The sequence below is a fragment of the Trichomycterus rosablanca genome, chromosome 2, assembly GCF_030014385.1.
Source record: "Trichomycterus rosablanca isolate fTriRos1 chromosome 2, fTriRos1.hap1, whole genome shotgun sequence".
NCBI lineage: Eukaryota > Metazoa > Chordata > Actinopteri > Siluriformes > Trichomycteridae > Trichomycterus > Trichomycterus rosablanca.
This window is the reverse complement of record NC_085989.1, coordinates 7,448,229-7,685,223: the sequence shown is the minus strand read 5'-3', so window position 1 is coordinate 7,685,223 and position 236,995 is coordinate 7,448,229. Positions and strand designations below refer to the sequence as shown.

At 38.5% G+C, this 236,995-nt stretch overlaps 6 protein-coding genes, 1 long non-coding RNA gene and 9 other non-coding genes across 18 annotated transcripts; 9 read left to right on the top strand and 7 right to left on the bottom strand.

Annotated features, from left to right (window-relative positions):
- The first annotated feature begins 3,544 nt into the window (after nt 1-3,544).
- Nucleotides 3,545-12,729, top strand: LOC134329367 (uncharacterized). 2 transcript variants are annotated; one of them, XM_063010609.1, is made up of 6 exons: nt 3,545-3,645; nt 4,744-4,918; nt 8,642-8,685; nt 9,284-9,669; nt 9,772-9,906; nt 10,450-12,729. In XM_063010609.1, exons 2-6 carry the CDS (start codon nt 4,866-4,868, stop codon nt 10,741-10,743), a joined length of 912 nt encoding a protein of 303 aa, XP_062866679.1. In that variant the 5' UTR covers nt 3,545-3,645; nt 4,744-4,865; the 3' UTR covers nt 10,744-12,729. The 2 variants fall into 2 exon arrangements, with proteins under 2 accessions (XP_062866679.1, XP_062866687.1); XM_063010617.1 differs by having other exon boundaries at nt 9,772-9,895; nt 10,450-10,550.
- Nucleotides 12,730-34,357: 21,628 nt separating this feature from the next.
- On the top strand, nt 34,358-97,627 carry LOC134329349 (growth factor receptor-bound protein 10-like). Its single transcript, XM_063010586.1, has 17 exons — nt 34,358-34,497; nt 43,540-43,632; nt 46,607-46,688; nt 48,624-48,870; nt 52,858-52,993; nt 85,873-86,029; nt 89,850-89,965; nt 91,286-91,360; nt 91,684-91,821; nt 92,964-93,074; nt 93,663-93,761; nt 94,405-94,482; nt 94,857-94,973; nt 95,054-95,120; nt 95,671-95,758; nt 96,549-96,642; nt 96,862-97,627. Exons 2-17 carry the CDS (start codon nt 43,582-43,584, stop codon nt 97,006-97,008), a joined length of 1,803 nt encoding a protein of 600 aa, XP_062866656.1. The 5' UTR covers nt 34,358-34,497; nt 43,540-43,581; the 3' UTR covers nt 97,009-97,627.
- LOC134329356 (uncharacterized) lies at nt 69,384-73,339 on the top strand. Of its 2 annotated transcripts, XR_010014862.1 has the most exons (4): nt 69,384-71,096; nt 71,195-71,270; nt 72,080-72,383; nt 73,182-73,339. It is a non-coding gene; the product is annotated as an uncharacterized LOC134329356 (long non-coding RNA). The 2 variants fall into 2 exon arrangements; XR_010014864.1 differs by lacking the exon at nt 72,080-72,383 and having other exon boundaries at nt 69,416-71,096.
- A 4,793-nt stretch (nt 97,628-102,420) lies between the features above and the next one.
- Nucleotides 102,421-102,492, bottom strand: trnap-agg (transfer RNA proline (anticodon AGG)). The gene has a single exon. It is a non-coding gene; the product is annotated as a tRNA-Pro (tRNA).
- Nucleotides 102,493-102,987: 495 nt separating this feature from the next.
- Nucleotides 102,988-103,059, bottom strand: trnap-agg (transfer RNA proline (anticodon AGG)). The gene has a single exon. It is a non-coding gene; the product is annotated as a tRNA-Pro (tRNA).
- A 332-nt stretch (nt 103,060-103,391) lies between these two features.
- Nucleotides 103,392-103,463, top strand: trnap-ugg (transfer RNA proline (anticodon UGG)). The gene has a single exon. It is a non-coding gene; the product is annotated as a tRNA-Pro (tRNA).
- A 2,340-nt stretch (nt 103,464-105,803) lies between these two features.
- Nucleotides 105,804-105,875, bottom strand: trnap-ugg (transfer RNA proline (anticodon UGG)). The gene has a single exon. It is a non-coding gene; the product is annotated as a tRNA-Pro (tRNA).
- A 515-nt stretch (nt 105,876-106,390) lies between these two features.
- On the top strand, nt 106,391-106,462 carry trnap-ugg (transfer RNA proline (anticodon UGG)). Its single transcript has one exon. It is a non-coding gene; the product is annotated as a tRNA-Pro (tRNA).
- Nucleotides 106,463-107,340: 878 nt separating this feature from the next.
- Nucleotides 107,341-107,412, bottom strand: trnap-agg (transfer RNA proline (anticodon AGG)). Its single transcript has one exon. It is a non-coding gene; the product is annotated as a tRNA-Pro (tRNA).
- Nucleotides 107,413-109,917: 2,505 nt separating this feature from the next.
- trnap-agg (transfer RNA proline (anticodon AGG)) lies at nt 109,918-109,989 on the bottom strand. Its single transcript has one exon. It is a non-coding gene; the product is annotated as a tRNA-Pro (tRNA).
- Nucleotides 109,990-110,295: 306 nt separating this feature from the next.
- trnap-ugg (transfer RNA proline (anticodon UGG)) lies at nt 110,296-110,367 on the top strand. The gene has a single exon. It is a non-coding gene; the product is annotated as a tRNA-Pro (tRNA).
- Nucleotides 110,368-111,510: 1,143 nt separating this feature from the next.
- Nucleotides 111,511-126,570, top strand: zdhhc18b (zinc finger DHHC-type palmitoyltransferase 18b). Its single transcript, XM_063010575.1, has 10 exons — nt 111,511-111,548; nt 111,789-112,123; nt 116,304-116,464; nt 117,272-117,430; nt 119,997-120,134; nt 120,666-120,717; nt 120,870-120,972; nt 121,344-121,456; nt 123,115-123,211; nt 126,153-126,570. Exons 2-10 carry the CDS (start codon nt 111,846-111,848, stop codon nt 126,495-126,497), a joined length of 1,446 nt encoding a protein of 481 aa, XP_062866645.1. The 5' UTR covers nt 111,511-111,548; nt 111,789-111,845; the 3' UTR covers nt 126,498-126,570.
- On the top strand, nt 115,315-115,478 carry LOC134309470 (U1 spliceosomal RNA). The gene has a single exon (XR_010011185.1). It is a non-coding gene; the product is annotated as a U1 spliceosomal RNA (small nuclear RNA).
- A 16,233-nt stretch (nt 126,571-142,803) lies between the features above and the next one.
- tent5bb (terminal nucleotidyltransferase 5Bb) lies at nt 142,804-151,382 on the bottom strand. The gene is made up of 2 exons (XM_063010565.1): nt 151,082-151,382; nt 142,804-143,886 (listed from the first exon to the last, which is right to left on the bottom strand). Exons 1-2 carry the CDS (start codon nt 151,238-151,240, stop codon nt 142,882-142,884), a joined length of 1,164 nt encoding a protein of 387 aa, XP_062866635.1. The 5' UTR covers nt 151,241-151,382; the 3' UTR covers nt 142,804-142,881.
- A 7,439-nt stretch (nt 151,383-158,821) lies between these two features.
- Nucleotides 158,822-165,303, bottom strand: LOC134304423 (golgin subfamily A member 6-like protein 22). Its single transcript, XM_062990008.1, has 7 exons — nt 165,212-165,303; nt 163,045-163,885; nt 161,591-161,904; nt 160,655-160,884; nt 159,615-160,494; nt 159,226-159,319; nt 158,822-159,069 (listed from the first exon to the last, which is right to left on the bottom strand). The coding sequence occupies exons 2-5, from the start codon at nt 163,860-163,862 to the stop codon at nt 160,150-160,152; spliced, it is 1,707 nt and encodes a 568-aa protein (XP_062846078.1). The 5' UTR covers nt 163,863-163,885; nt 165,212-165,303; the 3' UTR covers nt 158,822-159,069; nt 159,226-159,319; nt 159,615-160,149.
- Nucleotides 165,304-178,540: 13,237 nt separating this feature from the next.
- oprd1a (opioid receptor, delta 1a) lies at nt 178,541-204,726 on the top strand. Its single transcript, XM_062990007.1, has 3 exons — nt 178,541-178,779; nt 201,901-202,256; nt 204,197-204,726. The coding sequence occupies exons 1-3, from the start codon at nt 178,541-178,543 to the stop codon at nt 204,724-204,726; spliced, it is 1,125 nt and encodes a 374-aa protein (XP_062846077.1).
- The last annotated feature ends 32,269 nt before the right edge of the window (nt 204,727-236,995 follow it).

Genomic DNA, 236,995 nt, shown 5'->3' with positions numbered 1-236,995 from the left:
CCTTTACAGTCCAACACATTAAATAAGCAGGTATAAACGGTATATTTGTACTTGGTGATTGTCTACATATATATATATATATATATATATATATATATATATATATATATATATATGTAGACAATCACCAAGTACAAATATACCGTTTATACCTATACATATAGACAATATATATATAATAAGGTAAAATATCATGGGTGTCTAAGCTGTCCAATCTATTTATTACATTTACATTTTCGGCTTTTAGCAGACGTCTTCATCCAAAGCGACTTACAGTATAGTCTAAGCAATTGAGGGTTTAAGAGTTTACAATAGTACTAACACAGATTAAGACCCTAATCAAAACAGATGTGGCTAAAATATTGGTAATATTAGCAATTTATTAGAATTTGGACCCCTCCTTTCAAAAAAAGACTTATCAGACATCCATAAAAAGTTGGGCCAGTAACCCTAAATGTCTAATTTCAGTAGGACTCTTGCATATCTGTACTGGATGTATGGATCTATTGTTGCACACCCTTTGGTCATGTTTATCTCTATACATAATAACTTCTGGCCTGTCGTTCTTTTTACCGACACTAGAGGGCGACAAAGATGCCTCTTTAATTTAACCCTCACCATTCCAACACACTGAATAAGCAGGTAAAAACGAGTATAAACGATTTATTTGTACTTGTTGATTGTATATATATATATATATATATCCGTAACACCGGTCCTAATATCTAATTGGCTGAGCCGCATTCGAAGCCGTTGTAAAATCCCCAATAAACATATGACCACCTCACATCTTTCCATATTAATACGCCACTGAAAAGAAAAAGTACAAACTTGGTTGAACACTATTTTAAGTCATGTACTATACATGAAAATGTCCAGATTAATATAAACAGCAATCCTAATCATTCGTCCAAGAAATAGTGTAATAGTTTTTGTGGAGGAATGTTTATTAAGAATTTTATGTTCGCCCTCATGTTGCCTAGCAACACTGTTACCGGACTACCTGATGTCGCGAAAGAATGCTTTTTGTAAGTGTTTTTGTAAATAAAAACATTTATGAATTGAACATTGTTGTTTTTTTTAAATTATATTTTATGTTGACCACCGTTTTATAAAAGCAATAAGCCACTCGAGACCGTGCGGTACTGCTATGATTTTATCACGGGAAAGTTTTAGAAAAACATCCATAAACATAAAATCGCAGTAACCCACGTATCTCGTGGCTTATTGCTTTAATTAAGAATACTTGTGCTTGTCCTCCTTATCCTCTCTTTTTCTAATCGTTCCTGTAAGTTTTTTCTCTTCATTCATCATTGTAGTTCAGTTTATTAATTTAATATCCCTCAGTTTAAGTTTAAATTTATTTAATTTAATTCTTCGATGTCCTTTCATTTTAGTAGATCCCCTTGTGTACCACTAGAGGGAGCTCGTGTACCACCAGTTCTATTACCACTGGTCTATACTTTGTTGGCATGTGATCGAAGATCTGATGTGATTTTTAGAAAACAATTAACATGTAGTTAAAACCTGACAACTTTATTCTTGAAATATTACCACTTAAATTATATAAAAAATATATAAAAACAAATAATAAAAATATTTCAACGATGGCCCTAAGACCCTGTCATAGTCCTACCTAGTAAGCCCAGGAAATGTTTGTTTGTTTGTTTATTAGGATTTTAACTTCGTGTTTTACACTTTGGTTACATTCATGACAGGAACGGTAGTTACTTATTACACAAGATTCATCAGTTCACAAGGTTATACCGAACACAGTCATGGACAATTTTGTATCTCCAACTCACCTCACTTGCATGTCTTTGGACTGTGGGAGGAAACCCACACGGACACGGGGAGAACATGCAAACTACACACAGAAAGGACCCGGACCGCCCCACCTGGGGATCGAACCCAGGACCTTCTTGCTGTGAGGCGACAGTGCTACCCACTTAGCCATCGTGCCGCCCAGCCCAGGAAAAAAGAGCAAGCTGGAGATTTTGTCTTAAAACACCCTAAATCTATATAACCGTCACATTAAATGATCAAACACACTAATATTTTTAGCTTTTTAAGTAATTCCATGCCATATTTCATTGTGGTACTCATATCTGACTGCACAGTCTTGTGTCAGATGCCTTTATGCTGACGTGTTATTATTTGTTTCAGTAGGCCTCTCACATTTTAACAGTATTTAGGTTAGCATTATCATCCCCAAAAATGGAACATACAGTGTATCACAAAAGTGAGTACACCCCTCACATTTCTGCAGATATTTAAGTATATCTTTTCAACACCATGCAAACAATCAGTGGATCAATAGCATTACCCATACAACCAGGGATCCCTCACCACATTGAACAGCTAGCAGCAAATGCTATGAGTTAAAAGCAGCTTTCAGATAAATGACATGATGGCGCACTTAGTGAGGGTGTGGTAGAAATGCCACAAACATTTTTGTGATTAAACATTCTCAGTAGCAGCACAGCATTCTCCTTGGTTATCACCCAAGGTGGTGGATCATTCTTAGCACTGCAGTGACACTAACATGGTGGTGGTGTGTTAGTGTGTGATGTGCTGGTATAAGTAGATAAGATCCAGCAATGCAGATAGAGTTTTTAAACACCTCACTGTCACTACCGGTCTGAGAATAGTCCACCAACCAAAAACATCCAGCCAACAGTGACTTGTGGGCAGCGTCTTATGACTGCTGATGAAGGTCTAGAAGATGACCAATTCAAACAGCAGCAATAGATGAGCGATCGTCTCTGACTTTACATCTACAAGGTGGACCAACTAGGTAGGAGTGTCCAATAGAGTGGACAGTGAGTGGACACGGTATTTAAAAACTTCATGAGCACTGCTGTGTCTTATCCACTCATACCAGCACAACACACACTAACACACCACCACCATGTCAGTGTCACTGCAGTGCTGAGAATCATCCACCACCTAAATAATACCTGCTCTGTGGTGGTCCTGAAGAACAGGGTGAAAGCAGGCTAAAAGTAATTGTAGAACTACAAAGTGCTTCTATATGATAAGTGGAGCTGATAAAATGGACAGTGAGTGTAAAAACAAAACGGTGGTTCTAATGTTATGGCTGATCAGTGGTTACTCTTAGTTATTTCCTTGATGGCTGTAACATATTTCACAAAATTTAGGATCCTGCTGTAATTGTATAAAACTAAGGACACCAAATCATGTAGTTGTGAAAAACAAATTCGTGAAAATCAAATTGAATTCTTTCTGTATACAGTATAACATTTCATAATGCGTCACGTTTTTTGGCAGTGAAAAGTGAAAAAAAATTAAAACAGGATATGATGTACTTCCAGTCTGCAAAAAACTTTATACAATTATTTTATTGTACTTAAATTGTAACTTTCATTACTGTTATTTAATACAGCATGTTATAAATTAAACTCAGACATCAGACACAGTTAAAATGACTTTGTTCCTTAAATGCAAATGATTCATAACCACGTTCATAATTCACTCACTGTCGTCAGCAGCGTGTTCTGTTTGTTAACTGGGTGTGGCGGTGAGTTTAGTGTGTGGTGTGTTTTCCTCTCAGAGCTTAACGACAGAGTACAAAGGTGAACAAATGTAAGAGGAGCTTATTTCCTGATAGAAGGAGCAACTCCAGTAAGTGTTAATCTACAGTTTTATTATTATTTACTTTAAATAAATTGTGTTTCTCAGTACAGCTTATTTAATTTGGTACAGTTTTGTAATTTTTCAGTGGTTGATAAAATGGCGAACTTGGTTATGAGAATAATGGCGACTGCTCTTTGGCTCTATCTGAGTCTGCTTTTAAAATTTGTATTAGAAATTAACATAAATATCAAAAACAAATTATTTATATTCTTTATTTGACTGATTATGTAAGAAATAATAAATATATTACATTTTATGGATTTTTTTGGTTTCGTTTTTACTTAGGCTGTATATAGTTTTTTTTCTACTTATAACGTCCTGTTAATATTATGGGCTGTATATAGTTTTTACTTGTATATAGTTTTTTTTACTTATAATGTATTATTAATATTAACTCAGACGTTGTTGAATTACACATACTTGACAAAATTGTCCACAGACCATTGTAAGTTTTTCTATGGTTGATAACATGGCACACAACGAATCTGCCTCTCTCAGAGTGTCTCAGAGCTTTTAAATCTGTATTAGAAATCCACATAAATATAAATAAAATAAAAACATTAAATCCTAAATTTAATTTAAAAAAATTTCTGATATATATGAAATATATCAAATACATTACGTTGTATTTTTCCCCAAAAAAAACCTCATGTAAATTTTAATCTACAGTTTTATTATTTCTTGTTTTACATATTCACATCCCTTAAAATTAATTTAGGTTCTTAGTACAGCTTTTTTAATTTGGTAAAGTTTGTAATTTTTCTGTGATTGGTAAAATGGCGCACTTGGTTATGCAAATGATGTTAAGTCAACAACTGCTCATTGGCCCTCTTTGAGTCTGCTTTTTTGTATTAGAAATTTTCATAAACAAATGAAAACAAATGATTTAAATCCTTTTAAAATATTTCTCAATTGTTCTGCTCCATATTAGCATTTATTGTTTTTTAATGTAAATGTTTTTGGAGGTTTTTCCTCTGTATTAACATTCTGAGCATACTGCTGTTGCATTGTACCTGTAACTAGGTAAGCATATTTTTTCATTGTCAAGCATTTTACAGCCATTTTTTCCTTCTTCTTCTTTAACAGCCAGCTAGTGTGTATTCATTAAAGTGAAGGTTTAAGAAAGAAAAAAGAAAGGAAGAAAACCCAGAAACCTTTCTTTCTCTTTCACTTTGCTGAATACACATTTAGTGCAACTGCGTAGGACGATGATCACCGACGTTTTATCCATGAGAACAGGAGACTCAAGCACAGACAACAAGTAAGCAAATTTATATTTAATTTTAAAGTAATAATGTAACCTGCTTCATTTGCTCAAGTCTAATTCTGATTGTTGGCTTTTAGTTTTTACAGCATACATGTATACCAGTATGTTTTTTTGCTACCATAAATACAAGAACAGCTTATTTGCATCTTGGCGTATATTCTACAAGTCTGTGAAACTGTATTGGTAGAGATTAAACACAGGTGGTATTTGTAATATATATATATATATATATATATATATATATATTATTAAATTCATAATAAAAAATAATTAAACCAGCTTTAGAAATAATTAAAATGGCAACACGGCTATAATTTAATTATTTATTATTTATGAGTGTATGTACACTATGTTCTAAAAAGTATATAATATAATATAATTCATGAAAGTACACACTGTTACCTTAGAGGCAGCAAAGAAAATATTAGGCAGCATGTACAAATTGGTACAGACATGTTCACTTGCAGCTGCTAAAGAAAAAATCTAATATTGAGTGGATTGAATACTAGACAAGACAATTAGAGGTTTGAGAAATTGCAGCTAACACTAGATCAACTGTTAAACTAGTGAAACACGAGTAAAGTTTTAAAGTTAGCATATTTTTACTAAAAATACCCACCTTAAATGACGCACTGCAGCACTACAGGAATGTCCCAGCTGTCTTAACTAACTGGGACTTACTGACTAACTAAGACTTTGTCCACATAACTAAATAAATATTCTTTACATATAGTTTTTTCTTCAGGTCGAATAAATATTAATATTAATATTTCACTTATAGATATGTTAAACTGCAAATACAAAAGTGAAAGTTTCTAAACAGCGCGGCACACGTAACATCTATTGAATCTATTGAACATTCAAAAGTTCCATATGTTCAATATGTACTTGGTCAGAGTTTCCTGTTCGAGCTGTTTTTGCAACATAGCTGTCGCTGTGGGGTTTACCAAGAGAATCCAAGAGATTTAACCTTCCACCTCTGAAGTCCACCAAAACCTATTGGAACATCAAGCAGGATCAAGCAGGAACTGGATTGCATTGTTCAATTTGGAGTCATCAAACAATCAAGTTTGTGGTGTGCTACCATGGTTCGTCCTTATTTAAATGAAGATGGCTGCATCCGTGTGAACCTGAAACATTTGTAAGGAGAAATTGTTCTACTCACAATAGATGATATACTACCAAAGCGGCGTATGGCACCAGCAGGCAACTAACACCCATGGAGAGGTATCTCTTTTATAGTTTACACTTTGCCGTTACATGTGCTTCTAAAATATTGTCAGAGCTGCTCAAGGATGTCGAAGAATCTAAAGTATTATACCATAAAATGAAATTATATGATAAATACATCTTAGACTGTCTTAATTAAACTGTCTAGAATATTTCTTTGATGGAGGTGGCATCTGCCCAGACCCAGCTAAGGTGTGTGTTCTTGGTTTGCTTGTGTCCCCATCAGCAAACACAGACTATGAAGAATACTGGAGATGCTACACAAACTTTCAGAGATCATAAAACCACTCCAAAAAGTTTAAGCAATTAATCTCTGATCTCTGAGTGGTATTTTAATGTAGCAACATGGAAACAATGCTTGTACAGCAGCTGTTTGGGCCTGTAAAATGTTCTTCACCTACCGGTATGGTCTTGACTCTTTAACCAGATGTCAGAAACTTTGTATCAGTGATAAACAACAAGATTTGAATGCTGTGTTACTAGGATGTCAGAGATTCCTGATGTGGATAATAAAATACAACTCAACAACCATACAGAAAGTACCTGAAACTGGTGAGTGAGATGCGAACATATGAAGATTCCAGACACACATGGCCGTGTTTTAGTTAAAACTTAAACAAATCAAGCAACAATGAAGACTCCCAATTTACAGACGTTACATTCAGAAGTCAGAAGTTCTATTTCAGAAGCAAACTCATCACATATAGAGGATAAGAGGAAACTCAAATAGGAAACTCAGTCCAGATGAGCTCCACACCACTTCTCTCACGATCATGGAAAATAATAGCTGAAGATATAGGTGTAGCCAACATTATCTCTCATGATACATAAAGTCTACACATCTTCCACATGTAATGGACATGTCTTGATGTACTTATAATGGACAATGGACCCTAAAGTCAACACTTTCAACATTAAAAAAAATAGTAGCATTGATGAGCAACACACAAATCAAACCAAGACAGAAGAGCTGTGACTGGGCTAAGACTGAGAATGTGGTTCAGCAACAGACAACACAGAGTCATGTTTGATTAGGACTACAAAGAGAAAAACAGCCATCACAGACATCACCATAGTCATCTACCTTACTAAAACAGTTCATGCAGTTCATACAAGAACCTGGAGCAAAACCTAAAGAGGCTGAGCATCATATTCTAGTAACTACTATTGTTATTAAATGTTGGTGTCTGAATTAAGTAGTGGTGTTATTTACATGTATAAAAACATTGTGTATATTTGAAGTGGATTTAAGTATATTAAATAATTAAAAAGACTGGTTGAATTCTTCTTTCCTTTTACTGTATTATTCAAATATCTCCAATAGAAGTGTAGCTGGGTTGGAATTCTGAGACTTTGCGGTCTATATCATACGAGGGTTCTTCAAAACGTTTCCACACTTTTTAACTCTGTTTATTAAGAATTTCAAAAAAAAATTAACCATGTTTAGCCACTGAGGCCCCACTGCCTTTACATCATTATCACATGAAAATCTTCTTCCACTTAAAGCTTCTTTAAGCAGTCCAAAAAGGTGGAAATCAAATGCCGCTAAATTGGGACTATAAGCTCTCTCTTGGTTTCTCAGACACGACCAGTTACTACTCCTCCCACCCTCACCGTTTCCAACCACAATATAAAAGTGTGGAAACCTTTTGAAGATCCCTCGTATAATTTATTATGCATAGTTTGTTCTTCACCAGTCAAACGTGGATTCTTTGAATGACTATAGTTTTGCTTATGTAGAATGAGTAAATGCAAAGGTATTATCCAAAAGTGATGAACAGAGAAAAGAACCAGGAAATGTTAATGTAAGATAAAAATCCAATTCCGTACAAATACATATTGCCTTTTATTTTTTATATTTTGAAAATTCAGGTCACGTCATTCACTTCATCGTGTACCGTGTATGATAAATCTATAAATTACAGTTCTGTGAAAAAGTATTTACCCAATTTCTTCTATTATGCTCATTTGTTACATAAATGTAATTCTTTTATATAAGATAGTCAGTATAAGTAAACTAAACTAGTTGTTCCACCCTTGGCAGTAAATGCATTGGAACGTTTACGATAACTTGCCTATAAATCTCCCACTTGATCCATTTTGTTTTTATTTGGGTTGCCTTTGTCTAAGATTAAAAGTAGTTTGAAGATCTGAATCATATAAATGTGAAAAATATGCAATGATGGAAGCTTTTTCACATCACTGTATATCAACATAGCAAAAATGTGTTGATGTAATGTATTTATGTGGGAATTATTTACACAATAAAATAAATTCAAGCTAAAGCTTTCCCCTGTATTGTTTGCAGTTATTTTTTGATATTTATTTGTTTTAAGTTTTAATTTGTCATCTGTGTTTGTTTTTGTGTTCAGTATAATGAAATCATTATATTTAATATACATTAATGAACTCTATATATTTAAATGTTTGACTTTTGACTTGACAAATGTTGCCATTAGTTAAATATTTTTTTGTTTTGCTGTGTAGTTGCATAACAGTGAAAACTGAATTCCTTGGAGCTTACAAAGAAGGTATGTACAGTGTATGTGGATATATAACCATAAAGACCACTGTATGTACAAATACCTTTTATTGGTAATTTCTTTGGAACAGAAATCAAATCATGTATTATAAATATGTTATAATTGAATCCATATGTGCAAATTATTCAATTTAGGTGTTCAGTCACACTTATTGCTAGAAGGTTGTTGGGTAATTATGTAAAAGAGATAAAAATCTCACAGTGGGTACAACACTTTGGAGAAAGGCCCTTGTTCCAGGATGACTGGCACCCTGTGCCCAAATTGAGGTCCATAAACACATAGTTTCATGAGTTTGGTGCAGAGACCTTGACCTCTAGCCCACAGAACACCTCACGAATGCTTTTTAAACCAACTGGACAGACCTTTCCACAGACAGTCCTCCCATAAGAGTGTAGTCTGTAATGGCCATGACTTTGGAATGAGATGTCCTCCAAGCTTATGGTCAGGTGTCCACAAATCTTTGGCCATATAGCATATCTTAATAATTTGTTTATGCTACATGTCAATATTATTCAATGCATTTAGATCAACATCACTTATTTAGACATAAGTTTATAGTTTATTAATCCTGATGTTCTTATTTCAGGATGTGTAAATCTCACGGAAATTGCCAGTGTTGTAAAACGTCACTCGGGTACAGCTCTTCCTCTGGTGAAACCAAAGAGCTACAGTTTGAGGGTGTGTGGTCAGGATGGCACAGTCTATGCTGGAAATGAGGATCAGCTAGAAGCCTGGAAAGATTACTACCTGCCAGAGAGGATGGAAATGGAGGTGATCGGTGCACTTGACGATTTTGCGTGTGAAGCGTTTGGTCTGCAGTTAGTGCTGTTGGTGTGTGAAGACGGAAACATCTACGCCTACGAGGATGAAGTTCTGCATCTTGTAGCCAGAAGTTTAAGCGAGCTGTTTGAAACTGGGATGACCTTTCCTGGAATAGAAACCTACAAAGAAGGCGAATGTTTCGAGGATTATGTAAGTATTTAAACTTTCCATAAAAAAAACTTTCCATATGACCTGTAGTGATAATGAATATGTCTGATCTAAACTCTTCATGTGACCTGTTTTGCTTCTCAGACAGAGGAGGAATACAATGAAATGATGGAATCTGAAGAAATTAGGGAAATGAAAGAAGCACACAGCAGGTTTCGGGAGTCCTTGGAGCTTGAAATGCTGGAGTCACTAAAGCAATTCAGACCAAGTAAATCAAAGGTATTTTTCAGTTTAAAAAAAAAAGCCCCCTCCCCAAATACTGGATGAGTAAAAAAGGTTTTAACCTTTTATATTTTAAATTTTATATTTTAAAACCATTTTTCTTTACAGAATATTTTCAGAACGTCTAGGGGCCTAGACTCTCTCTCTTCTTAAGCTCACCTCACATGTTTTCTACAGGGGTTTAGATCAGGGAACTGAGATAGTTTGACAGAAGTTTGATTTTGTGTTCAGTAAATAATTTATATAAATATGAACTTGTGTTTTGTATTACTGGTCCTTCTGGAAGATTCAACAAAGACAAAGTGAACTTCCTGTACTTCCACTTGGCAGATGTTAGCCAATTATACAAATATATACAAACACAAAATATGTACATACAAATTCATATATACATGATATTTTAATATATAATTAGTTAAATAAATGCTTCAGTTACAGTTTGTGCCTTAAAGTTACAGGGGTGCCAGTTATTGTGGAGGGAAATATGTGAACTTGTTCAATGTATTTTTATTTTTAACTAGCTGGTTTATATTTTTTCAGGTATGCAAAGAGGATGAGGAGTTTGCAAAAGAGGACCCAAATTTGCAAAACAAATCAGAAATCATTAACAAGAATTCGGACATTGTTGTTCCTAGATGCATGGACATTGTTCTTTGGCCCTCGAGTTATCCACCTAAACCACACATTCAGTCAAAGTTTTTCTGGGCAGACACTTTGATGCCTCACCGTTTAGGTACATTAAATCTGCTTAATAGGAACTGCTCACCAAATGTTGTGTATTTTCCTTTTCTGCTGAACTCAAAAACCAAAGAGCTCAGGTGCAAACAAATGTAAGCAGTTCCAGTAGTGTCCTTTACTTGGGTGCCAATATAAATGTAGTTGTCTTCCATAAGGGCACCACTTGTTGATCACAAAAATAGCTTTTTTCCACCTAAAGAACATTGCCAGGTTACGTCCTTCTCTCACTGACCCTGTGGCTGAAACTCTCATCCGTGCATTCATTACATCTCGACTGGACTACTGCAACTCTGTGCTGGTTGGGCTTCCATTCAGCAGGTTAAAAAACTTCAGTATGTTCAGAATTCAGCAGCAAGACTTCTTACTCACACTAAACCTTGGGAACACATAACCCTCGTACTGCAAAATCTTCACTGGCTCCCTGTTTATTACTGAGTACAATACAAAATTCTTCTCTTGGTTTATGAATCTCTGCACGGTCTGGCCACGGTCGGGCTCGTGACTTTTTTTTTACTTCTTAAACTAAAGCTACTCTATTGTAGAAGTAGAGGTGCCATTCGAAATTTCATTGTACTTGTGTATAGTGGATAACGCGCGCGCGTGTGTGTTTGTGTGTGTGTGTTTGTGCCTTTAGAAGAGACGCTTTGTTCACAGTATCGCTATAAGTGATTCATTGATTCATGAGTTGAATCGTTTTATGTGAAGCGTAAGTTGCTCTTCTCGGTTATCTCTCCGTGTTTACTGTTATTAATTAAATGTCGTGGTTTTAAATTAACACCAGCTACTACAGAACATTTTGCGTGACTCTCTTACATTAAAAAGCTTAATTAAAAAGCTTAATTAAACTGCTATTACCTCAGATCTGTAACCGAGTCAGACTTGTTCCGTCTAAGCAGCTAAAAGTTTTCTGATCCTAAAAGTTCAGCCGATGATCCTGAACTAACGAATTTGGTAATGAATAAAATTTTGCCTCTGATTGGCTCTGTAACGTCTTCTGTTCTCATCTACATCACAAGCAAGAACCGCTTACGATTTACCAAAGTGAACCAGGAGTTTATATAACGTGCTGATAGAATCGACTCAGATGTGACTGGGTTGAATTATCTTTTTAAAGTAAATATTACAATCAGCAAAATTACATCGTATGTATGATGCACAACATTAATGATGTTATTTTAGGTCATGAAGAGCTTTCACTGTGGTTTCTGTACGATGGTTGATGAATGGTGATGTGATGGTTGGCGCTTCGTAGCTCAAAGTCTGAATCAATCCACTGAGCTGTTAACTTAACGTGATCTTTATATATCACACGATCGGATCGGCTACTTTTAGGAAATATCGCCGATCGCCGATAGCATATTTTGATTAAAAATCGGCCGATACCGATTCGTAGCCGATCGATCGTCCCATCTCTAGTAAATATGTAAATAACAAAACTGCATCTGAAAGGTGGGGGGGGCAAGTTCATTGGCATTAGATGTGATTAAAGATTCAAACAGAATAAAAGGTGCATTGGTTACATGTTAAACTACATCAGCAAATTATTAATACCACCCCAACCATGACACTTTAAGATACTAGCCATTAAGCAATGCATTTTTTAACATTGCCAGCCCAGCTCTGTTTTTTTATGTTTTTGTCTTATGATCTCCTTGCTCTGATTACCTTGTTTTAAAGATTTTGTTCTATTTGTTTTTTAGATACGATTAGTTGCAATAGCAAGAATATTAATTATTTTTAAGGTAGCAGCATAGAGCATAGTTGTGAGCATAACCGTGCTGTAACAGTACAGTAAGTTTTCTGTACATGACAGTACAGTGTACTAAAGATTTTTTTTTTTAAATTGCAAATCACAGATACATGATGCACTTTAAATTAGATAATATACAGGGTAGTGGTAGCTTAGTATTTAAGGCACTGGTAAGGCCCTTAACCTTAAATTGATCATATTGTCACAATTGGCTAAAAGCGTCTGCTAAATGCTTTAAATGTGAATATAAATGGGACAGGGTGCTTATTATGCACTAGGCTTAGTTTGTTGTTAAAATGTATTAAAAAAATTACATTATATTTTTTGACTTATTCTGTGTACATTTGTGTCAGTGTCTGTTTTAAATGCAGTTTATTGTGAGTTTTCTGAAAATATATAAAATATCGCTGGTTTAAAAATGAACATAACTTAAAAATATAAATATGTTGTTTCACAACAAATGAGTTGTTAATATGCAACAGAAACAATTCCTTACCTTAACACACAGGCATCAAAAGACATTTGGTTCATATAACTCTACCAAGTAATAATACTGAATTACAGAAGATAAAATTAAGTTTTTTATTATTTGTCAAATGATATTCTATTAGTTTATAACCAATTCCATGTTTACTGCAGTCAACCTTACAGTTTTCATGGTAATCACAGATTCAGAAATTGACGCAGAAAAAAATAATATAAACAAAAAAAAATATTGTGGTAAAAAGTGCATTTTGTGTAACATGTATGCAGGTGTATTCATTCAGGCATAATTTATTTTTAATACAGGTACTGAAATCTGAAGAATTTTGAAATGAAAAATGTGATGACAACACCGCATTGTTGCACATTTTAAGACATTTGCTGATAGAATGGGACAAAATAATTCCTGAAACATTAAATCATTTAGTATCTCTGGTGCAGAAATGTCTTTTACATATAAAGAAATGGCTATATTACAAAGTTGGAAATGCTATACCGTCCCTAATTTTAAAAAATGTGTTATAGCCCTAAAATGCAGCAATGGATGTATGTTAACAAAGGAAATGAAGTTGACCAAACAAAACATGAACAAGGGTGCATACTGTCTTCAACAAAAAATGTAAGTAAATGTAAGAAACTTTTTATTTGCATATTTGATACTGTCCATTCCATACTGAACATTTTCTGATTTGGGGTTGTAGTCACAAGCACCATCTTATAGTCATCAAATCCACAACACAAGGGTTGGATTCCTGTTTTGTACCTGGTATTTCCGGGTGACCCACCATGACCCTGACCAGAATAAAGCGGTTAATGACAATAAAATAAAACCTTCCATTTTGTTTATTACCAATAAACTAAATGTGTGATAATGATTGATTGGTACTGTGAATAAGAGCAGATTAGTACATGTGACTAGACGGTGTGGGGTAGACAGTAGGTAGCCACACAGCAACAAAGCAAAGCATTGACGGCATAGTGACAATACTTTTTGAAATTTACATATATTTACAAGACAATGTGTGTGTGTGTACATTATGTGCCCTGTTTTGTTAGTAAATCTAGGGTGTGGTGGCTGCCTGATTTATTTTACAAAGCTAAACCCAGGTACAAAAGTGAGCAGTGTAAAAACTGTATTTAGTGATGGACATCTTAATCTACAATCAATCTTTGTTTTTTTTTACATTTCAGATGAACTTTTAATAAAGCTCAGATATAGTAAAGAATTTACATGGAATTTTATGGCCTGATAAAATGTGAATCTATAGACATGTTATAAGAATAATGTTGAATCAACAGCTGCTTTTTAACCGTGATCTCCAAGTCCCAACATGCTTAGCACTCACTTTGCTCATCAGTTGTATTGTTTTTTGAATTGCAACTAGGTGACAAATACATGGTCCATACGGTCACTAAGACTTAATCAACTTGACAGCACTTTTTTGAAAATGCTTAAATCACTGTTTTCTAGCAAATAAATAATTTAATGGGAAATTATATACTATTCAGTCAGCTGTACTATGTATTTAGTCTGAAGTTAATTGTTTATTGATCTTTCTGATTAGTGTTGTCAAGCATCACACTGGTTCACATTAGTTCCTCTGGTTAAACTGAAGAGCTGCTGTTTGAGGGTGTGTGAGCAGTAAAGCACAGTCTATGCTGGTGATGAGAATCGGTGCGATGTACAATATTTCATTTGATGATTTTCCAAATGACCCATTTGGTCTGCACTTGGCTCTCTTGTTGTTTAAAGATGGAAATGTCTGCACCTATGAAAGATAAAGTTCTGCACTGTAGCCAGAAGTTTGTCACCAGTTTGACACTGGTATAAACTTTCTGGATTAAAAACCTTCAAAGTGGGCAAAAGTAAGTAAGTCTTTACTTTTTTTTACAACATGTTTGCTGACCTATAGTAATAATAGATCTCTTGGATCTAAACCTTGTGACTTGTTTTGTTTCTCTAACAGAAAAACAATACAATAAAATTATGGACTCTAACAAAATTAAGTACATAAAAGAAGCACACAGCACATTTCTTGGAGATGAAAACAAGTAAATTATTTATTTTTGTTCAATAAAATGGACTTTAGAGGTGGCAAGATGGCTTAGTGGGTAGCACTGTCGCCTCACAACAAGGTCCTGGGTTTGATCCCTCGGCGGGGTAATCCGGGTCTTTTCTGTGCGGAGTTTGCATGTTCTCCCTGTGTCTGCGTGGGTTTCTTCTAGGAGCTCCCAGTTTCCTCCCAAAGTCAGGTTAATTGGAGACACTGAATTGCCCTTTAAGTGAATGGGTGTGTGTGTATGTGTGTCTGCCCTGTGATGGACTGGCTGGGATAGGCTCCAGCACCGCCCGCGACCCTAATTGGATAAGAAATAAATGAATGAAGGAAATGTTTTAGATACTTCTGCTGTTGTCTATAGTTGTTGTTTAGGTTTTTTTTCTTAATTTTTATTTTTTATTGTTTTATTTATTTTTTAGGCCTGTGAGGTTGGAATATGGGTCTGCTTGTTACTATGCACAGGACCTCGTGTGCTGCACATTATGCAAAACCGTCTTTTCTTATTTCCATTGTTGCTTTGCACCAAAAATGCAAAAGATTGCACCACTCAGCAATTTCTAAGATTGTTATACTCCATGAAGCCACAGTGATTGCAGTTATCACCAAAGGAAAAACCCTTCAAACAGTGTTAAACCTACCCAGGGATGGCTGTTGGTATACTTGTCTTACTATAAAACAGTGTTTAGTTAGACCCTTTAGTATGTAGTAAGTACATTTTTATTTATAATCTGCTTTATAAGGATCCCAGCAGGATCCCAATGCTTCATGTGTATTTTGCACATTTAAATAAGCAATAATGTTTTTCTTCATTAGCAGTGATTTCCTGCTTTCTGCCCTCCTATAATCCCAATTTTCACCCAGTCTTTTGTATTGTGAAGTCATGAATACTGACTGTAGCTGTGTGTGTACATTATGTGCCCTGTTTTGTTAGTAAATCTAGGGTGTGGTGGCTGCCTGATTTATTTTACAAAGCTAAACCCAGGTACAAAAGTGAGCAGTGTAAAAACTGTATTTAGTGATGGACATCTTAATCTACAATCAATTTTTTTTTTTTTTTTCTTTACATTTCAAATGAACTTTTAATAAAGCTCTGATATAGTAAAGAATTTAAATGGAATTTTATGGCCTGATAAAATGTGAATCTATAGACATGTTATAAGAATTATGTTGAATCAACAGCTGCTTTTTAACCGTGATCTCCAAGTCCCAACATGTTTAGCACTCACTTTGCTCATCAGTTGTATTGTTTTTTGAATTGCAAATACATACAAATACATGGTCCATACGGTCACTAAGACTTAATCAACTTGACGGCACTTTTTTGAAAATGCTTAAATCACTGTTTTCTAGCAAATAAATAATTTAATGGGAAATTATATACTATTCAGTCAGCTGTACTATGTATTTAGTCTGAAGTTAATTGTTTATTGATCTTTATGATTAGTGTTGTCAAGCATCACACTGGTTCACATTAGTTCCTCTGGTTAAACTGAAGAGCTGCTGTTTGAGGGTGTGTGAGCAGTAAAGCACAGTCTATGCTGGTGATGAGAATCGGTGCGATGTACAATATTTCATTTGATGATTTTCCAAATGACCCATTTGGTCTGCACTTGGCTCTCTTGTTGTTTAAAGATGGAAATGTCTGCACCTATGAAAGATAAAGTTCTGCACTGTAGCCAGAAGTTTGTCACCAGTTTGACACTGGTATAAACTTTCTGGATTAAAAACCTTTAAAGTGGGCAAAAGTAAGTAAGTCTTTACCTTTTTTTACAACATGTTTGCTGACCTATAGTAATAATAGATCTCTTGGATCTAAACCTTGTGACTTGTTTTGTTTCTCTAACAGAAAAACAATACAATAAAATTATGGACTCTAACAAAATTAAGTACATAAAAGAAGCACACAGCACATTTCTTGGAGATGAAAACAAGTAAATTATCTATTTTTGTTCAATAAAATGGACTTTAGAGGTGGCAAGATGGCTTAGTGGGTAGCACTGTCGCCTTACAACAAGGTCCTGGGTTTGATCCCTAGGCGGGGTAATCCGGGTCCTTTCTGTGCAGAGTTTGCATGTTCTCCCTGTGTCTGCGTGGGTTTCTTCTAGGAGCTCCCAGTTTCCTCCCAAAGTCAGGTTAATTGGAGACACTGAATTGCCCTTTAAGTGAATGGGTGTGTGTGTATGTGTGTCTGCCCTGTGATGGACTGGCTGGGATAGGCTCCAGCACCGCCCGCGACCCTAATTGGATAAGAAATAAATGAATGAAGGAAATTTTTTAGATACTTCTGCTGTTGTCTATAGTTGTTGTTTAGGTTTTTTTTCTTAATTTTTATTTTTTATTGTTTTATTTATTTTTTAGGCCTGTGAGGTTGGAATATGGGTCTGCTTGTTACTATGCACAGGACCTCGTGTGCTGCACATTATGCAAAACCGTCTTTTCTTATTTCCATTGTTGCTTTGCACCAAAAATGCAAAAGATTGCACCACTCAGCACTCTAAGATTGTTATACTCCATGAAGCCACAGTGATTGCAGTTATCACCAAAGGAAAAACCCTTCAAACAGTGTTAAACCTACCCAGGGATGGCTGTTGGTATACTTGTCTTACTATAAAACAGTGTTTAGTTAGACCCTTTAGTATGTAGTAAGTACATTTTTATTTATAATCTGCTTTATAAGGATCCCAGCAGGATCCCAATGCTTCATGTGTATTTTGCACATTTAAATAAGCAATAATGTTTTTCTTCATTAGCAGTGATTTCCTGCTTTCTGCCCTCCTATAATCCCAATTTTCACCCAGTCTTTTGTATTGTGAAGTCATGAATACTGACTGTAGCTCAGGCCAGAGATGTATTCTTTTGATATATTTCTGGAAACTTTTGTGAATGTCTAAATAATTTGTACTGATTCCTTTTTCATTATTTAGTTATACTGTGGCATAGTGCTGTAAAAATTTACACTTTTGCAATACACACCACCATTTCCTAGGTCCCACATGTGAATACAAGTGAATCTATCCTACTAACCTAGAGTAAAGGTAATGCTCAGGATTGCTGTGTAAATGGAAAGGCTTCACAACTTGGCCCTGCCGCCCTAGGCCTTAAAAAGAAAAGTTATGGTATAGTCCCTTTGCAACTTGTTCATTAAAACTCAGATACTCTTCTTTCTGGCTGGTGGTGTTTGATGTCCTTTTCTGACATTACAAATTACAATAAATGTGTGTTAGTGTGTTTCTGTATTAGCATGTGTGTGTGTGTGTATTAGCAAGTACTTAAGTAGTGACGTGGATTGTGAGACGACGCATTTGGCTGCCGCTTCGCACCCTTGTAAAACTCTTTTCGTTGTTTTATCTAAGTTGAGCAAGGTGCTGCTGGACTGACAAATGGCACGGAACATTTTACTGCATTTTATACATTGGATTTTATTTTAGGATTATACAGTGTTAGTATTGTGCTGTGTGGAGCTCTCTTTGTGCTACTGTGCTAATATTTTGTGGAGCGGAGTGTCTTCAGCAGTGTGAGTCAGCTGATTACCTGTTCTCTGTGTCTGCTGGTCTGTGTAACACATTATGCTACTGTGACTAAATTCTCTCTCTGTCTATGTGGATTGTTCTGGAATTTCTCTTTTGGCTGTTGGGCTTTGATGAATTTAACTTCTTCACTCTGGTTGCTGCATTGCTGTAAGGTTTCTAAGGTGATGCCAGGTTCTTCTGGCATATCTCCCACTAACATGTGTGACATTGATTTATTCATATTGATCCATTCATATCTGATAATGGACCATTCAGCAATTTTTACTGTGTTTTTATGTCTGTAGATGTTTATTCCTATTTTTATTTTTGCTTTAATTTTCTTTATTTGTATTGTGCAGTGCCCCTGAATGTCTTTAAAGTAAATAAAATAATGTTAACACAAAAAAAGTTATTATTAAATATTATAATTAATCAATTATTGTAGTAACCACTATGGCACTTGGGTCATGTGTTAATTGTCCAATCTGTGGAATGAAGAAGAATACAAAAAAGAAGCATTTTCACTATTTGTCTCAAGATGTTGGACCACACTGTTTGTCCTGAATGTTTTTTTGTAGTAAATAAGTGCTATTTATTTTTAAGATAAAGCATTGTTTTAAATATGATCCTTTAATCCATGTCACTACATAATCATGTTAAAGTTTTATAAGTTTTACTCTGTTTTGTCTGGGCTATTTTTATTAACGTCATATTAAATGTAAAATGTACAAACTATTGTAATTAAAGTTGTCAGATATTTAAGTCTCAATAAATAACATAATAAAATGAAGACAAAATTAAAAATTAAGGTTGAATCTATTTGAATGAGTGTTATGACTGGCTAATTTTACTTTTACTACATTTACATGTTACATATCACAAAAGTGATACTACAGGGCCAAAATGAATTAAAATCTGACCATGATGTAACTGAATTGTTAGACATTCTTTGTGAGAAGGCTTTATATAAGATTTTGAAGGGTAGCTGTGAGAATTTAGAGAGCATGTAAATAAAGAGACAACTGAAAACAATGCAATAAGGCAAACAATTACTTTTTTACTCCACCGTAAATGGCTTATGTAGACTGATACTGGTAACTGGAAAACGAAACTCAAGCTGATCAGTGAATGAAGTTTGGAAGCAGGAAGGGTGTGGTGAATCACTCTAAAGCAACAGGGAACTACATATAAAAATGCAGAGCTCAAACAACTGAGTACGTTCTAATCTTCAGCATTGTGACTGGAAGATTTTTTTGGTCTGCTGAACAATACCAACAGAAAATACAAACCTAATGGTAAGATTTGTTTTTTAACAGGCATTTACAAACTGCTACATTTTTCTGTTCTAATGTCATGTACTATATCATTTCATCAGCAACCGCAGAACAAGGCTGTCCTCAGGAGGGGGTAAGAAAAACAGATATTGTAAAAATACAAAGTGATTTTGCTTATAATCTCTTCTGACTTGTTTAAACCATTACTTAAATGTTTAAAGTTATAGCTGATGAATATCACATTTTTTATTCCTATCTTTCTATTTCCTTCTTCAGGAAGCCTAAAGCGTTGTTGGCTGTTCATAAGACAGAAAACCTAAAATCATGTGGCAGCTTATTAATTAGCTACATATTGCAGCTGCCAGTACAGGAAAATAAACTTAACGAACTCATGGATGAGGTAGGTAGAAAAAAAGTGTTTTTGTTATTTGGCAGATTATTTATTTGGTAACTTTTAAACATTTATTGTTAAGTATCAGTTTTTTTCTTAATTGCAAAGAACTGTTTGTTGATTACATTAATAATAACGTATATGGGACAGTGGTAGCCTAGTGGGTAGAGCTTTGGATTATCAACTGAAATCTCGGCTCTGTACTCTGACCCCAGCTTTCAAACAAATTGTGATATGCTAAGAAAGAATTTTATTATACTGTACACCTGTATATGTATATATGACAAATAAAGGCATTCTTCTTCTACCCTTCTCTTACAGTGTATCACAAAAGTGAGTACACCCCTCACATTTCTGCAAATATTTCATTATATCTTTTCATGGGACAACACTATAGAAATGAAACTTGGATATAACTTAGAGTAGTCAGTGTACAGCTTGCATAGCAGTGTAGATTTACTGTCTTCTGAAAATAACTCAACACACAGCCATTAATGTCTAAATAGCTGGCAACATAAGTGAGTACACCCCACAGTGAACATGTCCAAATTGTGCCCAAATGTGTAGTTGTCCCTCCCTAGTGTCATGTGTCAAGGTCCCAGGTGTAAATGGGGAGCAGGGCTGTTAAATTTGGTGTTTTGGGTACAATTCTCTCATACTGGCCACTGGATATTCAACATGGCACCTCATGGCAAAGAACTCTCTGAGGATGTGAGAAATAGAATTGTTGCTCTCCACAAAGATGGCCTGGGCTATAAGAAGATTGCTAACACCCTGAAACTGAGCTACAGCATGGTGGCCAAGGTCATACAGCGGTTTTCCAGGACAGGTTCCACTCGGAACAGGCTTCGCCAGGGTCGACCAAAGAAGTTGAGTCCACGTGTTCGGCGTCATATCCAGAGGTTGGCTTTAAAAAATAGACACATGAGTGCTGCCAGCATTGCTGCAGAGGTTAAAGACGTGGGAGGTCAGCCTGTCAGTGCTCAGACCATACGCCGCACACTGCATCAACTCGGTCTGCATGGTTGTCATCCCAGAAGGAAGCTGACGCACAAGAAAGCCAGCAAACAGTTTGCTGAAGACAAGCAGTCCAAGAACATGGATTACTGGAATGCCCTGTGGTCTGACGAGACCAAGATAAACTTGTTTGGCTCAGATGGTGTCCAGCATGTGTGGCGGCGCCCTGGTGAGAAGTACCAAGACAACTGTATCTTGCCTACAGTCAAGCATGGTGGTGGTAGCATCATGGTCTTGGGCTGCATGAGTGTTGCTGGCACTGGGAAGCTGCGGTTCATTGAGGGAAACATGAATTCCAACATGTACTGTGACATTCTGAAACAGAGCATGATCCCCTCCCTTCGAAAACTGGGCCTCATGGCAGTTTTCCAACAGGATAACGACCCCGAACACAACCTCCAAGATGACAACTGCCTTGCTGAGGAAGCTGAAGGTAAAGGTGATGGACTAAACCCAATTGAGCACCTGTGGCGCATCCTCAAGTGGAAGGTGGAGGAGTTCAAGGTGTCTAACATCCACCAGCTCCGTGATGTCATCATGGAGGAGTGGAAGAGGATTCCAGTAGCAACCTGTGCAGCTCTGGTGAATTCCATGCCCAGGAGGGTTAAGGCAGTGCTGGATAATAATGGTGGTCACACAAAATATTGACACTTTGGGCACAATTTGGACATGTTCACTGTGGGGTGTACTCACTTATGTTGCCAGCCATTTAGACATTAATGGCTGTATGTTGAATTATTTTCAGAAGACAGTAAATCTACACTGCTATACAAGTTGTACACTGACTACTCTAAGTTATATCCAAGTTTCATGTCTATAGTGTTGTCCCATGAAAAGATATAATAAAATATTTGCAGAAATGTGAGGGGTGTACTCACTTTTGTGATACACTGTATATTACTGAATGACACAATTTACCCCATCTGTGATAAGCAAGATCTTAAGAAACCCTCTATGGCAAGGTGTACTCCTCTCCTAATAATAGATTTTATGTGTTTCAAACATATCCATTGTTAATATATATAAAATCAATCATATGATATGCTTCCAACTTTTTGGCAACAGTCTTGATGGAGACCCTTTCCTTTCTCAGCATGACTGTGCCCCATGCACAAAGCAAGATCGATAAACACATGGGTTAATGGATTTATCATAGAGAAATCTTAACCTCAAACCCATTGAGCACCTTTAGAATTTGGATTTGGAATAGATTTCACAAATGCTTAAGTGCAGAGGGCCAAAAATATATTGAAATTTTTTTTTTTTTACTAAAGTTTTACTAATAATTTGATGACATTTCAACAAATACAATTAAAGCAAATACATCCATAATACCTGCATATTTAATCTGTATGTTTGTATGTGTTTGTATTTAGAATGTTAAGGGGTTACTGCATTTCGTTGCCTTGCACCTGTACTGAGCAATGACAATAAAGTTGAATCTATCTATCTATCTATCTATCTATCTATCTATCTATCTATCTATCTATCTATCTATCTATCTATCTATCTATCTATCTATCTGTCTGTCTGTCTGTCTGTCTGTCTGTCTGTCTGTCTGTCTGTCTGTCTGTCTGTCTGTCTGTCTGTCTGTCTGCCTGCCTGCCTGCCTGCCTGTCTGTCTGTCTGTCTATCTATCTATCTATCTATCTATCTATCTATCTATCTATCTATCTATCTATCTATCTATCTATCTATCTATCTATTAAAGAGGCCCTTTTGTCTCAATATCAGAATTTTGCCACCTTTGCTTTTGTGCTTTTTTTTATAGTCATATAGTCACTGTGTGTAATTAAGTGAGAGTGAGTGTCTTGCTATGGAATAAATTAATACATGATTACATTGATACCTCCATGTATTTCTTCCTTTTGCTCCAAAAAAAAACATTAGTAGTGGTGAAGCAGATCTGTTAAATAACTCTGTACCTGATGTATTTGCAATTATTTTGTTTCATTTAGATGCTTCATAGCATTTTCTTCTTGGGGCACATTAATGAATTTCCTTTGCAACCCAGAGACTTTTTCAAAAAAGAAGTTTTTGAAATTGTGAAGGTGAACTTTCCTGAGCCATTCAAAAAGTACAACAGTCACTTGCCGACCCGTACTCCTTTTTCTGTTCTACTGAGCATGGTGAGTCAAAAGTGCATAGATTAACTTTCTATAACTGTCTTTTATTTGCTTGTGTGCTGTCAAAATCTATAAAGAGCAATAAAAAATATTAATAAATATACAATAAAAATGATAATAAAAATACATATTGTGGTATGGTATGGAGTATGATATTCCTAATGTGCTATGTTTTTGATCATTTCAGATAAAGGAACTCTACTGCACTGAAGAGAGAATAAAAGAGGAACTTCTGCTTCTTCTGAAAAAACTGAATTTTCCAAACCCTCTTCACAAACCAGGAAATAAGTACCAGCAATTATACACACTGGAGTCAACAGTAATCTGTGTGTGTTCTGGTTTTGGTTCTCAGAAATATTATGGAGCATCACTATCCTGCAGAGGAGAAGCTGCAAAGAGAATAATGATTGATGTGTCCTGCCTTAAAACATGGCACGAGTACGTAGCTCATGCAGTCATGTCATTTTATCCAGACGAAGCTTCTGGTGACACTATCACCTTCCCTCAGTCATTGAGATGCCAAGCATATGTTCGAAACTGGTCGAAAAATGTTTATGAAAAAAGGCGGCCATGTTTAAACTGTAAGAACTTGTTTAATTTACAGAATGCAGAAACAGAAAGAAATTATTATCCCTATGGGAACTGTGCTGAGACTGAGTGCCTGAGCAAACTACTGTTTAATGATCAGAAAATGCAAAAGGAGACAGAGATTAACAATCATACAGAAGTAAACCTAGAGGACCTCAGAAGTTTAACTAAAGAACGCTTGATCAATTATGTTGGCATTAATTACATACTTTTTTATAAGCCAGAGCCAATTATTTTTGATTGATTTTGCTCAGTGATCCAAATATAATTTTGAAATTTTAAGAAAGAATGGGCGCAAGGAAGAAATATTGGACAGAGGTAAATGACATTTAAAAAACATTGGTTAACTTGGGTGGCACAGCAGTCTGATAAACTTGCCTGGTCGGACATACTACAGACGCACGTCTTCCTTGGCCAGTACAACAGAATTACAAAATATTGAAAATCCTTGATTGATCACAGTAAAGAAATCTGAGAGCACTCCTCAAGATTTTTGGATCATTGTTTTGCAAATAGATCCATCATGATCCAACTTCTTTTAGATTCCTGGCAGGGGCAACCAGATTATCATTTAGGTTCTTCTATGAAATCTATGTATCTGTACTAGGATTAGTATTAGGTGAGATTTTTTTTATAAGCATTCCAAAAGGGTTAGTTGCCAAAATGCTCTATTTTTGTTCCATGTAACAAAGGGTCCAGTTCCATTAGAGTTTAGTAAATTCCAGGTGCTTTAGTTTGTGTTTAATTAAAAGAAAAGGCTTTCTTCTGGTGTGCAATCCAAATCTTTTTGGTTATGGAAATTTAGTGACTACAAAACGTTACCATCTCATGCAATTTCCACACATGATCCTTAAATGAATGTACTACTTTACTTATTTAAAAAAAATAGTGTAACCATACAGATGTTTTTATTTTAAATATATATTAACCAGTCACCAATCATTCTGGAGTTAACTGTATAAACTGTGATGACTGTTTTATTCAGACTTTGATGGTTTGCTAGCAAAGTTGGTTTATTTATTCAAATAAATTTGAAAAATTTGAAAAAAAAATTCTGTTTGTACTACATCAATATTTTTATATTAAAATTACTGAAACTCTGCTCTGCTTCTTTTCATTTGTATTTGTAACATAAGAAACCAGTATAATTTCTCTCAATAATAGTTATGGTAATGTTTTTTGTACAGTGTACAGTTTGCAAAAACAAAAAATAAAGTTTTTATAATAATAATAATATCTAACTTGTTCTTTGGGTCAATGATTTCCAGTTGTTAAAAAGGTTAAACTAATGGCATCTAATTAAATTCAATGATTTTTTAAAAGCCTGGAACGGTGGCTTAGTGGGTAGCACTGTCGCCTCACAGCGAGAAGGTCCTGAGTTCGATACCCAGGCGAGGCGGTCCGGGTCCTTTCTGTGCGGAATTTGCATATTCTCCCCATGTCTACGTGGGTTTCCTCCGGGAGCTCAGGTACCCTCCCACAGTCCAAAAAACATGCAGTCAGTTACATTGAATTATCCTATAAGTGAATGTGTGTGTGTGTGTATGTGTCTGCTCTGTGATGGACTGGCGTCCCGTCCAGGGTGTTACTGTGTACCTTACGGCCATTGAAAAGCTGGGATAGGCTCCAGCACCCCTTGCGACCCTAATTGTATAAGCGGATAAGAAGATGAATGAATGAATGAATGAATGCTTTTAAGCATCTACATAGGTGTAAAATTGAATGTGAAATGTTTCTACTTGGCTTAAGGGGCAATAACTACAGTATTTAATAGTTAACATTAGATATACCACCCCACATTTTCTAGGGTTAGGGTTAGGGACAGACTTTCATTTTTGAACGCTTATATTTGCTTGAATACCAAAATCACATGTAACCTTTACTGTGATTGATTGAAAATGGTGCCTGATTAAATAATATAAAAAAATAACAGTACAGTGTAAAAAAGCAAAACAAATATAGCATAACCTGGCAGAAAGTAATCTACTACAAAAGTGTTATTAACTTTTCGTTCTTTTTCAGTTTGACTCTTCATCTTTTATATTTAATTTCAGTTATCTATAATTAAAAAAGTAGCATTAAGTTGGGACAGCACAGGGATGGCACATCATTCCCTTGGTTTAATGTAGTTGAAATTAATTAAAGCACATGATAGGCACAAATTTTAAGCTTGATTCACTCTGTTGGCATAAAATAAATCCTCTCACTTTGAGACATCTCTGTATTTTTATCTTTCTGTAAAAACATGACATATTCATTAAGACAAACTCACCATTACTTATTTTTAAATCAATTTCAAGATGTACAATCACATTCAGAAAATCAGGGGATTTTCTGCTTTAGGATCCTAGTAAACAGATCTGACACATTAGCAGTGTCTTGGTTGGGATGAGAACTGCAGTCAAATCAGCTATAGATAAATAAATACACTGTCAAGTACCTTTTTATATAAAAGGTACTTTTATAATAATACTCCACCAAAGTATGACAGCACTGTTGGGTATGTACAGTATGAGCAGGTCTGCACAGGCAGTTCGCATTCATAACTAAATTAAACTGGGTTTGTCTAAGATTCCTGGTGAGGGTGGGGAGCTTCATGTTGACACAAGTCTAATGTTAATGTAAAGGAATGTCGACAACCCTCCTAATTTTTTTACTTTTAATGTTTGAACCACATCCTTTGCTAACGTATAAAAATTGTTTGCTTTTAATTTAGAGGCAGCAGTTTGGAGATATCCTTTCCTGTTCCAGTATGATTGTGTTATTGCGCAAAAAGCAAATTTATAAAGAAATGAAGTGGAGGAACTTCAATGGCCTGTACAGAACCCTAATCTCAACACTACTAAGACCTTTGGTATGAATTAAAAAGCTGTGAACCAGACCAACTTATCCATAATCAGGGTCTGACCTCACCAATGCTCTTTTGACTTAATGGGCACAAAATTCGAAATCCTGTGAGAAAATAGCAGTTTAGTAGTACTATAGTACTATAGTACAGTATAGTAGATAGTAGTTGCCCATAGTGTTGACATGGAATGTCCAACAAGCTTATAATCAGGTATCCACATACTTTTAGTCATAAAATGAGAGATAGAATTCATAAATACATTGAGAAATAATGCTTTTTGTACCTTTATTATTCCAATAAATGTGTGAAAGCTCTATACAAATAAATGTGACGTGTGTTGGCCTGACTAAAGCTTAGTAATACTTAATAACATTCAGTGCTGTTTCGTCCTGTCTGGTTTAACTGGTTCTTGTTGGGTACAGGTAGTGTTAGGCATGTGGTGCATTAACAGTATCATATATCAACTAAGATAGGCAGTTTCATAAAACCTGTTTATATGAGTCAGTTTTCTTTTTTCTTTGTTTCAAAATGACATAATATTCAAAATGTATCATAAAAATAATCATTGATTCAAAATGAAAAGAAGCTGCTGTGAATGTATTTGCTGCATAGCCATACAGGGTGCTGGGTAACCAGGTTTAACCCTCGTCTTTGTAAAATGTCTATGAGAAGTTCGGATAGATCAACAACCTGGACATTACTGCCCTGTGCCCAGTGTTTTAGTGTAGGCTCCAGACCCAACTTGATCTTAGTCAGTGGTTACTGTAGATGAATATACAACGTGTGCATGTGTATGTGTATGTACAGGAAGTAAGATAATAATTAGGTTAACAGGTATCAGAATTGTATCTGGTTATCTTGTGATGTGTGCCTTGTTAGATTCTTAAAGATAAATCTATATCTTGTATTATTTTAGTTAATTTGAATATGACAAATTATTGTAAACGATTTTTAAAACGATGCTACAACAATGGAAACAGCGGCCTCTTCTGGTACGAACATTTACTTCACATGCATAGTAATTTACTTTTTCAAGCTTAAATGTCTGTTTTCTGAAGTTTTTTTTTTAAAAATAAGACCTAAATTCAAGTCAATTTATTAGTAAATCACTTTTTATGATAAAAAAAGTTTAAAAGGGGTTTGCAAAGACCCAGGTCCACAATCCCTAATCAGTAGTTGTCAGAAAAAAAATCCCTCTATAAAATAAAGTGACCATTAAAAATAAAACACGAATTTAATTAACCAAAATAAAATTAGGATGGCATGGTGGTGCACTGCATATCACTGTTGTCTCACAGCAAAAAGAGCCAGGTTCTGTGTGGTTTACATGTTCTCCCTGTGTACACTTGAATTTTCTCCGATTATACCGGTTTCCTCCCACTCTGAGTATAAGCAACTCTACTCTCATTTGTCATTGTTTGTCTATGGTCATTGTATGTCTGTATGCTTAATTTTATGCTCCTTTTAGTAATGGACTGTATCCAAAACAGCTGAAACATGTGTGTATTCTAAAATGTACATATGGTTAAAGAAAACTGGCCCATTTTGAACACCACTTGCTGTTTACAGTGTTTACATTGTTCCAGGCCTTATTAATTTATTTATTTACTTAATTTTACTAAAGACTTTATCTTGGTTATGGTCCCTGACCGTAGATTTTTTTTACACCATCACACAAAATCCTGTGGAAAGACTTCCCAAAAGAGTGAAGCCTGTTACAGCTGCAATGGTAAGGGTGTGGGGGCTGTGTCCATATTAATGCCCAAATAGTGTATGTAGCTTTCCTAAAACTACCCAGATACAGTATTACATGACATGTCTAGTAGTAAACATGATTGTTAAGATGTAAAACCAAAGTTTTTCAGTTTTAGTGCCATCTTCTGTCTTGTGATGGGATTTGAAGTTCAGTAATTCTGCCTATTTTATTTTAAACACAGTAGTATTAACGCTTCTAGCTGCCTTTATGTAAAGAAAAAAGCAATTTTTGTCGTTGTTACCTAATAACACTAGCACAGCTTTCACATGGCTAACTGTCCTTATTTTTACAGATATGTTGGATAGTTTAAGATTATTGCATTTATTTATGGGTATTTATTTTGTCTGGCAAAAAAAGCTGGAAGTGAAAACTTTGTTAAGTTGTAAAATAGGATGTTTGCATGCTAGAATGTTAGAATGCACACACAATTTTAGTATATTAAAGTATATAAAAATATAATTATTTTATGTATAATAAATAATAATAAATAAACAATTATAATAAATTATATACGTCACAAATAAAAAAATAAAAAAATAAAAACTTTTATTTTAGTGAATACAGCTAATTTGTATTGTCATTTAGAGTACCATCTTCTGGAGCTACCGGTACCACCAGTGGTACTAATTCAACAGTTTATGACCCTCATGAAAACAGATGTGGCTAAAATATTGGTAATGTTAACAATTTATCCCTCCTTTACAAAAAAAACAGACTGGATTGTCACAAATCCACCAAAAGTTGGGCCAGTAACCCTAAATGTCTGGGACTGGGTATAGCCATTGTTGAACATCCTTTGGTCATATTTATCCCTATAGATAAATAATAACTTTTGGCCTGTCGTTCTTTTTACTGACACTAGAGGGCGACAAAAAAGCTTCTTTAATTTAACCCTTTACAGTCCAACACATTAAATAAGCAGGTATAAACGGTATATTTGTACTTGTTGATTGTCTATATATATATATATATATATATATATATATATATATATATATATATATATATATATATATAAAATAAGGTAACATATCATGGGTGTCTAAGCTGTCCAATCTATTTATTACATTTACATTTTCGGCTTTTAGCAGACGTCTTCATCCAAAGCGACTTGCAGTATAGTCTAAGCAATTGAGGGTTTAAGGGTTTACAATAGTACTAACACAGATTAAGACCCTAATCAAAAAAGATGTGGCTAAAATATTGGTAATATTAGCAATTTATTAGAATTTGGACCCCTCCTTTCAAAAAAAGACTTATCAGAAATCCATAAAAAGTTGGGCCAGTAACCCTAAATGTCTAATTTCAGTAGGACTCTTGCATATCTGTACTGGACGTATGGATCTATTGTTGCACACCCTTTGGTCATGTTTATCTCTATACATAATAACTTCTGGCCTGTCGTTCTTTTTACCAACACTAGAGGGCGACAAAGAAGCTTCTTTAATTTAACCCTCACCATTCCAACACACTGAATAAGCAGGTAAAAACGAGTATAAACGATTTATTTGTACTTGTTGATTGTCTATATATATAATAATAAGGTAAACTATTATGGGTGTCTAAGCTGTCTAATCTATTTATTACATTTACATTTTCAGCATTTAGCAGACGCCTTTATCCAAAGCGACTTACAGTATACAGTCTAAGCAACTGAAGGTTAAGGACCTTGCTTAAGGGCCCAATAGTGGCAACATGGCAGTGGTGGGGTTTGAACCAGCGACCTTCTGCTTACTGGTCTAGTACCTTAACCACTACAACTGCCCTATTTATTATTTATGACTTGATTGTTTTATAAACCAGGGCAGAAATATTTTCTTAACTGACAAATTTTAGAATTAATAACCGTATGGGAAGTTTATGTCATGGCATCTTTAGATTTATTTCAGTGACTGTTGTGTAAATGACGCACGCACCCACACAGTCCAGCGACAGACAGGCGCTTATACATTTCCTGCTACTTAAAACGGCACAGCATTATTGTTTCTGAAGTATATATTTGTGTGGGAGCACAGAAACAGTTGCTAAGAGGGAAGTCCTGCTTGGCTTTTAACCCACCACACTTTCCATACAAACAGACCTGACATCCTCCAGCACATCCGTGTTCAATTCAACCCCTTTACACAACATGTGATTGGGCCCAAACCATGCACACAAAATGGGACACCCCAAAATCTTGTAAAAAGTCATTTAAAAAGAGTGGAAGCTGTTACAGCCATGAAGAGGCAACTCTACATAATGCTCATGGATTCAAAATAAGGCGTCCAACAAGACTCAGGTGTTCACATACTTTTGGCCATATTATGTTTGAAAATCGTTTTCTATGTAATTGTTGACTTATTGACTGTGTTAATAGATTTTATTAATATGTTTTCCTTTCATTTGTCAGCTGTCTGAAGATTCAGGGCCTGTTCGTAAATGTGTGGAAGTGCTGGACGTTTGGATATTGGGAAAGGAAGCAGGCTCAGGTGCTGCATCCAGCATTTACAACAAAAATCAATGTGTGACATTTATATAAAAGCTTTTTGTCGATGTAGAAGTTCTCATTACAGTTGTTTACAGCCTTCAATTGCCTCTTGTAAACCCTAAAGCAAGATATAGAGCAGACAGGGACCCTCACCATGTTACACTTTTTGCATGGTGACGCAGCAGAGAATTGGACATCAAATTCAGTGTAAAACATGACGTTAAAATCCTAATCAAACAAACAAACAACTATTAGACCATAATTTGATTGATGTGTAAACAAACCTCGTTGAGAATTAATTATTTTTTCTTAGTCCATGTATAGTAACTTCACAAAAAATACAGTAAATATTGTATTACACCTAAACAGAACATGAGATCAGCCATATTTAGTTGCATATTCCTGCTTTTACACAAAATCTGAAATGTACATGATATATTTTATAATTACAACAAAAATTCATTGATCTATTTTTGTATAATGGGCATTAGAATGACTGAATTCCATTTTGAATTAAAATAAAATTCCTAAACTAATTATAGCACAAACATTTAAAAATAAAGTTTCCAGCCATCCGACTGGGCTGGACGGCTACATGAACAACGATTGGCTGTTGTTCACAGGGTGGGATAAGCCGGACCAGGGTTCCTCATAACTGGTGCAGTTACGACCTCTGCTGCACAGAGTTAGGAAATAATGCTGATCAGGGTGTGGCTCTACGTGCACAAGGCTGATCTGCATACGAACTCGCCTCATGCAGGTGAAAAGATGCAGTTGGTACTGCTCATGTGTTGTAGGGGACGCGTGTCAGTTAAGCTCCTCAGTCAGCAGTGGAGGGTTGTATCGGTAGAGGTAAAGCGGAACACAATCAGGGTAATTGGATATGACTAGATTAGGGGAGAAAATTGGGGGAAAAATCTGAGAAAAATATATTTTTAAAGTTGATCCTTTTTTAAAGTTGTGTTGAAAGGAATTTTATGTTAAGCACTGAGACTAATTATCTTTATTATTTTTTCATTTCTTCATTTTAGAGTTCATGATTGACATGATGGCAGGCAGAGTGGCGTGGCATCTACTCCAACATGGGCCAAATCAAACAGGGCATGGGCCTCAGCTTTTGAACATGTTTTATTTAGTATTTCCAGGCCTTGTACTTTCCACCACCAGAAACAATGTGGGTTTGAGGCTCCCAACTTTCTCTCTGCCAGTTCCCGGCAGGAATTACAGGAATTCTGAGTTATTAGCAAGAACAATATTATGTTCTGTGAATCAGAGAATTGCTAAAGAAAATAAAAATAAGGGAACTACAAGTGACTTTTTCAAAGGAAGCTGTACATGCCACACGGTTCAGGCACATAAACTTCAATTGAGGGGAAGGATTTTAAAGGGTGATCAAGCCAAGGTTGCGTTCCCAGAACTCAGAAAGCACTCTTTTGTGGCCAAGCACACACTGTTCAGGAATTTTAAGGCACAGCCCTGCTAGTATGGCTGCCTCATAATGTTCTGTGCACTTGACCCTTGCTATCAAATGGGATTATTTATTTTACTAGAAATTCAGACTTTGGAGTTCAAAATTATGGCACTTTGCATGAGCTGAATTTATACATTTATAGACTTAGTAGTTGCAACTTGGGTTACAAATACTAACCCACAAAACCCCATAGAGGGTGAGGTACTAAAAGAGCTAGAAATATTAAATACATATATATATATATATATACAGTGTATCACAAAAGTGAGTACACCCCTCACATTTCTGCAAATATTTTATTATATCTTTTCATGGGACAACACTATAGACATGAAACTTGGATATAACTTAGAGTAGTCAGTGTACAGCTTGTATAGCAGTGTAGATTTACTGTCTTCTGAAAATAACTCAACACACAGCCATTAATGTCTAAATAGCTGGCAACATAAGTGAGTACACCCCACAGTGAACATGTCCATGGCTTTCTTGTGCGTCAGCTTCCTTCTGGGATGACGACCATGCAGACCGAGTTGATGCAGTGTGCGGCGTATGGTCTGAGCACTGACAGGGTGACCTCCCACGTCTTCAACCTCTGCAGCAATGCTGGCAGCACTCATGTGTCTATTTTTTAAAGCCAACCTCTGGATATGACGCCGAACACGTGGACTCAACTTCTTTGGTCGACCCTGGCGAAGCCTGTTCCGAGTGGAACCTGTCCTGGAAAACCGCTGTATGACCTTGGCCACCATGCTGTAGCTCAGTTTCAGGGTGTTAGCAATCTTCTTATAGCCCAGGCCATCTTTGTGGAGAGCAACAATTCTATTTCTCACATCCTCAGAGAGTTCTTTGCCATGAGGTGCCATGTTGAATATCCAGTGGCCAGTATGAGAGAATTGTACCCAAAACACCAAATTTAACAGCCCTGCTCCCCATTTACACCTGGGACCTTGACACATGACACCAGGGAGGGACAACGACACATTTGGGCACAATTTGGACATGTTCACTGTGGGGTGTACTCACTTATGTTGCCAGCTATTTAGACATTAATGGCTGTGTGTTGAGTTATTTTCAGAAGACAGTAAATCTACACTGCTATACAAGCTGTACACTGACTACTCTAAGTTATATCCAAGTTTCATGTCTATAGTGTTGTCCCATGAAAAGATATAATGGAATATTTGCAGAAATGTGAGGGGTGTACTCACTTTTGTGATACACTGTATATGTACAGTATATACATACAATGTTAAATATCATGCTGTTATTAATTAAATACAAGTCAAAGGTATTTGTATTAGTGTCCGTTTTATATCTAGATTTCTCCGACTGCTCCTACTGATGGCAGGTGAATTATTGCTATTATAATTATTATTGTTATTTATTATTATTTGTTATTACTTTATTATTATCTAATATCATTTTAGTTTTATTACAGATTAATCTATAATTACCAAACCCTTCATTAGGTAGCCATACAGTATCTGGTACATACAATCAATGAAGCTTTACCTACCATGCAGATGGAATTTGTGGGTATAAAATTACTGGCTGTAGCCCATCAGCTGCTCTGTACACTTTGTCACCCCTCCCCATCTCCTATTTATTAATCAAAAGGGACCCTGAGAATGGTCCACCACCCAAATAACATCTGATCAAGGGGTAACAAAGTGAGATATAAAATAATACAATTATTTCTAAAATAATAAGTGAAATACTATGAAATAATAAAAACAGCTTGGTCAGGGTTATCCATCCTTTTGCCCACATGGTGCACAGGTACTTTACAAGTGAATGTAAATCTTGAAAGGTTTAACTAGAAAGAAATAACAGTGGATTTATCTAGTATGGTTCAGCATGTTCTCCACCTAGTGTTCATTTGAAGGGTTAAAGGAGGCGGACACGGTTGTGAACAGTCGGGTAATAAAGTGGTGGAGGTGTGGACTGTGACTGACTGACTGAACTGTTCCTAAACCGCATGTGTGAGAGAAGATCAGCTGAACCGCAGATTATTATGAACTGTTCCTAATTACAGACACTGAGAGATCCAACAACCCAAACACTTCAGGATCCACCAAGCTGCTATTTATGTCAACTCGCTGTTTCCAAGGTGAGTTTCCAAAACGTGTTGCATGTTTAATGTTTTAAACATTATATATATATTATATATACATAATACTGTAATATTAACAGAGATATTACAATATTAGCTCTATAGTTTATATGTGTTTGGCAGAAGGACTTCATGCTAGTTTGTTTATTCAGCTTTACGTTAATAAGCAGTAACAAGCACATTGGCTTCTGAATAACTTTAACAGGATAAATGAATGAACTCGAAAATGTGTTTAATAGAAATATAAAATGTTGCACGCACATTGCTCGTGCTTGCTGTGTTTATTGTTTACAAACATCTTGGCGTGATGATACTTCAGTGTATTTTTAGTCACTGCTGACACTTAAACAGCTAGATTTACAGAGCTGTGCAGCATGTTTGTAACACACCTCTTAACACTTGATGGCACAACTGATCCGTCAGTGCAAACAAATACAGTAGTACCTTGTAACTCAACGTCCCCTAAACTCAAAATCTTTGAAACTCAACGCCTTTCGTCGAGAAAGTTGTACCACTTAACTCAACGTTTACCTTAAACTCGTGTTTAGTTTATTTATTTCTTTATTAATTTTAAATGAATAATGAACAGCCGCTTTGTTCAGCGCTTGGCTTGAGTCTGCGGTAAAACGTCATCAAAGTGAGCATATGAGACGAATCTGCATTTGTTCCACGCTGAAAGCGTCAACATGTATATGTGTTTAGCTGTATTTTCCTCCTGTTTCACTTTTAAACTTGTGTTATTGCTCAGGGTGCTGAGAATCAGCTTTTCCAAGAGAGTCTCAAATAACCGTTAAAAATAATCGTTAAAAATAACACCTTAACATGGCTTGATGTATTAAAAGAACGACATACAAACACTAAACATCTCTTAATTATTACTGATCATAAGTTCTCTTTACTAATGTAATTCCTCACTCGTTTTAGTACAATAAGCCACGTTAAGCTTTGTGCACCAGCACACTTTATAGAAATAATGGCACAGCCAGCGAAAAAAGCTATTGTGCCACTTCTCATGTGAACGTGCCTTTACTGAACCGAATACGGTATTCCAAGATCAAGCATCTCCACGATTAAGAAGCGTAAGGAAACAATAAAGATATAGGTAATGTACAGGTTTTGTTGTATTATTTATTGCTTTTTAACTGTTTTCAATTGTATTTCAGTGTTTTTTATATTATATTTGTGTTATAAATGTCAAAAACAACCCTATTATTTTACATAAGCCTAAAATATATGCATTTCCACGAGACCCATACATCATGGGAAAAATACCTTGAAACTCAACACCTTTTAAACTCAACACCACTCCCAGATTGACGCTGAGTTTCAAGGTACCACTGTACATGCAAGCAAGTTCTGCCAGTCTGATTTGTCTAAACAGGGGCAGTCACAATATGTATGGGATAGTTTTAATTTAAAAAACAATTAAAAAAATTATCCAAACCATCCATGACAAAAACTGGACCAGTGACATCACTGTAAGGGTTTTTTCAATTGGCCTGTCATGTATCCCAAAGCCTTTTCCAATGGTCCCCAGACCTACACTCAAATCCAGTGAGCATTACTGGTCCAGAGAACACATCTTATGTCATATAAATATTATAATGATAGTAATACAAATAGGTCAAATGTAAAATCAAACCTACTGTCTTTTTTTTTTAATTCAAGAAACAAGAAGGAAAGTAAATGAACACAGCTGTAGCTAGATTTACCCTCAATTTGCTTTCATTTTTAATGGTGGGTCTTTCTAATTTTTGTATAAACTCCATTTCCAGAAGTTGGGACACTTTCTAAAAATGCAATATACTGTAATTTTGTTGTAAAATATGTCATTTGTTGAGTTTGGACAAATACACTTAATTCTAGGACTCAATAAACTTTATTCTATGTGTTAACCCTTTAATCTTCTGCTCAACTATTTGGTTGAGCTTACTTTGAGTCTAAATACTTGGGTAAAAATAAGCTGTATTAAATAATCTTGTCTGGGCCGTATCTACTCCTTTTTGACATGTGTTAAGCTAAAAAATATTGGTAGATGATTTTAAGAAAGCATTCTTAAACTTTCTAACCTTTATGTCAACTTGAAGCTAGCAGCTGAAAAATCATCTATAAAAGTTGTCAACTGTTTGGTAGAGTCTCTTTAAAAAAATACTGTGTGCACTAGTAAAAAAAATATTAATTGTTTGTTGTTGGTATAGTCCTAAGAAACTAAGAAATGCACAAAAATCTGAAAATTGTAACATTATTTTCTTGGTAAGACCATTGAAGGGTTAAATATATAAACAAATGTAGAAACACACTCAAAATGCTAGGACAGAGACATGCTTACCACTGGGTCACATCACTTTTTCTTTTAATTCTACTCTTTAATTGTTTGGGAATTGAAGATACTAATTGTTGCAGACTCTGCACCAATGTACAGCTCACCCATGCCGTGGGCACTGCTGCACCCCATGCCATCAGAGCTGCTGGTTTTTGCACTTTTTCTTGGCAACAGTCCAGATGGTCTTTTTCATCTTTGGCACATAGAATCTGACGTCCGTTTTTCCCAAAAACAAGCTGAAATGTGGACTTGGCTGAGCACAGAACATGTTTCCACTGACCTCAGACTGAGAGAAGTCGTTGGTGTTTGTGCTCAAAATTAATATATGGCTTCCTCTTTGTTTAATACAGCTAACACTTATGGAATGTGTTAGTCTTTGCTCTTCACCACAGTATAAAAACAATGTTCACTAATGGAATTTATCTTGATTGTAGGGTGCTTTATTCCTCACAGTCCAGAGACTCTGGGTCGAGATTCTTTGCCAAGGCAGCTTCACCAAGTCCGACACCTTACAAACACATTGTGTTTTCTTTTAATTTTTTTATTTGCATGTGGGACACTTTTCAGTGACTGCAACAACTTTGATTTTAAGAGATTTATATGTTATTATCTGTCCTAGTAAAAAAGTAAAGAACAAACAGAATGTTTTACGAATGCACTTAAAAATACATTAACTGTCCTAGTGGACATCTCCTGGTGGGGACGGTTGCCTTTACAATTGACTCACTTGTCATGAGGACTGGTAACAAGTTTCAAGTGTTCCCATTATGTAATGCTTGGGGACGGTTGACAAGCTCTTGACTGGAACACGTGATACACCTGTTATGGGGATGCTTGTCACAACTAAACCTATTGAAAATATTTATTTCATTTTTAATTACATTGTAATTATTGGTCTTTCATCTTGCCCTAATAGGAGATGGTAGATTAATCTGAATAAAGTTGTTTTTAATTTATTTAGGTTTGCATTGGATGTGATTACAGTGGTACCTTGAAACTCAATGTCAGTTGGTTCTGGGACTGGTGTTGAGTTTAAAAGGCACTGAGTTTCAAGGTATTTTTCCCATAAGGATGTATGGAAAACCTGTTAATGCGTTCCGTGGTCCCGTGGACATATATTGTAGGCATATGTAAAATAATGGGGTTGTTTTTGACACCTACACACTGAAAATAACACAAATATAATATAAAAACACTGAAATAAAAAGCTGATTTTTAAAATTTCTTAAAACCTCGAGCTGTAACACAAGTTTAAAAGTAAAACTGAGGAAAATCCAGCTAAACACAGATACAGTATATGTGGAGATTTCAGAGTGAATCTGATGGTTATTCAACACAAATGCAGTTTTGTCTCAAATGCACACATTAATGACGTTTTACCGCACCACTCAAGCCAAGCACTGAACAAAGCGACTGTTCATTGTTAATTTGAAATTAAATGAATACATTTTTAAAAAACAATTCGAACATGTTGAGTTTAAGGGAAACGTTGAGTTTAAGGGTACAAATTTATCGATGAAGGGCGTTCCAAAGATTTAGAGTTTAGGGGACATTGACTTACAAGGTACCACTGTACTGAAAAATACAATAACTCAAAACCTGTATCTAATCATGCGTATATATAACTTGGGTTTCATTGTTTTTTGCAAGTCAGTCTTAAAATCTGTCATTTGATACATGAGATACAATATATGGCAATAATATGTGGGCACCCCTTCTAGTGATTGGGTTTAGATGCTTCAGCTACACCCACTGGTCTATGGTTTATGAAATCAATGACATAAAATAAATAACATGCTTCCAACCCAGTGACAACAATTTGGAAAAAGCCCCTACAAATTTCCATTTACACTGAGCACAAAGCCCAGTCCATAAAAACATGGTCTGATGTGTTTGGTGTAGAGGAACTCTAGTGGCCAGCACAGAGCCCTAAATTAAACCCCATATGGTACATATTTACAAACAAACAGCCCCCTGTAGCCAGAAAGCCATACAAAGTTAATTCCCCAAGGCTTACGTAAGAAACATTACATATACATACAAAGGATATATGATGCATGGTGTTGCTCACCATTATGCAGTCAGCAGATTTATGAGCTGACATTTTGGAACATGGGCAGATTGTTTAAGCAAAACGTCAGGAAGGGGAAAGTTTTCAAACAATGGCATGGCAAAGTGCCAGGAATGATTTTAATGGGCACGTTTAGACATGTGCTCCATCTTTAGGCTATTTCTTTCAATATTTTGTCACATATATTTTATCCAAATGGCATTAATTAGACGGGGTTTCTTTGGTTCATTCAGGGCTAGAGATTGCTCTTCGGTATCATTAGTAAACTTATATACACTTTACATAAATATCAAGTGATATTTATTATATGTGAGCTATCAGGAATTCAACACATTTCAAAAAAGTTGGGATGGTAAAGCATTTACCAGTTTGTAATGTTGCTGTTCATTCTTACAACACTTAAAATACATTTTGGCTGTAAGGATACCAAGCAATGAAGGGTTTCAGGTTTTATTTTGTCCTATTCTTACTACAAACCCGTCTTAAGTTGTGCAGCAGTATGTAAATTACATTTGCCAAGGACACTGACACAACCACATATCATGCCTCTGACTTGGGGTTGTATAATTAATATTTATTAAAGGGGTAAATGCTTTTTTACAGCACTGTAGTGCAAATTATAGAGTTTGCTAGAGAGGGACTGATGGCCTCTGGCTGTTTTTATTTATAAAATTGAGTTTATAATTACGTTTGTGTTTCAGGAATGCATGTGCTGCATTTGCATCTTTAGATTTTGCCCTTGGCACAGAATTACAACTGGAGGCCAACTAGACACTCTTACCTTGTTGGTCCACCTTGTTGATGTAAAGTCAGAGACGATCGCTGATCTATTGCTGCTGTTTGAGTTGGTCACTGTGGGCCAGTGATAGCTCAGTGGTTAAGGTACTGGACTAGTAAACAGAAGGTTGCCGGTTCAAGCCTCGCCACCACCAAGTTGCCACTGTTGGGTCCCTGAGCAAGGCCCTTAACCCTCAATTGCTCATCATGTCCAGCTCATTGTGTAAGTCGCTTTGGATAAAAGCGTCTGCTAAATGCTGAAAATGTAAATTTTAGACCGTCATCAGTGGTCACAGGATGCTGCCCACAGGGCGCTGTTGGCTGGATATATTTTTGGTTGGTGGACTATTCTCAGTCAAGCAGTGACACTCATACCAGCACAACACACACTAACACACCACCACCATGTCAGTGTCACTGCAGTGCTGAGAATGATCCACCACCCAAATAATAATTACTTTGTAGTGGTCCTGGGAGAGTCCTGACTATTGAAGAACAGCATGAAAGGGGGCTAACAAAGTATGTAGAGAAACAGATGGACTACAGTCAGTAATTGTAGAACTACAAAGTGCTTCTATATGGTAAGTAAAGCTGATAAAATGGACAGTGAGTGTAGAAACAAGGAGGTGGTTTTAATGTTATGGTTGATCGGTGTATATTTCAGCACCTTACTGGCATCCTTTAGAAGTACAACTAGTTACTTAAAGCTACAAATTAAAACAACATACATACATTTTGGCATTTCAGATCAGCATTTCAGTTTGTTCCATTGCTCCGACGCATAACAAGAATGTACATAAAAAGAGAGAACACAAATGAAGACAGACAACTGTGATTACTTAGATACAGATAATACATGGTGGACTCTCTTTTGTCTCTCACTTCTCACTTCTGCTAAATCCCAATGTAAACCAAACCCCACCTGCAACACGTTATGTAACTTTTCTGTTGCATATTTGTTGTGAAAATACAGAAGCTGTCTTATTAGTGGAGCAAAGATGCCATTTAAAACTGTGGAAATCACTGCTGTGAGTCACACCGGAAAACCTTAAAATTACCATGCAGTTGGATCTAACAGTAATTAACAGCCAGGTGACAGATCATCAAGAGTTTGATTACCTCTATAAAAGCAGAACCTTTTGGCAGTTTGGTGTTCTAGATGGCTCAGGTGTGGGTCTACGTTATGCTAAGAAGTACAATGTACATCAGTTGTGACCTCAGTTGAAGCAATTGTTGCTGCTCATCAATCTGTGAAAGGGTTATAAGGCTGTCTCCAAACAAATGTGACCTTTACCTATTTGCCAGTCTACCCAGGAGTGTGTATTACAGCAAATTCAGTCCAGGTTTAAACCATTCAGTGCTCAGAAATAAAAAGCTTTTTAAAAATTTCTAAAAGTAGTACACATAGAGATCTTGATAATGTATTCAGCACATTTTTTTCAATACTAGTTTTATTTTTAAAGAATAAAAGTATTCAACACCTAAGTCTCCTTGTTTATTTATTAGGATTTTAACATCATGTTTTACATACTTTGGTTACATTCATGACAGGACAGGACAGGTAGTTACTGGTCACACAAGATTCATCAGTTCAAGTCTTTAATGTCAAACACAGTCATGGACAATTTTGTCTCCAATTTACCTCACTTACATGTCTTTGGACTGTGCCAAAAAAACAGAAAAAAAGGATCTGGACCGCTCCACCTGGGAATTGAACACAGGACCTCCTTGCTGTGAGGCAACACTGCTTCCCACCGAGCAACTGTGCCACCCAAAACCACCTTGTTAAAAAAGAATTTCTCCTTAACTTGTTGCAGCTATAACTGCAAGTAAAGGCTTGATAATATGCTAAATTTCTATGCTTTTAATTAGACACACTGCTAGGTTTATGGGAATGAGCTCCCCATTCCAGGTGTCACCCCAAAATCTGTATTGGATATATAAGTCAAGACATTCACCAGGGCACTCTGGAACCATGTTTCTGTTTATTTTCATACAAGATCTTGCTTTTTGTATTTTTCATTGTTTTAACGCATATCCAAGGTTTAGTCCAGCTTAAGCTAATGGAGAGGATCTGGGTCTTTGGAGAGTCTCTTATAACTCTTGGTTGGCTACAAGTCTGATCCTTTTGGACTAATGATTATTTTATGTTTGCGCTTCAAAGCACTAGAGCTTCCAGTGTTGGATCACAATGTTCTAGGGATGAAACCAAAACATTAGTGGTGTTTGGATTCTCTCTCTTTCCCTGTATTTTTTTTGCTATCTGTTCACCACTAATGTTTCCTTCCTGCCCATGCTTCCCATAACATACTTTTGAATGTTCTGTTTACTTTCTTTTGTATTTTTTTGTGTACATAAGACAGTAATTCTTATCTGACCTAGTTGTATCAAACTTTTTGAGGTCATACATTGTTATTCTAACATTTTTTACCCATCTGCTTTCCTGGTATTTTTTTTTGCAGTTATTTACACTCAATGAAAGTGCTGAGTTGGTTCCTCAGTTGGAAACATAGCGTCATCTTGATGCTTGTTAAGCCTGCTGCATTGTTATTTCCAAAAGACATATTTGGATATTTTCTAATAATTGGTTAATGTAGTATTGTTAGCAACGAAGGCTTGATTTTCCCCAATCTAACTTGGTGGTGGGAGTGGGAACACTTTCTAGTCCTACTCCAAATCATGTCAATCCATAAAACAGAATATAATGCATTTGGAATTTGAACTTTGGTCTCAATGTCCACTACTAGATGTGCCAAATTGGAATCTGGAATTAGAATTTCCACGCTGATCACTTGGTGGATAAACACTCTTTTTTTAGGAATGCCCATCTGGTACATACATAATGATTTTATAAGCTACATTTACTATATAGATAAATGTGTGGTTGTAAAATTACTGTGAATAGAAAATACATTATTGTACCTTTAACTCAATAAAGGTACACAATGATTGTATTCTAGAAGATGAGATCCAACCTAGCAATAGGAAAGATACTTTTTATTGAGGTACCTCCATTTATTAAGAAATCAGTCTAGGCAGGGTAAGTGCTGACACAGGACTTTCTGCAAGATATGTAAGGCCGTCTGTCCTCCTTATGAGCTGGGTTTTCACTGTGCCTTGGTAAAAGATGCTCAGGCTTGGCTGGCAAAGCATGATTGAAAGGTGAGACAGCAATGCATCCTATGCAGTTAGCTTCTGGCTACATGATCATAATTCAGAACTGTAGCCTCCAGATGATACAGTTAGACTTTATGTATTGCAACACTCAGTGTTGACTACTAAACATAAGACCTGCTTGATAAATAACCCAACTGGTTAACTGGAAGATTAATTATTGCCTTGTAGGGGTGGCATCTTAGTCTTAATAAAAATGATTTCATTGCTAACGTTTTACTGAGCAGAATTTCATAGAGTAACTTTTTAATAAAAGGATGTTGACCCAGAATGGTGATGTTTAACATGCTTTCTCTGAAGCCAGCAATTGCATTTTTTCTTGCTATTTATTCTATATTATAGAACAACAAGGGAGGATTCACATGCTGTCTATTCAGAAAAAGGATTCATAATTCTCTTTGGGACTCCTAGCTACACCTGGCTACAGCATTGTCTGGATTTAACTCTTCTCTTGTAACAAGGAACATAGGGACAGTGGTAGCTTAATGGGTAGGGCTTTGAGCTATCAACTATCCTACCACTGTATATGTATATATGACAAATAAAGTATATCTTCTTATATCCATCCATCCATCAATGGGCATTTTGCAATCACATTGCATACATTCATATATCTAAAATATGAATTTATGAACTTTTATGTTTCAACGTACTTCAGGTTTTGTTTTCATTCATTTTGCTGCTTCTGCTTTAGGTGGATGTGTAGTGGCCAATTTCTGTGGGTCCTTAGTGAAGCATGGCTGTAGCTGGATGCCCTGACTACTTTGTACACCACCAAAACTACCAGGTACATCTTTTTAACTGTTTTCAGCTGTTTATTGAAATTAGGACTACTACAGAACTACTACTACTATTTCATTTGCATTAGGACTTGTACCATTCTCTTGGTGTATGCCAAAAAGTCAGTTAAGCTTTTTGCCTCTTTGATCCAAGATTCAGTTTAACAAGGCATTGTTCTGCATGCTACAGGTTACTGTATGGTACTTTATGGTGCTTCTCTGCTCTCTTGCAGTAATGGAAAGTAACAAGATGATTGTGAGCATTATAGGGCCTTTTGTGTGCTCAGTGGGGGCAGGGGCCGCCCTGTTTCTGCACACTTATATAACTTAGGGAAGGATTAGGGAAGGCCGATTCTGTGAGTTGGCATAAGGCCAAGCTGGAAATTCATCCCAAATATGTGCTGCAAATATTTACAGTGGCTAATGTTCTCTTCATTTTTGGACTTTTTTTTATCTACTTTTACTTTCTTTTATTCCTAATTTGTACTTCTGCAAATCCTACAATATATTATTCATATTGATTATTTTGTTGCGACAACAAAATGATATAGAGCAACTTATCAATAATGCCCTCTCTTTATCTGACAGTTCACAGTAGTATAAATACATATAAATGACTATTATTTGTAGGTTTGAAACACTAGTAATAACAGTTTTGGGCTGTTCAGGTACAGTAAAGAGGTAAAACACACGCTAGCACACCAGAGCTGGGATCTTGAATACATCCACATGAACAATGATTGGCCTGTTGTTCATATAGGTGTGGGGTAGTAGTAAGCCGAATAGGGTCTCCTCGTAACTAATGCAACTATGACCTCTGCTGGCTGATTGATGGCGCAGCGGCAGGGAAGGAGTGCGTTGATCAGGGTGTGTCTCTCCATACACAGGGCTGATCCACATTAGCACTTGTCTAGTGCAGGTAAATAATGCATACGGCACATGTCGGAGGGGGCATGGGTCAGCTTCGTTCTCCTCAATCAGAGCGGAGATCAGCATTAGTGGAGAGGAAGAATGATGCAATCGGGCAATTGGAGGCGCTAAAAGTTGGGAGAAAAAGGGATGAAAATACATAAACAAAAACAAAACAAAACAAAAACACAACATGGCCAAAAGTATGTGGACACCTCACTATGAGCTTGTTGGAGTTTGCAGAAAAAAAATTCTGGGCTTTTTATGTAGTGGACCCCTGTTTGAAGCTATGACAGCTCCTAGGAAGGATTTCTTTAAGATTTTAGAATGTGCCTGTGAGAATTCAAACGAAAGTTAAATGTTACAGTTATCAGTCATGTCCGAAATGTGTATTGCTCAACAAATATGATTTGGAATATTTGCCTCCTGTCAAAACTTATTTGGGTTGGTCCCTGTTGACCGTGTTACATTAACTAATATCAGAAAAGAAACACTATAAGGCCAAAACTATCTGGACACTCCTTCTACTTTTCGAGTTCAGGTGTTCCAGCCACATCCATTGCTAACAGGCTTTAAAAAAAGAAATTATTTATATGTTCCAGCATAACTTCAGGCCATTAGAGACATGATTTGATGAGTTTGTTTTGGAGGAAACCCCAGTGCACTGAGCGCTTGCTTACCTCACACCTTTGGTATGAATTGGAATATTGATTGCAAGCCAGGCTTTCTCATCCATCATTAGTGTCTGACCTCACAAATGCGCTTTTGACTAAATGGGTACAATTTCCCACAGACAGTTTAGTGAAAAGCCTTCTCTTCTCAGTCGACTAAAAGCTATTACAGCTGCAAAGAAGTTAGGAAGAAGGGGGTGTGGTGGCAACTACATATTATTGCCTATGGTCATATTTTTTGGTAGTTTGATAGCTGTTATAGGTTAACCATAAATCAGAAACCATACACCTCCTTAGCTTGGATCATAATCTATTAGCTATCGTAGTTTATAGTATCAGTGCGGCGAGGCACGTCCATACATAGAAGTTTATGTATTCGGCAGTTAACCTGTCAATGGTTGATTTATTTAGCACACTGTGCTTTTTTAGGTGTGTGCGCACACACACAGGGATCTTGCTAGCTCAGCATCTCAGAGCTCTCCCACTTATTTCGAGCTCGAGAGTCCAGAGGTTAAGTCCTCAGTGGTTTACTCTTCGTAAGAAGAAGTCTCAGCCTGAATCTCTTTCTAGGAAAAACACAATCCTCACTGTCCTGCACAATCAGCTGGAGGCTTAAAGTTTTTATAATGGCCCTGAGGGCTGGAAGCCAGCCACATTCAACATACAACTCCCTTTCCCCTCCTCCCTTCTCCCCCAAGCCTGTTACAGATAATAGCATGGCCTGGTTTTGCTTTAGCTGACTTTCTGGAAACTCATGAGACGTTTAACAAATTTAATACAGACAAGAACATAAAAAAGCTGTAATATTTGTCTATCATACTTTTTTTTTAAACCACGAGTGTTTAACTGGCTTTGTTAACATTCCAAAAGCAGTATAAAGGGTTTGATTTTTCTTCCAAAGCTCTAAAATATTTTTATTTTATGGTTCATTCATTTGTTTTCTGGAAGCCAGATGAGATAAGAAACAGGGAGACCTCTGGCAAGACCCAGTTCCTAGAAACCATTTCCTGCCATGTTCTTTAGCTTCCTAGAAAACTGGAAATTGAATATTGGGTGTGATTGATTTTTACACACACACACATATACTGTATATTCACACTTCTGCTGAACTGGCTCCAGCTTTGTGGATTTATCGAGCCGCTTTAAATGAAGGCTTGTGTGTGAAAATCTATCAAGCCGTGGATAATGCAAGGCTTCTGGTCTTCACAAGTCAGTTCAAATCCCTTTTCGAATTGCAGACACACACTGTCAGAGTGGATCAACAAAGCGTGTTAGGTCTGACCACATGTCATGTTTTTAGAAGGTTAACAGAACAGCATGTTAACATCCACATGTTACCGTGATTGTGTGTTGGTGTAGCCATACTGCACAGTTCACCTAATTCGACTGGCTTCTCTTTCAGGATAATGTCAACCACACAACCCCTGGATCCACCAGTCTTATTCGCTTCCAGCAGCCATCAAATCAGAACTCTGATCACCCAGGTGGGTTCTGTCCCAATTTGCTGTTTGATTTTAAGGTCCTAGGTCCTTCTACTAGACGTACTATACTGTAGTATACTTAAGGCCCTACTTTGGGTCACGGACCATGAAACGAAAACACGGACAGGAACTTCTTAGTGGCCAGTCTGTGATTTGGTCTTGATATTCCAGTTGACTGGGTTAATTGTAATATAAAAAATGTAACAGTAATGTAAAGGAGGAATTTAAAAGTCCCACTACAATGTAATGGTAAAAATAATAAAACAGATATGTTTACATACTTACATACTTACATACGTACTTTTATTACGACCCCAAATCAGAAAAAGTTGGGACAGTATGGAAAATGCAAATAAAATAAAAATGCAGTGTTTCTTACATTTACTGTGACTTTTATTTGATTGCAGACAGGATGAATCTGAGATATTTTATGTTTTATCTGCTCAACTTCATTTCAATTATTAATAAACATCCATTCCTGCATTTCAGGCCTGCAACACATTTCAAAAAAAGTTGGGACGGGGCAATTTAGGGCTAGTAATGAGGTGAAAAACTAAATAATGATGCGATTTTAAACAGGTGATGTCAACAGGTGATTGTAATCATGGTTTGGTACAATAGCAGCATCCAGGAAAGGCTGAGTCTTTGATGAGCAAAGATGATCAGAGGATCTCCAGTTTGTCAACAAATGTGTGAGAAAATTATTGAAATGTTTAAAAACAATGAACCTTAAATAAAGATTGGAAGGGATTTGCATTTTTCTCCCTCTACAGTGCATAATATCATTAAACGATTCAAGGAATCAGGAGGAATTTCAGTGCATTCAGTGCCAAAGGTGCAAACTTAAGCTGAACGCCTGTGATCTTTGATCCCTCAGACGGCACTGCATCCACTCAACAATAGCTGATATAACCACATGGGCAAGAGATTACTTTGGCAAACCTTTGTCAAGCACTACAATACAGAGTTACATGCACAAATGCCACTTAAAACTTTACTGTGCAAAAGAAGCCTTATGTTAACCATGTCCAGAAGCGGCGTCAACTTCTCGGGCTCGGAGGCATCATTACAAAGTGGTAAATGCTTTATCGTCCCAACTTTTTTTGGAATGTGTTGCAGACCTGAATGCAGGAATGGATGTTTTTTAATAAATGAAATAAAGTTGAGCAGATAAAACATTTAATAGCTCAGGTTCATCCTGTCTGACATCAAATAAAAGTCAAAGTAAATGTAAGAAACTCTGTGTTTTTTTTTTATTATTTGCTTTTTCCATGCCGTCCCAACTTTTTCTGATTTGGGGTTATAGACAATAGGTAGTGATTTTGCACTCTTAATTGTCCCTGGGACCTGGGTTTGATCCCCACCCTCAGTAACCATCTGTTAGTAGTTTGGCATGTGTGTACATGTCTTTGTGTGTTTCCTCCAGATACTCCTGTTTCCTCCCAACTCCAATATCATGACACTAGTTTCCACTAGCTCCAAATGAATGAATAAATGGCTGTGTGATTAATTGGGCCCTGTCCAGGGTTTATTCCTGCTTTGTGGTTAGGGTTTCTAGCTAGGCTCCTACCCATGCCTAATCAGAACAATGCGGTTAATGAAAATAAAGAAACGTTTATCATCATCATCGTCACGTTGTTAATGGACATCCAGTAGCTTCAACATAATTGGCAGACTTAGTAAACTTGTCGAATGTTTGTTCTTCTGAAAAAAAGTGTAACTAATGCATGTTCTTATTAATGTTTAACCTTTTAAAGTAAACCGGAGAGTTTAGGAACCTTTAGGCAATTTTAAATTTATAAATTCCTGTTTTACTGAGGTATAAATATATGGACACACAGAGGCCAATATTTCATAACGGTTTTGTTTAGTGATCTGATACTTTTAAACATTCATTTAAAGTCTTGTTATTTTCCTTCTGACTTTCCTTCGCTCCAGATGAGGACGTCGATCTACAGACTTTGGTCAATGACATGACCTCTCTTTCGCCTTATGAGGGCCTCTACACCATGTTTAAGAACCAGCCCTCAGATTCTGTCCCGCTGTTGCACAATGACCAGGGTGGTGGTCTCTCGGGTTACAGGATGGCTCAGCAACACTGTTTGCCAAGTAGTCGAGAATCTGCCACATGCTCACCTGGTCAGAAAGTCCGTCGCTCGCAACCCATGCACATACTGGCTGTTAGGTAACACACACACACACACACATTTTGTGATGTGGATTTGATTTTGAATTGATGTAATTGTTGTTTTTACCCATAAATCTACACTTAATCATTTAATGAAGTATTTAGCTTTTTTATATAGTTCCTTGTAGATGCTCATATGGCAGCACATCTTCTAGTATACTTCACTACATCTCTCTGCACAACTGGATTTAAGTAGTTTATCCCATACTTCATAGCAGACCCTTTTAACCCTATAATGCACGAGCTAAGCAAACCCCTTCTAATGCACAACATGGGTCAAAAATGACCCATATTAATCCATTCAAGAATATTTTCATATGCACATTTGTCAGTTATTCATGTATTTGCTGTCTTAGCTAATAAAAGCTATCTATACTAGAATATGTAAACAGCTAGCAAGCAAATAGTATTGAACATATTCAAGATTCAAGAGCCTAATCTTTGGTTATCTTTCAAAAGATCAGTAAATAAGTTTTTGACTACAAACACTTACAAATGTCAGTTTCTGTCAAATTCCATAGTAAATACATAAGGGTAATTTTTGACCCATGTTGTGCATTAGAAGGGTAGTGATACAAAAATTATTTTTATTAAAAAAGCAAAAAAATATAGCCGCTCAGGTGGCGCAGCGGTAAAAAGAAACGCGCTGCAACCAGGGCTGGATTCTGAGAAGCGTGGTATCGAATCCAGCCTTGCTTTACCGGTTCGAAGCTGAGTGGCTATATGAGCAACGATTGGCCGGTTGCTCATGTGGGGGGTGGGACAAAGAACCGGATGTGGGTCTCTCTCTGTCAGAATGCGATTGCGTTCTCTGCCGGCTGATTGGAGGCGCTTACACAGAGATGGGAGAGGGTGCCCTTAGGGTGTGTCTCTCCGCATGCAACGCTAGGTGGCGCCAAACTCGTCAATGTGTGGGTGGCAAAGATGCATCTGGCTGCTGCTCATGTTTCGGAGCGGATACGGGTTAGCTTCAATCACCTCCGTCAGGGCAGGGTTCGGCATAGACAGAGAGGAAGCACGATGCTAATTGAACAATTGGATGCACTAAAAGGGGAGAAAAAGGGAAAAAAAAAAAAAAAAAAAAAAAAAATATATATATAAAACTGAAATAAGGATTTGTGATGATCAAAAACAAGTTAATTGAAAAATTCATGGAAGCTTGAATGACGAAATTAATTTATTGCAAAGATATAGAAAATAGAAACTCAGTTGGGTCACTTTTGACCCAGGTTGTGCATCAAAGGGTTAAGCTCAGTCAGATTGGATGGCAAGTGTCTGTGAATTGCTGTCTTCAGGTCTTTCCACTTGTTTAATAGGGTTTAAGTCTTGGCTTTGGCTGGGAGACCCAAAGAAATTCAAAGCTTGCACAGAAACAACTTAGGTGTTGTTTTGGCAGTATGCTTTGGATCAGTGTCATGTTAAGAGGGAACCGGCAGCTCAGTCTGAGTTACATTTTCATCTCATCAGACGAGATAATGTTTTTCTTTTATCATGTCACCTGAGTCCTCCGAGCAAACTGTCATCTCCCTTTTACATAGCACTGATATTTCTTGTGCCACTTTGTCATAAAGGTTTGATTTATGGAGTGCTGAGATGATTGTCCATATAACGGGTACTCCTGTCTCTTTTAGTTTAACAAATGGGTTCTTTTTTACTTCCTTGACCTAGGCCCATTTTTAGCTATTTCAAAACTATGAAGTACACTGTCAGGGAACTCAAAGCCTTAGATATTATTTTATGTACTTGCCCTGATTTCTGCCAGTTTGAAAGTAAATGTGTCCCTGTCAAGTACTAAAAGAGCTCTAGGGGATTTATTAGTAAGGGGTGAGGGGGCTCTTGCTATATTATACAGCCAAAGGTATGTAGACATCTGACATTAGAATAGTTTGAGCATTGAGACTCCAATCCAAAATCCTGGTTGTTAATATGAAGCCTTTTTTTGGCTGTAACAGGCTGCCAGTTTGAAAGTAAATGTGTCCCTGTCAAGTACTAAAAGAGCTCTGGAAAGGCTTTTTACAAGATTTTGCATTTAACTGTGTATTTGTGGGGAATTTGTGCCTATTTAGAAAAAAAAAAAGATCGTTGGTGAGATCAGGCATTGATGCTGGACGGGAGGGCTAGAGGTAGTCAGTGGGGTTAAGGACTGGGCTCGGTGCAGGCCACTTGAGTTCTCCAATACCCAAAATTGGTTCAATCATGTTCTTATGGCGCTAGCTTTATGCACAGTGTAACAGTAATGATAAAACTGCTGCTACAATGTTGGAAATAAATAATGCATTTTATATCATTGATTATTTACACCTGTTAGCAATGGGTTTGGCCGAAACATTTGAACTCAATTATTAGAAAGGAATGTCCAAATACTTTTGGCGATCTATTATATTTCCATTACAATTTCACTTTGCCAAAAATACTTCACAAAGGCTTTGTAGCACCACCGTACACATGCTTTTCAAGATCCCTGTTTAATCACTTTAGTTTTGCCCTCTTTCCCTCTGTCACCCTCTTACAAATCCCCGTTCAGCATATCAGCTTTCTCTCTGCTCTCTTTTTCACTCTCTCTGACAGCGGGGTGTTCCACCCACTCTCATCACGATGGGTTCATTCGGAGGTTTCTGATTCGGCACACCCTCGCTCACACACTCTCTCTGACTTCCCACTGAACTTTAGCCCCCTTCTGCTGCATTTGACTATTTCAGAACAATTCTCTTGGTTTCTTTGAATTGCTTTAACGGTGCCACAGAAAGGTCTGTGTTTATTCCCAGCCTTACTGATCTAGATCAAGTGTTCAGGATCCATGTTTAGCAGCCGTTGGCCGTGCGGTTGTCTCCTGAACTCCGGGTAACACTGGGGAAGTGCGTGAACCTGTGCTCTGGGGAAGGGCACTGTATTTGGAGCCTCCACACTTAATTCAGATAGTCTCTTTGTACAGGACAGAAACTGAGAATATTTTACTGAGGTCATCTTACTTTTAAAGTGCTAAATTACTATGATAATTTGTGATAAATATCACAATAACCTAGGGTGTTTTAATGAATAAATATAAATTAGAAGAAATTTTGGAATGCATACCGCTAAAACATTTTACAGAACCCCACAAATTTACCTTCACGGCATTTAGCAGATGCTGCTATCTAAGCAGACGGAACTTTTTTTTTTCCTCCTGATTTAGCACAGTCAATTTGTCTTCCTCTGCTGAGGGATACCTGATTGCATCCAAGGAGAGCATGTCGCTGCCCACTCCTCTTCCGACACATGCACAGCCTCCTCTTCTCGCCCCTGCATTCTGCATAGGCGTTGCTTCTGCCAATCAGGGTCCGTCCCACCCTAGCAGATGCGGTGGCCAATTAGTATCTGCTGCAGGCACTGCCAATTATGCCCGCCAGATGCCGTCCAGCCGACTGGTGGAAACGCCGAGTTTCGAACCAAGGAGTTCAGAATCTTGGTGCTGGTTTGCTAGCGGAATATCCCGCTGTGCCACCTGGGCGCCAGACAGTACAATTTTGACTGAACAAAATACAGGCAAGTAAGGGTTAAGCGCTTTGTTTTGCCAACAGTGCCAATGGGGCTTGAACCAGCAATCTTCCGATTATTAGGCCAGTACCTTAGCCACTAAGCTACCACTGCCCTAGCAAATAAACTAAAATTATGAAACGTTCTAACAGTACAGCTTTCTAAAATTCTGTGTGCTTTTAAAAATTTTGCTTAAAAATCCAGACCTTTGTGCTTAAAGAGGTACGTACATGTGCTCATTGCTTATTTACATTAAAACTTAAGCTGTCAAAGCTCAATTTTCAGTTTGCAAACTTGGAACTGTCACTTGTTCTTCTTGCTTACATATGTTGGTTAGTGCATCCACACAAAATAAAAAAGAAAACAATAAGCTAAGCTGTTATATTACAAACACTTAAGGATCTGTGGTGTTTTAGGTGGAATGAGTTGGAACTGAATGTTATATTCATGTCTGTTTTTTCCCCCCTGCAGGAGACTTCAGGAAGAGGAGCAGCAAGTCCGTCCAGCGTCTTTGCCGGCCATCCCCAACCCTTTCCCTGAGATATGCATTCCTGCTGGATCCCCAAAACTCAGCCCTGGCTCCCTGCCTCCACCATCAGACATGCATGTAAAAGCTTTTTTACACTTTCTATGTCTTGCTTTCTTGTAACCAAGTTACTGGTTTCAGAGCATGATTCAGAGCTATTCCACTAGGTTCTCTGCAGGCAACATGGGTTCAGTTTCATTGTAGGTACTGTCCTACAGTGTAGGACATTGCTGTTTTGTCACATTAATTAGTAAAGCAACTTATTTTCATAAACACAGTTGAAAAAGATTTGAGTGATGATGAAAAATAGGAGGTGGGTGTCAATCAACACAGTATTGCTTGCATCAGCCACCCTAACCATGCAGCTTCCTCGCCCAGCCTTGACTTGGAACCCTGTTCAGCCATCGTCCATCCCAAACTATGGCTACGTCCGAAATCACTTACTTAAACAGTACGTACTAAATTCAAGGCAGTGCCCACTGCTTGGCCAGTAAAGCAGTAAGCTTTTTCAGTACATCCACAAACTTACCAACATCATGTGATGCCTGACGTCACATCGCCGCATATAACAATTTTAAAATCAGACAAAATTAATTCTGTCGTTCTCCACAAAGCTACTCATAACATTATTTAGGGTTGTACTCAATCTTAACATTTTTAATTTTTGTCATACTTAAACAACCGACTCTCTGCTTTCCGCCATTCTTCAGCTCCAGTTGAATTATGGGATAGATTTTCTGACCGAAATGTGCTCAAAAACGCCTGCCCATGCAGTAGGTAATCCAGGTACTTTTTGCATACTGTTTAATGAATACTATTGTACATATTCTCACATACTGCACGTAGAGTTGGTGTCCAAATAGTTTTGGCCTTAAAGTTAGGGCCCTACTAAATTCACAAGAAAATATGCTTAATTTCACAGACCTCTTTTTTTCAAAAATCACAGATTTCAGGGATTTTTAAAGAAGTGCCACATTTCACGGCAGTCATAAAAGTACACTCATAAGTTGAATGATAGAATTAATGGAAGCTTCAATACACAGCACAGCACATTTTAAGAGATGAATGTAAACCTAGAACATTTGGCAAGGTTCGAGGCTCCGTCACAAATACGAAAATTATCATCTGTGTTTTGACACAGCCCACTCTGCGCCTCAGAACTGGTTGGGCGTTTTCCAAACTCAGTTACCCGAGTAGTGTTTTTAGCTGCTCTACACTTTGACATCTTGGACATTTTGACTAAGCGATTGCTAACTGAATTGGCGTAGGATTGTTAGGACTGCCTCATAGTGCAAATTAACCAGTAAGTGTGAGACCTGAGCGCTACCTTAAATGCAAACCTTACATTTTGAATTTCACAGCAAATGGCATATTACATGGGAAAAGGCCGCGGATTAGAGAGGAGAGCTTTACTTTTAGTGCACACAAGCACACTCAGAAACACAGACTGGAATAAAATCAGCAACAAGGGTGTGTGTGTGTGAGAGAGAGAGGGGGAGTGTCTGGCACACATTATTTCACATTAACTCCTTGGCAAGAGAGATGGCAAAATAAATAGTGTCTGGTACTGGGAACCAGCCTCTGAGAAGTTCTTTCTGATAATGTATGTGATAGAATGGGTCTAAGAGCTCATACATACAGACTGTCTATCCTTCAGAAGTGCTTGTTTAACCAGAACTGCATGTGATGTTCCTGTATCAGCGCTATTTACTGAGAGTGTTACTGTTGGCTCCTAATGTGCACATTGACCTCGCTGAGCTTATTGCACAATGTGTGGCTTTATTTAAGTGGGTCGGCCATCCATCTTTCTGAGCATCTTTAGGCTGTGTTCACAAGGACAATTATGCATCAATCAAAATGACATTCGTGGCTTGGGTTCGAATCTCAAAGGTGCTATCAGGCGGTCAAGCATCTGTGCTGACATGATTATCTGAGAGAGAGGATTGCCGAAACAGCCTAGCCTACCAGTGGAAGGTGCACTTGTCAGTGCTTTCTAAGTGCCAGTCACAACCCCGGGAAAAGAAAAATAGGATGGTCAAGACTGGTATGCGGACCAGATCCGCTCTGATGACCCTTAAATATGGAGCAGCCAAAGAAATGAATTGCCCAACTGATGCTTCGTCATCTGCTTCAACATTTCAAGTCTTAGCTGTGGCACTGGCCTGGTCAGGCACTCTACAGTCTGAACTAGGATGGTGGTGGTGGGTGGTGCATTGTAGAACCACACACATACAATGGATCTGTCTGAAAACCTAGTGAGCTTTCTTGTTGCCCACTGCATGCATACCTAGGCAGCTGCCCAGGTAAACAGGATTCTAATAAGACATTAACTTATAAGGCAGGTTATTTAGACGTACTGCTTAGCGATTACGGCGATTATGTCACCGCAGTTTTGCTTACTAAGCTAACACAGTTAGCCTCAGGCCATTCAAACTAATGGGCTGAGGCGGCACAATCCGCTAGCATGCCAGCCAACATCTCCCTCCATGTACAGAAAATGGTTAAATTGTCCAAATTTGCCAATAAATGACACTTGTGCACATTTATACAAATTAAAAAACACTGAGAATTTATTTACATTTGAAAATAACTCAGTTCGTTGCTCCGCATCCGTCCACCATATTTGTAATTTTTTGTGAGGAAAGTTGTGCCGCACTGAATGCTGGGATTGCCTTTACCGCTAAGGAAGCATTGGATGCTCCCTCATTAGTCAGTCAGATTATTTCTTGGGTTACTAATGGTGTCCCTCAAGGGTCAATATTAGGACCTACATTGTTTTATGTATACATTAATAATATTCCCCTTGTTGCTGGAAACACTCTCATTTACTTATATGCAGATGATACAATTCTGTATGCCTCCGGCTCGTCCCCTGACTGTGTACTGTCCTTGCTCCAAAATAGCTTTCTCCAGGTTCAAAATCCTTTGCCAACCTTAAATTGTCACTAAACATTTCTAAGACAAAGATTATGTGGTTTGACCGGAAGGGCAAGTTACCTGAACCCATTTTTAAGTTCACTACCAGGGAAGGAGCCATCTTGGAACAAGTTACAAAGTACAAATATTTAGGTATCTGGTTAGACAGTTCATTGTCCTTTTCGCACCATATTACTCAGTTACAATCAAAAGTCAAGGCCAAACTTGGTTTCCTGTACAGAAATCGTTCTTCCTTCACTCGTGCTGCTAAACTCACTCTTGTTCAGATGACTATACTTCCTATGTTTGACTTTGGAGATACTGTTTACCGAGTGGCAGGCAAAAACACCCTTCAGAAGCTTGATACCTTGTACCATTCAGCTCTCCGTTTTCTTATAAATGCTCATTTTAGAACTCATCATTGCTCTCTTTACACTTTGGTTAATTGGCCTTCTTTACACACTCGTCGCAGTATACACTGGTTTACACTCATTTACAAAACTCTCCTTGGTCAAACACCACCTTATCTACAAAACCTGATACAGCCAGTGTCTGTTACATATAACACCAGGTCACCTAGCATCATTCAACTAAACATTCCCAAAACATACACTGCCTTTGGCTCTTCATCATTTCAGTTATCTGCTGCTAGAGATTGGAACACACTCCAGAAAACTTTAAAACTACAGGTTTTTATCCCGATCTCAAAATTTAAGAACAGCATTAGGAATGTTTTTACTAATACATGTACTTGTTTTACTATGAATTGACCGTTTTACTATTATGATTATAATTTTTGTTTCGTTTTTCCTTTCTTTTCCTCCTGTTGATGATGTTGTATTCCCTCTTCCTCAAGTAGACTCTTCTACTTGCCAGGCTGTTATTGTAAATAAGAACGTGTTCTTAATGACTTGCCTGGTAAAATGAAACGTTAAATAAAAAATTCTTTGAAATAAGGCACCTCAGTAGGCAGCATTTTTAGGTATCTGAGAATTCGGACATCCTTCTTCTCGGGAGCATGCGTAGGATGAAGTAAAATGTGTCTATATAGAGAGCTCACTAGGTTTTCGGACAGACCCAATAATTCTGCAAAGTAGGACAAATAGCATACAAATCCATATGAGATTATGTACTTGTGTTGCCTAACCGTGTGTGTGTGTGCGTGACAGAAAGAGAATGCTGTGTGATCCAGTATAAATAAATGTCGTCCTGTTGGCCCTCTGCCGCCGACATATCGTTCCTTAGTATCCTTTAAGTGGAGGCACTTCCTTAGGAGATGCTAGTCATTTTCCTTTCACACGCCTGTGTGTTGTTCTTGTTTTGTGCATGCCTTCACATCCCTGCCAGTCATCTTAAGCTTTCCTTCCTCTTCACTGCCCTATCTGTTCTTTCCCACAATCCTTAAAGCGGAAATGCTCTTAAATGTCAAAAGGGTAAACGATAGCTGGCATGCATTTCCATGCCAGCTTTTTCTTCTATTGCTCGTTTTAGTCTAGGACAATAAAACAAGGACTAGATGGCTAAACTCTGACAGTCTCTGACAGACAGTAAATGAGCTTAATCAGTTTGGATTTGAATTGATTCTTAATACATAAAATCAGGAAACAGATTCCTTACTCTATGTAATCAAAAATGTGGAAACTTCAGGGCGTTTTAGTGTGTAGAAGAAACATATACATATGTATGCACATACTTAAAAACTTCACTCAAGTAAAGGCCAGGTTGCTCGGTGGGTAGCACTGTCGCCTCACAGGAAGAAGGTCCTGGGTTTGATTCCCAGGTGGAGCAGTCCGAGTTCTTTCTGTGTAGAGTTTGCATGTTCTCCCCGTGCCTGTGTGGGTTTCCTCCAAGATCTTTGGTTTCCTTCCACAGTCCAAAGACGTGCTAGTAAGATGATTTGGAGTGTGTTTGACATTAAATACTTGAACTGGTGAATCTTGTGTAACTAGTAACTACCTGTCCTGTCATGAATGTAACCAAAAGTGTGTTAAACATGACCTTAAAATCTTAATAAAATAAATAAAATACATAGTTGTAGAAAAAAACATGTACATATGTATGCACATACTTAAAAACTTCACTTAAATAAAGTAACGAATGAGATAGAGTATTGATATTTTTTTGGTATATACAACCCCAATAAGTGCATTAAGCCCACCATGGTGAGTTGTTTTACAAAATATACATAATACTTGTAACATACACAATTTTTTTTCTCATTCTGGTTTGATTGTAAATCTGTAAGTATAAATATTAAGCCAAACCAGAACCAAAATGTAACAAAGTATCATTTGAATCAAATGAATCATATGAATCAAACTGCAAGTATAAACACACCCTTAAATACAGCCAGTTGGTTACGATGGGTTAAAGAGTAGAAATTTAACGTAAATCTAACCTGATAAAGGGCGGCACAGTGGCTTGGTGGGTAGCACTGTCGCCTTACAGCAGGGGTGTCAAACTCATTTTCACCGAGGGCCACATCAGCATTATTGTGGCCCTCAAAGGGCCGATTGTAACGTATCCTGCTGTGATTGCAGTCTGTTGTTTTTCTTGGAGGCCGAATTCTGCATTTATATTGTCCTACTTTATCACAGACATGGCCTCATAACACAAGAGACGCACCGGTTTTTCTTCCTGAAGCACAAACTTGTTTTCACTTTCATTAAATTTCCTCCTTATGCTTAATTTTCTTACTTATCTTCTTGTACATTTTAGGATCATGTGTATATATGTGTAACATCATCTACTGGCGGGCTGTGTCACTTTGCAGGTCACAAAATCAGCATGCATTTTGAAAGATGCAGTTTGTTTAGGATTTTACAGTGTATTTTTAAGACAATTGTTCTGCCCTCACTAATAGTTTATCCCCCTTTCCCAGCTAGACAGACAGACAGACAGACAGACAGACAGCTCCCTTCAGAATACAGTCGGTTTTATTTTCTTCCCAGCTGTGTGATACACTGTGTGCATCAAAATGAAGTAAAAATACAAACAGTAAAAACAATAAAGAACTTAATACAGTAAAGGCACACAGCTGTAGTCAAGTGTTACATCTGGTACAATATGAGATTTAACCAAATGTAAAATAACGCTAACGAGTTAGCATTTTGTGTAAAGATACTAATTGCTATAGTAACGTAACAACAGTATTTAATTACGGTAAATTTGTAACTAAAACGCTGTGATATACTCACTAAACATTTACAAACAACTGAGAAAATAAACGCCACTATTTACAGACGATGCTTTGGTATTATACTGAAAGATAATTATTTGTATTTATTTATTATTGTTCACATTACTGACTACGCTACTTTGCGTTCTCTTTGCCGTAAAAGTCACATAGCTTCTTAGCGAAGGTTAAAGTTAGTTGCCATGACTACGATGTTACGGTTGTCTCTTAAAGGCGCAGGAGTCCCGTTAAATTATAAGTGCGTCTCTGTAACGACTCGAACCATCACAACAATCGTACAGTCGTTAAACCTCTCGTGGGCCACATAAAATGATGTGGCGGGCCGGATCTGGCCCGCGGGCCCTTGAGTTTGACACCCCTGCCTTACAGCAACAAGGTCCTGGGTTCGATCCCGGCAGGGCAGTCCGGGTCGTTTCTGTGCGGAGTTTGCATGTTCTCCCTGTGTCTGCGTGGGTTTCCTCCGGGAGCTCCGGTTTCCTCCCACGGTCCAAAGACATGCAGTCAGGTTAATTAGAGACAATGAATTGCCCAAAGGTGAATTTGTGTGTGTCTGCCCTGCAATGGACTGGCGCCCCGTCCAGGGTGTTACTGTGTGCCTTGCGGCCATTAAAAAGCTGGGATAGGCTCCAGCATCCCCCCTGCGAGCCTAATTGGATAAGCAGTTAAGAAAGTCAGTGAGTGAGTAACCAGATAAAAACCAGGGTGTTTTGAGTGGGGTGTAGGTCAGAGAACTAAGTGCAAAAGCTTGATTTTGTGATCATTAAATCATTTATTTCTTTTAATGTTAATTTCAGAGGTTTTGGTTTTGTTCGTTTTACTTCAGTAATCTGAAATTATATAAAAAATATAATGCGATATTTGAGAACACCTTCGGGACTCATAGTAGACCCTTTCTGACATTGTGATGGTCATAAAAGGTCCAGAGTCGAAAGCCACAACAATTTCTGTGTTCGATCTGAGGGCAGATGGTGAAACGGTTAGCTCAGGTCCGGCTGCATGACCTGGCTCCCTTCTTTAAACTCAATACTTGATGTCATGGGTAAAGAAAGCCACCCCGAAACCGCAAACAAACCGTTTCTCACATTCCTTCAAGGACAGATGGTTTCTCAACTCCTCTCAGGAGGGTTGGATGACCCTGCATGACTGGCTGGCATCACTGAGCAATGCCCAGGTTGGAGAGGGCACAGGCAGAGTTGCACAAGCCGGCACAGAGTCTCTAACAGAGCGTGGGAATGGACTGTCAAAAAGAGGAGAGAGTGTGTTGTACCTCTGTCCTTATTTGTTTGGCTCTGCTTTGGATATTTCATGTAATCTGTGGGCATGTGTGTGTGTTTACACTGGCACTGCTTTCTAACAGGCCAGACGTAATTACACTGTTGGCCTCCAGCAACATCTTAGCACTCACTCAGTTTCTAGCTATCTATGCTTTGGAATGAGAGGAGCATCAACTAAAACATTTTTGTAGCTGTGGAAGTCCTTGATCTTGCAGTGGACTGAAGTGGACTGCTTTTTGCATGTACGTACATTTCCATTAGAAAAAAGAACAAGAGGTCCTCTACAATATTTTACATTAAATTCTCAGGTTCTACATAAAAGTGTTTGTTAGGTAAAATTTTAAGAAAACCCCACTAAGATGCACTTGGATGTTTCCCAAGCCTTTTGGGTAAATGGGCTTACAGTGCCTTGCAAAAGTATTCAGCCCCCTTGAACTTTTCAACCTTTTGCCACATTTCAGGCTTCAAACATAACGATATGAAATTTTAATTTTTTGTGAAGAATCAACAACAAGTGGGACACAATCGTGAAGTGGAACGAAATTTATTGGATATTTTAAACTTTTTTTAGAAATAAAAAACTGAAAAGTGGGGCGTGCAATATTATTCAGCCCCCTTGCGTTAATACTTTGTAGCGCCACCTTTTGCTGCGATTACAGCTGCAAGTCGCTTGGGGTATGTCTCTATCAGTTTTGCACATCGAGAGACAGAAATTTTTGCCCATTCTTCCTTGCAAAACAGCTCGAGCTCAGTGAGGTTGGATGGAGAGCGTTTGTGAACAGCAGTTTTCAGCTCTTTCCACAGATTCTCGATGGGATTCAGGTCTGGACTTTGACTTGGCCATTCTAACACCTGGATACGTTTATTTGTGAACCATTCCATTGTAGATTTTGCTTTATGTTTTGGATCATTGTCTTGTTGGAAGATAAATCTCCGTCCCAGTCTCAGGTCTTTTGCAGACTGCAACAGGTTTTCTTCCAGAATGGTCCTGTATTTGGCTCCATCCATCTTCCCATCAATTTTAACCATCTTCCCTGTCCCTGCTGAAGAAAAGCAGGCCCAAACCATGATGCTGCCACCACCATGTTTGACAGTGGGGATGGTGTGTTCAGGGTGATGAGCTGTGTTGCTTTTACGCCAAACATAACGTTTTGCATTGTGGCCAAAAAGTTCGATTTTGGTTTCATCTGACCAGATCACCTTCTTCCACATGTTTGGTGTGTCTCACAGGTGACTTTTTATAGATATCTTTGAGAAATGGCTTTCTTCTTGCCACTCTTCCATAAAGGCCAGATTTGTGCAGTGTACGACTGATTGTGTCCTATGGACAGAGTCTCCCACCTCAGCTGTAGATCTCTGCAGTTCATTCAGAGTGATCATGGGCCTCTTGGCTGCATCTCTGATCAGTCTTCTCCTTGTTTGAGCTGAAAGTTTAGAGGGACGGCCGGGTCTTGGTAGATTTGCAGTGGTCTGATACTCCTTCCATTTCAATATGATCGCTTGCACAGTGCTCCTTGAGATGTTTAAAGCTTGGGAAATCTTTTTGTATCCAAATCCGGCTTTAAACTTCTCCACAACAGTATCTCGGACCTGCCTGGTGTGTTTCTTGGTCTTCATGATGCTCTCTGCGCTTTAAACAGAACTCTGAGACTATCACAGAGCAGGTGCATTTATACGGAGACTTGATTACACACAGGTGGATTCTATTTATCACCATCAGTCATTTAGGTCAACATTGGATCATTCAGAGATCCTCACTGAACTTCTGGAGTGAGTTTGCTGCACTGAAAGTAAAGGGGCTGAATAATATTGCACGCCCCACTTTTTAGTTTTTTATTTCTAAAAAAAGTTTAAAATATCCAATAAATTTTGTTCTACTTCACGATTGTGTCCCACTTGTTGTTGATTCTTCACAAAAAATTACAATTTCATATCGTTATGTTTGAAGCCTGAAATGTGGCAAAAGGTTGAAAAGTTCAACGGGGCTGAATACTTTTGCAAGGCACTGTATATTAAAACTATAATAGCAAGAACTATGAAGACATGAAGAAAAGCTTGGTTTCAATAAACTTCAGTGGTCTGCACAGAGTACTGACCTCAGCCCCACTGAACAGCTTTGGAATAAACTGGAACATCAACTGAGGCTTTTTTGACCAACATCAGTGCCCAGCCATACAAATGCTCTTTTGACAGAATGGGTACAAATTCTCACTGACATATTTTAAACTTTTGTCTAAAGAACCCTACGAACCGTTTTTAGTACAGTGGCTGTTGTTATATCTAGAGGTCATTCTATTTTAATACCACTTGTTTCTGAAATTGGATGTCCAACAAGCTCGTGGTCAGGTGCCTAAATACGTCTGGTCGTATAGCGTATCTAAATCATTTGTAAAATTTACAAAAGTACAACATGCATTGTTTATTCATTTCAGTCATTAGTTAATAATTGCACTGAACATTGAGTTACATGTGGTTTTGTTCAAATATTTTTTATACAAGGGTTTTATACAATAAATTTAATTAAAGATTAGATAGGTTTGATCATTTTTTTTTTTACTAATCATTTACCAGTTTTTACAAAGGGTGGCAAATTTCTGGAGCTAACAACAAGTCTTTCTTTCTTTTTTTTTTTTTTAAAACCAAAGAACTAATATAACAAGTTCCAACACATTGAATATTGTATTTGTTTTTAAAGTGCTTTACTGTATTACAATGTGCAAAAGTTCGAAGCAGTCACTGAATATGAATAAATAAATTAATAAATGAAAGCGGTTAAGTATTGTATTACACTGTGTGAGCAAGTGCCGAATTAAGTACTGACCTGACCATGACCTGTAAGTGTGTGTGTGTGTGTGTGTGTGTGTGTGTGTGTGTTTATAGCTCGAGTGTGGTCGAATTTATGTTTATGTTGGCCATGTGCCAATGATAGTTCAGTCGTTGTGTGTGTGTGTGTGTGTCTGTGTTCTCTCATGCGTGTGTACGTAAGTAGACATAAGACCCCACACGCCCTCATAAACGGCTGACATAACGAGACAAAGGAGTTCTTTAGCAGCTTGCGTGCAATTAACACTAACAGACGACATTGGTGTGCATATGCATTAATCAGTCATGTGGTTTTTGTTTGTTTTGTTTTTCATGGGATGTTATACCTGCTTTTAGCCTGTGCGGTATGTTATGTGTTGCACAGCAACGGAAAAACACACACACACACGCACACACACACACACACACACATATACTGTATATATATATATATATATATATACATGCATTGTGTTGGTCCTCTTTTGCTGCCCCATACACAACAAACTGTGATGCACTGTGTATTTTGACACCTTTCTATCAGAACCAGAACTAACTTCTTCAGCAATCTGAGCTACAGTAGCCTTCGCTCCCCACATGCACCAATGAGCCTTGGCCGCCCATGACCCTGTTCCTTCCTTGGACCATTTTTGATTGATACTGACCACTGCAGACTGGGAACACCCCACAAGAGCTGCAGTTTTGGAGATGCTCTGACCCAGTCGTCTAGCCATCACAATTTGGCCCTTATCAAACTCACTTAAATCCTTACGCTCACCCATTTTTTCTGCTTCTAACATCAACTTTGCCTGGCTGGCTAAACAGCTTTGGAATGAAAAGTTGGGGCATTTTGTAAAATGCAATAAAACATTTTTTTTTTTTTTAGCTTTTATTTCACTGACATCGGACTCCAGCCACAAACTTGATCCGGATATGGTAATTGATGAAAATGAGAAGTGAAATAAAAAAAAAAAATTTCAGACTTAAATAAATAGGGGTCAGAGATTTCATTGTGACTGATGATTTCCCCTGAACACTTATCATTTCTGTTACTGGAAAAGCTCAGCTAAAAAACATACAGCAAAACAAAAGACACACACACACACACACACACACTATAGCCAGCATGCTGCTGACATGATCATGATCACGAGCTTAATGTGAAAATGCATTACTGTTAAGCATTACCAGAGTGTACACACACACACACACACACACACACACACACACACACACACACAAACTGAAGAGCAATGTATTATCGTTAAGCATTACTTTGACACACACACACACACACACACTTGGGGTTAACCACACATACTGAAATACTCCCCTCCTCAACCAAATCTCAACCAAAAAAAAATCACTGCTCTAAAACAGGATACCAACATGTCGGATTTAGATGTGCGTCTTTGTGTGTGCGCGCATCTGAGCATTTGTGTGTGTGGATGAGCATGATTCCTTGCTAAAAGCTTGCTTGTGTCAACCCAATCCCGTCAGGTACATGTGCACCAGGGTTATAGCTGGTACAGTGGGTGCTGGGCAGCAGTCCAGGTCATAAGCACGAGGGTTAGATCCTCGACTCCGGCCACTGTCTGTAAGGAGCTTTGCAAGTGCTTACACGTGAGCACCAGTTACACTGCAGTGCATCGGCTGTCTGGGGTTTGCGGCTGCCTTTCACCCTGCGTTTTCTAGAGGTGCTGGATTCACCAGGACCCTGACCAGGATGCAGTTTGTGAAAATAAATAATGAAAACAGTAATGGGGTGGATGCTGAATGCATATAATAAGCTTGCACACATTTTCTCTTGAAGTCGTGTACTGCGTTTCACTCGTTCTTGCTGAAGATGGATGTCAGCATTCTGTTTATTTTCCTGGGAACTCGCTCTGGTTTCAGTGGTTTGGGCCTTGCGCCATGCTTGTCTTGCGAGAGCGGAATGCCCCAAGCCGTGGTGCAGTATCCCAATCTCTGGAGGTGAGACTCGTTCCGTAAATACACCACAGTGGTGCGAGGGAAGTGCGAGTGGTCGGGGGTTTTACTCAGGGTTGAACAGGGAAGCACAGAAAGTTCTCCTGTCCTGCTTTCCGAGAGTTTGGTTTGGGCAAGTTGACGGCAGTGTACCGTAATGCCTAGTTCACACTACACGATTTTTGCCCTGATTTTTCGCTCAGCAACAGGTTGCCGCTAGATGTGGCAGCTTGGAGGCAAATTGGCATTTGATCGAACTGTTCAATGACTCGACTCAAGAAAAATATCTAGCTATCAAGCTAAATATCTGGACCTGTCAGCGACTCAAAATCATATAGTGTGAATGGTGTTGCGATCAGGTTGTGATTGTTGGGAATGCAAGATACAGAATGAGGGGAAACCCTGGGGAAGATGTTGTAAATGTGTGGAACAGGGGCATAATATAGTTTCTAACAGAATACATTGGCACACACGCAAGCTTTACAGTATTTGTGACCTTGTCGTCCATGCCAAACCATAATACCAACATTGCATTGCAAAAAATATTTGTTTACATCCAACTCTCAATGCAGAACAGATGATCCCTGCTGGCCACGTAGCCAAATCCTCTCCTTCAGCCAGATTCATGTCTTTTTGCTCTTTGCCTTTATGCTACACATCAGCGCACAAACAACTTTGATCGCTCGCCTTTTGTTGCCGTGCATTTTTGGACATGGTATCGTTATACTTCTTGTCACTTCTTGCGTGTGTTTAAGTGACAAAGCGTAGTTTGAGATACCAGACAGACTCGTCTGAGATTCCTCCTGGTGATAGATCGTGTAGTTTGTGACCCCCTATCACTGATCAGTCGTGTAGTGTGAAAACCACAATGACTTAAAAGACTCCCGATTACAAGAGATCAAGTTGTGTAGTGTGAACTGTACAGTGATCTGAACAACTTGAAAGTCGTGTAGTGTGAACTTAGCATAAGCCTGTCACAAACATCTTTGGAATCTGGTTCTCATCTCTTTGCTATCTCTGTGCTATCACGTTTCTCCGTAGCGGGTTACGGACCTTTTATATAGCAGTTTTTGTAATGTTACCTTTGTTATTTTGTATTTATTCATTGCCTGTTTTACTTTCCAAATTCAGCCACAGTATTATTCTACCTTGACCTGAGATTCTGCATCATGTGTTCAATTTCTTCTTTACTAGGAGTAAAGATGCGCTCTTCCTCATTACAAAAAACTAAATGTTTCAGCCTCAGAACAAACTGAAGTAAAATATAAATCAAATGACGGGTGTTTCCACACATGTATGTGGGGTATACTTCCGGACCTGAAAGTATACCCCGCATACTTCAGTACATTAAATTTTTGCTGTACCAGGAACCAGGACCAAAAAAAAGCCGTTTTTGGATTTCCTTCAAGAGCTTGGTCAGGGTGTAAATGTGATCTGCTCCTAAGGGAATATGATGCAGCAAGTGCTGGCCATATAAAATTGCCTCATATTAGTTGGCTGTTATTCAAGCACGCAAAGCAAACATTGAATCTAATTATTTTCATTAGATTGCTGCCCATAACAATATGGATTTCCCACTGAACTTAACAGCTGGCAGTGCACATTAATGGCAAGCATAACATAAAGCTATCCAGATGTAGGAAATATGGCAACAGTTGACTCATTTCAAATTTTATTTCATATTACAGATCTTGTATTCCTTATATCATATTAAGTATATCAGATTATGTAGCACTGCCAAGAATTCCAACTTTGTGAGGCTCATAACGTGGTCAGTAAATCAAATGTTTGTTCATATTTGATGCATCAGTTTTAAATGTCCTTCCTAATAATATAGCTGCATTGTGTACACACTTCTCTCTAAAGATCAGATACACAAAAATAACTTAATACCATTCAAGGACCACAGTTTAGCAAAATGGCACGCACCGTACGCATCGAAAGTGCTTTTATTGTTTTTTTCTTAAAGAAGTTAAAAGAGGGTTGTGTCAAGTTAACAAAATAATGTGCTGCCTGTTTTGCAGCTTGCCTTGTTAATGCACACTCACTGAGCACTTATTGGATTATTGCAAATAAACATTTTGGGTCTACTATTAATAACTGTTGCCCATTTGTTGCTTTGTACATTTTGTCCCCTTTGCCCCATACCCCATTTAACTATTTTAAGTAACCTGCACAATATCCCAAATGCCTAGATGTTATTCGGGTGATGAACCATTCTCAGCACTGCAGTAAAACTATAATGGTAATAACATGGTAGTGTGTCTTGTACTGGTATGTACTGGAGTGTCTCAGGTGCAGCAGTTTTGTAATTCTTAAACAGCACCAATGACAATGCTGAAAGAGGAGAATATTACAAACTGTAAACTGAAAAAAGATTAGAGGAAGAACACACAGTGTGCATGAAAACATAAAACAGCTCTAGTCTGACTGTACACCTAAAACAAGTAATTCTAATAAAGAGGCCAGTAAGTTTAAACAGTATTTAAAAAATCCCAACAACACTGCTGCACCTGATAATTACTGTGTTAGTGTCAACTGCCATGCTGAGAATGCAACACTACCCAAACACCATCTGGTCAGTGGTGGTCAAATAGGGTAAATAGATTAAGTGTACAGAGCAAGAGATTGTAAAATGATCAAAGAATGTAGATAACACACAGGTGTACCTAATAAAGTGCTCAGTAACACTTATTACATAAATACTGAGGGTAGGTGAAGGTGAGTCACAATTTAACACCGTGGTCCGGGTCCTTTCTGTGTGGAGTTTGCATGTTTCCCCCGTGTCTGTGTGGGTTTTCATCTGGGAGCTCCGGTTTCCTTCCAAGCTGTATATGCTTGGCTGGCTGGGCTAACATGTTTTACTACTGCACCGCCCGACAGTCCTAAAGTTTTAATGATTTCAGCAACTGTTTTTTTCCCCAGAACTAAGTTATTGGAGCACATATTTTCTGACCAAAGAATTTACATTTACATTTTCAGCATTTAGCAGACGCTTTTATCCAAAGCGACTTACACAATGAGCTGAACACAATGAGCTGAACACAATGAGCAATTGAGGGTTAAGGGCCTTGCTCAGGGACCCAACAGTGTCAAACTTGGTGGTGGCGGGGCTTGAACCGGCAACCGGCAACCTTTTGTTTACTAGTCCAGTACCTTAACCACTGAGCTATCACTGGCTGAATTATTTAAGATCCTAAACAAGGCCTTAATTAGTCCAATGTTTTTAAAACTGGAACCAAGAGAAGCGAATACATTGGAAGTCTCACCTCTGTAGACTGGGACATTGTGCTATGACTTGGGGCATTCAGCTCTTGCAAGACAAGCATGGAAACCACCCAAACCACCCAAACCGGAGCGAGTTCCCAGGAAAATAAACAAGAATACTGAGATCCGTCGTCAGCAAAAAACGTAGTGGACCACGGTTCGGGATCACAACTTCAAGAGAAAATGTTTGTCAGCTGTATTGTATATGAAACCATGTACCTGAAGCGCATCAGCACTTATGAGCCACGGTTGACTGTCATTAAGAGAATTCAAATAATGCAATTATTATCATAATGATGCCACTGTCAAACAAACTTTTACACTTGTATGTGTTATTTTATAGTGTGTATTGTACTGCATAGCATGTAGTTTGGAGTGACCACAAGTGTCCTATAGGTGTCCTATATTTAAAAAAGGTGTCCTATATTTTTCCTCATACTAGGTCAATTTGGTCTCCATAAGCAGCTATTATTAACACACACACTCAGTCTGTCTCAGTGTCTGCTGCCTTGTCAGCTGACCGTGATCATGCGTGCTGCTGGGACGTGGGTCCCTCAGGGATGACTTGACCCAGCGTTTCCAAAAACACCATCATGAGAACTTTTCTGCTTTCTACAGTCTACAACTTTTAACTCAGTGAAATTGAACAGAACTATAATAGAGAAATAAAACAGAATTATTCCAAAAGCTTTTTCCTTCTTCATTTTTCCTTCCTCACCTACCATGGCTCAAACTGCAGAACATTTGAATTTGTAAGATGAGGTGAATGTGGTACAACACACAGTTCATCGAACCCTTCAGTCTATGGGGCTGGGTAGCCGCAGTCTAATCAAAGTGACCATTCTAACTCCTGTCCACTGCACTTATAATAGATATTCAGGTGTCAAAACTGGACGTCTGAGCAATAGAACGAAGTCGTCTGGTTTGATGAGTCCTGTTTTCTTACAGAGCATGTGGCAGTCACATGTGCATTGTTTACCTGGGGAAAAGATTGCACCAGGATGCACTCTAGGAAGAGCCACTTCACATTGTACAGGAGACGTTTTCAGCATAATCCAAAGCGACTTAGAGTTGTGACAGTATAAAGTCTAAGCCATTGAGAGTCAAGGGTCTTGCTCAAGGGTCCAACAGTGGCAACTTGGTGGTGGTGGTGGGGCTTGAACCAGCAACTTTCTGATTAATAGTACAGTACCTTTTTTTTTTTCTATTTTTAATTTTATATTTCCCCCCAAATTTTCTCCCCTAATCTAGTCGTGTCCAATTACCCTGATTGCATCCTCCACTGATTCAACCCTCCACCGCTGACTGAGGACGCTTCTCAACTGACACACACCCCCTCCGACACGTGCTCAGTACAGACTGCATTTTTCACCTGCACGATTCGAGTTTATACATACAGATCAGCACTGTGCGCGGAGAGCCACACCCTGATCAGCATTATTCCTCAGCCCTGTGCAGGCGCCTTCACGTAATTGCACCAGTTATGAGGACCCATGATCTGTAGCAGCAACAAATTTATTTCATCATCTTAATCAATTGTTACGGCCTAGTCTAGGTTAGGCTGCAACACATATAAGGAAAATGGTATAGTTAGGGGAAAATAGACCACCAAGAACAAAAGAGTAAGTTTTAACCAAGTGTATTTACAATTGTGAGACAAAGCAAACCAGTATACCTTCAGGAGTGACCCAGGCCAAAATAACAAACAAAACACACACTATCTAATGTACCCACTAAAACTAGCTTCCCTAAAACAAAAGAAGAATTAAAATAAAAGACAAAGTACTTCCCTAACTCCCTACCTAACATAAACAGAGCACATAACATAGATGACAAACAAAATGGCAGCCACTCCCTACCACTGGTGTACAAACAACATAGCTATATACAAGTGAATTATTTACATAGCAATCTAAATCCAAATCAGTAAGCTTTCTCAGTAGTCACAAATACAGGTAAAATGGTCATACACAGGCAACAAGGCAATAGGCAACAGGCAAATTTAAACAAGCAAAAGGCAATGGGCAAAAAGGCAAACACACACAACAAGCTCCAAACAAAAGAGAGAGAGCGAGGCGGGGCTCCTCAGCTCCTTTTAAAGGTGAATGGCAGAGATGAAGACCTGGGGTGGATCTGATCCAGGAGGGTAGGAGGTAGACTCTGGACTGGATCCTGGAACACATATATACATATACATATACAACACAACATTTTATGGACATGACACCTCCCCCCATAAAGTTGAACTTTACAAAAGTTCATTCAAGGGGTCATAACAACGTGACAAGGCATCAGCTACAATATTTTCAGAGCCCTTTCTGTGAAGGATAACCAAATTAAAACCTTGAATAATTAGCGACCAGCGCATAAGGCGTTGGTTTGTGTTTGACATGCGTTGAAGAAAAACCAGGGGATTGTGATATGTGTAAACTGTGATGGGAACCAAACTACTACCTAAATAAACCTCGAAATGTTGCAAGGCGAGAAGAAGAGCTAAAGCCTCTTTCTCGATGGTACTATAAGCAAGTTGGTGTTTGATGAATTTTCGGGAGAAATAACAAATAGGATGATCAATTTGGTGATTGTCCTCTTGTAATAGGACAGCGCCGGCACCCGTTTTGCTAGCGTCCACTTCCATTTTAAACGGCTTATCAAAATCAGGTGTGGCAAGAACAGGAGAACTACTCAATAAAGCCTTCAAGGAATCAAAAGCAGATTTGCAAGCAGAGGACCAGACAAACGGGACATTCTTACCTAAAAGGTTAGTAAGAGGCAACACCACATCAGAAAAGTTTCTACAAAAACAGCGATAATAACCGGTCATCCCCAAGAAGCGTCTAAGCTCACGTTTTGTTTTAGGTGCTGGGAAGGAGCTAATAGCTTGGATCTTTGCATCAAGAGGTCGTACAGTACCATTACCAACAGTTTTTCCAAGGTAGGTTATCACACCTTTTCCAAACTCACACTTTTCGAGGTTCAGCACCAGGTTAGCATCTCTAAGTTTGGTAAAGATCGTTTCTAGTAATTTCAGATGGTGCATCCAAGAATCTGAGTAAACAACCACATCATCCAGATAAGCTTCACAGTTTGGTACATCACCTAACACTATATTCATTAGTCGCTGAAAAGTGGCTGGAGCGTTTCTTAAACCAAATGCCATTACGGTATACTGAAGAAATTTATCTGGTGTAGCAAAAGCAGAGATCTCAGAAGCTTGAGACGTAAGGGGAACTTGCCAGTAGCCTTTTAAAAGGTCAAGTTTACTAATGACTTCAGATGAACCAATACGGTCAATACAATCTTCTAGTCGAGGAAGAGGAAATGAATCAGGAATCGTCACAGAGTTTACTTTCCTATAGTCGGTACAAAATCGATAAGTATTATCTTGTTTCGGGACCAGTATGCACGGGGAACACCATGGGCTATTACTAGGGATCGCAAGATTGTTTTCCACTAAATAATCTGTTTCAGCATTAAGGAGAGCACGTTTGTAGGGGTTAACACGGTAGGGATGTTGTTTAATAGGCGAGTGTCCATCAACATTAATGTCATGTTCCAAGACCGAGGTGCGGGATGGAACATCGGAGAACAGTGTCGGGAATTTACTAATTAGAGATCTGATCTCAGACTGAGCATCGAAAGGCAAGTGTGACAGTTTTTCAGAGAGTCGCAACAAAGCATCAGAGTTAGGGAGATGAGAGCAAGGAACAATATTGCGACCTAGATGAATGTCATCACTTTCAGGAGCATATTCCAATATTGAGGCGACAGCTAACACCTTAGGCGAAGAAGGTGAGGGCAAAGACCCAGAAAGATCGCCCGTATCAATGGAACTGCGATCAAGGTAGGGTTTCAACAAATTCACATGACATATGCGAGTCTTACTACGGCGATCTGGAGTTGCTAATATATAGTTACTGTCAGTTTGCTTTTCAATTATTTTATAGGGACCGGAGAATCTGGTTTGCAAAGCGAAACCAGCAACAGGTAAAAGTGCCAGGACCCGATCCCCAATGTTAAATGTGCGACTGACTGCCTTGATATCGAAGTGAGCCTTCATTTTCTTTTGAGAAGAACACAGATTTTCACTAGCAATTTTTCGGGCCAAGCAAAGACGTTCACGGAGATTAGTAACAAACATTTGAAGGTTATCACTTTCTGTTGATGATGAGGATAGCCACTGCTCATAAAGCACTCTAAGTGGGCCACGGACAGACCGTCCAAAAACAAGAGCATTTGGGCTAAACCCAAGGGATTCTTGTACTGTGTCCCTAATTGCAAACAAAAGGAGGGGTACTCCCTCATCCCAATCCTTTTGTGTTTCAAAGCAATATGCTCTTAGCATATTTTTCAAGGTTTGATGAAAGCGCTCAAGTGCGCCCTGAGATTCAGGATGATACGCACTAGAGACCGAATGTTTAATTTGTAGTTCACGTGTTACTTGTGCAAATAGTTTAGACATAAAATTGGTACCTTGATCCGACTGAATGCATTTTGGTAGACCGAAGGTTGTACAAAATTTTATTAAGGCCTTAACCACTGACTTTGACTTTATGGAGCGCAATGGAATAGCCTCTGGAAATCGGGTAGCAGCACACATTAGTGTTAAAAGGTAACAGTTTCCTGAGCGAGTCTTTGGCAAAGGACCTACACAATCAATTAGTAATCTTTCAAATGGCTCTCCAACAGCAGGTATGGGATAAAGTGGAGCCGGCGGAATAGACTGATTCGGTTTTCCAACCATTTGGCAGGTGTGACAGGACCGACAATAACGAGTCACATCTGTTTTAAGAGAAGGCCAAAAGAAATGCTGAATGATGCGATTAACAGTTTTCCTTATTCCTAGGTGACCAGAGAGATGGTGATCATGAGCCAAAGACAAAACTAAGGACCTGTATGGAAGAGGAACCACAATCTGTTTAACAGTCTCACATTCACTGCTTGAACTTACAGGAGACCAGGACCTCATCAATACTCCATCCTTAATAAAGTATTGTGAACGACCTTCTGAGTCCTTCGTCTTTTCTAATGTTAAACGAAAACAGGAAGCCAGTGTTTGATCAGCATTTTGGGCAGAGATTAGTGCAGTACGAGTTACCGTATCTGCGACCTCCTCAGATAATGGAGAAGAGACAGAGGTATTAGACTTATACTTAACTTTAGTGGGAGGAATCACACTAGACACTTTGTCTAAGTTATTTTCACCCAAAAATGAGTCAGACAAATCAATTATATCAGAAAACTTTCGTGCTTGGGCACGAGTTAACACACAAACAGGAAACAGAGCTGAGGCTTCTTCCCTTGAAAGATCAGCATGTTCCACAGGTTTATTTACTACCTCTGGTAGAGCAAAAATTTTTCCTCCGGCTATGTCATTACCTAATATCAAGGAAATACCACCCACTGGTAATTCCGACCGAACAGCAACTTTTACAAACCCCACAAAAGTTTCAGTTTTCAAAAACACTGAATGCAACGGAATTCTGACCACACCAAGTTCAATACCTTGTACCAAAACGTCAGAACCACAATAGGACTCATCAGAGAATGGCAGTGCACTACCTAATATAAGTGACTGCGCAGCCCCTGTATCCCGGAGTATCTGTATAGGCTTCTTAACATCACTAACCTCTGATAGTGACACAACCCCACTAATGACAAACGGTTTAAACACAGGTTCTATAGTGGAGCAAGGAACCATCTCTGCTCGACCTCCAACTTCAGAAGGCAAGGTAGACAAAGCATGGACCTTTTTAACAGAACTGTTTGAACGAGCACGTTTACGCTGCAAAGTGGGGCACCCACTGATAATGTGACCTTTCTCATGGCAGTAAAAGCAATCCCGTGTTTCCACAGGTGAAGTAGGGGCATCGGATCGGGAAGAACTAACAGCCTTACTAGATTTTACCGTTATGGTGTGACTACGTTGGGGAGCTGAAAACACAGTTTTATGAGTCAAAACAAATTCCTCAGCTAAGGTAGCAGCAGCAGACATTTTGGTTACTTTCTGTTCATTTAGGTAAACAACGATTTTCTCAGGCAAGTTGTTCTTAAAGTCCTCTAACAGCACCAGTTCTTTAAGTTCAGCATAGGTTGTAACGTTACTAGCTGCACACCATTTCTCAAACAATGTGGTCTTTTCTCTAGCAAATTCTACAAACGTTTGACTGGGGTTTCTTGATAAATTTCGAAAATTTTGTCGATAAGCCTCAGGGACCAATTCATATGCTCTAAGAATAGTGCCTTTTACTATATCATAATCCCAACTTTGCTCCAACGAAAGTGACGAACAAACCTCTTGAGCTTTTCCCACTAATTTGCACTGTAATAACAATGCCCACAAGTCTTTCGGCCAATTAAGTGCGGTAGCAATCCTTTCAAAAATTGAAAAATAATTATCCACCTCAATTTCCCTGAAAGCCGGCACCAAAACAACCTGTCGACTGACATCAAAAGTTGCAGCACTACTTACAGCTGTTGAACGGAATGGGGAGCGGGGCCTGGGCACCGGTGGTGCAGCAGGTGTCGAGACTTCGATATGGGCTGGGATGTGAGCCGCAGGAGAGAGCCTGCTCCGTGGTCGAGGAATAGGACTGCTACCTGCTAAGCTCAACCGCTTCAACTCCACCTCCTTGTCTGCCTCCACCTTTACTGCTTTTAGGCGCAACCCCTCAGCCTCCCGCTCTTGGATTTTAATTTCCAGCTCCAACTCCTTAAGCCGGATTGCCAGCATTGGGTCAATCCCGGAGAAAAAAGTGCTACTGGGATCCATGCGTGTCCGCACCACTGGGGCGTCTGCAACCTCAGTGGCTGCCGCACCCAGGGAAGGACTTGAAGCAACACCCAGAGACTCTTCCTTTTCCGGTAATATCCCCCTTTCAACCAGCTGAGTGCTCAACTCCTGCTTAATCTCATGTTTTGGAGCATGACGAGATATGGTAGCAGAGAAAAAGTCAGCCACAAGCAGTAAATCAGCCTTTCGACACTGATCAAACTGTTCCCACGTAGGGAAAAGGGTAAACTGGGTGAAATCAAATTTTTCCATACCTTACACAATCTGGTTTAAACAGAGAAACGATTTAGGAGAGACTCTAACAATAGGTACAGAAAACTGCCAAGAAAACTACTCATGTATCCCGGACGAGCCCCCATTTATGTTACGGCCTAGTCTAGGTTAGGCTGCAACACATATAAGGAAAATGGTATAGTTAGGGGAAAATAGACCACCAAGAACAAAAGAGTAAGTTTTAACCAAGTGTATTTACAATTGTGAGACAAAGCAAACCAGTATACCTTCAGGAGTGACCCAGGCCAAAATAACAAACAAAACACACACTATCTAATGTACCCACTAAAACTAGCTTCCCTAAAACAAAAGAAGAATTAAAATAAAAGACAAAGTACTTCCCTAACTCCCTACCTAACATAAACAGAGCACATAACATAGATGACAAACAAAATGGCAGCCACTCCCTACCACTGGTGTACAAACAACATAGCTATATACAAGTGAATTATTTACATAGCAATCTAAATCCAAATCAGTAAGCTTTCTCAGTAGTCACAAATACAGGTAAAATGGTCATACACAGGCAACAAGGCAATAGGCAACAGGCAAATTTAAACAAGCAAAAGGCAATGGGCAAAAAGGCAAACACACACAACAAGCTCCAAACAAAAGAGAGAGAGCGAGGCGGGGCTCCTCAGCTCCTTTTAAAGGTGAATGGCAGAGATGAAGACCTGGGGTGGATCTGATCCAGGAGGGTAGGAGGTAGACTCTGGACTGGATCCTGGAACACATATATACATATACATATACAACACAACATTTTATGGACATGACACAATGCACTGCATTTTGCTGAGTCAGTAAAATACCGCAAAGATGAACATACAGGTAAAAAAGCTCTCACTCTGTCCCTCCATTCAATCTTTATTTATGTACAAAAACTACTTTTAATTAAGTAGGGCCTGCAAAATTGTTTTCATGTTGGAAGCAACCGACCTTACTTATGTTACAAGCTGTATGCTGGATATGCAGTTGTCTTATGTTTATTATTATTATTTTAAATATAACTTAGATATACAGTTATAATATGACATACTCCTTTTGGTGTAGCAAATAAATACTGATAATTTAACATTTATGTTTAGGTTTTCATCATATTGTATATCGCCACTTCTCTAAATCATATCGAGTTTTTTAGTCACCCAGCCCTACTTCCAAGTAAGTCTGTGCAGCCACGTTTTATTTGTCGTTCTTCTTCACTTCTATTTAAAGGCATTTTTCATAAGCTGGTAAATTGTCTTGTCAGACCACATGGGTGTGTATGTTTTTACAGTATACGCTTACGTAATCCAAACACATGATATATGAGTTCAGTGTACACGGCTGTGTGTACCGAGGGCTCAAACTGGATTAACTCCGTCTGATTCGGCGATAAGGGGTACTAGTCAAACTCCTACAGACAAGTCGCTGGATCATGTTTCGAACAGTCCTGTGTTTTGTTGACGCTTTCAAGCTCCAGTTACATGTAACACAGTCCCCATTTATCCTTTTTAAATGCAGGCTTTACACGTCTTGTCACAGGTGCTCAAGGTTTAGCTTTTATTTCCTGCTTATACTGCTGGAATAGAAGTTCACATGTAATGGTATGTTACGGCAGGTCTGGAGGGCTCGAGTTCTCCTCGGTGGTTGGTTTCCCAAGATATTGTTTCGTCTTGTTCACGACAAGCTGACATTTTTTTGTTTGTCTATTGCACAGATTTCTAATTAATTCTAATTTTTCTAGTTTGATTTATTTAAGTATATACAAATGTGGGTTTTGGCTGGTTTCATTTTTAACAGACATTGACTCAAGTAATTACTGACATATACATTTACGGCATTTAGTAAACTGTGACAGCATTTTGTCTGAGCAATTGAGGGTAAAGGGCCTTGCTCAAGGGCCCAACAGTGGCAACCTGGCAGTGGTGGGGCTTGAACCAGCACCCTTTCGATTACTAGTGAAGTACCTTAACCACTAGGTTACAACTGCCCCCCACTGACACGTGTTTCCTCCACACTCCTTGCTAATAGGTGTATAAAAATAGGACAGAAAAAGTATTTAATGCATTCAACTTTGTGGAACAGTTTGAGGAAGGCCCTTTTCTTGCTCCAGTTTGACTGTACCTATGTGCACAAAGCGATGTTAATAAAGACAAGAGGTCGGTTTGAAAACCTAGTGAGCTGCCTTGCTGCCTACTGCCTAGAGCAGTAGAGAAGATTCTAATAAGATATCGAACTTTTAAGGCAGGTTATTCAGACTACGGCAATTATGTCACCGCAGTTTTCACTTACTAAGCTAACACTGTTAGTCTCAGGCCATTCAAACCAATAGGCTGAGGCAGCACAACCCGCTAACATGGCAGCTAACATCTCCCTCCGTGTACCATAGCGGTTAAACTGTCCCTGTCAAGCCCGAATTTGCAAATAAATGACACTCGTGCACCTTTATACGAATTAAAAATCTGTACGAATTTATTTAAAGAACTGCTCCTCATTCGTCTGCCATATTTGTAATTTTTTTGTAAGAAAAGTTGTGCTGCACTGAATGCTGGGATTGGCTTCACCGCTAAGGAAGCATCAGATGCTCCCTCATTATTCAGTCAGATTATAGCTTTGAAATAAGGCACTTCAGTAGGCAGCATTTTAAGGCAGCCAAGAATTCAGACATCCATCTTCTCGGGAGAGCGTAGAATGACGTAAAATGCGTCTATGTAGTAGGTTTTCTGACAGACCCAAGGTTTGAAGGAACTTTGGTGGCATCACTGAACAGCCAAACCTTTTTGTCTTACCTAATAGGCACAGATTTCTATGGGCAAAATAGAGGCCAACACTTTACTTATGCTCATGGTTTTGGAATGGGATGTCCAACTAGCTTATGGTTATGTGTCCACATACTTTTGGTCATATCAAGTGTGTGTGTCAGGCAAATATACCCTCGGACACTATCTGGGTCCCCAGGAGCGGAAGACTAATTGGCTCTGCTAAATTAGTTTAAAAATAAGGTGGTCAGTACTTTATTATTATGAACGAAATGTTTTTGAAATGTTGATTTGTTATTATTATTTAATTATCTACTTTTATATATATATATATGTGTATATATGCAGTATATATATATATATATATATATATATATATATATATATATATATATATATATATACATATATATTTTTTTTCTCTTTTTGATAATTATTTGTATTGCTTATAAACAGAAATGAAATAATTGTATAAGTATTAAAAAAGGTAGTCAAAATAAGCTAAAGCTTCAGACTACACCTTTTCGGTTAGTACAAATATGGATGTATAAACAATATGGATGTATAAATGTTGAAAAGGAAAAAAACCTAAATTAAATAAAAATGAAAATTAAATGAAATTGAGAGAAAAAATAAAATAATGAAGATTTAAGATTTAGATCTTAGAGGATGCAGTACAGGAGAGATTGAATTAGCAACCACTGTCTATCAAACTTTAAGGTGTTGATTTTTGTGCAAAGGCTACTTGTTTTGTTCTTTTTTCCACATACATTAGTGTTATTGTAATACACTTGGTAATATGATTTGTAACTCACTCACTCCCTCACTCACTCTTTTAAATACAACATTTAGCTGGTGATAGTTTTTTCCAGGGTGTCTATAAGCTCTGTAGTATTTAGTATCAAAATGTCAGGGGTGCATCACATCAATATTGCTCTGTCTTAGTGACACTGCTGTGTAAATGGACACACACACACACACACACAAAATGAAACATCTGACCCCACTTAATCTACAGGCTTTACATTTTTAAATATACACGCATATACACACGCACACACATGGCTGCTTCAAAAGAATGTGTCTGGTGCTGATTACAATTAGCCAACATTTCTCCTTAAGCCTTTTAATAGTGACACACACACGCACACAGACCTCTCCTGAGACTAATAATGACTCACTATTGCATTACCTACATTCCTTCTGCATTTGCTCACACTAAATTTCTGCAAAATTGTAATTCCTGCAAAATGTTTAGATAATGTAAAGCTAGATGTGCAGTGACAAGATGTGCATATGTATTTATCTAACGTACAAAAATCCTGAAGATGTGGCAAGATCATTTGGTAGAATGTACTGCAGTATTTCATGCATGGTCACTGGCACTTGTTCTAAGTATAGTGAAGGGCATAGAACGTAATTAGTTCTCTGTTATACAGAGGTAAAGAATATGCTACCAATATATTAAGATCATAGGTAGTCTGCCATGTTTTTATTTGTGATCAGATGAGATGGGTGGAGTAAAAGTCTCTGTATGTCCCCCTGAATTTAAAATGCGAATGGTTGAAGGAATTTAAACAAGCCAGCCTTGTTTTATGGTTTGTAGGTTTATGATACACTTTGATTAAATAGTTTCAACACTATAGTTTCATAATGTTATTTTTTTGTTTGTTTTATGAACATAAACCAGCATTTGTGTTATTGAGACATTTGTTGGATGCTAGTTTTCCTGGAACCAAGATAACTTACCCAAGTTAAGACATCTAACTTAGCTAATATAGGACCTACCACCTTTCAAATGAATACTTACAGATTATAACATGAGCGCTCTTCCAGCCTACTAGAAGATCCAATTGATACTTTTTAACTTACCTTCCAATGTACAATGAAATAACTGCATAGTCTAGCCTAGCAACACTGGTTTACTCTTATGTGACCGACAGAAGAGCCACCAATTCTTAGCAAACGTTTGCTCACAGTCACATGACTGAGACTTCACATTTAAACAGCCTTAACCAAACACTCTGCAGAATGGTTTTTCCACCCAAAGGTGCACTTGGCCACAATGGAAATGCGTATGCAAAACCCAGAGAGGGCGTTTTAAGAATGCTCTGCAAACATTTGCTTGCTACTTTATAAAGGGGTTGGCAGTCTACCCCTCACCTTTCTACACTAAGTGTCGAGTCAGATTTCATGATATTGTTTCTCAGCAACAAGGTGTGTGTGTATGTGTGTGTGCTTGCATATGTTGATATTATCTTACCTCCTACTCAAAGTGTACACCCATTTCAGCCATTAGTGTCAATCATACAGCTACAGCAAAAGGAGCGTCATGATCCTTAGTCTTCTTACTTTGCAGATATTAGATATTGCAATATGGGATTGGAGTAGGCTGCACTTTAGTGTGTTTCGAGAGCAGTAACATTCTGATATGCTGAGCTTTCAGAAAGTCAGAGGGAGGGTTTTTTTTTTTTTGCTGTGGAGTGAAAACAGTGAGTGTTGTACATACTGGATGTGTCGGTGTAAGAGTTTGCGTCCCTCATGGCTTTTAAATGAGAAAGGAATTTCTTTTCACTTTCACAGCTGAGCTACAATTTAAGGAGTTCCAGTAAATTTAAGATGAAACTGAGACGTATCCAGCCACAAGGCAAGCATCCAAAACATGAATAAAATAATGCAAAAGAGACCCAAATAATTTTACAATGATAGTGCATTTATAGCATATAGGGGGTGCAGGAAGAAAATATTAAAACTTTTTATTACTATAATATTAATATTACAAGTTTTATTACAGGTTTTTCAAAAGCTGCTGTTAAAAGAAGTTATAAAGGCATACAAGTGTGCCTGTTGACAAACAATTGTTGTTAATGAGTAATTGTCACACAGACTTGCAGTGGTGCTGACTGCCACTGAAATTCTATTTTTTAAATAAAGAATAGCCATTTAAAATAATAAATAAATATATAATTATTTATAATAGTTATAATAATAATAATAATACATTTTTGGCATTTAGCAGACGTTTTTATTTAAAGCGACTTACACAGATGAGGCATAACATTATGACCACCTTCCTAACTGACTGGTCTACGGCTGTGCAGCCCCATACGCAACAAACTGTGATGCACTGTGTACTGACACCTTTCTATCAGAACCAGCATTAACTTCTTCAGCAATTTGAGCTACAGTAGCTCGTCTGTTGAATCGGACCACACGGGCCATGACCCTGTCGCCGGTTTACCACTGTTCCTTGCTTGGACCACTTTTTATAGATACTGACCACTGCAGACTGGGAACACCCCACAAGAGCTGCAGTTTTGGAGATGCTCTGACCCAGTCGTCTAGCCATCACAATTTGGCCCTTGTCAAACCTGCTCAAATCCTTACGCTCGCCCAATTTTCCTGCTTCTAACACATCAACTTTGAGGATAAAATGTTCACTTGCTGCCTAACATATCCCACCCACTAACAGGTGACGTGATGAAGAGATAATCTGTTATTCACTTCACCCGTCAGTGGTCATAATGTTATGCCTGATCGGTGTACTGTATTGTGACAGTATATTGTCTAAGCAATTGAAGGTTAAGGGCCTTACTTAAGGGTCAAACAGTGGCAACCTAGCAGTGGTGGGGCTTGAACCAGCAACCTTTCAATTACTAATCCAGTACCCTAACCGCTAAGCTACAAGTGTTTTTCAGTTTAGTTTAATAATAATAATATGGCACCTTGTGGTTGCAGATGCATAAAAATGTAACATTGATTTGATAAAACATATTGATTCATTTAAGTTATCAGCAATATCTAAAATTATTTCTATTTGGCTTGCTTAAACTACATTGTCAAAAGTATGAGGACATGCTTCCTAATTGTTGAGTTTAGGTCTCACCTGTTGTATAAATTTTAAAATACAAATGAATAAACCTAATTATATTAAATACATGTAATGCTTTCAATTACATGGAAAACGTTTGGGGTGCAGCATGACTGTGCATTTTGCACATTCAATAAAGACATAGTTGACTGGTTTGGTGTACACTGACTTCAACTCCATTGAACACCTTTCAGATGAATTGAAATATGAAGGTGAGATGGGGGGGGGCAACCCCATATTAATCCCTATGTTGTTTTAGAATGGGATGTTCAACAAGCTCATGGCCAGGTGTCTTCATACTTTTGGCCTTATAGTGTCCTTGCAACAACTTTTCAACACACAACAGGACATTTTTGTAAGAGAAGACTTCTTTAGGACTAATACTTGTCTTTGAAAACTTAATCTTGGTCATGGGTAAAGGTTCTAATAAATTTCATAGTCCCAAAATGAACCACCACTGGTATAATACTAGGCCTAATCTGTATCTATTTGCCCTTTTGTCTTTTAAATTTTGTACTAAGGGTATGCAAACTTTTGCACTCAGCCGTATTCATGCACACACACATTGGAGGTGTCAGTTCCCTCGTGTTAATCCCGTGGAATCAGAGAAGTGTTCACTACAGCTGTCCATCAGCACACTTGCTTTCTTTATTCTTGCTTGCCTTTCTTACCTTCACTACTCCTATTTCTAATCTTTCTTTCCTTTCACCACTCTTCTCAGCAAGTCTCACCTCCCTCCCCAACCTCTATCACAGCCTCTTTTTTTCTTTCTTCTCTCCACCCCTTCTCTTGCTTGCTCTCGCTCGTCCTCTCTCTCTCTACTGCTCTCTCACCGGGAGGAAGAGAAGGTTGGCTCAGTGTAAAAATGCCATCGTACTCTCCGGACTGCTGCCTCTACCAAGCTGTAGAGGTAAGACTGATCCTTAATGTAGTCCTACGCTAACTTTATGTACACTTTACAAGGGCTAGGTGATAAAATCCTCTGTCATTGTAATTGTATATAGCACTAATGGTATATATCACTTCGTAGTTCTGTTTTGTTAAAAATTATTTTTTTTGAACTCAAGCCGTATTTACAGGACAGGTCTATTGTGCCTTTTGATGACAAATTTCTCTTGCATAAATGAAATATCTCTTCTCTTTGACACTGCATGGAATAAACCAGTTTTGTAGTTGACTTGAGATAAGTAGGACTGTTTTGTGATGGTTTACAGTACTGCTCTATTGATCTAGCTATACCACAGTATTGCATAATATTACCCAGCCTAACCCTTTAAAAGTCTTTAAATAAATGTCTTGCATAGGCACATTTAATTACAATCATATGATTTAAATAGCTTGAAGGTAACTGAATCACACTGATCATTTATTTGTACTTTTGCTTGGATGACGATATGATCATGCAAATATCATACAAAAAAGCTGGGACAGTATGGAAAATTTATGTAAGAAGAGTTTCTTCCATTTACTTTGACTTTAATTTCATTATAGACACTACAAACCCAGGACAGTTTTGTCTGGTCAGTTTAATTTTATTTGTTGATATATTACCATTCCAGCTTTTTAGGCCTGCAACACAATACAAAATAGTTGGGACAGTAAAGCATTTACCACTTTGTTATGTTGCCATTCCTTTTCACGAAACTTAAAAGACATTTTGGCACTGAGGATACCAAGCAATAAAGTGTTTCAGGTGTTCCTGCAAACATGTTTTAAGACATTGTCACATTTTTTGTTTCAATATTCTTTACACATTCTCCATTTGGTACAGGTCAGGACTGCAGGCTGGCAACATTCTTCTTTCATAGCCATGGCTTTGTAATGTGTGCAGCATGTGGTTTTTGCATTGTCTTGTTGAAAAATGCATGGACGTCCTTAGAAAAGATGTCGTTTTGAAGGCAGCATGTTGTTCTAAAATCTCAGTGTACATCACAGAGGTATAAATGACTTTTGCCAGGGTTTGACACAACCCCATACCTTAACAGACCCTGGCTTTTGGACTTAATGCTGTTCTTGGTCCGGTCCATTTCTTCCAAGAAATATCTAAAATACTGATTTTTCTGACCACAGTAGATGTTTCCAGTGTGTTATGGTCCATCCCAGATGCGTCCGAGCCTAGAGAACTTGACGTCACTTCTGGACATGGTTAACATAAGGCTTCTTTTTTTCATGTTAGGTTTTACGTGGCATTTGCGAATGTAACTCTGTACTGTATTGCTTGACAAAGGTTTGTCAGATAATTTTCTCATGCATTAGTTGACAAACTGAAGATCCTCTGCCCATCTTTGCTCCTTAAAGAATCTTAAGAAGTCTTTCATGGATTCTGCTTTAATACCAAATCATGATTACAATCACCTGTTTTTACCGCATTACAGGCCCTAAATTTCCCCTGCCCTTTTTTAAAAATGTGTTGAAGGCCTGAAATGCAGGAATGGACATATTATAAATAAATGAAATGAAGTTGACAAGACAAAACATACTACTGGTTTTCCATACTGTCCTAGCTTTTTGATTTGTAAGTGTTATTCTAAACCAATCAAATTTCAGTTTGGTCTATTTGTAGGACTTGAGTTATATTTATTAGTAATTATATGTAAAAATATGTAGTGTGTTTGTGTATGTAAATAAAAGTGTGCATTGGATACTTTCTGTCAGTCTTGCAATGGTGATTGGGCAGTTGTAGCTTGTTGGTTAATCGGAAAGATTGCTGGTTCAAGGCCCACCAATGCCAAGTTGCCACTGTTGGGCCTTTTAGCAAGGTCCTTAACCCCCAATTGCTTGGACAATATTAAGCCACAATTGTAAGACCCAATGGATGAAAGTGTTGGCAAAATGGCAAATTTCTAAATGTGATTGTATGTGTACAGTCACCTCCAAAATTATCAGCACATTGAAACCACAAAATTAAATGATATTAAAGAACTTTCTGCACTACCAAACAATCAGTTTTTCTCTATTAAAAATCCAGGACTACCCTCAGATAGATGTCCCTAACAAGTCTAGGTAAACGTTTGACTTCAGTTTAAGACAACTCGAGCTTTAATGAGACAGCCTAAAAGAGGATGCAAGAGTTTGTAACACCGAGGATTCGCGAGGATTACAGTTCGTGATTCTTTTTCCAAATATAGAGACACTACCTTTATACCAACAAATTGTGAAATTGTACAACCTTTTTGTAATGGTTTTTACCCACAAACAAATATTACTATATAATAACAACTTTCTCTGTGATCTTATTTTGCTGTTAGAGTATAGAATGTTCTAAAACTTAGATGCGTGAGTAAGTGTGCATGTCCAGAAAGTCATGCTACTTAGCACGCCAGATTAGGTTCTGCCTAAACGTGATCAGGAACTCCGAACACATGGCTGAGGAAGAATCAGACATGCCTCACATGCTTTCGAATACAAACACAGATGCAACATTTCTGTTCCTGGAAACTTTCTCTAACCTGAGATGATTCACCTTCTTGGCAGAATTCATCACTGCAGAATGTTTTAGACGTTTCTAAGGTGTATGACTGTGTGCTTGGGGCGGCTCGGTGTGTAGCACTGTTGCCTCACAGCAAGAAGGTTCTGGGTTTGATTCCCAGGTGAAGCGGTGCAGGTCCTTTCTGTGTGGAGTTTGCATGTTCTTCCTGTGTCTGTGCAGGTTTCCTCCGGGAGCTCCGGTTTCCTCCCACAGTCCAAAGATGTGCAAGTGAGGTGGTTTGGAGAAACAAAATTGTCCATGACTGTGTTTGACATTAAAAACTTTAACTGATGAATCTTGTGTAAGCAGTAACCACCTGTTATGTCATGAATGTAAGCAAAGTGTGACATTAAAATAAAATAAATAAAACTGTGTGCTTGTTCTGTCTAGATCATTAAGGTGTATAGTGAGGATGGCGTTGGAAAAGTGGTGGAAGTTCCTGCTCATACGACAGCCAGAGACGTCTGTCAGCTCCTGGTCTATAAAAGCCACTGCCTAGATGACAACTGCTGGTCTTTATTGGAGCATCATCCGTTGCTTGGACTGGGTAAGTGTGAATGAGTGGTAATCATCAGCCAGTCCTAAAGCACATGGTGTACTGTTCCGTAATGTGGGGCTTTGTGAGCTCTTGATCCCTACAGCTGGAGATTCACTGCACACTCAGTCATTTTAATGATCATTTATTATTTATATAGTCCTCAGATTTTGCTTCTTTTAAACCTGCCTGGGTATTTAATAAAATAAAAAACTAAACATTTATAAATATTAAGCACAGCACTGTGGTCCTGTTGAGTCTTTAAACCATTGCTTTGTCCTTTTTTTCTCAGCTTTTATAGAATTTAAAGTTGTGCCATAGTGCTCCTGTAGCAGCTTCAATGTAACTGGTCATTACATGGTTTCATATCCTTCAGATATTATTGCCTAAAAAACTAAATAACACAAGCTTGGAAAAATTGCCACTATTTAGGTTTTCTTTATTTGACTATAATAGCTCTCACTGTAGTTTTAGGGAGTCCTGACCATTAGAATTTGATGAAATAGTGTGCTGCTTGTTGAAAGCAATCGCTTGAAAATCAAAGTGTACCCCTGCAAGAACACGTACCTCAATTTGGAAAACAGGATACTAAAGCATGTCTGTCAGTATATAAAGAGACAAACAATTCAGGTGTGAAATAAAAAAAAAGACAGCATGACAAAAACGGAGGAATTAGCTGCTAATCTGGCAACCAATCAATGAAGACACCTGTGGCTACCTATTTGTTAGTCTGATTATAGATTTAAGCCCTGCTGCCCCCCTGCCTTTGCCTCAGCGATGGGCAGAGAGGGAAACACCCTGATTACAGCACTGTGCTAGTCACACAGTCGATTGACAGAAGTGTGTGTTACACAGGATTGAAACATTTAGTGTAAAGAAACAGAATAATATGTTACATCCGTCTGTGAATGTGTATCCAGCAGAGCTTAGTGTCAAAAGGCTTACAGTTCTAATTTTACCTAACTACAGGGTGGATAGTAATGAGCCATTCAAGAACACTATTTAGCATTAGCATTGCCTAAATTACAGAAGGTGAAATCTTGCGATTTATGAATTTTTTTATTTACTAACCATAAAACACCTAATGCAGGACTGTTTTAAACATATACTGTATCAAATCTGTTTAGCCAACAACATTCTGCTTCCAGGACAGCCAATCACACATTAGCATAATTCAGGACGAGAAAGTCCAACAAGGATGTAACACCTCACCATGTCTGTTTAACATCCTTAGAGAACAAGTTATGAAAAAGGCGCTACAAGGATTTGCCAGGGGAGTCAGGATTGTTGGAAAGACCATTAGCAATCTCAGGTATCACCAGAAGAACTACAGGAGCTGGTGTGTTATATCGAGAAGGCTGTAAAGGAACATAGCATGCTGATAAATGAAGCAAAAATGAAAGTGTTGGTGAACATTAAAGAAGTACTGGAGATTGGAACAAGTGGTTTCCTTATATTTGGGAATTAAAGTATCAATACTGTAGAATGTGCTGGGAAGTATAGTCAAGAATGGCAATTGGAATGGCAAAGATATAGAAATTGACCAAGATATAGAAAACAAGTCAATTTGCACTATCACCAAGCTACGACTGATGAAAGCTCAATTGTAGAATTTACACTTCATTATTTCAAATGAATAAATAATATCTAGAAATAAAAATTAATAACATCTAATTAATAAGAATATTATTAATAGTTCTCATGCTGGGAACTATACAATATATTTTCCTATATTTAGCATGCAGGCTATGATGTCATCTGTTTTATGCTGCTGGTGCCTAATTGGCTCCAGCTCCAGCTTAAAGTTGTATACAGTGCGGTCAGCTTTATAATACATTTTATTTATATAGCGCTTTTCAAGATACTCAAAGACGCTTGTCGGTTCAGGACACTTTAGCGCAACATTAAGACACGCTTCCAGAAATGGTTCTCTTACATAATCCATTAGCTGCCAGGCCCCTGACTGAGCCATGATCTGCCCTGGTGCTCAATGCAATCAAGCTATATACATGACCTCATCTCCCTGTAATGCTTTCTCTCTCTCTCTTCCTCTCTCTCTGCTTTGATTTTAGCAACTCGGTTTGTGATGTGGGGCTGGATGGTGTCTAATTTTGTTGAAAACATGCACACAATAAAGCATAATTATGCAACACAGTCTTAAAAACATGCACAGTTTTATATGAATGTGCAGAACTACCCAAAACTAATACCCTCCCCCATTGTTGCTCTTGCACTCTTAAGTTCTTACTAGATAGGAATGAGTATTGTGCCATAGTGCCTAGTGGCCCAAGTTTTCAAGTAAAGCAAACATCTATTTTTACTTTATGCCAAATCCAAGCGTTCATGAACTTTTTACTACAATACATTTTTTTTTTAAATAGTATGTGATATGGCCCTCTGTGCCGATTGCCCCAACCTAAGCAAATACCTTAATAAAATCATCAAACATATTCTGTAATGTTTTTGTTGCATCATTGCACGTGAAACAGGTTTAAATGGTTGAGACATTTATAACAATATCTGACAACAGACCACAACAGCACTGTTTCATTCCTGCAGAGGAGACTCAACATTGTTCACTTACACTAAATACTAATCCTTAACTGTCAGATGTGGGTGTCATATTTTAGTCAATGTGTTTAGTGGAGGACATGAGCTACTAAAATACAGTTCACATCATTTATTTTTTGCATTTTTTCACACTAAATTCAAAACTTTATAAATATTTTTTTACTTAGGGTGTTTGGGTGGCACAGCAGTTAATTATGCTAGCCCTCAACTGCTGTGATGTGGGGATTCAGGGTTCTAAGCAGTGCTGTCGGCCGGTCAGGTGTCTGCACGGACATGACTTGCCAGTGCCAATTTCCGGGGAAGTAGATAAAAATAGGAGGGTTGCATCAGGAAGGGCACTAGGTGTAAAAACTGCACCTTGCCTGGTAAGCAGACCAGATAGAGTGTGGTGACACCTAATATTTCTCGAATTTCCCCCATGGGGATCAATCAATAAAGGAATGTTATCTTAATATAATATTCATGGTTCTGTCAATCACAGCACATGTTTTATTTTGCTTTGCATTTCCAATGATCCAATTTTTCCAATGGTGGAATCATGAACCTTGTCCTTATCTGAGGTAATCAGAGGCCTGCAGTTTCTAACAAGCTTCGTTTGTTGTGACTTTCTGGATTTGTCATCATTGCATTAGTGTTTTTTGGTAGTTCCTTTCTGGGAAGATTTTCTGTATTTGAAGATAATGGCTCTCATTAGTAGATGCAGCATGAAACTTTCCTCTGACAAGGGTTTTCCTGAATTATCTCCAAGCTCGAGTGGTTAAATTCATTACATTACATGCATGTCAATTTTTAATGCAGTGTTAACTGAGGGGTCAGGTATTGACTGTAGGTCTCAAGTATTCAATATTGTATTTCTGCTTTGCCCTTTATGCACAGGCATTTTTATGGACACTTTTCATATTTAAATATTAATGTTTGGACCATAGAGTATTAATTCATGTAATTCTACAATTTCCTAAAATCCTGCACTGTAAAATGTACTTAAATGTTGGATGATATGCTCACATATCACTTGCTAAAAATGCTAATAAAATAATGCTTCTTTTATACCTAATCCTGGCAGCATTACTTGTTAAATGAAATTAGGAATTAGCATATAATTATGAAAAATGTTTAGTATTGATCTTACAGTCTCATCCTCACTGCTCTTGCTCATAGTTTTCCCTTTTGCCATTTCACCAAAGATCTTACTACATGTTTGGTCTAATCCTGGTCTACGTCAGCTGATTGTGTATGTGGGATTGTGTGTGTACATGTGCAGAGAGGTGTTTGGAGGACCATGAACTGGTGGTCGAGGTGCAGGCCTGCATGTCTCCAGAGAGCAAGTTTCTCTTCAGGAAGAACTACGCCAAATATGAGTTCTTCAGGAACCCACTGGTGAGAAATCATCACTTGTTTGTACTTGTTTTTGTTTATTGTAGTCTATTCTTATTAGCCTAGTGAGAAGAGTTGTGGATTACCAACTGGAAGGTTGTTCCTTAGGAATAACAGATACAAATTTGCAAAATGTGGGTGCATTTTGTTATCAGCAAGACTAAAAAATGTACCGCCACCACCCATAGGCATTAATCTGCCCTCGTGTTATTATTATGCTTTTTCTTTTTTTTCTTTTTTTTTTTTAGCTTTTTTGGCAAAGGCGGACAGATCACTAATCGCACTAGTTCACTAATTAAATTCTCAAGGCCTTTGTGGGAAAGAAAACATCACATTCCCACCACAATACTACACTGTCAGAATTACAATATTTTCTGTATAACTCTTTTTAAACACCAGACCTGGCGTTGAGTTTGTATTGCCAAAAAGGTAGTTTTGTCATATCTGACTACAGAACCCAATGTCTGGTGAACTTCCAGCACTAATGTTTCTTCTGGCGCATCTTCTAAAAGACTTTATTAACATGAAGATTGCATCTGCAGGTAAATGTTCTAGTCTTGCTAATCACAAAATGCAAATTGTTTGTCTGTAAAAATGTTTTTAATCCATTTTTCTAATTGTGTTTGGGGTAAAATATACCTGTATCATCTCCCAGGCATGTTCATTTGAGCTTTGGTGATTTTTAACCTATTAGTGTCATTCCTTTGTTCAATTCATGAAATTAAAATAGGTAGAATTGTCAAAAATACCTGATGATAGCCGCACAGGTGGCACAACTGTAAAATACGCTAGCACACAAGAGCTGGGATTTTGAACACATTGTTTCGAATCTCAGCTCTGCCATCCGACTGGACTGGGCGGCCACATGAACAACGATTGGCTGTTGTTCAAGTCGGGGAATAATGCATTGACCAGGGTGTGGCTCTCCGTACACAAAGCTGATCCGCATATGAACTCGCCTCGTGCAGGTGAAAAGATGCAGTCGGTTCTGTACACGTGTTGGAGGGGGCGTGTGACAGTTGCGATGCTCGTCAGTCGGCAATGGAGGGTAGTATCGGCACAGAGGAAGCGTAATGCAGTCAGGGTAATTGGAGACGACTAGATTAGGGAGAAAACTGGGAAAAATTGCAAAAAAAAATAGAAAAATACCTGATAATATAGGTTAACAGTTATTATTTAGAAATCTGTTGAACAGCCTATGTGATATATGAAAAATAAATCTTTTATTAGGATGATGATGGCATGATTTGTATGATTATTATGACTAGATACAGTTTGATTAGGTTACTAAGAAAGTTTTTTGTCTCTCACACATTTCCACAGAATTTCTTCCCAGAGCAGATGGTAGCATGGTGTCACGAGTCCAACGACACAATCCCACCATCGCAGCTACTGCAGGTTAGATACACACAAACATACACACACTTACACACAAAAGCACATTAATGTACGCTGCTTGCCCCATTGTACAGTCCAAATATGACTTGTCAGAGAAGCTCCATGCCTGACACACAAATTGTAGGTCATCTCTCACCTCGCTCTTCATCTCACGCGATTTTAATTTAGGCAAACCCTGTGTCATGTAATTTACTGACAAGTAAGTGCCTTCACATGTCTGTGACGTTTGTGTGTAAGACACCATTAATTTACCTTGTGCATGAAAGCTTTTCATATTAAACAACTAGTCTCTAGATGGTCTCCTGTTCTCCTCCCCCATGCAGAATTTCTTAAATTCCAGTCGCTGCCCCGAGATCCAGGGCTTCCTCTACATGAAGGAGACTGGCCGCAAGTCCTGGAAGAAGCTCTACATGTTTCTGCGCCGCTCCGGTCTTTACTTCTCCACCAAAGGAACGTCCAAGGCAGGCTGGGCTTTTTTCTTCATTTATCTATATTTAGAAATTAGGTTGTATTTTCCAGAATGGACACGAGTGCTTTAATGACTTGGCAGTATTTGCTAAACGTGAGCCAAACTGAAATTGATTCCACATGTCTGGACTGCAATAATGAAAAAAAAAATATGGGGCCTCATTTTTAAAATATTTGTATTGCCAGATTTTATAATACATCCCGTGTATTTGATCTCGAGTTAAAAGTGTCATAAAAATTGAGGTTTGTAAACCTAAAACTGACATGACAGTACAAACATTTTGTGTGTTCCTACAAGCTCACTTTTTCCTGACCTGCATATGTTACTGAAGAGAGTGGGTGACTGTATGCTTGAATTTATAAATGAATCTGACGTTAATGGTTAAAATGGAAAAGAGGCAAATAATCAAAATTAACAACTGACATTAAACATGGCAAAGAAAACAAAAAACATGAGGAAACACAGAACCAGGAGTTAAATTATCGCTTTATTTATAAAACAACTACATTACCCATGTGACAAAATATTAACTGAATATTCTGTCTATATATTTGTATAGTAAATACGGCCTTGTTTATTGGTCATACAAATTGAAGTTAAATTTAATTAAACTTATAACTTGCTTAATAATTTCACTTTTGCTTTGTAATTATGGATTTTCTGATGTAGTGAGTATAAATACACTATATAGACAAACATATTGGGACATCCCTTCTATTAATTGAATTCATGTGTTTCAGTAACAGCAATTGCTAACAGGTTTAATAAATCAGTTATATAAATTAAATTATATGCTTCCAACTTTGCAGCAAAAGGTCTGTTCCGGTATGCCCCTGTGCACAGAGCAAGATCTGTAAAGACATGAAAAAGGCTTGTTTTAAAGAAACTCCAGTGGTCTACACAGATCCCTGCCCTTAGTCCCACTGAACAGCTTTGGAATGAACTGAAACCTCAAAGTGTTGTGAGAAGCCTTCTTAGAAATGTGGCTGTTGTTTTAGCTAAAAAGATCACATAGAGGTCACTCTATTTTAATACCATTTATTTTTTAGGTCAGGTGTCCAAATACTTTTGGCCATATAGTGTATACATTTGTACTTTTTCTTTTACTCAGTATGTTTTCTGTGCCTCTTTTAGGAGCCCAGACATTTGCAGTTGCTCTCGGATCTGGAAGAAAACAGTTTGTTCACTATGATGACTAGCAGGAAGGTGCACAATGCTCCCACCGACTACCAGTTCTGCATTAAGGTAATACAGAAATCTCAATCCAAATTTAGGGCACAGAGTTTAGTTTAATTGTCCATCACACAAACATGATGTATGGCTGGAGAGAGAGCTACAAGATGCTGCGATTCTCGTTGGGAGTTTATTAGAGGGACAACCCAGTTAGGATGTTTTTGAGAGAAAGCTAAGTAGGGGAGGTTGAGATGGTTTGGGCATGTGCAGAAGAGGGATAAGAGTTATATCAGGAGAAGGGTGCTGAGGATGGAGCATGGGTGTGGTTAATGGGTGCGGTAAGGGAGAACATGTAGGTGGTTGGGGTGATGAGCAGGATGCTCAGGACAGGGCAAGATTTGAATATTAATATTCATATTTACATTTACTCAAATTAATTTCACAATTGTCTCTAAAGATGCTAATACTTGACATGTCAATACATCTTAATATATGGGTTTATTTGGATTAAATGTGTTTCATTGGATCCTGTGTAAGAAATGCTGTACCTGAAAACACTTCACCATTAATCAAGCAATTATTTTTATAATTATTTTTACCTGTGTAATAGAATTTACCTGAGTAACAGAATGTTTTTTTTTACTTAACCCCACTTTCCAGCCTACTAAGGGATTGGCTGAGCCGAGAGATTTGAAGATGCTTTGTGCTGAAGATGAGCGGAGCAGAACGTGTTGGATGACTGCTTTCAGAGTGCTTAAGGTACACATTTATACTCTCCATATACTCCTGCATATTAATACAGACCCAGCTCACTCAGTATATTTTCATTGAAAGATAAGACTGAATACTGTCGCCTGAGATATTAGATAAATCTTTAAACATGCATTTTTATTTCAGTCGGCTACAGAATTATGTACACCCTTGGCAATATGGATAAAACAGGTTCTAAAATGTCTTTTTGGTTATTTAATTACCTTAATCTGAGAATAAAAGGGATCTCACATTTAATTGTGAAAAATTTAATCTGACTAGTAAATGCGCTTTGAGAAAATACAAAACGCTAAATATATGTCCTCCACTCCCTCCGACACATGGTCAGCTAATCGAATCTTTTCACCTGCCAGGTATTACATGCTATCGTGCAGGCTCCTTGATCGGTCAGCAGGGGCCGCACTTACACCAGCGACATGGAATCCTTTTTTAGTTATTGTCCTTCCTCTACAGACACACAGCCAATCATGTGTCTGTGTAGGCCCCTGGTCGGCTGATAGCAAAGCTGATATACAAAACCATGACATTGCTGGAATTCTTATGGGTGTTCCAAGAGTGGTACAGATTAAAATTTTACTTTAAGACTTATGTAAACCATTTCTTATTCTTATGTAAATACATTTTTGTGCAGTATGGAATTCTGCTCTACCAGAACTACAAAATCCCCCAACAAAGAAAGTCACCAGTCACCAGTGCCTCTACACCAGTGGTAAGAGTTCTGTCTTTTCATCTGTGTGTGTGTGCTTGCATGATTAATACTTTCACCTGACATTAAAATAGTTTGATTGCTAAGTCTTAAAAGCCATTGTGCATGTCACACCTGGTCGAGTTTGGCCTCGGTAATGTGTTCCAGAGCTGTTGTTAAATATTTGTTGATCAGGTCCTAGCAGTGTAAGTGCCTTATGAAAAAAAATACTGTTTAAGCACATAGCTGTAGATTTCTTCACACTTTTGGCACTGGGAGCTTTTCCATAAGCTAGCATGACTGATTTATAACAAGGAATTAATTACTACTGGATTATGAAATATCAGTCTAATTTGTATGCAAATATTTTTGTAATAAAATGATACCGTTCTATGTAGCGGAGCGTGTCTGAGAATTCTCTGGTCGCCATGGATTTCTCAGGAAGGACAGGTCGTGTGATTGACAACCCTGTGGAAGCGATGAGTGCTGCCGTGGAGGAGGGACACACATGGAGAGTGAGTTTTACACATGATTATGAACACTGTATGCTTGTTGTCTTTGAGATAAATTATATGTGAAAATTCCTTCTATGTAGAAGCGAAGTCAGCGAATGAATGTACTTGGCAACCCTAGTTCTCTGCAATCCTCCACAATAAATACAGGTAGGCACAGCTATTATCATACACCAGCTTGGTCCTCTGGGCAACCTAATACCCTAGTTCAAAATGTTGTCTCCTAAGGTACTGTAAAAGAACATTAACGTGTTAGTAAAGCCTTAGAATAAAATCAGCTGGCAAAGCATGTGGAGCTTGTCATAACGTTAGTGATTTGATTTGTAAGTGTTGTCTTATTTGAAACTGGTCTCTAATTGAATTGAACAGCTTGTCTCTCTGTACATTTACAGCTGGACCACAAATTACCAACAGCCTTTCCAGCAACAGCAGAGGGGGCTAAATTCTGCTAGGGAGACTAAGGGGTTTTAATTTAATTATTCACATTTTAATACAGATTGAATAGGCAAGTGTGAAGGATTTGTATTTGTTTAGATAAATCAGATCAAATGAAACTAGAGCTGCTCATTTTTAAAAATATATATTTTTAGAACTCTTAGGCCCTGTCTGAGGGAACAGTGGACAAAGTTCCCCTCTGCCTAACACAAGTTGTTTTAACATGTAAAAACAGTAGTTTGTCTACATTATGTGTTACCTACAGCAATCCACCGAACACAACTGTGGTTCCACGGTCGAATCATGAGGGAGGATTCCCACCGTATGATAATGCAGCAGGGCCAAGTGGATGGGTAAGACCTTATAAAACCATCAAACCTGTTGGTGCTTGTGGGTACATATACAGTTTGTTTTTGTAGGAATAAGGATTTAAAATTGAATAGTTAACTGATCAAAAATGCCGGAAGGAAAAAAAACATGGTATTGTTCTGCAAATTGTGCATGATTAAGTCTACTTTCTGTACCTTCTGTTGTATTGATATACATATTTTTAGTGCTGGAATTACATTGAGATAGTTGGGAACAGTATTTCTCAGCGTGGATCGGTCCCACAACCTATTAATGAAAGTAGTGGAACCTCTTATTGTTCACCTAATTTTTTAAGCTTGTATTAAACATCTCTAATTCAAACATGATATGTTCGAGGAACTAGTGACTTCTAATCTAAAAAGATGAGACTAATTTAAAAACTAAGATGAGACATGTTGTCGGGTATGACACCAAAGATAGCAGTCATAGGACTAATAAAAGTCTGAATTATATCTTAAGATTGCACCGAAAATAAACATATAAATTAATGATGCTGTGGCCTGCATACACCGATCGCAAAATTGGGTCTGCCTCATATATTTTTAAAGCTGTGCCATGTGTACGATACAGGATTCTACGTTGAATTAGTCCATGTATAGCACAGAAGAGGAATGCGCCTGATGTTGATTTTCTTTCTTAATTTCGTTACGGTTGTCACCTCTATATCCTCCTCACAAAAGAACTTCATATTTTCATGTCCTGACAGATCTTTTTAATAAATGCTATTGGTATTTTTATCATTTCTTGTAATTACTTGTGTATGACCTTTTTTAGGTTGTTCCTCTTGCGTGATAGTCAAAGTAATCCAAAGGCTTTTGTTCTCACTTTGTGCCATCATCAGAAGATTAGACATTTCCAGATCCTGCCTGTGAGTCTTTATAACCTTTCAAACGATCTTTTTAAAAGCAGATTGAGCTATTTCAGTGCTTTCAGTTACAGTTTTTAATCAAAGAGGTTTTTTTTTTATTACTGTCTGTACAATAAACACAGATTTGGTTAAAGCCAAGTCTGCATTAAAGTTCAAAATCTTTGGATCCACTTTTAACCTCATTTCTGTCTATATTACATGCTCTGATTCCTGTGTCAGTACGAAGAGGATGGTCAGATCTTCTTCAGCCTTGACGAAGGTGCCACCAAATTCACCGACCTGATTCACCTTGTAGAATTCTACCAGCTTAACAAAGGAGTCCTTCCTTGTAAACTTAAACACCCCTGCACCATGGTGGCCTTATGATCTTCATTTACAAAGGTTCCAAAAGATTAACTGACATTACATTGCCTACACACACATACGTCTGGGAAAATGGACTTTGTTTTTTCTGTCCCTCAATCTTGATGAGCTGTATCCCATTAACAGACATGGATCCTCCTATTAATCAGGCTCTCGGATTGATGCAGTCCATGTTCCTTCGGTTTCAATAATACTGTCAAGTCACTTCAAGATTCCTTCAGGTATCAATGCCATCATACAGGCCACTGCAAATGATGGGTAAAAGATAAGATGTATAGTGTTTTTTATTTACTTTATTATGTGTTGGCATGTTTTGGTATGCTGTCTTCATACCTAAACATTTTACACTTTCAAGCTGAAAACAGGTGGCCCACTTTACGGTTAAAATGACCGTTTTATCCGTCTCTGCCCTTTCTGTCACCCCTCCTTATATATCCTGTGGTTAGTAAGTCCCAGTGGGGATTCCCTGTAAGGTGATTGGATTACAGCACAAGACACAGAGCTATTACTGAGCTTTCTATTGCCAAGGTTACAGCTGAACAAGACTACATCAGCAGACCTGACTTTCTAAATACTGACACCTGTTTCACTGTGCTTAGTTCTTTATCCAGTTTTCTTTGTCTTGCTGCTCTGATTAGTTTCGTCAGCCAAAAAAAAAACTTTAAGAAGCTCAGCACTTTTGCACAACTGGCTTGAATAACATATTTTAAGCCTTTGATACATACAATTCATTCAGCCATGTTTGTTTTGGTTATTTAATACATTTCAGTGCATATATTCACCTTGAATGTACACACAATCTCTTTTGACTTTGTACTTATAAATACATAAAGAATACATTAAGGTATGTGTAAAAACAGCTTAATTGGGAGAGTGAAGTATTTAGAAACCACAAATTTATAATATTATAGTAATTCATTATAATAATATAATAATTAAATAATTCAAATAAATCATTTTTCATCATTGTCTTCAATTGCTAATGGTAATGACTGTTAAACTAGCAATTTTACAATGATCAAAAATGTTAGATTATTACCATAAACTTTCTACTTGTGGATTTATGGACCAGTTTTACTGACAGAAAAATTGTTTTTGCTTAAGGTTTTGTTATTTGTATCATTTATATATATATATATACTGTATTTAATTAATTAATTAAAAAATAATTAAGTTTAATTTATACAAAAATAGTTTGGTATTGTGCTTAAGTTTGAACTGAATATATGCACTGAAACTATATTTAATGACAAAAAACAAAAGTGGTAGCATACTTGTTTTCTCTTATTGTGATGGGCGAGGGGGCAGAGAAGTTACAATTGTAATAAAAGTGCAATATTGTTAATATATAGCCTATGGGTAATTATGAAAACTTGACCTGTGCCTTGCATGGCCATGAATAACTTGACCTATGCTCAACCTGTCGATTGAGGCTTCCCAGAGAACAACGATTAGTTCTTGTTTGGCTGTGTAGCTAGCTATTTGTTTTATTTCTATGAAATCATGTTTAGCTGTAATAAGGATTTGCATTTATCACTTTGCTGTCCTTGAGCCACTTTAACATTTAAGCAAAAAAGTCCTCACTTACACTTTGCATTACTGAATTTTTTGGTAATATGTTTTGCATTTCATAAGACCATGAAAAATTCCACACAGATAACATCAGAATATAATCAGGTTTGTCCGATCAACATCTATTATTAATTCACATTTAATTAAATGAAAACAAATTATTTTGTTTTCAAAATCATGTTTCCATATTCGTATTTAGGATGTGTTTAAAGATTATGACTTAAATCAGGGTTTTACAAACTTTTTTTGACCCACATTTTGTTAATAATTTTTTACACAACCCACATTTTGTCCATGATTTTTTACGTGACCCAGGTAACACAAACAAATACATATTATATTGAAATTTTACAGTCGACAATAGAACTAATTACATATATATCTACATATAAATATGTAGTCTGGTAATAATGACTGATCATCTTACAAGCAGACATGTTTGTTTAAAAGATAAAAGATAAATTTTTATGTTTTATATGTGTATCTGTTGTCTCCCTAATACATCTGTACAAAACAGGGCAAAGTGCAGTAGAGCTTTAGGTAAAATTGTTATTATGTACAGTCTGTTGCAAAAGTTTTGACACTACTGTTCAAATTCAATTTTTTGAATTTTGAGTTTTGTTTTCTATGTTAATTTCTTTGTTAACTGTCAGGTGCACCGTTATTAGACTGTACAGCAAAACATACGAACAACAAACATTGCATCTTATGCAAACAGATCATTAGATGCAAACACTGCATCTTATGTAGCTGTGTACATTAGAATTAGCACTAAAATTCTAACTGAATTGTTCATCCTCGAAACATTTAAGATTTTTTACGAGGGTGACTATAGTGGTTCGGCTAATGGAGTGGATGCCACACAGCAACATAAGCCCTGCTTATTTGAGATTGATCCTCACCTTTAGTCAGATCTGAACACAGTTTCTAGTGTTCATGTGGGTTTCCTCTGTGTTCTCTGGTTTCCTTTGACCTACCAAAATGTTCAGAAGGAGAATTGGATGCTTTAAATTGCATCCAGGTGTGATTGCATGAAAACCTCCCAGATTAATTAGTTTCTGCCCTGAATTATAGTGATTTCAGGTGGACCCTCCACAAACCTTACTAGGAAAAATTATTGTAATGTTTCCATCGGTTTTACACCTTGCTTGTGACTTATTTTCATAACCACTGAATTGGCAGTGCTGCATTGCTTGAAGTAAACCAGTTTCAGATTTCAAACCAGCAGCAAATCTGTTCTGCAATCGACCTGATGTTTTGCCAACCAAGATCTGTTTTTTTTTTTCAAAGGAAAAGCTCTGATTGGTTTCGGATTCGAAATCAGTATCTTTACACTGTTGGTGGAAAAGTACAAGACGACTAGCAGTTCTCTTCGTGTATGTGTTTAGCTTCTTGACTTTCCACCACTTGGTGTATTTGCACCTTTAGCAGGCCAAATTTGATTAAAATACCAAGCATACAAAAAGTTGTTCCTGTGAGAAGGAATATCGGTGCACATTAGGATTTCATCAAATAGTTCTTAATATTAATATTACATTTAATATTAGTACCAAAATACATGTAGGATAGTAATGCAAGTGTAAATAAGGCTAAGAACAATATTTGCAGATGTGTTTTTTTGGCACATGGTTTTGTGACATTTAGTGAGAGGACCTAGCTTTGCAAAAAGAAGCAGTGCAAGCTTTAAAATATATCTCTATACCTGTGAATTAAACACACCAACAATGCAAGTAAGTTCTTTATGATGGTCAGCCCAAATGCCTGTCATACACTGGCTCAGCAAGACTAAGCTATGACCTCTCACAGTTCAATAAGCTAATTCTTGGCATCAAGCAGATTTCTGTTTCAGTGAGACCATAGATTTCATGTCTAGGCTAAATATATGTGTCTTGTAAAAATGTCAACGGGGGGCAGTGATTTTTTTTAACTTTATTTTTATATAGTAATAAAGTTCAAATCTGGGAGTAAAAACATACATGTTCGGAAAACAGGTAGTTTTATGGCTGCCTTATGAAGTGTTAGCAAAGAAAGAAACAACTAATTTGGATTGGTAAGAAAGTTGGTAGATGGGGTCTTAAGAATTTTAAGAATTTTAATCTTAAGTGTGAGGACAGACAATGGTTGGTGCATGCAGGCAATTGTTAGTGCAATACAAAATGTTACAGTTATGCAGGATGTTCCTAAAACCACAAAAAAGTTCTGTCAAGTTCTTTTGTCATTCTTTAAAATCATTGACATTCCATTTAAACAATGAGCTTTAAAGTTTTCAACCTTATCTGACCAGAGAAAATTTTATCTAATTTAATCAGTTATGTAATATATGGTCTTTGGTTACATCTGGTCAGGTCTTCATTTTAGCTAGTTCATTTAAATTACACAGGTGAACACATTTTGGCATTGCTTATTACTGTTGCAAGTAGCCAAGCAAAGTATAAAAAAAATTGATTAGTTGTTTTAAATTCAATTTACAGCATAAGTAGAATTTGATTCTCTGCCAGTGGGTTACAGGATGGGCTTGGTTGTCAGCCTGCCATGTGATAACTGCATTCAGCTTTATCCAATGTAAAAAAAGGTAGCATACGTATAAATACTTATTTTCTTAATATGTGAAACCTATTTGGATCTAACACTGTATCTATGCTATATTTATATCTCTGTGAAAGGTTTGGGCTCCCAAACTAAATGAAGATGTTATTGTTACATGGATGTTGTGTATGACATACTTTCTTTCAGTGAGTTGTACTAGTGTGTATTATAAATGTATGATCTGTTTTCATGTCTATGTCAGAAATGTCTTTTTATAAAGAGTATTATATAATGCTGGTTTTGTTTTTCACCTTTGTATCTTCAGTATCTATCAACTTTTGTTCTGGACTTAGTAGTTTAATTTTAAAGCCCAGAGTTAGGCAGTGGTCTATAGTAGAGCAGCTTCTTATGACGGGGTACATTTCTGTTCTATGAAAACTGACCAAAAATCAGCTTGGTCTGGGAAATGAACCCTCACAACCTAAGCGTGAATCCTATCCCTAGACCAATAAGCAAAAATATCTTATGTAGAACTGTGCCTGTTCATTTGAGTTATCATGACTTTAAGTGCTCAGGTGGCGCAGTGTCCTTTTGCACAATGCAATTCTGGTTTCTAAACTCAATGTCTGCACAGACATGATTGGCTATGTCTGTTTGGGAAACCCTGTGGCTATACAAATGACATTTGACTGAACAGGCATACATTTCCTCAGACATATTTCAAAGTCTTGTGAGAAGCTGTTTTTGTGAGTGGATCACGTTGATGTATGGTATAAATAACGACATTTATTTTACAGTTCAGTTCACTGCAAACGTCAGTTTGGACAAAAAATATGAACAAGACGCAAATCTTGACCAGCTGTATCAGCAGAGAACAGCCAAAAAAATTGACCCCAGTTCACATTCATGTGGGTCGTTGGTCTAGGGGTGTGAGTCTTGCTTTGGGTGCTAGAGGTCCTGGGTTTAAGTCCTGGACGAGCCCACTTATTTCTTGACTGATATGTTAGAAACATGACCTGCAGTGATTCAGTTGCTGCAGCAGTCCAATGAGGTCCTGTCTGAAGAAGTAAATAGCAGTAATAAGGTGATGTTGAAAGAACCTTTTCCATGCAAATCAAAAGATATTTTCCACTTAGTGTAGTCAACAAGATATGGAATAAGATATAGTGCCGTACATTAGTACTGTACAGTATCTTTCCTGTGCATATATTGATGTTTTAGTGTTAGAAAACAACGCACACCACTAAGATAAAGTTAATAAAATATATATATTTTTAAATAATTAATGCAGCGACGTTGAGTAAAGGACCAAACGGAGGGCTCGTCCGGGATTTGAACCCGGGACCTCTCGCACCCTAAGCGAGAATCATACCCCTAGACCAACGAGCCAGAGAAGCAATTGCGAAAACTATGTTGAGCTGCAAATTTGCCACGTTGTCTGGTCAGTTAAATACTTATGAATTTGTTTGTGACACTTTGTCGCCATCTAGCGGTTATTACACGCAGTGCTTTCAAACTGCTAAATCCTCAGGAGAACTCCAATCAAAAGACTTTTTCCATTCAGTGTAGTCAACAACATATGGAACCAGGAAAAATACTGTACATTAGTACTGTACAGTATCTTTCTCTTGCATATAACCACTAGGGTAAAGCTAATAAAATATTGCTTACTTTTATTGTGTTCTATTTATATTATCTGCTCTTATTTTTGAGTCACAAATGTCTTGTTTACATAAAGAGCTGATCTTTTAAGAAAGAATACTGCAAGTTTCATCATAAAGTCCAGTGTTAAGCAATTGTGTAATGGAGCAGCTTCTTATAACAACAGTAAATCCCTTTTCTGTCACAATTAATTAAAAGACGTTAAGGAAAGGACCAAAAGGAGGGCTCGTCCGGGATTTGAACCCGGGACCTCTCGCACCCTAAGCGAGAATCATACCCCTAGACCAACGAGCCAGATAAGAATTTACGAAAACTGTGTTAGGCTAAAAATTTGCCACGTTGTCTGGTCAGTTAAATGCTCATGATTTTGTTAAAGATTCTCTGTCTCCATCTAGCGGTAATTTCACGCAGTGCTTTTTAACTGCTAACTCCTCAGGGCAACCATCAGGAAAACTGATCACATTTGATCAGTTCCAAATTGCTTCCTACTGTGTAAAAACACTAAGCTAAAATAAGTTCTTTTTTATTATATGGTTTGAAAACTGATATAACAAGGCATAACATTTTGACCAGCAGTATCAAAACTTTGGGTAGTTGTTAAAATGTCCTTCCTTAGTTGCACATGTGGCTCGTTGGTCTAGGGGTATGATTCTCGCTTTGGGTGCGAGAGGTCCCGGGTTCAAATCCCGGACGAGCCCAATTATTTCTTGATCAACATGTTAGTAACATGGTCTGCAGTGATTCAGTTGTGACTGCAGTCGGTTTGCCACGTTGCCAGGTCAGTTAAATGAGTTTGATTTTTTTATTGAAACTTTGTCGCCATCTAGCGGTTATTGCACGCAGTGTTTCCCAACCGCTAAATCCTTAGGATTAAAAACCAGTGGGCTCGTCCGGGATTTGAACCCGGGAGAATCATACCCCTAGACCAACGAGTCAGATAAGGCGTCAATAATACGATGTTCAGCTGAAAATTTGCCACGTTAAAAGTTAAAAGTTTATGTCGCTAATTTTTTGACGATACTTTGCGGTTATTACACGCAGTATAATACTCTAGCGGTTATTACACGCAGTGCTTCCAAACTGCTAAATCCTCAGAACAGTGTCTCTTAGGAAACGCAGCACACCATTAGGGTACAGATGATAAACTAATGCTCAGTTTTGTTCAGGGGCGGCTCGTTCCTTAGGGCGATCGGGCGACGCACCACCAAAGAACTTTTTCTATCACAGCCGTGACTGTTCTGGACTGTCTGTCTTGCCTCGGAATATCGCAGTCCAATCAGCGTCGAGTTGTGTTCTGTACAGTACCGCCCCTTTTGGGGCAACTTCATTCTAACTGAAAATCGCCCCGGATTGCTCTCATAGACTCTCATGTTAAGGCTCTTTTTTCTAACAGCAGGTGCTGCAATACAATCTGAATGGGTTCCGGGAGGGCTCGCACTTACGTGCTTGCGTCACATGTAACCTGGTGTCGCGACCTCGTCACCATGACTACCATCACCTCAGTTTGGTGCAACTCCATCGTGTCATTTAAGCAATAGAACACGAGAGGGAGTGTGTTATCGCGAATAACATCACGGCTGTGATTTGGTCGCAGGCACGAACCAAAGGTGCCGTGATGTTATTCCCGATAACACACGACCTCGAGTGTTTTATTGCTTTTATACAACAGTTTTTACAAAATAAAGAAAGAAAATAAATCAAAGAAGCCCTGAATTTCATATTAAATATGCTTTAATATTGACAATACCTTCCGCCAAAAAGTAGTTCCACAACAAATATAAAGTTTAACACTACAAAGCAGACATCCCAAGTTGCAAAAACTCATTTCAGGGAGGTAAGAACAACAAGAAGAAAAAGGCAAGAACCTCCGAAGTGAAAAAAAGAAATAAAAAAAACTCTCGCACACACCAAAGGCTATGCATGAAAACAGAACTACTAGGAGCTGCTAACTTGGCTTAACTAACTGTTCGCGTTACAAACACATTAATGTTCCCTACATAGTGCACTAGATTGTGTATCAGATCACGGATATATGTTCCCTACATAGTGCACTAGATTGTATATCAGATAACGGATTTAAAACGCGAACGGGAAAAAAAGTCTGTGTCGCCTGCGTGCGCGTTTGTGTGCATGAACCTTGTAGTTAATGGCAACGCGTCAGCGGAGTAATACAGTTGTGGTGTGAAAAGACCGTGCTGTTATCACATATATCGGCACGGTTAGAACGCTTCTCAACCAATCAGATTGTAAGGTCGGAACTAACTGTTGTATAATAAGGGATATGCTATTTAGTCGTCGTAGTAATCAGAATAAATGTGCAACTAAAGAATTAGGGCCACCCAGACCAAATTTAAACATCAAGCAAGTATCTACAAAGGGGGAAATCATATAAGTTACAAGTAAATTACAAGTAAGTAATGTAATTTTAAATTGTGAATTGTGATTGCACTTATTGTATCTCCCCAATTGTTTAATTGTACCTCTTTATTTATTGCACATCAGCCCCGATGCCAATCTTTATTCTGCTGCAATTAAATTGTTAGTGTGAAGGCTTTACTTAATTTTATGATTACATTTACATTTACATTTTCTGCATTTAGCAGACGCTCTTATCCAGAGCGACTTACAGAAGTGCTTCCATAGTAAACATTTCATTTCTCAAGTTATAGTAAACAACAGTCGAGGAACACAAATCTGCTGAAACATGTCAGAACCAAAGTGTTTTTTTTGTTTTTTTTTGGAAATGGAAGAAAATGGTATTAGAAATTGATTAATGGTAAAGCTGGTCTCTCTCTATGTTTAAAGTTATTTGTGAGGGCAAACTGACAGATGACTTAAGATGTTAATTATTTAAGCTTTAATATACCCATTGAACAGGTCACCTTGGCCACTGCCCCCACCTGAGAGATTTGGCAGGAGAAGCCACTGTTTTTTCAGATGAAGTGCAAGGTTAAGCAGTTGTGTATAACAGAGGAACTCCTAAATACCTTCTAAAAAAGTCTATATACCCTAACCCTAAAAAAACACAAATAAACAACGGGCTCGTCCGGGATTTGAACCCGGGACCTCTCGCACCCAAAGCGAGAATCATACCCCTAGACCAACGAGCCAGATAGGAAGTAAAAATTTTATGTTTAACTACAAATTTGCCACGTTGTCTGGTCAGTTAAACGCTCGTAAATTTGTTGCCAATACTTTGTCGCCATCTAGCGGTTATTGCACGTAGTGCTTCCAAACTGCTAAATCCTCAGAACAGCCATCAAGAAAATTGACAAAAATTACTAATATGACAGGATACCCTTTCGCATGCAAATCAACTAAAAGACATTTTCCACTTAGTGTAGTCAACAAGATATGGAACAAGGAATAGTACTGTACACTAAAACTGTACAGTGTCTTTCCTGTGCATATTCTGCATCTCTTAAGAAACACAACACACCACTGGGGTACAGCTAATAAACTAATGCTCTGTTTTATTGTATTCTAATAATATGATCTTGTTCGTATAAAGTTTTATAGACGTATATAACAAAACATAACATTTTGACCAGCAGTATCAAATGTATTTGCTAAATCATCCAGCAGGGGACTGGCAAGAAAGTTTGTTCTTAAATGTTGCCTATGTGGCTCGTTGGTCTAGGGGTATGATTCTCGCTTTGGGTGCGAGAGGTCCCGGGTTCAAATCCCGGACGAGCCCAGTTATTTCTTGACCAACATGATCTGCAGTGACTCAGCTGTTACTGCAGTCTGATGAGCTTCTGTTTGTTTGCTACGTTGCCAGTTCAGTTTAATACTTATGAATTTGTGTGCGATACTTTGTCGCCATCTAGCGGTTATTACATGCATTGTTTTCCAACCGCTAAATACTTAAAACAGCAATCAAGAAAACGGACAAAGATTTGCTCAGTTCCAAATTGCTTCTTAATGTGTAATTTTATTATAATATATATATATATATATATATATATATATATATATATATATATATAATATAATTTTAATATTATATATATAATATATAATTTTATTAAAATATATATAATATACATTATAATTTCTATTGTTATTATTTTGCACTATTTTTATTCATATTTTATTGTATTTTATATTTTTGCACATGTAACTGTTTTGTATATATTTGTTCTTTCTTACTGTTATTTTTATTATTTCTTGCTTTGGCAATACGAATGTCCTTATTTGTCATGCCAATAAAGCTTTTTTTGAGTTTGAGAGTGTAAAAACACTATACAATAGCATTAATAAAGACTTCTACGTTTATATACAGCCCAATTCGCTGCCAAAATAAGCTCTTTGTTCACACTTTTCTGTATTGTACTTTACTGTATGTATTGTAAAGTATTACATAAATTTGGCAACGCTGTTCATCCTTTAATATTCAGTATTTATTAACTTATGTTCTTGGGCACACATATAAAGGGCTGATTTGTAAGAAAGAATATTGCTAATTTAAGCAACTACACTAAGTGAATTCATCATAGAGTGTTAAGCACTTGTGTATAACAGAGCAGCTTCTGACAAGGTTATAAATGTCAGCACTTTTGAGAAAAGGTAGAAGGGCTCGTCCGGGATTTGAACCCGGGACCTCTCGCACCCTAAGCGAGAATCATACCCCTAGACCAACGAGCCACATATGGACTTTTGAACTTATGTTAAACTAAAAATCTGCCACGTTGCCTGGTCAGTTAAATAGGCATGAATTCGTTGACGATATTTTGTCGCCATCTAGCGGTTATTACACACACACACACACACACACACACACACATTCTCTCTCTCTCTCTCTCTCTCTCTCTCTCTCCTAAACACTAAATCCTCAAGAAGAAAGTTGACAAAACTGCTCAGTTGAAATTGATTCATATTGTGTAAAAACTACGTTACACTATGACAGACTTAAATATTTGCAGAGTAATGGCGAGAATGTTCGAATAATTCAGCTCTTTATGTGGCTCGTTGGTCTGTTAGACTTGCAGTGATTCAGCTTTTGCTGCAGTCCAATAAGGTCCTGTCTGAAGAAGTAAATAGCAGCAATGAGGAGATATTGAGAGAACGTTTTGCATGCAAATCAAGATATTTTCCACTAAGTGTAGTCAACAAGATATGGAATAAGGAATAGTACTGTACATCTAATAAAATATTGTTCACTTTGATAATATTCTAACTATATTATCTGTTTTTATCTGTGAGTCACAAATTTAAGGTTTTGTTTAACTTCTGTTAATTTCTGCAATTTAAATTACGAATACGAATCCTTTATTGTCATTGCACATTGTACTTGTACACTTGCACAACAAAATTGGAAATTGGAAAAGGAAATTGTAAACTATATAACCATGAAATTATGGAAATTATGTGTAAGGTGTACATTTACATAAAAAAAATACATATAAAGATTTTGAACATAGGCTGTCTCACACTCAATGCAATGATTATACCATAAGAGCAATAAGGGTCCGTGTACCTTTGGTAATTCGTTTTTCACTTCAAATCCCAAAGTTGAAAAACAAAAAAACGGGTCGTTTTTTGTTTTTCGTTTCAAAAACCAATATTGAAAAACGGGAAAACGGGGCGTTATTCGTGTTTCGTTTTAAGATCAAAAATCAAATAACAAATAAGCAGAATTTGAAAAACGGGTCGTATTTTAATTTTCCAAAATCAACATTTTTTTATCAGTTCAACCAGAAATAAAAGTGCGAGCGCGTGCACGTGCTGAGGTGCGTGTACACGCTTCATATAAAGTGTAACTCAGGTACAAGTGTTGAGAAGACGGAGCACAAAGTCATAATAACGTTACACCGCGTCCCCTGTTCTGACTTTTGTGTCTGCTGTACTTTTTCCTGCCCTTGTAATTCACACAAGAACTATTTATCCTAAAAAAAAATAGGGGGCTATTCTAAGAAAAAGAATGCTGCATTATTTTTTACGTTATTATTATTATTATTACCGTATAGGACTCAGTTCTGTAATACAGGCATAACTAATCGTACATGTCACATAGTGGTGGTAAATTCGGTTCATTTTATGGACTCGGGTTAGTCTGAGTCACTCAGTAATGTGATTCGGTTCACTTGAGTCACTTGTACTGACATCTTGATTGAGATTGATTTACTGCATGAAAATGCATCCAGATCTCACTTATCTTCCGTGCACTCACAGCCAGGGCCGATCAGAGGACTCATAGGATCCGGGTTAATTGAGATCTCGGACTCGTGATTCCTGATTCAGTACGAAGATTCGAATCCTTAACCGAGGCGATTCAATTATTCTTGTTCTCGGCCAATAAACATCCAAAAACTAACTCTGCAGTAAACAAGGAGCAACAACAATCAAATATATTTCAAAAAGTTATTTGGTAAATAATTAGCAGAACGCTGATTAAAAAAAAGCATTAGATGTTGTAATAGTTTCACCCTGACATGTACGATTAGTTCTGCCTGTATTACAGAATTGAGTTCTACACGCTAACAGAACAGGGGACGCGGTGTAATGTTATTATGACTTTGTGCTCCGTCTTCTCAACACTTGTACCTGATTTACACTTTATATGAAGCGTGTACACGCACCTCAGCACGTGCACGCGCTCGCACTTTTATTTCTGGTTGAACTGATGAAAAATGTTGATTTTGGAAAATTAAAATACGACCCGTTTTTCAATTTCTGCTTATTTGTTATTTGATTTTTGATCTTAAAATTTACAGATTTACTTATGAATTTGTTTGTGACACTTTGTCGCCATCTAGCGGTTATTACACGCAGTGCTTTCAAACTGCTAAATCCTCAGGAGAACTCCAATCAAAAGACTTTTTCCATTCAGTGTAGTCAACAACATATGGAACCAGGAAAAATACTGTACATTAGTACTGTACAGTATCTTTCTCTTGCATATAACCACTAGGGTAAAGCTAATAAAATATTGCTTACTTTTATTGTGTTCTATTTATATTATCTGCTCTTATTTTTGAGTCACAAATGTCTTGTTTACATAAAGAGCTGATCTTTTAAGAAAGAATACTGCAAGTTTCATCATAAAGTCCAGTGTTAAGCAATTGTGTAATGGAGCAGCTTCTTATAACAACAGTAAATCCCTTTTCTGTCACAATTAATTAAAAGACGTTAAGGAAAGGACCAAAAGGAGGGCTCGTCCGGGATTTGAACCCGGGACCTCTCGCACCCTAAGCGAGAATCATACCCCTAGACCAACGAGCCAGATAAGAATTTACGAAAACTGTGTTAGGCTAAAAATTTGCCACGTTGTCTGGTCAGTTAAATGCTCATGATTTTGTTAAAGATTCTCTGTCTCCATCTAGCGGTAATTTCACGCAGTGCTTTTTAACTGCTAACTCCTCAGGGCAACCATCAGGAAAACTGATCACATTTGATCAGTTCCAAATTGCTTCCTACTGTGTAAAAACACTAAGCTAAAATAAGTTCTTTTTTATTATATGGTTTGAAAACTGATATAACAAGGCATAACATTTTGACCAGCAGTATCACATGTGCACATGCACATGTGGCTCGTTGGTCTAGGGGTATGATTCTCGCTTTGGGTGCGAGAGGTCCCGGGTTCAAATCCCGGACGAGCCCAATTATTTCTTGATCAACATGTTAGTAACATGGTCTGCAGTGATTCAGTTTCCTTAACCGAGGCGATTCAATTATTCTTGTTCTCGGCCAATAAACATCCAAAAACTAACTCTGCAGTAAACAAGGAGCAACAACAATCAAATATATTTCAAAAAGTTATTTGGTAAATAATTAGCAGAACGCTGATTAAAAAAAAGCATTAGATGTTGTAATAGTTTCACCCTGACATGTACGATTAGTTCTGCCTGTATTACAGAATTGAGTTCTACACGCTAACAGAACAGGGGACGCGGTGTAATGTTATTATGACTTTGTGCTCCGTCTTCTCAACACTTGTACCTGATTTACACTTTATATGAAGCGTGTACACGCACCTCAGCACGTGCACGCGCTCGCACTTTTATTTCTGGTTGAACTGATGAAAAATGTTGATTTTGGAAAATTAAAATACGACCCGTTTTTCAATTTCTGCTTATTTGTTATTTGATTTTTGATCTTAAAACAAAAAACGAATAACGCCCCGTTTTCTTGTTTTTCAACTTTGGGATTTGAGATGAAATACGAATTACCAAAGGTACACGGACCAATAAGCCATCACTTCATGAAGAAAAGCTTTAGGTATCAGGAAATGTTTACCACATTACTGAATATAAAGAATTTATAAGATAAAGTCCAAACTAAATGCCATTTTATATTATCTCCAGGTATGTGAGAAATTGTCCTAGAACAAAAATTCTTTCGGACAAGATGATTCATAACACATTGCTTATTATTTTTTTATCCTTTATATTAATCCCTTTATTATAAATATAAATATCTAAGGACAATGTAACATTGGGAAAACGAAAAATCCCTTTTAGAAGAGAAACGAACGCATTAGCTATAGCATTAGCTGCTTGACGTGATGGGACCCAACAGTGTATATTCCTGTCTCTGTCGTCTACGTCATCAACAGCACGCCGAAAGAAATGTAGATCTGTCGTAAACACCACACACCGATTGTGTTCAAACAAAACTGTGGGATTACACCGGTAAGATCACCGGAGACAAGCTATTTAAATGCTCTTTTTGCTAATCAACATTGTGTGAAGGTTATTAGAGAAGAAGTTCCTGCTATATCGGCGTTTCCTGATAAACTAAAGCAAAACTAAAGCTTATGATCATATTCAGCACAGTGTAAGGTAAATAAGCTTTACTCTCAGTGATAGTCTTATTAGTGATCTGAAAATGAGAAGGAATTCTTAGCAGTGCATGTTTATAAAATAGATATGCAATCACTGCTAAATTAAATTGGCTAGTTTAATGGGTTTGGAATACACAATGATTGACCATGTTATGGAATACTGCTGCTACTGATATGCTGTTTTTGGTCATTTTCTTACAAACCGTGTTTTTGTAATGTATATCTATGTCTGAATCAGGTTCCCTGTTGGATATCTTGTAAATAAGAAGTGTTTAACATCACAAAGATTCAGCGGATGACGATCTACCAAGAAGCTCCTCAAACCATGAAAAGCTGCGACTATCAACAAATAGATCCTCAGGCACTGGCGACACCAACACCTCAACATCAACCAGTATCATTTTCGAGACCCTGCCAGAATAAGCCCAAACGATCGAGGAAGAAATGGGAAGTTTTCCCAGGAAAGAATCGTTTTTACTGTGATGGACGGATTATGGTGGCCCGTCAAAGTGGTGTGCTTCCCCTGACTGTGGTGTTAATCCTCATCACCAGCGGATTGTTTTTCATCTTTGAGTAAGTTCATGTTCTCAATAGAACCCAGCAAACGACTGCACATCACTACTACAGGATAGTATTTTGTACATAATGTGACGAGGCAGTTCAGTTATGTTTCTTTTTATAAAAAGCTTAGAACCTCTTAATCTTTGTAAAGACCAATCAAATCTTTTGGCTTTCTAGAGGTCATGTTGGGTTGCCTATTGAAGAACTTTTGAGAAAACATTTCACAGTGATAAACCACTTTGTTACTGGATGTTTTCTTCCTCTTTCACCTTCACTTCTTCCAAGCATAACTGTCATTTCTAATGAATTGGTTCTTCATAATGTGGCCTTTAACAGTGGCGGTTAAGTGACCACACATCGGTATATATAACTTACCATATAGAAGCACTTTGTAGTTCTACAATTCATGACTGTAGTCCATCTGTTTCTCTACATACTTTTTAACCTGCATTCACCCTGTTCTACAATGGTCAGGACCCCCACAGGACCACTACAGAGCAGGTATTATTTAGGTGGTGGATCATTCTCAGCACTGCAGTGACACTGACATGGTGGTGGTGTGTTAGTGTGTGTTGTACTGGTATGAGTGGATCAGACACAGCAGCGCTGCTGGAGTTTTTAAACACCTCACTGTCACTGCTGGTCACAGGACGCTGCCCATGGGGTGCTGTTGGCTGGATGGTTTTGGTTGGTGGACTATTCTTAGGCCAGCAGTGACAGTCAGGTGTTTAAAAACTCCATCAGCTTTGCTGTGTTTGATACACTCATACCAGTGCAACACACACTAACACACCATTACCATGTCAGTGTCACTGCAGTCCTGAGAATGATCCACCACCTAAATAATACCTGCTCTGTTGTGGTCCTGTGGGGGGTCCTGACTATTGAAGAACAGAGTGAAAAGAGGCTAGAACAGTATGTAGAGAAACAGATGGACTACAGTCAGTAATTGTACCTAATTGTAGAACTACAAAGTGCTTCTATATGATAAGTTTTTCAGGATGAACTGAAGTTCATATGCGTGTGAAGGCAGGCGAGCGAATACTTTTGGCAATATAGTGTATATATATATACAGTGTATCACAAAAGTGAGTACACCCCTCACATTTCTGCAGATATTTAAGTATATCTTTTCATGGGACAACACTGACAAAATGACACTTTGACGCAATGAAAAGTAGTCTGTGTGCAGCTTATATAACAGTGTAAATTTATTCTTCCCTCAAAATAACTCAATATACAGCCATTAATGTCTAAACCACCGGCAACAAAAGTGAGTACACCCCTAAGAGACTACATCCCTAAATGTCCAAATTGAGCCCTGCTTGTCATTTTCCCTCCAAAATGTCATGTGACTCGTTAGTGTTACTAGGTCTCAGGTGTGCATAGGGAGCAGGTGTGTTCAATTTAGTAGTACAGCTCTCACACTCTCTCATACTGGTCACTGAAAGTTCCAACATGGCACCTCATGGCAAAGAACTCTCTGAGGATCTTAAAAGACGAATTGTTGCGCTACATGAAGATGGCCAACACCCTGAAACTGAGATGCAGCACAGTGGCCAAGATCATCCAGCGTTTTAAAAGAGCAGGGTCCACTCAGAACAGACCTCGCGTTGGTCGTCCAAAGAAGCTGAGTGCACGTGCTCAGCGTCACATCCAACTGCTGTCTTTGAAAGATAGGCGCAGGAGTGCTGTCAGCATTGCTGCCAGCATTGCTGCAGAGATTGAAAAGGTGGGGGGTCAGCCTGTCAGTGCTCAGACCATACGCCGCACACTACATCAAATTGGTCTGCATGGCTGTCACCCCAGAAAGAAGCCTCTTCTGAAGTCTCTACACAAGAAAGCCCGCAAACAGTTTGCTGAAGACATGTCAACAAAGGACATGGATTACTGGAACCATGTCCTATGGTGTGATGAGACCAAGATTAATTTGTTTGGTTCAGATGGTCTCAAGCATGTGTGGCGGCAATCAGGTGAGGAGTACAAAGATAAGTGTGTCATGCCTACAGTCAAGCATGGTGGTGGGAATGCCATGGTCTGGGGCTGCATGAGTGCAGCAGGTGTTGGGGAGTTACATTTCATTGAGGGACACATGAACTCCAATATGTACTGTGAAATACTGAGGCAGAGCATGAACCCCTCCCTCCGGAAACTGGGTCGCAGGGCAGTGTTCCAGCATGATAATGACCCCAAACACACCTCTAAGACGACCACTGCTTTATTGAAGAGGCTGAGGGTAAAGGTGATGGACTGGCCAAGCATGTCTCCAGACCTAAACCCAATAGAACATCTTTGGGGCATCCTCAAGCGGAAGGTGGAGGAGCGCAAAGTCTCGAATATCCGCCAGCTCCGTGATGTCGCCATGGAGGAGTGGAAAAGCATTCCAGTGGCAACCTGTGAAGCTCTGGTAAACTCCATGCCCAGGAGAGTTAAGGCAGTTCTGGGAAATAATGGTGGCCACACAAAATATTGACACTTCAGGAACTTTCACTAAGGGGTGTACTCACTTTTGTTGCCGGTGGTTTAGACATTAATGGCTGTATATTGAGTTATTTTGAGGGAAGAATTAATTTACACTGTTATATAAGCTGCACACAGACTACTTTTCATTGTGTCAAAGTGTCATTTTGTCAGTGTTGTCCCATGAAAAGATATACTTAAATATCTGCAGAAATGTGAGGGGTGTACTCACTTTTGTGATACACTGTATATATATACACACATACACAAGACAAATAAAAACAGGCATTTTAACTGTTATCTCATTGTTGACCTGTTGGGTAGCCATTAATTAAACATTGGGGTGACTGAATTTGTTAGTGAGGAGGCCTGCCATTTCCCAGATACATTTCAAACCCTGTTAGGTTTGGTTTCTGTTAGTCATCCGAAACAAGGAAGTATCTAATAGCAGACGTGCTGTATCAAACAAAACACTCACATGATAAACTATACCAGAAATGTCTCCCCCAGTATTCACATATGCTCAAAATGCCCCTTCCAATATTCAGGTATACTCAAAATGCCCCCTTCCCCCAATATACTAATGTAAAATTTTAAATATACATATTCCAGTCACTACCTTTGCATAGTCTGTGTTTCCAGTTGTTGACATGGCAGCAGTGTTTTAGAATGCCCAGTGTTTTAGAATGGTCTTCTCACCAGGTATCTTAAATAAAACATGGTACAGTTGTCTTTCCCACTTTCAGTTAACCTGGCAGAGGTGAGACCGTGATCAAGAAGGTGGTTCACCCAGGGTGAGGCTCAGCCATTGCACTCCGGTTGTGCTGACCCCCGTGAATTCCCCAAATGTGGGAATCCTGACTGCACAATTTCTGATAGTGGGGGACTGCATTCATGCTCTCCCCTGATAAGTGACAGTGGTAACCTAGTGGGAAGAGCTTTGGACTATCACCTGAAAGGTTAAGAGTTCGAATGCCAGCTCTGCCATGCAGCCACTGTACAATGGCTGACCCTGTGCTCTGATCCTAGCTTCTAAACAAGCTAGGCTATGCGAAGAAAAAAAATTGTTATACTGTGCATATGTATATGCCAAATAAAGGTATTCATTCATTCATTCATTAACCACCTCTTCTGCCATTGTTTTAAAGGCTTGTAGATGGTCATACACTTATTTTGGACACATCATGAGAAAAACCAATTCATTAGAAAAGACAGTTATGCTCAGAAAAAGTTAGGGTAAAGAAGGAAAAGAGCCAGTAACAAAATGTATAGATACAATTAGAAGAACAATCAGCAGGCATTTAAAACCCTGAAGACCCCAACACAAGACATACAGACACTGCATATGGTTTCCAGAAGTCAGAATGAACTTGACGGCACTTAATAATTATAATTATTAGTAATAATAATTGATGTTCATTACTGTGAGGTGTTTTCTCAGAAGTTATTCAAGAGGCAGCCCAAACATGAAAGCCAAAAGATTTTATTGTTTACATTTTGATGCACCAGAATCCAACACACAATTGCAATGTATTACTGTGTTTGTTCACCATTTATTAAAGAAATGTATTTTTAGAAGACTTTGTGGTGCTGTGTGGGAATCTATTTATGATTGTATCAGTATTATTTATCAGCAACGATCGTGTATTATTTGGTACTTAAGTAAAAACCTGTTCTGCTTTAGTGTTCCATTCTTAAAGTTGGGCTTACTCTCTATGATATGTGTTTGTAGCTGTCCTTTTCTAGTTAAGCACCTGACCGGCAGCATCCCAGTGATAGGAGGGTTTCTTTTCCTGTTTGTGCTCATCTCGCTTCTTCAGACCAGCTTCACAGACCCAGGCATTTTGCCTAGGGCGACGCCAGAAGAGGCAGCTGACATTGAGAAACAGATTGGTAAGAGTGCTGACACATTTTAATTACTTTACTTCTCATTTACAGTGCTGTGAAAAGTATTTGCTTCCTTCCCAATTTTGTCTATTTCTGCTTATTTCCAAAACTAACACTGAAGTTAATTACACATTTAAAACAGCATCCAGCTGAATATGCAGACTTTAACTAAACTAAAAAAGCAAAGATGTTAAAGCTAAAGCTAGTGAGAGCAAAGAGCCAGGCACAAGCCAGAAGCCCCTGCTATATTTTTTTAGCAGTGGAAAGTCATAACAAGGAAAATCATGGAATTCATAGCACTGGATTACCAAGCATTTTTTGTATTCGATGATACAGGCTTTAGAAATTCAATATAATACCTGAGCCCAAGATACTCGGGGCCAAGCAGGCATTACATGTCAAATGTTGCGCAATCAGAATTGTTTAATCTTGTATCATGTCACACACTCAGCCTGCAACAAGCCAATTCCAAATCAGCAGTTAGATTTACAACGGACATTTGGACATCTTGATTCTGTTTGTATTATGTTAAAAATAATGAGAGTTACAACTGCCAATGCAAAGGCTCTGGGACTCCAGCAAACCACAGTGAGAGCCATTATCCACAAATGGATAAAAAACTTGGAACAGTGGTGACTCTACCAAAATCACTCAGGATTATCAGGATAATTTCCATGTGTCAGTTTGTGACATAAAGCCTCATTGAAGTCATCTCAAATGTTTTTTCCTGCCAAGGGTGGAACAACACATATGTTTGATTGGAGTCTTCTGACATTATACTTCTTTGACAGAAACCTATTTTTTGTCACACAGATAACCCAAATGGTTCTTCATCCACTTCCTATCGCCCCCCTCCTCGTACCAAAGAGGTTGTCATCAACCAGCAGGTGGTTAAGCTAAAATACTGCTTTACCTGCAAGATCTTCCGTCCACCGCGCACCTCCCACTGCAGCTTGTGTGACAACTGTGTGGGTAAGTAGTAAGGATAATGGTGGTATCTACAGCCTATAAAGAAAGGCTAAGAGTTTAGTACGTTTTACTGATTTTTATGAGTTTTACCTTGGCTTTACAATCAAAAGCCACAAGACAGTTTTTGGAACAATTATGTAATTACTACAGGCACACTGTGTACTGGTTTGTGCAAATTAATTCTATTACACGGGTGATCCGTTTATTTGTGTTACCTAGTTTTGATTATCTGAAAACATGCAGCTATCTTTAATCTAAATGTATACGTTGCTGAAGTTTGAGAGTAGTTTTGTTCCGCATGTTTGGGACAAAATTAGGGAGATGAGACTGAGATGGTTTGGATGTGTGCAGAGGAGGGATGAGAGTTCTATCAGGAGAATGGTGTGGAGCAGTGGTCCCCAACCACCGGGCTGGTATCGGTCCGTGGGTCATTTATTACCGGGCCGCACAGAAAGAATAAATAATTAGAGATTGCTACAAGAACTATTAAATTTTCAACACTATTTGGGTGTTATTGTTTCTAATCACCACTAGGTGGGAGCAGCGTCTCGTAGTATTGGAAAAAAGCTCAGTCACATTGATTTTTCATTCTATAGTTATTCTACAGTATTTTAAATTCCCCTGCCGGTCCGTGAAATTATATCTTATATGAAACTGGTCCGTGGTGCAAAAAAGGTTGGGGACCGCTGGTGTGGAGGATGGAGCTGTCAGGCAGGAGGAGGAGAGTTTATGGGTGCGGTAAGGGAGAACATGCAGGTTGTTGGGGTATCAGTGGAGGATGTTCAGGATTGGGCAAGATGGAGGTGAACCTGCTGTGACCACCCATAACGGTAGCAGCCAGAATAATCCGATAATCTACTTAAGATCAGGTCTCTAGACACTAATATTTAAATGGTCATGCAGAAATCATACTTTAATTATCTTAATCTGATTAAGGCCATTTCAATTATCAGGAGTCTCATTAAGCTTTCTGGATTTAAGCCCAGTAATCAGTTTGTGTGACCAGAATTTACAGGTATTTTAATTACTTTAGATTTTCTGTGACTGTGTATTTGTAAGAAAACAGCTCTTGCTGCAAGTTTTATAAAGTTCTTGGTAGGGCACTAAAAAGTGAATATGACCTATGCATGCAGAGTGCACTACTCTCTAATTTAGGATTTACCGCATCACTATATTAATGTGTAATTAGTACGTTTTAATCTCGCTGGATGCCTACAGGGGTTGGACAAAATAACTGAAACACCTGTCATTTTAGTGTGGGAGGTTTCATGGCTAAATTGGACCAGTCTGGTGGCCAATCTTCATTAATTGCACATTGCACCAGTAAGAGCAGAGTGTGAAGGTTCAATTAGCAGGGTAAGAGCACAGTTTTGCTCAAAATATTGCAATGCACACAACATTATGGGTGACATACCAGAGTTCAAAAGAGGACAAATTGTTGGTGCACGTCTTGCTGGCGCATCTGTGACCAAGACAGCAAGTCTTTGTGATGTATCAAGAGCCACGGTATCCAGGGTAATGTCAGCATACCACCAAGAAGGACAAACCACATCCAACAGGATTAACTGTGGACGCAAGAGGAAGCTGTCTGAAAGGGATGTTCGGGTGCTAACCCGGATTGTATCCAAAAAACATAAAACCACGGCTGCCCAAATCACGGCAGAATTAAATGTGCACCTCAACTCTCCTGTTTCCACCAGAACTGTCCGTCGGGAGCTCCACAGGGTCAATATACACGGCCGGGCTGCTATAGCCAAACCTTTGGTCACTCGTGCCAATGCCAAACGTCGGTTTCAATGGTGCAAGGAGCGCAAATCTTGGGCTGTGGACAATGTGAAACATGTATTGTTCTCTGATGAGTCCACCTTTACTGTTTTCCCCACATCCGGGAGAGTTACGGTGTGGAGAAGCCCCAAAGAAGCGTACCACCCAGACTGTTGCATGCCCAGAGTGAAGCATGGGGGTGGATCAGTGATGGTTTGGGCTGCCATATCATGGCATTCCCTTGGCCCAATACTTGTGCTAGATGGGCGCGTCACTGCCAAGGACTACCGAACCATTCTGGAGGACCATGTGCATCCAATGGCGGTGCCGTGTATCAGGATGACAATGCACCAATACAGACAGCAAGACTGGTGAAAGATTGGTTTGATGAACATGAAAGTGAAGTTGAACATCTCCCATGGCCTGCACAGTCACCAGATCTAAATATTATTGAGCCACTTTGGGGTGTTTTGGAGAAGCGAGTCAGGAAACGTTTTCCTCCACCAGCATCACGTAGTGACCTGGCCACTATCCTGCAAGAAGAATGGCTTAAAATCCCTCTGACCACTGTGCAGGACTTGTATATGTCATTTCCAAGACGAATTGACGCTGTATTGGCCGCAAAAGGAGGCCCTACACCATACTAATAAATTATTGTGGTCTAAAAACAGGTGTTTCAGTTATTTTGTCCAACCCCTGTATGTGGAAGAAGGTATATGGAAAGTGATTATTCTGCTTTATGTAGGTCAGTAATGGTTTATGCAATGGTAACCTTATATTGTTTGTTTATCTTGCTTCTCTTTAGAGCGGTTTGACCACCACTGTCCCTGGGTAGGGAACTGCGTCGGAAAACGCAACTATCGCTACTTTTACCTGTTCATCATCTCGCTGTCCTTCCTCACTGCCTTCATTTTTGGCTGTGTGACCACACATCTGGCTCTGAGTACGTAGTCCACTGCAGGCTTTACAACCTCACCAGCACAGCCTTATCTTTTTAGTGGGCTTGTTTTTTTTTTTTTTTATGACATACACTGTATGGCTGAAATTATTCCACACCTGAGCATGAGCTTGTTGAACTCTCTGTTTTAAAAACAAATAGTGTTAAATTAGAGCCTCTATGTTATCTTTTTTAGCTAACAAGAGCTAATCAAGAGGCTTTATTGTCATTTCAGCTATATTTAAGTATATACTAAGCGAACAACGTTCCTCAGGCAGCACAGTGCTAAAAAGTATTGGGACATTCTTCTAATTTTTAAATAGGCACAAATTGAGGCTATTGTTACAGCTAAAAATATCATATAGAGGTCACTCTAGTTTATTACCATTTGTTTTTGAAATGGCATTTCCAACAAGCTCATGGTCAGGTGTCCAAATACTTTTGGCCATATAGTGTATTTTATATGTTGGGGTCTGGTCAAAAACTAAGTTTGTTTAATTATTTGTTTGTTAACATTAATATTGTTTATTAATACAGGGTCACAAAGAGGAAACGGGTTGGTCAATGCACTTCAGGAGAGTCCAGCCAGATATCCTTTTGGCTTTAATTCTAAGCTAATTGTCTTAATAATTTATTATTTCATTAATTTGACAGATCTTTGGTGCATTAAATTTTTTTTATTCAGATTTGTATAATCTATTTTCGACTTCAGTTATTGGTTTGCTCCTTTACTTCTTTTACTGCTTTAGAGTTAGTGGTCTGCTTCTTTTCAGTATGGTCCATTTTGGGCCTGTCGGGCTTCCATACATACTTGATCGCTGCTAATCTCACGACAAATGAGGATGTGAGTTAATTAATATCTCATTCATAGAAGTATACACTATATGGACAAAAGTATTAGGACACCTCTTCTAATGATTGAATTCATGTGTTTTAGCCTCAACAATTGATAACAGTTGTAATCAAATATATAAAGGAAATTAAATGCTTCTAACTTTGCAGCAACAGTTAAGGGAGGGCCCTTTCCTGTTCCAGCATGACTGTTCCCTTGTAAAGACATAAGGAACACTTTAGTTTAAATTAACTCCAGTGGCCTGCACAGATACAAAAGTCCAAATACTTTTGGTCATATAGTGTATTTTAGTGTATAGTGTTTAGTCATTTGAGATTACTTCCATGCACATTTTGCAGTGAACGTTTTACCCTCTCTTCCAGATCAAAGGATCATGGTCAGGAAAGAATGGAAATGAGGAACCTGGCAACCCCTACAGTTATAACAACATATTCAAAAACTGCTGCTCAATTCTCTGCGCACCGATGCCTCCCAGGTGAGCACTCATGGACAGTTCAAGTGTTATAGAATACGCTATGGCGAGGACACTTTAATAGCATCACAGCCTATGATTTCCATTGTGGTCACAGTTTATTCCTGTGAAATATAAAGTTGGGAGGGGAGCATAGTGGAGCAGCTGGTAGACTCGGTGCCGCACAGCAACATGGTTTGCTATAGAAAATTTGACGTTTTGCTAACTACTGCATTGTTGTGATCAGTTCAAAATGGACGTAGACCTCAGTGTAAGCCAAACATCATAAATTAGGCTTCAGTTTGTTATTAAAACCAATATTAAAAAATTGTGTTGAAGTGGATAATCAAACAGTAAGCACATGTTAAAGCATTATTGCATAACAACCTCAAAACTAATAATAATAATAATAAACAGTAATAATTACATATCACTTTAAATGTTTAAATTGGTCTTTACTTCCCACAAACTGCAGATTGCTTACAGCCAGACAAAGAAAAGTGCTTTAAACTAAAACTGTGTGGTAACGAATACTCTATGCAGTGATTGAGAGATGCTAGTTTCAGAAACATACAGTTCTTAAATAAAGAAAACCTATTTTATCAGGTGCCATGGTTGCAGAGCTGTGATTGGCTTACACTTTTGCATTGACTGTCATTTGATAGCTCATTTGCTGCTTAGTGTTTTTGATTTTCCACTGCTGGACTATGCAACCCATTGATTGAAAAAATGCCCTTAAGTAAGCTGCTGTTTATCATGAATGGGTAAACCCATTAAATTGCAGCAGCAATAAATCTCTGCAGGTCACATTAATAGTAATTGTTAAAGATTTGTGACTGTTCAGTAATTACAGTGTTAATTACAATTTTAACCAGTCATGCTGCTTGACTTGAAGCCACAGACTGAATGTTTATACACTGTATTGGATTTATTTACACCGACCAGACATAACATTATGACCAGTGACAGGTGAAGTGAATAACACTGATTATCTCTTCATTACGGCACCTGTTAGTGGGTGGGATATATTAGGCCGCAAGTGAACATTTTATCGTCAGAGTTGATGTGTTAGAAGCAGGAAAAATGGGCAAGCGAAAGAATTGACAAGGGCCAAATTGTGATGGCTAGACGACTGGGTCAGAGCCTCTCCAAAACTGCAGCTCTTGTGGGGTGTTCCCGGTGTGCAGTGGTCAGTATCTATCAAAAGTGGTCCAAGGAAGGGACAGTGGTAAACCGGTGACAGGGTCATTGATGCACGAGGGGAGCGAAGGCTGGCTCGTGTGGTCTGATCCAACAGACAAGCTACAGTAGCTCAAATTGCTGAAGAAGTTAATGCTGGTTCTAATAGAAAGGTGTCAGACTCCATGCCTCGATGGGTCAGGGCTGTTTTGCGAGCAAAAGAGGACCAACACAATATTAGGAAGGTGGTAATAATGTTATGCCTGAATTTGACTGCGAGTTTAAACAGAACAACACGGTACACTGTTTTTTAAGCATTTAGAACACTTACTTTGATCAGCGTCTAAATTATTTAACCTTATTATGTTTCCCAGGTAAGTTTACTATCATTTGTAACAGTTTGAATTATGTATTACGTATTATTGACCGATGCTCCTTAATGAGTTTTCGGGGCACACAATCTTGAATAATGACCGATACATATTTCACTCCTTCCCCTCCAGTTTGATTGATAGAAGAGGATTTGTTCCAGAGGAGGATGTAGTTCATCCAGGCCCAAGAGGAATTGAGCTTGCTCCTGTGAAAAATGACATCAACATGGTAGGGCGTGTGTCCTTATTGGGTCATGTGCCTTCTCCTCTTCCCTCTGCCTTAAATTTACAGTCATCCCCCATTCCCATTCAGAGCCAATCGTCAGCCTGACTGATCATATACCTGCACAACATCAAGCATCTTCACCCACCCCAAATGAACCATAGGTACCGTGTATTGTATGCAACCTTTTGGCATTAGAAGTACTGGGACTGTTAATAATTAATATCAGTATTTGCTGCAGGAGTGATTTTATTCTTAAGTCATGTGACTCTGGTTGTTTACTGTAGCTAATGTGTCGATTACTGTAAACAGGACTATTTAAGTAGCTTTCAGGCTTTTCTTTAATCTGATCCTTAATCAGGGTAGCATTTTATGAGCGTGTGGACTGATTAATATATTTATATATGCAGTTTTGAACCATTGTTTACATGGTAGCTCAGGGATTTTGTCATTCCATTTGTGGCTGGTTTCTTTAGGTTTTTAGTATTTTCGTCTAGATCAAAGTAGAACAGTATTGTTTGATGCATTTGCTGGTGAAAGGTAAAGTGTTTACAGTTTAGAATCAGAATATTATTAATCCAGTAACACACCTTTAAGCTTTAAATATGGAAACTAGCCTGCCAATAAATCAGTGTGTGCCTGCTGAATCCTTTAACATGCAACATTGGGCTTATCATTTGTTTACATTTGTCATGGTGTTGAAAACTGTCTTTTACATCTCACTGTATTTTGTGAATCGACTAATTTTTATTTAACCAATGTAGCACCATTGATTACCTGTCATATATTTGTTTACGTGGCTACATATCAGGTGCTTAAGTTGAGTTCAGTAATGTGATTGCCTATTAAGGCGTTTTATGGTTCTTTAACTCGTTTGTGTTTGGATAAGTATCTCTTTGGGATCGTTTGTATAGAGAAGCTGTAGTCCCATTCAGATAAGCAATAGATACTTTACTGAAACACAAAACAAAGCCAGAGATTTCATAAAATATACGTTCTATTTTTTGTACTTGTCCAATTGGTTGTAATGTGTATATGTTTGTTTGTCTATAATTTTATATTTAACATTAAAAAAATATATATTTTTAAATGCTGAATAAACCTTTGAATATACCAGTGATTGTGTGCATGTAGATTTTTGATATTTTTGAGTGTTTTGCTATGCGTTCTTTTAGTATTGGGGTTCATTAGTCTAATTTGCTCCATAATTTTTTCATCAATGCATGGTCTGTGTATTTTTGTTCTTTTTTTTGTTCTATCCCAAAAAATTTAACCCATTAAAAAAAATTAATATTTCTATGAGCAAACCAGTTTCAGAACAAAGTGTGGTTTTCTCTTTTTTTATCAGAGGTACTGTCTAGAAATCAGAATGTGCCTGGTTCTACCACCACCTCTGCTAGGTTGCCACTATTGGGCCCTTGAGCAAATTAAATGCAAACATTTTAAAGTCATGGCAGTCCAATTTGATTTTTTTTATTGATCATATATTTTACATACACTACAGTATATGTATCATCACAGTAATGCCAAGCGTTTTTGTCCAGCTTTTCTTGTGCCTGACCTCACAAATGGGCAGCACGGTGGCTCAGTGGGTAGCACTGTCGCCTAACAGCAAGAAGGTCCTGGGTTCGATACCCGGGTGGTCTGGGTCCTTTTTTGTGTGGAGTTTGCATGTTCTCCCCGTGTCTGTGTGGGGTTTTTTTTCGGGAGCTCCGGTTTCCTCCCACAGGTAAAAAACATGCAATTAATCGGAGACACTGAATTGCCCTGTGTGTGTGTGTGTGTGTGTGTGTGTGTGTGTGTGTGTCTGCCCTGCGATGGACTGGCGCCCCGTCCAGGGAATTACTATGTGCCTTGCCCCCATTGAAAAGCTGGGATAGGCTCCAGCACCACCCCCCCGTGACCCTAATTGGATAAGCGGTTAAGACAGTGAGTGAGTGAGTGACCTCACAAATGCTTTTTTGACTAAATGGGCACAAACGTCAGACAAACGTCAATCTGATTGAAAGCCTTCCTGAATGAGTGGAGCTGTTATAGGGCAGCTTCATAACAATGCCTATGGTTTTTGAGTTTGATGTCCAACAGGCACATGCTCAGGTGTAGTGTGTAGTATAGAAACTCCAGTGGACTACACAGAGCCCTAACCTCGGCCCCACTGTACAGCTTTGGAATGAACTGGAACATCAATTGAGGCTTTTTGACCACAATCAGTGCCCATTTATACAAACGATTTATTAAATGAAATTCCCACAGATATACTTCAGTCTTGTAATAAGCCTTCTTAGAAGAGTGGCTGTTATAGCTGAAAAGGGAAGTCCAACAAGCTCATGGTCAGGTGTTCAAATACTCCTGGCCATATAATTTATCTTGAAGTGATTACAAATACAAATATTCACGTCACTGTTACTTTATTGCATTTTATCACAGCCTGACCCAGCATACCGAATAATCAAAATGTGATATATGTATTCTAGGTTTTTAATTTAGTTTTATACGTATTTAGTTTGCAAAAATTTTATGCTTTTGAGGATTTTCAACATATGCACATACTTTTGTTATGTGGTATATCCTAATATCTTTACTCTGACATTATTTAATACACACTTCTGATACTTATTCTGTATTAAACTTACAAATTTAAGGGCGAATCTTGGATTTGGTTCATAATAAAGTGGAAACTTCCATAAAACTTTACCTCTATATTACATTAACATCATCTGCTTGTGTTCATTCCCAAACATTACTGCTCTGAGCTTTTTAATGTCATGCTTGTTATGCTTGTGTCTGCATTGTCTGTGTTTGCTGCTTTCATATTTTCACCCTTGTGTCCACTTTGTGTATTTTGTGTAAACTTTGGTTTCTTTTCCTCTTTCTTCATCTTATCCACTGTTCCTTTTTTATTAACAATCTATCTCTTGCTTTATTTCTGATTTCCTGCTCCTGTCAATGTACCCAGGGTACTAACGGTTTGTTGGAGACCGCTGCACGTTCTCCTCCCCTCTCCAGTCCTTGTCCTCAAGTCAAATCTCAGACGTCGGCCACTCTTCCCGTCATCGTCATGTCTCCTGCTCCTGTGCAGCAGAATGTCACGAAGGTTCAAAAGGAGGCCACTTCACTCCACAGACATCATTCCCATCACAGAAGCAAGAGGAAACGAACCACCTCACAACCGTCACATAACCAGATGAACGCTTCCAGCTCTGCTGTTTCTCAGGGACCCAAATCTAGCCATCGCTCGAGGAGCAATAAAAATGTAGAGACCCGAGATCAAAAATTCACTTCTTTGTCTTGATTACGTGTTCAGAAATCAAAGACAATTTCCAGTTTCCTGTACCGTAGGAGGCAAAAGGATTACTTTTTGTATTTTTCATGTCTTCCTGGATTTTCTTGAGAAACGTACAGAAATACGGAGTGTATGTAAAAAACCTGCAGGTTGGATGATTTTACAGATCAGTAACTGCACGAAAAAGGCTGCTTATTGATAAACATTTTTTAAAAATGTGTAATTATCATACACACGATTAAGTACTTTTGCTGGCTGAGACAATCAGTGCTAGAAATCCAGTCAGTTCAGATCTATGGACCTCTGCTTTGTGGACTACAGCCGTAAGTCTGGACTTGGGTTGTAATTAAAGTGTTTAAGGTCATGACTTCAACTCTGTAAGCCTTTAGGCATGCAAGTGTACAACATTTCTACAATTTAGCTTCACCCTTTTTTATGTTTATATTATGACACATGCCAGTATGTCCAACAAATTAACACAAAAAAAAAAGTTATGACGGCCAATAAACATAATTTATGTATTTTTACATTTAAAGAATCCTGACCTTTATTTTTTTTTTCTATTTATTTCTTTATTTAAAAGATTCCTGTTATGTTTGTAGGGGTGGCAACTCACATAAAGTTTGCATGTTCTTCCTGTGTCCCGGGTTTCCTCTGGTTGTTCCGGTTTCCTCCCTCAGGACAAAAGACATGCAGTCAGGACAGTTGGAGCTACTTAAATTGCCGTAAGTGAGTGTTTTTGAGTGTCTGCCCTGTGATGGACTGGTGAACTATTTGGTGTGTTTCCTGCTTTTCGCCCAATTAATCACACCCACCACAGCCCTGACCAGAATAAAGCTCTGGTAAAACAGACAACAGATTTTTGAGGATGATGTTTTTCCTTTAAGTATCATGTGTAAAGATTTGTCAATGATGGTACTATTTTAGGTCACCAAGCCTTCATATATACAGTAAGAGACCATATCCATGCCAGCTAACTAGGTAAAAGATGTGCCAGAATGTGTTTTCTTTCATCTTACCAGCTGTAAGTGCTTGCTAGACAGTAATGAACACTACAACTATGTAGTTCTTACTACAAGTCAGTTATTCAGAATGTACATTCGAACCACATCTTATAGGTAGATAGCCACTGATTCATGCACTTGCCAGGGTCCTTCCATTCTCTGACTCTGTTAAAAGCGTATGAGGTAAGGACCTATAAGCCTGGAGGGTTTGGAGTGATTCTGTTTTCAGTTCGCTCACTCTTAAGGTTTTGGAGTGGCCAAATCAAAGGCCTGGCATGAAACACTTTGGGATGCTGTGGCAAGACCTGAAACAGGTAGTTCATGCTTGAAAACACTTCAGTGTAGCTTAATAATAATTAATTGTATAAACATTAAATTAATTGTAGCAAAGAAGAGATGCAAAAGACTGCCCAGGGTTAGCCAGTTACTAGGTTTAGGGGGTTATTTCTTTTTAACAAGTAATATAGGCTTAAAATACATCTTTATTTTTAATATTAAGAATATATAAAGAATCTGGTTGCGGGCAAAATACTTTTTCAGTGTACCTGTACCCGAGTGTCTAGTTTAAGCAAAACACAATGCCACTAGATGGCAACATCAAATCACTTTCTGTTCTTAGTACTAAATTGAAATCAAATATAACATTATTGTGTACTGTTTGCTTAAATATGAATTGGAAAATAATTGCTATTCAGAAATGATGTTTTTAACAATTTGTAGTTGGTTGACCATTAATGTATTTAATTTAATGTACTACTTCAGTGTTGCCAATCCCAATCAGTGTTGCCAACAGTGGCGGCTCCTGCCAAATCTCTGATGCCAATCAGATCCAGAATAAAGATTGGCATCGGGGCTGATGTGCAATGAATAAAGAGGTACAATTAAACAGTTGGGGAGATACAATAAGTGCAATCACAATTCACAATTTAAAAATTACATTACTTACTTGTAATTTACTTGTAACTTATATGATTTCCCCCTTTGTAGATACTTGCTTGATGTTTAAATTTGGTCTGGGTGGCCCTAATTCTTTAGTTGCTAATTTATCCTGATTACTACGACGACTGAATGGCATTTCCCTTAATGACACAGTGGAGTTCGAACTGAGGTAATTGTAATCATGTTGACGAAATCGCGACACCAGGTTATGTGTGACGCAGCACGTAAGTGTGAGCCCTCCCGGAAGCCATTCAGAATGTATTGCAGTGCCTACAGTTTGAAAAAAAGTGCTTTAACATGAGAGTCTATGAGAGCAATCCGGGGCGATTTTCAGACTGAAATCGCTCAAAAGGGGCGGTACTGTATGGAACACAACTTAATGCTGATTGGACTACAATATTCAGAGGCAAGAAAGACTGTCCAGAACTGTCCCGATCGCCCTAAGGAACGAGCCATGCCTTTGTAATGTGTTCAGCATGTGGTTTTGCATTGTATTGTTTAAAACTGCACGGATGTCCCTGGAAAAAGATGCATATGTTGCGTTATAATCTCAATGTACTTTCATTAATGCAAGAAATTTCTGGATTAATCAGAGATCACAGGTGTTTAGCTTAGGTTTGCTTCCTTGCCCTGAAATTACATCCTTGCACTGAAGTTCCTCCAGATTCCTTGAATTGTTTAATGATATTATGCACTGTAGAGTGCATCTCACTCCCTCCCAAATCTTTCTTTCTTCTTCTTGTTTTTATCATCTTTGCTCATCAAGGCTCCCCAACTTTGTCTGATTTGAGGTTGTACAATTCACATGAACAGTTTTATTAAATAATTGTTTTGATTATGATTTATATATAAGACTGTTTACTCCCAGAACTGACTGGTAGCTCCTTCCAAATTCTCATACTAACTAGTGACAAATGAAGATGTCCCAGCTGTTTCAGCTATCTCACAAGAAAGAAAATGTGTCTAAAAATAAAACAAAGTGTAAAACGTTTTTTTACTCCATTTAAGAGGTAACACCTGTGAGTGATTAGGATTTACATAAGACTTTAAAGAGTCAAAGCACTGCTTGATGAGAAAAATACAGACTTCGAGTGATGGCTGATTAATGAGCAGACATAAAAATGAATATTTGTCACTATAAAAATGTCAACCACAGTAAAACTTTGCACACCAGTCAAAAGATATAACTGCTTTAAGTGTGTACAAAGCTATAAAAGGAGCTAAAATTAGCATCATTTGGTAATGATGAAATTAAAAGCAAATAGAAGTAGTTGATTATGAGGAGGAGCAAGAGGAGAGGGAGGACTATTAGTACATATAAATACACTACATAGCCTATTTGAAATTATGCATCAAGCATATAATGCCATAAAAATGGTTTTTATTGGAATTCTGATTGTCATGTGTACACCACTGGGGCCAAGTATCATATTAGTATGTACAGACATACAACCCCTGGCAAAAATTATGGAATCACCACTCTTGGAAGATGTTCTTTCAATTGTTTAATTTTGTAGAAAAAAAATTAATCACAGACATGCCACACAACTATCATTTCTCAAACTGTCAACCCTCTGGCATTAAGAAACAATAAAAAAAGAAACAAATATAATAGTTGTGGTCAGTCACAATTGCTTTTTTTTAGATCAAGTAGAGGAAAAAAATATGGAATCACTCAAATCTGAGGAAAAAATTATGGAATCATTAGAAAACACTGCACCATTATTACTTTGTTGCACCACCTCTGGCTTTTATAATGGTTTAAACTCTCTGAGGCATGGAGTTAACTAATGACAAACAGTATTCTTCATCAATCTGCCTTCAACTGTCTCTTGCTGTTGCCAGATCAGCTTTGCAGGTTGGAACCTTGTCATTGACCATTTTCTTCAATTTCCACCAGAGATTTTCAAATGGATTGAGATCCGGACTATTTGCAGGCCATGCCATTGACATTATATGTTTTCTTGAAGGAAAGTTTTCACGTCCTTTGCCCTATGGCAAGATGCATTATCATCTTGAAAAATGAAGTCATCATCACCAAACATCCTTTCAACTGATGGAATAAGAAAAGCGTCCAAAATTTCAATGTGGACTTTGGCATTTATTGAAGACCATCTCCCCTGTGCCTTTACCCGACATGCAGGCCCATATCATCAACAACTGTGGAAATTAACGTTTTCTTTAGGCAGTTATCTTCATAAATTTCATTGGACAGACACCAAACAAAAGTTCCAGCATCATCACCTTGCCCAATGCAGATTTGCGATTCATCACTGAAGATCACTTTTATCCAGTCACCCACAGTCCACGATTGCTTTTCTTTAGCCTACTTTAACCTTATTCTTTTCTTTTTAGGTGTTAATGATGGCTTTTGTTTGGCTTTTCTGTATGTAAATCCCATTTCTTTTAGGTGATTTCTTACAGTTCAGTCACAGACATTGACTCCACTTTCCGGCCACTTGTTTCTCATTTGTTTTGTTGTGCATTTTCTGTTTTCAAGACATATTGCTTTAAGTTTTCTATCTTGATGCTTTGATGTCTTACTTGGTCTACCAGTATGCTTCCCTTTTACAACCTTCCCATTTTGTTTGTACTTGGTCCAGATTTTAAACACAGCTTACTGGGAACAACCAACATCTTTTGCGACATTCCACAATGATTTATCTTCTTGAAGGAGTTTTATAATCCTCTCATTTGTTTCAACTGACATATCTTGTGTTGGAACCATGATTCATGACAATCTGCTTTGTGCAACAGCTCTCCGAGGTGTAAGCACTCTTTTTAAACTGAAGAATAATTAGCAAATCTAATCTGCTGCAGATGTTTTGTTTTTAAACTGCAAATTACAGAGTGATTCCATAATTTTTTCCTCAGATTTGAGTGATTCCATATTTTTTTCCTCTACTTGATCTAAAAAAAGCAATTGTGACTGACCACAACTATTATATTTGTTTCTTTTTTTTATTGTTTCTTAATGCCAGAAGGTTGACATTTTGAAAAATGATAGTTTTGTGGCATGTCTGTGATTTATTTTTTTTCTACAAAATTAAACGATTGACAGAACATCTTCCAAGAGTGGTGATTCCATAATTTTTGCCAGGGGTTGTATTCAACTTTAATTCAATTCACATCATTAGTTTCCAGTTTGACAGGAAAAGCCCATTTCCACAGCATTGCCCATTTCCACACTGCATATTTCTGCATGATCATGATTTATTATACTGTGGAAAATTCATGCTGTCCTGACAGAATAGCTGTGGGCCTTTTACAAAACTGCTAGACGAAAGCTGGAAGTCCCTCTGTGGTATTTACACACGGCTCAGCATAAAAAGAGAGAGGAAAATCCATGAGCTCTTTCGAGAAACAGTAAAAATGCAGATAATGAACACAATAAAATCAGACAAGAAACATATGAAAATGCAAATCAGGGTTTTGTTTACCAGATTACTAAATCGTGACAGTGCAAACAGAGCCAACAAGGAATCTGTCCAAAAAGAGCACAAGAACAGGATCACTGTGATTTAAAGTAACAATAGAATCGGATTTACTATAAACACAAAGTAGTTGTCAATTTGTAATAATTAATGACACACTTTGAGGAGTATGTCTGTGGGAATTTGTACCCATTTAGTCAAAAGAGTTCTAATTCATTCCAAAGGTGTTCAGTAGGGTTGATATCATGGCTCTGTGTAGCACACTGGAGTTTATCCACACCACACTCGTCAAACTATGTCTTTCCGGACCTTGCTTTCTGCACAGCTGGAACACCTGAACCCAATAATTAGCAGAAGTGTCCAAATACCGTAGGCCATATAATGTATGTGCAAAACTTGAGCCACCATACCTTTTTCCATTTTATGCATTTTTATCAACCGCTTTTTTTCAGGGTTGCTGCTCACTGTGTCATGTAAAATTTCAGTTTTATTTAAATCCGGTTGCTGTGTCACTGTAAGTTTTATGGCATTGTAGGGTATGAGGATGCATAACATACTGCTGGTAAAATTACAGCAAGTCCAGACTTTTTCAGTTCTGTTTGCCCTAGTGTTCTCCTCCCTCTAAGGCCCCATCTTCCGCTAACACACAAGGTACCTGTAGAGATAAAAGTAAGCACATACACTAGTCAGTCTATACCTTATTTTCCATTCCTTACCTCCTAAACCCACAACCCTCCAGGTGTCCTCTTTAGGAAGTGCCGGCTGGTTTTGGTGGGGCCTTTTTCCCAGGGGGTGATGTTTAATGAGTTTAGGACAGTAGAGTAAAATAAGTGTTTCATATAAAGGGCTCACAGGACTTCCATAATGTACACCCCCTGAAGAGAGACTGAAGCTACAGTAAGCTCCATATAACCTTACTGTTCACCATAATGACTCAGCAGTGTAGATAAGTCATTTCTGTGCAGTGTCATGCTCCTTTTCTTGATATCCTGCACATCAGGATGCATGTGTCTCTCTAATTGTCCAAAATCCAAAAAAAGCAGTTGCTCCCTTGTCAGGTTTTCATATAAAGTTAAGCATGTAAAGAAAATTTACTGCACCATATTAATATTACAAATAAATGATCTTAGACATTTTATTAAACATTATATCACAGTGATAATTAATGTGAAATTCTGACCAGTCAGAAAGTGCTGATTTATTTTTGTGACAGTACAGCTCTGACAAAAATGTTTTTTGTTCTGCATTTTCCCCAATTTTCCTCCCAATCTAGTCGTATCCAATCACTACGTTGCACCAAGTCGTATCCAAGCATTACGCTTCCTCTCTACTAATGCTGATCTCCACTTCTGATTGAGGAGAGCGAGGCTGACACACGCCCCCTCCGATACGTGTGCAGTAGCCGACTGCATCTTTTCACCTTCACGAGGCGAGTTTATATGCGGATCAGCTTTGTGTATAGAGAGTCACACCCTGATCAGCATTATTCCTCGACTCTGTGCAGATGCCATTAGTCAGCAAACAGAGGTCGTAATTGCATCAGTTATGAGGTCCCTATCCGGCTCCCACCCTGTATGAACAACAGCCAATCATTGTTCATGTAGCTGCCCACCTGAGCGGCATAAATGATTCTAATGATTTTAAAGAATTATTCTTTAAGAAGAACATAAAAAACACTGATTTACCACGTTATTAGGTGCCACTATATAGTATTTCAAGGTGTGCTGTTTTTGGACAAGAATCAACTTGGGAGTGGTTAACTAAGCATATCACACGTCATGCCATGCTTGCTGTTTTTCTATCCTGGTGTGTTATGATTTATTTATACACTAACCATGCACTTTATTTGTTCTGGCACTCTCTACTTTGTACATTCACTGATTATTTAATAAGCTTCATCTACCAAATAGATCTACTTTGTGGGTATACAATTATTGACAGGAGCTCATCTGTTACTCTGTACACTTTGTCACCTCCCAGTACCTCATTGAAAAATCAAAGGGGACCTCCATAGGTCCCCCACTGAGCCTGTGGATGTTTTTTAGCACTGCGCTGAAAACTAACATGGTAATAACATGGTAATGTGTGTTGTACTGTTAGAAATGTATCAGGTTAAGTAGCCTAAATGTCAATGCTTGAAGGCCTATAGTGCCCCAACCAAATATATAAAGCAAACAGCATCCAAAACAGAACACAGCTCTAGTCTCTAACTATGCATTAAGGAAGGCTGTAAGGTTAAATATTATTTGAAAACCCCAAAACACTGTTGCACCTGATACACCAGGACAACACACACCAAAAACTTTTCATATTAGTGTCATTGCAGTGCTGAGGACAATCCAGGACCCAAACATTTGGTTCTGTGTGAGTGCCAAGGGGTCCTCTTTGATTGATAAATGGGGTACTATGAATGACAAATGGTACCTAACCACAGAAGGGCTACAGTCAGTAAATGTGTGCCCACAAAGTTCATACATATTGTATGTGTAACTTAAAATATTTAAAGACTCTGTACCAGATAATAAAGTGTTCAGTAAGTGGCTATGCAATTTCTGGTTGAATTTGTTTCAGTCACTTTTCAGGATCTTCTGTAACACAGCTTTTAAATCATTTTGGTAACTACAGATTAGTAATCCATGGATACCCAGAATAGAGCTCCAATCCAACAAACAGGATCTTCTGTAACACAGCTTTTTAATCATTTTGGTAACTACAGATTAGTAATCCATGGATACCCAGAATAGAGCTCCAATCCAACAGTCTCCAAATTAGAAGTATTTTAACAGAGCCAATCAACAGGAATACACAGAACAGAAGACATGTGCCCTTATATTTACCAGTGCTGCCTCCTTTACAGAAGTAAAAAGATGGAGGTGCATTTGGAAGGAAAGAGGGGTGGAAGAGTAAAATGACAGGTTACATATGAGCACTCAGATCCGGATACCTTTTTTCCTAGAGAGGAACCAGAGCCCAGCATTCCTGGCATTGCCACTACAGTGGAAAAACAATCATGACCTTATCCTGTCTGCATAGGCAAACTGAATGGGTGCAGTGTGTTAAGATCTAGAGGCCAACATGCTCTAAGAGGAACAGTCAATGGACCCTCTGTGCAGATTCACTGACAGGTAAAACACACTCTAGAAAGCAACATGAACCAGTCAGTGCTAATGATTTATACATTTAAATTAGGTGGAGATAAAGAGGATCGAGGGATGGACCTGAGTGAGGAGAAAGGTGATTGTGTTTTCTGTAATAAAGACTATTAATCCCATCACAAGCCATTTGAATTAGTTTGTTATAAAGACATTTCACAATTACTTACAGTTGCAATTGAAAATACTCAACCCCTTTACCTTAAAAGAAAAAAAAATTTAATAGTAATAATAATAAATAAATAAATGGTTGAATTAATAATGATTTGAAAATGAACCCAATGAGCAGGATGCTTAACAACGGTAGAACAATACTGTGGTTTAAAAGCCACACAAAAGGGTAAATGGAAAAATAAAAGTGGTGGCCAAAATAATGAAAACAAAGTAACAAATGAATGGCCCAACACATCCACAGCTTACACCAGTGAAAGTGGATAGAAAAATTGATAGTGCAGAACTGAAAACTGGTTGTCACACTATAGCAGCAGGTGGACCCATTACACAAGGCCACTGTACGGATAAGTTACAGGACATTAAATACACCAGAATTGAAATAAATCTAATTTAATTCTGATAAAATAATTAAAATTAAGTTTGAAAGGTAAATACATGCTGTATGTGTGTAAATATATACATTAATAATTAAATATACTTAAAATAGGAAATGTAAAGCAGATAGAACTGTTATAATCAATTGATGTAAAATCAAGCTAAAAAAAATTTGGGTTTTAAGTTTTGTTTTGAAGTGTGTTAGAGAGGTATACCCACAGATGGAAAAGAAGAGTGATCCATAATTTTGGGGCTTCAGAGAGTGCATTCAGGTGACTATGGCTAGAGGAGACTGGAAATATAGGTGGAAGCCAGTTCATGCAATGCCTAAAAGACCAAAAGTTAGCATTTTATTTTGTATTTTAAAACAGGAAGCCAGTGTTCTGCACATATTGCAACCTGAGCTGGGAGTCAGTGAAGAACAACATTGCAAAGAGTCACATTGAGATTTGACAAATGAGTGGACAAGGGTCTCTGCAGCAGAGTGGGAAAAGAAGGGATGAAGTCTGGCAGAAGTCCTGAGGTGAAAGAGGTTGCTGTTATAAAGTCTGGGATGGTCAAGGATTGATGTTTTCTTTTCTTTTCGGTCACTGACGATACAATCAATAGTTCCTAGTTTTATTATTTAGCCTCAGAAGGTTTGCACTCACCCATGTCTGTAGCTCAGTACAACAATCCAACAGAGCAGAAAGAAAGTTCTGAGGATTCTGTGTGTATATAAATCATAAATCATCACAGAGACAGTGGAACTGCACATCATGCTGTCTGAAGATATCACCAATGGGGATATACTGTATATACAGTATACGTATATACACATACACCTGAGCGTGAGCTTGTTGATATAAATGGTATTAAAATAGAGTGACCGCCGTGTGATCTTTTCAGCTATAACTACAGCAAGTTCGGGTAATCACCCTGATCTTATGAAAAATGGCCCTTTGAGCCCTTTGACTCTTCTTCTGGAACTTGTTACAGGAACCTACATCACACTATGAGTTAGTAAAAAAAGCAACTTCCTAAGGCATAGCCCCCAAATTATTCACAAGACCCCTCTCCCCTTGCAAAGAGCCTTTACTCCACTTGGGGTGTCTATGGAAATTTGAGCCTATTTTGTAAAAAGACAATTTATGAGGTTAAGCACCAATCAAACAATCAATGTCTTAATGGGGCTCACTTTAGATATAGGGCCACTGTTGACACACAGTTATAGGAATATCCTTTATTTTAGAAAAAAAAAAAAGTTATATACCTGTTAGCAATAGTTGTGGCTAAAAACACTTAAACTTAATAGTGAGGAGGGGTGTTCACATACGTCTGGACATATTTTATATTTTTAAAACCAACCTTTGGGGCTAACACATGGCAAATAATCCACATCTCAGTTTGATGATTCAGATATATTTATGTTATTTAAGAATATGATTTCCTAAGGGACATACAGTATATGGCCACCCAAAAAAACAGTGAGTGTCCTGCTTTGTAGTGAAAACAACTGAATGTTTCCACCAATGGTATACACTAGTTTTTTTTAGCCATGGCCTTGTAATAAATGGCCAATGGAAGGCCAAAAATCCTTTTTCTTTTTCTGGAACTTGTTGCAGGAACCTACTTCACAGTATATGTCAGTACAAAAGTCATTAACCCCAAAATTATTCACAAGTACCCCCCCCCCCTCCCCGCAGTCAAAGAGGCTCCACTCGATTTGGAGTGTCTGTGGAAATGTGTGCCTATGTTGTAAAAAGACCATTTATGAGGTTAAGCACTAATATTGATCAAACAATCAGTCTTAATGGACCTCACTTTAAGTTTAGGGTCACTGTTACCACACAGTTGTAGGAGTATCATTTATCTTTTAAAAGTGATTTCATACACCTGTTAGCAATGGGTGTGGCTAAAAAACACCCGAACTTAATAGTGAGGAGGGGTGCCCACATACATTTGGACATATTTTATATTCCTAAAACCAACCTTTAGGGCTAACACATGACAAATATGCCACACCTAGGTTGATGATTCAGTTTGCTAAAATAATAAGGAATATATTCATGTTATTTGGGAATATGATAATAGGTCATCACACACTTAACCACTGACTCAAAGATTATTTAAATTAGCCAATTCTCCTATTGGCAGGCTTTGGGGAGTTAGGGGAGACAACAGTATCAAGAGAAAAACATGTACAGTAATAGGGTGTTAGGCTCTGCCATCATGGTCTCACATCACATTCTTACATAAATTACAAATGTCTGAGAATGTGACTGTACAGATATTAAAACCAAGAGGCTAAGAAAATATACACATGGTGTAAGTTCTATATGCCACCCTAATACAAACAATGGAAAAATACTACAGTGAAACATAAAATATTCTTTGGAAAAGAATATAAGAAGTCCCAAATGTGATTATAAACATATAACACTTAAAATACAATATACTGTAACCGTTTTCAACATGCCTCCTGAAAACAAATGATCACTGGTGAAAGATTAACTGCCATTAAGAAAAACAAATGACCAAAATTTTGCTTAGAAACAATGTTTTATTTGGACTCAGGCTTGGGATAAGTTGCTATATACCAAAATAAGCCAAATTGAACAAGAGAGGCATTGTAGTTTTGGAAGGAGCAGCCAAAGGGAATAAACTCATTCTGCATTTGGATGGATTTTCTTTTTCTATGATGCCTGTCAGTAAATCAGGTTAGCCACTCAACTGCTTATTACGTAATATGTCATTTACTGTAATAGCTGAATTAAACTGAATGAACCATAGGAACAGTGTGGGACAAATTAGAATTTTAAAGCTAATTATTGATACAGTATATGTACTGTATTTTAAGTGTATACTTTGCACAGTCTCTCTTTGTATCTGCTCGCGTCTTGTATTTATGAGGTACATTTCTCCAGTGTTCCCCATCTGTACCAGTGATACACATTACTGGTAGAAGAACTGTGTATGGAAAGAGTTCTGCTAAGCAGAGCAGATGGCTTTCCATTTGTCTTTTACTACAGCATGCCTCCCAAGAGAAAGATCCTTTCCCTTATGCAGGCTAGTCACTGTTTATCTTCGAACTTTATTTTCCCATGTGAGCAAAGAATTATGCTTCCATATAGTAAAACATTGATTGACCCTTTGATTACAATAAATTCAGATTTTATTTTATGTATCATATGGATTTTTGCATGATGTTAACACATAAACAGAAAGCTTGTTTCATTGTGCCCACAAGGATTCTATAATTTATGGGTGGAATCAGTGTGTTTATATTATCTTAGGGCTGATTTATGCTTTTGTGTGTCTGCATTGCAATTCAAAAAAGTTTTTTTGAGCCCTCATAAAGAAGTCAGCTTGCGCCCTTGCCAGACAAACCCATGAAGCTGTGTCTCAAATAAACTCTAATTCACCATGCTAAACAGTTATCTGGTTGTATTTATCTGGTTGTTGTTGTATTTAATTTTCATATTTTACCACCAATTCATCCAGGTCTGGGTCACATTGGGTTTCCTTGTAATCACAATTGGCACAATACGGTAACACAGTAAAATCAGGGACAGGAATCCATCATGGGCCCTTGGCCATTATTCACAGACATAGACAGTCATGTCTGTATGCAGATGCCCAACCGGCTGATAGCACAGCTGGAGGCAAGTAGCATGAGACAGAGGGCCTTGTTTTTCTTACTTTTTTATAAATCTGTATCAGCACAGTGCTAGACACAATGTTACTGACACTTTTGCTACAAAAAGTACAATAATATCTAATTCTATACTTTGTAGTTTCTTTTTGTAGTTTAGATACTTTAGAGAATCAAAATACTGCATATTGTAGACTTTATTATTATTAGGGATGTAACGATGCACCACAAGACAGTTAAAAATTGGTGCACATGAATAAATCGGTTATTCATTTAAGATGAATCGATATTCACTTTAAACAGCAGACACTGGCACTATTCACCTCGCCTGGTTGACGGCACTTCACAAAGTTGCCAGGTAGGGGATTTTCCAGCCAAATTTATTTATGTTCTTTATCTGTATTTGTAATTTTTTTATATAATGTTTAATTTGTTTTAAAATTACATTTCAGTTTTTTTTTTTACACAATAAGCATTATTTGGCATAGTTTGTACCTACCTCAGAAATAAAAGGGCATTCATTATTTAGGTAAATAAAAGATAAGCACAAATACAGTATTTTATTTTATATTTTAAGAGAAATAACAAAAGGAAACTTTGCCTAATTTGTCTTCAATTTCCTTTTGTTTAAAAAAAATAGGGAAAAAATCGTATCGTGAACCCAGTATCATGAATCACATCGCATCGTGGGTAAGAAAAAAAATATATAAAAAGATTTCCGCCCCGTCCCAGTTATTTATATATAACCGACCACTTGTGGTGGAGCCACACAATTTTACATGACATTTAAAAAACATTTTAATTAATGATGTGGATTCTTAGTTTTTAATTTTATTAACGAAAAGAGCACTTTTTAATATGAGGTTGTGTGTTATAACAACCATACTATTATCCATAAAACACTCACATTCTCACTCTTGTATTTACCTGTGTAATTTATGAATTATTAATTCATTCCTTTTTTAACAACATAGTGCAAATAAACTGCAGGGCAGCACACTTTCACTCACACATACTTTAAGGTGTTTAAGATAAGCCAATTGACCTTTTGTATGTTATCAGGAGATGAGAAGAAACCCACATGGACTGTAACATTTAGCATTTTATCTTTTTTCAGCAGTTTGTTCAGAAAACAAAGAAAACAGCTTTTTTTTCTAAGCCAGGTGCACATTTCTGCACACAAGCACACCGACAAAAGAGGAAGCACACCATGGGGAACAAAACAGGGTTTAAATACACAGGAGAATTATCTCCCCAGGTACAACCACTAATCAACTAATCACAATTGGCCGCATGATGAAGTAAATGCCAAATGAGTTATTAATTACCAATAACAACCTATCAACATCGACTCCTATAGTATAGTCAAGGTGTCAGCACAAACGATGGAGAATCATAGAGAGTATAGCGTTTTTCTGGTTCCTTGTGTGAATCCAGTGGTTCTTTACAGTACTGTGGTACCTTGTAACTCATAATCCCCTAAACTCCCTGACTCTGACTCTAAACTCAAAATCTTTGAAACTCAATGCCCTTTGTCGAGAAATTTGTACCTTAATGTTTCCCTTAAACTCAGCATGTTCAGTTTTGTTTTTTGTTTTTTAAATGTATTTATTTAATTTCAAATTAACAATGAACAGTTGCTTTGTTCAGCACTCCGAGCAGTAACACAAGTTTAAAAGTGAAACAGTGAGGAAAATCCAGCTAAACACAGATACATGTGGAGGTTTTAAAAGTGAATCTGACGATTATTCCACACAAATGCAGTTTCGTCTCATCACACTTTGAGCTTGAGCGTTGCGGTAATATGTCATCAAAGTGATCATATGAGATGAAACTGCATTTGTGTGGAATAACCGTCAGATTCACTTTTAAAACCTCCACATGTATCTGTGTTTAGCTGGATTCTCCTCACTGTTTCACTTTTAAACTTGTGTTACAGCTCGGGGTTCTGAGAAATTGTAAGAATCAGCTTTTTATTTCAGTGTTTTTATATTATATTTGTGTTATTTTTAGTGTGTAAGTGTCAAAAAAAACAACCCATTATTTTACATATGCCTAAAATATATGCAAGTCCTTGGGACCATGGAACGCATTAACAGTTTTCCCATACATCCTTATGGGAAAAAATACCTTGAAACTCAATGCCTTTTAAACTCAACGCCAGTCCCAGAACCAACTGACGTTGAGTTTCAAGGTACCACTGTATATAGAAATGACCCACAGCTTTACACATATCAGAAAGGATATGTGCTAGCCTGCATAATTCACCAGAGTGCATAGAAGCTTTGGATATATTGGCAAATCAGAGACGATTCATAATGAATAACATTAGTACTTTGTTGCAAAGCTGTTGGCAATTGAAGGCATCCACTGTGAGAAATAATCAGTTTTTTTGCAGCATTGTGATTTAGGATTCCTCTTGGCAATTTAACTTCAATTCCCCAAAGTAAAATCGTTCCTCTGCAATTTCTCACAAATCTTAACTTCCTAATTTTCATAAATCTTTCTGTCTGTGTTTTGCCCCAGTACTCTCTGCGGGGAAGCAGACTAACTGAGACTGAGACTTAATGCTTGATGCTCAAGACTACAGAGAGATGCAGAACATTCTTAAAAATTTATATTAGAAAAAGTGTTCATGGCTTTTATTCTACTGCAACTGCAAAATATGTTATATTGTGTTTCTAAACCAAACAGAAGATCATAATAATAATGGTAATCTAGGGCAGATGGAATGTCTGTATGTCATATAAACATATACAGGTGTACAGTACAATAAAAGTTTTTTTGCATATCCCATTGTGTTTGGAAGCTGGGGTCAGAGCACAGGGTCAGACATCGTATGGCACCCCTGGAGCTGAGAGGGTTAAGTGCCTTGCCCAGGGGCCCAACCGTGGCTGCATGGCAGAGCCAAAACCATCCAATTGGTAACCCACTGGGAAACCTTGTCCTAAACAAGACACATTGACACATTTACATGTATGATATGAGTCTGGTTCCTCTCAAGGTTTCTTCCTGTGATTTTAAGGGAGTTTTTTCTTGCCACTGTCGCCCTCGGCTTGCTCAATAGGGTTTTTTTTGTCTGTTGGTTCTGGATTCTGTAAAGTGGCTTTGAGACAATGTCCATTGTAAAAAGCATTATTAATGTCAAGTCAAATGTATTTATATAAGTTCTGCTTTTACATATTTGTAGATAAAATTCACTGATTGTGAAAATAACTATATACTATACAATCTGTCCAACAATTAAACATCCAACGATTTATTCAAAAACCTACATTGGGGAAATGTTTCAGGCACTTGCAATCAGAGGTGTGACATTCAGCTCTGAATAATACAAATATAATCTTTGGTCCTTATAAGGAAGGAAGTTATGAAACCACAGAGGGAACTGAGCATGACCTTTAGCGTAGCAGCTATAATACAGTCTGATCTGTTTTTCTCCAGAAAAATGAAGCAGTATAAATATCATGTGATATACAAAATATTCAGTCTAAAGAAAGGATGGTTCAGTCAAAGTATGGCTCATGGCAGTTTTACACATACAGCAGTTCTTATGTTAAATGTGTAATTGAGGATAAAATATAGCAAAAAAATACAACTACCTTCTCTTCCCTTATTTTATTTGAAAAGTGTTCTGCTCTGCTCTTGAAATTTTCAGAATGTTTTCATCTTTGACTATATCTAGCTGCATGGAAGCCATGTATGATAAACATGTACAGTTGGGTTCACATGTGCCACGTAGTAGTTGCTAAAGTTCCCATCGTGCACATATGGCGCTGGCTGGTAGTAGCAGGTAACGTTATGGATGGCGTTCTGTTCAGCCAGTGTACGCAGCGCCAGTGCTGAAATAAGTGCCAGGGTCTGGCGGCGCTCATGGCCCATCAGGCACACGGTGCTCTCATGCACAACGTGCCACAGTGTCACCAGGTACTCATAACGCTTGTGCTCCATGCCAACAAAGTGGTTCTGCAGGTAGGCCTCAAGTTTCCGGCGCTGCTCTGAGACTATTGGGAAGTCGATAAAAAAGCGAGAGCACATGTAGCGCTGAAGAGTTTTCATGTGATTTTTTGATACTGGCCGAAACCTACGCACCAGCAGGTGGCAGTATTTGAGCAATCCACCGCCGCGGATTTCCTCAGGGCTGCGTGTGGCGATAGTCTTGGAGCGAAGGTGTTCAAGTGCCTCCTCAAAGTCACCGTACATGCTTTCGCCAAGCACGGTGGGATGAAAACTCTGTGACATGGGTGTCTGAGAGCAACGGTCAAACAGCAGCAAAGAGTCAAGACAGATCTGAAAAGAGTCCACGCTGAACTCAAACTGGCGGCGTAGCGTGTCAACAAATTTCAGCTCTACGTTCTTTCCTGTGTTGTTAGACAAAGAGATGAGACTCCAGCAGTCTGTTTCAGTGCGCACCTTTACCAGCTTCTGCACGTATGCCTCTTTGAGGGCAAGGGGGCTAAGACGCTCCAGGTTAACTCCAGACGGCAAAAAATCCAGGAGGCTGGCAAGCACCACATCCTTTACCACACCAAAAATTCTGTCATCGCTGAGACTAAGGCCAAATATCAGGTCCAGGTCTTTATAGCCTAAGCCTGTGTCCTGGTGGAGCACATGACTCGCTGCTGAACCATTAAGCTTCACGTCACGGACTGCCACACCTCGCTCTTCTAGCCTGGCCCTTACCACCTACACCGAATAGAGAAAGAAAATGTGAGTAAGTCAGACAGACAGAAAAGTAGGGTTCTCGTGGTAGAAAAAGCTGAACAATAACTGTCCGTTTTTAGCAGCCGTGGTTTTAAAAATAATCAAAAAATTATACATTCATTTTCATAAAAGAGATTCTGAAAAATCTTGAGTACCCCCCTCAAAAAATATTTTTATTAGTTAAAATGTCTTGGATTAAAATATATACAAATATACTAAATTTAATGGATTAAAAAGTGGCTAAATTGTTTATCAAGGCAGAAGCCACATTCTGATGTTATAAACAGTTTATCCTTATTTATTTTTCTATTATATACATGTTTATATTTTACGTGAGTGATTATGTGAGTGGGAACTCCTAAGCTGTGAGTAATTTATTTATTAGGATATTTATTATTTATTTATTAGACTTTGGTTACATTCATGACAGGACAGGTAGTTACTGGTAAGATCTCCAATTCACCTCACTTGCATGTCTTTGGACTGTGAGAGGAAACCGGAGCTCCTGGTAGGGACCTACACAAACACAGGGAGAACATGCAAACTCCACACAGAAAGGACCTGAACCGCTCCACCAGGACCGTCTTGCTATGAGGTGAAAGTGCTATCCACTGAGCCACCATGCCACACTGATGTTGTTTGTGATTTGTATAACTGAATAAAGATTTAATGTGGGAAGGCCTGTTTTTCTATTTAATCCTTGAATGGGTTCCTAAAGCACCATAATACCAGTAATTTAACATAATTAAATAATTTAATTAACACCAATCAATATACTGCTTCATTTTATAGCTTAAACGTAGATAAACTGTATAATCGGGCCTGATGCAAATCTGACCAGTCGTTGCTTTAAATTCTAGACCTTTTAAAAAGCTTTTATACCTTTGTAGGTTGTTTATGTTTGAATAAGTTTTAAAGCAGTGCTTATTTAAGGTTGCTTTACATAGTAAATCAGCTGAAATATACAAAAATTTAGAAGAACAGAAATAACACGGGACTAATTTAATTCCAAGAGACATTTCAGATAATTATTATCTAACACTCTTATCTAAATGAGCTTGTTTAAGACGAAATTAACCTAAAAAAACACTTAACATCCAAATCATTCTGTCTACTAATGAATGAGGCAAAAAAAACCAATCAGCACTCTTTAACATTATTTCTTGAGAAGTCAGCAATTAAAGCAGTCAGGAAAGCAAAACCTCCACTTAAATAATTTAAATGCACACATCCCTCCAATTTGGCTTGCATGGCAAATCTAGCCATATATCTTAATGTGTACGTGTTTAAATTCTCTAAAAAGCATCTAAAATCATGATTATCCTTGTGGAATGACAAGTCTCTGCTTGTCATGTTTAGATGTTCTGGTAGTTTTTTTCTTTCCTGCTTTCCCTGTTGTTACTCGTAATGTAAGAATTCACTGCTGTACTGAATTTAATGGAAATCAAATATTTTATTTGAGATATTTTTATTTTTATACTTTTTTCTAAATCTAATTAATCTAATTTTGATGTAATTTCCCCCCCAAAATCTTGCCAGTTAGTCATTTAACAAACAGCCCACTGTACACTTATATAACTGGAATCTGTAACTTATGGGACAGGCACTGAACAAGCCTGAACAAACAAAGTAATGCTTGATGACAGCTCTACTCAAAGAATAAAATGCCTACCTGTGTCTATTTCACAGACAAAACAAAAATAAAACATAGTTATATAAATGCTTATGTCTTTTTTTTGGCCGATCACTATTTAATTGGTATGGATTTGGTATTATTAATTGGTAATAGATTTGGTATTATTTAGTATGACATTATTTATTAATCCTCTTACGCCTAGTTCACACTACACAATTTTTGCCTTGATTTTCGCTGGCCGACAGGTCGCCGCTAGATGTGGCAGCTTGGAAACAACTCAGCGGTCGTTTGGGGCTCAGATATCGGCTCTTGATCGCTATGAGTGAACTGTTAAATGACTCGATCTGAGCGGCTATATAGCATGTTAAATTTCTGGACCTCAAACAACTTTGATCGCTTGCTTCTTGTTGGCGTGCATTTTTAGACACGGTATCATTAAACCCCTCGTCACTTCTTGCATGTGTTTTCATGACAAAATGAAGTTTGGTAGACCAGACAGACTCGTCTGAGATTCCTCATGGTGATAGATAGTGTAGTGTGTGACCCCTATCGCCGATCAGTGTGTAGTGTGAAATACTCCTGATGTGTTTGCCTTTAATCTGCAGGTCTCTGTTCAGAGCCACAGAAATGCCAGAAGCCAGTCTATAGCCAGGAGCTGGGAGCAAATCTGAGCTTTTCACAGTAGTCACGCAATGCCAGCCAATCCCAGCCAATCCCAGGATTCTCTGAGCATTTATCTGCTCAAAAATATCACATGGCTGCAGCATGTGAAGATGCTGGTTGTCTTTGTCTCAAAGATACAGTGTATCACAAAATTGAGTACACCCCTCACATTTCTGCAAATATTTTATTATATCTTTTCATGGGACAACACTATAGAAATAAAACTTGGATATAACTTAGAGTAAACAGTGTACAGCTTGTATAGCAGTGTAGATTTACTGTCTTCTGAAAATAACTCAACACACAGCCATTAATGTCTAAATGGCTGGCAACATAAGTGAGTACACCCCACAGTGAACATGTCCAAATTGTGCCCAAAGTGTCAATATTTTGTGTGACCACCATTATTATCCAGCACTGCCTTAACCCTCCTGGGCATGGAATTCACCAGAGCTGCACAGGTTGCTACTGGAATCCTCTTCCACTCCTCCATGATGACATCACGGAGCTGGTGGATGTTAGACACCTTGAATTCCTCCACCTTCCACTTGAGGATGCGCCACAGGTGCTCAATTGGGTTTAGTCCATCACCTTTACCTTCAGCTTCCTCAGCAAGGCAGTTGTCATCTTGGAGGTTGTGTTTGGGGTCGTTATCCTGTTGGAAAACTGCCATGAGGCCCAGTTTTCGAAGGGAGGGGATCATGCTCTGTTTCAGAATGTCACAGTACATGTTGGAATTCATGTTTCCCTCAATGAACTGCAGCTCCCCAGTGCCAGCAACACTCATGCAGCCCAAGACCATGATGCTACCACCACCATGCTTGACTGTAGGCAAGATACAGTTGTCTTGGTACTTCTCACCAGGGCGCCGCCACACATGCTGGACACCATCTGAGCCAAACAAGTTTATCTTGGTCTCGTCAGACCACAGGGCATTCCAGTAATCCATGTTCTTGGACTGCTTGTCTTCAGCAAACTGTTTGCGGGCTTTCTTGTGCGTCAGCTTCCTTCTGGGATGACGACCATGCAGACCGAGTTGATGCAGTGTGCGGCGTATGGTCTGAGCACTGACAGGCTGACCTCCCACGTCTTCAACCTCTGCAGCAATGCTGGCAGCACTCATGTGTCTATTTTTTAAAGCCAACCTCTGGATATGACGCCGAACACGTGGACTCAACTTCTTTGGTCGACCCTGGCGAAGCCTGTTCCGAGTGGAACCTGTCCTGGAAAACCGCTGTATGACCTTGGCCACCATGCTGTAGCTCAGTTTCAGGGTGTTAGCAATCTTCTTATAGCCCAGGCCATCTTTGTGGAGAGCAACAATTCTATTTCTCACATCCTCAGAGAGTTCTTTGCCATGAGGTGCCATGTTGAATATCCAGTGGCCAGTATGAGAGAATTGTACCCAAAACACCAAATTTAACAGCCCTGCTCCCCATTTACACCTGGGACCTTGACACATGACACCAGGGAGGGACAACGACACATTTGGGCACAATTTGGACATGTTCACTGTGGGGTGTACTCACTTATGTTGCCAGCTATTTAGACATTAATGGCTGTGTGTTGAGTTATTTTCAGAAGACAGTAAATCTACACTGCTATACAAGTTGTACACTGACTACTCTAAGTTATATCCAAATTTTATTTCTATAGTGTTGTCCCATGAAAAGATATAATGAAATATTTGCAGAAATGTGAGGGGTGTACTCACTTTTGTGATACACTGTACCACATGCAGGATAGGAAAGACAGTCAGCAACACCTAAACTAAAAAAGAAAGTGGATTTAAAAAAGTACGCTAGTTCCTAGTCTAGTAGTGACTAATTCCCACTTCTCCTCCTATTTCACTATAACTGTACCTCTGTGCACAAAGTGTGGTCCATATAATGACATGTTTGATTACTTTGGTGGTGGGAATATTAGGTGGCCTGCACAGAGCTTTGAGCTCAATGCCACTGGACACCACTGGGAGGAATTGAAACACTGATTGCAGAGCGAGCCTTCTCGTCCAAATATTCGTTTGATTGAATAGGCACAAATTATAGGTCCATATTAATGCCCTTGGTTTTAGAATATGATGTCCAACAAGTTCATGGTCACATGTCCACATGATTTTTGGTCATTTAGTAAACCCAATCTTAGAAAAAATGTGAATTAGAATTACTTAATTAATCAATCCTTAATTATGTTTCATTGCATTAATGTAATGAGTCAAATTCCTTCACCCACTAGCATCCACCCACTACAAAGTATGGAAGCTTTATGGTGTAGTAACTGTCAGTGTGCTATCTTTAAACCTCTCACATTTACTGAATAATTATCACCACATGTACCTAAATTATCAAGTTACAGATGGACACATGGCCTGCCTAAATTGAAAAAAGTCCAAGCTTTAAGCAAGGAGAACCCAGACTATGACATACTGTGTGCCCGTCTCTCTTCAATAGGTATCACAGACACAGTCCTTTCCTGGTTCATTTCCCTACAGACAGACAATACTTAATCTCTGGCCAAAACCACAAATCATCTAATGGATCTAAGGATCTGTTCTGGGTCCGATTCTTTTTATAAGCTACACACTTCCTCTTGGTTGTGTTATCCGACATGACAACCACAGTTTACCTTGTTAAGCTGATGATACCCAGATCTACATCAGTTCTTCCTCCTTCATTAACAGCCTGCATCCATGACATCAAGGACAAGGGTTTATTTAAGCTCAACTCAAAACTGAGATCCTAATAGTCAGCCATAAAAAGTCAAATGCAGAGGTACTTATTGATATAAAGGAAATGCTACACAAACCTTCACAAACAGTCCGTAAACCTGGTGTTATTTTTGACTCACTTCTAAATTTTAAAACCCATATCAGCTCTCTCACCAAAACTGCCTCGTTTCATTTTTGTAACATGCCAAGACTTGTCCTTTACCCAGTATAAACGATGCTCAGACTTTAATTCATGCCTTCATAACGTCAAGACTGACTTGATGCCTTGTTCATTTGTCCTCCTTCCAAAACCCCTGCTTGACTACAGTGCATTCAAAACTCTGTAGCTTGAGTACTTACAGCATGAAAGGTTCCCATATCACCCCCATTCTGTACAAGATTCACTGGTTCTTGATAACAACCCACATTTAATATGACCACTGCCAGGTTGCCACTGTTGGGCCCTTAAACAAAGCCCTCAACCCTAAACCCTAAGTCGCTTTGGATGAGAGCAGAGTGTCGCAAATGTAAATTTAAATAAAAATTGTAAGTCAATGCACAAGGAAACTACAGTGATCCAACACATTTAAGCTGTAAAACAGAATCACATCTGATGGTAGAGCTTTTAATGCAGCCTGTCACTCCATATGAAAAGGTCCACCAAAAATCTGTTAACATTTGTTTCAAAGGAAAGAGGAAGGCTACATGAGGTAGTTTCAGTACAGAAGTAGCTGTGGGTTTGTTGCATAACATGTTCCTTTATATAAGACACAATGAAAACTGTAGCTGCTACAGTTGGACAGAGAGGAAAAGTGAAATACCTGATGCTTGCCAAACTAAACATAGGGACTGTTTTTAAAAAATGCAAGATGTTATAAGTCACTATGTAATAAGGACTGCATTTTTTTCAGTGATTAGAAAACATTTAGATTTACTGTTATGTATGTTGCTTTTATAGTAGCATAAACAGCGAGACCTGTGGATTGTAGTGTAACGTGTGAGCACAAAGTCAGTAAACATACCAGCCAAAAAAATTAGCAGGATATATGGCATGTGTCACCAACAACCCAGCCAATTTAGGATTGAACACAAGGCTGTGATTACTATATATTTATATATGCCCCCCCCCCCCATGTTAAAAACGCTCACCCCACATATAATCATGCATTGTCTGTTTTACCTCCGCAGAATCCAATTCAGGGTCATGGTGGGTACAATTCAGTGGCATAACTACAGGGGGACCCAGGGGGGGCCCATAGCGGGGGGGGGGGGGGGGGGGGGCCTCCACGACATGAACTCAACCACCCACCTCCTTGCTCCCCCATTGGCTGCACGTATTATGCATGTATTATGGCAAGCCAAACAGGAAATATCTAGCAAACACTGATATTTTGGAATAAAACTGAAATATATATGAAATTTATTGAGGGGCCCATTTTTTTTTTTTTTTTCTGCACTGGGGCCCATGAGCTCCTAGTGACGCCACTGGTACAATTCACCAGGCAAAAGGACAGGTCACCCTGGACAGGTCACCAGTCCATCACAGGGCAAACACACACACAATTTCAGTATCTCCAATTAGCCTCAGTGCATGTCTTTGGACTGTGGGGGGAAACCGGAGCTTCTGGAGGACAGTGATAGCCAGTGATAGCCAGTGATAGCTCAGTGGGTAAGGTACTGGACTAGTAAACAGAAGGTTGCCGGTTCAAGCCCCGCCACCACCAAGTTGCCACTGTTGGGTCCCTGAGCAAGGCCCTTAACCCTCAATTGCTCATCGTGTTCCACTCATTCTGTAAGTCGCTTTGGATAAAAGCGTCTGCTAAATGCTGAAAATGAAAATGTAATGTAAATGGAGGACACCCATGCAGACACTGGGAGAACATGCAAACTCCACACAGGAAGTACCCTAACTGCTCCAACTGGGAATCGAACCCAGGACCTTCCTCCTGTGTGGTGACGGTGATACCCACCAAGTCTCTGGGTTCCTCCCACAGTCCAAAGACATGCAGTCAGGTGTGTGTGTGTGTGTTTGCCCTGAAATGGACTAGCATCAGGTCCGGGGAGTGTCCTGCCTTTTCCCCAGTGAGGGGCCCACCGCGACCATGAATTGTATAAAGCAGTGGTAAAACAGATAGTGAATGAATGAATTAGTCGTGTGTGTGTTGTTTTACCTGCACTATCTGGCGCAGGGAGATGGACAGCGTGGGGAAGTTTCCCCGGCCGTGGATAGGCACGCTCTCCCGGAGGATCGAGTCCAACCGCTGCACCTGCTCCCATGACAACACACAGAAGCGCCGATTCTGGTCCTGATCGTCCGACTGAGACGCCATGCTGGTCCAGCTATGTCCAGAGATAATATATTATTATCAGCTAAGACGCTCCACCTTTACACGAGTACGCCGGCTTGCTGGACTCCTAAACTGTCAAACAAAGTCGAGACATAAACCAGCGCGGTTGGTTGGTGGTTTCTGAATAATTCTACATCTACATATACTACATATAGAACTCTAGTCAGGGTGAACACGCCCACTTTTCTACGTCAGAGAGCAAGCTCGTTCCCCATTGGTTCCCCAAACAATAATATTATGATTTTAGGTAACGATGTAAGTTTATTACTTTTTTTTTTATTTAAAGAAACAGTACACAGTAAACATAACAGTACACTTAATATACACTGATTAGGCATAACATTAAAACCACCTCCTTGTTTCTACACTCACTGTCCACTTACCATTTAGAAGCACTTTGTAGTTCTACAATTACTGACTGTAGTCCATCTGTTTCTCTGCATGCTTTGTTAGCCCCCTTTCATGCTGTTCTTCAATGGTCAGGACTCTCCCAGGACCATCACGGAGCAGGTATTATTTAGGTAGTGGATCATTCTCAGCACTGCAGTGACAATGACATGGTGGTGGTGTGTTAGTGTGTGTTGTGCTGGTATGAGTGGATCAGACACAGCAGCTCTGTTGAAGTTTAAATACCGTGTCCACTTACTGTCCACTCTATTAGACACTCCATCATAGTTAGTCCAGCTTGTAGATGTAAAGTCAGAGACGATCGCTCATCTATTGCTGCTGTTGAGTTGATCTTCTAGATCTTCATCAGTGGTCATGGGACGCAGCCCACAGGGCGCTGTTGGCTGGATGTTTTTGGTTGCTGGACTACTCTCACTACTCTGAGGTTTTTAAAAACTCCATCAGCATTGCTGTGTCTGATCCACTCATACCAGCACAACGCACACTAACACTAATAAAATCCTTCTTAGAAATGCCTTATCTTTAAATACACAGATTAGGCATAACACTATGACCTAATATTGTGTTGGTCCACCTTTTGCTGCCAAAACAGCCCTGACCCATTGAGGCATGGACTCCACTAGACCCCTGAGGGTGTGCTGTGGTATCTGGCACCAAGATGTTAGTAGCAGATCCAGATCGGTGTGACAGGGCGCATTATCTTGCTGAAAGAGGCCACAGCCATCAGGGAATACCGTTTTCATGAAAGGGTGTACATGTACATGTAACCTTTAATCTTCTGAGATTTCCACACACTCTCTGCACTCAAAACACTCAGCTACATGGTGTCTTATTTGACAACTTTTCTGTCATACTAGATAACGACTATGCTTGATGATAATAGGTGAGCAAGTTTATCAAAGTGATGTCTTCATCTTTGTCCTCTTCCCCATAACTGTGGGTAATAAAAAATTCTGAACAACAAGAACTAAACTCTTTACAAGAATACAAAAAGTTCTAAAGAACAAACTCAAACCAATGAAAAAAAAAGAACTGAACTATTTACAAGAAACCCTAAAAACAAACTGTAACCTATGAAACAGTAAACACAGCCAGCTTGTCAGGAAGAGTTCAGTTTCCATATCCCCCATATGGTATTTTTGAATACCAAAGTAAATGGGGACATGATGTCATCCCTTTCATCTTCATCCCCGAACACACTGCCATGTAAGTTTAGTCTTGTTAGCGCCTCTTCAGACACATCTTTCAAGAGCAGAAAGTCAGGTGTCTGCACGACACCTTTGAAGAGATGAGAGTTGTCACCGGTCCAAGCCTTGGCTTCTTTCATGCCTTTGATGAGCTTTAATATCAAACAGTTCAAAGAGAAAAAAAGCATAACACTTGCCTGAACACACATATGCATTTCCTGAAGAAAATTATTAGAAAGACATCTTATATGGATGGATGGATGTATGGATGGATGGATGGATGGATGGATTGCTCTCTACAAATATTGGCACCCCTTTTACAGACCTCCTGAATGATTAGGAACACACAACTGCTCTTGTTGTAATTACTGGCTTACAAATTCAAAGTGACACAGAAACCAAATACCCTTAGTCATCCATCACTATAAGAAAAACCAGAGAATATAGATGTGATGTGCCACAAAAGGTTGTTGAGATGCACTAATCAGGAAATGGCTACAAGAAAATGCTTATTTCCGCCATTAGGGCAATTAGAAGTAGCAACTGGAGATGTCAAGAAGCTGCCACAAAGAGGATGTATGTCTATACTGACCCTACCCACAGTGAGGAAGATAGTTCAAGTTGCCAATTAATCGTCAAGGATCACAGCTGGGGAACTGCAGACATTAGTTAGGCCTTGGTGATAGAACGTAGATACGATTCACAGAACCAGAAGTGGTTTGAGAGGATTGCCAGAAAAAAAGCCTTTGCTGTCAATAAACAAATAAACTCAAGTGCTTACAGTTTGCCAGACATTACTGGATCTCGATTATTGGTCAAATGAGACCAATTTAGAGTGTCTGGCAGCATAGGTTAGAGATGAGTTTGGTATAGACACAAAGCTAGCCATGCACTAAGCATGATGGATTTGTGTTGTGGGATGTTTTTCTTAGTGGACCTTGGAATCTGAAATAGCTGGAACAATTATTTATTTAGAAATGATCTCAGATCCGTTGCCATGTGTTCTCCAGTCTCATAAAGCATTATATAAAAGGCTCAAAGCTGTTCTGCAGCAAATGTACTTCAGCAGATATTGACACAGCTGCAGAGCCTGGCGGAGACTCAAGACACAGCACCTGTCCTAAACCTCAAGCCTCTACTGCTAGTGAACCCCACATTGCCTCTGGTGAATTTTTCAAACCCACCATCCAGAACCTCATCTACCTGCTCGCAAATTGGTTCCCACATTGTTTCGGAGCCAGCCCATTTCAGGGCTTTCTTTTGCAGCAACAAGACAGAGCAGATATTTATGGAGATCAATCTCCAATACAAGACCTAGTCATCTCTCTTAATAGCACCCAGATCAAGCCATCTGATAATATACGAAACCTCAGTATTGTCCTTCTCTACTCATGTACCCAACATGACAAGATTGTGCCAGTTCCTCTTTTATAACATCAAAAAGATTCGGCCATTTCTCTCTATGGAAGTCACTCAGATTCTTGTCCCGTCACTTGTAATCTCTCGACTAGACTACTGCAACTCCCTTCTGGCAGGTGCTCCCATGTCCACTATTAAACCCCTGCAACTCATTCAAAATGCAGCTGCCTGGTTTTCAACCAACCTAAACACTGCCACATCACCCCACTGCTGTGTTCTCTTCTCTGGCTTCCTGTAGCTGTAAGTCGCTTTGGATGAGGCGCTAAATGCCGAAAATGTAAATGTAAATGCAGTGTTCACTAGCCTTCCAGCTCCAGCCTTTGAGATTTCCAAGCCAGCAGTGGAAGGTCACCCACATTATCACCTTGCTCTCTAGATGCGCCCTTACTTGTCTGCCTTGCAGCTCTTCCATGTCGCTCTGTGGCAAACTACACCATCCAATTCAGTAATCTTGCAGCCAGGAGTAGAAGATGGCTTTTATTACCCGCTTGCACCACCAATGGTTTATTAATGAGGTACTGGGGCACAATGTGTCTGTCTACCTTAATGACATTTTGATCTACAGCAGGAACATGAATGAGCAGGAACATAGCTCACATAATGTGAATCTTGTGGATCAAATTGGTGAGGTTCTCCTGCATAAATGTAACTTGCTAACCCAATTTTTAACTAGTCAATTCATATCCTGCTATAAAGTAGACTGTTTTGAGAAGCTCCTTCATTACCTCCTCAGCTGTGCAACTTCAAGAGCATTAAACATCCTTTGTTAAACCTGCCTCACATTTTCCTTTAAAGGCTGCTGTGTAAGAGATGCCATCTGAGTAACAACGTTTTGTAAAATTGTCTGGTAAAATGCCCAACATTGTAAATTTTACAAATCTCATCTCAACAGCTTATTTCACTGTTTTTAAATTCGAAGTCAGTTAGCCTGAAACTTATCTTTGGACTGCTGCCTTATCTTGGTAACATTACTGTTACCTGTCTGAGAATCCTGATTAATGTTGTTAACAATGACATCTTTAGCACTGCTATTTGTCTCAATGTTCAAGTCCAGATTAAAAACATATTTATTTACTCAGACTTTTGATTAGTCTTTTTAAACTAGGGGTGTGTGGCTCCGGTCCTGGATGTCTGGGGTCTGGGCAGTCTGGTGCTCTCATGTTCGTCAGATTTGCTGGCGCTGTGTGTTGGCTTCTGGCTGTGCTTGATTTCTGACCTCTAGGACCGAAGCTGCCCACTCCGAATATAGACAAAGGAGCAGAACTTGGGGGTTCTTGGTCATAGAAACTTTTGGTGATCAGGGATGTTGCGTTGCTGTCGTTCTGCCTCTCTTGTCTGATTACTCATGTTTGATTTTGGTGGGGGAGGTGGGTGCTGATGTCCTGTGAAAGAATTCATGACTGTGTTACCTGCTCGCTCTTCCTTTTAGTTATGCTGTAATAATTAGGGTGCCGGAGTCTAAAGCTACTCTCTGCAAACCTGACATTTTACTCTTAATGATTTCACATTTTAACTACAGTTTTACCCCGAGGTTAAAGACTGCACCTCGAGACTGCTGTGCCAACAATGCTGCTCCTGCTAGATGTGACAGACACCTGGCTTGTTTGCACCAAAAATGTCAAGAACTCACTACGGACTTTATCACAGACAAATAATGAAGAACTCCAATTATTTATTGCTAGTTATAACTTTTAGTTCAATTTAATTTTGTATATGTATAATTTGTGTAAATCCTATTTATTCAAATTATCCTCCAGGCCACCCAAAAAGGATGGGTCCCTGCTGAGTCTGGTTCCTCTCAAGGTTTCTTCCTGTATTTTTAAGGGAGTTTTTCTTTGCCACTGTTGCCCTCGGCTTGCTCAACAGGGATTTTTGGTCTGTTGGTCCTGAATTCTGTAAAGTTGCTTTGAGACAATGTTCATTGTAAAACGCGCTATACAAATACATTTGACTTGACTTGATATGATTGAATCCTGTCTGTATATTTTAGTAAGAGATGCTTCAACATCAGGGGTGCCCGTAGTCTTGTAGATAGAGAGAGAAAGCGTGCAAAGTGTGTTGTCCATGGCGGTCTGTCTGGCCAGTTGACCCACATTCCACACTGGTCATTGCTGTCAATATGTGCGGAAACGTCCCGCATTATAAGTGCTAGTTTGTGGAATCCAAGAAATTATGGCCAATTCTGAAATTCAGGCCCAGCAGCTGTTCTAAACAGTATGTCTAATTATTACATTATTTATAGTGTTGCCACTATTCTAACACGCTATAAAGTACACAATATAATTAGCAAGTGTAATACAGCCAACATAGCTTAACTTTATTTACATTTTAAACACTATTGATTGTACCATGAAATATATCCCTTTGACTTAGAGTTCATTAGCACATGTTTGAACTTTCAAAAGTGCTGAAACCTTTATAATAATTTTCTGATTTCAGCAGTTTTCCAGCTGACATATGTAAGTGACGCCCCCTACCTGGCAAACCTAGCAGACCAGAAAGAACAAAGTCTGCATGTTGGCAATTACACACTATGCTAAAGATTGGGCACAGATGTCAAACAGTTTACAATCAGCCCAAATTTCAGTTTTATAGCCATATAAATTTTATAGCCATATAAATCACAGACACTTGCTCTTGAAGTAAGGCTGAAAGGTATGCATAATATCGCTGACATACTGCAGTGCTTTAAACTCAAGATGTGATGATCATGCAATGTTTTAAAGCCGTAACTAATAACGTGATTGATTTAAGCTGCATTTCTGATTACATTTGATGTGGTCCATTCCAATCATAAGTAGATATACTGTCTAAAATATGCAAAAACACAGACATCAAGATCCTAACACTGGGAATGTGAATTAATTTGTACAAATAACCTAAGAGGACGAAATGCAAGTACATTTACTAAAAATAAGACTTGGCTTGGGTTCTGCAAACTGTTCTGTAATACATATTGAGCGGATACATTTTCCACATAAAAGTTAACTTTTTTTACAAATTACTAATTATGCAGCTTTTTGCACTTTATAATATTGCAAGTTATAGTCATAAAATGAGTAAAAGTCACATAATGATGCTAAAACACAGGAAACTGTGGTTCATTAAGAAGAAGGTCTTTTCCCTGCAAAGCTGTTTAAAACCCTATAATTATAGTGCCTATAGAAGAACTGTATACTTTTAAAAAAGTCACTTTAATTTGTCTTACAGCCTAAAATCAGTGGGATTTATTTGGCTAACATTATAACATTATGAACACCTTCCTAATATTGTGTTGGACCCACTTTTGCTGCCAAAACAGCCCTGACCCGTCGAACCATGGACTCCATTAGACCTCTGAAGGTGCGCTGTGGTATCTGGCACCAAGATGTTAGCAGCAGATCCTTGTTTGTCCAGCACATCCCACAGATGCTCGATTAGATTGAGATCTGGGGAATTTGGAGGCCAAGTAAACACCTCAAACTTGTTGTTGTGCTCCTCAAACCATTCCTGAACCATTTTTGCTTTGTGGGAGGGCGCATTATCCTGCTGAAAGAGGCCACACCCATCAGGGAATACTGTTTCCATGAAAGGGTGTACATGGTCTGCAACAATGCTTAGGTAGGTGGTACGTGTCAAAGTAACATCCACATTTCCAGCAGAACATTGCCCAAAGCATCACACTGCCTCCACCGGCTGGCCTTCTTCCCATAGTGCATCCTGGCGCCATGTGTTACCCAGGTAAGCAACACACACGCACACGGCCATCCACGTGATGTAAAAGAAAATGCGATTCATCAGACCAGGCGGCTTCTTCCATTGCTCCAACATTGCTCTGACACTTTCTATCAGAACCAGCGTTAACTTCTTCAGCAATTTGAGCTACAGTAGCTCGTCTGTTGGATCGGACCACACGTGCATCAATGAGCCTTGGCCGCCCATGACCCTGTTTACCACAATTTACCACTGTTCTTTCCTTGGACCACTTTTGATAGATACTGACCACTGCAGATCGGGAACACCCCACAAGAGCTGCAGTTTTGGAGATGCTCTGATCCAGTCGTCTAGCCATCACAATTTGGCCCTTGTCAAACTTGCTCAAATCCTTATGCTCGTACATTTTTCCTGCTTCTAACGCATCAACTCTGAGGACAAAATGTTCACTTGCTGCCTAATATATCCCACCCACTAACAGGTGCCATGATGAAGAGATTATTCACTTCACCTGTCAGTGGTCATAATGTTATGCCTACTCGGTGTATATATATATATATATATATATATATATATATATATATATATATATATATATATATATATATATATATATATATATATATATATTATATAGAATTTGATAATTTAACTTTGTGTTTTCAAAGTGAAACATAAAATATGAAGTTCTTATTTGGAAAAAGAGTTTGAAAGTAATCATTTTAATTTTGTCCAAATATTTAGTTTAGTGCTTCAACCCCAGTGAGTAAGCCAAAGGCGACAGTGGCAAGGAGGAACTTCAGGAGGAAGAACTACCTTAGGAAAAACAAAGACTAGGAACAAAGAATAGCAACCATTCCTCTTCTGACTGACATTTATTAGTTAAAAGCTTTTAAAAATATACAGTGGATTTCATTTAGCAGTTTATTGATCTTAATGCAGCTGGAGATTGTAGTCCACTGCATCTTTCATCTTTGTTTCCTCTGCACTCTGTCCTTCTGCTTTCTTCTGCTAGTCTGCAATGCTTGATGCCTTTCTCTTTCTTCTAGAGCTGATCTCAATTCACCTGCTTCAAACTGAATCAGGCTGCTGGGTCTCTCACTCCTAAAGGTACAGTGAGAACAGAATTAAGTAAAACATGAATGTGAACATGTGATCTAGCAATAAAATCAGAATTGAGCTGATAATGGTGAAACACAAATTGATTTTATACAGTTTGACTGAGCTAGAGATAGATGGGTACTTCTGGCTTTTCTTTACCTTCTCCTCCTCTTCTTTCCTCTGATTCTTCTTCCTCCCATTTGCCCTGTCATAATCAGCCACTTGTGCCAATTTGCCCTCTTGTCAGCAGATCCTGTTTGGAGAGGAAGAGTTGATAAATGACACTGATACAAAAATGTATTGATTCAATTTCTGTTTTTGTATTTGTGACTGAATTTGACTTACTTCAGTACCTTGTGTCATAAAATCTGCTGGTTCAGAATACACACACAGCAGTTACATAATTCATTGAGATGACTTTTATTATTCTATCATGATTACCCCTATAATCAGGTAAAATATAATTCTGTAATGGCACAAAAACTCTGGGTTTGGTGGTTATATGCTATGACATGCATGTTCCAAGTGTATGTAAACGTCTGACTTACTGATGTAGAAGAACTTGTGTCCTGAGTCCTCTTCTCTCTTTAGGCTTCTTTCCATCTTACTTTGGTCTTACTCTTTCATTTTTCTATTGACCTCCCACCCCCATCCACGATGCGGCCCATCGTGCTCCTGTCTTTAGGCTCATCCTATTTATTAGCGTGGCACCATCAGAGCTGCTCTGGTTACTGTTCTCCTTAATTACTATATTTTTATGTTATGAAGTGCCAGTTCGGATGTTTTTAATGCATTTTCCCCGGTTGTTTTTACCCGATTTGGATTTTCACCTGTACTGCTGCAGACTTCCACTTCTGACTGAGGAGAGCTGTGACTAACCCACACGTGTGCAGTAGCCAACCGCTTCTTTTCACCTGAACAAGGCGTGTTCATATGGAGATCAGTGTAGCATACGGAGAGTTGCACACTGATCGCCATTATTCCACATCTCATAGTGTAGGTGCCATCACACAACCTGCAGTGGCCGTAATTGCAGCAGTTATGAGGAACAAAGGTGTGCTAGGGAAACATGGAACAAGAGTACTAATGGGCCTCATCATCCGTTGGTTCTGGGATTGAACTGATCGGCCGTACCATGATGAATCTGACTTTACAGTTTGATGAATCAGGTTGTGGTTCCACTGACAAGGAGCGCGTGCACTGACAAGACTCATCAACTGGGGATTTTGGTCTCAGATTTTTTGGCACAACCATGATAAGCCTGACTTTAGTTTCTGAAAGATCTGACTGTTGTTCCACAGCTGAGGAGCCTGAGCCCTGGTGTGACTCTTCCTCTTTGGGTTCTGGGCTCGGTATTAGTGGCTGTTCAGTGATGATCACAGGTTCCCTTGGTGAGAAATCAGAATCTGGTTGCAGAATTTCTTGGTCCTGAAGACAGTTTTAAAGAGGATTATTATAAAATCAGAATGAGATTACAGTTATGCAGTGTGAATCTAGCAAGCGCGCAAGATAAATAAAGTGCTTGCCAGCATATAATAATAAATTTTACATCGCTAGAGCTATCTGGGTTCTCCTGTCTTTGCTTTACCTTTTCTTCCTTCTGCTCCTTCTTCCTCTGAGTCTTGTTCTTTTTCTCCGTTTTGTCCTTCTTCTTATTTTTTTTCTTTGCTCTTTTTTCTTCACATTCCTGCTCCCAAGTACTAAACTCGTTTTTCAGCCCCTGCCATTTTTCTCCTTTCTTCTTAAGCCGCTCCTGCTTCTTTTTTTCATAGTCGGCCGCTTGTATTATTTCATATCCCCGCAGATCGTCACTATACACTGTTTGGAGATAAAGAGATAAAATGTAAAGGTATAAGCTGCGGGTAGCAATTAAAGTAAAGGCATACATGTATTTTCACCAATTTGGTCTTTCTTTCAGTGATTTCTGCAACAGTTTTCTGTGTTCTGATTATTTAGTCACAGAAAAAAAATACTTGAAATCCCAAGACTGTAATAAAATACATTTTTTTTTTGCAAGTGTATGTACTAGTTGACCTCAACTGCAAATTGTAACTGACTTTGGTTATACTGGTACGTTGGAGTTGGCGCCTCACTGCAAAAACCCAATTGATACCAGCCAATCATTCCCTCATTCTAATAACACTCACTCACTTCTCTTAACCACTTATTCATTTAGGGTCGCGGGGGTGGGGTGCTGGAACCTATCCCAGCTTTTCAATGGGCACAAGGCACACAGTGGATGGGGTGCCAGTCCATCGCAGGGCAGACACACATACACACACACTCATTCACCTATAGCGCAATTCAGTGTCTACAATTAACCTGACTGCATGTTTTTGGACTGTGGGAGGAAACCAAAGCGCCTGGATGAAGCCCTTGCAGACACAGGGAGAACATGCACAGAAAGGACCCGGACCACCACACCTGGGGATCGAACACAGGACCTTCTTGCTGTGAGGCGACAGTGCTACCCACCGAGCCACTGTGATCTCAATAACAGTGAATGTAAATAAACATGACTTACAGGTAATGCAGGCGTGTTCAAATATAATCTCTCTCTTCATACTCTTGTTAATCTTTTTGTCGTAGTGCCTCCTTATTTTATTAGTGATCCAGTCCACTATGCGTCTCGTAATGCTCTTGGATTTGGGCCCGTCTTCTTTTCCACTGCTAGATTTATCACAGCTGATTTCGGTCCTCTTCTTTGCGGGCTGTTCTTTCTTGTGATTTTCAGTTTTAGTGTCATCTTTTACCCTTTTCTCTGGATGTAGGGTTGTGCTGAGGGCAGGCGGGGAGCCCGAGCACTGACCGACTTGGTTTTGTGAGTCTTCGGATGTCCTACAGGATATAACAGGAGTATTACTGACATGCTCATTTGGACTTGATATTTATTACATGTTTTTAACACATGGTACAGAAGATAAAGGATGGTGTAATCTTTCTTAGATGAGGAACATTAAGTGCTAGATGTACAAAGGGGGGAAAACTCAAAACAAATCTGCACTAAAAATCTGAGCTTGTATTTGCCCTCTGTGTACTAAAGCTGTAGCTCATCATGCAGTTTGCACCGGTTGTGCCTTTAAATTCTGATCTTCATTAGCTGGAAAGCTGCTGTAAAATGGTATAAAATGTCACAACCATTAAGCAGAAAACCATTCCAACTACATCCAACTACTTTGTTGTAATATACTGATCAACCATAACATTAAAACCACCTCCTTGTTTCAACACTCACTTGCCATTTTATCAGCTCCATTTACCATATAGAAGCACTTTGTAGTTCTACAATTACTGACTGTAGTCCATCTGTCTCTCTACATACTTTCTTAGCCCCCTTTCACGCTGTTCTTCAATGGTCAGGACCCCCACAGGACCACTACAGAGTAGGTATTATTTGGGTGGTGGATCATTCTCTGCACTGCAGTGACACTGACATGGTGGTGGTGTGTTAGTGTATGTTGTGCTGGTTTGAGTGGATAAGACACAGCAGCACTGATGGAGTTTTTAAACACCTCACTGTCACTGCTGGACTGAGAATAGTCCACCAACCAAAAAAATCCATCCAACAGCGCCCCATAGGCAGCATCCTGTGACCACTGATGAAGATCTCAAAGATGACCAACTCAAACAGCAGCAATAGATGAGCGATCGTCTCTTCTGACGTTACATCTATAAGGTGGACCAACTAGGTAGGAGTGGACAGTGAGAGTGGACAGTGAGTGGACACGGTATTTAAAAACTCCAGCAGCGCTGCTGTGTCTGATCCACTCATACCAGCACAACACACACTAACACACCACCACCATGTCAATGTCACTGCAGTGCTGAGAATGATCCACCACCTAAATAATACCTGCTCTGTAGTGGTCCTGGGAAAGCCATGACCATTGAAGAACAGTATGTAAATCTGCTTTCATTCCTACATCAGTATAGTAACGACAGTAAATGGATGTGAGTAAATGTAGAGTTACAACCCACCTCTGCTTGGTCATAACCATTTTACTCTGTCTTTCTTTCTCCTTCTCCATCTCTCTCTTCTTTTCTAGCTCTATCTTCTCTATCTCTCTCATTATCTTCTTCTCAATTTCTATCACTTTTTCCAATTCTTCCCCTATGTTCTTCAGTATCTCTCTCACTTTTTCATCCTTTAACTCGCTGTTTTTCCTCTCCATCTTTCTCAGGTCCTCCTCCTCCATCTCTCTAATTTGTTTCTTCTCAACATCCCTAATTAGCCACCTCTCCATCTTTCTCAGTTGCTCTTCTTCCATCTCTCTCTCTTTCTTCTTTTCCAGCTCTCTCACTTTCTTCCTCTCCTCCATTTCTTCCCTTATCTTCTTCTTCATCTCGCTCACTTTCTCCTCCTTTAATTTTCTTATTTTCTCCTCCTTCTCCATCTCTCTCGCTCTCTCCTCCTCCATTTTTCTCATTTCCTTTCTCTTCTCCATTTCTTTCCTTATCTGCTTCTTCATCTCTCTCACTTTCTCCTCTTTCAACTCTCTTATTTTCTCCTCCATCTCTTCTTCTCTGTCTTTATTTTGTTGAATTTCCTCTTTTTCTTCCAGCTGTTTGAGTTTCTCCAGTTTCTGCCTCTTAACCCGGCTCGATCTCCATCGAATCCACCAGGTCAGTCTTCCTCCCTGAGTTTTCTCCCCCTCCTCCTCTCTTTTTCTCTCCTTCTGCTTTTCCTTCTCCTCCAGCTTCCTCTGTCTCTCATCTTTTTTCTTTCTCTTTAGCTCTTTCTCTGTCTGGAGCTCATCCTCACCCTGACACTTGTCATTCCACTTGTCTTTTTTCATGCTTGCCTTTTCTTTGTTTTAGTCTGAAAAGTCATTTAGACGTGATACAGAACAATCACAATCTTAGATTTAGAAGAATGTCTAATTACAGTGTGACCTGCATAACATTATTTAAGATCTAATGAAGTAGTTTAGACTTTACAAGTCCAAGAATGGAAATTATTATTAATCTTATTTTTATTATTATTATTTCAATTATTACTTTTATTATTGTCATTGCTGCTGCTGTTACTGAAGAACATTTTCTTTTGCATGAGTTTTTTCTTACTGCTTATTTTTAAATAGAGTAAACATTTAGCAGACGCTTTTATCCAAAGAGATTTACATTATACAGTTTGTTTGTTTATTAGGATTTTAACATCATGTTTTACACTTTGGTTACATTAATGGCAGGAACGGTAGTTACTCATTACACAAGGTTCATCAGTTCACCAGGTTATATCGAACACAGTCTTGGACAATTGTGTATCTCCAATCCACCTCACTTGCATGTCTTTGGCCTGTCGGAGGAAACCGGAGCACTTGAGGAAACCCACGCAGACACGGGGAGAACATGCACCTGGGGATCGAACCCAGGACCTTCTTGTTGTGAGGCAACAGTGCTACCCACTTAGCTACCGTGCCGCCCTACATTATACAGTCTGAGCAATTGAGGGTTAAGGGCCTTGCTTAAAGGCTCAACGGTGGCAACCTGGCAGTGCTTACTGGTCCAGTACCTTAACCGCTAGACTACAGCTGCCTAGTAAAGAATAGAAATGGTGCTCGGGTGGCACAGTGCTCTATTATGCTAGCCCACCACTGCTGAGATCTGGGTTTGAATCCCTTTACTAATAAAGCAAAGTGGGGCTAAAGCTCTGAGATAGATAGTCGCAATGTCCAGGGTATTCTTGCCTTGTGCCCAGTGTTTTCAGGTCAACCCACTGTGACCCAAAATCAAATTTGAGGGTTAAGGGCCTTGCTCAAGGGCCCAACAGTGGCAACCTGGCAGTAGAGGGTCTTGAACCAGCAACCTTTGGATTACTAGTCCAGTACCTTTACCACTAGGCCACATTTATATAAAAACAGTAATTATTATTACTATTTTTTTGTGGTTTTAAATTAAATGAACAATGTACACATGAACGATGTCACAGCTTTCTAATGTATTAAACTCTATAAATATAAAAATACAATATACTTAATTTATGTTATACCATAAAAGGCCAAGAAAATGATTTTACTTAAAAGCAGGTATCTGTATAGATTTAGAACATGATTTTGTTACTTGTTGCTGCTTTTATTAAGTAATTACATTCTTAACACTTTAATATTGATTTATTACATAATAAAATCAAACTTATCACACTTACCTTTGTAAACTAAACAATTTAGCTGATAATTGCTGTGTGAAGTGATCTGTGTGCTGCAGCTCAGTATTCTGCTCTCTGCTCTCTGATACTGACACACATGAACAGTCTGTCATCAGGCTGAGGCCTCGATTATGATGTCATAATCAGGAGCTGCAGCTGGATTTCCGACATTCTAAAACAGAAATTAAAGATGGCCGAACTGGAGGAGCTTCACACACTCATATCTGATTATGAACTGTCTAATGATGCTACATTACACTGCATGGCCAAAAGTTTATGGACACCCCTTCAATATCAGCATAGAAGTGATGATCCTTTAGTGCTATAGTGACCTTCACTTAACAGAAAGACTTTTCATTTAATTTAATAATAATCTAATATGTTTTTGTAGTAATGTTTAGCAATAATGTGGTCATGTAATTTATGTGATTTAAACAGTGTAAATTGTTATAAATTATTTACAGTGCTCTTGTGCTTTACTTTTTAGCTCACTTTTTTGTGTGGCTGAATGATTCACAGTTTATCAAGCTAAATGTCTTTCATTAATTTTTCTTTATTCATTAATAAAAAAAAAAAACTGCTTTATCCTGATCAGGGTTGCGGTCAATTCAGGTTTGTTTGGAAACTCTTAATTGCAGGGCACTACACACTCACATCCTCACACCAATGGACTCAACAGAAGCGAATCCACCTTATGCACGTTGTAGAGAGGTAATTCAAATAATCTACTTCAAATTAAAAAATTTTGACTGACAAGATTTATTTTTATCCCAAATCAGCTTAAACCCCAACCTCATTATGCAGATAAGACGGACAAAGCTGGTTACATTTAAGAATTATGAATGATGGCTGGATTCATCTAAACTGCAACATGTGCCAATGCTTTTACCTTTTTTTACCTCCCAATTGTCATTAAGAAAGTGTGTGCAAGCGGCCACACAGGGTCATTGAGGATATACCTGGGTTCAGTCCTAGGTAGTGCACAAAGCAAAGTTTATAAAGACATGACGGTGTTTTTACAGTAAAAAATAATACAAAGACCTTATTCCAAACCGACTGATTATCTTTGGGATGAATTGGTCAATGCACAAATTCCCACAGGCACAATCCAAAGTGTAGTGGAAAGCCTTATCAAAAGAGCAGAGACTAATTTTGATAAATTATTACCCATGATTTTGAAATAGGATGTCAATTTAGCCCATAATCAGGTGGCCATATGCTTTTGGCCATATAGTGTGAAACAGTAAGTTAAACACAAATTACTACATTTGGCTGAAATGCTGATTAAGCCGATGATTGATCAGAGGCAAGAAAAGGTAATAAAGAAGCACTAGACTAGAAATAAGACCAGTACTTCCAGCACAGCAAGTCATCTGTGGTTTGGAAAAAATTTGTCTAAATTAAAAGAAACTTCATCTGAAACCCCCACCCAATAAATGCGCCAAGAATTGATTCCAGTTTTTAATTCCCACCTTTGAACCAGATGTAAATCACCTTGGTTGCTCAGAGGTGTGAATAAATGGGTAGATAAGTGATTGTGTGACTGACTTGCTGAATAAATTTAAGATCAGGAAAGCACCGTAAATGTAGATGCGTAACTGCTACGTCACGGCATGGCTGACTTTCCATCTAACAGTTACCAAACATTTTCATTTTTGTTTTTTAGTGCGTCCAATTTTTACCCAATTGCGTTATGCTTCCTCTCTACTGGTGCTGACCCCCGCCCCTGATTGAGGAGAGCGAACTGACACATGTCCCCTCCGATATGTGAGCAGTAGCCGACTGCATTTTTTACCTGCACCAGTGAGTTCATATGCGAATCATCCCTGTGCACGGACGCCACACCCTGATCAGCATTATTCCTCGACTCTGTGCAGACGGCATCAGCCAGCCAGCAGAGGTCGTAATTGCATCAGATATGAGATCCCTATTTGGCTTCCTAACCCTGTATGAACAACAGCCAAATGTTGTTCATATAGCTGCCCAGCCCAGCCGGATGGCAGACCTGATTTGTTACTATGTATTAGAAATCCCAGATCTGGTGTACCAAACATTTTTATTGGAATGTGCCTGAATTTAAAGATAGCCTTTAATCAACTGAGAAATCAGTCATGAAACCAACTTTCCTGGAAACTCCTGATTTCCGTTATTAGACCCATCTCCTCCATCAAATTAGGCCTCACTCAAGGGTGGTCTTACAGACCAGCTTTGTAACATGTGCAACAGAAGGAATAAAGCCAATTATAATAAACATCAAGAATGTGTAATGATCAGTAGAAAAATGATGAAAGAAACAATGCAGATTGTTTCATATGGCACAGACCCACAGGTACCCAACAGTAGGCTCTTTCTTAAATCCATTTCTAAGTCCATTCGAGCTACAAATTGTAAATTAAAGCACTGAGTGTGTTATTAGAGCATATTAGGACTTATTCTGGAGGTTTCATTTGGAAGGACCCCTCTTTACTGTCAATATTTTGCTTCCGAAGTGGAACAGCCTCAGTAAAAGCCTGAATTCCCAAAGAAGTCTAAGATGCCAGTAACAAAATGAGTTAAGGGACTTTAAATAAGCAAAGAAGAGTGCAAAGGAAAAAAGAGGATATTCAGAATGCCAAGACTGCAGTAAAAGTGCTTTCCCAGTCCCCGGGACGTACCACCAGAAGTGTCTGTTGGAATTCTATCACAAAATAGTTTTGAAGAGTACAGTTATGTTAATCACAAAGAGAGCCCAGTGGAAAAGCTAGGAATTGTTCCTGTCTGTCTGAAGTTACAGCAGGAGAGGGATTTCCCTCATTTAACACGCACGCACACACACACACACACACACACACACACACACACACACACACACACAAATACACAAATGACAGGACGCCAACAATAATGACCTAGCTAGCAGTTAAATTCAGGAAGTTATGACAAGATAATAAAATTATATTTTAAAGTATGACAAGATAATAGCAGAAGCAGAACTGAAATAAAATAAAGACATTATATGATTCACCATGGGAATTATAAAAGCCTTTCTTATACTCGAGTAAAAACAAACCTTAACTTTGACAAAAAAGTAAGACTTTAACCCTTATTGCTGTTATTTCATAGGTATCTGCCTTTTTGAGTCTTTTTAAAGGACAGTGTTACCAGCATAATTTTTTTAGTATTTCTTCTATGATGTAGTAATACTGTAATGCTACTCTCTAATTTAAAGTAAAAAAACAAACTATGGGGTGCAAAAGTCTGAGACGTCTATTGAAAATGCTTCTATTGTATTTTTTTTTAGTATTAAATACTCACTCACTCACTAACTCACTTTCTTAACCGCTGATCCAATTAGGGTCATGGGGGGTGCTGGAGCTTATCCCAGCTTTTCAATGGGCGCAAGGCACACAGTAACACCCTGGACGGCCTTCGCTCCCCACGTGCATCATTGAGCCTTGGCCGCACATGACCCTGTTGCCGGTTTACCACTGTTCCTTCCTTGGAGCACTTTTGATAGATACTGACCACTGCAGACCAAGAACACCCCACAAGAGCTGCAGTTTTGGAGATGCTCTGACACAGTCGTCTAGCCATCACAATTTGGCCCTTGTCAAACTCACTCAAATCCTTACGCTTGCCCATTTTTACTGCTTCTAACACATCAACTTTGAGGATAAAATGTTCACTTGCTGCCTAATATATCCCACCCACTAACAGGTGCCGTGATGAAGATATAATCAGTGTTTTTCACTTTACCTGTCAGTGGTCATAATGTTATGCCTGGTCTCTTAACACTTGTATATATTTCAAATGATTAAAGGAAAAACTTGACAAAAATAACACTTCTTTAGGTTTATTGCACCTACTGGAGCTTACTTCGTAATAAAGCAGCACAGTGACACAGACAGTTTTGGTCCTCTTCGAGGCCTTATGGTTTTTTAAACTTTGCATACCATTTTCTTTCCATCTCTTAACACTGTACAGGTAGGTGACTTTGGCTGCTGTGAACTGCCCCTAGGCGTAGTGCCTGCAATGAACTGGTGCCTTCGATTTCTACGTTCTGTCGTTTATGTGTATTTGTCACAAGGGCCAGGTAACAAAATAAGCTAATTGCGTGGCCTTAATGATCCAGTTTTATTTGAGCCTACTCTCATTTTACAAAGATAAAACTCATTAGGGAGGCAGTGATGGGTAATTAGGAGGACCATATGATGCATTCTCAAATATTATCATTTTTATGGAGATTTGGACCCATGTGGCCACTTTAAAACTCTTTATATTTGTTTATTCTATTGTCCTCTGCTAGTACCAAATTCTGCTGTACAAAAGGGAAGCTGTTGCCTGGCAACAACCTCTATCATGATCACCCCCTGCTACAATTTAGCAGATACGATTATTGAGATGTATGTGGCCTGCAGACATTATTTTTCCAATAACATACAATCATGTACAGCAGGAGGGACTTTAAGAGGCATTTTATAAACAAGCATGTTTTATGGTACAACACTGACTGAAACTGTAATTCATGGAACAGCTTAAGTAGGTAAATTGTCTAGGATACTTTTAGCCCTTACAAGTAACGAGTCCTGACTTATTAAATGTTTATCTGTTTGACCCTTTGTTACATATGGTTTAATGTAAATATCAATACTCCTAATGGTGTCTTGAAAATCTCCTTATATATACCCATTGCCCTTTTGGTGCAATGAAACGACCTACTCGCTCAACTTTTGTACCAGCTCCTTAGTTTTAGACTTGGTTGCAACACATCTTGATCTCACACATCTTGAGTAGTGTTTATGTAAAACATCACATTTGAAGCAATTTGAAGATCATTATTGAGCTTCCAATGTTTTAATTATGTTGTAATCCAACTTTAAGTCATACAGACTAGCAGTATAATGAAAGGGCTGACTTTTTATAAAATGACAGAACAAACAAATAACTCTTCTAATGTTAAATACTACATCATTCACTGTCTTTCTTAGTTTACTGTACTTTTCTAGTTTAGTAATGATGATCGTTTTTAGGTTTCAGCCACAGCAAGGTTTTCTGACTCTCACTGTCTCAACACAAGGTGGCAACAGTGTTACATGCTTTGCCAGTGCAATATTGTATGTCAATCTGTCTTTTTAAATGAAAACAGTGCTAGTGATACTTGATAGTAATATTTTACTTGAAGCTTCATAGTACTGAGAGAGAAATAGGAAATGCCACTGCAATGATACAATACTGTTTTATACGACGGCGTATTTGGGCCACTGTAAAAAATATTTTCAAGTTTTGATTTCGAGAATAAAGTTGGATAAGTTTAAATTACGAGAATAAACTCGAAGTGATTATGAGAATAAAGTCGAAATATTATGGCCAAAGACTGTGCAGTCGTCGTAGGCTTGTCAGTTTAGAGAAGCACAGGTCTCAGTACCTGGATAATGTAATAATTTATAGCGATACCATACGGCTTTAGTTTATCGTACGATTCCATAAGGCTCGGTTGAAGTACTGCTGACGAGGCAGATGCCGAGCGCACCATTGGCGAACGTTTTTCTAAATAAACACAGTTTATTACAAAGCCGTTTCAGCGTCTTTATGCTAATAACAAACTGGTGCTGATGTGCCAGGAGATTGAGGATTTCTTCATTTGTAAAACCGATATGAAAGTATAACAAATTATGAACATCCCTCATTTTAACACAAGGAGGTTGCTATGGACATAATATTTCAGTTTTAATCTCGTAATCATTTCGACTTTAATCTCGAAATCGAAACTTATACGACTTTATTCTCGAAATTATTTCAACTTTATTCTTGAAATCGAAACTTCTACAACTTTATTCTCGAAATTATTTCGACCTTAATCTCAAAATCGAAACTTATTCGACTTTATTCTCGAAATTATTTAGACTTTATTCTCAAAATTGAAACTTAAAAAAATATTTTTCTTTAAAGTGGCCCTAATACGCTGTCGTAGTTTTATGACAATAGTTTTCTAGATTTAAATGGCTGAGCTGTTACAAGAGAAAAGGGAAGTTAGAAATTAGAAAGAGTTCATTAAAACACAATCCATTCTTTTTTTATCAACCATTTTATCCATTGGACGCAAAAAAGCAGGAATACTCTGGAAAGGGTCTTTGCTTCCCACCCCCAGACACAGCCAATCATACATGTGTAAAGACCCAGCTACCTGATAGCAACACTCTGCTAGAGATTTTTTATTTAAGGAGCATAGTTAATCAACACCAACATCATACTTGTAAAAACTGTAAATAAATAAAATATTGATTTCTTTTCTTATTGCACCAATGTTAGCAGCAATAACTGCAACTAAATCCGTTCTAAAATTCAATCCTAGACTTTCACATCACTGTGAAGTAATTTTAGCACAGCTCACTCTTTAAAAACCTTTTAGACACAGTATGTTTTTGGCAACTAACTGTTTCTGTTCTTGCCAAAGCTCCTTGGGGACTTTAAGTAGGCTACTGCAAAATGTGTACTGCAAATATTCTGATGCATAACCCATTTATTCCTTAGCTTCAGTTTACAGAAATAAACAAATATGTCTTAATAAGCAAGTAATCTAGTTCCTGATGTAAAGAGAGCCCACACCATCATACTATCACCACTATGTTTAGGGAGTGAAATTTTAGTGGTTAGGGTACTGGAATGGAAATCAAAAGGTATTTGGTTCAAGCCAAACCACTATCTTGTTGCCAGTGTTGGGCCCCCAAGCAGGGTCAATAACTTTTTCTTGAAGTTACAATTGCTTGAATTTTATCTATCTATCTATCTATCTATCTATCTATCTATCTATCTATCTATCTATCTATCTATCTATCTATCTATCTATCTATCTATCTATCTATCTATCTATCTACCTACCTACCTACCTACCTACCTACCTACCTACCTACCTACCTACCTACCTACTCTATCTATCTATCTATCTATCTATCTATCTATCTATCTATCTATCTATCTATCTATCTATCTACCTACCTACCTACCTACCTACCTACCTACCTACCTACCTACCTACCTACCTATTCTATCTATCTATCTATCTATCTATCTATCTATCTATCTATCTATCTATCTATCTATCTATCTATCTATCTATCTATCTACCTACCTACCTACCTACCTACCTACCCATCCATCCATCCAACCACCCACCCACCCACCCACCCACCCACCCACCTACCTACCTACCTACCTACCTACCTACCTACCTACTCGATCTATCTATCTATTCCCAGTGAATGCATCGGAAGAGAACTGATGAACTTTTGGAAAATAGTGATTGGATTCCTTTTACTGTAAAAACCTGGGGTTAAAATGTAATGTCATTAAGAAGTAGAATGTTAATGTATTTAAAAGATCTCACTCTAGACATCTTTTTTAAACATAAAAACAGATTGTACATGTTGTGGGTGAGAACAGGTAACACCAGGTGCTTTGAATGTGGTGACAAAGAGCAAAAAAAAGGTCATTTGCCCACACTGCAGGGACGATGGAAGTGAGAAAAGGCTGGTAGAAGAAGTAGCAGAAGATAGCAGTACAGAAAAAGCTAGTCAAAACTGAAGTGGCAGCAGGACTGTGTTCAAACAATGGAGTCAACAGAGAGGAAACACTATTATTCATTAATAAAAGCTGCAAGCTGTCAGAAGCAGCTAGAGGGTGCGATACGGACCTGACCATTCCAAGTAGTGTAACTCAATGTAGAAGAAGTAGAAAATGTCAAGACAAGTGTGTATGAAGATGCATGTCTTACTCAAATGTGTGTGAAATCCCATGTCTCCTCAGTAGCAAAACAAATGTCAGTAAAATAGACAGTGAATGTATGGTATGCAGTGGCAGGGGGCATTAATGTAAGCGATGAGATGGAAAGTGAGAGGGATATGGAGGATGATGATAGCTTATCACAAATCTCTGAAACTGTGACTGACACTGAAGAAAAACAGCAACTTCAGACTTTAGATGTTATACATTAGAAAGGATATAAATGAACAGAATGGACAGAAACAGGGAGGAACCTCATCTACACTCTGCCAGTGTGTTAGAAGGGTTGACAAGGCAGTTCAACACGGTCGATGTGTGGAGAGAAAGGATCAGGGTTTATAACAATAAACATGGGGCCACATGGTTAGACAGAATAACCCAGAAGGACAGGCACAAAACATCCATGACTAATATTTTCTTCTCTGACTTCTCTGACCATGGTTTGATCATATGAAAATAAACAAGATTCTACATTTTTGCTTTAGGTTTAAAATATAGATAAAAACAAGGAATTTAGAACTAGCAGCATAAATAATGCATAAATGCATACTAGGGTAAATGTGAAAGCTTTATTGTAGGTCAGTGGCAAGAGAAAAGCCTCCTGTATTACCTGATAATCGTCAGTGGAAAAAAATACTGTTTAAATATCTAGGTGTCTTCTTAAGAACAACAGAGTACCAGGAAAAATACTGGGAAGCAGTAGTGGTGGAGAAGGTGTCAAGCTGTCTCAGTAGATGTGGGTCCTGCCCCAGTTATCCTATAGGAGGATATACAGTTATATGCCATACTGTGGCAAAGGTTTATAGTCCTGGAGCCAGTGGACTCCCTGATAAAGAAAATCCAAAAGCATGGTTGTGTATTTTTTTGATCAGGCCAACACTGGAAATTTGTTCCTGTCATTTTGTGTCAGTACATGAGAAATGCCAGGGTCAGATTGACCTGTCCAGCCAAATTAAGGCTTCATGCTTCAAATATCACAGAGACTACATGGGATGAGACAGCCTGAACACTCCAGGTGCCATTTGGAAGTGTCTTCTCAGGGCAGGCAGGTCTGTCAGGTCTGTGTTTGTGTTCGGATGTATCAGTTATTGTCTCTCAGACTGTTTCAGGTGGATACATACTGTGCTTCTGTTCTTCTAACATGATGGCTAGTTTCTTTGTGTTGGCGAGAGTGTAGGATGAAATGACTGATTGTTTTTTTTTGTTGTTTTTTTTACAGTAGACCTCCTGTATGTGAGTGTGATTTTGGACACTCTGTTAACAAGTTCAGCTCAATCTCTGTAGTGGTGGTGTTGGACTGGGTATACACTCTTTGTTCCGTTGGGAGCCAGCTTGAGTGCACTGAGTCTGTATTTTGTCAATGTGGTTCTGTGTTGTTATTAGTTACTGTACTCAGATCATTTGTTACAGTAAACTAGTAAACAGTCTATTTAGGGCCGAATAACACTACATTTGTTGAGCTTGGCCTAGTCATCTCTGTTGCTGACTCCCAGATCAGACCATCTGATAATGTACGAACCTTGGTGTTGTCCTGAATAACCAGCTGACCTTCTCTCCTCATGTAGCCAACATGACAAGGTCGTACCTGTTCCTCCTCTACAACATCAAGAAGATTCGTCCATTTCTCTCCATGGAAGCCACTCAGATTCTTGTCCAGTCACTTGTAATCTCATTACTACTGAGACTGGCAGGTGCATCTATGTCAATATTAAACGCTTGCAACTTATCCAAAATGCAACCGCTTGCCTGGTTTTTAACCAACCTAAACACTGCCACATCACCCCACTGCTGTGTTCTCTTCACTGGCTTCCTGTAGCTGCACACATTCAGTTTAAAATACTGATGCTTGCTTACAAAGCCAGAAAAGGACCAGCCCCAGGTTACCTTCGAGGTCTAATAAAAGCTCGCTCTCAAGTCAAGTCAAGTCAACTTTATTTATATAGCGCTTTTTACAATATACAGTGTATCACAAAAGTGAGTACACCCCTCACATTTCTGCAAATATTTCATTATATCTTTTCATGGGACAACACTATAGACATGAAACTTGGATATAACTTAGAGTAGTCAGTGTACAGCTTGTATAGCAGTGTAGATTTACTGTCTTCTGAAAATAACTCAACACACAGCCATTAATGTCTAAATAGCTGGCAACATAAGTGAGTACACCCCACAGTGAACATGTTTAAATTGCGCCCAAATGTGTCGTTGTCCCTCCCTGGTGTCAAGTGTCAAGGTCCCAGGTGTAAATGGGGAGCAGGGCTGTTAAATTTGGTGTTTTGGGTACAATTCTCTCATACTGGCCACTGGATATTCAACATGGCACCTCATGGCAAAGAACTCTCTGAGGATGTGAGAAATAGAATTGTTGCTCTCCACAAAGATGGCCTGGGCTATAAGAAGATTGCTAACACCCTGAAACTGAGCTACAGCATGGTGGCCAAGGTCATACAGTGGTTTTCCAGGACAGGTTCCACTCGGAACAGGCTTCGCCAGGGTCGACCAAAGAAGTTGAGTCCACGTGTTCGGCGTCATATCCAGAGGTTGGCTTTAAAAAATAGACACATGAGTGCTGCCAGCATTGCTGCAGAGGTTGAAGACGTGGGAGGTCAGCCTGTCAGTGCTCAGACCATACGCCGCACACTGCATCAACTCGGTCTGCATGGTCGTCATCCCAGAAGGAAGCTGACGCACAAGAAAGCCAGCAAACAGTTTGCTGAAGACAAGCAGTCCAAGAACATGGATTACTGGAATGCCCTGTGGTCTGACGAGACCAAGATAAACTTGTTTGGCTCAGATGGTGTCCAGCATGTGTGGCGGCGCCCTGGTGAGAAGTACCAAGACAACTGTATCTTGCCTACAGTCAAGCATGGTGGTGGTAGCATCATGGTCTTGGGCTGCATGAGTGTTGCTGGCACTGGGGAGCTGCAGTTCATTGAGGGAAACATGAATTCCAACATGTACTGTGACATTCTGAAACAGAGCATGATCCCCTCCCTTCAAAAACTGGGCCTCATGGCAGTTTTCCGACAGGATAACGACCCCAAACACAACCTCCAAGATGACAACTGCCTTGCTGAGGAAGCTGAAGGTAAAGGTGATGGACTAAACCCAATTGAGCACCTGTGGCGCATCCTCAAGTGGAAGATGGAGGAGTTCAAGGTGTCTAACATCCACTAGCTCCGTGACGTCATCATGGAGGAGTGGAAGAGGATTCCAGTAGCAACCTGTGCAGCTCTGGTGAATTCCATGCCCAGGAGGGTTAAGGCAGTGATAATAATGGTGGTCACACAAAATATTGACACTTTGGGCACAATTTGGACATGTTCACTGTGGGGTGTACTCACTTATGTTGCCAGCCATTTAGACATTAATAGCTGTGTGTTGAGTTATTTTCAGAAGACAGTAAATCTACACTGCTATACGAGTTGTACACTGACTACTCTAAGTTATATCCAAGTTTCATGTCTACAGTGTCGTCCCATGAAAAGATATAATAAAATATTTGCAGAAATGTGAGGGGTGTACTCACTTTTGTGATACACTGTACATTGTCTCAAAGCAACTTTACAAAATCCAGGACCAACAGATACAAAAACCCCTGTTGAGCAAGCCGAGGGCGACTGTGGCAAGGAAAAACTCCCTGAAAATTACAGGAAGAAACCTTGAGAGGAACCAGACTCAACAGGGCCCATCCTTCTTGGGTGGTCTGGAGGATACTTTAAATAAATACACGATTTACACAAATCATACAAACACAGAATTGAATGATCTAAAAGTCATACAGTGGTAATAAATAGATAAATAAATAATTAAATAATAATAGAGTTGTTATCCGCTCTAGTCTTCAATAAAGTCTGTAGTGATTTCTTGTCGTTGCAATTACTCCAGACCCGTCACATCTGACAGGAGCAGCATCGTTGTCCCGGCAGTCTCGACTTTAATCCTTAACCTCGGCGGGTAAACAGGTTTCCATCAGAATGCCCTCGGGGTAAAACAACAGAGAATGTAGTTAATAATGTACAATGCTAGTTGACAAACAGTTTTACAGAGAGTCTTAGACTCCGGCAGCCCTAATTATTACAGCATAACTAAAAGGGAGAGCGAGCAGGTAACAAGGTCATGAAGTCTGTACCACGCAACTTCCGAGCCACTAGTCTCCTCCACCCAGATTTCAAGGAAGACACATTTCAAGGCTCTTCTCTGTACTTGCACCTAAATTGTGGAATGAGCTTCATTGTCTGTTCTAACATCTGAGTCTCTCACCATCTTCAAAAGACAATTAAAAACCCATTTTTTACTAAGCACTTATAAGCTGACATGTACTTACTAATGCTCTTATTTACTTCTTGCATAAAAAACCTTTGGTTCTAAGATTTGTATTCTTGGACTGTGGTCTACTTAAACTAGAGTAAGGTAATGTTCACTATGGAAGCACTTTTGTAAGTCGCTCTGGATAAGAGCTTCTGCTAAATGCAGAAAATGTAAATGCTTGGGGTTTGGTTCTCCAATGGCTGATGTACTTTTCTTTTTAAAGTGCTATGATTTTGTTGATTCTGATCTCTCTCTCTTTACACCCTGGAGAACTGTCCTAAAACCTACAGAGGATAAAAGGCCAGAATGACGATCTCTCTACAAACCACCTGTAGCTAAAAAAAGAGGGGATTTGCAATGGAGAATTCTTTATGGAGCTGTAGCCGTGAATGCCTTTGTCTCCGTGTTAAATCCAGAAGTCAGTCAAGATTGTCCTTTCTGTGGCCAAAGGGAAACAATCTTTCACGCTTTTGCTTACTGCAAAAGACTGAAACCACTTTTCTTGATTTTACCATGCCTGTTCAAGTGTTTTAATGAAGATTTTACACTGGAGATTTTTATTCTTGGTTTTAAATATCTTCAGGGTAGAAAATTTTTTGCAAACTACTGAACTTTATTGTAGGTCTAGCTAAAATGAGTATTTATAGTAGTAGAAAAAACAAGATTGACGAACAACATGGACATGACGCAGTCGTTGTATTCTATGCATTGGTTAAATCTATAGGATTTTAATAGAATATCGTTTTTATAAACTAATGTATGACTTTGAAAAATTTGAAGCCATATGGTGTTGTGGGGGAGCATTGTGTATTTTGAGTGAGAATGAATTGCACTTTACTTTATAATGTTTGGTATTGCATTGGAATCCTGTGTAAAGATTTAAAAAATTTTAATTTTAAAAATCAAATCTCTCTCTCTCTCTCTCTCTCTCTCTCTCTCTCGCTCTCGCTCTCGCTCTCGCTCTCTCTTCTTTCCTCCCTCCCTCAGTCACTACGACTAGGTATCAAACCTGCTTGCGATATCAGAGGATCAAGTGCGCTCCGCATCCTGAAATCTGTCCACTCGCTTTAAACTTAAAGCTATTAAAGCAAAGCAATTTTTAATTTTTTTGTCTGTTTCTTTATTTTTCCTTTTCTAGTTTTAAAGCGTGCGTGAAGAGAAAACTGAACTTATATTTATATTAGTACAACAAGTAAAACACCCCGAGGAGCGCATTACTCGAGCGCGTACGGTTTTGCGCTTCAGGGCAGAGTCACCATGGAGAGATCCACTGCTCCCGAAGCTGATTTTTCCGACTTCTCCCCCGTTATCCCGATCAATGTCACCTTTCCGTACGATGTGTTGGGCTTCGTCCCCGACGGAACGAACCACACCGAGCAAAATCCATCCAAAGGACCGGCGGGGTTGGTTATAGCCGTTTCCATTACGGCTCTCTACTCTGTGATCTGCGTGGTGGGACTGCTTGGGAACATCCTGGTGATGTATGGAGTGGTCAGGTAAGCCCAGGAGGGTGTATTTATGTTTCCTGAGTTTGTTTCAGATTTAGGATTTAGGATTTTGGATTTGAGTAGGCTATTGGCAGGGCTTGGAAGTATAGAATGCATTTTGAGAATGCATTTTAGAATACAGCTACTTTTCTCCTTAATATGACTGTTTTTAAACACTATTATTATATAATAGTAAATAAATATACAGATAGATAGATTGATAGATAAATAGATATATGTCGTTTTAAAGTATTAAATGAGTGTGCTAGTTGTCACTTTTTCAGCCCTCTTATTGTAATTTTTTATTCTTTATTTACAGTTTCCTTTTAAAATGTTGAGGTTTTCTAGTTACTTGAACATTGAAAGTGGCACAGGTTTATAGTCCTGGAGCCAGTGGACTCCCTGATAAAGAAAATCCAAAAGCATGGTTGTGTATTTTTTTGATCAGGCCAACACTGGAAATTTGTTCCTGTCATTTTGTGTCAGTACATGAGAAATGCCAGGGTCAGATTGACCTGTCCAGCCAAATTAAGGCTTCAGGCTTCAAATATCAGAGACTACATGGGATGAGACAGCCTGAACACTCCAGGTGCCATTTGGAAGTGTATTCTCAGGGCAGGCAGGTCTGTCAGGTCTGTGTTTGTGTTCGGATGTATCAGTTATTGTCTCTCAGACTGTTTCAGGTGGATACATACTGTGCTTCTGTTCTTCTAACATGATGGCTAGTTTCTTTGTGTTGGTGAGAGTGTTCAAGATGAAATGTCTGATTGTTTTTTTTTTTTTTTACAGTTGACCTCCTGTATGTGAGTGTGATTTTGGACACTCTGTTAACAAGTTCAGCTCAGTCTCTGTAGTGGTGGTGTTGGACTGGGTATAAGCTATTGGCAGGGCCTGGAAGTATAGAATGCATTTTGAGAATGCATTTTAGAATACAGCTACTTTTCTCCTTAATATGACTGTTTTTAAACACTATTATTATATAATAGTAAATAGATAGACAGATAGATCGAAAGATAAATAGATAAATAGATAGATGTCTTTTTAAAGTATTAAATGAGGGTGCTAGTTGTCACTTTTTCAACCCTCTTATTGTATTTTTTTATTCTTTATTTATATTTTCCTTTTAAAATGTTGAGGTTTTCTAGTTACTTGAACATTGAAAGTAAAATTGGACCTTTTTTGTCTTGTAAAATGGGTTTTGATTTTAAGTATAAACATAACATGATAAACATTTTATAATTAACAGAATCAGAATCAGATTTATTGGCCAAGTATGTGGATACACACAAGGAATTTGGTTCCGGCTGATGGTATTTCTCTAGTTTAAATACAGTATACAAGCAATGTATACCTTAAACATTAAACACAAATATATACAAACTATAAGACTATATACAAGCAATACATAGAAAATGTATGGACGTGTGCATGTATGTATGTACAGTATTCAGTGACCATTGTATGTATGTACATATAAGCAGAGGTACACGATATATGGTAACATACCAATGGCAATATACAGTGATATACAGATAATGTAAGCTAGCAGCGTGTGGAGACTGTTAAAACCAGTTCTGCATTTTTCAAAATAAATCCTGCATTTTTATGGTTGACCAGTGAATCCGTATTATACAGTATTTGGTCAGATATGCTGGACATTATATTTTAAACCCATGTTGCTGATCCCTTGCAACCATAACAGCCTCTTTTGAGAACACAAGATATTTCCCCAATTCTAAGCGTGTTTATGGGAATATGTGATCATTAAATATATTAAATTAAGCATTTTGAGGTTTGGTACTTTTCTGGACAATGAACAGTCCATTTCATACCCAATGTGTTTATTGGGTTTGCAATTAAGGCCACTGGAGTTCCTTTATATCCAATTTGTCAAACCATGTCTTTATGGGCCTTGCTTTGTGCACAGGAAGACAGTCATGATTTAAAAAGGGAGGCGCCTTTCTTAAACTTTTGTCACAAAGTTGGAAGCATATAATTCATTTTAGCATTTGATTATTAGATTAGATTTGACAGCTGTGCACTTAATCTATGTAAACATCTGTCAGTGAACAATTCGGAGAAGTATTATTATCTTTAGGGTGGTCAGGTGGCTGCAGTTGTGTTTGTAATGCTAGCCATGATATCGAACCCAAATACCAGTGGTACAATCTGCTGGCCTACATCTAGGGGCGGCAGCAATCAGTGGGTAGCACTGTCGCCTCACAGCAAGAAGGTCCTGGGTTCGATCACCAGGTGGGGCGGTCTGGGTCCTTTCTGTGTGGAGTTTGCATGTTCTCCCCGTGTCTGTGCAGTTTCCTCCCACAGTCCAAAGACGTGCAAGTGAGGTGAACTGGAGATGCAATATTGCCCATGGCTGTGTTTGACATTAAACTTACATTAAATCAGTAACTACCTGTTCTGTCATGAATATAACCAAAGTGTGTAAAACATGATGTTAAAATCCTAATAAATACATAAATAAACTGGCCTGCATCCACAGACATGATTGGCATGATTGGGTTGGGTGGGGTATGGTCGAAGCCTTGCGTCCATTTCACGGTGGAACTGGACCCACCTTGACCCTTAATAGGGTTAAAACGATCAGAAAATCATAACAAGGTCAAGATCATTTTCTGATTCTGATTTAAGATGCTGTGCATGAGTACCAATGGTTTCCATTCACACCTTACCTTTCACACCTTACCTTTACTCATTCTACCTCCAACTATCAGTTAGAGGTGAGTGCTTTGTCCTTGCATGAGTTAAGTCAGTCTCTTGTACATCAGTTCAGAGCAGCCTAGAAGCTGGGCTCATAATGCCTTGACTGAGAAGCCGTAAGAAGTTTCCTGTTGAGCAGAAAATAGAGGGGGATATAGCGCTGGCAGAAGCAAAGCTCTTGCTAGTTGGAACACCATGCTGTGCTCGAGCTTGTTATTCTTTTTATAAGATTGGAAGTACATGAAGTGACATTCAGCGCTCATATGATGCAAAATGTGATCTTTTTTTATTTAGTCGGTTAGGAATATTAGTAGAAAAAAACAAGGCTGTGTAAGGGTTAGTTGTACAGGACTTGAAAGCAATTGAAAAACAGCAATTAAGAATCGATTTTGTGCATTTCAAAATTAAACATTTAAGCCATTCTGCACTATCTATCGAGAACAAATGTCTGCAGACTGAGTGAAGGTTGTGGCTGAGCAGAGGATGTTACATAAAAGAAGAACATGACAGTCTTGTTGTCATGACGATAGTAATTGTTTTTCTCATGACGCCGAACCACTTTCATACTCGCACACATCAATTTTTGTGTTTTTTTTTTACTGTTTGTTTGCTTCACTTAATTAACCTTCTAAGTGAGTGATATTAGATGAGAAGCAGTGGTTTTATGGATTTGATGCCATTGTATTTCATAGAGTCTGTGAGGACACGTAGCCTAATGAGGTTCCCAGGGCTTTTAGAGAAAAAACAGCCCCACAACTTTACAGAACCTTCAGTATAATTAACTGTGGGCATCAGGTTCTGCTTTCTTTTGTCTTCTTTTTCTGTCATTCTTTTTATTTAAATTTTACATTTACATTTTCGGTATTTGGCGGAAGATTTTATCCAAAGCGACTTGCAGTACTGTGACAGTATTCTGTCTGAGCAATTGAGGGTTTAGGGCTTTGCTCAAAGGCCCAACAGTGGCAAGCTGGCAGTGGTGGGGCTTGAACCAGTGACCTTTCGATTACTAGTCCAGTACCTTAACCACTAGGCTACAGCTGGCCTCAACTGGCCTTTTTATGCCAAACTCATATTGAGTGTTGCCATAAAGCTTTTTTTTTTTGTGAGAACATGATTCCAGTCACAAGTTTAAAAGTTTAGCAAATTCCAAATTCTAGGTGCTTACGTTTATGGTTGGATGACAGAAGAGATTTTGGTGTTTTTTCCCCCCAATTTTCTCCCTAATCCAGTCGTATCCAATTACCCAGATTGTGTTACGCTTAACCCTACAGATACAACCCTCCACCACTGAATGAGGACCCTGACCCTCCGACACGTGTGCAGCACTGACTGCATCTTTTCACATGCACGAGGCGAGTTCATATGCGGATCAGCTTTGTGCACGGAGAGCCACACCCTGATCACATTATTCCTCGACTCTGTGCAGACGCCATCAACCATCCAGCAGATGTCGTAATATCAGTTATAAGTATCCTATCTGGCTCCTTCCCTGTATGAACAACAAGCCAATTGTTGTTCATATAGCCGGCCAGCCCAGCCAGATGGCAGAGCTTAGATTCGATACGATATATTCGAAATCCCAGCTGTGGTGTGCTAGCTTATTTTACAGCTGCACCACCTGAGGGACGATTTTCTTAAAACAGTAAAATATAAGTGGAAAATTGCTCCCGGTTACAATTTATTTCAAATAATTTCTAGGTGTGCCAATAATTTTGGTTTTATTAAAAATATTTTGTTTTATGAGGGATTTTTTTTCTCAGATTAAATTTAATTAATGTAAGAAATTTCTGATCCCTACTTTCCCAGTCACACTCAACAATGCCATATTTAACCACCAGAAAAAAAAACTCTCCATCGGAAACATTGTTGTGAAATGTTATCACTGTTCATTTTCACTTCTTTCTAATTACCTCTCATTAGCGATTTTACACATTTTCTGCCTCACCTCTTTCCTGTTATGAAATCTTCCCCACTGTGTACTGAAAATAAATTTCTTTGCCTTCTGCTTGTTGGCATTTTCACTCACTGAAGTATTTACTCCAAACTGCTAAAACATGCATATGCGGGTGTTGCTTGGGACATTTATGCACATCTTGTGGCTACAGCAGTTTTAAAGACCTACTGCATCCCAGTATGTTAACTGATGTATGGTGCCATAAATATATTATGTGTGTAATTACATCGTGTGTATATGCAGATATGCAATGTGTTATACAGGTGGGTCACATGACATTTACTGAGCAAGAGCATCTCATTTGATTACACATTGATGCAAAATGTGTAATCAACCTAGCAAAAACCTTAAAAGACCTTATACAAACAATCCAGCAACTACACAACAAAGAAAGCAAATTGTTGGAAATCAAATAATTACTTAAATAATAAATGTTCTCTTTAAGTATTCCAGTATTAAGGTCTAAAAATCTTGAGGTATTATTAACTTTTCTAGGCTTTATTGAAAAAAATAAAACATGAAAATGAGGAACATACAGCCATAACATTAAAACCACCTTCTTTCTACACTCACTGTCCATTTTATCAGCTCCACTTACCATATAGAAGCACTTTGTAGTTCTACAATTACTGACTGTAGTCCATCTGTTTCTCTGCATGCTTTGTTAGCCCCTTTCATGCTGCTCCTCAATGGTCAGGACTCTCCCTGGACCACCACAGAGTAGGTATTATTTAGGTGGTGGATCATTCTCAGCACTGCAGTGACACTGACATGGTGGTGGTGTGTTAGTGTGTGTTGTGCTGGTATGAGTGGATCAGACACAGCAGCGCTGATGAAGTTTTTAAACACTCACTGTCACTGCTGGACTGAGAATAGTCCACCAACAGCGCCCCGTTAGCAGCATCCTCTGACCACCAATGAAGATCTAGAAGATGACCAACTCAAACAGCAGCAATAGATGAGCGATTGTCTCTGACTTTACATCTACAAGGTAGCACTATCTAAAAGCTCCTACAAGCAGTCCAGCAACTACACAATTAAGAAAGCAAATTGTTGGATATCAAATAATTACTTAAATAATAAATGTTCTCTTTAAGTATTCCAGTATTAAGGTCTAAAAATCTTGAGATATTATTAACTTTTCTAGGCTTTATTGAAAAAATAAAACATAAACATGAGAGACATATAGGAGCTGTGAAATAAATGAAGGGTGTAAGACAGATTAGCTCATTTTCTTTGTAGTGCAGGACAGAACAGTGCTTGTGTATTACTTTGTTTATGGCGCTGTCATACTGTTAACTAACAGGATTCATTCTGTATTAATCATAATAAATAATAATAAATTGATTGTGTTCAGTGTAGGGGCAAGTAGTGCATTGAAGAAAAAAACTCATTTCAAACTATGATTACTTTTTAAAAATAATTAGCTCTGTAAATCATTATTTGTTAGCAGAGGCGGGTTTCCAGAGAATTATTCATTATCATGATCATTTATAAAGTGCATTTAGTGTGTAAATACACTGATCAGCCATAACATTAAAACCACCTCCTTGTTTCTACACTCACTGTCTATTTTATCAGCTCCACTTACCATATAGAAGTACTTTGTAGTTCTACAATTACTGACTGTAGTCCGTCTGTTTCTCTACATACCTTTTTAACCTGCTCTCACTTTGTTCTTTAATGGTCAGGACCCCAACAGAACCAACACAGGTATTATTTAGGTGGTGGATCATTCTCAGCACTGCAGTGACACTGACATGGTGGTGGTGTGTTAGTGTATGTTGTGCTGGTATGGGTGGATCAGACACAGCAGCGCTGCTGGAGTTTTTAAACACTGTGTTCACTTACTGTCAACTCTATTAGACATTCCTACCTAGTTGGTCCACCTTGTAGATTAAAGTCAGAGACGATTGCTCATCTATTGCTGCTGTTTGAATTGGTCATCTTCTAGACCTGTTGTCTAGCGCTGTTGGCTGGATGTTTTTAGTTGGTGGACTCTCAGTCCGGCAGGGACAGTGAGGTGTTTAAAAACTCCAGCAGCGCTGCTGTGTCTGATCCACTCATACCAGCACAACACATACTAACACACCACCACCATATCAGTGTCACTGCAATGCTGAGAACGATCCACCACCCAAATAATATCTGCTCTGTGGTGGTCCTTACCATTGAGGAGCAGCATGAAAGGGGGCTAACAAAGCATGCAAAGAAACAGATGACTACAGTCAGTAATTGTAGAACTACAAAGTGCTTCTATATGGTAAGTGGAGCTGATAAAATGGACAGTGAATGTAGAAACAAGGAGGTGGTTTTAATGTTATGGCTGATCGGTGTATAGTATACATTTAACGTATGAAAGTAATTGCTTTTATTATTTAAGGTGACCATACTTTCTAATTTTCCTGTACATATGAGGTGCTAATGATGTTTGGAATTTGAGTTGCTTTTTGGTTTCATGATGATTTTTGCTTTCAACAGTCATACTTATGCTTGCGTTTTTGAATTGTTTGCTTTGCAAAAGCCAGACAGATGGCAGGTTGCCGCTTGTGTGAAGACAATGGTGCATGGTGCAGAAACACTAATTACATTACTCACAGTTGAATTGCTGAAGTTCCAAAAGCCTCTGAAATGTATTCAGGGGTTGCAGAAATTTGAATAAGAAGAGATCCACTCTTCATATATCATTAGGAGGACTAAAAAGTGTCTAGTGTAATTATGGATATGATAAACCTTTCTAAACAAGGGGTTCAATTTGTTTTGCCCCCACACACTGCAGAAATGTCCACGACACTTGGACTTTGACTAGAAATGTTCTATGGTCACATGATACCAAAATGTAGCTTTTTGGTAAGAAACACTCAAACAAACCCAATGCCCAGTGTTAACTGTAGTGAATGGTCTGTAATATCGTGGAGTGTTTTCCATCCAATGGCCCTGTCAACCTTGTTAGGGAAGGTGGAATCATAGATGTCATGAAATACCAGGTCAATTTAAATCATGCCTCCAGCAAGAAATTCAAATTGGGTCATCATTGGATCTTCCATAGGGATAATGATCCAAAACATTTCCAGAGCAACATATATATGTTTTAATAAACACAAAGTTAAGCTTCTGCTATGGTCAACTATGTCCCCTGATTTAAACCCCACAGAATTCTTGTGGGTTGAGCTAAAAAGGAGAGCGCCCGAGAGAGGACCTAGGACCCTTGATGATTGGAGAGATATTATAAAGAGCAAGGGTCTCAAAATGCTCTGTATTCATGAGCCTTACAGGTGTTATGGTTTTAAAGATGTTTTATTGGCAAATAAAAGTTGTACAAAGAAATTGTGCCAAGAATTTTGGCACATGTGGCTTTGTTAAAAATTTGTATTAATTAATGAGGGATATTTATTAGTGAAATAAAGTTACCCTAATTAAAGGTTGGATATTTTTAGTTGTTTTTAATGTGACATTAAGCTTAGTGACTATACAAGACTTTTGACACCGACTGTGTGTATGTACACACCCCGTTTCTGAATGAGCTGAGACATTTTATAAAATCAATAAAACAAGAATAGCTGATTAGTTAAAACTGTTAAAAATGTAACAGACTAAAGTACAAAAACTGATTTTTAATGTGTTGCAAAATTGCTAATAATGTTGGTCTTTTACCATCTACTGTACATAATATTGTGAAAAGATTCAGTGAATCTGGAGATATCTAAGTCCGTGTTGGGTACACCACTGTTAAATGTGTGACATAGAATTAAATGAAACTGAGAAAAAATATTTAATATTTATAAGTACAAGCAATTTTAATAACCATGCTTGGGTGACTTAAAAGTTTGTGTTGGATCATTGTCTTGATGTAATGTCTAATTATTACCAAGGTTTAGTGTAACAATAGAAGGCATATCATTCCTCTTCAAAGTACCTTGGTCTTACAATGAATCTTTGATACCAGTCACAAGGTCAAGATGCAAAATCCTCCATACATTATCACTGAACCATCTCCATGGTTGTCCATGGGAATAGTATTCTACATATATACAAGGGCATCTGCTAAATGCTTTAAATGTAAATAAAATATTTTACCCTAACAATGTTTAATACAGTAAAAAGCATTACTCTAAGAAAAAGATGTTAGATATAATCTAATATAGTTACAGAACTCACTGGAGGAGGCTGAATCTCTTAGGTTTTGGCATCACTCCAGCTGAGCGACCAAATGGACATTGGCTTAAGCAGTATTTGTCAGTGTAGGTGATTTCTGAGTGCTGCATCGAGCTGGTCCTCTAAGAAAACTTGTTCGATCTTTACTTTAGCTTAATGTTAAAACCGGCCCAAACAACACAGACCTCACAGATGGCGTATCCTAATCTTTCTCTCAGCTTTTTTAATTCCACTCATAACCCAAATCCCAAATGTTCAGTTTCAGAAGTTCACAGAAAAACTGTTAATAATATAAGTTACCCTTATTAAATATTCTCTTATTTCTTATTATGCTATACACCGTCGAGGAAAAACATTATAACCACTGACAGGTGAAGTGAATAACACTGATTATCTCTTCATCACGGCACCTGTTAGTGGGTGGGATATATTAGGCAGCAAGTGAACATTTTATCCTCAAAGTTGATGAGTTAGAAGCAGGAAAAATAAGCAAGAGTAAGGATCTGAGCGAGTTTGACAAGGGCCAAATTGTGATGGTCAGACGACCGGTCAGAGCATCTCCAAAACTGCAGCTCTTGTGGAGTGTTCCCTGTCTGCAGTGGTCAGTATCTATTAAAAGTGGTCAAAGAAAGGAACAGTGGTAAACCAGCGACAGGGTCATGGGCTGCCAAGGCTCATTGATGCACGTGGGGAGCAAAGGCTGGCCCGTGTGGTCCGATCCAACAGACGAGCTACTGTAGCTCAAATTGCTGAAGAAGTTAATGCTGGTTCTGATAGAAAGGTGTCAGAATACACAGAGCAACAAGTCAGGGTGCCCATGCTGACCCCTGTCCACCGCTAAAAGCGCGAGGAAGAAGCCGCCTGGTCTGATGAATCACGTTTTCTTTTACATCAGGTGGATGGCCGAGTGCGTGTGCGTCGCTTACCTGGGGAACACATGGCACCAGGAGGCACTATGGGAAGAAGGCAAGCCAGCAGAGGCAGTGTGATGCTTTGGGCAATGTTCTGCTGGGAAATCTTGGGTCCTGCCATCCATGTGGATGTTACTTTGATATGTACCGTCTACCTAAGCATTATTGCAGACCATGTACACCCTTTCATGGAAACAGTATTCCCTGATGACAGCAGGATAATGCGCTCCGATCCATGGAGGCCCCACCCCGCAACTTACAGGAGTTAAAGGATCTGCTGCTAACATCTTGGTTTCAGATACCACAGCACACCTTTAGGGGTCTATTGGAGTCTATGCCTCGACGGGTCAGGGCTGTTTTGGCAGCAAAAGTGGGACCAACACAATATTAGGAAGGTGGTCATAATGTTATGCCTTATCTGTGTAAAGTAACAAGTAACATTTCACCATTTAAAAAGATCAAACTTGTATTTTTATTTAAATGACATAACACTGATATATCACTGGATATTAAGGCAGGGTAGAAGTAGGTAAAGTTGATCCAATTATTATAGAGCACAAGCCCACAAGCCCACTTTGCACTGAGGAAACCTTTTTTACCATCCAGCAGACTGTACAAATGAAGAGCCATCAGGCTGATTACAGGGCTAAGGCCAAGCTTCCCCGGGCAGAATGCTTTTTACATCTAAAATAATTTTTCACATGTACACTTGTTAGAAATAGAGTTAAATTGCAAACCAAAAGCAAGTAGACCTTACCATATGAATTAAGACTGGTTAAGTTTTTACACTGCTCATTATGATGATGTAGTATAGTATAGTGTCTCCAAAGTGAGCTGAACAGGGTTACACTCCATTACAGTCCATCTTGTCCAATAGAGGGGCATCTAGCTGTTGTTGAAAAAGTGGAAGGAAATGAGAAAATAAAAATGGCTTAATAATGACAGCATCAGTGATGGATGCTGTTATAAAGCTTGATTTGTTACTGCTACAAAACAGGTTGTAGTGAATTCATTTTATTTCTTATATTAGAACATAAATCTATAAAAAATAATTTAGAAATTCAGTCAGCACCTGAATTATAGTCACCTTTTCTGCAGCTTATTTATTACTTGATCATTTTTAACCATGGATGACTGCTGCATTTGTTATTTTGGTAAGCTTATTAATTAGGTATTGATTTTGTTTCAGTATTTTAAAATACTGGTTATTAGTAGTTTATGCATAGATACTTTCATAAATTGGAAAAGAATTGTTGCACCACCGCACACCGCCCATAATTTCCATCCTTACTGCATGTATTACAGAATTACAGGGAGGTGAGCGCCCTGAGACAAAGGCACCAGGTGTATCTGTGCACCTCAGATACATAGATTAGATTACCCCAATTGCAGGAGACTTTCCAAGAAACAAAGGAAAATAATATTAACCACAGGAACAAAATAATCAAAACTAAACACAAGAACAAATAGATAACAGATGACAGCTTTGTGGAAACTGTACCACTGCATTTCACAGAATTAGTTGCTTGGTGCAACTTACACCGATCAGCCATAACATTAAAACCACCTGCTTGTTTCTACACTCACTGTCCATTTTATCGGCTTCACTTACCATATAGAAGCACTTTGTAGTTCTACAATTACTGACTGTAGTCCATCTGTCCATCTCTGCATGCTTTGTTATCCTCCTTTCATGCTGTTCTTCAATGGTCAGGACTCACCACAGAGCAGGTATTATTTAGGTGGTGGATCATTCTCAGCACTGCAGTGACACTGACATGGTGGTGGTGTGTTAGTGTGTGTTGTGCTGGTATGAGTGGGTAAGACACAGCAGCGCTGATGGAGTTTTTAAACACCTCACTGTCACTGCTGGACTGAGAATAGTCCACCAACCAAAAATATCCAGCCAACAGCGCCCCGTGGGCAGCATCCTGTCATCACTGATGAAGGTCTAGAAGATGACCAACTCAAACAGCAGCAATAGATGAGCGATCGTCTCTGACTTTACATTTACAAGGTGGACCAACTAGGTAGGAGTGTCTAATAGGAGTGGACAGTGAGTGAACACGGTATTTAAAAACTCCAGCAGTGCTGTGTCTGATCCACTCATACCAGCACAACACACCTAGCGCAAATTACCACAGTGACCTTTGTTAAAAGTGGCAAAACATAGCCCAATAAAAAGCGTTTGATTAAAAATGTTATTCTCATAAAAATTTTTTATTCGTGATTAAAATTTTAACGTGTTAATTGCACAACATCCCTAATAAATAGTGTTTTCCTATATAGTTGTAATTTGTCATACAGCTGTATAATAGTAATTACTTTAGCTGTGCTGTGCTGGAGCTGTTGTAACAGCTGAATTTTCTCCATAGGGATCAGTAAAGAAATCTTATTTCTTTACTACTCAATTTACACTTACAATATACATTTTGCCTTTTAATTAACAAACTCAAAAAACATGTTTTCAATTTATCATTATAAATCATTAGGGTAGAATAGTGTAGATGGTAAAATTGTATTTATATGTTATGGATATGAAATCCTTAACGATAAAATGTAAAAATGTAGATTGTCTTAATTTAGATTGTCTTAATATTTACTAAATCTACTGTATATACTAGAATCTACTGTATATACTAGAACAGTGCAGTACACGTTTTTGATAAATAACCAGTTGCTCAAGCATTGTTTGTAGGAGGAAAACATTTGTAATTTTTTTTTTGTCACTCAAGGGCAAGAATGCATGTGTTACTTTGATGGATAAACCCCAGCTAAAATAAAAAAATAAAGATTTTAGCCATAAAGACTTATATAAATATATTTGTTTCTACACTACAGACATCTGCGCAAGATGTGGAAGAGACTGTCATTCCCGTATAGGACTGACAAGCCACAACCGATGCTGCAAAATTGAACAGTGCACAACTCCATAGTCTCCCGAGACTGACGGATGCCTATTAATTAATTAACACTACAGATTTCCTGCCTCCTAATAACACATTGCACACATATGAATCAGTACAGAGAGAGCATATTTTTCTCTTTCTGTCATGCGGTGTGCTACAGCGCTGTCAGATACAGGCTGATTCATACTCCAGGGGCTGATTTACCCAGAGTGACCTAATGTGTGTGCTGAACACAAATCTCACTTCAGTCAGTCAGTCAGAGTTTTATGATTTTCATAAATTGCAGGCAGGTGCAATTGAACTGGTGAACTGACTGATTACAAACTAAGATGGCTTCCACATTGCAAAAAAAAAGGCATTTCAGCTAAATTACTTGGACCTTGCAGCACAATAATACGAGTTGCCATGGGACCAACTGATGTGGCGGCAGATGAGCGTGGTTTTAAGCACAGGCACATTTTGATATAAAAATGTATATATAAAACAAGCACATATATGAGAATGTATTGGAAAACATTGAAAAAATTGTAATGTTCATAACATATGCACAATATTTCTGGGTGTAGTGATATCTTCTACCTATTGTGGAGCACATTTTCATTCACATACGAACAATTGCAAAGTTACTAGGCATGATGCTACTATGCATTTGTGATTTTTATAAAACTAAAAACAATGGTACAACCTTCATCACTGCTTTGCTTAACCGTAACTTTGCAGACAGTTCCGTGGTACATTTATATAATGGGGTATAAGTAGTGGTAACTGTGTAATAAAGCAGTTCATGATCTATTAAAACTAAGTAATGTATAGTTCAGTTGGGAAAACAACTTTAACATTAGATGATAATAAAAAAAGCAAATAAAAATTATTGTATAAACAGCTTATATCTGAAATACTAATTTACAACTGGACAAATTGTTAATGCTAGATTACTAAGTAAAACTTCAGCCAAATTGTATATTGCTGTTAACTACTGTGTGTATGCAGATAGTGTACTAATACTGATAAAATTCTATTCCACAGACCAAAATCCAAGCCACACCGATAACAGCAGCTTTTGTTGTGTCTAGGATTGGGTGGACACTTCCATAACCCCAAAAAAGGGGACATCAGACTCCAAAAAAGAGGACAGTTGTTAGTCAGGATAGTGTCTACAGCACATAAAATTAAAACTCTATTGATATAATTGTGATATGCAACCAAATTAGCTAGAAAACTGCCATACTGGTGAAGGTTCTACTCACCACATTTGAAGTGTACTTTAGTACAAAAAGCATAAAATTAATCTTTCCTACTGTTTGAAATGAAAGGGTGGTGGGCCGACCACTCAGAGCTGTACGTTGTAATTAACTAGCATTTCAGGGCTGGACTTTCTACAGTAAAGTGGTGGACGTCCTCACGGAAAGTAGTGGCTTCTGACACGTTCGTAAGCCAGTGACAGGCAAATTAGTTAATACATATAATTATTACATATTACATACAAATATGAATCGTTACAAGAATCCGGTTAGCTTCAAAAGGACAAATACGTGTCCGACCAGGCATTGGTCCAGACAGTGGACAGGCAGATCGGTCTGTCCACCCTAAAACCGGACATATGAATAATATTTATTCACTAGATATTTATTTACAATATATACAAATTATACACAAAGAAAAACCACAGCTGACAAGAAAGAACTAAACAGAGTGTATGCTAAAGCTAACCGTATCAACAAACCTAAAGTGAATGCTAATGCTAATGATAAACAGAAGATATATAAACAAAAACCTGACTTTACATCTACAAGATGGACCAACTAGGTAGGTGTGTCTAATAGAGTGGACAGTGAATGGACATGGTATTTAAAAACTCCAGGAGCGCTGCTGTGTCTGATCCACTCATACCAGCACAACACACACTAACACACCACCACCATGTCATTGTCACTGTAGTGCTGAGAATGATCCAACACTTTCTCCAATACCTGCTCTGTGGTGGTCCTGACCATTGATGAACAGGGTGAAAGCAGGCTAAAAAAGCATGCAGAGGAACAGATGGACTACAGTCAGTAATTGTAGAACTACAAAGTGCTTTTATATGGTAAGTGGAGCTGATAAAATGGACAGTGAGTGTAGAAACAAGGAGGTGGTTTTAATGTTATGGCCGATCAGTGTATGTACAGAATTAGAACTTGAATAACATAAATCTACTAGAAGAAATAAAGCAAGGAATGGAGGAGCGATAGCTCATGGGGAGGTGCAATGTTGTGAAAGAGTAGTGGAAAATAGATCCACCAAGTCTTGGCGAGTGCAGTTTGTTAAAGCTAAATTGGTTACACTCTAAAAATAGTGAATTTGGCCTATTACTTTTTTTCTTTTTCTTTTTTACAACATTCAGAAAGGTTAATTGGGTAGGAGTAGTATAAAGATGGCCAGGTCATGTTGCTGTATGACACACAGTCCTCCAGCTGTGCCATAGTGCCACTCTATATGTTTACCCTGCACAATGACAATAAAGTTGAATCTAATCTAATCTAATCTAATCTAATCTACTGTATATTCTACATACTATACTCTGTATTTAATTATAATAAATAATGAAAACAAAGATAAATTATTATATAAACAGACTATATCTAAAACACTGATTTACGCCTGGACAAATTATTAATGCTAGATTACTGAGTAAAAATTCTTTCAAACTGTACCTTGCTGTTAACTACTGTTACCCCTTTTCCACCGACACGGATCCAGCTCCGTTCCGGTTCGCGAACTTGATTTTGAACCGATTCTGCGTGTTTCCACCTAAAAAAGAGGTTCCAGACAGCTATCTATCATTCTAATCTGGCACCACAGAATACTTGGTTTTGCAGCGCGAACCGTGACATCATCTGTGGGCGTGTCAAAGTGTAGAGGTTTGGGTGCTTTCATATGAGAAGCTGTTAAACAGCTTTGGCGCTAAACTTTCATCTTTTAAAGTTCACCTGATTAAATTTTGAGCCAGTTTGCCGCTTATATTCACTGATATTTTTAAAGAGATGAATTGTGTGATATGACGTGGTAAAAGCAACCCAGACAGTATAAACGCTTAACGTGAAAAATAAAGCGTAACGTGGCTTGTTGTACTAAAACAATGACTGATGAATGTGTGCAGTACAGAGCACTTATAACCAGTAATAACTGAGAGAAATGTAGTGTTTCTGTGTCGTACTTTTAGATTAGCCACATTAAGCCACGGGTTTTTTTTACCGAAGCTTTTTTCGACTCCCCCAAGAAGCCGATTTTCAGAAATTTTTCCCCCCGAGCTGTATAACCACCACACGTGAAGTTAATACGGCTGAACACAGATACAGTGTATCACAAAAGTGAGTACACCCCTCACATTTCTGCAGATATTTAAGTATATCTTTTCATGGGACAACACTGACAAAATGACACTTTGACACAATGAAAAGTAGTCTGTGTGCAGCTTATATAACAGTGTAAATTTATTCTTCCCTCAAAATAACTCAATATACAGCCATTAATGTCTAAACCACCGGCAACAAAAGTGAGTACACCCCTAAGAGACTACACCCCGAAATGTCCAAATTGAGCACTGCTTGCCATTTTCCCTCCAAAATGTCATGTGATTTGTTAGTGTTACTAGGTCTCAGGTGTGCATAGGGAGCAGGTGTGTTCAATTTAGTAGTACAGCTCTCACACTCTCTCATACTGGTCACTGAAAGTTCCAACATGGCACCTCATGGCAAAGAACTCTCTGAGGATCTTAAAAGACGAATTGTTGCGCTACATGAAGATGGCCAAGGCTACAAGAAGATTGCCAACACCCTGAAACTGAGCTGCAGCACAGTGGCCAAGATCATCCAGCGTTTTAAAAGAGCAGGGTCCACTCAGAACAGACCTCGCGTTGGTCGTCCAAAGAAGCTGAGTGCACGTGCTCAGCGTCACATCCAACTGTTGTCTTTGAAAGATAGGTGCAGGAGTGCTGTCAGCATTGCTGCAGAGATTGAAAAGGTGGGGGGTCAGCCTGTCAGTGCTCAGACCATACGCCGCACACTACATCAAATTGGTCTGCATGGCTGTCACCCCAGAAGGAAGCCTCTTCTGAAGTCTCTACACAAGAAAGCCCGCAAACAGTTTGCTGAAGACATGTCAACAAAGGACATGGATTACTGGAACCATGTCCTATGGTCTGATGAGACCAAGATTAATTTGTTTGGTTCAGATGGTCTCAAGCATGTGTGGCGGCAATCAGGTGAGGAGTACAAAGATAAGTGTGTCATGCCTACAGTCAAGCATGGTGGTGGGAATGCCATGGTCTGGGGCTGTATGAGTGCAGCAGGTGTTGGGGAGTTACATTTCATTGAAAGACACATGAACTCCAATATGTACTGTGAAATACTGAAGCAGAGCATGATCCCCTCCCTCCGGAAACTGGGTCGCAGGGCAGTGTTCCAGCATGATAATGACCCCAAACACACCTCTAAGACGACCACTGCTTTATTGAAGAGGCTGAGGGTAAAGGTGATGGACTGGCCAAGCATGTCTCCAGACCTAAACCCAATAGAACATCTTTGGGGCATCCTCAAGCGGAAGGTGGAGGAGCGTAAAGTCTCGAATATCCGCCAGCTCCGTGATGTCGTCATGGAGGAGTGGAAAAGCATTCCAGTGGCAACCTGTGAAGCTCTGGTAAACTCCATGCCCAGGAGAGTTAAGGCAGTTCTGGGAAATAATGGTGGCCACACAAAATATTGACACTTCAGGAACTTTCACTAAGTGGTGTACTCACTTTTGTTGCCGGTGGTTTAGACATTAATGGCTGTATATTGAGTTATTTTGAGGGAAGAATAAAGTTACACTGTTATATAAGCTGCACACAGACTACTTTTCATTGTGTCAAAGTGTCATTTTGTCAGTGTTGTCCCATGAAAAGATATACTTAAATATCTGCAGAAATGTGAGGGGTGTACTCACTTTTGTGATACACTGTATATGTGGAGCTTTTAGACTGGATTTGATGGTTATTTCACACAAATGGATGTTCGTGTCGTGGAACTTTAGTGATGTTTTATTGCTCAAGCCGAGCGCTGAGCAAATCGGCTATTTGCTCCTAAGGGCCACGGTGAGAGCAAAGCGCAAAAAGCTTCTCACGTCAGTGAACTAAAGAAAACAACAACTGCGACAAACACGTCTACGTCTTCTTGACACCAATAGTTGAGCGATGCTTTTTGCATAAAAACAAACATCTGTAACAACAGCACTAATGCTCGCAGGTAACCTACACGCTCCTCCTTCATGTTCCTACTCTTTACTTTCTTTATGTAATGCCAACCGTTGATGATGCAGGCTTGGTTCCCAAAAACTGGTGGAAATGCGGGTCGGTTCTCTACAAAACACCAAGGTTTGAAGAAACCTAAACAGAACCGGTGCAAGAACTAGGGTTCTTTTGGTGGAAAAGCGCTGTGTGTGTATGCATATAGTGTAACATTAATTCATTTATTCATTTTCTTAGCCGCTTATCCAATCAGGGTCGCGGGGGGTGCTGGAGCCTATCCCAGCTTTTCAATGGGCACAAGGCACACAGTAACACCCTGGACGGGGCACCAGTCCATCTCAGGGCAGACACACACACACACACACACCCGTTCACTTATAGGGCAATTCAGTGTGTCCAATTAACCTGACTGCATGTATTTGGACTGTGGGAGGAAACCGGAGCTCCCGGAGGCAACCCACGCAGACACGGGGAGAACATGCAAACTCAGGACCTTCTTGCTGTGAGGCGACAGTGCTACCCACTGAGCCACCGTGCTGCCCATATAGTGTAACAATACTGATTAAATTCTATTCATTAGTTCTCTAAAAAAAGTTGCACAGAGACCAAAATCCAACCACACCGAACTTGTTTCGGATGTGTTTTATATGTGGTAGTGCCCAGGAGGCTACTTAATTGGGTATGAGTTAAATAAAGACGGCCAGGTCATGTTGCTGTATGACACCTACTCTTCCAGCTGTGCCATAGTGCCACTCTATATCCTGTTTTAAATAGTAGAAAATGGCATTTTGACGTAATGCCAATTGTGAAAAACTCAATGAAATATAACAACTAGATGTCATCAGTAATGCAAAGTAGCAGTGTCATTAGTCCAGTGCTCCTTTGTGGAGAAAGATCTGTTTGCTAATGATGGAATAAACATGAGTGAGTAAGTAACAATGCAGGTGCTTCACATTTAAAATTCACTCAGGGGCTGAATACTTAATAGGGCGCTGTATACTGATGAGCTGTAATCTGTGCAATTTCAGTGCTTTCATACAATTACAATGTTTCACAATGTATGAAATGATGTCAGTAAAATCTTGGCTACATTTTATGGCACTTTCATGATATCCTGTATTCTCCATGTCAGATTATACAATAAAGATTGTCTAATAACAGGTCTACAGTGCAAGAAAATTACATTCTTGCACTGCGAAATTACATTCTGCTTGCATTCTCAATCAGTGCTTGCCAAGTATCATGCCAAAAATGGGGTTGTGTAAACAAAAACAAGCCCTAGGCACAATAAAGCCAATGTTAAGGTTGACAAAACACAATTAAAAAGTCATTTAACAGTTGGGAGTTTGTGGCTGGATAAATAAGGTGAACGTACACGTTTAACACATTAGCCTGTGTGGTAACTGGGTATGTGGTTGTACACCGATCAGCCATAACATTAAAACCACGTCCTTGTTTCTACACTCACTGTCCATTTTATCAGCTCCACTTACTTGCAATGCTGCTGGAGTTTATAAACACCTCACTGTCACTGCTGAACTGAGAATAGTCCACCAACCAAAAATATCCAGCCAACAGCACCCCATGGGTAGCGTCCTGTGACCACTGATGAAGGTCTAGAAGATGACCAACTCAAACAGCAGCAATAGATGAGTGACCGTCTCTGACTTTACATCTACAAGGTAGACCAGCTAGGTAGGAGTGTCTAATGGAGTGGACATGGTATTTAAAAACTCCAGCAGCACTGCTGTGTCTAATCCACCACCTAAATAATACCTGCTCTGTGGTGGACCTGTGGGGGTACATTGAAGAACAGGGTGAAAGAAGGCTAAAAAAGTATGTAGAGAAACAGATGGACTACAGTCAGTAATTGTAGAAATACAAAGTGCTTCTATATGGTAAGTGGAGCTGATAAAATGGACAATGAGTGGACTAGACAGCAAATTCAGAAGATTTCAGGTGCTCAGGGAACATTTATATTTGTCAGAGGGAAGTGGGAAAGTTTAATTTAAAGCAGTATAATAATCGTCCCATTAGGATTATAAACTGGTGAAGGAAATTGATACAATCTTTTTAAAATCTAAACACTGTTAATGATTGATAATTAAATAAATAAAGTTTATTAGGTCTATTATATTTTTATTTTTTATTACAAAAGAGTCTGTGGACCATGTTTGCATAATAAAGTTTGGATACCCCTGATTTAGTGTATGCAATACCTAAGGGAGGGCAATAACTGTTGAAAGATCTAACACCAATGTGTCCTGTATTTTGTATAGGACTTTTGCACTCAAGTTTATACATTTTCTTCTCATGAATACTTTAGTCTCATTAGTAAAGTAGTAGTAGTTCATTCTCATTAGTAAAACTAAGTTATGTTAAATGAACACTGGCTGGAAATACCAATCACTGCCAATTAGTTTCTGTTTCCAATTAAAGCCCTTCCACTCATAACATAATGTTCCTCATAACATCTGATTTAGCTGCGCTGCAGGTAGCTCAGCAAGGTCATTATGTCAGATGTGTTCATTCATTACTCTTCCCACTTTCAAAGTGTGCTATTGACAAACCTTTAATTAGTGGCATGCTCGCCTCTCTGTCAGTCGAAGCTGCGGGTGAGCCAGCAGTACAGCTCCAGCTGATCAATGTTCGTAAACGTGTGACTGACCTGGTTGTAGTGATCAAGGATTGCTGATGGAGCTAAATGGAAACAGATAAATTGCTCAACCTGTAATCCTATGTAATAATTGAAATGTCTAGCTAGTCTGTTCTATAGCAACATAAATGCAAAGACAAAAGTCATGTCAAATGTATTTATATAGCGCTTTTTACAATGGACATTGTCTCAAAGCAACTTTACAGAATCCAGGACCAACAGACCAAAAAACCCCTATTGCAACCCGAGGGCGACAGTGGCAAGGAAAAAACTCCCTTAAAATTACAGGAAGAAACCTTGAGAGGAGCCAGATACAGCAGGGACCCATCCTCTTTGGGTGGCCTGGAGGATACTTCAGATAAATAGGATTTACACAAATCATACGAACACAAAATTAAATTGAACTGAAAGTTATAACTAGCAAAAAAAATAATTAGAGTTAATTAATTGGACTTCTTCATTGTTCAGTCCAGTCTGTGATGAAGTCCGTTGTAAGTTCTGGACATTTTTGGTGCAAACAGGTTTCCACCCCATCTAGCAGGAGCAGCATTGTTGGCACTGCAGTTTCGACTTGCAGTCTTTAACCTCGAGAGGGTAAACAGGTTTCCGTCAGAACCACCTCGGGGTAAAACAACAGAAGATGTAGTTACAAAAGCAAAATTTACTTTTATTTATTTTTGGGGGGGTTAAACTTGCTTCACAAACATTTGCCTGCTAGCTTCGTAACGTTAAAACTTAGCACCCACCTTCTGCATCCTCATGAAACGAGGAACTCCAATGGCCTGCATTAAGGCCCAAACTCAACCCCAAAGAACAGCTTTGGAATAAATTGAAACATCAACTGCAAGCAAGACCTTCTTATCCTCTCACATGTTTTTTTAACTGTATGGGCATGAATTCTAACACAATGTGTATTGATGCCTATTTGGTTTGGGCTTTGTGCTGCAAGTAACTATTATGCTGGTATTGTTTATATTTACATTTTCGGCATTTAGCAGAGGCTTTTAACCAAAGCGACTTACAGTTCTGTGACAGTATATTATCTAAGCAATTGAGGGTTAAGGGCCTTGATCAAGCGACCTATTGATTACTAGTCCAGTTCCTTAACCACTAGGCTACAACTGCCCTTTATACATTTATGCCCTTTATACTGCCCTTTATACGTTTATACACTTTTTATGTCGTATTTTGCACAGAACAATACAATCTGTTTACCAATGACTGTGCCCCTGTGCTCAAAATGAGCTCTATAAAGACAAGAACTTGAATGACCTCCACAGAGCCTTAACATTAACCCCATTAAACACCTTGGGATAAACAGGAAAATCAATAATGAGCTATGTTTATTTGCCTAAACCATTGCTTGACCTCTTCACAAATCATTTTACTTAATAAACATACATTACCATCGACCACAAAATCAGAAAAATAAAGGCTGTGATACCTATAAAGTGGGTGCCAACTTGATATTAATATACACTGACCGGCCATAACATTAAAACCACCTCCTTGTTTCTACACTCACTGTCCATTTTATCAGCTCCACTTACCATATAGAAGCATTTTGAAGTTCTACAATTGCTGACTGTAGTTCATCTGTTTCTCTGCATGCTTTTTATCCTGCTTTCACCGGTTCTTCAATGGTCGGGACTCTCCCAGGACCACCACAGAGCAGGTATTATTTAGTGTGTGTTGTGCTGGTACGAGTGGATCAGACACAGCAGCGCTGCTGGAGTTTTTAAATACCATGTCCACTCACACTCTATAAGACACTCCTACCTAGTTGGTCCACCTTGTAGACATAAAGTCAGAGATGATCGGTCATCTATTGCTGCTGTTTGAGTTGGTCATCTTGTAGACCTTCATCAGTGGTCACAGGACGCTGCCCACGGGGCGCTGTTGGCTGGATGTTCTTGGTTGGTGGACTATTCACAGTCCAGCAGTGACAGTGAGGTGTTTAAAAACTCCATCAGCGCTGCTGTGTCTTATTCACTCATTCCAGCACAACACACACTAACACACCACCACCATGTCAGTGTTACTGCAGTGCTGAGAATGATCCACCACCCAAATAATACCTGCTCTGTAGTGGTACTGGGAGAGTCCTGACCATTGAAGAACAGCATGAAAGGGGGCTAACAAAGCATGCAGAGAAACAAATGGACTACAGTCAGTAATTGTAGAACTACAAAGTGCTCCTATATGGTAAGTGAAGCCGATAAAATGGACAGTGAGTGTAGAAACAAGGAGGTGGTTATAATGTTATGGCTGATTGGTGTATGTTTACGTTATTTGCTATAAAATAAAAAATGTGTGGTAAAGAGGTTCCCTAGGTTTTAATCTAATGGTTGGAACTTATATTAAAATAATATTCCATGTATTTGAATAGTACTTCAGGTTACCCTAGCAAACATAGTACGCCAAGCCAGAGAGAAGGTGGGCAAGGCTAGACTAATGTTTGTTGGTAGTAAAGGTAGTTTTACTGTCATTTAAATTAACAGAATACTTTTTTATGTAAATTTCTATGTAAATTAACAGAATACTTTTTTGACTCTTCTGTGCAGATATACCAAGATGAATACTGCCACAAACATCTACATTTTTAACCTAGCCCTAGCTGATGCACTGGCAACCAGCACGCTTCCCTTCCAGAGTGCTAAATACCTGATGAACACCTGGCCTTTCGGTGAACTCCTGTGCAAGCTTGTCATAGCCATCGACTACTACAACATGTTCACTAGCATCTTCACCTTGACAATGATGAGCGTTGATCGGTACATCGCTGTGTGCCACCCAGTGAGAGCGCTGGAGTTTCGGACGCCAGTCAAGGCGAAGATCATCAATGTGTGCATATGGATTCTCTCTTCAGCTATTGGAGTTCCAATAATGATCATGGCAGTCACCAAGGTGACTGATCAGGGTAAATAACATTTAATTGTATTGTATATGCATTGATAAGGAAAAGTTTGTGAACCCTGCAGAATTATCTGGATTGCAGTGATAATCGGTTACAAGCGGTGATCTTCATTCAAGGCATAATAATACACCAATAAAATGATAATGTAAAACATAGTGCTTTTTTGTTTTGATAAAATACACAAATTAATCATTAACATTATACACTGAACTGGCATAACATTATGACCACCTTCCTAATATTGTGTTGGTCCCCCTTTTGCTGCCCAAAGAGCCCTGCAACTGTGATGCACTGTGTATTCTGACACCTTTCTATCAGAACCAGCATTAACTTCTTCAGCAATCTGAGCTACAGTAGCTCGTCTGTTGGATCGGACCACACGGGCCAGTCTTCTCTCCCGACGTGCATCAATGAGCTTTAGCTGCCCATGACCCTGTCGCCGGGTTTACCAATGTTCCTTCCTTGGACCACTTTTGATAGATACTGACCACTGCAAACCGGGAACACCCCACAAGAGCTGCAGTTTTGGAGATTATCTGATCCAGTCGTCTAGCCCTCACAATCTGGCCCTTGTCAAACTCGCTCAAATCCTTAGGCGTGCCCATTTTTCCTGCTTCTAACACATCAACTTTGAGGAAAAAATGTTCACTTGCTGTCTAATATATCCCACCCACTAACAGGTGCCGTGATATAGAGATAATCAGTGTTATTCTTATCACGTCAGTGGTCATAATGTTATGTCTCGTCGGTGTATGAACAACACTGCACTGGATCAGTGTTTTCTTTGATGCAAGAATGAAATAAAATGTATGACCAGAAGAAAACTATCCCCACGGTCAAGCATGGAGTCAGGGATGATATGTTAAGATATTCTGCAGAAACTGACAATCTTGACCGTGTAATTGGCTTCATGCATTCAGTCCTGAAATATCCTGAAGTGTGACCTTCTCATTTTCCAGGTTTAAATCTTATAGAAAAAAAAATTAAAGACAACAGTTGTAGCATGAAAGCTATCAACCCTAATGAGCTGGAAACTCTTGTATGAGAAGAGTGGGCGAAGATTACACAAGAGAGGTGTCAGGAGCTTGTTAGCACAGAATGGTTTATTGGAGGTTATAAAGGGCAAAGGATGTTCCACCAAGTACTGAGGATGAGGACTGAATAATATTGCACATGAATGTTTTTCATTTAAATGTCTACTTATCAAAATTGCCAGTATGTATCAATATACACCGATCAGCCATAACATTAAAACCACCTCCTTGTTACTACACTCGCTGTCCATTTTATCAGCTCCACTTACCATATAGGAGCACTTTGTAATTCTACAATTACTGACTGTCGTCCATCTGTTTCTCTGCATGGTTTGTTAGCCCCATTTCATGCTGTTCTTCAATGCTCAGAACCCCCACATGACCACCACAGAGCAGGTATTATTTAGGTGGTGGATCATTCTCAGCACTGCAGTGACAATGACATGGTGGTGGTGTGTTAGTGTGTGTTAGTGGCTGGATGTTTTTGGTTGGTGGACTGTTCTCAGTCCAGCAGTGACAGTAAGGTGTTTAAAAACTCATTCAGCGCTGCTGTGTCTCATCCACTCATACCAGCACAACACACACTAACACACCACCATCATGTCAGTGTCACTGAAGTGCTAAGAATGATCCACCACCTAAATAATACCTGCTCTGTGGTGGTCCTGTGGGGGTCCTGACCATTGAAGAACAGCATGAAAGGGGGCTACCAAAGCATGCAAAGAAACAGATGGACTACAGTCAGTAATTGTAGAACTACAAAGTGCTCCTATATGGTAAGTGGAGCTGAAAAAAAGGACAGTGAGTGTAGAAACAAGGAGGTGGTTTTAATGTTATGGCTGATCAGTGTATATGACAAATAAAGGCATTCTATTCTTAATGATTAATTTATTTTTATTATTTTAACAGGAAAAACAGTCTGCACACTGAAGTTTCCCGATCCTGACTGGTACTGGGACACAGTGACTAAAATCTGTGTCTTCATCTTTGCATTCGTGGTGCCAGTCCTTGTCATTACAATCTGCTATGGGCTGATGATCCTTCGCCTCCGGAGCGTCCGTCTTCTCTCTGGCTCTAAGGAGAAGGACAGAAACATGCGGCGCATAACTCGCATGGTACTTGTTGTGGTCGCAGCCTTCATCATTTGCTGGACACCAATTCACATCTTCATTATTATCAAAACCTTGGTGGAGATCAACCAGAAGAATCCCTTTGTTATTGCCAGCTGGCATTTGTGCATTGCCCTTGGCTACACCAACAGCAGTCTAAACCCAGTCCTGTATGCCTTCCTCGATGAGAACTTCAAGAGGTGCTTCAGAGAATTCTGCCTGCCATTCCGTACAAGGGTGGACCAGAACAGCCTGTCAAGAGCAAGGAACGCCACCAGGGAACCAGTTTCAGTCTGTGCTCCATCGGAGGCCGAAAAGAAGCCGGTATGACTAGGCCTGGAAGGGATCCAACGAGGGTCCCGCTCAAGGAGGGTACAACAGGATTTGCCGTCTGAGGTCACCCAGATCTCTACAACTGAATTCTAGACTTTGATACAAGTTAATACACTTAAGGAAGATGACTCTAACAGAGTGGAGCCCATTTTTATATTACAAACTGTGTACAATGCGGTCACTGGCACCAATTAGAAGTTCAGGCTGGACATTGTATCCTCAGAGTCAAAAGAGTCAATAGATTTTTTGCCTAAATACAGCTGGACCAATCAATTGCCTGCATGAAGACAACATTGTTTGCTGCATAGAGTGACAAAGAACATCTTAACACTACTGTTTCACAACAAGGATTTTAAATAGTCCATCATGGGCAAACTATTCACCACTGGCTAAGGAGTGAAAACCATCTTCTCAAATGCCTTCTGTGCTACATTGAGATATTCTGCAGGAACTGTCGATCTTCTACAAAAAAAATGATGATGACTTAATAAATTACCAGGTCAAACTGTAACACAACCAAGTCTGTAATGACTATATATATTGGAGGGTGACCACATCCCCTCAATATTCAGATATTCTCAAAATGATCCCCCAATATACTGATGCAAAATCATAAATGAACATATTTCACTTCATAAAAAAATGAAGATTACAGTTGACTGGATTGGAGAATTTATTGGCACGATCATGGAGGTTCCTACAGCAGTGTATCTGAGGAAGAACAAGGAACAGAACTGTGGGCCTTGCTTTATACTGCTCCAGTCACATCACATTGGGTGTTGGACTTTGGAACCTCCATTCTGTGCTAACTGTGGTTTCTTATCTGCTTACAACGTTTTATAACAGCTTAACGGCAGTTGCTTATCTCTGTACTTTAGACTCCAAGCCTCTCCTCAAGCACTAACATAACGATTTACCAACTATATAGATTCAATGCACAAGCAACATAATACTAATATCCAGGTTATATTAAGCATAAGTATAAGCATAAGTGATATGACAGGGATGTTACAGAATGGCAGGAGCCCCCCAGGTAGATTTGGCCCCCACCCAGTGTTCAAATAATGGCCTTGGTCCAACTGTTAATCTGTTTGAGTGCACCCAGCTTGTGGCTAAACGGTATAATTTTTTCCAAGCTACATTAGAACCTCTGCATGCTTCCTGTTAGAGTTTCTCAGTCAGCCTGCATTTCGACTGTGTTCACAGCATCCGTGACTCATTTCATTGGCTTAAATTTATGGGTGCCATAAATTAAAGATGGTCTTGCCCATCTTGAGTGCACTGCATCATTGACGAAACCTCAATGAAGTAATTAGAGGCCAGCACTAACCTGACTCTATGTTGTAGCACAGAGAAGTGGTCTTTGATATAAAATGGGAATCATTTTAGAAGATAAATAATGCACTATGACAGATGCTGTCAGACATCAGTGCAATACACTTTCAGTCATTAATTGTACTTAATATTTTAGCTTCTAAAACCATAACTGTCAGCTCTCCTATGAAGCTCTGTGGACTCTGAACGGACTCATTGAGAATATTAATTCTAATTCTCATTCAGACTATTAAACAACCAATCATGACAACAAAAGGGACAACTATTCATCTAATGAAACAATTTCAAGCAGCATCGACAACAAAGTTTTCATCTGTACAGCCATCAAAACGCAAGATGCCGACATGAGACCAACGTGAACTGTAATTAAAAATATTGATTTAAAAGTTAATCAGACCATGACATTTTCACTAAACTGATGTATTTCTTCTGTAACCACTTTATTATGGACGTTCCAGGGTCATGGTTGTTTGTAAGCCTGTCCCAAAAACACTGGACACAAAATGGGAATACACCTGGACAGCCCATTACTCAAGGGCCTCATCATTTATTCCACTTATTTCCATACGGTATACTCTTACCTGCCAGAAGTTTTACAGTGAATTGAATTGAATTCAACTACTGGTATGGCTTTTGGAATGAGGAAAGAAACTGGAGTACCTCAGAAAACACCACACCAGTAGTTGGCTGGTAGCTGAGTTAATGGAACTGTGACACTACAGACACTACTTGCTGCACGACCATGCTTGGATCTTGGATCTTGCTGTCATCAGTACAAAATCCTTCTGCTGGTATTCAAACTTCTCAATGGCCTGGCTCCCCCTTATCTCTTTGATCTGTTGGTTAGACACTCCCCTTCGCACTCCCTTCGGTCTTCTGAATCCCATCTCCTTTCGGTCCCCTCCTCTAGGTTGCGTACTGTCGGTGATAGAGCTTTTAACATTGCAGGTCCAAAACTGTGGAACTCCCTACCACTGCACGTGCGGTCGTGCTCGTCAGTCATCTCCTTTAAAAAACAACTTAAGACCCATCTTTTTCTCTCAGCTTTTCCTGACAACTAATTATTTATTTACTTGTTCTATTGTTTATTACTATGATTTTTGCTGGTTATTTTATTTTATTTATTTTGTTATGTATGACTATGTTCACTATTTCCATGCTGTTTTTAGGCCTTGGGTTTCCTGAAAGGTGCTTATAAATAAAATGTTATTATTATTATTATTATTATTATTATTATTATTGTATGGATGGCATCAAACTACAGATGCCATGATTAGACAGTCATGTGGATACTGTGTAAAAAAAAATCAGGTTCATAAATTATTTTAGTCTTATTAGGCAGTTTCAATACAATTGGAATCATAATAATAAAAAAAAAAATTACATTGAAATTTAGGTTAAAATATATATAGGTCAGTTGTAGCTTAGGGGTTTAGGTGCTGGATTAATCAAAAGGTTGCCAGTTCAAGCCCCACCATGGCCAGGTTGCCACTGTTGGGTCCTTAAGCAAGAACCTTAACCCTCAATTGCTTACACTGTATACTCTGATCAGGCATAACATTATGACCACCTTCCTAATATTGTGTTGGTCCCCCTTTTGCTTCCCAATCAGCCCTGACCCATCGAGGCATGAAGTCTGACACTTTTCTATCAGAACCAGCATTAACTTCTTCAGGAATTTGAGCTACAGTAGCTCGTCTGTTGGATCGCTCCCCACTCTGAGATCTCTGCACAGATATTTGATTGACTGAAAATCAAGACCTATAAGTTGGCAATAACAGTCAAATTAAAAAAAAAATCCAGATCATATCAATCAACCCTTTTCTTTCCATGACTTGTCAGAGATGTGTGTGAAACATAAAGCAAGAAAACATAATACAGCATTTTGTTTGTTTTGTACCAAGTCCAAGACTTTGCTATGGTGGCACAGTTGCTGATTTATGTAATGTCTGGCATATCTGCTTCTTATATCCTATAGCACCTGTTATCTCATCAGTCACTGCAAAATATGTGGTAGAATTCTAGCATGTATTTTTGAAAAGGTTTGGATTTTATTTTGTTTTCTTTTATTTTTTTGCTATCACAGCTAATAGAGGAAATGTCCTGTTTTGTGTTATTGGGTGGTAACTTTTGGCTACTGATTTTTGTTTAAACCAATAAATGTTTAAAAAAATGTTAGAAAGCGTAGAAAAGTAGCAACATTAGCCAGTCTGGCATTTTTTTTTGCTTTACTTTCACTGAATTCTTATTTCATTTTTATTTATTTTGTGTACAGTATTTACAATACTTATAGACCTTATGAAACAAACAGCTAAACATGTCTTAATGCATTGACTGATAAATTAAGTAAATTGGCAGGGTAATGAGTTACATGATATAAAAGATAACTGGATAAGGGGTATAAATACTTTAAAATGCCACCTTTTTAAAATACATTAGTGAAACACTTTTCTTTGGATTTGACAAACTCTAACAGAGAAAATAAAAATAAAAAGTAGAATTGAAGACAATAAATTGAATCTTGTAATTTCAAAGCATTGATTTGTAAATCCACTCTCCAAATGTGCTAGTAAATAAACAAGGTCCAGGAATGGTCTTACTTAAGAACTGGTTTGGCTCGATGTTGCCACACAATAAACTGCAGATTATCCAAGTTTAGAAACAACATTATTTACTAAATTATTTAAATAGTACATGAAATAATATTATTAAAACATTGGAAAAATCATAAAAAATAAAGAACAAGGTTGAAAATTCTAAAGGACAACCATGACCTTGTCAGTAAGCATTGTTTGTTGCTGCATTCACAAATGCAACTAAAGAACTGTACTATGCTCAGTGGAAACTATACAACATCAGCCAGAATTAAAGCCTACTTCTCAGTGCTAAAGCTTATCTAAACTACTTACCTATACTAATATACACTGATCAGCCATAACATTAAAACCACCTCCTTGTTTCTATTCTCACTGTCCATTTTATCAGCTCCACTTACCATACAGCACTTTGTAGTTCTACAATTACTGACTGTAGTCCCATCTGTTTCTCTACTTACTTTTTTTAACCTGCTTTCACCCTGTTCTTCGATGGTCAGGACCCCCACAGGACCACTACAGAGCAGGTATTATTTGGGTGGTGGATCATTCACTGCATGTCACTGCAGTGACACTAACATGGTGATGGTTTGTTAGTGTGTGTTGTGCTGGTATGAGTGGATCAGACACAGCAGCGCTGCTGGAGTTTTTAAATACCGTGTCCACTCACTGTCCACTCTATTAGACACTCCTACCTAGTTGGTCCACCTTGTAGATGTAAAGTCGGAGACTCATCTATTGCTGCTGTTTGAGTTGGTCATCTTCTAAACTTTCAGCAGTGGTCACAGGACGCTGGCCGCGGGGAGATGTTGGCTGGATATAATTTTGGTTGGTGGACTATTCTCAGTCCAGCGGTGACAGTGAGGTGTTTAAAAACTCCAGCAGCGCTGCTGTGTCTGATCCACTCATACCCGCACAACACACACTAACACACCACCACCATGTCAGTGTCACTGCAGTGCTGAGAATGATCCACCACCCAAATAATACCTGCTCTGTGGTGGTCCTGTGGGGGTCCTGACCATTGAAGAACAGCATGAAAGGGGGCATGCAGAGAAACAGATGGACCACAGTTAGTAATTGTAGAACTACAAAGTGCTTCTATATGGTAAGTGGAGCTGATAAAATGGACAGTGAGTGTAGAAACAAGAAGGTGGTTTTAATGTTATGGCTGATCGGTGTATAATTGAAATGCGTATTGTGGTCTTATTGTTTTAGATTGTTTATAGAAATAATAAACATGAGTTTTAGGCTGAAAAAGAAAAGTACCAATGGTGTACAAGTCCCCATACTTATTTATTATATAGCATGACAAAACCAAGCCACATATTAAAACTGCATGGCTGCATATTTAGAAAGTGCAAGTGCTAGACCAGTCTGCCAGCAGTCCAGATTAGTACAGCATTATACAGGCAAAATACCAGAATTAAGGCTCCTCTTTTTGGGCAAATACACATTTGTAATGGAAAAATTTTAAAACAATCAATGCTTTTGTATCTTCTGTCGCAACTTTTTTTTTGCAATCGTGGTCTGTAAAGTTGAAGCCGTTCAAACCAATCTCTCTGAATGTGAATAGAAATGTATGTAAAGTGCCTATAAAGTCTGTGGTAAAAGATGAATCTCTTTTTGTTAGCACATAACTTAGCCGCATTCTTTGCTTAAGTGTAGTTAACAATAAGCCATATAAGTAAAACGTGCTTCTGGTGCTGTTTCAAGAAATATTTCCTATTTTGTTTTTATAAGAAAACTACGTAGCTTTGTTTGCCAGAGTATGTTCTGACTGATTTTTGTGACTGTAATTATATAATAATTTAGGATCCTGTCACATTTTCTGTTGTGCATTTGATTAGATTAGAAAAAAACATGTAGTAAAAGCTGAGCGATTTTGCATTTTAGCTAAAAATGTACAGTATGCACCTTTAAATGAGAATAATAACATGCTTATTTTCTTTTTCACACCTGTAACATGTAAATGTAAATACAGTATTGGGTTGTTTGGTTGCTATATTTTCTCTGTATTTATTATTTGTCAAGCCGATCCTTACGACAATAAAGCATTAAAAGTATGTTCCTCTGCTTCATTATCTAAAAGCCATGTTAAAAAGCCACTTTATTATTAAGACAGAAAAAAAATAAATGTAGAATTTAAGTACAGTTGTCGGTATTACGTCTTAATAGTCTTTGTCCTAATCTAAAGATAACCTGAAGATGCTGGTTTTTTTTAACCTTTCCATAAGCTTGTTGGGCATTCCATTACATTTGGACAGTTTATGACCAAACTGTTCTAACCAAACTATTTAAAGCACTCCTGAGAAGAGCCTTGATGCGTGTCTTCCTTGAATTCTGGGTAGAAGATCAAGTCGTGCAGGACTAGTGGCTCGGAGGTTGCGTGGTACAGAGCAGAGTTTTATTAGACCTCGAAGGTAATGTGGGGCTCGTCCATTTTTGGCTTTGTAGATGAGCATCAGTGTTTAGAACTGAATGCGTGCAGCTACAGGAAGCCAGTAAAGATAACGTCCAAAACTTTATATATTTTATTACTCACTCACTCACTTATCCAATTAGGGTCGCACAGGGGTGCTGGAGCCTATCCCAGCTTTTCAATGGGCGCAAGGCACACAGTAACACCCTGGACGGGGCACCAGTCCATCACAGGGCAAACACACACATACACACACCCATTCACCTATAGGGCAATTCAGTGTCTCCAATTAACCTGACTGCTTGTTTTTGGACTTTGGGAGGAAACCGGAGCTCCCAGAGGAATCCCACCAGACACGGGAAGAACATGCAAACTCCGCACAGAAAGGACCCGGACCGCCCCGCCTGGGGATCGAACCCAGGACCTTCTTGCTGTAAGGCGACAGTGCTACCCACTGAGTATATTTTATAAAAAATAAATCTATCATACTGCATTATATTATATTAGATTAAAAACACTGCCTCTTCTGCTTACCTAAAGCGCTATGTTTTAAATCCGCCCTCTGTTTACTAATTCGTTGTGTTTCAAACGGTAACCTCATTAGCACATACACTGATCAGCCATAACATTAAAATCACCTCCTTGTTTCTACACACATTGTCTAGTTAATCTTTTACTTTCCATATAGAAGTACTTTGTAGTTCTACAATTACTGACTGTAGTCTATCTGTTTCTCTGCATGCTTTGTTAGCCCCCTTTCATTCTGTTCTTCAATGGTCAGGATTCTCCCAGGACCACTACAAAGCAGGTATTATTTAGGTGGTGGATCATTCTCAGCACTGCAGTGACAATGACATGGTGGTGTTGTGTTAGTGTGTGTTGTGCTTGTATGAGTAAATAAGACACAGCAGTGTTGATGGAGTTTTTAAACAACTCACTGTCACTGCTGGACTGAGAATAGTCCACCAACCAAAAATATATGCAGCCATCAGCACCCCGTGGGCAGCGTCCTGTGACCACTGATGAAGGTCTAGAAGATGACCAACTCAAACAGCAGCAATAGATGAGCGATCGTCTCTGACTTTACATCTACAAGGTGGACCAACTGGGTAGTATAGTAAATAATATGTTAAATAAAATTTAAGTGTGGATTTGTCCACAGCACACATTTTCATTTTGCATCAGTTCATCTTAGATAATCTTAAACCCAGAAAAGTCAGTGGCATTTATCTTGTTTATCTAAATGTTCTGTTGATCTGGATGTTCTGCTTGTCTCACTGTGTACTGACATGAGGTCCCCTGATTAATTATAAAGCTTGTGTGGTTAAAATATTAGAAGCTTGTCAGTTTTTAATGCAGTGCACTGTGAGGCGTACAGTTGCATTTAAGCACAAGGTACAAAAACAAAAACAAGGCAGGAAAAAAAGACTCAAATCTGAAATCAATGCCAGGACACGATTAATGGCTCCATCTGTACAGTTTAAAACAAAATACAAAATCAGACTAACCTGTGATTAATTAGAAATTACACTTACCTGTTCCCATCTTGTCTATAACCATGCGGCTTTAATTAGTCTATGAATGTTGGTTTAAAAGGGTGAAAACAGAAGACCTGTCTGAGTGGACCATAAATTCTGTTATCAACAAGCACACACAGTCTAAAGGGTTCAATATTTTCTCCAAACAAATTGGCATCAAGCGCTTCAACAGTTGTGGATGGAAGGATGTAGTGAAAAGACAAAACTCTATGAAAGGTGAAATGCGGCAAAGCAATCACAAACAACATCTTAAAAACTTCAGGCTGAGCTATAGGTATCTGAAGTGATGGTTTCAACCCGTACCATACAACACACTGAAAAAAATGCCAAGGGTGACCACACTGCTTTTCGTACATAGATAAACCACAATCCCTCTGGAAAAAATGGACACAGAAAACAAAACTAAAGCTCTTTGGTAATGCATACCAGTCATGTTTACAGACAACAAAATAAAGCCATTAAAGAAAAGTGCACCTCACCTAAAGTAAAACAAGGTGAAGGATCCATAATATTTTGGGGCTGCTTTGTTGCCTCTGGGACCGGAGGCCTTAATTATGTTACATGAACAATGAAATTTAAAGCAAAATATACCCCCAAGTGTAAGAAAACTGGGTTTGAGTCAAAGACAATGGACCCTACAGCAGGATAATGATGCAAAAATATAGAAAAATGGGAACAGGAACCCTGTAAACACCTTTGTTAAGGTCATTGGTTTTACTTAACTTCATAATGTCTTTAAGTTTTGCCCTGATTGTTTAACATGTTTGTCTTTGATATTAGTTTGCCTTTAACTGCCCCAATTCAAATACATTTGCTGTAGTTTTATATAAATTTTCTTTTCTTGGTTGTAATTTTGCCCGTTCCTTAGGTTCAGAATTCAGATTGCCTGTGATATTGTTGTCTATTCATAACTTGACTCTCACATGGGACTGTTGGACTGATTCTGATTTATAGTAATGCATGAACCATGTATTTGCATGTGTGTCCTGCTTGTATTCACCACCCAATGCAATTACATGTCTACCAATCATACTGACCTCTCCTATGTGTACACTAAATATTGGATACAGGTCAATTGGATTTACATTTCCATATGTGTGTACATCAAGCACCAGAGCAGTCACTGTTTGATAAATTTCCCCATGGAGGACTGTATTATCAACCTTTTTTTATATAGATTGTGGGTAATGGCGCCATGACTAGGAAATATTGGATGTTAGAAAGACTTCCCTGTACAGGCTGGTGTGTTTTTAGATGATAAAGCCACAATTAAAGAGAAAATAAAAATATGAATTACATTTGCTTGATAGGGTTTTTTAACTCCAATATCATATTCAAAATAACTCCTATTCTTTAAAATAATAACTATAAACACTATACTTTTAATTTCCGATATAATTCAAAAAAGTTGAAATAAACCTCCTGACAGATGAGAGTTCGCCAGGTTTAAACACTGACAAAGGGGTTTCTAAATCATTTATATGGTGTGTGGCGCTTGGGAGGTGCAGTGGTAAAACACGCTGGCATACCAGACCTGACATCTCAAACTAGCGAGTTTAATTTTCAGCCCTGCTACCCGAAGGCTGGGTGTCTATACGGACAATGATTGGTTCGTTCGAGGGTGCTGCTTAATTACGACCTCTGCTGGTTGATTGATGGATAATAAAGATCGGTGCGTGACTCTTATACAAATCTCCATATGAACCTGCATAGTGCAGGTGAAAAAAAGCGGTCGGGTACTGCTCACATGTTGGAGGAGGTGTCAGGAGTGGAGGTCAGCAGCAGTTGAGGAAGTGAAATCGGGTAATTTGATACGACTAGATTGGGAGAAAAATTTTGGAAATGCATTAAAAATTAGATAGAGTAAGTATGTCCCAGCAGCTAATTACTTCATAACATTACTTTATCATAGCCACCTCTGTTGATATAGACAGTGCTCATATTTGAGACCTAGCTACTACCAAAAATGTCTCACCACCAAAAGCTTACCCCTATTTACAGGGTCAGCCATCATACAGAGAGGGTTAAGGGCCCAACAGTGCCTGCATGGCAGAACTGAGAATCGAACAGTACAATTGGTCACAGCAGTTAGTTTTCCAAAGTTCCAAAGTTCACTCACTTTCTTAACCACTTATCCAATCAGGGTCACGGGGGGTGCTGGAGCCAATCCCAGCTTTTCAATGTATGCAAGGCACACAGTAACACCCTGGACGGGGCTCCATCCATCGCAGGGCAGACACATATACACACACACACATACACATACCCATTCACCTATAGGGCAATTCGGTGTCTCCAATTAACCTGACTGTGGGAGGAAACCAGAGCTTCCGGACCATGCAAACTCCACACAGAAAGGACCCGAACTGTTTCACCTGAGGATAGAACCCAGGACCTTCTTGCTGTAAGGCGACAGTGCTACCCACCGAGCCACCGTGCCACCCTCAAAGGAACTTTCATAACCTAATATGGAACAATGCTTATAAACCAATTTAAGGTAAAACTGGCTGGGATAAGGAAGCTCATCACTACACATTGCACACATTCATAGCCAAATAAGATACGTCAGTAATGGTGCTTTCATGGGTTTGTCTGATTTTGAATTTGAATGATTCACTTACACAGACATACATATTTTTAGAATAGAGACATCTCTCTCATGAGACATAATCCCTGAGCTTCTACTGAAGGATTCTCATGTAAAAATGGATCCAACTCTGAACACAGAATTGATGCAGCCAATTAGTCTAGCAGATTGCCTGTCCAAATTCTTATATTGGACAAGAGCTACTTAAGCGGTCGCATGCTATTTAGGATGAATCAATGAAGACACTTTTAATGGTGTCCCTAATGTAATGAAATTGGGAGAGTGCAGTACGTCTTTAGAGCTCTGCAGGCAGTGGAATATCTAAATAAGATAAAGTTAATAACCAGAAGGGCACGTCTGCCACTCCATAATAAATTGCACGCTCTTGATGCCTTCGTAGATTAAGATGGTGTGCTCAAGGCGGGAGGGCTTCATGATTCATTTTCTTATCTCGAGTACCAGCTAATCATTCTTAAGAAATATGCCATCACAAGAATAATAATTATTCATAATCTCTAGTCAACTGTGGTATTATTATCATTATTAGACAAAATATTTTACAAGATATTTTTGGAACGCCTTACACTGATCAGCCATAACATTAAAACCACCTCCTTGTTTTTACACTCACTGTCCATTTTATCAGCTCCACTTTGTAGTTCTTTGAAGTTCTACAATTACTGATTGTACTCCATCTGTTTCTCTACATACTTTTAAAACCTGCTTTCATGCTGTTGGTGTAGGTGTTGGATCATTCTCAGCACTGCAGTGACACTGACATGGTGGTGGTGTGTTAGTGTGTGTTGTGCTGGTATGAGTGGATCAGACACAGCAGCGCTGCTGGAGTTTTTAAATACCGTGTCCACTCACTGTCCACTCTATTAGTATTATCATACGGGAACTGAACACTCCCAAACCACACACTAACAACTGACTCCTATAAAATCACTGCACAAGTAAACTGAACAACAACATTAAACACTGGACCCCTTTAAAACATGGCACAATGTTTCATTCTACTCTGACCGTATTTATATTTATATTTATTATGACTGCACTACTGTTTTTTTAGCTAAATATATATTCTGTGCAATATCTTCTTAAGCTACTCAGGGCATGTGCAATACCCCACTGCTACCTCACTGCTGTAAACAATGTCTGTTGTCCTTTTTAATAATTATTTTATTGTTTAGTCTTCATTCTTTATATTTAAGATTTTTAGGCATACTTATTGTATGTGTAAGCACCGTTGGATTGCTACTCAGTTTCGTTGTACACTGTGCAATGACAATAAAGGCATCTTATCTTATCTTATCTTATCTTATCTTATCTTATCTTATCTTATCTTATCTTATCATCTTATCTTATCATCTTATCTTATCATCTTATCTTATCTTATCATCTTATTTTAGACAATTCTACCTAGTTGGTCCACCTTGTAGATGTAAAGTCAGAGACGATCGATCATCTATTGCTGCTGTTTGAGTTGGTCATCTTCTAGACTTTAATCAGTGGTCACAGGATGCTGCCCACGGGGCGCTGTTGGCTGGATATTTTCGGTTGGTGGACTATTCTCAGTCCAACAGTGACAGTGAGTTGTTTAAATACTCCAGCAGCGCTGCTGTGTCTGATCCACTCATACCAGCACAACACACACTAACACACCACCACCATGTCAGTGTCACTGCAGTGCTGAGAATGATCCACCACCTACATAATACCTGCTCTGTGATGGTCCTGGGAGAGTCCTGACCATTGAAGAACAGCATGAAAGTGGGCTAACAAAGCATGCAGAGAAACAGATGGACTACAGTTAGTTAGCTGATAAAATGGACAGTCAGAGTAGAAACAAGGAGGTGGTGTTAAAGTTATGGTTGATGGGTGTATATTTCTATGTATATATGTAAATTTACATTATTTATTATATTTTACAATAAATATTGCCTCACATTGCTTCTGCTTTACAGAATTCTGGTCCAAAAGAAACCTGAACACACAAGTATAAAAAAAAAACACTCCCTAAATATTATTAGGAAGAAAGCCTCATTGAGTGTCTTAGAGGTTAATTGGATTAATTAAATTAAGATTAAACAAACAGATAGTAAATAGATTACAAAATAATTAAAAGAAAATGATTAGTAAGAAGAATAATGAAAGCTCAGTCTGCTTCCTTAAGCCCATAATATTCAGCATTAGGAGGGAGGGAAGGTACATGTCAGAACCACCTCAGGGGGAAAAGAAAGAGGAAAAAAACAGAAAATGTAGTCAAACTATGACAGTAACAATATTTAATAACGAGATTAATAACCAAAAGCAAATGCAGAGTAAAGCACGAGACACCCCAAATTATAATAGCATAACTAAAAAGGAAAATCAAAAGGTACCATAGCTATGAGGTCTCTCTTGAAATAAAAAGTAGTGAATCTGATGTGAATTGTAATTGTATCAGTGCCCCAGGCAAAGGGAATTTACACTTCTGTGATGGCAGCATTATGCAGAAAAATACATTGAGATTTTAGAGCAACATGCTGCCTTCGAGACATCTTTTCAAGGGACGTCCATGCATTTTTCAACTAGACAATACAAATCCACATGCTGCACACATTACAAAGGCTTGGCTGTGGAAGAAAAGGGTACGGGTACTGGAGAATGTGAGGAGAATTTTGAAATGAAAAATATGACAACCCTGTACTGTGCTGCCTTATTTACTTTTTATTAAATGCATGAACTGTTTACATTAGTTGTATTATTTATATCTGTCTTTTTTGTACTACAGGCATTTTAGGACAATCCTATACTTTTCTGATAATAACATTATTGTTATTATAATTATTATTAGAGATGTCATGTTAAACTAATGTATAGTTCTCATTAAAATCCTTGAGAACGTCTTAGCTTGCTATTGTAGTTGAAGGTGAATTTATTATTTATAAACCTTAGTTATAGTTAACTACAGTTATGTTATGAATCTTCACTTCCTCTGTGACCGTGTTTAGCTGGATTTGTAGGCCATCAATAAGTTATTGCTCCATACAGTTTACCTCGGTTCTATTACCTTGATTTGTAATCATACTGAAAAATGACCATGAAAATAAAACCAGCAGCTGAGATTTACATTTATTATTACAGAATGCTTATTCTGCTGTTACGTTTGCAGCATTTTTCATGTCCTGCATGTGCACAAGGCCAGCTAGCAGTGCAATATGCTTTAGTGTATTGTAGGTAATGTGTCATGAAAACATTTCCAATAAATATTTAAAAAACCTTAAGAAAAATGTGCTGTAGATGTCAAAGCCTGGGGTGTATTTTAAGCAGGTGTGTAGAACATGATGCTGAGTCACAGCCACACTTGATCATCTAAAAACATTTGCTTAAAGGATTAAATGCATTGCAACTGTGTTACTGGTCTTTATTTAATTTAAACAAAAAACTGTTAAAAATCCATAAAAAAAAAAACTCATGTTGACCTTGATGCAAAACAAAACAAAACAAACAAACAGGATACCAGCATTGGCCTTGTCTAATTCTTTTTAAGAATGGATTAATAAATTACTATTTATTTATTTATTACTTTCCTTTTTTTATTCATGCATTTTCCCCTTTTTTCTCCCAATTTAACATAAAATTAATTTAAAATTTGTCTTCTGCTGCTGGGGACCCCGATGGTATCCGAGAACGGTGTATTTGTCTAAAACATGCTCCCTCTGATGCGTGTGCAGTCCACCAACCCCTTCTTATTCACCCATACCTCGACGGTAAGGCTAGTTTCTCGACCCCCACGTTCCTCCACCTCTGTACAGGTGCCTCAAGCTACTAACCAGGGTAGAAGACCCCGTTCCCTTTTTTGTTCCGGCCTTTTCCCACCCACCTATTTTGTCTGCTGCAGGAACTGCCAGTTGTGCCCGCTAGAGGGCGCCCAGCAGGGCCGGCGCTAAGGGGGGATTTTTTCACTAATGCATCATTTTCTGATTTTAAAAAAATCAACCAAACGTGTCACATCTGAGGGCTCCTCCATGTTAAGACATGCCCACCCATTATGTTTTACTGACAAGCAAGACCGTCTAGAACCGGGGTTGGTGCCCAGCCTAACTCAGAGAGTTCAGAATCCCAGGGCTGGTGTGCTAGCGGAATATCTCACTGCTCCACCTGGGTGCCCCTTATTTATTTTCTTATTTCTTTATTCATTGAATTATTTATTTGTTCATCCATTCATTCATTTATTTCATGATTTTGCACTGAAGTAGAAGAACCCAATGTGCTTATTAAGGTGCATTCAGGGCTCTTTGCCATGGATATTTTTAACACCAAACTTGTCAAACCATGTCTTTATGGATCTCTTTTTGTGCAACAAGGACACAATGCAGTGATGTTGTACAAGCAGGATTTGCCAAAGATGCCAAAGCATAAAGCATATACAGTACGTTTTTATATAAATAATTTTATACACCAGTTACCAGTGGCTGTGACTAAAATACCTGAACTTGACTTTTATAGAGAATTTACTCTTTTTTTTTTGCAAATATCAGACAAACACGGATTTAATTAACCTTTTAGTTGATTAGCACTGGTTTTCTCTCTTCTTCTTTGCCATTAATGCAAATTTCAGCTCAAGCGCTTTTTGTATTGTGTTACAGAGTCATTAACCATGATAACTGATTCTAGAGATTTTTATTCATTTTTTGAACTGTTTATCCAGGATCTTTGTTTTCATGGAGTTACTGCTAGGCGCTTAACGAATCCTCAGTTTGCCCTTAATGACTCTCACTCGGGTTCACTGACATTCTAGAAATGGATTTTTACCCATTTTTAGGGATTTATAACACTTGATGTAATCCATTGTCACTATCAGAAAGAAAACACAGAAGCATTGCTGGCAATATACACAAGTCTATAATAATTTTAGATCCAAGTACGATACATACATCTAAAAAAATTAGGATTTATAATGCTCATCACATTTTGTCACAATCTGGTCCTTTACACCCCTTGCTACACATCAATTGTCCAATGAAAGTTAAGAAATTGACACATAAAGCTTTAAAGACCACATAAGTGTTCAGAGAACACAGAATGGATTGTATTGTGATTTACTTGGAGCAATAACAGCATGACTGATGGTGTAACATAATACATTATTTTGTTGAAAACCAGAAGTACACTGCTTCCCTAATAAAGCAATAAACGCTACAAGCAAATGCAATAAATTATGAATTACATGCAATATGAAGGTGCCTGGAAACAAAAAGAAGAAAGCCATTAGAGCAGGGTATAAGGAGAAAATAAGGACGAACTGCTATTCATATAAAAAGATATTAGAGAAACCTGCAGCGAAATAATGCCAGGCAGGTATGGACTGGCAAAAAACAAATCACCAGCTTTAAGATCAGCAGTGGATCAGAGGGGTTGGGTATTGACTGAGCCAATAAGCTACATTAGTTTTTGACAGTTTCAGCACCGTTTCTTTCAAGCATACTGAACATTGTCACACATCACTACAGCATTCACGGCTGCCCTTTTTTTGAGTATCTAATGTTTTCCACCCCCTCGTTCTAGTCCCTCACTGGCATACACTGTAAACACTGAGAATACATCACACACCCTGACACACACACAAACCAACAGGAATGGATGCAAGGTTTCTTGCGGTCACTAATTACTGACTCAGCAGACTGATACACAGATCTAGAACCAATTCAGTTTGCTATTGATGGCGTGGGGTGTCTATAAATCTATAAGTAATTACATCCCTGGACTTTTTGCATAATTTATTGTTGTGGATTTAATTTTGAATAAGTATAATTGACATTTTACCTCTTATGTTAGACTTAATTACACAAAACTGTGAAATTAATTAGTTAAAAATCCAAAACTGAAAGTATTCAACAGTCCAACGTGTGATCAGATGCATCCTGGGTGCTTTAATTATTCTAACTAAACTGAAGTCTACTTGTTGCGATCTAAAATCAGTGGACATCATTTGAAAAAGCAATCACCTGATCTATAAGGGCCCACAATTTACACCACATAGTCAGGAAAACAACCAAGCCATGAAGTGCAAGGTACTGTCTGTGAATCTCTATAATCACATTCTGGCAGGGCACAGATCAGAGCAAGGATATAAAACAATATATTTGGCTTTGAGTGGTCCAGGACCACAGTGACCTCAATTATTTGGAAACTGGAAAAGCGTGGAGCCATATTATACCTTTCTAAAAATGGATGTCTGGCCAATTCGGCATCATACCAAGAATAAGTTATTTTCCCAATAACACCCAATAACAACCAAAGTACAACTTTCAGTTAGCACAATGTAGTCAGAAAGGTAATCAGACCATCAGACAGAGAAGTGTAATTTGTCATTCCACAGAACACTTTTTTTCTGTACTAGAGCCCAGTGGTAGCATGCTTTACACCACTTGTGCTTGCATGCAGCTTCTTGGCAATGGGAACCCAATTGTGCACATGCAGTTTCATTCTAATGTCAGAGGAGGTTTGGAACTAAGTCAGCTAAGTCAGCAGAGCATTGGAGACTTTTATGTGACTCTGCTCTGTTAATCTGCATGGTCTGCTATTTCATGGTTGAGTTGCAGGTCCTGAACGCTTCCACTTTTCAATAATAATACTCACAGTTGATCCTGGAATATATAGGAGGGAAGATATTTTACAAATTGACGTTGCAATAGTGGCATCCTATGTCAGTACCATTTATTGTACAGTACAGCATCCTATGACAGTAACAGTTAGTGTACAGTACAGGTCCTATGACAGTACCATTTAGTGTACAGCATGTCTAGGTACTTGATTTTCTACACCTGTGGCAATGGGACTGAATAAAACTTCTGAACTAAACATATAATGTATACTTTTAGGAACTTCAAGGAAGAAAAACACTAATTTGCACTGCTATAAAGGATGTAGGATACATTTATGTGTCCTTAAAAGCTTGGGTGTTTTAGACTAATGAAACAAGGCTATCACATTTAGAGAAGTGAAGCGTTCAGATGTTACTCATGCTTTTATTCATTAACCTCTGTCTCCATGACAGTGTACAAGTCAGTAATGTAGCTTAATGAGGCAAAGATCCAGACAAAACCCTAAGCACTCACCTAGAATACAAAAAATGCATTTATTATAAAAGACTTGCTATGGAAATGAATGAAATATCCTTTTAATGTTTGCTTAGAAATATGCATGCACTTTCTCTTTCGTGTATTATATTCTATACATCTTCTAAAACACAAAAAGTATCTGTCTTTATTTTAATGAAGGGCTGCGGTTATGTTTAGAAATAGCAAGGACACGGTCTGGTTTACAGTTTAAAAAAGAAGCAAGGTGCAATTATTCTGCAATTAATATCGACAATATAAAAAAAAAATATCAAACACAGTTACACTGATCAGCCATAACATTAAAACCACCTCCTTGTTTCTACACTCACTGTCCATTTTATCAGCTCCACTTACCATATAGAAGCACTTTGTAGTTCTACAGTAACTTTTTTTTTACCCTGCTTTCATCCTGCTCTAGACCACCACAGATCAGGTATTATTTAGGTGGTGGATCATTCTCAGCACTGCAGTGACACTGACATGGTGGTGGTGTGTTAGTGTGTGTTGTGCTGGTATGAGTGGATCAGACACAGCAGCGCTGCTGAAGTTCTTAAATACCGTGTCCACTCACTGTCCACTCTATTAGACACTCCTACCTAGTTGTTTTACTTTGTAGATGTAAAGTCAGAGATGACCGCTCATCTATTGCTGCTGTTTGAATTGGTCATCTTCTAGACCTTCATCAGTGGTCACATGACGCTGCCCACGGGGCGCTGTTGGCTGGATATTTTCGGTTGGTGGACTATTCTCAGTCCAGCAGTGACAGTGAGGTGTCTAAAAACTCCAGCAGCGCTGCTCTGTCTGATCCACTCATACCAGCACAACACACACTAACACATCACCACCATGTCAGTGTCACTGCAGTGCTGAGAATGATCCACCACCTAAATAATACCTGCTCTGTAGTGGTCCTTGGAGAGTCTTGACCATTGAAGAACAGGATGAAAGGGGGCTAACAAAGCATGCAGAGATACAGAGGGACTACAGTCAGTAATTGTAAAAATACAAAGTGCTTCTATATGGTAAGTGGAGCTGATAAAATGGACAGTGAGTGTAGAAACAAGGAGGTGGTTTTAGTGTTATGGCTGATCAGTGTATATGGTCTGCTTCAGCTTGATACACAGTGACATGCAGTATGTGAGAGAGTGAACACTGGTCAGGGTCACATTTCTTCAATATGACCAAGAAAAGCATTAGAACACACTCTGTTTCAGTTCCATGAGTCATTGAATAAGGATAAAAGCTAACAAAGCCAAACTGACAGCAGCAATAAATCCAATTAAGCTACATATATTTTTATTCACCATGGCTTTGTGCATAAAAGCAGACATGAATTTAAACATTTAGATTCATAAAACTGTCATAAGGCATTGGAAAAGATCAGTAAAATATTAAACAGGTTTGCAGACAAAGAGGACAGGGACAGTGGGAATTGAATTCAAGAAGATAAACAGATCTTTCAGTGAAGCATGCAGTAAAGCAAGCAAGTTGCTCGTCTCAAACGGATGGCCCAGGAGGATTTTCAGTGCCTTCTTTTTAACACCATCATTATGAAAACTTTTTTGTGTTCATATATCAAAACGATAGCACAAACTGCATGTGGAGGCTTAAACAGCTTATGAGACATTATTTGTTCTTAGCTAAAAAGAAATCTGTGCTGCCACAGAGTGCAAGCACAGCACTTAAAATGCCATTCAGGCTTTACTAAATCTGGCAGGATTGTGTTCCTGAGCATTTTTTATGTCTACATCTCAGATGAAGGACTATTTTTTAAAACAAATGGATAAAGATGTATATACACAGGGAATTCTATTACTTGTATTATTATTAAAACATCACTTTTATTTAACATCTTTAAAGAAAGCAAAAACTCCTCACACTTTAATCTCCAAAAGCATTTAATCCCCAAAAGCTTTCAGTCAGGCCAACCAATCGGAGCTTCTAAAATCGCCATAGGTGTGAGGGTGTGTTTGATGTGTGTGATAGACTGGCGACCTGTCCAAGATGTTTTTGTTACTTTTATTATTATTATTATTATTAATATTATTATTATTGCTGTTATTATTATTATTATTATTAATAATAATAATATTGTTGTTGTTATTATTATTATTATTGTTACTTTTATTATTATTATTAATATTACTATTATTGCTGTTATTATTATTATTGTTGTTGTTGTTATTACTAATGTTATTATTATTATTATTATTATTGGTGTTATTATTATTATTATTAATATTATTATTACTAGGGCAGCACAGAGGCTCGGTGGGTAGCACTATCGCCTCACAGCAAGGTCCTTGGGTTTGATCCCCAGAGGGGGCGGTCCATGTCCTTTCTGTGCTGAATTTGCATGTTCTCCCCCTGTCTGCGTGGGTTTCCTCCGGGAGCTCTGGTTTCCTCTCACAGTCCAAAAACATGCAGTCAGGTTAATTGGAGACACTGATTTCCCTTTTAGGTGAATGGGTGTGTGTATGTGTGTGTGTGTGTGTCTGCACTGCGATGGACTGGCGCCCTGTCCAGAGTTTTATTGTGTGCCATGCGCCCATTAAAAAGCTGGGATAGGGTCCAGCAGACCCCCAGCGACCGTGATTGGATAAGCGGTTAAGACAGTTAGTGAGTGAGTGAATATTATTACTATTATTATTGTTGTTGTTGATATTTGACTGACAATCAAAATGGGTTGTCAGATATAGGTTTTTCACTCCGTGACACCAATAACAAAACTGTTGAATAACAAGATTGCTGAGTAATCTGTGAAATTTGTGTTCACCCAATTTTGCCTGCACATAATTTTAAAGAATAAGAGCCACTGAGTGTCTTCAAAAAATATTTAATGCAAAGCAAGAACATCTGATAGTAAGATAACTATAAAATATACATTATACGTTTTTATGGGTTTGCACTTACCTTAATGGGTTAGGAAAAACTTTTCTGGGTTATAAAATAAAAAAAATGCTGATAGTTTTAATTAAATCAATTAGACAATGGCTACATTCCAAACCATATACCGTTATACAGTATTAAGGCTGAAATACGATCTGTAATGGGCAACAATTAATTGAAGGGAAACACACACAAATTATTTACTTACTTACACCTTTATGCTCTCTGTATTAGCTGCCTTCAAACTGTACATGAACACAAGTCCCTTTCAATTCTCACCAAGTCTAATTACTTGAAAAATGCATGTGAACTGGCTTGTTACTTGGTATAATTATTTTAATCAAAATGGAAAATGCCATGCACAATGAGGCATGCTAAATGTTTATGTGTGAGTCCCTCACAATACTATTACCATCAGAAATGTTTTCAGATGATCAAGTTCCCACCCAGATCCCACACAATCACAGCAATAATTCATATATTTGATTTAAACCATGGCGATGTTGGTAGAAACCTTTATATTGGGTTTATATTTAATATTACAAGATCAGCATGATGTGTTATTTAGAAATGGCAAAATAAAAACTGTTTCTCCAATGCTGAAAACATACACTGATCAGCCATAACATTAAAACCACCTTCTTGTTTCTACACTTACTGTCCATTTTATCAGCTCCTCTTACAATATAGAAGCACTTTGTAGTTCTACAATTACTGACTGTAGTCTATCTGTTTCTCTACATACTCTTTTTAACCTGCTTTCACCCTGTTCTGGTGGTCAATGATCAGGACCCCCACAGGACCACCACAGAGCAGGTATTATTTAGGTGGTGGATCATTCTCAGCACTGCAGTGAAGTTGGTCATCTTCTAGACCTTCATCAGGGGTCACAGGACGCTGCCCATAGGGTGCTGTTGGCTGGATATATTTTTGGTTGGTGGACTATTCTCAGTCCAGCAGGGACCATGTCAGTGTCACTGCAGTGCTGAGAATGATCCACAACCCAAATAATACCTACTCTGTAGTGGTCCTGTGTGGGACCTGACCATTGAAGAACAGCATGAAAGGGGCTAACAAAGCATGCAGAGAAACAGATGGACTACAGTCAGTAATTGTAGAACTACAAAGTGCTTCTATATGGTAAGTGGAGCTGATAAAATGGACAGTGAGTGTAGAAACAAGGAGGTGGTTTTAATGTTATGGCTGATCAGTGTATATTAACCAGCTGTTGGTATTTACATCATAATATCATAACAATCCATTTCCAGTCGATCATTGTGGAGTCAAATGCCACAACTGAATCCATGAATGTCGTAATAATAATTGACAATTAAGTAAAGAACAGAACAGCATCACATTGTTATAATATAAAAAGGATTAAAATACAAAAAATAAGGAAAAACAAACGTATGAAAGTTTGATATTTTTAATTATTGTATTATTGATGTAACACAGCACATTGGCTGGGCAATATGTAAATCGTGCATGCATCCAGTTTTAAATTATGCATGATCCACAAGTGATTGAAATTGGAAAACTGTCTGTAAAGATTCATTCTGCACACAAGAAATAAGCATTGAATAAATTCAGAATGGTAGGAGAATTGATTATGCAATTCCTTGATAGAAAAGATTTTTCTTTTGCATCTTAAACAGTTTGCCGTGGTTTATTGTTTTCCTTTGTGACTTTACTTATTTTAACAAGATGCTGTAAGGTTCTGTGGCGTCAGTGGTACTTACCACTCTTCCCTGATGTCACAGAGCCTTACAGAGCTCAGTAGAGGAAGGCCTTAAATAATAGGCCTTCCAATTAGGGCGAATCGCCTGCAGCTGTGGGCTGGCTTACTTAAGCCAGCTCTGCACAGCAGCGGGTGTCGCACCTTTTGTCTGCTTTTGTTTCTTTTGTTTGTTTTTTTTCAGTTCTCTGGTGGCAGCGCATCCACGCTTTTATAGGTCAGACGGTATCCCCTGGTGGCATGTGCCATCAGGGTGTGTAGACTGCAAGGTCGAGGTAACATCTTTATTTAGCCTATTGCTTTAGCGTGGTGCGACGCCGTGCAGCCCTCGTGCTGCCTTTTCTTTATTCGGTTAGCGTTAGCGGTGCTGCTAAACAGCAAGCGATATCGCTTGTAGCCGTATCCGCATTATCCTCTCATCTTAAGTGGTCATTTGGTTTCGTAACCGCTGGATGGCGAGGCCGTTAAGTGTTCGGCTCTCGCGCCAACATCCCCGGTTCGAATTCGCACTTCTGAGGCTGTCTAACTGATTTGTTCTATTCTTCTCTTTTCAGATCGGCGAACTTCATTAGCTGCAACCTTCAGCGAAGCCACGCCGATCGCGTTCTTCCCGTAGCCCACCGCCGTGCGGGGGGCTATTGATGTCCGGGAGTTCTTAACTCCCGTGTCATATTGCTGTAGTGCCTTAGCGCTTTCAGCTTGGTGGGTCAGTAACTGCCTGATGGTGATGCCGTCAAGCGCTCGGCTATAACGCCATTACCCGGTTTACACCCACCGCTTTATTTTCAGCGATAGTGGGATTAGTAACTGCCTGATGGTGATGCCGTCAAGCGCTCGGCTATAACGCCATTACCCGGTTCACACCCACCGCTTTATGTTTCAGCGCCAGTAGGTTCAGTAACTGCCTGATGGTGATGCCGTCAAGCGCTCGGCTATAACGCCATTACCCGGTTCATACCTACCGCTTTATTTTCAGCGTCTACACATACCCCCTCACCCGCGCTACGCCAGCGCGTCGGCAACACAACCGCCGTGCATCGGCGCGACCCGGGTTCGCGCCTTGCATTAATCTTTGTTTTCCTTTTTCAGTTTTCGTTGCCTGCATCGCCCAGCGGTCTCCAGCGGGGTTCATTATTGGTTTTGTTTTTGTTTTGTGTTTTGTGTTTAATTTTTCATTTAAAAAATAAAATTATTGTTTAAGTTAATCTCCGCACTTGAGTCCTTTCTCTCCCACGTGACAGATGCAAATCCTTTTAGACCTGTATTTCATTTAAAACAGTTCAATTACACTCGTACTTTAAAGCTCGACGTCATTTGGTTCTGGGAGTGGCGTTGAGTTTACGAGGCGTTGAGTTTCAAGGTATTTTTTTCCCATAAGGATGTATGGGAAACCTGTTAATGCGTTCCATGCATTTATTTCAGCATTCATGAGGACCCACCCCGTCCAATGTCAGCTACCAGATTTTTAAATCCTGGTCAGTTGGTTTTAAAATGACTGTGTGGGAAAAGCAAGACTAATTTCTGATCTCCTTTACCCTATATGTTTGTATCTTGTTTTAAATTTTTAAGGACACCTCGGGATGAGAGTGTGCATCCCTGTGAACACACTTTACCGTTTACCACCACTGGGTACCCAGTGCCTTTTCTTAAATCAGGTATTGATGAAACATGGTTTAGATACAATCACCTTTTAGAGGAACTCTTTCTAAATGTTTACTGGGTCTCCAAAGCCCAAACAGACTTATATGGGCCTTGCTTGAGCTCTTAGGAAGTCTGTGGGGTATCCTTGGAGACAGATGTGGGCATGAGCCAGAAACCATAAGCTCTACTTTGTCAGGTAAGCCTGAGCCAGCAGATGCTCCTTAAAGCGAATAACGATAGTGCCTCCCTCATTAAATTTTACTTTACTTTAGTAAAAGTAAACTTAGTACTTTAGTAAGTAAACACTGGTCTAAGAATACAAATCTGCTAAAACCCAGTTAGAGGAAAATGTTTTATTTAGGTAGGTGGGCATTAGTCTTTTTTGAAGACAGCAAGAGACCCAGCTGTTCAGACAGACAATTAAAGTTCATTCGACCAGCTTGGTGCACGTACAGAGAAAAGCCTTGATGCATGTCTTCCTCACACTCTGATGGATGGATCAAGATAAACCAGAGTTGTGGCTTGAAGGGTACCAGGTACAGAACCGAGTGTGATTAATGCTTTAAGGTAGGTCTGGGGAGGTTAGTTTTTTTGCTTTGTAGGCAATATATCTTACTGAGGCTACATTTTAGATGATCAGCTGACATATATTATCAGATATCTGGCAGATGTACAGAAATGTGAGTTGAAAATGGGTGTCTGAAGGAGGAAATAGGGATGCATGGGGATGGCTGTTGTGCATAAATAAACACTTCTTTTAAACTCTTGGACTATCTGCTCTTAAGGCTTTTGCAAAGTGGCAAACTGTCACCATACTTACTTGTAAACAACGTTCTATGAAAGTGAGGTCTGGGTTCTTGAATGTTTTTGGGTCATTGAAATATAACGTGATGAAATTTCCCTTCGGATATAGCTTACAGATCAAGACTAGCTGGATTTTGCCATGTCATTTTAAATAATTTGGACTAAATTTCTCAACTAAAATCAGAATGTATGGTACTAGCATGGCACCACCATGGATGCTGAGCTGTGCTGACATTAAACGTAATAATAACCTCTGTTGTTTATCAGAAAATGTTTGAGGAGCCTCTTTTCTCCCCCCAATTTTCTTCCCTAATCTAGTCCTATATAATAACCCTGATTGCGTTATGCTTAACCTCTACTGATACAACCCTCCACTGCTGACTGAGAAGCTTTGCAACTGACACACGCCCCCTCCGACATGTGTGCAGTACTGACTGCATCTTTTCACCTGCACGAGGTAAGTTCATATGCGGATCAGCCTTGTGCACAGAGAGCCACAACCTGATCAGCATTATTCCTCAGCTCTGCACAGGCACCATCAATCAGCCAGCAGAGGTCGTAGTTGCACCAGTTATGAGGAACCCTGGTCCAGCTTGTCCCACCCTGTGAACAACAGCCAATTGTCGTTTATGTAGCCACACAGCTGAGCCGTATGGCAGAGCAGAGATTCGATACGATGTATTCGAAATCCCAACTCTGGTGTGCTAGCGTATTTTACCGCTGCGCCACTTGAGCGGCTGAGGAGCCTCTTTTTTAATATTTATTGCTTTTGTTCTGCCACCCTACCTCAAATTCTGAACATGTGCAGAAGATAAGTCACCAACAATCCGGCAATTTTCATCCTGCCCTAGCAGACACGGTGGCCAATTAGTGTCTGCTGCAGGCACTGCCAATTATGCCCGCTAGATGGTGCCCAGCCAAACGGTGGCAAAGCCGAGTTTTGAACCGAGGAGTTCAGAATCTCGGCGCTGGTGTGCTAGTGGAATATCTCGCTGCGCCACCTAGATGCTAGTGATCACTTTTTTATTGGCCAGAGCCCGTCCTGGTTGCACTGGGCAGGAATTCTCTCTGAATAGTGTACCAATACGTTACAGGACATCTCACACCCCCACGTTTATTTACCACCCTACCTCAAACTCCAAACATACACAATAAAAGAGATTGTTGTCACCAACAGTTAAGACTGCATCCATTCTATCTGCCTAGTAGCTGTTTCTAACCTACTTCTAGAAGAATATAAACAGTAATCATGATGACTAGGTAGAATGGATGACACTTTATTGTCGAGTATTTAAGGTTGGGGAAACCAAGATCGACTGTTTTTTCTGCTGCAGAATTCTTTATTGACCATAAGACACAGTTCACTGACCTAGGGCTGCAATTCTTTTCATGCTATATCAAAACATAGACTCAGCAGGCTGTGGGTGATTTGGTATCACATAAGACAGCCATGTTTCAGTTAAAAAAAAAGTAATTGCAGTTGCCGATGTCCCCTCTGTGTGTTTTGCAAGGACTGTAAATTAGCAAGGAGGATGCTGGGCAGTGGCATACTGTGTGCTCTTGTCGTTAGTCTTGTTTGTGGCTTATCCCTCTGTGTTCCTTGTATTTCGGGTGTATTAAATAATGTTTCCCAACACTTAAATAATACATACAAATAGCTTTGCTTTATCTGTAATTATGATTGTTTATTGTCTAATGTGTGTACCAATACATAGAATACCAACAGTGTACAAAATATGTACACCATAAATTAACATCTTTTATTTTGTTTGAGATGGCATTTCAGGTAACAGTTGATGTAATGAATTGAATGTCTGGTGGATTGCTAGGTCTTCTATTGAGAACCAGTTGAAGTGTTAGATGAAGAGCTAGTTTTCACTAGCAAGACAAACTTTAGTTGAGTTCTGCTGAGTGCCAGATAAAGAACGGGAAAATAAGTTAGGTCATTTGCCGAGTGCCAGTTGGAGTAACTGGTCTTCTTATGAATGATGTCCATGAGTGTCATATGAAATGTCAAGTGGTTCTCTAAGTGCATGGTTCGGTGACAGGTGGAGAGACAGACGCCGGATGGAGTGCTGGGTAAAATCATGGATAAATTGCCAGGTCTTTCACTGAATAATGAAGCGTTGGGACTTCTGCTGAATGTCCAGTGTAGTGCCAGGTGGCGGACTGGGCTAGACAGCCAGCACCTAAAGGTCTATCTCAACCATACAAAGCCATTAAGAATTACTAAGAGTTATTAGGAGTTATTAGTTAAATTTAGACTAACAGCTAAAAAACATTAGGACAATTACAATAAAGCATTTGGCTTTGAGGTCAAGGAAGGTAAAAAAAGATGAAAACTAAGTGCTCTTTAAGCTGTGACATTTGAGGTCAAGGAAGGTAAAAAAAAAAGATGAAAACTAGGTGCTCTTTAAGCTGTTATTTCAGTTTTTGTGTTTCAAGCTGGAAAACAAACATTAATTACGTATAAGTCAGTGTGTTGGAATTTTATTAAATCTGTTCAGACAAAAAATGTTACACACGCTTGACTTGTTCATTACATTTTAAGGTCACAAAGATTTAAAGGTAAATATTTAAGGTAAAGTTGTCCTTTCTTCCAGTCAATTCTTTCCCTTTTTCTATATCAGCATTAGATGTAGAAATTAGCATTAGATGCAAGTCACAGTGAAAAGCATCTGAATATAAACTGGGTCATTTCCTCTGCTACAAAATAGGCCTCACAGTCCCATTTACAGATAAAAAAAGCATGTTACTATTTTTATTTGCCATAGTAATCAATAATGGCAAAATTCAAAACCAAGAGCTGATACTATTTGCAGCATAGTTCATTACTTTGTATTGTATAGTGATACACCGATCAGCCATAACATTAAAACCACCCTCCTTTTTCTACACACATTGTCCATTTTATCAGCTCCACTTACCATATAGAAGCACTTTGTAGTTCTACAGTTACTAAGCCCCCTTTCATGCTGTTCTTCAATGGTCAGGACCCCCACAGGACCACTACAGAGTAGGTATTATTTAGGTGATGGATCTAGGATTAGGGTTGAGCTTTCAGTGCATGAATCTGCAGCAAAAAAGGTTATAAAACCAGAATTTTTCTTTAACCTAAAGAAAATGTTAATATGTCCCTAAAAGATCAGAAAGGACCGATTATTTCTAACAATCTGTACTGGTAATTAAATGTAGCTTTAGTGTTGGTTAAACACCCATATGGTCTGACAGACCCTGGTCTGCATGGCAGATGTTGCACCCAGTTTGTATTTGTAATTAATCTGCTTATTGCAGCATCACTGCACATCAAATGCAAAATGCTTTGAACCATATATTCATTAAACGCAACGTTTTATGAGTAAGTAAGAACTTTATCTTCCTTTCCTTCTAGTTATAGGTGCATTCAAGTTTTAAAAATGAATATAAACGTATTGGACTTTTCAGGTCTTTATTAAATGCAATGGATTGGCACCATGTCTAGTGTATCCTTGCATTGCGTCCACTGTTCCTCTGTGACTACAAACCACAGAATTAATTAAGGATATTAATTATTCACTCAGTTGCTGATAAGGCTTACACAACAGTGAGGAAGAATTAATAAAGTATTGTACAGGTCATGAAGTTTCTCCACATCAGACTTGCCAAGTCAAGTCCTAATAGAGCATACTTTGTGTACAGTAACGCTGGAACAGAAAAGGGCCTTTTCCATGACGCTCAGGTAGATTATCAGTTTTACATGCTAGCCTACCAATTCTGAGATCAACCTGGTTGGCGTCTAACAGGCACAGCTGGCTATGGTTAACAAGGTTTCTCAAAGCTGCTGCAAATGTGAGCTGGTCAACGTGCCTCCACAAAGGGGTAAATCTTTCATGGAGGGACACAGCATGTCTCGGCGTATGCAATTCAGCCTTCTTTCAAATTATTAATCAGTAAATATCAAATACAGCACAAGAAAGCATACTGTTACATGTGTAGGCCCAACCTGTATAGCTTAAACCTTACTTCTCGAAACACAAAAACCCATTTTAAAGACTCATTAAAGAGAGTGTCCATATACTTTGGTTATATAGTTTGGTTATTGAGTTTTTAACTCAATGGTGAAGAAGAGTTAATAAACAATTGTACAGGTCACTAAGTCCCTCCACACCAGACTAGCCAAGCCATGTCATAACAGAGCTCACTCTGTGTACTGTACAGTAATGCTGGTACAAAAAAGGGCCTTAAAAGAGTGCTAAAAAATCTTGAGTTTGAATCTCAGTTGTGCTATCAACCTGTTTGGCATCCAACAGGCACAGCTGGCTATGGTTAAGAAGGTTTCTTAAAGCTGCTGCAATTGTAAGCTCTGCTGGCTGGTCAATGTGCCACCACAAGGGGGTACATTCTTCACGAAAGAACATAGCATGTCTCGGCATATGTGATACAGCATTCTTTCAATGTATTAGTCAGTAAATATCAATTACAGCACAGGACAGCATAGTCTTGCATGTGTAGAGCCAACCCGTATGGCTCAAGCCTTACTTCTTAAAACACAAAAAACCATTTTTGGGACTTATTAAAAAAGAGTGTCCATATACTTTTGGTCATATCGTGTTTTTTAACTCAACAGTGAAATAGAATTTATAAACAATTGTACAGGTCATGAAGTTTCTCCACACCAGACTAGCCAAGCCATGTCCTAACAGAGCTCACTCTGTGTACAGTAATGCTGGTACAGAAAAGGGCCTTAAAAGAGTCCCAAACATTTTTTTAGTTTGAATCTCAGCTGTGCTATCAACCTGGTTGGCATCTAAGAGGCACAGATGGCTATGGTTAACAAGGTTCCTCAAAGCTGCAAATGTGAGCTCTGCTGGCTTGGCAATGTGCCTCCACAAGGGGGTACATTCTTCACGAAAGAACATAGCATGTCTCGGCATATGTGATACAGCTCTCTCATGCTCATCCTGTATAGCATAGGCCTTAATTCTCAAAACACAAAACTCCATGGATAAAGATATTAACCATTTTTAGGATTTATTAGAAATAGTGTCGATATTTCTTTCACCATATAGTGTTTTTAACTCATCATAACATAATATTGCCTGACAGTAGCAATAATGGGTTTTCCATGCAATGTCATGATTTAAAGATCCATCCTTTATAAAAGGACTATAAGGGATGGCCATTAATTTAATCTCGTATTGCAGAAAAAGGACTTTGGAAAAAGCACACAGCCTTTCTATTCTTACATGCTTCTAATCAATCAATGTGTATCCATTTGCGGAAAACCAAATCCTAACAGCTTTTGCTTCTGCTTTTTTTCTATGAACTTATTGTGGCTGTTTTGTGTTGTTATCCATTAGGCTTTATACAACAAACCAAAGAACCGGACAATCGACTGCTTCAAAGATCTTTGTTGCAATAGACATCTTTTAGAAAGGCTGAATTGGCATTAGTGGGACTGTGAGTGTGTGTGTGTGCGCAGAGAGAGAGAGAGAGAGAGAGAGGGTAAAGGAGAGAGTGATTATATGAATCTACTCCACCCCTCACACACATTAAAGGTAATGAAGCTCTTCAAAGAAGCATTTACGTCTATATTAATGTGACTGATCACCAAACAACATACAAAAAAAAACTTCAGCATATTTTATTCACACCATAAATCCGCAGGTGTGACAAGCTTAACAAAATGATAAATTAATAAATTAAGCAGCCAGCAATGAAACAACCTTTGTATTAAGTAAAATCGCATTAAAAGTTTGAGAACTCTTTGAAATGACTGTGTTTCTGTATTAATTGCTGCTTAAACCTGGTCATTTTTCACACATTGTGCATCAGCTAATAACAAACGTAATTTTAAAACCTGTAATTATTTATTAAGCACCTGCACAGTGCAGACTAGGAAAAAATTGTCAAGGAATTAGTCAAGGTCTGAATTTATAATTAGACATTTTTAAGGGAAGCAAATACAGCAAAATGTTCCAGCCATCTTTAGAATTTGATACTCTGGACACTAATTGTTTTTTTTACATTCTTGCTTAATAAGTTACTTACATTTACGGCATTTAGCAGACATTCATTTTCATTGAAAGCGACTTACAATTGCGACTGAATACAATGCAAGCAATTGAGGGTTAAGGGCCTTCCTCAGGGGCCCAACAGTGGCAATTTGGCAGTGGTGGAGTTTCAACCAGCAACCTTCTGAATACTGGGCTAACACCTTAACCGCTGAGCTACCACTGTCCCACTTCAGGTGCTCAAGCGTCTGTGGTCAGCATGGTCTGAGTCTCCTCTTCATGCTGCACTATATATTTTTAATAGGAGACAGATCTGGTAGGCAAGCCAGTCAAGCACACACACTCTGTGTCTAAAAAGCCATGCCATCATTGTACATACAGAATATGGCCTGGTATCATCTTGCTGAAATAACATGAACTTCTGGTGTCTCTCAAAAATATCAAAATATGGGATGTTCACACATATGTCATAGGCACTGAAGCATCCCCATACCATGACAAGTGTTGGCTTTTACATCTTTCACTGATATCAGTCTGGATTGTCTTTTTAATACTAGGCACAAAGAACTGAAGCCCTTTTTCCCTGAAACAAGCTGAATTGTGGACTCATCTGACCACAGCAAATGTTTCCACTGTCTTTGGGACCATCTGAGATGATCTCAGAGATAATAGAATTACTATACATCTTTCTCTTCTTTCTCTTGTGTTTCTCTTGAGTTTCAGTTTGCAGATTGTATTAAGTAACAACGGTTTTCTGAAGTACGTCCAAACCCCTGTGGTCATATTTAGCATAGTGACATGACAGTTTTTCATGCAATGCGGTCTGAGAGCTCAAAGGTCACACACATTCAACAGTCGTTTCCAGCTTTGCACTACGTAGACTGAGATCTCTCCAGATTCCCTGCATCTTTTTCACAATATTATAAACAGTAGATGGTTAAAGATTATCTTCTGAATTTTGACAAAAAATGGTGAGCCTTGACTCATCATTGCTTGTAAAGCCTGATCCCTTGGTGGATCCTTCTTTTGTATCCAATCTTGGTTCCCTTACCTGTTACCAATTCACCTGCTTATTGTGAAACTCTGTAACTTAAATATTCTATAAACTTTTAACTCTTATTTCGCCTCTGTTCCAACTTTATGGAATGTGTTGCAGGCATCAAATTCTAAATATGTGTTTATTTACAAAATGCAATGAAGTTGACCAGTAAAAACATTGGACATCTTTTATTTCTACTTATTTTTACATAACAACAAGGAAAAATCAGTAACAATCAATGACAATGTCACTGGGACTTTCATTGATAACAGCAGAGAAATGCATTTAGTATATTTTTTATGTAAATGTAGTTTTAAAACTTTATCCTCTGCAGTCCATAAGGATGAGAACTAGTTTTTTTTAGATTGCATAAAGAAGTACCTCATTAAACTAGGAGAATTCTAATAAAGCGCTAACATCTGTTTTTAAAAACAACCATCAATGGGTCAAAGAGATATTTAAGTAAAAATAATAGAAAATCTTGTGTCTGACTGTTGCATGAAAAATTCAAATGCTTTATTCCACTTATTTGTCTGATTGGTAAACTTGCAGAATTGTCCTGTTAAGGCTCTGGTGTAGA

What these genes read in the sequence shown, in the direction of transcription:
- LOC134329367 (XM_063010609.1), top strand. Translation starts at nt 4,866, where the DNA reads ATGATCACCGACGTTTTATCCATGAGAACAGGAGACTCAAGCACAGAC. An exon ending in GACTCAAGCACAGACAACAA is followed by an intron (nt 4,919 to 8,641) that starts GTAAGCAAATTT and finishes TTTGCTGTGTAG; the next exon opens with TTGCATAACAGTGAAAACTG. An exon ending in TCAGACCAAGTAAATCAAAG is followed by an intron (nt 9,907 to 10,449) that starts GTATTTTTCAGT and finishes ATATTTTTTCAG; the next exon opens with GTATGCAAAGAGGATGAGGA.
- LOC134329349 (XM_063010586.1), top strand. Translation starts at nt 43,582, where the DNA reads ATGGCTGTAGCTGGATGCCCTGACTACTTTGTACACCACCAAAACTAC. An exon ending in AGTTCTTCAGGAACCCACTG is followed by an intron (nt 89,966 to 91,285) that starts GTGAGAAATCAT and finishes ACATTTCCACAG; the next exon opens with AATTTCTTCCCAGAGCAGAT. An exon ending in AGGAGGGACACACATGGAGA is followed by an intron (nt 94,974 to 95,053) that starts GTGAGTTTTACA and finishes CCTTCTATGTAG; the next exon opens with AAGCGAAGTCAGCGAATGAA.
- zdhhc18b (XM_063010575.1), top strand. Translation starts at nt 111,846, where the DNA reads ATGACGATCTACCAAGAAGCTCCTCAAACCATGAAAAGCTGCGACTAT. An exon ending in TGACATTGAGAAACAGATTG is followed by an intron (nt 116,465 to 117,271) that starts GTAAGAGTGCTG and finishes TTTGTCACACAG; the next exon opens with ATAACCCAAATGGTTCTTCA. An exon ending in ATCTCACGACAAATGAGGAT is followed by an intron (nt 120,973 to 121,343) that starts GTGAGTTAATTA and finishes CCTCTCTTCCAG; the next exon opens with ATCAAAGGATCATGGTCAGG.
- tent5bb (XM_063010565.1), bottom strand. Translation starts at nt 151,240, where the DNA reads ATGGCGTCTCAGTCGGACGATCAGGACCAGAATCGGCGCTTCTGTGTG. An exon ending in CCCTGCGCCAGATAGTGCAG is followed by an intron (nt 143,887 to 151,081) that starts GTAAAACAACAC and finishes TATTCGGTGTAG; the next exon opens with GTGGTAAGGGCCAGGCTAGA.
- LOC134304423 (XM_062990008.1), bottom strand. Translation starts at nt 163,862, where the DNA reads ATGAAAAAAGACAAGTGGAATGACAAGTGTCAGGGTGAGGATGAGCTC. An exon ending in ATGGTTATGACCAAGCAGAG is followed by an intron (nt 161,905 to 163,044) that starts GTGGGTTGTAAC and finishes TATATCCTGTAG; the next exon opens with GACATCCGAAGACTCACAAA. An exon ending in TGAACACGCCTGCATTACCT is followed by an intron (nt 160,885 to 161,590) that starts GTAAGTCATGTT and finishes ATCTCCAAACAG; the next exon opens with TGTATAGTGACGATCTGCGG.
- oprd1a (XM_062990007.1), top strand. Translation starts at nt 178,541, where the DNA reads ATGGAGAGATCCACTGCTCCCGAAGCTGATTTTTCCGACTTCTCCCCC. An exon ending in GTGATGTATGGAGTGGTCAG is followed by an intron (nt 178,780 to 201,900) that starts GTAAGCCCAGGA and finishes TCTTCTGTGCAG; the next exon opens with ATATACCAAGATGAATACTG. An exon ending in CACCAAGGTGACTGATCAGG is followed by an intron (nt 202,257 to 204,196) that starts GTAAATAACATT and finishes TTATTTTAACAG; the next exon opens with GAAAAACAGTCTGCACACTG.